The following is a 281,490-nucleotide window of genomic DNA, read 5'->3' as shown; positions in this document are numbered from 1 at the left end:
TCTCGTCGTGCCGGCTCCCCGCGGCCCAGAGGTGCGGAGGGCATGCGGAGCGCTCCGGATCCCCCGCCTGATCTCTTGTGCCGCGCCTGTTTGTCCGCAGGGATCTCCCGGCTCAGTCCCGCACCTGTGTCAGGCTCTAGAGGAGGTCTTCCGTCTTTATGCAGATGAAACATCTTGGGGAGAAATACCAAGATTACAGGCACTAAGGACGTCAACTCCTTAATTCTAATATAAAATTGGTCGTGGAAAAAAAAACCAAAAAACCAAAACCTAGTGGAAAATGGTGTTGTCTTGCTACAAGGGCCAAACTTAGAGAGCAGTAAAAGCAGAACCCCATTATTCTGTGCTCACTGAAGAGCCATACAAACAACATGATTGTATTTTGGCCTTAGTTTTGGCGGGATATAGTGGCATGGATCAGATTACAGTAATTGCAAGCACACTAATTTAAATTAAGTGGAAAATCAGAGACCTAATTATGGAGGAGGATAGAAATTTCTCTAACTCAGATATGGTAAAAATATGATAAACTTGTATTCCAAATAGGAAAAACAGTAGGGAAAAGGCTCTGTTCTCTCAGCTAAGCAAATGACTGGCTCAGAAACTATACAAGGCATAAGTAGTGAGCCTTCAGGGAATAAAACTGAAAAAAGTTGATCACCATCTAAAGTCAAGTGCAAAAAGTCAAAAGGGTAAAAATGAAAACAAATGGAAAATATTACTTTATGATTAAATAAAGAGTGAAGGAAAAACAGGACATTGCAATGGGGTAATGGAATAAGTAATTATCTTCTCGGCATTGCTCCAAAATTATGAAAAAAAGGTTGCCTCTTGTCAGTAGGGATGGGGATGTCAAAGGTGACATAAGAAGCAGAAGTGACTACAGGTAGGGAAACAATTGCAGCTAAGAAGGAAGCAGAACATAGTGTTCGATGAATTTCAGCTAAGAGATCAGAATTTGGGAGGGAAGCATAAATAATTTCAGTTCCAGATCTCTGAAAGAATTGTGATGTTTAATTGAAGTTTTGGGAACTGAAATGTTGGTTTGCTTGTTTGGAATTGAAATTATGCAGGACAGTACACTTTTTCCTATTTCTAGATTGAAGACTGCACATTTACTAGTCAACTGTGTTATTTAGCAGCTTAGCTGGAATATGAATTAGTCAGGCAACTATTATAGTCAGGCAGATATTATAATATTGCAGTTAATTGTGAGGAAAGCCATTTTGTGTCTGCCTATGTCCAGTAGCTGGAGTATGGAGCTGGGTGAATTACACTCTTACTTCTGGGGCCAAGCCTTCTCTGCAAATGGTTTAGGTGCCTTTCTTCAACCTGAAGCCTGAGCTGTAAACTCTGAGCAGTGGCACAGTGAAGACACACTGTTTTACCATAGGATAGTCTGAATATGCTATGGCACAGAAAAGCCAATGAGCCAGTTCAGACTCAAGCTGCTTCCAGAACAAAAGAATGGCCTTTAAAGAAAGGCCTGAAGGTGACTTCTAACTAAAAATGTACAGGTCTAGAGATGATATCTTATGCTGGAGGCATGAAAAGTTTTGGTTTGCTGTAAATTTACTGTGAGATTTTCTTACTGTATTCCCTGGGAAATCACCTTGTACTTGAGGAATTTTCAGCATTTGCATTTATGTTAAACTTCAAAGATGTGTCACTTTCTTCAGCTGCAGGATTTGAGAAGTGCGCCCCACAACACAAGCAGCCTATAGACTTGAAATAATTATATGACTGTATAACTTATGGGATCTGGAAATGCCATGTTTTAACAAGGTGAGCCGTTGCCTTCTGAAGTAATAGAGCATCAAAATGAATCACCTGTCTTTACCATTGTCATTTTCTTCCACTTAGCAAATAATACTGGTCACAATATATACTGGACGTGGCAATTCAAGGACTTGTTCTCCATTATGTCACCTAACAACTTACTATGCTTCCAAATAAACAGCCTTCTAAGTTTTATAATAGCCCAAACGTTAAAGTCCTCTCTTTTTTATCTCAAAGTTTTACTTTTCATAGACTTTACTTACTCTTGGCCACTATCATGCCATTTGGCTGAGATAACAATTAGAAGTTAGAACACAATCTTTCCATAGATCAGCTGGGCAGGATGAAGGGCCAAAACTCTTGCCAAATCCTGAATTTGTTTCATCACCCAACTCCTGAAAATATTAATGCCAAATATGTATCTTTTACATAACCAAAAACACTCCTTAAGCGACCAGAAATTAAAGTCTGAAATATGGCCAAATTTAGGTACAGTATCTGTTGAGTTTGCTATGTGAGCACTGCCAGAAACAGTACAACCTTTATAGTAAAAAGGTGTGGTAATACAGAAAATTAGGTATTTGAATGGAATGTGAAAAAGTGGAACTATCAAAAAATATTACCTCAAGTATCATGCCAGAGTCCTACAACCCTTGTGCTCTTCTGCTTTCTGTCCAGCATTAAAATGCTTAAGGCTGTCATGAAGACAAAACTGCCTTGTTCAGCTTTAAACAGTCCAGCCCTGAGAGAAGGACAGATATGTTTTTCTTTTCTAGGCTACTGTTACAATCTGTTTCTTAGGAAACAGGGCTACACCCTCATGTATGTAAGAAAAACATTTAGAAAGCACCTTAAAATTTCACTGTTCTCACATTCTTACCCAACATATTTTTATGTGCCCTAAAAATGTGTGTCTTGGTAGACTCAGTCAAACTAAAAAATCTGAAAACGTCCTCCTTAGGGCTTATGCATATGCATAATTATGTGTCTTTAATTGCTTGGATCTTTTAGAGTAAGCAAAAATTCCACAGAGAAATTTAGGGATTCTTAGGACTCTGACTACAACAGACAAATCTTTTTTTTCCAAGTTCAGCAGTTTGTTTCTGGTTTGGAGGCATGAAGTAGAGATGGGGAGTTCATCTTCTAAATGGTAAACCAGATCCTTTGTTGCAAGTTATCATGAAAAATGTTAACAGGAGACATAAACCTAATTCCCATGCATTGCAAATATTATCTGCACAATTTTCTATACCTCCTTCCCACATTTATCTTTAGCATAATAGTTTTTCTTATTGATGTTTTATTATGAAACCTTCCAAAGTCCATTGTTGATTTGTCTCTGACTAAGGAGAGATAAAATTCTAGGTGACTATGAATAGAAAAATTGGTAGAATTTGGGCTTTTTTATCTGAAAGCTGGCGAGAAATTTAGAATCTTATGTTTAATTCTGCTGAATGAATAATTTCTTTTATTGTCATTGTATAACCAGTTGGTGTATGCTCTTTTTTTAAGAGGATTAAAATTCCATCACCTTCAACAAAACATTATAAAATTCAATAATTGGACACCATTGATTTAAAATAATGTTAAATTGAAGCCAAAGATTAGAAGTTTTGTTGGACACTGTGTAAATTTACAGGTGTACCAAACAGCTATTGCTAAGTTTAGGACAGGTGGCAATGCTGGGGAAGAGGAAAATAAATAGAAATAATATGGGTAATATTAGCAGAATAGTCAGAGGCTAGAATTTTCCTATCAAGCTGTTGCTGTAAAGAGAATTTAAAGAGCATGACAAAAATTCTACAGATCTCTGCAGAGCTCTTTTGGGGAATGAAAACTAGCATCACAGAAAGCAGGGAAAGGTATTTTTGAAAGTGTAAAATGAAATTGATGCCGTTGATAGATCTTAGACAGAAACTTATCTGCAAGGTGGTCATGCATATGGTGCTGCAGTATGGACAAGGGCCTTCAAGAAACACAAAGTAATAGACAGGAGAGTTGCTGGAGGAGGCACAGCTGCTGACAGCATGGAATGATAACTGAAAGGATGATATTAAGCAACAACACTTAGTCTGTGTGTGGGATAGAGTGAGAGTGGAGGGTAGAGAAGCTGTCATTCATTGAGGACACACATGGGGAAAATACAATAATGCAGTGGAAGGTGATCACAGCCATGGAGTAAAATCAAATTTTATAGCTCAAAAGGGGAAAGATAAAGGTTGCGATCTCAGTTTGGCAATTATTGCTTAGTGAAAATATAGGGCATGATGCAGGGAGCTACAGTGAAAGAGTCTCTAGAAGATAAGTATGAAAGAGAACTCCAGCTGGTAAAAATAAAGTTCATGGTTTATGTAATGTAAAAACAAAAATGAGAAAGTAAAATGAAGTGTTACTTTGGAGGCAAGGGTAAACAGAGGTAACAAAGCTCTCTTGAGGGCTTTTTGTTCAGACTTTTTCTTTGGATGGAACAGATGGAAGCATGGAGCTCGTATGTGGAAAGTGAATAGACAGAGAATAATTAAGAAAAAAAAAAAACAGAAGGAGAATATTTGATCTCATAAGAAGATGGATTAGGATGGGGTGGCCATTCCTTGAGTGGGTGAGAAGATAAGTGTTTTTATGGTATGATGGAGTTGCACAAGAAAAGGTGGCCATCTTTAAGGAATCAAAAGTCTGCACCATAATCAAAGTAGCATAGTATTCCTAAAACTGAGAGAAATTATGTTAACTAGTCTACTGATCTCAGGAAACTGTCATAATGAGCATTCTTTTATTATGCTAATAATTGCACAGGCTCACAAGTTCTTCAATTTGGATGTAATAATATACTCCAGCCAGGTGTGCCAGACATTGAAATGTTTAGAGCTGGTACCTGCCTTTTTCTTCAAGGAAAAAAAGTAAGCCATGGATTATTCAAACAGTATGTTCAATTTTGCAAGCACATCCTGCAGTGAAGCCAGAGAAAATGGTTTCTTAAGTAGTGAGGCACTTAATACCTTAAAACACCAAGATGAACTTTCCCACTGAAGTTTTCCATATATTTGTGCCTTGCTGTAAACATTACAACATTGTTTTTCCCCATACAATTCTGTGAATTAAGAAATTAACATGCATTCTTGATCTGCTGGAAATCAACTAGAATAGCTCTCATGTTAGCACAGTGCAATAGTATTTTAAACCCTCCTTTTTCTAGATATTTTCAGGTAATGAAAGGAAAACAAGGATTAGTTTGGGTAGTTTTTTTTTCTTTTAATAATCAGTTTTTAGTTTAAAATAAATCAACTACTATTGCTTATTCAACTAGTATTGCAAATCCAGCCTGGTCTAGTGGAATATGTCCCTGCCCAGGGCAGGGAGGTTGGAGCTAGATGATCTTTAGAGTCCTTTCCAACCCAGCCATTCTGTGTTTCTACATCTCAAATGCCAGATACTTTTAAGGCTGCATGATTTTGTCACATGTTGACATTATGCATCTGCAGTTGAGAAATCACATTAATGGGCAAGGGTTGGTATCCAGGGATTGCAGACATGAGTTATTTGCCAATGTGAGGAGGCAGGCTTCTTGTCTGAGTGACTGCATTAAAATGTTCATTTAACCACTGTTGATCTTCTGTCTCTGGCTTGGCCATGAATTGTGTACTTAGTTGTTGTTTAGACTTCCCTAGAATCTTTCACTTATGAATCCCCAAGAATATAATGAACTAGTGAGTTTCATTTCTCTCATATTTGAAAATAATCTTTATCAAATTAAAGCTGTGTCTCAGACCCTAATAGTACAAGCACAAGTGACCTTGTGCTTGTAACATGACCTGCATGTTACCTGTTTTTCATGTATGGCTGAAGAGAACAGATCCTCAATTCTGAGAATAAGCTTCCTAAAGTTCTTGGTAGCAATTTGACAGAAAAATATATGTCAGCAGTAATTTTTTTAGGTTAAGTCATTATTAAGCTAATAGTATATTTTTCACTGGAGAACTGTTGACAAAATCAGGACCTTTTCTTCTCAAGTTTGCACTGTTCTGTGACCTGTGGGGAGCTAAGTTGTTTACGTACACTCCAGCCAGATTTTTCCCAAGGTAATAAACATGAAGTACTAGATATGATATTTGAAGATATAGGTGTATCAGATTGTTAACATGAATAATTAAAAATTCCAGCAGTTAATTTATTAACTTCTGATACTTTCTTTAGAATATATTTTTTCTTGCAAATGACTAGTACATAAACAGTTTTAAAACAACAGATAAGATTTTTAACAGTTATTGTCTTTGAAAAGGCTATGATTTTTTAGACTAAGAAAAAACCATTTTGCATTGTATAAGTCTAGTGGGATATGTAAGGATTCATTACATTTTCAGAGGTCTATTCTAATTCACTAAGATGCATGAACAAAAAACGTACTTGAAAAACAAAAGCAACAACCCCAAATCTTCATCTGCTACCTACATTCATATAAATAATATCTTCACTCATGAGCAGACATCCAGATAGACAGAGTAGCACCAACCTTTCTTATGAAGGATAATCCAAAAGCCTTCCTTAAGATATAACTGTCCTCCTGGGCCAGTCACATTACTAGTTCAGCAACTAAATTATTGCTAGCAATATAACATTTAGTTTTCCTTGGTGCTTACATTATTTGTAGTTTGCACTGGAGAGCTTATAAGAAGAGCCACATGACTAAACCATGCAGTCTGGTACAAATCACAAGCTACAAGAGGATAAAACATCTTGCCTTTGGAAGGTGAGCATCATAGCATGTATTGCAGCTGAGATAACCACAACAAAAAGAGTGCCACCATACCATTTAAGCATTCACCCATACAGAGTAACACCACACCAGAAGGATGTATCTGCCCTTCTTGTTCATTAGCCCAGCCTTTTATACCCCTCATGTTCCTGCATTGCACCTGTGTGCCTCTGTTCCCTTTGTGGTTGGTCAGTGCCCCTGGGCATTCCATGGCTCATTGCCTCCAATGCTGCTCACCTGCTGCTCACAGCTGGGCCCATTGGGGATGAGGCTGGGCCCAGCCCTACTCCCAATTACTGCAAACTGTGTGCCTACAGGTGATAGTGTTATTTTGGCACATATTTAGTAGTTGAAGAACAGAAATGAATATACTCCAGAATAGCAATTTAGATATGCTAATTTTTATCTGCTCTTGTCATTAGTTACTGATTGGCTTGAATTCTTGTTTTACAGTTTTGATATATTTGCATGCCCTCATAGAGGTAACCTAGGCCCCAGTGTATGCCAAAGCACCTCCAGAATTTTAATCCCATATTGCTGAAGTGAACATGATTCAGCAGTAGGGCAAATGATGGCTGTAGAAGGAAAATGGGAAGAAGAATTGTATAAAATCTCAGAGAATACCTAGGCTGTCTGATAAGCAGTTCCTTAGATTATGTATTGGAGTTTCAGAATAGTGCTGAGTAAAACTGAATAATGTTGAATCAAGGCACGTAAAAATAAATAGTTTGCATGACAATCATTAACCACTTTGTACAGTTATTGAAATATTTTTCTTAGCATTTTAAAGTCTCCAGATGCCAAGTGTGTATCATGATTTTCTTCTGCTGCACATAAAATTACTTAATGAATATTGGCTTGCAGGATTATTATCCTTCCAGCTAATTCCCAATCCAACTCAACTTGCCTTTTCCTGGGCTTCTTGCCACATTCCAGTTTTCCCTGTGCTGTTGATGTTATGTAGGACTGAAATGTGGAATTATACAGTTCATAAAAGAATCAAGTACCTTAGGCTGTTGTGTTCATCTATTATTAATGGACAGTAAATGCAAACATGAGCTAACAAACGGCAAGGGATAAGCACATTTAAGTCAGATCAGTTCCCAGAGAAATAATTTCAAAACTTGTCAAACAATTTTTGAAACATGAAAGAATAATGATTTCCCATAGATCCATTGTATATATTTTGGCAGTGCAACTTTTGCTTTATATAATATTTTTATAAAACTTGAATAGTAATTTCCATTGGAAGATCACAAGGAGATTTACAGACATTAACTAAATCTGGCTTGTAACACTAGTGTGAAGAAAAGAAGCTGGTTTAGCTTTTTGTTGTAAAAAAAAATCTTTGCCAAAGTCAGCTGATTTGTGCTCTTCTGTCAGCACTAAGGTTCACAAAATACTTCATTCACCAATTTCTAATCATTCTCCTGCATTTGGATTCCTTTTACACTCCCTAATTTCTGGGAATGATCATGGACTAACCTCTCAGACAAGTTATCTATCCTCAGAGGGCTTGATTCTATGTGAAAGAAGCCACTCGCTTTTGGTCCCCCCTGCTGCTTCCAAACATTACTGCTCTCCAGTGGTCCTGTGCTTCTGGAATGACTTCAGAGAGCTACTATGGCTGGTTGTAATACAGAGTTTTGTTTTTGTCATGTTTCAGAGACCAGGAGGAAATAGAAGTGTCTTCATTCCATTTTTTCAGGGAAATGAGGCATCAATGCCAGTCCTCTGTTGGTAATCCTGTGGTTGTGATTCACTGGTTAACAGTCCCCACAGAGCCCAATCTCTTCCTGCAGGTTCACAGGCCCTTCCATAACTTCCAGCCCTCAATTTATTTTTCAAATTATTTAAGTTGGTAAAATTTTTATCTAATCATATGTTTAAGATTTTAGAAAGTGTCCCTTCCTCCAAACATACTATAATTATAATTTCATAATATTATAATTCTTACACATAACATGATATTGCATTATTTTATATATCAGCTAGACACTATTGACTATTCAGAAGTTTGAAGAATTTATCTTATGAGCAAATTGTGTTTTCATGTCCTGACAAACTTGATCAAGGGCAATTAAATTGTAATACCTTCCTAGATCTGACAAATTAATGGTGGGAGGAGGAAGGTAGGAGGAGAAGGAACAAAACTTTTAGGTTTTTGATAATTCCTAAAAAAAATCTTACAGTAATAACTTTTGTGATATGAAATCTGTGAAATGAACAAAAAGTTGTACAAATATTTGTTTAAGCCTGTCACCTTTCTGTCTATACTTCTATCTATACAATCAAATGAAATGACAAATCAAAAGTGCAATAGCCTTTTCTTGTGAAACAAGTTAAGAAATTTTATCTTAACTAGTTCATCACTGATAATTTCACCAATTGTGTGTCTTCTAGAAATAGTTATATCAGAAAAAAATGGACTATTTTAGGGCACATTTGACAATATGTTGTACCTTGGTCTTAGAATATGCTGAGCAGCCCAACTTTGTTTATTTCAAGATGCTTTGGATCCTAAGGACCGCACTATAGGATTTGGGAGACAGTGGGTTTAGACATATGAGAATTGTTATTCTGGTTTAATTTTCAGAATTTCCAGCTCATTTCCAGCTCACTGGGTTTTTGTGAAGTGTTTTTGTATGTTACGTTTTGTTTTTGCTTTTTTTTTTTTTTTAATTTAAGCACAATAGCCATCCCATTACATAATGTAACCTCCGCCGACCCACACACCCACACAGCATCATTGCTTTACTTCAGACACAAAATCCTAGTGCTGTGGGATATTGAATATGTTGAACCATGTGTAAATCAGCAGTGACTAAAACCCTGGAGAAGTCAGTATGCTTAGTGCATTTGTGTAAAGGTGTTTTTCTTGCCTGTCTTCACTAGAAGACTGATTATATTTCTGTCATATTTCACTGCCCGCCCAAGACCAGTCTAAAACCTGATTCTTCAAATGAGTATTCTGTCTTCAAACTTTTATTAATTTATAACACTGGGTTTTCTTCTGTCTAGGAAGAAATAAATGTAATCTGGACTTTGGTGGCATTTTGTTTAATCTTTTAAGTTGACACATTTCTGTAGACTACTGTGTAGGTGCTGAAAACAGTGTTCACAATAAATGTTATGTGTCACATAAGAATGACTTCTTAGTCATGGTATTTAATAGGTACAAAGGAAAAAGAATGCCTGTATGTTTCATTTTGTTCTGTTTGCTTGTTTCATTTCTTATATCATAAAACACTAGGAAATGTTTCGTGGCATTATCAGTCAAGATTCTGTGCTCTTATCCTATAGACAGGCTGTCTTAATTTCTTCTTCTGCAGGTGGGGTAGCACACAAGGTCACTTTTGGCTGGTGTGGTAATAAAACTTGGTGCTGAAGCATAGCAGTCTCTACAGTTTGTATAAATTCCAAGAATACTTGTGCCAAGACTATTTGCCTATGTCCATAATACTGTAGCATGCTTCAGAAGCAAAGCTCAAGAACTTGCCTATAATTTCCTGCCTGAGAAGACACGTGAATATATCATGGCCAAATTGCATTGCTTCTTGAAATGGCAGCTTCACAAGAGGAGAGAAGTACAATATCATGACAGCACTGGAGTAAAATTGTATTCAGGGACCTTGGGGATTATGTTCATATCTCAAAAATTCAGTAGGATTACATGGGCAAAAGTTTTGGAACTGTCGGGAGTTTTTTTCTTTAATTAGCAAATAATACAGAAAGAAGTACAGTAAAAAGCATAAGCATTGGTGAACCAAAACACCTAGAAGTGTACAAGCACGAAAATTGCAGCACCAGCTCCAAATGTGTGCTTGCATTTTCAGGTGCTTGCTTCATCACTGAGCTTCCATCAGGCTTACATCAACTGTGGCAAGAGCTGCAAGGAGACAGTTGTCTTGAGCTAAATGTCTTGAACTAAAATGCAGGCAGCTGGATCTCATCCCACGTTCTGCCACAGCTGTTATGCATGGGTAGTGGCTAAACATACCCATATCATAATGTGTTTGCTATTATAATTTTTCAGCATTTGATTTTCCAACCTTGACAGTCTTTCAATGTAATTAAAAATGTTATGTAACTAGCTGTAAGTTATTTCTCTTTTCAGGTTTACTGGTTCAGATCTGTGGGCCACTGATGCACTTTTGCATTCATGCCCACAAAAAAGATTTTCTGAGTTTTAAATCATTGTAGGAAGTGACTCAGGATAATTGCCAATCTAATAGGCTCTCTTGGCTTCCTGGAGTCTTTTAAAAATAAATCTTTTTGCAAGAAAAGATAATGTCTAGGAAATAGAAAAAAAAAACCAGTCAAGATACTTAATTTTTATACATTCCTTAGAATTGAACTCTCTTTCCTACCTAGCCTCCCCTGTAACACATGATGATTGCTGTTAATATGGTATATAATTGCTGGCATTTCTACTGAGTGCATATGTTTTTCCTCTGGTTTCTTTGAAGCATCTCCATTTTAACAGTTGTCACTACAGTATGTGAACAAAAGAAGCCAAGAAACTGTTATCCCACAAAGCTCTCAAAGGACCCTGGTTAACCTGAATTCACTATACAGTTTTTGGTGGAAAACAAAATGGATCTAAGATAGCTCTGGGAATAGCTAGTCAGGCTGTGATATATTACAAAATTTTATTTAATTCTGATATTATATGTCTGCAGAACAATTTTAGTTACCAACTGTCCAAATAGTCTTGCCTACTCAATTCTCTTTGGTCTAATTGACTTCTGCAAAGGAGTCAGAGCCTAGCCACAGCTCCCTGTGTGGGACAAAGCTCACTCTTTCCTGCCTCCTCTTCTTCTGGTGGTGGAGGCAGGGTGTTCTCAGCTAGTGCTGCCTTTTATCTACTTTCATGTATGAATACTGTCCATCTAAGTTGCTGATTTAGTTTAAGAAGTCCAGTCTTTGCCTCAGGCTCTGAGTTCAGTCACATTGTACTGCAGAGAAGAAGGTTTTGTAAGTCTTACTCTACTTAACACAGCATTGTTTTGAAATTTGAAATGTTTTTAATTTGAAATGTTCCTTCTGCTGCATGAGCCTTATTTTCCACTGATTTTTAATTTGTGTTGCCTCTGATACTGGAGGAAACAGAGTCTAAAATGCTGTCTGTTCAGTACTATACATTGATTATGATACTCAGATACTTCTTGTGTTCTGCATGGTCCTTTGTGGCTAAAGAAACTCCTCAAGTGCATACTGTATAGCTTTCTTCCCCCTTTCCTGATTAGAGTATGATCCCTTATACAATTCAGAGGTATTGTCTGAGGAATTATACAATTCATGTGGTAGTGTCTTAGAACAATCCTTCTTCCTGGCACATTTATCTACAACACATCACCAGTTTTCCTTCCAAACATTTAAACTGTTTACTAAAACTTGGTGAGCCATGATGCTGCTTCAAGCTTTGGAAATGAAGATCTACAAGACGTGTAGGTAGTTTCCCTCTGGTCAGTGCAATGTAGAATTAAATCCGGGGCCAAGAGTACACAGTGAATAGAATTCCGTCATTCAAAATGTCAGGAAAATCACTGGGTGGATTTAAAAACTAGGGCCAAGTCTGTGTGCATCTGAGGACAAAGACAGAGCTCTCCGCATGCTTTGGTGTGTGCTATTCTTTGAACATATGCCATAACTTTGCATTTCCTGAATTCAGTGGATTGGAAAAAAAACCTGGCAGTTTCCCAAACTGAAATATATGCAGAAATAACATACATAGCAACACCAGTGCAAGAGAAAAAAACCCAACATCTGAAATAACCTCATACTTAAATATGTAAACTGATCAACTATGGGGTTCAAGAAAGAATTTCTCTTCTCTCTTCAACCACTCATCCTTACGTAATATTCCAGCCCACAACTGGCTGGATGTAGTGTGTTTTCCATTCTTCATGCTCTGAATCATCAGGTATCTAACCACTGCTTGAGGCAGCATACTAGATTAGTGAGCTGAATGGCCTGTTCCACTATGGCAGCAAGAATAGTATTTTAATATGGTTTCATTTCCTTTGGTTTATTATTTTGTTATGTAGCACTAAGGGAGTGACAACTGGACTTCTACAGTTGCACATGTGAACATGCATTAGACTGGTTTGGATCTGAGGAGCACGTGCTGTCTTATGCAAGTCATGCAGACATTTCTCTGTATTTTCTCTGTGTTTTAGGGCTGAGTAGTGCCCATGCTTGCGTTGGTCCAGTGCCCAAAGTTGATCCTCCTCTCCCTCCAAAAGTGCCGGTCTCTAGTGTCTTTTGGGAGAATTACTATTTTAAATAAATTCTGTTTAAAATGAAGCAATTTTTCTGTTGCATGTGCATTCCCAATCTAATAGAGAGGGTTCTCAAGTATAGGAAACAGGAGTACAGATTGCCCATAGAGGATTTCTTTGTGCTCTTCATATCAAGGTGTTGTGTTCCAGAAAGGGCTTCTGTGGCATCTTGTGGGATTGACTCCTGTGGGATTCAATGCAGAGGCTATGAATATACAACCACACAACTGGATATTCTACTTTCATTTTCATATAGAAATGCAACAGGTTCATAGAGATACTGTCTTAGTCCACGGTAGCTGGAATGTTACAGCACTTCTTATGGGATGAATATTTCTACCTTAACAACTACATGGTAAGGGGCATATTCCTTCAGGACATAAATGAAATGTGGCACTGGACGCAGGTTAACTGTCACTGTCCATGTCATGTATGGGTAAACAGAGCATTTCAGTCTCTTGGCATTTCAATCTTGCTGCAAAATCTTTGAAAATAAAGGAATGCCATTTTGTTCTTGGCTCAGCCTGCAAGACAGGCTGTGGTTATTCATGCTTTACTTCTGTCTGATGGTCAGGATTTCCATGTTCCTCCTACTCCACTCTCCAGGGAGAAGATGTAATATAATCTTATATACTAAACAGAAGAAAGAGGAGTAATGGATAGCCATTTCATCTTTAGCAAACACCAGGAGCCTCTACTGTGCTTTAGAGGAGCTCAGCCAAATAAATCTTGTGTGATGTGGAACTCCCTGCAAGCAACAGCTTGTGTATCCTACAGAAAAGTCCTGAATCACTCTGCCCTTCAGAGTTCCCGCGGGATATCCATGGGACAAACTGCCAACAGGTAACAATGTAACTCCAGAGTTGATCTTTAATAAGATTAGCATGCAGCATAACAAGGCGGGGACTCATCCCTGACTGATCCTTGTTGATGCTGAGTAGACAAGTGACAAATCTCATAGCCAGAGGGGACAACAACACCACTTGGTCAGTGCTTCAATTGCGCTGTCAAAACTGGGTAACTTTTCATTTTTTTCTTTATATATAAAAACATTTTACTTCCTTCGCTTGACTGAATACTGCTTTGGAACTGGGATAATATTCTGGTTCCTCCATCTGCCTGATTCTTAGACTCATTTTGTGAGTATAAAAGTGGAAATCTCTTCAAAGAGATACCATTTTATTCTGGAATGTGTCTCAAAACTTTTGGTCATAGTGATAATATTACAGTGCATGGGGAAAGCTGCCATTAGAAAGTTTTCAAAAAATTTGATTTTAAGTCTTTTGATGTTGACCAGATGATTTTTATTGATTTGAAGGTGATAATGGTAGAGCAGAAAAGAGAAAGCAGATATATATATATATGAACATAGTCCGCACAGCCCCAAATGGTAAATTTGCTCTGCTAGTAAGTTGCACAGAAAAGAACCTTGGCACATTTTGAAATAGCAATTGCATCTCCAAAAGTGGTACCAAGACATATACTTCTTAACTGCCTACAAATGGAAATGATGTGGTATAAAAAAAACCAAACCCAGTTGCTTATAATAGCAGCACATTTGTACACTCCTGCAGAAAATGTTGAATAAGTTTTGAACTTCTTAAAAAGGTTTGTCTGTAATCAAGCAAAGCTCACTCAAGGACTTTCACCATATATCACTTCACCTTCAGACTTATCTCTTAGATGGGGTTACTGATACTTACAGGCTTATAGCCAAGCTCAGCTTCTAAATACAAAACAAAGAGGTCTTATCAGTCCAAATTTATCACCACTTACCTCAGCAGGATTATACCATGAGAGCATGTCACTCTTCAAGTACTGATTAACATTAAGGCTAATACTGTTTTGGTTTTTGCTCTAGCATCTCTTCTCTCCCGCATAACACCTAAGTGGCTTTCACAGCAGGTGAAAAGTGTAATACTGTACAATAGCAAAGGAATAATGGAAAGATGCAAATAGGCAGAGCATAATAGAAATCAAAGACTAAATTAATTTCCTGAGCTGGTATTTATCTGAGATGACACAACTTCTAGAGAAGATATTTTGAAGTTAGGAGGGAAGATGGCTAAAATAGCCCACATGCTTGAGAAGACAATCCAGCTAAAAGGGGTTAGTGCCAAAGTGAAAGAGGATGTGGACAAGATGCTTGGAAGGCCCTGTTTCTGACCTGTTTTAGTTAAATCCAGTAAAAGCCTGGACACAGCAGAGAGCTGTGGGCTTGGAGTGTGTCTGTGAGAGACCTCTATGTCATGCTTGATTCAAACCCTGTTTAAGCACAGCTGAGAGACTGGAAAACCACTTTCCAAATGGGGACTTTCATGACAGACAGTTACAGGCTGGGTGTGGATATAATATGCCATGGACAGAAAAGTACAGGTACTGCCTTTTGCCAGGGACTTATAAAACCACATCTGCAGTTCTCCACAGTTTCCTCCCTGAACCCCTTGGAGGGGTTTTCTATTAAAAATGACAGATTCCCCCCCACCAAACTGCAGTTTTAAATCTACCTAGAAAAACTTTTAGATTGTTCATTCCATAAATATCTCTTGCAGGCTGTCTGACGTCAGAGGATTTGAGAGAGGCTGGTCTGAAAGTGAAAACAGCAGCAGTTCCAGTCTCCCTCTAACAGCAGTGCCAGCGAGAGGAGCAGTACAGGCATTTCTCTGTGTGGATTACGGGACTGCAGAACAGGGAGGATCCACGCAGACACACGGCTACTACAATGTAAGTGCAGCTGCTGCAGCAAAGCTCCTCATGTTTTTGCTTGTTTTCAAGAACAAATCCCTGCAAGTAGTGATTGTCTTTCTTTCTTCTTTTTTTTTTTCTCTCCTCTGAAATATCCTGAAGCCAGCTTGGCAGCACGCACAATTCAGGTTTAGTTTGGTTGCTTCTCCCAAAGGTATGCAGAGGGGCTGACACTGCAGGCTTTTGCACTCTTCTGTATGTGGATGGGGGTGACAGGGGATGAGGGAGGTCTGAGGAGAGCAAGGTAGGGATGGTCATATTTTCAGAAGACTACAAAATTAACTAAAATTCATGTTCTGGTAGCAGAAAAGGAAAATCCCAAATAAGCCTTAGGCAAAAATTAACTTCCTTAAGCAACTCCAATGTATAGGATTTCTTTTTTAACTCTTTAATTCCTTGTCATATTGTGCAGCAAGCAGTTCCTCTTTCCATATGAGGATAAGACAGGCAATTCCTTGGCCCCTGACAATGAAGTCCTGTCCCATTCTGACAGGCTATTGGTGATAAAAAATACTAAAACAAATGAGGGGACTCTTGGCTAAATCTGCCAAATTTAGCACCTCGAGCCTGTACTTGCTTGATACTAAGGGCTCTCCAAAGAACTCTACTTCTGCAGAAAAGAGGTGTCTCTCACATCTAAAACCTAGATGTAACAGTGTCATACATTAACAAGTCACCTACTACAAGGAGAATTTCCCTGCAGATACTGATACAGCACCTGGTCCAAGTCCAAACTAAATGTAGTGATTCTTAGTAATTTTTTTATACCTCTGCAGTCCAGAGATTCCCAAGCCTACTCCATAAGAAGATGATGTTTTCAGTGGGGCACACAGCTGTATCTATTTGCAATTAAAATTCAATGCTGCATTTAATTAACCTTACCTCCTGTGAGATTGAAAACAACCTCACACCTGGGTGACTGTTCATTCTTCAAGTGGAGAAGGGAGCAGTTCTGGGGACAGCTGTGTGGGCAGCTGTCCTTTTCATTGGCATCTTCTCTAATGAGATCCATGACAGAAGCAGCTTGCTTCCCCTGGAACAGTTTGAGGCCTCCTGCATGAAGATGACACACTTTGCAAGCACTTGTAACCGTAGGAAACTCTTGGCCAGCAGGAGCATTGTTGGCCTGTGCAGTTGCTGGAAGGAAAGATGATGCCCTTGAGCATAAACAGAAAGCTGGGCTGAGGAGCAGAAGCCATGTGAATTGCACAATGCGGGTCCCCATGCTGTTAGCAATTGGCTTCAGCCAACAAGCAGAGTCACAAGAAAGGCCGCTGCAAGTCAGCATTCCCTGCATCGGGCTGTTTTGATAATGGGAAAAGTCTGCAAATACTTTTCCTTTTCAGGGTGGCAGAGTGGGTTATTGGGGCAGGGAGAAGGCAATAAAAGAGGAAAATTCAGGACTGAAAGGAAGGAGGGTTACTGGGATCTCCACTGTGTATAGAAATTGAGCAAGTGTAGTTAGCTGTGCTGGAATATTTGCAGGTTGATGTAATCACTGTGCTGGCTAATGTGATGGAGATACCCTTTACTGGGCAGGTGGTCAAGGTCTAATCCCCACTAAGGGATGCCATGCTATGCAAATAATGAGCTGGAGAATAAGATGCTGTACTGATGAATGCGTAAGGATGTGGGGAAAAAAAGCAGATCCTGCAAGGATCTCAAAAAGCAGATCCTTCAAGGATGTAGTTTGGAAGTGAAGTCTTCAGACTTGGAAGGAATCATACTGGGATCTGAGCTACTTTGCTGTGACATATCAGAATTTTTTCCTCAATCCCATTTATTTCTTACTAGATTTTGTTTCCAGTGGGCCTAGCAGCTCCTTTTCCAAGAAGCTGCTTTTTTCCTTAACAAAAGCCTAATCACTTTGGCTGGCAATGTAAAAGAAAAAAACTTCTTAAGGAATGTAGTAACTTGTTAGAAATCTTTATGCCCCAATAAAAAATTGAGAGCTGTCACAGCCAAGGCAAGTGTCTGGAGCCACAAACCCTTTTTACCTGTTTCAACAGTTAGTCTCTCTGAAGTACTTAAGGGCTCATATATTCAGAACTGCTGAAAGCTGAGAGGGTAAGAAGAGGAACTAAGGAGGGGATAATTCCATATTTGTTTTCATCTGACTGCTTCCTGTCTGTCTCATTATTCCTCTCTGTTTCCTTTGTCTCAGCATCCAATAGGTTCGCAACAGTACCTGTAGGGGTTTGCAAGTCTGGAAATTCCCTGTAGACTGTCAGTTGTGGTTCAACAGGAAAGTTGCACACTGAGTGGAAGGCTGGGAAGAAAATGGGTAGGGAGATATTGATCTGGCAGGACATAAATTCAGTTCCAATGAGAATGCATGGGTTTTAGCGTCCTTGAATTTGGATGAGATTGTACTAGCCAGGAAATTGCTAGTTCAACTATGGATGGACTAACCCTGGAAGCAAGATTAAAAAAACACAATATGAACAAGGCAGGCATCTTTTCAGTTTTGTTTTGTGGAACAGAAAGCTATTGCCTGTTGCAGCTTATGACAGTCAGTGTAGCCCTGAGGTTTTAAAAGTCTATATTATGTGTTACGAAGTGAGGTCTCATGGTTTCACAGAGCTGAGTAAGCAAATTCCCTGGATAGCCTAGTGGCTTTACCACACCATATCACTTGTCTGCTGCTATCACTGCTGGTTTTTTTTAGTTGTGCTTCTTATGTGTAGTTCTGTTCATCCTGAAAATCAGTCACAAAAATTTTTCTTACCAAGTACAGATATGAGTTGCACTTACTATGCTTCATTGACAGAGAGGCTTATCAAGAGTTGAATAGCATCTTGAAGGGATCTCCAAAATTGTTTGGGTTTGCTCCATCTGCTTTAGTCAATATAAAATTCCCCCAAGGTCTGATGGTATCCGAAAAACCCATCTAGTCCCTCCAGGCCAGCCATCTGACTTAGAGATTGAGCAATCAGGGGACACTATTTCCTGACACAAAGGGGAAGGATGTGTGGGAGGCTTGGCTTTCAGCACTTCAGTTGCTGTGAATTTTCAAACCTGGGTCAGTCCTATGGAGAGCTGACCCTCTCTCCCTTCCCTGCCCTTGCAACCCCCAGGCAAGCACAGCATGTTCCTAAATTAAAGGAAAGCTGACTGCTCTTATTTTCATTGGATGAAAGATTTTATGTGTATTTTCCCATGCTTTTCAGTTTGTTGATTATTGACAGTGGTGTCTCATGTGGCTTTTCCATTTGCCAGTTGTGATCCCTAATATCACATTCCTTTGAACTCAGGCATGTGCAGAAAACTGGTAGTTTTCAGTACACATACTAACATGCAGTAGTATGAATAATTTATCACATTTCTGCAATTCCACTTAACAATGACGTTACTTCTGTTTGGCACAAGTCTGTTATCAGGCCAAGGAATTGTTATGTTCCAACCTGAGTGACCTGAGACACAGAGAGTGCAAGTCAGCTCTCATCTAGTGAAAGTTTTCTGGAGCTTTGAATGGTTCAAGAAACTTACTCCATGCTTCAATTCTAAGTCCAAGTAACATCAGAACTTAGTACAGAGAAACTGAGGCCCAAGTTGTGCAAAGTAACCTGTAATTTTGGCTCTTTATTTTTAGTGTCTTTTAAGACACCAAGAGACTCAAAAATTGAGGCAGCCAAAATTATAAGCTGTTTTTGAAATGCTGGCTGAGGCACTTGGGCAAATCTACAGAGTGTATTTGATTCTGCTCACATACTTCTTACAGCAGAGTAACTCTGAAGGTCCATGAAACTACTGAAACTACTGCTGGTTTACAGCAGTGGAAGGCACAGACAAATGTGTCCTATGTTGCTGGAAGCTTCCATGAGCTCTGGTGTGTCAGTTCTGTCTTCGTGGTTAATTTCTCTTGACAAGATGTTCCCAGCTGTGATTTGCTGAGAACCACGAAGGCACATGAACACATCACACCCTGGGCAGTGCTATTGGTAGAGTAGCCTCAAGCCATCTTAGTGCTGTGTGTTGTTAAATGGATACCTGGTGTTGGTTAAACAAGCTTTTCCTTCCCTGAGGCTTTGTGTCTGGTTTATATTTTGCTCAATGTTCATGCTCCCTTTAGATATATTTTTTCAGTTTCCTACATGGTATTTCAATGCTTGAAATTTTGGCTTCTCTGGTGATCTCTATGATGTCAGATAATGTCTCCTAATAGTAGGACTTTACTAGACACAGGACAAAATCTATGGTGACCAATGACAGGACCTGAGGGAATGGCCTGAAGTTGTATCAGGGGAGGTTTAGATGGGATATTAGAAATAGGTTCTTCACCCAGAGGGTGGTTGGGCACTGGAACAGGCTCCCCAGGGAAGTGATCAGAGTATAGCCTGACAGTTCAAGAAGCTTTTGGACATTGCTTTCAGGCACATGGTGTGACTCTTGGGGATGGTCCTGTGCCGGGCCAGGAGCTGGACTCAGTGATCCTGGTGGGTTCTGTTCAGCTCAGGATATTCTGTGATTCTGTAACATGGAGTAGCAAAACTGATCAGGACAAGCTCAGGGTTTTTTGATTTAGTAGAAAAGTTATTCTGACAGTATGGCAGGCTTTCACCAGACATGAGGCTTTTCTGGAGTTAAAGATTCCTACTTCAAGTAAAAAGAAGGAAGTAGATAAGAAAGGGATGAGATCAGAAGACTTGCTGGAATTCAAGGAATGGGAGCTGGAGATCAGAAGGATGTGTTTAGACTGTGAAAATGGAAATGGAGGTAACCTTGACGAACTGAGAAAAACTTTGGCAGCAAGGAAGAAATAGGCTTCATCCCTGAATAACAAGTGTTTGCTGACTTCCCAGTAATAATTGCTGAAGTTGGTATTTCTGCTAACGAATTTTGAAGTTCACATTTGTTTTTGTTGGAGAGTATTTTTCTCTTCACTGTGTCCCAAAATAATTAAAATTCAAGCAATGTATGTGCCAGCCCAGCTCTTCTTTGAAATGGGGACAAAGCTGATTTGTGAGACCCAACAAGTCTATTCTGTCTCTCTGGTATAGGACTTTTATAAAGGAGGCATAAACAAGAACTCCTTTCAATTGTTTTATAGCTTTTATTATTCAAGGCAGTGAACAAGCCTGATTTGGGGGGCTTTTCATATTGTTCGCTGTTTGGAGGGACAATCTTTTCAGCTGCTTAAAGAATTGGATTAATAAGCTGTGAAGACTTAAGTGATAGAAACTTGTACAGTCCCCTGTTCCTCTTTGAAGAATATGATCAGGTCCAATTTAACATTATAAGATCTGACATGAAGATGTGTTCCCAGGACAGCTTCACAGAATAAATACACAAACACAGACACAAAAGAGAAGGAACATTTCTGCCAAGGAGCACAATCCAGGTTGGATTTATTGTGAAGAAATCATGCAAGCATACCTTTGAAGGTTTAAGAGCACATGGCAATATTTTCTTCTCCTAAGACAAAGCTGTGGGAAGAGGTGAAAAATCTTGGAGGATGGGTCCCCTATTAAACATGATAATCTGGCTGTACTCCCATCTGCAAGTCCTAAACTGAAAGGATTGAACAGAGGTAGGATCAGACTATGCGTGGTTTTTTAATATGCTTTCCCTAAATATCTGCAACTGACCTTTACTTGGAGAAATGGTACTGGTTTAGATGGACTTCTGACTCTGTGTAGTCCATTTTATATTTCTGTGGTCTTTGTGAGAGATAACAATGTGAAGATCCTCCAATGTTTCAGCAGTCATATTTGTAAGATGTTGACTGAGGAAGCTGACCAGATATATCATAAACCTCCAGAAACTTATTCATATTTTGGATGCCTTTAAGTGACAAGAATGCATGTGAAGAAACTATACCTGCATTTTTAGCACTGTCTGTGTCTTCTTGACATTGAAAAAAGAGACCAGCATCTCTGCTGGTTCCCCAGTTGAAAAGTAGATTACAAAGAGTGACAATTTTTCAGAAAAGATTTAACTATCTAACCTTTCTCTAGTTATTTTTAGGGATATTTTGTATTTTCTTTTGCATTTAAATATTGCTTAAAACATTTCAAACAGGCATACTCATCAGTAGCATATTCTCGCTGATACTTTCGTAACTAACAAATATTTTGAGTTCTTCCATTTTCCGGGAAATCTCAGTGCTTTAGAAATATTAAAAAAATTAGGATATTTTTTAAGTAAATCATGCTGGTCTTTAAAAATTTGCACACTCTTGGTCCTGCACTGCCATCTGTTTTCTTTCAAATCTCCAGAAGGCTGTGACAGAAATACATGGGAATCCATGTTGTTCTTCATCAGCCTGCCAATTCTGTTCCTTTGCTTGTCAGGTCAAAGAAAACAACCTTTTCAAGAAGGAATGAAACAACTGGGGAACTGTTTAAGCATCTTTGTCTCTGCTGATCCTTGCAAAATAGTTTCCTGGACTCTTCTAGAGGTGTTACATGATTTCCCTTTAACATAAATCCATTGTTTCCCCCTAGTGTGTTACAACAGTCCATTCCCTCTGAAAACATGTAGTCAATAAATCATCAATACAGCAAGTTCTGTACTTTCCATTGGTTTAAGATCAAGCCCTGAATGCTGTGGGTATTGCATGACCGTTAGTCAGATTGTTCCTGATAGAGCTGGGTCATGTCAATGGTCTGCTCCTATTTGACCAGAAGTTAAATGCTGAGAATATTTTCTTGTCTGCAATCATACACTGTATAAAAATGTGAGGATAAACCACATAGATATAGCAATTTAAAGTCTGCAATTTATTGTTTGCATTCAGCACTTTCGTCTGAAAAATTTCTAAGCACTTTACAAATATTAATGAATTTAGCATTTTTGGAAATTAAGGCACAATTTTCTCAGAAGCCTACAAACTAATGAGGGTCTGTCCTGTCATACAAGTACTCTCACTGCGGGTAGGTTAGACCCATTTTTTTCATACACCTTTATGTCTTCTGAAGTGTTAGTGTAGCAAAGCCATGGTTACTAATTAAAATATTATAACATTATAATAATCATTATGTTGTTTTTAGTCTCCTGTCTATAGACAAGCCATATATTCACCAAAATCATATTTCTCCCAGAATGCAAGAATGTCACCCTATTGCAGAGTGGGTACTTCTTTCCATTTTTACTCCCTCCCTCATATCTTCCCAGAGCCTTTAGTTACAATCTCTCGTTCTTCCTACACTCCACACTTTATTTAGGGTTTTGCCTGTATTGAAACTGTGGAACTTAGGTACTGCTGATAATGGTTGTAAGAGAATTTCCCTACTGGGTGGAATGGGATTATTTGTTAGATAAAACAGCATACATCTGTAGGGAAGGTTTGCCAGGATATCATTCTTCCTTACAAGCTTTAGGAAATGAAGCCATCCACCAGTGCAGACAATCTTGGTTTTCTTACTGAGTCACTGACCATTAAGCTGGGATGCCTGGACTGTGAGTACCCTCCTTAAATCCATTCGGCAGAATCATGACCCCCCTCCAGGCAGGTGACCCCATCAGCATCTGCACAACAGATGAAAGAAAGCAAGATCTTGACCAAACATGAGGGGACTTCAGTCCTTTGCTACTTTTGCAGCCGTGTATACAGCGGGAACCAATTAAACTGTTTCTAACAGCTGGGTGTGCAGAGAGACAGTTGGTTTTGTTCTCACTTGAGCTCTGATGTGTCAGCATCCTCCTGCACTGTTATGCAGGGATAGAGTAATAACCATGCTAGGGCCCTGCCAATATGAACTGTCTTCCAACTGTGCCCTACTGAGATATGAACTTGCCCTCTTCGCTTGTTTCATACTTTTACTGCCCTGTGGGTCAGGCGTCCCAATGAGTGAATCTCTCTGGCTCTGTTGTAGAGGCCCTGAAATGTGTTGCCAATGCCAGAAGTACAAAGCTTGACCTCAGCCTTTCATCGTCAGCAGGATTCAGGCAGTCTGCGTGAATGTTACAAAGTCTTTGGCACTCACCATTACTACGTTATAGGGAGAAAAACAGATGCGTTTTCTGACTGAAAATTTCTGACATTTTCCTTGGGGTCCCATGAATTGTTTTCCAGCTGTGTCTGGACTTATCTAGAATAGCTTCATGTACCTGCTGGGTGACATGTGTTGTGCTATAAATGCCCTACTGTTTCCTTCATGACACATTTTCTGTTAAATCAGAGGCAAAATTTAGCAAGTGATTCCTCACTGTCTCATCCCCTGCTTACTTTCAGTGGTGATGTTTTGGATGTCCACATCTATTGGGACATCTCCAGGGGCCCCTACTCTTTCTGATTTACACATCTGTTAGTGTAGCTAAGCTACTGTGGAATGGGAACCTTACCTAAGGAAATACTGTAAATACAAATTACAGTTGGCCTATCATAATGTAGTAACATTTTCATATGGTACCACTGTACTTTTATCAAAAAGCAAGATAAGATTGTCACTTCATCAGTTCTGAGAATCAGTTTTTCAATTACTGGCTTTGATTTTTGCAATATACGTCAACATACGATTCAGATTACATGCATATCAATATTTTGGGTTTTTTTCTAATTTTGACATAAATAAAAAGTTATCTCTAGTTTTATGTATTTTTATCCATAGAGTGGACTAAATTTTATAGTCTCTAGAATCAGTTAACAGAGGTCAGGGAGATGATATTATACCCCTGTACAATGAAATACCTAGTTTGTCATTGTCAGCTGCTTTAAACAAGAATGAGAATTGCTGCCTCACTTCAGACTGGAAAACTTATCTAATTGTTTCCCATTGGTCACTTGAAAAGGCATATGTTAATGTGTGATAGTTTTGGAATAAATGTGCTGTGGAGACCGCTGGACTACGTGTCTATTACACAGTTGTCTTTGATTGTAGGAAACAGGATGTGATGACCTTGTAGTCTTATCCTACCATGAATGCACATGAGCCAGAATCCAGCTGACCGCCCCACAGACTCTGGTGACATGTGGGACTGCAGCAAATTAAAATGGAAGCAGATGGTGAAAAAGTACCCCCTGTGTTTTGCCTTGTCTTTCTTTGAGGGACGTTGCCTGAAGTCTTTGATCCAAATAGCCTGCTGGGGAAACATGTCTCTGAGCTAGGCTGAAACAACATTGGGAACACTGTCTACAGTTCTGGGTACTCAGTGATAAGTGGTTACACAGTGGAGGAGAGAGATAGGCAACTTTCATTTTTACTTTGAGTCCTTTTTAGTCATGGTCTCTTGGGATTCTTGAGCTTCTTCAGGACAAAACCTAATTCACAAAGAAAGTAGAGGGAGTTGAACAGTTTGATGCCAGACAGGGGGCCAATGCCTCCAGAGAAATGGGGAAAACCCTTTAACTTTCATTAGGAATTCCTTCATTGTAAATCTTCGGCTTGCTTCTGCTGGCTGACCAGGGCCATTAACTTGGGGTATGTGCTTTTCAGTGTATTATCTATCTCTTTTTCTGCTTGCAATGGAACAACCAAGGATGCACAAAACTACAAGGTTTATTTCTTAGGTTTTCTGTACAGACTGTGTGAGCTTAAATCTATGACCTCTCTATGTTCCTATATTTGTTGCATTTGGATTTTAAAGCTTCTCACCAACATTTTGGAGGCCTGTTTCTAGGCCTGAATTTTGCCATTTGATGTGGATCATACACACTGCATCTTGTGATGCTATCAGGGTGGGAAATAATGGGCCCTGTAGCCTCAGCGAAGCTCACAGAGAAATTCACTCATGGGTGTCACAGAAGCAGTTTTCCCAGTCCTGTGATATTTAGCCTAGAAAATATCCATGTAGAATAAGATGTCACGCTGGATTTGTTTAGTAGCTCTGGGCTTCAGTTATCTCTGAACATCCCATGAAGCTTTAGGGTCACAGCAAATGCTGTACTGCTCCTAGGCAAATGCAGCCAGACCGGAGTTTGTTCAGCAGTCATTGTGCCTGGCTTTTAAAACACCAAGCTCACGTTTACATATTCACTGAGACACACTAATCACCACATTATACCAGCGTCTGTGTATCTGACACACCCAGTGATTTGTTTGCAGACTTTCCCACACCCTTGGAGTTGCTACTTCTTAGTTTGGATCATTTTTGCCGTGTCTCTCGTGTCTGTGTCAGGTGTCTTTTTCTCTCCAGATATTTTTAGGTGCAGCTGATTGCAGCAGGTTGAGAGGACAAGACAAGTCTGCCTTTTGCAGCTCACCTGTGTTGCACCATTAGAGAGCATTAAAGCAATCAGGGAACTGGGCTGATTATTGTAGGTGCCTTCCAACTGAACTGTTCTAATCTTACTTCTATTCTACTCCTGCTTATGGAAGGCTTTTTGTTGCTGTTGTTAGGCTTGGTTTGCTTTTTTTAAACTTTTTTTTTTTTATGTGTGGCTTCTACCCATGCATTTACCATTGTTCATTCTTTTTGCCCTCCTTTCTTCATGCAGCAGAGAAATATCATAGCACTGAGGATCCAAGATGGGCATAACTAAACCTCACCACACTGAACCACTGGGCCAACAGAGGCCTTTTATATTCTTACTGTCATTTTGTATCAGAACAAGGATTTTTTTTAGATTTCTTCTTTAAATGGTCTTTCTAATGTGTCAGAAATCTGTGTGGTTATGTTTATCAGTATTTTATGATTATTTTGCCTTGTTTGACATGTGTCAGCTACTGAAGGTTCTCTACTGTAAAATGCCTCAGAGGTGACTAAGCGGCTCCTTGTCCTGCCTGCTTTGCTAAATGTGTTGAGCCAAGTGGTATCTGTTGGGTATGCAAGCATGGAGGATGAGGAAGGGCTTTGTCAACTCAAGGAAACTAATGAGTTGTAGGAAAGAGCTATGATGCTGGTTTGGCCAATAATTACAGGGTGCAGACTTCACAGGTCTCAAAAGCTAAGCAAACTCCATCTTGCTTAATACTTTGGTAAAACACTGAAGGGTATATGTAGCAGTGCTGATCATGTATCAATTTGGAATCAGGTCTAAGAACAAAATCTGGGGAATTTCATATTATAGGACATCAGAGTTTCTTGTCTGTGCTCCTCAGTGCTTTTGAGCGCTAAACTAGTAATCTGTGAGGAAAAAATACAACAGTTTAGACTATCAGAAAACATAACTTATAAAATAAAGTAACAATTTTGGTCAGTGCTTTATTTGGTTCAGCAATATACATAGTTCTCGGATACTTATGATTAGGTACACTAAGAATGGGACACAGCCTAATATAATGGACTTTGATTTTTAGTTTCTTTTTGTCTTATGGTTGCTTGTTTCTGATTCAACACGGATTTTAAACAAATTATCCAATTCCAAAAATTGTTAATATAGATGGTCCCTTGGACTCCTCTGCTCTGTGTCTGGGAGTTGGATTCTACTGGTACAATTGCATTATAACATTTACAAAAATATTTCTTATAATTTGATGCTTCAGTTTTTGTGTTAAAAATGTATATAATTTATGATGCAACCCAAAACACCACAGCTCTAACAGATTTTGGCTTTAGCCTGTAGGGCTTGGGTTTTTTTTCAGAACTGGTGAGCATACACATCACCAGCTGACTTCAAAAGAAATTGTGGGTGCAGAGGCATTCTGTCATTTGCCCAGGGTCACAGTGATGGTCAGAATCAAGCTCCACAGGGCAATTCCTGTATCCAAGTAAATAAACACACATGCCAGACCAGTAGATACTTCTGAGCTGTGCAGGGATCTTGTGTAGCTGCACCTTTAGAAGTGGGTCTTGATCAGATTTAAACAGCTACACTTTTATAAAGAAAATAGCTATTGCCACCTGTGCAGTGACAGCAACTACCAGGTGACTAGGAACTATTGTACACAATTGAAAGTGTCTTTTCAACTGTAATGGTTATTTTTGAAGTATCACAGCTTGGGAATTGCTTGGAATGCTCCTTCTGTGTTGACTTGACTTACCTGTTTCCAAAGTGTTGAGCCAGTGCTTCATTTTTTATCTCACTGTGACTGACCTTGCACTAGAGATGTGTGTGAACAAGGCAGCAAGCCCTGCTCGTTTTGGTGGTTATCTGGGTTTTTTTTTTGTGTTGTTTGTTTGTTTGTTTGGGTTTTTTGTTTGTTTGGGGTTTTTTTGGTTGTTTTTTTTTGGGGGGGGGGGGTTGTAATTTTTTTTTTTTTTCATATCCACTGCAGTAAGTTTAAGGCTTACTAGAAGATTTAGCAGCTATATAAAGCAGCATGTTGGAGTGCCATCACAGCCTCATTCTTCCTTATAGTGTCAGCTGAATTGGCTGTGGAGTCCTGACTGCACCTTTTCACAAAGTCCATGAACTCTTATTAGCACACTCCAGTGATTGGGGTGCAGCATGCTGAGCAAAACCTCCACATACTTCAGGAATAATGTAATCTGGTTTCTTGTCTGAGGTCTAAACATGATTTATCTAATAGTGATTTAGAACTTAAATAGAAGCAAATCTGGAGAAGTGGGCTAAATATTTTTCTCATTTAGCAGAGTTGTCTAAACACTGGTGACTAAGAGCTTATGCAGAACCTTCTAACTCTGAGTGAGTCAGGCGTGATTATCCCTCTTTTAGAGAGTGCAGAGTCAGAGACATGAATTGGCTTGCCCATGCCCACACAGAAATGCACAGGTAATGTCAGCATTACAACTTGGTTACTCAGAAGTGCACAGATGTGCAACATGTATCACACTTCTTCCCACTCTAAGTGCCATAAAGACTGCTTAACAGGTCATACTCTTATCTTATTAATTTTTCTGAGTATGGGTTTTCTCTTTCATTTTGATTTTCTGTTTAATATAAAAATAATCACAACTAAAGCAAAGTATTTAAACATGTACATTTTCATCATCATTGAAAAACTTCAGTTCTTTGGATCTGAAAATGTTTGTGCCTGTAGAACATTCTTTTATTGACTCTTCCGGGTAAACCTGTACACACTGGTGAAAAGTGGGAGAGAGCATATGAAGATTTTTCAAAAGTGATTGAAGAAAATTTTCCTGGCTCTACAAAGCACAATGCTGAAAATGAGAGGGCAATCAATTTAAATGAAACCAGTAAGTTCTAAAGGTACAGAAAACTTCAGGTTGATGCTGATGCTGAGACTTGGGTTTCCTGTCTCTTGACAATTTATGAATACTTTAGTCTCTCCCTTAATGCTGGGCATAACTGTTTGTGTCAACTTCCCTGTGTCCCAGAGTAGAATCTGCAGGCCCTTTCCTTTAAAGCTTTTGGAATTTACATAACCCTGCAATTGTAGCAATGCAAAATGTGGCTCTGGTTACAATAACAAGGGTTTAGGGAACGCAGGGAGAGATTGCAGCAGCAAAGGCATAAAAGTAAAACAAAACAAAACTCTACATGCTGTTTTAATTTTCAGCAGCCACGTGAGAACTGTCCTGCAGTTTCTGGCTATAAATAAATCTCTGCCATCATAGGAAGACAAAAATCAAAACAGTTCACATTCCTTCCAAATTTTCTTAAGGTTATAAAAAATAAAGGAATGGTAAATATTTCAAAAGTAGAGTGTGTCTTTGCTAAGGAATGTCAAATTATTACTCAAGGGGGTTGATATTTGCATTAAGTAAAGAAATTTGGCATTAAACCTCTCTTTTCCTGCTCCATCTCTGCCAGGTCTTTTAAGAAAACCACTTAGGACTGCGTTTAGAAAGTTTGCCAGGCAATGCTTCTTAGAACTCCATGCATTCACTGCCTTAGTATCAGCTGAGGCAGGAACTTCCTTTGAGATGAATGAGCTTTACACAGAAGTATGACTGTTGCTTCTTGTCAGATGTTACATCCTAGTTCTTTTGCATGGTGTGTTAGGAAGGTGGAGACAAGGATCACTTCATTGCACAGTGAAATGCTATGGCACTGATAGATGCAGATGTGAATACAGAAGCAAACAATGCTCACACCAAAAGCAACACTATAAGAAGAAGCAGGCTTGCTTGATAAGTAAGATTAGAGTTATTACATGTGGCCAAACAAAGATTTGATCTCCTGTTCAAATCCAGTTTTTTCATCAGAATGAAAAATTGTTACAATTGCAAATGTTCTAGGACAAGCTACCTACCTCACTTTTAGACTGAGAAGATGTAATGCCACGTGAATTGTGTGACTAAGGATAGCTCTTCAGGGATTTTAAGGACAGACTGAATCAGGAAATGGTAACAAGGGCATGAATGGAGATAACCTTTAGCAGAGAGCCCTAGAGTAAACAGGCCCACATGAGGGTTTCTGTACGTTGATGAGGTGAAAAGATTTTGTTGAAACTTCTTTCTCAGAAGGTGGTGATTCCTTAAGTTTTAGCCAGTCTAAGGCAACAATAGAGATACAAGTCTACCACGTGTTAGTGTGGTGAAGTCCCAAGCAGTAGGACTGGAGACTATGAAAGAAATATCAACACCAGCAGACTGGGAAGGAATTGTGTTATCCAGGGAAACTGATTTAAATTGACCTGGAGCTGTGGTATTGATTTGACTGGGCATGAGGTCTCCCAGAACAGGATATATTTGAATTTCTGAGTGCTCCCTAAAAACATAGGAAGGAAAGCTGCAGCAGAGGAGGAGTCTGATGTTGCTGTGAAAGGGTTCTCCAATTATAGGACCTGTTTCACACTACCTCATCATGGTGATGGACCATAAAACAACTGAGAGCTTGTGGGAAATAAACCAGAACTTTGGTAGATGTCTGTTAAAGATAAAAAAAAATGAGTAAACACATACCTTCTTTGGACAACTGGAGGAGGCTCATGTCTGCTGGAAGAGCAATACCACAGAGCACAAGAAACCCAGGAGGTTTTTGGAGTGATGACACTTTCCTAACACAGATAATGGTTGAGCTGAAGAAAAGAGTCACTCTACTGCACCAGGCATTTACAAACAAGGAAGAACAGACTGGGGGTGTGAAAGTTAAGGGTAGCTTAGGCTGCAATGACCATGGGATGGCAGAGTAAGGATCCTGAGAGGAGGGAGCAGTACAAAAACTAGGATAACAACCTTAGAATTCAGAAGAGCAGACTGTGGCCTGATCAGGGACGTCTTTGAAAGAATTCCACCAGACTTGGCCCTGGCAAGAAGAGAGGTCCGTGAGAGTCCAGTGATTTTCAAGGATCACCTCTTTTAAACTCGAGTTCCTTGTGATGAGCAGGGAATGAAACAAAAGTGTCAGGAGGCACATGTAGGTAAGGAAAGAGCTTCTAACTAAATAGAAAAGAAATTTTACAAGAGGTGGGAGTATGGTCAGGTGGCTTGAAAGGAATGTAGAGTCACTATCTGAATGTGTGGGGATGGGATAAGGAAAACCAAGACCTACCTGGCCTTGAGTCTGCTAAGGGACATACAGGACAACAAAAAGAGTGTCTAAAGGGAGAACAATTGCAAAAGAAAGAAGAAGGAAAAAGCAGACCCACTGTTGAATAGTCTAGGGAACCTGGTGGCAAAGGACACAAAAAAGGATGAGATACTCAAGTCTTTTTCACTGTAATCTTCACTGGAAGAACTCACCTTGAGAAATCCTGTGCCTGTCAACCTGTCAGCTACTATGTATGGAGTAAGGAACACACACCCTTGATTAATAAGAATTGGATTAGGTAATATTTAACTGAACTGTACAAATAAACAAGTAACCACACAAATAAACCTGGTACCACACAAAAATGCTGAGGGAACTTCTTTAATGTCAATGTGAAGCCACTCTTGATTAGCTTTGAAAGGTTATAGCCACTGGGGGTGATTCCTGAGGACAGGAAGAAAGTAGTTGTTATTTTTATCTTCAAGAGGGACAAGAAAGGTTGTCTGGACAGGGTGGGGAGCCTCCTCTCAATCTCTAGAAAGGTGAAGGAATACACCATCCTAGAAACCAATTCCAAACATATGAAGGACAAGAATATGACCAGAAGTACTCAGCACAAATCCATAAGGAGAAATCATTCCTGACCATCCAAATAGCCTTCTATGATGAGATAAGGAGAGACTGGTAGGTGCTGTTTATCTTGACTTTAGTAAGGCTTTTGACACTTTTACATAATGCCCTTATTGACAAACTGATGAACTATGGGCTAGATAAGTGATTAGTGACATGGCTTAGTAGCTAGCTGAGCTGCTGGGCTAGAAAGGTTGTGGTCAGCAGCAAACAGATCAGCTGCAGGCCCCACAAATAGATTATCCCAGGTTTAGTTCTGGGATACAAAACTGTTTAACATCTTCATGAATGCCCTGGGTGATGGGACTGACTGTACCTTAACCAAATTTGCTGACAACATAAAACTGGGAAGAAAATTGATAGACCAGACGGTTATACTGCTGTTTGGAAGCGTCTCAACAGGAGTCTCATGGAATTCAACAAGGGAAAATACCAAGCCCTTTTCTGAGGAGGAAAAGCCTCATGCGTCAGTACAGGCTGAGGCCAACCAGTTGGAAAATAGCCTTGTGCAATGGACCCAGAGTTCAGGTAGGCAACAACTTGAACCTGAGTCTGAATGTACCACTGTGGCAGACAACAGCCTTGGACAATAAGAAAAATTGCCAGCAAGTCAAAATAAATGATCTTTTCTCTCTGCTCAACATCTGGAGTGTTGTGTTGAGCTCTGGGGTTCTGCAGGGCAAGAAAGATATGGAGAGAGTTCAATAAGGGGCTGCAAAGATGGTTAAAGGACTGGTATATCTGACATAGGAGGAGAGAATGAGAGACTTGGGACTACTTATCAGTATATATGAATACTTGTTGATGTGAGGAGTAAAGAAGATGGATCACCACTTCTCTGTGATGCCCAGTGGCAGGATGAGAGTTGATAGGCACAAACTGAAACATAGTAAATTCCATTTAAACATAAGAATAATAATTTAATGTGTGTGTGTATCTCCATTTGTGGAGATACTCAAAACCTGACTGGAGGGGCTCCAGGCAACCTTCTCTAGTGTACTCCTCTTTGAGCCCAGGGTTTGGAGGAGATGATTGCAAGAGGTCTCATCCAGCCTTATCTGTTCTGTGCTCTGTGATACCTAATATTTTTTCTCATGGCTGAGTCAAAGCAGCTCAAGAATTGTGATCATAGCTGGCACTTAATATTTTGGTCCAAGTACTACTTGTGATGGACCGTCCCACATCTTCTTAAAATAAGTGACACCAGAGCAAAAATCAGGAATTGTGGTGGAAGGTTTTTGTGGAGTGGGGAATTTCTTCCTGTCTTATATACAGTTCGAGGTTGGGTAGAGGAATTCACTCTTTTGTGATTCTAATGTGGTGTCTTTCACCAGTATCAAACACTTACAGGGGGTAGGAGAGAGGAGAGAGAGACAGAGTGGCCTGAATTTTGCTGATGTTGATAGCCCTGTGTTAAAGTTGATACTGTTACTTCATGGGGTTAATGAGGGAAAGCAAAGCCCTGTATTTCTGTTATCCCCCAAAGAATACAGTTTCTATGAATAACCTTAAGGCGCACAGGGAGAAATTGACAATTCTAATGATGTTTCTCCTAAAGCAGCTTAGTTAAATACCATGGGAAGCAAACAAGGAAAAGGTCACCTTAATGGTATTTCCTAAAGTGGCAGTACAGCAGCATTTGTGCAATGTCCTGGAGCACGCTCATTTGGCTTTAATAAAAACTAATGAAAAACCCAACAACAAGAAAATTAGCTGAATGATAAAAGCAAATAATTCAAAACAGATTTCCTTATAAATCCTGGAAATCATCTGTTTAGAGCATCTCATAGAAAGAAGACAACACCAATAGTTCTGTACCATCTGAAAAACATCTTTTGTATGTTAATCGCACTATGTGCAGAAAAAAGGTGGTTTTTTTTCTTCATCAATGATCACTTATGATCCCTATACTCAAAGTTAATGTATAGAGTAACAAATTAATTTGTCTGCAGTGCAGTTGCAATCACTGTTGAAGATATAGCGGAAAATGTGAGATATGCATATTGGATTTGATTGTAGCATATATTAAGAGCACTGCTGAGTGCTTCAGTGAAGACAACTCCTGCACTGAAAATAAAAGAGACCATATATGAACCTCTGTACATATTTCTTCTGTATTTTCATTTGAAAGTGAATAAACATTGGAGATGCCTTTTATATTGAGAGAAAGCTAAAAAGAACTATTTATTTGCAATTGTTTCTCTAGACTACCATCTCTGCAGTCAAAGCAGCCAAAGAGGGGCTCTTCCTACACAGTGAGGACTTGAACTGAACAGAGACCTACAGAGAGAGAGAGAGGAATGAGTCAGAAACATCTCAGATCATCCAGGTTAGTACTGATTTGCATATGGGGAATGGAAGAGGAGCAGAATACCATGGGGAAAAAATAGCTATCATTTTGTTTTCTTAAACATGTATGATGTGTCCTGCATTCACCAGGCAAGAGGAACCTTCTGCATACTTTGAGGTGGTAAGATGGTTTTTCAACTTTAGAGCAAAGTTACAGCAAACAGAGCCTCACAAGCCCCAGTAAAGCCAAAACAAAGTGTGTTTAGAAGCAGCACATATCCTAATGGCATAAAAATTGTAACCTCCAATCCCATCTGTGTTTTCACCTCATCACCATTTCAGCAGAAGAGAACTGGTATCTAGGCTCTACTACAAGAGTTAGTCATATTACTCTGTCTGAGGGCCAACATATTAACTTCGTTTAGATTCTAATTACAGTCTAAACTGCAGGCATTTCTTGTAAGTTAGTAAATAGACTTATTGGAAATGATACTTTAGTAACATTCTTCATTTTATGCTCCTTCCTTCCTTCCTTCCTTCCTTCCTTCCTTCCTTCCTTCCTTCCTTCCTTCCTTCCTTCCTTCCTTCCTTCCTTCCTTCCTTCCTTCCTTCCTTCCTTCCTTCCTTCCTTCCTTCCTTCCTTCCTTCCTTCCTTCCTTCCTTCCTTCCTTCCTTCCTTCCTTCCTTCCTTCCTTCCTTCCTTCCTTCCTTCCTTCCTTCCTTCCTTCCTTCCTTCCTTCCTTCCTTCCTTCCTTCCTTCCTTCCTTCCTTCCTTCCTTCCTTCCTTCCTCCCCTCCTTCCTTCCCTCCCTCCCTCCCTACTTCAGTGGTTTGGTCTATTAAGAATTTCTGCATCCAATTTGTCTATGAAGCCTAATTACACCTAGTGTCTCATGATTTTCAGTATCGTTTTTATTTTTTTCTCATAGCCTTGCAACAATCATTTACAGAGACAAAACAATGTGAAACCTTTTCTTCCCATGGTATTTGCACTTTATGTGAAGCAAGGCTGTGAAGTCTCATGACCCAGTTCCCTACTGACACCCGCTCTGCAGCAGCATTTACATGAGTGCAGTGTGAGTGTGGAGTGTGGCTGAGTTAGGAAGATGCCTGATGTGAATGAGCAGGGCAGTGGTAAATCAGCAGTCAGGGCTCAAGCTCCGTCGTCCTTCTGATGAACTGAGCAGTAAGTTTCATGTGGTTGTCTCCATAGGCATGACACTGTCTCTCTGTCATATTCTAAATAGTTTCCACAGCTGTTAGAACCTCACAGACACCAATACAAAAAAATACAAGTGCTAAATTCAGATTCTGTCACGTGAAACAAAACATGATGTTTGGCTCACAGCTCCAGTTTTCTATATGTGTGTGGTTACATATTCAAAATATACAGATTTGCTCCCTGTAATTTTAAAACATTATTATTTTACATATTTGAAGTCTTTTGAAAAACCGACTAATTAATTCTTGATTAGGAACATCCCTCTAGGTGACCAGGTTCTTCTCTGGCAGTGCAATGGTCCAGGAGCAAACAATGGTTTGAGGGGCTCAGTCTCTGTGCATGAACATCTTGCACAGAATCAGGGCCATTACCTAGTTAAATATGTGCTGCTCTCCTGGCATACACCAAGTTTCCCTCCGGCTCAGACTGCCAGGATGGAATTAAAGCTTGCAGAACCTGGGTGTGCCCCTCTTCACTCAACTACTTCACAGAGAAAGAAATGTATTTTTTGTCTCCAGAGCAACTCTGCCTTCTGGTAAACATGCATGTGCTACTTAGCACCTCACCGAAACATGGGTGCTCTACATTCCCTGTAAAATGAACCCACTTGCCAAGTACAACAAAGACAGTTTTCTTCTCTCTTGCCCTCACCCTCACAGTCAAGCTGATTTCCAAGAAAGCAAGTCAGCATCCTTTGCCTAGAAGTAAGGAGACACCTTTCCGTAGGAACATTGTCCCATTTCCAGGACTCCTAAGCATACAGGAATTCCTGTAAAGAAGGTCAAATATCCTTTGGGAAAGTGTGTGTCACAAAGTAGGACAGATTTCATGTGATAAAAATTATATTTAAGAAAAATCAGGGCAGGTTAAAAGTAGTGTAAGAGAGGGAGGGCAAAAAACCCCAAAGCAAAAGAAACCAACAAAAACACAAACCCAAGCTAAACTAAAGCACCAAAGCCCCCAAAGCCAAAATAAAGAGCTTGGCTATCAAATACTGAAAGTAAATGTCATTTGCAATTAATTGCTATAATAAGGTCAACTGCCTTCTTAATTGATTTCTGCTTCTTACTAGGGGATCAGTGCTGCTGATTACTTTGCATGTAAACTTCCAAGAATATGAATAATCAGAGTTTAGCAAGACACACTAACTGAAATTAATTCTTCTAGGTCTTCTGCAAAGAATACACAGTAAACAAATGTTGTCCCCTGTGCAGCATCACTGATAGAACCAGGGCTTTTTGCTCCAGCTACTTTTTTTCCACTGAGATGCTACAAAGCAATTAAAAGAACACAGAGCTGGGTATATTGAAATAATTTTCAAAGGAAGTGAGATTTCTTGGTAGAATAGGAGCAGTTGAACAGCTCAGTCACCAATTCTGCAGAAAGGAGGATATTTAGCTGGAGTTCCCTGCCTGCTGAGCAGCTGTTTCAGGATCCAATAGCAGCCAAGTATCGTTTTAAAAATCCCAAGGCTATTCTATTGGCACTAGGGTCTTTACATGCCTCCGTCACCTTATAGACCACAGAGTTACAAGGGCAGCTTAAAAACTGACATTTACTGTTTCACTTTGGTCTTGTATCAACCAGTAGTCAACCAGACTGAAAGATCTGGCCTAGATCCTGTATCAGAATAAGAAGGGAAAATAGCCTTTCCCTTTTTTCTCTGTTCCTTTGATAGATACCACTTTGATTTTTCCTGGAAGTCACTGAGATCTCTGTCCTCACAGATGGAGACTGGCTTTACTTCTGACTGTTTTAATGCCCTTTTCTTGGTTGGAACAAGACATGTTGATTTAGATCATTGCTAATTGAACAATGGTCAATACACCATCCGGTATTTCCTAATCACTTCCAAAACTGAAAAAGGCCCTCAAGCCCCTCCCCTCTATGCAGCTAAACAAGTCCATGTGCATATATCAGGAGAATAAAAATGAAAACAACCCCTGATCATTCAGAGCCCAAACTCTACTAGTGGAAATTTATGTTACAGTGCAGCTTAATCAGCTTGGATTCTTTTTCAAAAAGGCAAAAAAATCCTTCAAATGAAAAACATTGAAGTATGTCACTAAGCAGACCATTACTGGAACAGCTGCCTAGGGACAAGCTCAGTCACCTTAGTTCACATATTAGTGAAATGAAGACAACAACATATTCATAATAATATTTGTGATACAGGTCACCTGCCTGCACACTGCATCTTCCTATAAGGTGACCATTTGGTAGAACAGAGATTTTTAAAATAAAAACTATTCCTCTGGAAGATGGGAAAATATATACAGAATAGAAGGAAGCAATCAAAAATTATGGGGAAGACAGAGGAAGATTGCAATTACTGGGCACAAATCAGTGCCTTCTAATTTGCTAAATGAAATTCAGCTGAAAAACTGTTTTTCTAAAGCTCTGGTCTGTGCAAGATATCATAAAGAAGTTCAAAATGGTCATAAGGTGTTAAGTGTGAACACAACACAAATTTCTTCAAGGGAGGCAAATGAAACCATGATGAAGTTGCTGACTACAAATATTTACAGTTGTCAGGGACTGGTAACTACCTTTAATTGCCTACAGATGATCAGAGTTTTAGTGGCAGGAAATTTAATCTAATTCTGGCTGATTCTGACTCTCTTGCCTTCAGGGATGTGGGTTTCAGTTGGGCTGTTATCTGAAAATAGAGATTCACTTTGAAGATGTTTGAGATATACCAAGCAAAACTACAGGGAGAAAAGAAACAACTCCTAAAAGTTTCATATTTGTTTTCTTTTTACTTCCAGCTGAGGTAAAGACGACTCACTTTCTAAAAGGCCCTAAGCTTCTTCTTTCTGAAGAGTAAATGCCTCTCCTCTTTCCATAGCTGTTATCCAAGATGCAGCAAATACTGATGCTCCCTTTCCTTTCCTTTCCTTTCCTTTCCTTTCCTTTCCTTTCCTTTCCTTTCCTTTCCTTTCCTTTCCTTTCCTTTCCTTTCCTTTCCTTTCCTTTCCTTTCCTTTCCTTTCCTTTCCTTTCCTTTCCTTTCCTTTCCTTTCCTTTCCTTTCCTTTCCTTTCCTTTCCTTTCCTTTCCTTTCCTTTCCTTTCCTTTCCTTTCCTTTCCTTTCCTTTCCTCCCCCTCCCCTTTTTCTTTTTCTTTTTCTTTTTCTTTTTCTTTTTCTTTTTCTTTTTCTTTTTCTTTTTCTTTTTCTTTTTCTTTTTCTTTTTCTTTTTCTTTTTCTTTTTCTTTTTCTTTTTTCTTTTTTCCCCTGCCAGCACACAACTTGTGCAGGCCACTTACTGCATCTTAACCAATACAGGTGCAAGTATTTAACAGGCTTGAGAAGCCAATAAAGGCATTGGAATCCTAGTTGTTTACAAGGAGCTGTAAACAACACAGGAAAAACACGGGACAAAAGTTGAAAATTGAAATGTGCTGCCTTGAGAAAGGTCCACCATCTTATTATGATGGATACAGATTTGAATGCAGTTTTAGTTGACCTAAATTTTTTGGTATGGGCCATTTTATGAAAGGGAAACCCAATCATTTCATTTAAGAACAATTAGTAGAAGTAGCTTGATAACTAGTACATTGACTTCAGGCATTTTCAAGAAATTATCTTCATACTGAATGCCATAACTTCCATTAACTACACAACTCTTACAGACCTGATAAGGTTTAGTTCCTAGGAACAAATTTATTTATCTATTCTTAACTAATTTTTTAATTGAGAAAATAAAATCACCAAAAATAAATGCTTGTGCTGGGTTTGCAGTGGCATCTTACAAAACCATATTCTTTCACAGTGTGAAGAATGCTGCAGGAAAACAACAACACCAGCAATAAATCAGATGCAAGCTAACCCTGCCACAGTTTCCCTCAAACATCTGCCTGAATATACTCATGTGTAAATGCATACATGCATGCACAATTGTGTACATACATTATGGTTCATCAAGTGCAAAAAAAATCTTGTGGCATTACAAGTTATAAATTTTAAATAATACTGAATGTTACTTCAGATGAGCTTTGTCCAGATCTTTACTTTTTAAAAGTTCAAGGCAGGTTCTCAAAGTGATGTATCAACAAGATAGTGATGCTATCAAGTGATGATATCAACATTAAACATGTTGGTTATGTTAGGATTGAAAAACTTTAATCTAAAAAGCATATATATATATGCACATGTACCCCAGAACTGAAGTGTCCTTATTCATCTGGCAGTCAGTGAGGGGCGGAATCCAGCCTTTAGAACAGACGGTGTGGTTTCAGCCTAAAGTTAAAATTAATTTCAGGAGGATTATATAAGCTAAACAAATGTACATGCATTTCTGTTGTATTGACTATACATGCCTCATTTCAGCCCCTCAGCAACAGGGGACAGAACTTTGTGTGGTTCATTGGTAAGTGACAATAGCGATGGCTCCACCACCACCTTACATCCAACGTCAGTGTATAGCAGTATTACTACTATACTGTATTTCACACTGGAGGGATGCTCAAAATGTTGTGTGGCATTTCAGAAACTGCAGGGATGATGTGAGGGTAGGAAAGTGCTGCTAGTCCTGTACCCTGTGGTGACCGAGCTGCTGACCCTGTGGCTGCGCGGGGTGGTGGTGTCAGGCAAGGCACGCAGCCAAGCGCACAGAGCCGTGGTGTTTACTCTCACTGTCAGATGGAGCAGGCAGCCTGGCACTGGCTCCCCTCTCACAATGGACACTTTTGTTGTTAGATTAATATACCCGTGTCCTTTTGTTTTGATGAGGGATCTAACAAACACTTCATATCTACAGAGGTGGAGCAACATCTCAGAGAAGCTTTTGCTTCTCTCTTCTTAAAGGGATACAGTTTTGAGTAGCAAACTATTTGATTTTCTATGTCCCTTTCCCCTTTTCACTCCTAACTATTCTGGGCCCTTATACATAAATAATACTACAGCTTCTTTGGTTTTGACCTTGGTCTTCAGAACCTAGAAATTCTTGTGAAAATAGGTGATTTCTTTAATAGTTTTATTCCTAAATTGAGAAGGACCTGCCTTTGTAGGTATGTTTGTACTGCCTTGCAAAGTAAACATTATGTGATACAATGTTCAGAGAGATAAACACACCTTTTTCTTTTTTGGCACCCTTGGCAGGACTTTTGGTTTTGCTGTCCCCCATAAGCTAAGACACCAAAATGCTTCCTATTAAAATGTCACTTCTTGTGCAAGGGGAATGCTCCACTGAATCAAACATTTCTGCAAACTGCAACACTTTTCAGTTTTCTCTGAGGTTTCTCTAGTTCAGTATTTAATAATAAAAAACTGGATTCACCATAAACTTCTATTCCAAGCAGTTACTAATGCAAGTATTGAATTTATGTAACACCAGAATTTAATATACCTCGTTGTAATTGAGTGAACAGAGTCACAGAAATAATCAGTTATTACTTAGTTTCATTTACTGGTGACTAAATATTGAAGCATGCATCAGAATTCAAATTCTATGTCCTTGTTTAATATACCACACATTTCTCCTGCAGCCAGTAATGGAAAACAGGAGTTGTGCTGCAGCCATGAGACAATGCTCTGTCAATGGAACATCCAGATGCTGCGGTGAGAGGGGGCCAGCTTTCACATGGGATTATGAGGAGAGTAAGGAGCAACATATGTAAGGAACTGCAGATATTCCTTTTTTATCTTAACATTTATGGTGATGAGATCATTCTCACAGTGGCACAAGCCTGTTTCCTGCTGGCACTTTCTGGTGTTTTGCATGTTCTTGTTTTGTGTGTGTGGAGCAGCGGAGCATCACTTCAGCTTTGCCCCAGCCCCCAGTTTCTCTCCATCATTGGTATCTTTGCCATTCAATTTCCCATCCACTGCAGCACCTTACCCTGTTGTCTTGTAGATAGACCTTGCCTGCTTTGAACATATCAGAATGACCTTAGCTACGGCACCAAATGGATGACCAGCTTTGTCTTAAAGATGGGGGTTTCATTAACTTTTAACTAATGGACAAGGGCCATTTATCTTTGCTACATTGTGCCATAATAAATGCTTCAGTGTGGACCTGTGAGCAGGAGATAGCCTTGGTAATGTGAGCATACCTAACCCCTGTGCCCTGGCCTGCTGCTGCAGGTTAGTTTCCAGGGTTGGATAGAGGTGTCAGTCTCCAGAACCTTTGCTGTAGAGAGGGATGCAAGAGAAGGAACTCGTTAATCATTCCCAGGTCTCCTTTCAGGCCTGCTTTCCTCTTCCAATGAGAAACTGAGAAGTTAAAGGTGAGGAGGAGGGAGGAAGGCAGTTAGATGGAGCTCAGAAGGTGGAGATCAGCTACAGAAGTATGTGGCATGCAGAACAGGGAAAGAGGGAGTAAATGGGGAAGGACTTAGAAGAAGAGATGAAAAAGGTGTTAGCTAGAGATGTGAGTGGCAAGTGAGAATTAAAAGACCAATGGGAATGTGTGAACAGAGGGGAAGATTGATGGAATTTTAAGATCTGTTCTACCATGCATCACATGTAGTTTGCATATGTAAATAATATAAAACTTTCTCAGGCTTTATGCTGAGAAAGGCAGGAGCATAGTACAGCTCATACTAGAGGAACTCTGATGGATCCCTGTGGTTTCATAGAAGGCTCATAGTGCTGAGTATTGTAATTTCGTCATGTGGCCAAATGGCTACTTTGCTTACAGGGCAATAGGTATACATGCCAGGAGTTAGTGGGCACCTACTGAGCCCGTTTGTGATGGCCATTATAATTTAAATGGTTGCATTCAATTTTTGGTTTGTACCCATGTTCTTCTCCATAGGACCAAAGAAACAGAAAGACATCATGGCTTGCACGCAGGTTTTTACCTGTTCTGTGCTTATTGTGTATTGGTTTAAATGAAGGCAGAGAGGACAGGACAGCGGTTACTTGCCCTCATCTTGTTTGGTTTGGCCTGCAACTTTGAAGGCAGCATTTTCCCCCTGCAACTTGTTTTCTCTGGATATGTCATTAAAGATACACATATCTGTGTGTGTATATATATGGCTTTGCCTTGTGATATGTGTTGATTGGTATTGTCATCATGAGAGTTCAGTTATTGCAACAAAAATGAATGTCTTACACATACAAAGAGCAAACCATATATTTCCATGAGTAAAAAAAAAAGAAAAGAGAGATTTTGCAGATGGTGTTACTATCTCTGAATTTCAGTGTTTCCATTTAACAGAGAATGCGGTTTCTTACACTGCAGACAGCAACACACACGAGGCAGACAACTCCCCAACACTGATCTAGCTATTAAAATCAGATACAGTTAAAAGTGAAGTCAGAAATCAGCGAACATGGTAGAAACAGTGGTTTACACGGGATTAAAGCTATCTGGAGAATGAATGGAGAGGAAAAACTAGGAAATGAGGGCTTTTTATTCAGTTAAATCATATCCTCTCCATTACAGGGAACAAAATCTCTGAAGGTCAGACTGAGCTGAGTGCCAGGGGAAATCCCTCGTCCCTAATGATTCGGGGACAGTGCGCCGCAGTGGCAGTCAGGGAGCAGGAGGCTGCCGAGGGCTCCCGGCGGTGCTCCCTGCCGCAGCCGGGACGCTGCTCCCGCTGCCCGGGGACCCCAGGGACCGGCCTTGCGGGGAGCGCCACGGCAGGCAAGGGTGAGCCCCGCCACACCTGGAGGCCGTGAGCGCCTAGCTGCGGGGAAGAGGGCTGCTGTTCCCCAGGGCTGCAGGAAAGCGTGTCTCGGTCCCGGCGGCGCTGAGCCCCCCCGGCTGCCGCCCGCAGCGCCCCCGAGCAGCGGCGGCGGCCCCGGCCCGGCGCTCCCTCAGGCCGGCGCGGGGCCCTTTAAGAAAGCGCAGCACAGTAGCAGGGCCGGCCCTGCCTCCCGCAGCCCGCAGCGCTAGAGCGGCGCTGGGGAATGGGAAGCAGTTCCTGGTCCGGCTCCGAGAGAGCGCACGTAGCAGCTGCAGCAGGAGCAGGAGCAGCAGCTGCAGCAGGAGCAGCAGCAGCAGCAGGCACCCCAGCTCCGCTCGCTCGGCAGCATCCAGCGTGGGGATCCGCGCTCTGCCCCGGCTCCCTGACACGGGATGGACGTTCCTGAGCACTGAGCTCAGCCGCTGTAAAAAGCAAGTAGGAAAATATACATCTGGATGAAATTGGTAAGTCAAACTAGAGTCACATCCTCTTCCTTGGAACTGCAGCTTTCCAGTTTCTTAATCTGTAATGTTCTTCGCAGGCTTTTTTTCTTCTTTTACTTTTAAGCAGAGCAGCTGGGAAAACATGGAGGCAAATTAAAAGTGTAAAAAAACTTTGATGATTTGTCAGTGTTTGTGCTCCTATTTTTGAAATCCTCTTTCTACATAGAAGCTTTGCTGCAGGAGTGAGGAAGGAGAAACCAGCAAGTGTTGTTGTATGTTGGGGGACAGAAAGCTAGTAAGAGTTGTAATTGGCTTTTCCTTAGGACATGATTAAAGATCTCAGAAAAGAAAGAAAGAAACAAACAAAAAAAAAGCCAACAAAACAAACCCCAACTTACAAGAAGCGTGAAATATTGGCTTGTCATCTACTTTTCCAGAGTAAACACAAGTCTCGTGTTGAAGTCTTAAACGCACTGAGATTTGTACAGCAAGCAGAAGGAACTTTTAAGTACTGTGCTGTCAGTGTAAACCTTCATGCCAAAGCATTGCCGGGCAAATGTTGTATATATTTGTTTAAATTTAAATAACTACATGGTGAGCCCTGGGAGGGCAGAGGCAGGAGGTGCCATTTCCCCCGTGGCGGACAGAGGGCGCTGTTGCTGCGCCCGGCATCAGCCTCACTGGAACGGGGCGCTGCTGGAAATCCAAGGGAAAACCGAGTGGAGGCGAGAGGTTTTAAACCATTAAACCAGCAATTGTTCATACGAGCGCGAAGCTATAGTACGTAGCATGCAGCTGGAGCAGCCAATGCTTTTAATTTTCATTCCCTTAAGGTTTGGGGGCAGTTTTTTTGTTTGATTGTGTTGTACAAGATGATCTGAATTACAAAGAGAAATATATTAGAGCCTGGTTATGATCTTGTTATCTCTTCTGGAGTGTGTTGTGGAGTCACACTGGATCAAGAAGGGAAGGGAAAGCGTGGAATCTCTTGACAGAAGTGTTACTTCAGTAGTGGTGTGGAAGATGAGGAAGAACTGTCACTCAGTGTTGATCACGTTGCAGGCTGGAATTGGGCATCTGACATGGGAACATATCCTTTGTATCCAGTACAGATGTAGAGCAGAGGTTAGAGATCTGCAAGTGACGAAGACTGTACTGTAGACCCTAATGACTGAACGGCATATTGTCAAGTAGTTTGGGGAAAAGGTCTTGTCCAGGTGTAAAGCTTTCCTCATAGAAATCCCAATACAAAGAGAAAATGTAGCAATAATCTATTCACACCTTTGTGTGTGTATACTTGCTTATGTATCACCTGGGGTATAAAATATTCTTCTTTGTCGAGTAGGAGTTTGGGTTTATTAAATCAAAGGCTTTAAAGGAATAAAGATATTATTTTAACTAATGCAGCTCTCTTGTGAGTAGAGAAGGACCACAGCTGTCAATTTCCCCTCTGATCCCGCCTCTGTTAGAACTTAGTGTTTCTTTTGTGACCCAGGGCTTTGGTTGTGCCTTGAACAAGACTTTTCTGTCTGACTCTATTCCTGTGTCTTACAAATCACTTGCGGTGGAGTGGAAAGATTTGCAGGTTTTGAGACCTTAATGTGAGACATGCTGGGGAAAGCAGATTAAAAGAACTGAATGACCATATGGAACACAGTCATTCTGACTACCAATTATTATGCCTCATTGAAAAATTTACAGTTCTGCTACCTCTGCTGAATCAGTGGAGTATGTGAAGAGAAGACAACTTTCTTACCTGCAAGAGAGAATAAAACACTTATTGTGCAGCAGTGTATCTGTGTGATGTTAGTAGTTTTTCAAGAAAAAAGCAGCCATTTCTTTATACTCCTTATGCTTTATTAGACATCCAGGTATGAATGACCTGTAAAAATGATTTACTGCATCAGAGGAAAGATTGCCCTCTTTGGTTCCTCTCTGAACTAGCAGGCATTAGTCAGATGTCTGTCTGACTACTGCCTCAGTAACTTATTGAGGAATCTTTTTCACTTCCCTTCAAGCAGATTGCACGTTCATTGAGAATGATAGCACTATCAGACACTCTGAGGCACATTTGAACCTAGCAGATGCTTGCCTTTGTAGGAGGCTAATTTATGCATTCAAAGTGTCTCCTCCACCATCGCTGATGTCAGCTAAGCTCTTAAAAGTTGCATCTCACCACTATTTGTCTGCATTACATTTAGTGTGGTAACTGTAGTTGTTTCAGTTTAATTCTCCTAATTGCCTATATTTCAAATTAAAATGTTTTCTTCACAAATGGAGAAGATAGTATGATGTGCCAGATCTGATTTTTTATTGTGTTGTTTGGAAATTCACTTCAATATTTGTTTTATTTTGCTCCCAGGTGTTTTGCTTAGAGTTACTTTGTACCTGGGAGTCAACCTTATAAGTCTGTCTGTGGCTGATGCTTAGGTCATACAGTTAACTCCTGCAGAGTTCCCAAAACATTAGCTCAATATGACACATGCATGTGATACTTAAAATGTAAAGGGATCCTCCACCTGTATTTATGCTAAATTAAAGAAATGGATCTTCCTTGAATAGCTTTTCCCATTAGAGACCACTAATCCTTTTACCTGCCAGTCGATACTTAGCAGGCTGGCAGTGCTATAAATTCTGTGACTGCCATTGGAGCACTGGTCTACTACTTGCTGACATTGACAGTAACTCTGCTAAGTGAGTTCAGCCAGAGCAAGACTCATGATTACTCAACAAATTGCTATCAGCTTGATTTTTAATATAATGTTCATGTCATTGTTTCTCAGAGCTTCAGGTTAATTAATCTTTGAGCATCTTTTAATAGTTTACTTGATGAAGCCTACTGCAAAATCCTTTCTCTTAGAATGTTTCCAGCCTCATGAAGTGCTGGATGTTACCACAGGCTATGAAGGCTTGTTGGTGCTCACACAGCTGTGGTGAATCTGGCCTTGTTCTTTGTGGCAGGTAAAGCCTCTTTCTGCTTTACATAACAGAACCAGGACCCCAACTTAAAACTCCAGTTTCATATCAAAGACTGACTGTGCTGTTAACATAGTAACTTACTCTTTTCTTCAAGAAGAGATTTTGTAGTTTTTTATACTGAGCAGTGATAGGTGTGGTTTTATGTCTGATTTGTCTGTCTCTACTTCAGCTTTTGGAATGCCACATTTTCCATTACATGTGTGACAAGTTTATCTGTATAAGTGGAGACCTCTCAAGATGTTGTCCTGTGCAAGATCAAAACATGTTAGCTTGCACAGAATATGAAGGAAAGTAAATAAGATTTAATAGCTCTGAAGGTGGATATGAAAGGGAATTAATGCAGGAATGTGTTCCCCAAAGAATATTTTCAGTGAAGTAGATACCTCTGTGTAGCTAGTCTTGACTATCTCAGGGGGACTATGTCAGAGCTGTCAATAATCATGTGGATAAGCATCCTCCAAAGAATTAATTTATTTTCATATATGAACATATGTACAAATTCAAATATGTACATCTACCATTTCATGTCTGAGACAATTGATGACTGAGATTTTCCTTTTATTATATGTAATTCCAAAGTTCTTTTCTTCTTCACCAGATTCATTGGAATCCTTGAAAATTTCAATCTCTCTTTAATCTAAATCTGTTGTTGAGAGTATTATTTCTTAAATGTAAAAATAATAAACAAGAGGTCTCTAAAAATTTTTAGACACTCTAACGCTTTAATTGTGCTTTCAAAAACATGGTAGTGACCAAATGTATCATTAAATTATCCCATTTAAATACTGCATTGACCTTGCCAGCCAGTAAATCAAGCAGTGGTAAAATCCCTTTTGTTCTTTATGTTACACCCTGAGACTTGTGAAATAATCCTGTGAGCATTTGGCAAAAGTATGTAGCAAGTTGATGTGTTTTGTAGCATGAAATGAGGAAAAGAGGTAGGAATTTTTAGCTTTCTAAGGACCAAATAAGGTACTGCTGAGATTTCTCTGTCCTCCTTTTTCATAAATTCAAGAGACCATGGATTGTAAAGGTTCCATATGAGAAGGCAAAACCAAGGTGGCAGCTGTCAGTGCTGTTATTTAGTAAGGGCTGCACTTCTCAGTGCCTTCATTGGAGGCAAAGAATTAAGTTTTATACTCAGGGCTGATTTTTACCATCTTGTCAAATGGTCCCTTTGTCGAGGGAATGGGGTGGGGTGTGGCATGGAGCTGATTCACAGTGCAGCTTATGACTTTTGAAATGGAGCAGAGATTAAAAGGAGTTCTGAAGTCATCTGCATCACTTTTAGTTTCCTGCTGTCACACATTTTTCCATTTGAGAAATGTGTCATGGTGAGAAAGGTGTATGGGCAGAAGGAGCATCAAACAATGAAATCTCTTTATGCCACATTGTGTATAATGTAATATCCTGGGCAGCAGGAAGGCTCATGGCACTATTTGCAACTGCCCTTCCCAGTTCTTTTCATTTGGGCTTCACTTTTTTCCTCACCTGGGTGTTTTGTCATTTAGCCAATATGCTGTGGTGTGCATGTCTAGCTCTGCAGCCTCTTTCTGGGTGTGTATCAAGATGTATCTGTAACTTTACCTACATCTCTTTATTAACTGGCATGACCATATACTTCTGTTTATTTTGAAATCCATGGAAAGTACATGAAGAAACACTGTAATTTTATTTCTCCACGAGAATCTTTTCCAGCAGCTGATGAAATCCAAACTCATGCCAGATGAAAAGCTCTTGTGTTATCATTTGCAGTTAATTAAAAAAATAAACGCCAAATCCCTTACAGCAGTGGGTTTATAAATAGTGTGTGTGTTTGTGTGCATGTATGTGCATGCCCACACCAGTGCTTCACTCTCATGTGACAGCACACTGGAAATTATCATATACTCTTAGGTTCAGGACTTGATGCAGGGTTACAGAGGTGGATGGAGGAGTTTGTTTGTTTTAGTACATCTTACAGTAGCTGAAACAGACCCAAAATAAAGTAAAAGCTTTCATGTTTGCCTTAAGATGGCAACATTTTTGTTGTCTTTTTTTTTTTTTTCCTAAGAAAACATGCTAAAGGCTCAATTTTTATCTTTTGGTAGGCAAGCAAAATATTTTTTCTGGCAATTTGATACTTTATTAAAGTGAACACTTACTTGATTAAATGTGCCAAATTTGTGTGTGCTAAAAGGCAGGAAGCTGAGTTTGCTGGAATAGAAGGGTGCACTTGCAGCTGGGGCTGAACTACCTCTTGGCACCCTATCTGTCCATTAAGTACAGATCCCAGTAAGCTGAAGGATTATGATCTTCAAAAAATCTTGGACAACTTCACTGGCGAGCTAGATTTTTTTTTGCTTTGCTTTTAAGAAGGTAAAATTAATTTTTTTGGGTGAAAGCTGTTAAATTGACAGATTTGGAAGACAGCAGTCTCCTTGTTCAGTCACAGAATAAGTGGTACCTTGAACCATGGCTGAGTCACCTTCCCCAGTGCTGCTCTCTAGTTGTATGTTTTGGGTCAGTCAGTGGATCAAACCCGACATTTATCATTTGGCATCTTTCTGTTCAACTTCTTTTTGTGTTTTTGTATTCTTTATTTTTGGCCAGCATTGTCAGATACCTGACAATGAGTCGACTATTTAGATTTTGAGATGGCTTCTTCTTGAATCTCATTAGGTTTTGCTGACAGAAGTCCCTGTGGATCGTTTTGTTTCAAGTGACAAACTTGCTCGCTTATCAGGACAGCCTTGATCAATTCATTTCACATGAGCAGTAATCAAATGGGAATGGTTTTTGGTCATCATCCAGAATGGATTCAGCCTAGTGACCTGGTAGAAGGACATATTGTATTCCATTACCAGCCCTGTGAATCATTCAATCTCCCAAATGAATGTGGTTTTTCAGTACTCCACTTGCATTACACAAGCCTTGTGTTTTTAGGCTCTATGTTCTTTTCCTGATTCAGAGGCCCTTTGGAAAGTTTCATGTGAGATTTTGCATTCAAGCTCATCTAGAAATCAAAGCTTCTGAACTACAGATGGTTTCTTTCAGGGACAGAATGTCTCTGTGGGACAGTGCCACAGGGTTTGTTGTATTACCTGCAATGATGTGTAGTAACTGAAGTGTGGACTAAACCTTTTGGCAAGATATTGTATTTTTTAAAAAGAGATACTGTTTTAAATATTATGCAAACTTTATATTTTTATGTTTGTATATATGTCTGCTTCCCCTTTCCCTGAGATTTAAACAATGACTGTCTTTTAATCATGTTCTCAAGGAAAAAATTAAATTTCTGTCTATGGAGAACTTGATCATAAAAGTATATATTTGTACTGGAAGCTGTTTTTCCCTCTTTGTGCTGGTTATTTTTTAATGGCACACTACTCAGGTTATAGAGTAAAACTTGGCCAGGTAGTTCCAACTTCCTGTTTCTTGTTCACTTCCCTAACAGTTCTTTCATCGTCTAATACTAAAAGCATTTTGGTTGGAAGCCCTTCAGGGATTTATTTATATTGAAAACCCTTTTTTTTCTTTCTTTTTTTCCACTTAAGAAAATACCCCAAAACAAACAAGGACTTCTAGTGATGTTAGGTTTTAAGCAATAATGTGATGCTTTTGCCAACCATCCAATGTCATGTTTAAGGTGGCTGACTTGTAGGTGAAATTAAAATGGAAAAATGAAAACATACTCTAGAGAAGCTGTTTTTCCCCAGTTTCATTTACTTTTTCAATGCAACTTAATTAGGTGGAGGGAATGAAACTACTACAGTGCTTCAACTTTGAGCACAATAGGGATGACGAGAAAATGGCTGTGAAAGTTTGGAGACTTATAGTCATGCTTGCTACTTTGACTTCATGTCCCAAGGCCCAGTCAATCAAAATAGCTCAGAGAGAAATTTTCAGTTTCTCAGCTTGAGAACAAAATGACATGAATAGTCAGGCATCTAATGTGCAAAATTCTTTAGGAAAATATAGCATCTCGTACCTCAGAAATATTTGCACTCTCTTGGAAGTCTTGTCTCCCATCTTTGCGCATTGATTAACAGAAATCTTTTCATATTTCAGAAGAATTTGCTAATCTGTACAAGGTGGTGTAAGGTGTTTTAATACAAAAACCTCATTTTTAGTGCTCTTGCATGTTTTAACATGATTTCTTTGGGAACCAGAGGGAAGATCAACAGTAATAGAGTTCTAGCACAGGGTGCCTGCAATATGACTATTTTTCCAATTCAGTCTTTAAGTTATGGCTTTTATTTTTTCCTTCCTTACTTAATTTACGAATCTCTTTGACACCAAAAATCTGCTAGACCAACAGGGGAGCAGTGAATCATTCTCAGCCCTCAGAATTTCTTGTGGGACAGCAGTCACAGGGAGCTGGGGTGTTACCAAATACATATAGATGACATTGATCCAGTATAGGGACTCTGCTTCTGAGGACCACTTTGTATGGGACATAAATGAAAAATCAGCAGAACAAACCAGCACCCCCAAAAGAATTGCTGCATTAAACACTTCTGTTCTCTGCTTTTTTCAAATATGAGAGATCAGATATGGTAAACAGCGTTGATGTGTGTGGACAGGGTTAGATAGCTACTGCTGTACAACAGTATGTAATAAATGATGTGTATTTAAGAATATATATATTGATAAATAATGGATATATGCAGGTATGACAGTGATCATTACTTTGTAGTTGTATAGTTTGAAAGGCCTGGGGTGGATTTGATTCTACACATGGCTGCATGTGTGGAAGGGATATACATGAAGTTATCATGCTACTGGCTTTATTGAGCCCCTTATCCCAGTGTCTGAAACTGTGATTTGTTATGCTGTGATATGATCCAAAATAGAACCACAATTCACTGAAGTGGGTTCTTTCGATCCCCTGGGAATGTTTGTCTGGCTTAAATGCATGAAACTGAAATGTGTAATACGGAGCAGCAGCTTATCATGAAACTGAAATGTGTAATATTGTGCTGCAGCTTATAGATCAACACTGACTCCGTTTGTGGGAATGAATGAATACCTCATGTTTGATGTGCTGCAGGAGAGTTCACAGATGATTTCTTACATTACAGTGCTATATTTTTCATGCTTGTTCAGCTTCATGTGTTTAGTGTTTTCCTGTGTGTAGAATAGGGCTGTATTATCCTGGGCTTTTCCATATAGAAAGAGAATGTGAAGAGGTTTGTCCCTGCTGACTCTTTTTAATGCTTTCAAGGACTTCTTTCCAGGAAAGCTTCGGTAAAGTCTGAAAAAGACAGGTGATCATTTCTCTACCCATCCACATGTTTCTCGGCTATGAAACTTCTTTGTTTCACTTGAATTCTTCCTGCATTATTTTCTTTGTTAATTTTCTCACTTATTTACCTCTTTTTACAGTTCTTTTGACAGCTTTAACCCCTGGATGCAGGTCAGTGAAGATAATTCTAACAATGTAGTCAACTGATTGTATGGTAGGTGGGAAGGTTCACCTCCATCCTGCTTCTTGCAGGTGATCATAGATATCACAGGACTTTATTTCTGTTTCCCTTATGATCCAAATTTTTACCTGAAAATATGTAAGTACATACAGGTGAATAAATGTTACTCAAAAAAATTCCATAAAATTGATTAATAAAGAAAGCAGACTCACCCTTATTCTAGCTGCCCTGCCAATATTCCACTTTTAATGTACCTTGTCTCTAGTTTTTATTTATCTATCCTGTCTTGGTTCAGCAGAGGATGATGCATGCAAGACTGAAAGAGACCTCCTGAGCCACGGAGTACACCATTTTTGTAATTGCAGGAAATGATGTTGCAGGATTTTCTTAGTTAATTTATTGATCTCTGTCTTGAATGGCTTTTGCTCTGTTGCTTCCTATTGGGAAGCCATTCAAGAACCTAGCTCCTCTGATGTTTATAAATCTGCTTCTAATTTCCAAATGAAATTAATTCATAACCTGTTCATGCCCATTTGGTTTTATGCCAACATTACTCTCTAACTTTAAGAGTTTTTCCCTTTTCTTACAATCCTCCTGTGATCTAAGACGATTCTTATCTTTCTCTCCTTTTTTTCCCTAAGAGGGAACATAATTAAAATTGTGCATCTCTTCATTATATTCTTCCTCATCAGTGTCATTGTGTCTTGGTTTGATAAAACCTTTGGATTTGAGAGCTTTTTAGCCTTGTCAGACAATTCTCAGACAGAAGCAGAAAAAGGTAGCTGTTTGCATTTCCAAGACAGACAGTATGTGTAGCTTTTCGTTGCCTCTGACTCCAGGAGGGTGAGAAGGGAAGGGAGAGAAAGTGGCCTGCTTGTTTTTGCATCTGTAAAAAGCTTTATCTAGGGACTTTGCGAAGTCTGGTGCCTGGGATAGGCGAAGACATTGATCCAGTTCTTTTCATCTAGTCCAGCTCTCCCATTATTCTATAAAAACCTGCTTGAAACAAGCAGGATAAAACTTCTGGAGGGGATGCAGCTCACAAATGAGTTTTGGAGGGCAACTTTCCAGCTGTTTCCTCAGAAGGAATGAGGCAAGCAGCTCCCAAAGCCCCAGACAAATGCCTGGGATCTTTGTTCTTCAGAGTGCATGGAGAGTCCCTGAGAAGAACTGAGAGGCCGGAGGCTGATGGAGAGATGAAGCCAAAGGCCTGCAGTGGGAACCTCCTGCTGTCAGAATCCCACGCTAAGCTGCACTTGAGGGCAGGCAAGGAGGGGAAAGAGAAAGCTGAGTAAGGTTTGCTGTGGCCTCAGTGTATTCCCATGCAGCTTCCCTCTCTGGGCAGTCCTTGATGGCATCATTTACAAGATTCTTCAAATGCCCTTAAACTCAGTAGAAAAAAAACCACTACAGTCCATTCAGCATGCTGCTCTATACTGTCCTTACCACAATGCTACTAATCTTTAAGCAATATGATTTAGGATGAATGTCTCTTACAACACAGCTTTTTATTTAGCAGAGTGTATCAAAACTGGGAATTTTTGCAGGGAAGTACCAGTCTCGGGCAAGATGTCTGAAGTTTACTGGAAAATTTTAGTGGACAAAAGGAAAAAAAGACAAAAGACTGAGAGGAGATAAAGGTCTGGCTCCAGTATCACAGCACATGGTAGACAGCAGGTAGGCAGAGCAGACAGTGTGAGGGTAGTGGGACTTCTGTTCAGATCTGTCATCTTAAGGAGACTGTAGTGGTTCAGAGCTCTTTTGAAATGGTTGTCTGTATTTTTCTGTGTATGTTGAGATTTTTTTTTTCTTTGATTATCGAAGAAATTTTTTCATTGGCATTTTTTCATTAATTTTTCCAAGAGCACATTTTCAAATATACCTTCTTTTATTATCTCCGCTGTTTCTGTAGCTAAGAGGTATGCACACACAGCTTGCTGTATCCTGCACTCCCTGTATTGCCTCACTGCTGGGATTTTACCAAGTAAGATCACTGGAATCTTCCTGTGTAGGTACAGGATTTGTGGTAATTGGGAGTGGGGCTGTGGCCCAGCCTCATCCCCAATGGGCACAGCTGTGAGCAGCAGGTGAGCAGCATTGGAGGCAATGAGCCATGGAGTGCCCAGGGGCACTGACCAACCACAAAGGGAACAGAGGCACACAGGTGCAATGCAGGAACATGAGGGGTATAAAAGGCTGGGCTAATGAACAGGGAGGGTAGACACTTGCAGCCTTATGATGTGGTGTGATCTTACTCTGTATGGGTGAATGCTAAAGCCTTCTAAAATTGTGTGGTGATACTCTGTGTATTGTGGCCATCTCAACTGTTATATATGCTGTGGTACTCCTGGAATCAAGTTCCTGGGAATGGTGTAACAGAATATTTGGGACTTGTTTCCTAATTCAATATAATTACTGTTCCTCTTCTCCAACAGATTTATTTACATAGTCTTAATAATTCATCATGTGAGGTGCTTATGCTTTGATGACCATAATTAGATACATTTACAATTGACTTTCATTGTATTCAAAGAAGCAGAATCAGTGTGTTTCTTTTCTCATCCATCCTAATGAACTTCATCAGGAAGAATCTAAATTTACAGGTGAAGAATGTCTCTAATCAGTGCCAGCATAGAATGAGTAGAACTAGCTGGAGATGACCTGTACCTTTTTCAGAACACAGCATACCCTTTTGTAGTACAAAAAGGCTTGTAGTCACTAATTGGTTCTTTGTTAGTTTATAAATAGGAATGTTAATGATTGGCCCTGTATGTAAGAAATTAGTCTGGTTGAAAGTCTTTCAGTTTTTTAGCTCCTATACCCTTACTCTTTGATTGCATTTTTTGATAGCCTCCCAAGATGAAGAAGTGACATTAATTGTACTATACATATATCTCTATTCTCTCATTGGAAATATGCGACAGAACTGGGAGAGGATGCCTGACTATGGTCTCTGTGTTATCCAGGCACTCCTCCTCCCATGGAGGTAACACAAGTTTTGCACAGCTCCCGAGGCTCAGTGAGGGTTCTGAGCCCTGTGTGCAGGCAATAGATGCTGAAGGACTTCTCAGGACACCAGAGAAGGGTGATTATGCTGTTGATACTTGGTCAGTACTTGCATGGACTTAGGAGGCTGGACTTCAGAGGCTTCCAGAGGACTGTGATCAAATATTAATAAACAGTCCCTCACTGTTCTCTCTTTTTATTTCCTCACTTGTTGCACAGAAACAGAGTCACGAGTCTGTGTTCTGCTGGTGATTCTTGTTAGAGCTCTTTGGTCAGGATTAGTTGTACTTTCTCAGTCTGTAATCCTGGGGAGAAGGTTCATACAGGACAGGCAGAGCCAGAAATAAATATGCTTTTTAAAGGTCATATAATGTCCATAGAAGGAGACAAATGGCTGCATTCAGTTTATAGGAATGACAAAATACTTTGCTATTACCTTCCACCTGTCAATGCCCTCCTGGTAAATGTGATACTGAATACATTTAACAGGTTCGAACTCTGAGGGCCTGATGATGAACATTCCTGCTGTGTTTTCTTTAATTTCTTAGTGAATATATACATTTGTGATACACTGAGTGTACTGTGCATGGTACTGTAAGCCTTGCCTGCAAATGCAGCTCAGTTGTTTGTCTAAATCTTGCAGTTGCCATTCAGTCACGAGGCCAAGGCAAATGACTGAAACAATCCATTTCCAGTGGATCACTTTGAGGAGGAAACAGAGTGAGCACTGATCTCTCTCTGTGGTGGCCAATGGCAGGACCTGAGGGAATGGCCTGAAGTTGTGTCAGGGGAGGTCTAGGTTGGATATCAGGGCAAGGTTCTTCGCCTGTAGGGTGGTTGGGCACTGGAACAGGCTGCCCAGGGAAGTGGCCACCACCAGCCTGACAGAGTTCAAGAAGTGTTTGGACAATGCTCTCAGGCACATGGTGTGACTCTTGGGGTGTCCTGTGCAAGGCCAGGAGCTGGGCTCAGTGGTCCTGGTGGGTCCCTTCCAACTCAGGATATGATATGATTTTAGGAAAAGACGTGTGAAAGCTTTAGCTTTCTTTATGTGAGCAGTGTGTAAGCATGCAGCATCATTAATGCTGCTGAAAGGACGGTCTCTTTTGAAAAGTAATGCAGTTGCTGAGATGAGAAAGAATGGATAGCATGGTCTTAGCAGAAAATAAATGTTTTTTAATTAAAGAGGTCCTCATATAATGAAAGCATTCTGTTGTGTTTATTTTTTTTTTTACTATCTAGCACTTCATATATAACCTGGATGTAGCCTGAACAACAACCTGATAGTTTGTTTTAAAAAAACAGCATCTCCATTTATCAACTCAAGATATAGTGCTTTAAATTGAAAAGCTAGTTAAATTGTTAAAAGAGAGTATTATGAAGGTTTCATTACTAAAGAGGCTTTCAATTACAATAATATTTTTAGTAGCACTGTTTTTAGACTAGTTTGGGGATTTTTAGGCACTCTGGTATTAGCAACTGAGATTTCATTTCCAGGTGATTTTTGTCCTGGTGTTCAGTAGGAAAATTTTTCAGTCTGAGTAAGGACCTTCTGTTAAATGTTGTTGTTCATGCCCTTTTTGTTATCTTTCCCCATTGTGTGTTTGAGATATATTCATGGGAGCTTTGTGCACAGCTGATTTCATGGTCACTTCTGATGTGCTTCCTCGTGACAACACCAAAGGTGTTTAATGTTTGTAAAAGGCCAGATTGCCCTTGACTTATGGACAGCAGCCAATGCCAAGTATGGAGTCAGAATGGCCACACCTGTTATCAGGTGTGGAAGTAGGAAAAATCTCATGGTAGGTCTTATGCAGGATTATATTTAACGTGTGCTGTATAAAGATTATGCTTCTGAAGTACAAATTATTTTCACAGCTACATGGGAAATAGACTGGATCTTTCTATGGTGGCTAAGCAGAGTTGGCTGTCAAACAAAGCCCAAATCAGTTTTTACTGGTATGGTTTACAGCTTTTTTTCAGACTATTTGTTATGCAAGACAGAAGTTTAGCTGTTTCAAAATTATTATCTCCTTGATCGATTTTATGAGTATATGCTGGGGTGACCCTCGCTGCAGGCCAGGTGCCCACCACATCTGCTCTGTCACTCTCCTCAGCTGGCCATGAGAGAAAATATAATGAAAGGCTTATGGATTAAGTCAGGGACAGATAACTCGCCAATTATGGGCAAAGCAGACTCAACTTAGAGAAATTAGCTTAATTTATTACAAATCAAATCAGGGTAGGATATTGAGAAATAAGAACAAACCTTAAAAATGCCTTTTTTCAGTCCCTCTCTTTTTGAGCTTAACTTTACTCCATGTTTCTCTACTTTCTGCCTTCAAGCAGCACAGGGTGGTATTCATCACACATTGTCTCTGTTGTTCCTTCCTCCTTAGGGGAAGGACTCCTCACACTTATCCCCTGCTCCCATGAGGGGTCTCACACATGGGAGACAATTCTCCATGAACTTCTCCAGTGTGGGCTGCTGTACTTTGTGAACTGCTCCAGCACGGGTCCTATGCAGTGTCATAGGTCCTGCCAGCAACCTGTTCCAGTGTGTGCTTCCCTCTCCATGGGCCTACAGGTCCTGCCAGGATCCCCTTCCAGCATGGGCTTCCCATGGAGCCACAGTCTCTTCTGGGCAACCACCTCTAGCATGGGGTCTTCCACAGGCTACAGGCAGGTATTTATTCCATCATGAACCTCCATGGGCTGCAGGTGGATCTCTGCTCCCCCATGGACTGCCATGGGCTACAGAGGCACAGCTGCCTCACCATGGTCTGCACCACAGGCTGCAGGGGAATCTCTGATCCTACACCTGAAGCACTTGTACCCCTGCTGCCTTTGGGGTCTTCATTACTGTTTCTTGTCCATATCCTCATTCCAGCTGAAGCTGCTGTTTCACAGTTTTTATTCTCTTCTCCAGTATGTTACCTGAGAGCCATGACCAGCGTGGCTGATGGGCTCAGGCTTGGTCAGTGCTGGGTCTGACTCAGAGCCAGCTGGCATTGGCTCTGTGAGACACAGAGGAGGCTTCTGGCACCTCCTGTGAGAAGCTGTCACTGTCCTGACACACCCCTGCCAGCGCTACCCAAACCCAATAGAGTCTAACATCCAGACCTTGTTTTTGCTTGAAAATATTTGTACAAGGAACCTTCTTCTTGCTAGATGTGCTTTCATGTAGAAGATAGAGATAATCAATATATGTAGACAACTGTTAGTTTATGGAAGTGGATTTAAGCTGGTCACTGTTCTGATTCTTCTTGTGAAGTAGGAGAATTGGTTTTCTGGAAATGAACTTGTCATTTCCAGACTGCAGATGAGTACAATTTCCTTAATTGAGTTTTCTCACAATCAGCATGTAGTTCTGCCTCTGATCTTTTACTCATTACCAAGTCTTAATTTGTAGAGTTTCCTTTTTAAGTGGTTTTAAATGAAGCTCAGCTTTCCTGAGGCAGGCTTCAGTGACACGTTCTGGGCACTGTTTGCTGGGTCTTTTCTTTATCAACACTAACTATGCCCTGCCCAACCTGTCTGAACACAGTCTAGTTCCGGTTCTATAACCAGAGAAGTGAAAATTGATGTCACTTTACCCTTTTTTTTTTTTTAATAAGTAAGTATCTCTAAGTGGCATCTATGGACCCAACCTAAACAAAAAAATCTTCCTTATCCCAATTCCTTTGAACAACCCAAAAGCAGGTCTTCTTTCTTCTCTCATTTTTAACTTCAGACATCATTATAATCTAATTAGGAGCATGTTCTCTCTTATGCAGACAGAGATAATGATGAGTAACTGATGGTACTCCAGTGTACCTTTCCAGTGGAACTTGCAGAAGAAACTATGCACTACTGCACTCTTAGTTATTCTTCAAGAGAATAGCAGAGGGCCTTGGGGCTCCTGCCTTGCTGATTCTGTATTTGGCTTTGGGATAAGGTAGGAGGGAATATAGTTCACTGGTAGGTCAGAGGATGGGTTACTTGGATTTCTGGTTCATTAAGTATATCTTTTGGGTTTGTTGGTGTAGTGTGGAATAGCAGTGTGTGATTCTGAAGACTGACTTGCTGCCCAGCTTTGAATCATCTGTCTATTCTGGGTGGGATCCAGACCTCATCAGAGTTGGTGCCTGCACTCTTACTTTGGCTTCTCTGAAAGTCTCTTCTGTCACAGTCCATGTGATTGATTTCTGTATAATCATCTTTTAGGGGCTAATTTTTTATCATGTTTTCCCTGTGTGTTGCAGATGCATGCAGCATTTTCCAAAAACTGGCAGTCTGTTATCTCTGAGTCTCTTCTTTCTCTCCCTGCAAGAGCTGGTAGCCTTAAACTGGTTGACTCCATTGAATTACGGAGTTTTTAGGACAAAAGAAATATTATACAGCAATAAAAGCGGTGAATTAGCTTGAAAGCTCCCTTTCTAATTAAAGGAGATGAAATTCATCTGTCACATTTTTTTTTGTGTGGATGTAAGATTCTTTGTTTAGGTTGGAAGATTCAAAATGTTCCGTGAAAAGCTGTGACTCCTCCTCACTTTTATCTTGGGTGGCCATGCACATGCATATATACAGACACGGAGATACATTGCCTCTGGACAGTCCATGTGCAATTACCTCACCACTTCAAATCATGCTGTACAGGAGTGTTTTTCTCCTACCTTTTTTTTTTAAGTATCAACTGTCAGCTTAGAACTTAGGTATCTGAGTTGTCCAAAATGAAAATTTAGGGTATTTAAAATATACTCCTTGGTTTTAAAATGTACTCCTTTGGTATATTTTATTCAAAAAATCAGAAAAGCTTCCATAAACCCCAGATGTCTCAATATTATTTTTTCCTCCTTCACCTTTTTTTTTTTTTCCCCATCTGTCACATTGATGGAATTGGTGTATGGAGTAAGTAAAAGTGACCTAGGCCAACTTTTCACATCTTTGTTCTCTTCAAATATTCCCATTTCCATGAACTTAAGTTTCATTTGAAGGATTCTCACCTTCTCTGTTGGTTCCAAAAATCTTGTTTTCCCTTGTCATGTTACAGATACTGTCTTGCCTCTATGATATTTTTGTATTGAGCTATGCTCTGCTGAAGCTTCACAGGCATCAGATTCCTTGCCAAGTAGTGAGAGAAGGGCTTTTGAGAGCTCTGGCTCTGAACAGTACCACAGCCTTTCCAGATTACAGGGCCTGGCTGAATTTTACAGCCTTAAAATTAATATTCATCTCCTGTAGTTTTTTTCCCATGGACTGTTATCTCTCGAGTTCCATATTTATCTGGGCCTGAATGACTGTCTGTCATTGCCTCATGGTTTTTCTTCTGTCTCATTCTTTACTTTCAGCTGTCTGTTCTTTTCAGGGACTGTCTTTCTACTGAACTTGAACAGCTACTGTTTTTACTTATCCATGTTTAATGTTCTGATTGGGACCTCTTGAAATATTTGTTCTCCCAGAATTTTTGGCTCTGGTTACTCTTCCATTATCACCTTTCTTCCTTTTCTTCTGCATTTGACATTTTTCCCAGATTATGCTTATCTGTGTGCATTCAGGCCTCCTATCTCAACCTTCCATGCAGAGGAATAGTATAAATGGTATAGATTTGCCAGGAGTTTATTCTTCCTCAGGAAGAAAATAACTCTTCACATGTCACCTTTTGAGACAATCTAAGACAGTTTGTGATAAAGTAGCTGAGAAATATCACTGCCTTCCTGTCCTGCTTCACAGAACATCATTTGAGTGGATGAATTTACAAAGCTTGATGTTTTAAACAGGTACATGCTCTATAGAACATCATCAAAACCTAAACAGTAAACTTACTCTTGGCCAATAAGTTTTAATCCTGAAATACTTATAAACAAGTAGTTGTGAAATTATATTGCTGTGCAGAGGCAACACCAGTTGATTCCATGTGGTGACACGTACGGTACTGAATGCCTTTTATTCTCCTTTTCTTCTGTCTCTAACCCTTAGTATGCATGTTACCTGATGCTGAAATGAAGTTATGGAAAGCAACATCAACTTACCACTGTGGTGTTTTGGCACCACAGTTTAGGATGGGAAATGCAGGATGCACACAGACAGATCTGAGCTAACCTTAATCTGTGGAGCTTAGAGATCAGTGGCAGCAAACCTGTGGTGTCTTGAGCTTGAAAACGTGTTAGCCTCCTTTATAAGTAACCTGACTTCTAAGCTGGTTTAGCTTTTACAAAAGGCTCTGCTGTGATCCCTCAGTGCTGTTTTACCCAAGTAACCTAAATTCAAGTTAGAAGGTCATGACTTAATGCAGCACAATCAGACCTTTTGTTAAAGCTGGAAATAACCATAGTTTTTCATATACCAAGTGGATTTAAAAATACCTCACTCTCTTATGTCTGTTTTAATATTTTCTTACTTTTCCCCTGCGGGAAAAGTCTCTTGTTCTTCCTATACCTCAGTTCCTCTGTGTGCCTGTATCTGTGCAGCTCTTTGTAACTTGAAGTTTCAGAGATGGGATGGTCTATGGCCACATGTGTCATAGCCTCACCAACACTGACCCCTTCATCTAATGACTCCAGCTGCCTCTGCTTCTTTACGGACAGAGCAGGAGATGCATGGAGGAGAGATGGAAGTTTGTCTCTAAAGGCTGGCAGAGCAAAGGGATGTTCTGTGTAAACTTCAGTGGTCTAAACTTAAAGACTGGCAACTGGGTACGTTTGCTTGGCTCCAGATGGGCAGCTAAAAATCACAGTAATGTAAATACTGTTGTACTGCAAGCAGAGAATCCAAAATCAATAGTGATGAAGCTGAAAAAGCATGGACATGAACACAGATGTAAATGCCCACTCCTGTTGTCACTGAGAAGTATCTTTGCTATTACTATTGGTAATAGCAATGATTATACATTGAAATTTTCACAATGTACAAAATCAACTGCATGTGGGGTTTTTTTGGCAATCTTGGTCCATGTAGGTACTTCTTCTGGAAGTAGAATCTGTTATGCACTCAGCTGGATATTAAACCTCAGATGGTTTAACCAAATCCTTGGTTTAGGTCATAGGCTCATGAAAAAGCCCAGGTTGAAAGGGACCTTGAAAAATTATCTGATCCAACCTTTTATGTAAAAGGAAGTCTTGATGAGATTATCCAGCTCCCTGTCCAGTTGTATCTTGAAAACCTCCAGTGATGGGGTCTCTAGTATATTCCTGTGGAGGTTGTTCCTGTGATTGACTGTTCTCACTGTAAAAAATACTTTTCTATATAATTCTTATATCAAGATTAACAGTTTTTTGTTTGTATTTAATGGCTGGCTCTGCTAAACTTCAAGGATAATCCTGTGTAGATTTTGCCTTTCCATTTCCTAAAGACTCCTTTCACCTTTACCAAACTCTCGGATACAGTTTTCCTCCCTTTTCTTCTCCCTCTTTCTTCCCTCTGTTTCCCATTGTAGCAAAGATCATGAACAGCATGTAACTGAACTGAAAGTTGAACAGTTTCACAGTGCACAGGTTTTTTCCTTAAACAGCAAAGGATACTTCTGGAACTGGATGGTCTGAAAACATCCCTTTGATCCTGAAACCTGGTGCCCTTCTGCAGGACTTTAAATCTTTTTTTTTTTATTTGCCCATGATCCTTAGAGTGCTTAAGAGTAACAGTGAAAAATTTTGACCATCACCTTTATATTACGCCTCTAAACACAAAGGTCTAAAGAAAAAGCTACAACTTTACACCTTTTACCGTAAGAACATACTTAATACATTTTTTTTAATATGGCTTTCATATCTTCTCTACTGAAGCTGTTCCAAAGCTGTCATCCTCTGTAGAAGTGATACAGAAGTGATTGCATGGCAGAGACAGGCATTAAAAATAGCATGACCCAGGAATCATTTGCCTTCTTCTGTGGTGTCTGAGCTTGAAAAAATGGTCCAGATTACTTGCACTCTGCAGGCTTCAGAATAAAAGGGACTTGGTGCTCTTTAACTGAGCTATGCTTACAGGACAAAGCAAATGAAAGTGCTGCTTGTGTGATTGAGACCAATGCGGCAAGTTGGAAAATCTGATAAAACTGTTCTTCTATTTGGACTTGCTCTCAATCCCTTGATAAAGTGCTCTTTTCCTCTTGGTACCTGTGGTTAAATGTATATAGTAAAGAATATCTGTACTCAGTATTGCATTTTGATCTGAACATTTTGGTGTCATTTTAACCCTGCTAATAAATCAGGAGTTTTCAATAGCAGATCTGCAAGATTGGCCTAGATACTGTTTCTGCATTTTATTTCTCAGTGTTTTAAGCAATGCATAGTGTTTTTTTCTTTGAGTCGAAGCCCAAAAAACACACTAAAAATAACCAATCCACCAGAGCTGTGTGACTGGAAACAGGTTGATGAATAACTATTATCCTGTAACTGTTTTAACAATGAGGCTTTGTAGCTTCAGAGAGCTCTTTCTTCCCAGCTCTGTCAGGCCATTGGGCTTAAGATGTATCAATATTTGGCAGTGGTAGGTTTCTGTAACACTTGATTTCTGCTGGGAGTTTCTTGCCTCTTCAGGGTTGACAGAGATGACCAAGTCATTGGGTCTTCCTGCTACAGAACATTTTTTAGCTGGAGTCATTTCTTGTCACTACAAAGCAAAACCAGCTTTTAATTCTGTGCCTGGAATTCCAGTGGTGCCTGCGAATAACTGCTTTAATGCCTGAGGCTCCTGTCATTCTGTTAGTGGGTTAGAAGTTGGAGGGGATGGATCCTGTGGCACAACTTTGGAAAACTGGAGATTAGATTCTGTGGTTTTAGGGTCATTGAAAATCTTAGATTGGCAGCAGCAATCAGCAGAGAGTGTATCTGTTCACATTTTCAATCCTTTGCTTCATTAGAATGCTTTAGAAAATAATTAATTTCTGGAAGTAAGTCAAATCACTGAAAAGCACTATTTGGGTTCCTGTTGAAGTACCAGTGACTTAAAAGCATAGAGAAGCCATCCAAGACCCACAGTGTCACTTTAAAGCCTCAATTGATGCTGATATATACAGCAAAATGTACATAACCCTCCACAGTTTCTATCAGAAATTATTGGATTGCTTTACGAATGTCAGAAATTCCAGGTTATCAATACAGTTTAGGCAAACTGGTTAAGAGCCTGCAGAAGGCTCTGTCTTCCACAGTCATCCACTGACCTCACTGTGGTTTTGACTCTGCTGGTGTTCAGAGGAACGCAGATTCCCAAGTTTTCTCTTGGGGGATGGTTGTCCCACGATTAAAGCATCTACAAATCTTTCAGGGTCTTGATCTTCATGGCTTAAGCCAATTTTGGTAAACTTGCTGCTTATGCTTCTAAAAAAAAGTAAGAAAGAGAAAAAATTTAAAAAGGGAAGAAAAAAAGGCTAGAGCTGTTCCTGGAATATACTATGACTTCATGTCGGCATGAAGTGCCAACATGCATGTGGAATGGAAGAGTAGCAAGAATAATGACTTCTGCAACTTGGGTGGTATTTTCTACATGAGAAATATCACTCGTTTCTGACTGCAAAGCTATTTCACTCAGGCTCTAAATCTGTTTTGTATACAGGGGAGAGGTAAGACATGCATGTGTGTGAACTTGTGTTTCTGCCTTCGTCCTGCCTGATCACACATGTGTGCCTGAGTGTGTGAATAGGCAGCCAGTCCCTTCTGTCCTGGGATCTATGGACATGTGCTCGTGCTCTTCCTCATGGAGCTGCAAACTTCCTACCATGATGCTGTGCATGCACGTCACTGGACAAATCCACAACCACATCCAACTCTCTCTTCCTTTAAACAGTGGGAACAGGCAGTTTTTATTTTGAGCAGAAATAATGTTTCTGGAACCTTAAACATGCTTTGATGTTGTTGCTGTTTTTAAAAATCCTTACTCAGCTGCTGTGTTGTGAAATGTGGCTCTGTGAGAATCTCCTGACTGTGAAATATGAGGATTTTTTTTTTCTTTGCTGGTCAGCAGTGGGATTTTGTAACCTCCAGCCTATATCTGTACAGTACATCTTGTGTGTGCTTGTTAGTGAGACAGCACAGTGCCTCCAGGAAATGCATTCTTTTGCATTGGGCCATATGGGTAGCTTTGCATTTTTATGATGAAGATGGGAAGATAAGGTTTGTTGCTTACTCTTTTTTTCTTGCTTAAAACTCTTACTGTGTTTTGTTGCTGCATATAGTTGAGGCATCCTAAAAGATGCCTGAGATAAAGCAGAATTCAGCCCCTTCACAAGCACTTGCAACAGACTATTAGATTTCTTTTTTCAAAGTTTAGAAGGACTACTTTTTAAGTCTTGGCTGTTGCTAAAAAAAGGAAATTAATTAATAGCAAACATACTAGCCTAACATCAACAGGTAAAAGGTTGAAGACTGAAGAAGTTTTCAGCCATATCAAGATGGTGCTAAAGGAAGTATAAAAGAACCCCAAATAGTCTTTCATCTAAGTGCATTCAGGCAGTCATCCTATCTTTCAGTGCAGTGTTCCTAGGGTGTCAACATGAAAATATAAACTTCTATTGCTTTAAATATAAAGGAGTAATTTGGGTAGTTATTTCTTCCTACTGAAACACATACAGGTTTTGGAGGGAGTGAAATGTTCACATTCTAAGCCATTATGTTTCAATAGGAAACGGGAAATTTATGTGGAAACTTGGAAAGTCTTCTTCAGTTCAGGGGAAGTAATTACTGCTGTAATGGTGCAGAAGGCTGTTTCTGACTTGTATCTTACAGGTATTGCCAAATGTTGCTTAAAGGTAGGCAAAAGGACTACTCTGTGGCAGATGATAGGCAGGATGATGCTATGGGCTGGCATTGAGTGGAAAAGATATTTATGGCTGTTTCTAAAGGCTCTTGATTTATAACTTTTAAATTGTTGCCCACTTTAAGCATACACCTGTGGAATTATTGGCCACTTCATTCTTTGGTCATTATTTCAGCTTTACTTCATTTTCCTTCTTTCAAATATGTTCTTTATGGAGGATCTGCTGCCCCCAAGCTAACAGTTGTGCTCTCAGTCTCCCACTTAAACTTGACTGACTAAGAAGCAGATAAAACCCTTTATTTCTGTATCCCTGCACTCCCATCAATGTTCCAAATGGTGTTTTGCTCTCTTTCTCCTTACAGGGGCAGTGCTTAAATCTCTCTCTAGCTACTGGGAAAAATGAGCTCTCTGTGGCTGTCTTCTCTCTGTTCCTCCCTCTCTCTTGCTGCTCTCTCTTTTCCCTCTGCCACTCTCTCATCTCTCTCTGGAATATTTTCAAACCATGCATGAAGTGAACACAGAAAACCAGAACTCTTAGTTCTCCAGGACATCCCTGTTTTCCTCATTGAGGGAGTTTTATTGCAGTTGATAATCCAGGACATTTCTCAAGATATATTCATGAGTTACTTGTACAGCCAAGTACAATGTTCTTCTTCTGTGTTTTCTTTAACCCATCCCTGGCTCCATTGTACATCTTTTTCCTTCTGACTGCGGTGGGGCCCGTATTTGGCAGCAACTGCAACAGAAATCAATATTAAATTTGTATAGAAACAGTAAGGTTAGAAAGTCCTGTTACAGTAGCAAAATGTAGCACTTTAACAACTGTGCCAAGGGGGACCAAGTAATCATTTTAGCTGGAGTCTTGTCTTTGATGAAAGCCAGTGGATATTCCCCTGCATTCCTTGCACATGTTACTTGCCAGTGTCCCTGCTCTCAACTTCTGGTCAACTTACATCTCGAAGAATAATGATTTTGGCAAGGAAAATAGAAAAGCATTAGGCTGAGGAAAAGATGAGCTAAACTTCATGGTGTTACATCCTAGTCATCCTATACAAATCACACAGTTTAAGGTTCCCATATTTCTTAGGGGTAGAGATAATCTTTCTTCTCCATTGTCCTGGAGCCATTTGACATAGTTATAGTTTAAGGAAAATATCTATCTTCTTTACCTTTTTTTTTTCGTTTTTTTTTTTTTTTTTTTCCAAATTAAAAGGTGGTGGAGAGGACATGTTCTTTCTGACTCCTGTTCAAGGTGCACTTAAATCATGAAGGTTACAAATACAGTTTTTCATATATTTTTTTTTTTCTAGTTCAAGTGTCTGTCTTACGTCTCTAGATATTTTTCTTATCCATGGTATACCCATAGTCCATACAGGAGTTCTTTGTCCCTGGAAACACTTGTCTTTGGTGAAAATCACAAACAGTTTGTACCAGGAAGAATGGAGGAGCCTGCTTGCTGTTTCTGAGGAAAGAAATGACATCATTATTAAGTAGAACTTGATGGGATTCAGAAGAATAGATCCAGAGTGCTTTAATTTGTTAAAAAGCAAATTATAGGAAAAGACTATATCTTTCTCAGAACATTTGATCAGCCTGGCAAATGAGAAGAATCAGCTGAACAGGTCAAAAGGAATGCCACTGAGTTCAAGTGGTGTTGATGAGAACAAATAATGGCATCATAAAATTTGCTGGGAATTGTAACTTGTAGCTGTCTTGAAGACTAAGCAAATTTGGGTCAAGTTCTTGGCTTGTTTACACCTTTCATCCCATTGGAGACCAAGGGCACCTTTGCAATGCTAAGAAAATCCTACTGAAGTCAGACATGTAAGCAAAGAATTTGGCCAGAGGCAGCAAACTTGTAGCTATTTGCTACAAGTAAACCAAACTTCTTAGCTTTGTGGTAGTGTAAATGTTTTCTGATTGCTTCAGTCACAAATACATACTATACTGGAAAGAAAGTTACTTTTGAGCAGCATTCCTAAATGTTTTGCCTGCAATATCTGAGAGTTAGTGCTACCTATACATCATCAACTGCAACTTGGTAATCTACCAGTGAGCTGGATCGACCAGTGGGTTTGCTGAGCTGCAGAAAGAATTCTTGTAGTGAAACTTGTGTTTTGCAGGTTTCATATTGTGTTACATTCACACAAATGCAGGAGACATTTAAAAGCACTGAAGTACAATGAATTTTATTGTAGTCTGATGGGGGGGGGGGGTTGTTGGAACTTTTTTTTTGACCTTCTTTTTTCTTTCAGCTCACTGCTTCTCCCCAGTCCTCTGCCCCTGAAAAAAAACCACAAAGAACCAAAATCAACCCTGTCCTGTCTTCTTGGATTTGTTTCTCCTTTCCCATTTGTAGTCTGTGGTGCCCCACACCAAAAGAATTGCTGCTTTCTCTATAACTGAGCAGTCCTGCCATTCCACTATACATGCAAAATTCTGTACTGCTTTAATTGATGGAGAAACACTGGGTTATGGAGAAGGACATGAAAAATATCTTGGGAGCCAAACTTTCTTTGCTGTTATTCAGTGTAGTGGAGGTCACAGAATATGATTATTATCACTTCTGGAATCTCTCCTATGCAAGACAACTGAACAATGAAAATAAACCCCTAGTTTTCTGCATTACCTGGTTACTTACTTTAAAGCAAACTATTGATCCAAAAATCAAGCTGATCTTGAAAACAGGACACTTAGACGCTGTTTGTCAATCTTCCAATACTGCTTTGTGTAGGTGTAGTTTTATGGTTTCTGATTCTCTTTCTTTATCTGGAGTTAGGAGAAAGTCTCACGTCATGATTAAAGGAGTGCTCTAAATTCATTGATGTTAGTAGAGCATTTACTGATCCTTGGTTAGGAGGGTCAAGGAGTACAATAGTGTGAATGGTTAACAAACATGAATTGATGAATGTCTTTGGCTGTTGAGACATCTCCTGCCTGTTGTCAAAGGGAGTCAGGGAAAAAAACCCAACATTATACCATGCAGTGACAACTCTGTTTCTACCTCTGTGAGAGAGAGTGAATCAGAAGTTATTAGGTGAGACTGCAGTTTGTGCTCTGCAAGAGGTCATTTTTGATGATTATAATGGGTCATTCTGACCTTCATCTAACAGGAATGTCTTTCTATCAGGTGCTGGGTAGTGTGACCTGTACATTTATCCATAAAATTCGAAATTTAGAGCCGAATTTGTGTATGAAACAAATTTGTGTATCACCTGGCCACTAAGGAGAACAGTACTTGCAGGAGGCTTTTAGTACTGATGTGAGGAGGGAGAAGGCCCTTTAGCAAGGGGGAATAATGCAGAAGGGAGAAGTACAGCCGTTTTTCTGTACCTGTTTTTTCTCTGCCATCTTTTTTGAGTGCTCAGATTCTTGGAATGGATGATCTTATGGCATAAACTCCTATCTATATAGATATTGTAACCGATAAATAGCAGTGCTAATCTGGTGTGGTGAATTCAGTGCCTCATATTTTGTATGGTTCGAGATAGTTCATGCCATTATCTTGATACCATTCTGGGTGGTCCGCTATTAGCAGTGTTTTGGGAAGGTGTTGCTATGGCTGTGTGATTGTAATCAATGGATTCAAAGGCAAACTTGCCCCCTCTGAGGTGAATATGGTACAGCTGATAATGCAGGGCAAGCATAGGAGAATGCGTTTGGGGTGAGAGAATTTTTGACACTTTCTCTGGGCCTCGTGCCTGGCCATAGAAGACGTTGCCAATGCAGATTTGACTATTATTCTTTGTAGCTAAGCTCCAGTGAGGAGCTAAAGGAGAAGCTGCCGCTGCTCCAAGGAACTTTCAGTATAAACAAACTGAGGATCTGATACAGAGTTTGTGGCAACAGTGCTAACTGAAGAAGTAAAAGCAGGACTGGGGTTGTTTTTAATGCATGAGATAGTATCGCTGTTTTACTACTTGGAGGGGAAAAGGTCTAGTGCTTGGAGCCTTGTCCAAGTGGGAATTCAGGCTGGACAATGCATTATTGGGAGTTCCCCAGGCACTCCTTAGCTAGGAGGGCTGTCCTGGTGTGTAACTGTTCCAGTGCGCTGCTTTGGTGGGAGGGAGGGTTTAGCTCTAATGTAAACACTTGAGCTTTGTTTCTTGGGAATAAAGTGTTTCATTCATTACTGAATTGCAATTTACTCCTAAACTCAGGAGAAAGATGGAAGTGAATACAGTGTCAGTCTCTTTTCTCAGGGCTGCAGGCAGACATGCCACAAATGGATCCCTGCCCTATCTCGTCAAACATACAGCCCTCTCTCTGCCTGTAGAAGCCAGGAATGAATGAAGCCTGAGTAATCTGGCTCTGGAATGTGCAACAGGGCAATGGCATACACACATATGCATATCTCCATACAGGAATAAGTCAAGATGTAATTTTGCCTCTGCTTTATGTGCACGTTCTTTTGAAAGACTAATGTTCTTCCATCAGGCAAAGATGGTGGTCAAGGATGACAGGATACCGGTAAACAGTGAGATTTTCTGCTTGTCTTTGAAGCTCTGCATGTTCTGCAGGTGACATTATGCACTTGCTCTGTCCTTGCCTGGTAGTTTTGGGATGTCTGCAAGAATGAGCTTTTGAATTGTCTGTGTACCTGTCAATGGGGGTCGAACCACAACTTCAGTGGTTAGCATGAAAGAACATGAATGGCAGTGAACTGCTGTAATACTTCAACTTGTGCTCATGCAGAGGAATCTGCCAGAGGAGTGTGTGTGGGATGGCTTGCATAGAGTGGCTAGAAAGTAATTAAATAAGCCATGTTCCCATTTGAAGACTTAAATAAATATAAGAAAGGGCACCAGATGTTGTTTCTGCTAACACATGCTGAACAACAGTGAATGCAACTGCAGCTTTGCTAATGCCATCTGCCATTGCATTTTAAGAAATTAAAGAGTCCTAGACAGCCATAGTTCTTCCAGCACATGTAATCTAACTGAGAGGAAAAATAATTCCTGTTTACTCAGTCAGTGCATGGACCCCTGGTGCACCTATCTTTGCCTGTGTCTCTACTCTTATACCATCATTTAGCACTGTTTTTTGGACAGCTTATTCTATTTGCTCTTCTCTGAAAGATATCAGTTCATAAAACAAGCTGAAGAATGTTAACAAGGGATGCTTCTCTGACAGCTGTGTGATATGCTGCATGTGAAGAATATGCACGGTGTCCTCCAAAGCTTGTGTAGACGCAATCCATGTGCCTTGTGAGGACACAAGGGAATCATGTTATAAGCCTCGCTTTCCATGAAAAGTAGGATCTGAGTCTAGTCACAACTTCTGGTTTGCTGGCTTTATGCTTCTCTTTGAATTACACTCTCATAATAACTGAAGGACAACTTAACTGGAAGTTTTAGTCTAAATAGTTCTGGGATACCACTAAAGGGACTGTAGACTGAGAAGAGAGGGAGGCAAATATGTGGTAGTGTGCAAAAACACATTTTGGTTTTAACACACTGAGTTTGTTTTGAAATTTGAAGGAAATATTTTGAGACTACCAATAGGTGTCTTCTTGGATGTCCTCTGTTCAGAACCAGACAAACATGGCACTAATCACGCACTGGTAGGTTTTCTGTGTGCTATAAAAAATGCAGTAGAATAACTCTTCTAGTTATTTTGCATGAACTGAGGAATCACAAAAGTTTTCTTACAGAAAGTTGGGGTTGGATAGTCCTTGTTTAGGCAGCTGCACAGAAGTGCACGTGGCTTTGGCACATGCATGTAAGATGTATCTTACAATGCTGCTAGCCATGGAAATTTCTGTGGGTAAATAAGATTTCTGTCTCAAGGGCTGTCCATATGGCCCCTTTCATCAGCACTAATTCCACTTAGATTAACTGCACAGCACAAATATGGGTCAAAGCCTGGATTGTTGGGAGAATGCGTTCCCGCTTGCAAACTGCTTCCCACAGAAGTACTTGTTGGCAGCTGAGATCATAATGCTCACACTCCTCACAATAACCCACTTTGAAATGTATTTAGAGAGGGGTCTTGGCAGTCTGCTTGCTGCCTTTTCATATGAAGTGCAGGCCTTGGTTTGCAATCCCACTCAGCACGTCAAGGCATTAGCTGTGGGCCGCCATGTTCTCTGACTTTATCCAGCACAAGGCAGAGTATCTCTGCCTGGACTAGCAATGCTAACCACTCCAGGTAACACCTTTCCCCTCTGCCTTTAGCAAGAGGAGAGGAACTATCTTGGAAGTACTGCATTATTATAGAATTAAACCTGCTGGGTTGTTCCTGTCAACACTATGTCCTGACTGTGGATGATGAAAGGAGACCCAAGGGGAAGAAGGAACAGATCTCATGGTGTCCCTGGCTCACATGTGTCCATAGTTACACTGAAAGTTGCTTCTTGCTTTTCTTTCTCCTTTGTCTACTCTACTGGTGGCAAAGGTGGTGCATTGCAGACAGTCATTCCTAAAGCTGTAGCTAGTTTTGTTGTTTCCCATTGTACCAGGACACATTATTGGGGAATTATAAAACTTAGCCATAAATGGTGTGCTTTATAAAGTCAGGATCAAACTTACTGTGTGAATAAACTTCGTTTGTTTTTTGCATCTGAAGTGAACTTCAGCACTAAGTTCTACTAATGCATTATTAAGTTTTTCCCAAATCCAACCGTTTGCAAAGAGAAATGCCTTTCACTCAGACCTGAAGGTGCATTACGCACGGGCTACCCTACGCAAATATAGTTTAGAGACCAGAACCTGCCCCCACTGGTCTGAGTACAGAAGATTATTTCAGTGCCACTAGCCTTCCCATGTTTGTCACCACTCTCTTTGCTTCTGCTCAGGTTAGGCGGACTATTGACAAATGATTAGGAAATAAGTCATGACAACAGAGAAAAAGAAAACTGTCCCTTTAGATGCTGAGGGAGGAGTAGAAGGCCATGCAGATAACATAAGCATGGTTTTGATGTCAAGAGACTTAGTTTGATTAGGAGATTTGCATGCCTGTTTCTGGGACTAATACGGCAGTACAGAAGTAAGGGATGCAGTGAAGCTTTATTCATTGAAGCTAAGGGCCTCATGGGTACAGAACCCAAGGCAGGTGTTTGCTTCTTGCCTCTGCTACTGACTTGAGTTTTAGACAGTCACATTTTACATGTGTGTATAGTGCTCCCCTCATCCATCTTTGTAAATTAAAGTATTTATCAAGCATCTTAAAATTCAAGTGGACAGAGCAAAGGTAGGTGCAGTTTTGAGTAGATGGTGAATCCCTCACCGTTTTTCTGGCCTTATGGTCTTGTGCTAGTATGAAGTGTCTTCCCACCCATTTAGTAAGAAAAGGCATAGTGTTCACTGTGCAAGTACACAGGCTTCAGTGTGCATCCTGACTTGAAGCAGTACAGGCAGAAATCAACATACCTAAGGAAATTTAATTATTTTAAAACATTCATAAATGACGATAGCTGCTTGTACTGCACACAGTCATGCTTGCAAAGGCATTCCTGGCACTTGTAAAAAATTTAGTACAGAGAGTTGTTCTAAAACTCTGAATGGTTTGCACAGCCTAGAAGATGAACAGTTATAAAATGATGTATTTCCTATGCATGGTTGTAAAACACTTTAGTATCATTAAATAACAAATATTTTTGGGCTAGATTGTTTTGCTTTCTTTATGAGAGTGTACTTTTTTTGGAAGCCTTTTACTGCTGTTTTGAGACCACCATACTAGGAACTTTCTTTAGTATTTTCCCATTTCTTTCTCTTGTAAATGCAGGGAGCAGAAAATATTCTTCTGGCATTTGAGCTGCAGTTATTTTGAGTGACTACAAACAGAGGGAAATGTGTTTCTGTGGTAGTTACTGCAGAGAAAGAATTTTGCTGAAATGTCTCTCCCCCACCGCCCTTTGGTGGCTGCAGAAAAGAAGCCAGTGTTTGAGGCCCCAGCTCTGTGCATCTGCTGGATCAGTTTAAGGCCAATTTCCCCCCACCCCCCCCCCCCGCCCCTCTTTCCATTAGCAAACTAGATATAAAACAGAAGCCATTGGATAAATAGGAAAAATGTGTAGCAGAGGAAGCCCTTGTGATTAGGGAGCTGTTAACCAGTTATTTCATGTCCGGCTTTCAGTGTATTTATAAAAATGATGCTATTCAGTGACACGTCGAATTACTATAAATGGTATTGGCTCAGTTGCTTTCTCATGGAAGCCAACTTGCAATTTATTTTTAACTTGGGCCCACTGATTATTTTTAAAGTTAGTATAGTATTTGTTAAAGATGCTGAAGTGGCAGGCAAAGCATGGGCAATATACATCAAATTTGCTCACAGCCTTTCTTGCCAGTGCACTCCAGAGTCCTCTGAAACCCTGTTAGGAAAGAGCAGCCCGGTCAGTGCCTGTCCATTTGCTGCCTGGCTGTTCTGAGGAGAGGGCTGATTGATGTGATTTCTGGCAGCTGCAGTGCTTGGTTTTGTGATGTGGAAGCTTGTCCATTAGGAGCTGGCCCAAGACCCAGTAAACCCCTCCTCCCTCTCTTTTTTTCCATTGATCGCCAGCAGCCGTCACATCATTACATGCATTTATAATGTCCTTGTCGAGACTTCACTGTGTGCACATGGTTTAAATCAACAGCTTCCCAAACAGGGGGAGCAAAAGTACCAGAACTCCCTACCTGCCTCCAACAATGTGCTTGTAAACTTCAGGGACAGGGAGAAAGACAAATACAGCTCGTGGAAAAGTGCCAGGAGGTTCTGAGTCTGCAGTTCACACTATGCTTTGGACAAAGAGGTGAGTCTTGCATCATGGTCTAAATGTGGTGAGGCTTAGCTTCCACACAATTCTCCTGGAACAAATTTCATAGAACAGAAAATCTTTGCAGCAGCAGTGGGACCTGAAGCAGATTCTCAAAGCTGTCATTGCCATGATGAGGCATCTGCCAGGTCTGGTCCCCTTGGTGAATGGTGGCTACTAATTGACACCTAGAACATGGAACTTTTATCCAGTATTTATTTAGGGAGTAGATTGCAGTTCTGGAGTTTCCAAATAGTCTTCAGGGCTATCAGTCTTAGTAAATGACATATCTGTGGATATCTGTGGGACTAAGGATTGCATAAAACCGTCTTAAAGACAGCTCTGCCCTGGGTTGTGACTTGAAGATGAGATATCTTACACAAGTGCTAGGGAGCCATTTCAATGCTAATTGAATCCCCAAGAGCAAGCATTCATTCCAAAAGGACAATCATTTATTTTCCAGTTATATTCCCCCAAGAATCAGTACCTATGCATTAACTCTACTCTGCATAAAATTGCAACACTTGAAGTCTAGATTGAACTGACACTTCACTGAAATATTCAATAGAGTTTTTTACACTGGGACAAAAAGAGTATGCAAGCTTGGTATTATCTTTCCCTTCTTTGTTTTCTCTGATTGTGAGAGATCCGGAGCATCATAGACAATGTTGCTTCTAAAGCATTCAGCCTGTTCTTGGTAGCCACCCAATTTGTGTGTCTTGAGAGATTCTTCTTCATAATATTTACATTTGATATTCTAATTGGAACGGAGAAGACAGCATTTGTTTGTACATTGCTGGGGTGAGAAGTAGAGAGTTTTTAGTCATACCACATGACAGCCTTTTTACTAACAGGCTGTTTTCTGGTCTGGAAATTTTATAACCTACTTAGAAATGAGTGTCTCTTGGCTGAAGTTTAATAGTAGGTGCATTTGTGATGTCTCCTCTGATTATTCAAGTATTGCTACTTAAGTAGGTGAAATATAATTAAGAATAAATGAAATTAATTAGTTTTGACTCATCTTTGGTTTTACAGATACCATAACTGACAGCAGAATAGAGTCCTTGCAACCATCTGACCAGGAAATGGCTTTGCCTTGTCCATGTCTCAGTTTCATCTGGCAGATAGAGGGATGATTATGTTACTTTGAACTTCTGTTTGACAAAACATAAAATCCTTTTCTGTTAGCCAGTACCCCTTCCCTGCTTGTTGTGTTTATTTCCTTACTGATTAATTCCTTGTTTAGTAACTTAATAATTGAAAGACCCTTCCAGTGTGCTCATTGCTTGCAGGGACTATCTCAGTAGAAGGCGTCCTCTGGTAGGTAATAGAAGTGTAAGGAAGAGGAAATAAGATAAAGTAAAAAGTCAGACCATACTTGGTTCAGCATCCTGGTCACAGCCCAGCATGGTTGCTCTGGAATCCTGCTGATGGAATGTCCTGACATTATGGTGTTTATTTCTGCCACAGCCCTGAAATGTAAACAGGACATCGTTGGATGCTAATTCAAGGGACTGGAAATGACTGAGAATCCTGGACTATTGGGCTATTGGTGGGACACAAGGAAGTGAATTTTAAAGGGGGATTGGCATTTGGCACTATCAGTGCATGGGACCATACGTCAGAGGAGGTGTTTTCAGGAAGGGTATCTGACGTATGTTTGTGGAGAGGAACAAAACACAGCAGTAGTGTCAAAAGAAGTGCATCAAAATATGCAGAAACTTGCAGGACATTTGGCATGTTAGGATGCTCCCTGCATCCCATACTAATAGGGTGAAAGATAGTTTGCCTTCAGCTTGAAATAGATACAGAATAAATGGCAGGTTTTCTTTGTGGGATTTATTTTCCCCTGCACCTAATAACACAATAGTGAATTCACCTGAGGAACAGGAAAGTAGAAGAGAGGTGCCAAGTTACCTTGCTCCAGTTATCTCTTGCTCCAGCCCTAGAGCCCAGAGGGCATGGATAGGAGGTAACACAGTCAGGGAAGTGTTGCTTTAAGTGGTTTAGTGCATGATACAGTTGGCTGTGCTTCTCTTGGGCAGACCGAAATAAATGAATGGATATTGAACTCCAGTCATGGCTCCCTCCCCCATGAAGTGGAAATGGGCAAGTACAACTTGTGTAGGATGGTGCCTGCTGAGCTGTGTTTGGGGAAGAGTGAGATGGACCACGACAAAGCTATCACCATGTGCTGTGAGGCACTTGAGTCTCACATTGCTGGAAAGAGGGCTGCACCCCACCTTTATCCTGTCAGAAGGCTGTGACTCTTGCAAGGACCAGCTGCTAATGCCTCCTCTGTAGCACCCCTTGTATCAGTGAAGACAGAACTGTGTTGTAATGAGTATAAAGGGGCTTCTTTATTGAAGCTGCTAAGTGCATACAGACCCTGTAATTCACACTGGCTCTCTGGCTTCCAGACTGGCTGCCTGATGTTGCCACACAAGGTCTCCCTAAGTCTTGGTCTGGTGTCTGTAGCAACAAAAGAACTGACTGAAGGGAGACTCAGGTTTTCTGTGCTGCCAGTGTTGTTCACTGGGTTTTTGCAGTGACTCTCCACACACTCTGCTGGATGCATTTTGCAGCAAGGCATATTTTTGTGTTGGATATCTTCCAACTGTTTTCACAAGCATCTTACTGGCACGGTTGCCAGTGTTGATACCTTTTTAGTGAAGTGCTTGGAGCCTCTGCTATGCTGCTTGGGCTGGGCTTCCAACCGGATCAGAAATTGGAAATTTATTACTTGGAACTGGTTTTTAAATGTGAAACTGACACCAGTTTCTTATTACTTACCAAGTCCTGAGGGCAGACTAACATTCCTGACGCTGCTGTAGGTGTTAATGGTTTCATCAACTCAAGAAGCAGGGCGCCCTGAACTCTGCTCTTGGCAGCTAGTAAAGAAGGGAAACTGACTTTCAAATATTTTGTTTTTAAAGTTGTTGTGGTTTTTTTATGATGTTTACATTAGCAAACTGGAATTTGTGAGACAGCCTTTTTTTTGTTGACTACTTAGTTCCTAGAAATCAAATTGATAGTAAAGCCTCAGTAGGCTGCTGGAGCTGATCTTGCCAAGCACCTCTGCAGATGCAAAAGAACAAAAATCTGTGAGTGGGCCTACTGTGGGTACAGGCCTATGAGTTTCATTTACTTGGTATGTTTTCTCTGCCTCAAAGTAATCAGGAAGGATATTATTATGCAGATACCAAGATTTTTTTCTATATTGCTTTCAGTTGCATGCAAATAGCTCAAAAGCCTTGCTCCAAATCTGGAGAGATTCCAGGATGTGGTTTTTTTGTTTTGTTTTTAGAATATTTTTTGTCTTGTGCTCTGCAGATAGATGGCATTGTGAGCAAGGATGAAGATTTAAAATCTGAATTAACTGGTATTACTCTGGGCTCTGCCATGTACTTGCTGAATGATCTTAAGCAGACCATCATTTTCTTCATATCTGTATTGTTATATTCTTGTATCCTGCCAGCTTGCCATGAGAAATAACTTATATTTTAAACTTGACTGACTCCTTTGATCCAAGAATTAACTGTATTTCAAGTGACCATTGTATATGTGAACAGACTGCTGCAGAGGCCATAAATGGAACATTACAGAATTTAACATTGATTAATCCCAGGTATTGATGGATGAGACTCAAAAGCTTATCCTGTAGTTATTTATAGAGGTACTTAAAAGGTAACTTGTTGATTGCTATTTATAATTAGCTATACAGAGAATATTTGCTGATAGCATTTTCAATCTAGAAAAAGTAACTCAGGGCCCAGACACTGGAAGTTGAAAATTGGCAGATGAAACAGTTTCTAAAGTGAGAGACAGTTTGCTGAGAGTTGGGGTAGATTTTCTACTGCTGGAAATCTTTAAATCAAATGAGATGCCTATTGAAAAGTTATATTGTACTTCAGGCAGGAATTAATTTATAGCAATGTTGTGGCTTGTGCTATGTATGAGGTCAGACTAGCTGATTGATACAACCCTTCTAGCTTTATAATTCATAAGATTTTTTATCAGATTGGTGAATGTAATTCTCACTGAGGCCCATGGAAGCCAAATAAAGCTGAGGCCAGGGTTTTACTCTGCCGCCTTTCACATTCTTCATGATTCCAGCCTCTATTCACTTGTTGCCCAACTAACATACAGAAATATCTTCCTGTTTTGCTTTTATCTCCTTAGCACTGCATGGTTATCACTTAGCTTGCTACCAATCTACAGTACTTTCCATGCATGTCTTAAAATTGTGGGATGTTTCCTCTTATGTTTTGCTTGTTTTCTTGAAATAGGATTTGAAAAGTGATAAAGTCTGAGGAGATCTAAAAAGCTGCACATCATGTCATGCTGGACAAAACTGGAAATTCCTACTCTGCTATCCTTTTTGGCAATCATTGATATTGAGCGTTAATTTGTAATTGTATTTACATTATTTTAGTTTTTCTTCCCCAGCACTGTAGCACTCAAAACTACTCAGCAAAAGAAAGGATTCTTGGCTACTGAGTTGCTCCCCATGTTATGTCAGAGAGAAAGATTTGCTTTTAATTTCCCACCTGTATCTTTTGGTGCAAGGGAATGAGCCCAGTGGGTTTAGTTTATTCTGTCTCCTAGAACAGGAGTGCTGTGCTGCCTGTTGAGAGTGGAGGGCAGAGCTCAGGGGTCAGGGAGATCTTCCATGTCCTCAGCTCAGTTATTGCTGTTGCTGAAGGACTGTGGCTGGTGGTAGCCTAGGGCTGTTGGAGAGGCCTTGACTGTTTGAGTGACTGTTCTCAAAAGACAGACTAGGTCTCATATGGTACCTGTCCATCTCCCTGACTGACACTGGTGGTCAGACTTTTGAAAGGGCTCAGTGTGTCTCATGCAACTTTTTCCATTGGGATTTTCTCATTGAAAAGGTCTGTACTCAGAATTGCCAAATTTTGAAGAAAACACAGATTTTCCCAAATGTTTCCACATTCTTTGAGAGCTGGATATTTCAAAATGTGCGATAAATCATGCCAGAAACATGTATTTATTTGTAACTATTTCTTTCTCTTTTTTTTTAAGCTGTTGAATGCTGTGCAATGGTGATAGATCTTTCTAAATGCTTTTCTTTATTGTATTAATTTTTTTTAGTAGAAGGGGAAAATATTGGTGAAAGAGGAAATGTCTTTGTTGTTCCTTTTCTTAAAAAAAAAATTACCTCAAAAGGCATCCCCAGCACTAAAATAGCTTGCACTTTCTTTCAAAATAATTATTTTCTTTTTCAAGCCAGCTCTTTTTCCTTTTAACCAGGTCTGTTCAATAAGCTGCACTATTTTGAATTTTTGCTTCCTGTTTTTCATTGAAATGGAAGCTGGTTAGTTTTGTGAAAATTTGTTCTTGAGGCAAGAGCCAAAGTCTCTTTAAATTCTAATTATAGAAATTCAGTCTATCTTGTATACACATGGCAAGTGAAGTTTGCAGATCGTATGTATAATTCTCTTTTTGCAAGCAACAGTGGTGAAGAGTGCTAGGCTGAAGAGCAGAGTGATAAGTGCATTTAGAGAAGGGATTTCCTGCATGTCCTCTAAATAATGAAATGTTCCTTTTATGGCACACAGTTGAATGGAAAAAGTATCAACTAATTGAGATGTTCTCTTCAATTAATCCCCATTTTGAGTGAATGCCTTGAAGGGCCACATATGCCTTTAAGAGGTCAGCCTAGCTGTCTTTGCAGGCATCACTGCAAGTCAGCCTTTAGAACTGTTATGCTAAATTCTTCTCAGTCCTCTAAGAGTAACTCCATGAAACTTGGACGTGGCTGGATAAGCTCAGCTGCCGCATGTGATAGGCCTGGCCCCAAAGGATGTTGGGCCATTTTGCTGGAAGTAATCTCACTCACAGCATCTCCTGGGTATAGTCTAGCAGGTGAGTGTCCTAAAGAAACCAAGCAGCTGTGGGGTGAAGATTGCCTGAAGAGAGAGAACACCTGGCTCGTGGTCCCTGTGGGCTGTGTTGTTTTTCTGGTGTGGGGCTGGTTTGCAGTTCTAGTTTAGGACAACCTGAAGTGTGAAGGTTGCTTTTAGTTTTCCTCTGTATTTTTCAGTCTTCTGAGATAAAAATCAACCTGTCTTGAGGGGGAATGCTTCTGATTTTGAAACAGTGTGGAAAAGATCTCACACAAGGATGGGAGGCTTATCTGATAGACAATATGTGCAGTGCAGGAGGGCAGCAAGTCTGGGCCAAGTGTGCTCCCACTTGGTGCATGATATTTTGGTGAATAGGAGAGTGCTTGATTTCAGGGGAGGAGCTTTATCTGTAGCATTGGTGCATTAATGTGGGAGTTAATAACCTTTCCTTCAGACTTGGCTGGGAGGAGGTGTGCAGTATCTTGTATGATTTGGGAGGGCTACAGGCAAGAGAACGTAGTTAGAAAGTAGTACAGGACAGGGAGTGTGAAAGACTGAAGATGAGCTGCTGGCCACTGGGTAACTCTCACTTTCAACATCATGGCCTCTCTAGCCAGGTTTCTGTGGAGACAGTCCCTGAGACATAAACTGTCAGATGTTTGGGGAGCTATATGCTGCAGAGCAGGAAATCATTCAAATTCCTTATCTTCCACACAACAGGCTCAGCAGAAGTCCTGCCAAGACAGCTTGCACCAAGGCCTCAGGGAAGAGGGCTTGACCTCTGAGAAAGGGGTTTTCTGGGGCTTTGCTTGCAAAAAATTGAATTCAACTACTTTCTAAGCATTTGCCCTGAAAAAGCTTCTGAAGTGCAAATAATAGGTGGTAGTGGTTAGCAGTCCTGCTGTGGCTAAAATCCCATGTTGTTCCCACACAAATCAGTGGTTGAACATCCGCTGACTTCATTGGAAGCAGCAGAGACATGCAAAGGGAAAAATTCTGTAAAGGCCTAAACTTCTGGAGAATTCAGACCAAACAGAAGATTTTTGTTTTGCTTTGATTTGTTTTGTTTATCACTAGTTACATCACCAGTTACAAGGACTTATTTTCAAGCAGGAGGGTAATAAGATTGTAGACTAGAATGTGCAGAAAATGTCTTGGAGCAATGCAACAGCAATGGCCATTACCTTAGCTGGTATGGGACCAGTAGATGTTCAAGTCCACTCTGTTACTGTCACCACTTGTGTTAGTGCAAGGACAAGGTCTATGTTGTGGATAGCACTAGAACTGGGAAACAGTAGTTTGGTAAGTCTTACCAGTCAAGAGCTTTTCTTTAAAGCTGCTTCTATTGGTATTAAATTGTTTGGGGATTCACAACTTGTAACGTTAATGACAAAATTGTGCTGTCATTAATATTTTATTTTGAAGGAGGTTTGGGCAGTGCAGTAACAATTTGTGAAGACCTTCTACAAATATGAGGAGTCTTTTTTTTTTTTGGCTGACTGACATCCTGTCTGTGAATTTTTGTGCTGTGAGAACATATAATGAGTTTGCCTATGGGAAAATGTACTGGTATTTTTATTTCTAGCACATCTCTTCTATGCATGGGTCTTTGTTCTGCAGTTTGTTTGTGTCTGTCATGAGCAGACAGTGGCACAAGAGTGAATTTCTGCAATATTCTGTTGTCATGCAAACAGTCTAGATCTGTACACAGGAGTAAATTCCCTGGACAATTACATAGAGCTGTAAATGTTGGTAAGAGGGCTTATCTGGTAAGAGGCCTTTTGGAAAATTTGACTCTTTGCTTCAGAAAGGTACACTCTTTTCAGTGGTGCCCAGTGATAGTATGAGCCAATGAGCATGAATTGAAGCCCTGGGAACTCCAGCTGAACACAAGGAACTTTTTCCTGTGGAGGTGTTTGAACACTGGTCCCAAGCAATTTGCCCTGTCTGGCCCTGCTTGAGTGAGGAGGCTGGATAAGGCACTCCTGAGAGGCTCCTTTCAGCTGCTGAGATCAGTATTGCAGCATTTTCTTAGGAGCTGGCTACCTGCCTGGCCCAGCCTTTTATTGAAAGGAGCAGCAGGAGTCATGGGTATGTGTTGTTACATCTAGACTGGGAACCACTTCCTAGTGCTTTCCCTTTCCTCAGCTTCACTAGGTGTGTGGTGTGTGTCTCTTGGCTTTTGGCCATGTGAAAATTTTCAGCATGTGGCTTCTGGGGCCAGGAAGTTGGGTCTTCCTTCAAAAGGAATCTTGGTAGTACATACACATTGGTTCTAAATTTCCTCTTTAATTCCTCTTGCAGATGGCAACTTAATCTTTTTCTAAAATGGGATATTTTGACTGGTTATTTCACGCTGTCTCTACCTCTCTTTCCTTTTTTTCCCTCTACCATTTGCTCAAAGCTTGTTTATCTGCTTTTGAATCAAAGGTGGGTCATGGCTCACCTAGCCCCTACGCTGCTCCAAGAGTTGTTTGGTTTGCCTCTTAAACCTCCCATTTTAAAGAAAACTTGTCGGATCTTTATTGTTAATTTGGAAGTTGTTTGCGCAGAAAAGCTCTTTGTAAGTGTGTGAAAGAAGCACTGTCTTAAGAAAGATGGACACAAATCTCCTTCAGTGAGGCTGAAGGCCATGTTTTATTTTTCATCTTCAATCTTCCCTTTCCCTCCCCCAACCCCATTTCTTCCATGTATTTCATAGAAATTGGCCTCTGCTATCTGGTAAAAGAATGTGGATGTGTAAGTTTTGATACCTTTCAGACCTGGACAGAATAAAATGTGTTGTTTGGGATTTTAATGTCCTGATAATGGAAAAACATGGATTGAAGCATTGGAGCCTTGTGAGATGGGGCTCTGTGGGGGATGTAATGCTGGAAAGAACCCTGACCTTTGTGTCATCTAACTCAGGCATTGAGGACTCCAAAATGCTCCAGCTATACTGCTGAGCTTTTTCCAAAACTCTCAAGTTTCCATCCCACCAACTTTTGGATCTTAGGAGCTAAAGCAGTTAGTCACCTTTGCAGCCTTGTACAGATCCCTTCCCCACTTGGGAGTACTTTGGAAACTGCACTGAAGAAGGAAGGTGGAACACAGCTGAGCAGGAGAGGATTCACTTCAGAGGGATGTACATACACATCATTAGTCTTTTCTGCATGGGATAAATTCTATTTTCTTTAAGGAGTGTTGAGATGCAGGTGGTATGGAAAGAGAAAAAGAGGCCTGGACCTTTGAGATGGACTTGTTTAAGGAAAATTTTAGCACTGTGACCCCAGTGGGGTTGTGCATCCAAAATGCTGGAGGAGAGCCATAAAACAAACCGGCGTAAAATAAACTTGCTGTGCATGTTTTCATACTTACATCCCGAGCTACTTTTGGTGTGTTTATCAAAACATTGTGGGCTTTTGGGTCTGCCTGATGGTGGGAACAAGAACAAGGAAGTGAGAGAAACATATATATATATGGACTGTAATAAAGCCTTATTTTAAGTCCTCTATCTTTAAATCTCCTCACTGAAGTGCTTGGCTAGAAGAAGATAGGAAAGAAGTGTTGCAAAAACCTGTGCTCTCAATGCTCTAATAAAACTAGAGGAAGGGAATTTCTTCTATCTGAATATTTTCAAGCTGGAATGCAAACCCTTTTGCTTTATCTAGAGAGAACAGAGGAGCTTGAGCTAAGGTGGAATATTTTGCTACAATGGCAGTCAGTGAAGTTTGACAGAGCTGGCAGGAGTCTGGACTGAGCCTGATTAATTGTTTTCAGATAGCAAAGGAAGACTTCCATGGAAGTCATGTATTTTACTCTTTTAGAACTGCATTGGGGGTGATGCGTATTTGGTTTTGAAAGCCTGGACACATTTACTATGAAGAATTTCCTTGTACTGAAAGCTAGGGATATGTTACCAAAAGAGTGAAAGAAGCTTAGAATTTTGACTCATATTTCAACAGCTGAAGTTAAAGTATATGTTCCACTGTTCAAAAGTGCTATCCATTTTTAACATGGTTATTCATGAGTTACTTGTGAGACCTTAACTGACCAGCTGAATAGGAAGACATTGGTGAATAGTAAAACCAGAGTCTGACAGTGCCTTTGGATAGAAATGCCTGCTTAATGTTTGTGGATGGTTGATGCTAAATATCTGATATGGCTGTTGAGCACCTCCTGAATGTTAGTGTGCTACCTTTATCTTATTTCTATGGGATTGTCTCAGAAGTGACGGGCAGCTGAGAACCAAAGCTATAGCTAGTGGAGACAACCTACAAATAGAAGGAAGAAAATATTATAAAATGCTTCTTTGAAGCCAATTAAGAGGCATACAGAAACAGTGATATATCCCAACAATTTTTTCTATCATGGGGGTAGGGGAAAGTCTGCCTTCTCCTATGTGTTGTATTAGTTATCCCCTCCAGAGCCAGTGCTGCTTACCTACTGCTGCTCTATGATAACACTGGTAACGCACATCCAGGTCTTTGCTGGCAGTGGTGATGGGCGTGCAGAATGGAGGGAGCTGAAGGTTGTTGCAGAGCAGTCCATGACACTCAGCTATGCACTCTGGCACTGGCTGGTACAGGTGAAGAAGCCCTGCTCAGAGCCAAGAGTGGGAAAACCTTTTACTTTGTGCACAGCTCTAGAGCAGCTTCTGCTTAGTGGTATTGGAAGCAGCGAAAACTCTGCCCTCAATCTCTTTATAATTTGAGGCAAACTGGTTGAGCTGTTACACAGAGCATGGAAAAGTACTCCTGGATATGGAAAATTTAAGGGAAAACATGGAAGTACGGATGAAACATATAACTACTACTTACATATAGAATGCATTCCTTTTCTGAATCTGTAGTCAGGAGACTTTCAGAGATAGGACTAAGGTTAAAAACTGGCCCCTCCTGAAGTTTGTATATGACTTGGCATACATGCCCCAGGAGCCAGGAAATGATGATTTAGATGCTCTGGATGCTTTGGATTGACTTTGCTAAATTCAGCTCAAAGGGCTTTGGAGGAAATAAAATATTTTGGGAGGCTAAAAAAAAATAAATCTCAGGTGCCCGTCTGGCACAATTTCAATAAGGGCCATTTCACCAGAAATTAACTGAGTCTGAGGTCTGCTTGGAAGAGTCGATCTCTTGTTCTGTGAGGTTATGTGTTTCCATCAGATTTAATAGGAGTCTGTTACGCCCATGAAGAGGAAATGATATAGGGAATGTATGTTGTTCACTCATCTGGGGAATGAAAGGCTCTTCTGAAGTCTCTGTAACCTAATTTGAATAGTATGTTCACCCTGAAATTACTGCCTTGATATGATGAACAGATTTTTGAGCATGCTTTCCAAAGTTCATCTGAAGAGAAGAATAAAATGCTTCTCTTTCTTTGTTTTTTCTTTTACCCTTTTCTTTCTTTTTCTGCTCACTTTGCCTACATAAATATGATTTTTGAGGGATTCCTTAGCAAAAAATGTCTGAAATACTTTGCTTTACACAGTATAAACCCCTTAGTATCTGATTAGAAAGAGATTTCCTCTGGAGTAACCTCAGCCTAAATATTTGAAGAACTGAGTACAAAGACATGAATTTATTTTCTTGACTGAACTGTTGGCTTGTTGATCTGCTGGCATTACCTCCACACCAAGGTCCTTCCACAGCATGCGACTTGCTATAGTACACCCACAGAGCACAGCATCCTTCCAGCTAGAAAACTGATCTTTCCTCTTGCCTTTTGCTCTATTCCTTGTGATAAGTGGTTTCCCCTCTCTTAAGTTATTTAGTAACTCAAGCCCAAATTATGGTCCTCAGAGGCACTCCCTCCAACCTAGAGATCTGCTTTCTTTGGTCTGGAGTGCTTGGTTAGAAGGCACAGACAGAGCTCATTTCCAAGCTCCTCTAAGTGTTGGTTTCCTCTATCAAATGAACAAGGCAGAACTCCTTCTCTGGGTGAATCCAGTCGCAGCATTAAAGTGGGGGTTTGGGAACTTGTTTTGTTTTCATTTGGACGTCCTCTTTCACACAGAGGTTTCTTAGGTACTATGAGAATCACTCCTTTCAAGGACACTTCTACTAAGAACAGCTTTCAGGGAAATGGATGACTTGGGGATTGCATGCTGGGATCTGATGATTGTGAAGTGTTCACCATGTCATCACAATATTGCAGTTTAAGCTGAGGTGAACTCTTAACTGTAGGACTATTCTGGTAGATACAGAAAATGTGTCCTTCAGTATTGATATGGATATGAAATGTGCTGTGGGAATTAAGAAGAGTTAATGCTGCTATTAGTAGGCCCTGTAGGAGATGAATTGTTTCCTTATCATGCATGACCTCCTAAAAATGTAGAAAATTTTTGCCTGTGTTTGAGATCTCAGCATGAACAGGATAGTGTAAGACCTTGTGCACTCGCTCCTGTCTAAAGAACTGTTTTTTTTTTTCCTTGCAAACAAAATAACGTTCCTTAAAATTACTTCCCACACCCACCCCCTTCTCTAGATGTGCATTTCTTAATTTGTTTAATTCTGGGGTTATCCCAGTGGAGCTTTTTTTGATTAATAGCTGATGACACTGTAAACCCAGCAGTAAGAACATTTCCTGGGCAGTATCCATGCTTCTTACGGGCTGTGTTTGACTGTTGTTAGGGTATGGACAGAGCAAGCACTAGGGAAGAGTTCACCCAGAAGAGTATCTCATTGATATGGACTCAGTGTTTGCTTTATACATCTGCTAGTTTATTTTTTAAGGGGTTTGGAGATGGATACACTTCTCTGTACAATTTTATCTGTTTTAAGCATTCACTACTGTAGTGTGATAGACCCTTTGCTTGTAACATGAATGACTGGGAGGAGGGAAGGAAGTAAAACATGAGGGTTCCATGGTATTAATGCCATTTTTATCTCAAATTTACTGGTACAACAGCCAATAGTTAAAATCTAGTGATGGGCTGTCAGCTCTTCCGCAAATTATTATATAAAAGTTTTTCTTCTTGAATTTTCTTCTTGAATTTGCCATCAGAATCTCTGAAAAATCAAGACCAAATACCTAGTTGGTCTTGATTTTTCAGAGCTTCTGATATTTTTGGTTCCCTCTGTTGGCAAAGATTTTATGAAACTGAGATTGCTTCCTTGTTCAAATGGATTTTTGGGCAGGAAAAGGGGCAAATACTGCTGCTTCTTGTTACTGAAAAGATTTTGATACTGGTTGGCTGTGGCTCTTCTTTGGTTAGTAGAAAAAGGGAATAACAGCAATTTCAGCCTTTCTTGCAGTGAGACATGTTCTTGCATGTGACCAGGGCAGCAGAGCCAAGACCTCAACTTGTACGAGGCAATGTATGACTGTTTACTGTGTTTGTATGTATTCATCCATAAATTTAAGATATAAAATAAATAAAAATTATTGATTTAAGTATGTTTTAAATACACTCTTTCCAAAGGGTGTGACAAAACAAACTGCAGCAAGTGATGATTTGGATAAAATCCTGTATAAGCTATTGAATAAAGCAGTGCTATCCAAAACTAGAGACAGCAAGCAGTGATATTGGTACATGCTTTGCAAAGACATACATCAATACACAATGTTTGCAGCCCTCAGGGGATAAACATGTTCCTTTCTCTGATAGAGGGTAGGTTTCTCATCTACTTGTGTACAATGGGTCTTCTTTATGAATCATGTCTGAGGGCTATGAATCCAGAGGTTTCCCCTCTCTTAAGTTATTTAGTAACTCAAGCCCAAATTATGGTCCTCAGAGGCACTTCCTCCAACCTAGAGATCTGCTTTCTTTGGTCTGGAGTGGTTTAGAAGCAGGTTGGTTGTTTTGTTGAATTTTTAGAGTTTTTTCTCCAGTTGTGTGCAGCTGTGCTGGGGAGCTGAGGGAATTTTATATTGCAATCTGGTTTTCTGTGGAGTGTGCTCCAAACTTTGTCAACAAGCTACAAGTAGGTTGGGTTCAGAAGCTGAAAGAACTTGCTGTATTTTCACACAGGCTATTGACTTGCTGTAGACACTTAGAAGTCTGGAGATGACTACCGAAACTTTTGCTGCAGTTTTCTTTGGGTATCTGAGCATGCATTTTAAAATGACCTATCCTTGTGAAAGGACAGTGTGTTAGAGGTCAATTACAGTTCTAGGAAGTCTTCCTTAGATATACTTCAGAACTTAAAAGTTTCTTAGTCATGAACCTTAAAGGGCGTTGATGTGGACTTGAGCTGTTGCCATGGGTATCTGGGAGGCTAGAGCTATTCAAGGTTGGAAAGAGGGAGGGTTCACAGTTGGCACAGGCACAACACTCCTGTCTTTCAAATGCTCTAGACCACATGGATAGGCACTGCTTTGTAGATAAGAACCTCACATTTGTGCATTCAAAGGGAGGTCTCTCTGCCCCTCCTTTTACTGCATTATTTTCCACATAATGCTCTTGGCCAGAGCACCCATTGACCATGCAAGGAAGGTGGCTGGTTTTAGGTAGTGTTTTCTGCTCAGACCCTTGTAACTGATCAGCACCTGTGTCAATCAGAGCATAGATTTTGATTCTGAAATACAGAGGAAGCCTTGTTCACTTTACTGCAATGAAACACTTGACAGCCCCAAAACCTAAAGCAGTGCGTCACGCCTCTGAAACCAGCTTTCAGTGTTGGAGTAAAGTCTCCTCCTGAAAATACTGAAGCAGCCAGAAAATATATTTTATCTGGATGTCACTTAAAAATACACACAGAAGCAACCCAAAATCTTTGAGCAAAGCTCTTTCCAAATATCCATTCTTCATGAAGACACGTTAGGTTAAAAGTTCAGCAGTTTCACCAAGCTTCTGGCTTGGAGTTCAAACCTACTTGCGTAATGTTGAGGTTTCAGGGCATTGAACTCAGAGTATCCCTGGTCAGAATGTTGAAGAAAAATAAAAATGCTGGAATAAAATGCTGTATGTGACCTTTTCTTAACTTGATTTTCTACAGGGAATTTATTTTTGGTGCCAAATTGACAACTCTGCAATCTGAGTAGTTTAAAAAGTAGGTATGTAGAATCAATGACATTTTCACCCTGTCTGTGCCTTGACCTATGGGAGCCATCTCGAAGATGGAGTGAACATAAAAACCCTGAGACCCATTCCCTTTGTGAATGCATCTAATGCCTGTTTCTTTCATTAGTGGATCACTAAAGAAGGTTTTTAACCATTGTCCACATCACTGGCTTTTCAGTCTGTGGAACAGAACTGAGAGCCACCATTTTATTATGTACAGGTTTGCAGGGACACATAGAAGCACACCGTGCTTTAGCTGGGGCACTGAGCAGGAAGGTGGCAGCTCTGCAGCCTGGAACCTGGCTTTCACAGGTGGCATTGATGAACACCAGTTTTGAAGAGATGCAGTGCCATCCACAAAAACCAGGTGAAAATCCAAATGGTCTCTGTGTTGAGTTTTCCTCCAGTTATATCCATTTGCTATAAGGACTGAATTGCTTTTTCCTGTGTGTGTGGCATTTAGGAAAGTGCAGGTAATTGATTTACCTGTCAATAGTGAAGTAAGCACTGGTACACCTACATCTGTGGTTAGTTTTCAGTGGTAATAATCAAGGCACATTTCTACTGGAGTTGAGTTTTTAAGTCACATAGTGGCCTTGATCAGCATGCTAGAATGCAAATCAATTTAATAATGCTATGATGATATCAGACAACAGATGAAATTTTATTCTGCTAATTGTCTGAATGAGAAAACAGCATTTCACATGGAAATAAGGAGTTCGGGGGAATGTAATTGGACCTTTACTATTTATTTGTTTTTCTTGGAGCACCCTGGCAGTTCTTACGGAGTATTTCTCTCTCAGTAGAGGCACTCTAATGCCCTCAGCTGCTTATTTTGTCTGGAAAATTCAAGCACCCAGGATAACGATGACAACAACGGCAACATTTTGACTCCCAAATCCCTTGGCAAAATAGTTACATCATGTCTGGAAATAATTGGGCAATGACAGAATGGAAAAATTACAATGACCCAAACAAGACAGGGACGCTCTTAGTAATGGGGTTTTGTGCGTTCATTCTTTTGAGCATGGCAGTAGTGTTACTGGGAAACACTGGGTTGACTTCCTTTGTAACTGAACTCCACTCTTTCCAATAGAAATATTGAAGAGATTATAAGTTCCGAGATCAAGCTTTAGTACTAATCTAAAGAGCTTTACTAGTATTCCTGATCTTATGGAATAGAGGATAGAGTGGGACACCTTGTTCTTTACTGATCAAAAATGTTGCTCTGGGTGTATGGATGTTCCATCCTTGGAACTTGCTCTTATTAGATAGAACTGACAGACATTACTGATTAGAGTCATTGTTATACAATGACTTTAAAGGCATTTCATACCATAAGACCTGTACAAGGTACAGGAAATAATCTCCCTGTAGAGGAAAATAGCAGTCTTCTGCATTGAAGCTGAAGAAGTGATGTGCTGGTTCTGGCTGTCAGTGTGTGTCTGCTTAATTGATGTCAGCATGATCCATTTAATCCTCAGTCTATGATTTCTTATTTTGAATAAAAGCTTCATCTTGCACTCCAAATTCCACAACACTTTTTTTGTGAAATTGCATCACTGTGTTGTACCCATCACCAAAAGAAAGTAAAGAAAATTGAGAGTCTAACTTGGGCTCTACCGTCTAGGTCTGTAGCTTCTGGAAGAGGAAGTTGAGATACACTGTTGAGTAGCATAGACACAAACTAGAATTATAGCCTTGGCCTGAATTCATGGCCCTAGAATTACTGTATAATTTTGTCAAGCCTTAAAAATAATATTTTTAGGATCTGAATTATTTCAAAAGTAAAATCTGTGAATTGTAGAGAGTGTTTAAAAATACTTGCTGCTTCATGGTCTTATCCTTAGTCAGAATTGGGTCTTGGGGTGCCATCTGTGGGGTTTGTGGATTTTTTTTTTCCTATGGTTTTTTTCAATGCAGTGTATTTCCCATTGGGTCACAGCCACAGCAATTTGATGAACAGGGACATTATAAACCAGCCCATCTAGTGAAGCTAATGCTGTGGTAGGAGAAATCACTGCATAAGTTCCATTATTTTTTAAAGAATTAATTTATCCATGCTAGACTAGTGGACACTGCTAAATGCTGTCTCTACAGCAGCATCATTACTGGGGAGGTGAGCCTGTTTTGGCCTGGCCAGCTTCCAGCCAGGTGATTACCTTTTTGCAGGCCTACTGCTTTTATTTCTGTTTGTTCCCAGTCTGTTTGACGCTGTAAAATAACTGGTTTAAGCAGAAGAGTAAGACCCTGCACTGGAGTACCTACAACCTCAGTGCCACAGCTAGGACAATAAAGTAAAATACAGACAAAATAAAACATATATGAAGTGTGATGCAGGCTTTGCAGCTTGTGTCATGCAGTAGGTGTCTCTTTAGAAGTATTTTTATCTTCAATATCTGCTTTAAAAAAGAAAAAGGTTTTATAGTGTGAGCATAGGAAGTGACTACAGGAAGCCATTTCAATTCTAACAGTTGTCATGAAAAAAATGAGGATATTGTAATGAAACAGTGAAATAATAGAGAATAAAACTAAAACTGGTAGAAAAGAAAGAAAGGGAGAAGTAAGACTACAAAGGAGCAACTTTTTTTTCTTAGTAGAAGGGAATGAGTTATCTTTGAAGTATATGAATATAACAAATGTGTTTCATGATGAAGAAGACAAGAAAATTGATCTTGGTAGCAGTGACTTTCTGATTGAGAAGGAAGTGGAGGGTATGTGTAAATGTTACTGACACTGCAGTGCTGCAACACCAGAGAACTTGGAAGAAATATGGAGAGGGGTAAGGAGTCCACACTACTTCATGCAAACCAGCAAGGTTGATTATATTTTTAGGCAGTATGCAATCCTGTTCGTTCTGCCACCATGGTGGTTTGGATTGCTAGCAAGCATGCCTCAGTGAGGAATTGATAAATTAGGATGCAAATCTGCAGTACAATCAGACCCTGAGGAGATGAAGGACATGCTTGTCCTGGATAAAGAGTTAAGCTGTGAGTTTTACTTGTTTTGTTAGCAGTCTAAGCTGTGATGGTCATATCACCATTCAGAAATGTTAAAGCTGCATAGATTTACTTGTCTATAAATGAGATGCAAGAGTACAATTAAGACTCAGCATTTGGTGTCTAGGAGAAAAAATTAGTTTTGACTGTGCACCTTTCTGTGTGAAGTCATAGGAAACTGTGACACAATTATAGTACCTTTGTAAAAATAAAATAACTCCTTAGCAGGTAAAAAAATGAATGGGTTGTTTGATCACCTCAGTTAAGCATAGAAAAGTATTAATCTGTACTTCATTAAAGAGTGAGAAAAAAGGTGTAAATAAATAGCTATTGCTAACCCAATTCATGACACTGACTTTAACTGCTTTGTTGCTCTCATTGCTTTGTGTTTTGAATCTTGATTGTTCTTTTGAAATAGTTTCCCTGTGAATACAATTTGAATAGATTAATGATTAGGAGGAACAGAAAGAACCTACAGGCGTATTTTTTCCTGCTTTCTTTTGTTTGGTGGTTGGTTTTGTTTGTTTATTTTTCTGTAGAGTTATTTTTTCCCTCATTAGGTGAAGGCAGGGAAAGTGTTGCAAATAGTATTCCAGAAGAGAAGTTTCTTACAGTTCTTTAGCTTTCTTTTTCTGTTGTTGTTGTGTGTTGATAAGTTGGTATAAGGTGGTATGTAGTGGATTTGTGGGTATTAACAGACTAACATTAGTGGTCATTAGTCACCCAGCACATCCTGAGCATCCTTAAAGTATTAAAAATAAAGAGATTTTTGACAGACACGTTGCAGTAAGTAGGTTCATGGATATAGCTACACCTGACAGCCTTCAAATAGTCTGTGCCTTTTCCCTTATCTCAGGACTTATTTCTGAGGCAAATAAATGAATAAACATTAAATAAATAAATATAAAATAGGAGAAAATCCTTAGGTCTGTGCAATGCTTTGAAATTATCAACCATCTCATTTTTAATGAAAAGGTGTGTAAAAGAAACGAACAGTGAATTTCTGGACTGTCTTGCAAAGTTCTCATAAGCACCAAGAGCTCTGCACTCTTGTTTCAATGTGTTGGGAGAAGGAAAATCTCTGAACTAGCTTCAAAATGCACAGCTTTATTTGAGCTGCCGTCTGTCCTGTGGCAACTTACGTGTGGGCCATGGCTGATTGGGATTGAGTAGCTATTGCTGCACAGACCCTGCTCTTTTCCAGATCACTTCCAGTAATCTGTTGATTTGGTTTGGTTCCAGTGCCTTCCTGTCCAATGTAGCAAGCAGGTGTCCATGGATCTTCAGGAAGCTTCCCTGAAAAACAAGGTTTTAACTTTGTGGATTTTAAGTGGTCAGGGCTTTTTGTTGCTGTTTTGTGCGCTGGAGACCAGGAGGCTCCTTAGTAGGATACCAAATCCAAACCAAAGGAGTTGGGTTATTATTACATGTGCAACAAACGGATTGCTTGTCTGCTGCCTTTCCCCATCCCCCCTGCTGCAATTGCCATGTAGTGTATCTGACATCTGTCACATTACATGTGACATCCATGGGAAATTCCCATGGTAATTAAATCATGCCATGAAGCTCATCATTTCACCATCTGTGTACTGAAGAAGCAATGTGGTCCAGGGAGCTGAGCATAGGATCAGTAGGAAGCTCTTTCCCTTTATCCAATGTCTGCAGGCAGTTTTGAGCTTGGTGCTTATTTCCTCCATTTCATCATCAATAAGTGATGATTTAGGGAGCTCTTTTAATACCAGGAACTTCTCATGGTTTATTACTTAATCGTTGAATAATTTGGAGTTTTAACTTGGATTTAGGGGTTGTGGGTGTGTTGGCTTGTGTTCTAAACAACTCTGACTTCAGATTTCTTTCTACATGAGTGATCACACCTTACATGTATATGTTTTATCCTGCCACAAACAAAGATAGGTAAATTACAGGGAAATGGAAATTTTTAACTTTATTACCTTTCTTGTTCGTATAAGCTAGTGTGGGCAGTGATTCTTCATCATATGTTTAGTCCCAGGCTCCCCACTCAGATGACAGCTATGGCTGCATCCACTGACATCGTGGGTCTGTTGATGATCAGTAGAGATAAAGCTCTGAAAGTGTTGGCCATTAATGCTTCCTTATGTTGTGAACTATTTTTGCATGACTGTGTGTTTTTAGTTACCCACTGAGTTCTCTTTTTTTCCTTTTTCCAAAGGCAGTGATACAAAAGTAATTTTCTCTGTTTTAGTTACAGTTATGCTGTGGCTATTAAGTGTGCTGAAGGACAGAACAGTGAGATAAAATCTACAATAATCATCTGTCTTGCACAGGAGAGCTGCTGGCAGAGCAGTTGCTTTAGGTATCTTACTTTTAGGGGAACATTGCTTATTTAGCATATGTTGGCATGAAAATTACAATCTCTGAGATGAGAATGAAGAGAAGAGTGAGGCTTATGAAGCAACTCAGAAAGCAGTTGAAAGAGGATCCTCGTGTGCCGTTAGCATGGATCTGATCCCATGGGGCTAAAACTTCTGATAAGGGTTGGAAAAATTGCATTAGCTAAATTATGTTTGGTCACTGGGCCAAATGGTTTAGAAATGAACACGTACACCCTGTCAGAGGAAGAGGACGTTGTTATAAATAGGCCTTGGGCAGAGTTCCAGGCTGTGACTCCTGACCTGAGCCGAACCACAGATGGGGCTGGGAAGCAGGAGAGGGATTGCTGTGAGGAGCGGGTGCGTGGTTAGCTGCTGAAATGACAGCAACTTGTTTGTGTTGTGCAAAAGGGCAAAACAGTAGAACTGAGAACAACTGTGGGAGGGAGTTGTGTGTAATAGTGGGATTCTCTCCAGAGAGAGATTTCCTATTGATTCTCACTGGGGTGTATATATATAGAAATACGTAATTGTGCGTGTTTCGTTTTTACTTGCCTGAAGTTGAGAGGCAATAGAACTTTTATTAGAGAAAACCCCCCCACTTCTTGTTATTTTCATAATTTTTTATATCAGCTTTGCTGTCAATTGCCACTCAGAAAAATGGAAGTTGCTCTTTTCTTCATTTTCTTTGTTGTCTCCCACCCTCCTCATTCTTTGGAAGCACATTTTTCCCAGATTTGATTCTTGAGAGAGGAAAGGCAAAAAAGAGGGAAAGGAAATTTGGAGGTAATTAGAAAAATTTTTTTTTGATCCCCAACAAAATAAATAAGTTTTAATTAGTTATTAAATAGCATCAACGGTGCAACTTACAGGATTCTGAAGGACATCTACTTTATTGGCAGGTTTAATTTTAGAGAGACAGTGATCCAACTTAGAAATTTCTTTCATTCATTCCTTCAGTGAGTTGATTCTAAAATACCTGTGCTGGATTCCTCTGTAGCAGTCCTCAATTGTTTGTATTTTGAAAGCATCTGGGCACCTCACCTATCCACACAATTACAGTGTGTAAGCAGTACAAAAGTGTTATTTTACCCCTCTATGTTAGTATGAATTTCATGCCTGCTGCCTATAGATGCGCCTGGAAAATGCCAGTGTTAAGAGTATGAGTTGTGCAATGGAATGATGCTTTGCAGAAGTGAGCTTATTGTCCATGTGAGCTCTGCATACTTTTGCAGGGTAATAAAAATTAAGTAACCTTGAGTTTCACAAGTGTGGATCCCAAGGAACTGCAGATTCTGTAAAAAAAATCACAGTAACAAACATCAGCTTGTTCTCAGCATTATGGATGAGGAAGGCCTGGAGACTGACAACCTCTTAGATGAACTTGCTTAAGAGGAGAGCCAAGTAATGAAATTCCAGTGCAGGACAACCTGTGGTAGCCAGACCTGGGCTGTACTTACCCTGTAGAAAATGTTGAGCTTCACATCCATTCACATAGTTCTCATTTCCTGGTAATGCACCTCTTTTGGCAAAGTTTATGCCAGAGCCTTGACCTGAGCTCATGAAGGAGGTTGTTATGGTCCTATCGTTCCAATGGCTCAGCCAGTTTTTCCAAGGAGGATTCATTGTCCATGCCCCAGAGAATGCTGGTTCTTTGATGGTTGGTGGGGAAGCCTTTAGACAGTGGGCCAGAGCTTGGTTGCAACTGAATTGATGCAAGTGTAGTTGTATTGCATGTAAATCAATTTTGTCTCATTGAATTCAGTTCCTTCCAAAATAGAGTTTTGTCAAACTAATTGGTTTTAATCTCAGTCATGACCAGGTTGCCATTAAGGGCATTGCACTTGGAATAATAATACTTGAGAAGATGGTCTGTAGTGCACAAGTTTAATTTCTGAGGCTCTATTGTGAAATCTTTTAGCAGCTGAATCTCTCAAGTGTCCACTATTGAGAGGAAACACAAATTGCCATGCACATCATTGTGATAGACTTGAGGGCATTTTGGTTTTGCTGACTGAAGCTGTGTCAATGACCAGTTCAGTTTTAAGTTGACCTTTGGCATCTCCTAGTGAGAACCCAATGTTTTTATGAATGGGCTTTTGAAGCCAGCAACATCCTGCTCTAGTGAATCCTGCTGGGACATAACACCCCTTGCAGAGCTGGCATGGAGAGCAAAGCAGAGTGGGCATGCCAGAAGACAGTACTTTTTACCAGCTTGCTTTTCTTTCAGCTGCCTGAGAGTTGCAGCTGATGACTCTCCAATGCATAAGAGAATGTGCTGGATAAATTAATCCTAGCATAGAGTAGGGCAGGTGGTTCCTGCTAAGCACATAGTGCCATAAGGGTAGAGGTTTGGATGGTTTGGACTTTTTTTGGCTGTTGTTTGTTGCTTAGGTTGTTTTTTTTTTTTTTTTTAAGCAAGCATGCCAGTTTCTGCACAAAACATCCCTGGAGAGCTGGCTGTGCTCTGTATGTTAAGTCCCACTATGCAACTGCTGTCCCAAAGGTTCTTTGCCTTGCACAGCTACTCAGTCTCTATGAAAGCTCAAAGCAGCCTTGTTCTGGCAAGCAAACAGACCAAAGCATTGTAGGGCAGGTTAGGGCAGCAGCTGCTCTGATGACAAAGCTCAGCTGTGTTGTTGCTGATACAGCATCCAGCATCCTGTGGTTAGGTTCACCTGCCACCTCCCTCCTGCTCTCCTGCCCTGTGCCCAGGGAGACCAGCTTCACAACAGGCTTTAATTATTTACTCTCTAAGGATATGGCTTATTCTGCAGATTAAGTGAAAAAGTGAAGTCCTTAAAAATATAACACAAATAAGCCCCTGAGCTGTCAAACAACAAGTCCCTTAAAAGGGCAAAATATGTGGCTCTCTGTGCACTGCACAGATCCTTCCTTTCAAACTGCTGGCAGGAGACTTCCTGTTTGGATGGGCTGCTCACAAACGGTGTTGTGTGGTAGTGAAATCAGTCACTTCCCAGCTTCTCCTTCTGCCTCTCTTTCTACTCCTGATACCAAAGCCCCTCTAGCCAGGTTCTGTCAAGATGGGATCTGGCAGCTCAAATGTAAATCTAAAGACATGCATTAGCACTGTGCTGTTTCTTCTCTGAATACATAAAGCAGCCCAAACTATTTACATGTGTTTGAAAATGGGATGGACAAAATGGTCCTGCAGTGATAGTCCTAGCTTCCTGGCTGTGAAGGAATAAGTGAAAGTTTGGTGGTCTGGCTCTGCAGTGGTGGAAGATTGATGTCTGCTTCATTTTTTCATGTTCATTTTATTTTGCTCAAATGGAATACTTTTGGAAGATTCTTCCCATACTTTTGGAAAATTCTCCCATACATGCTTTTTTCCTTCTGGTAGTTTCTTTCCTTTATTGTAGTAGTGAGAAAAAGGCCAATATTAGCATTCTGTGGTAGCATTCAGCCTTGGCTACTGAGCATTGCTGACAAATCTACCTGCTGGGGATTTCCTCACTGAGTTGGTAGAATCTTTTTTTCAGAAGAACTGGGAGAAGCAATTCTACACTGCCTTGGAAGAACATGTTAATACCATACAAAGGCCTAGCTACCTTATCTGGCTTGAGTGTTTATTTTGTTCTTTTGGGTATCAGATCCCTCTGTCCTCTTCCATCTGTTCCTCCAGTGACAGCCATTCTAACTGCACAGAGCTGCACAGATTCAGCAGTCTTTTTTATCATCTAATGTCTGTTGGTTTTGTTTTTTTTTTTTTTCTACAGAACATGATTAGAAGATAGCACGATACACCATGATCATGGCCCCCCGGAAGAGGAATCGTCATGCCTTGGGGTTTCTTTGTTGTTTTGGAGGCAGCGACCTCCCTGAAATCAACCTCAAGGACAATAATCCCCTCCAATTCCTTGAGTTTTCTGTCCCAATCCCACCAGCAGAAGAGCTCAATGCCAGATTCGCTGAACTTGTGGTAAGTTTCTGCTGACAGATTGATATATTTATGAGGTGGATGGACTTTTCCCTTTAAAAGAGTAATAAGAATAAGAGGATTTAAGAGATTTATTAGAGTGCTTCTGTTGAAGTTTTTAAAAAAACCTTTTCATTCTTTTATTACTAGTTATTTGGTAGGAGAAAGATGGCAAGCAACAAGGATGATAGTGGCACTGAGTATAAGTACAATAAAATGTTTAAATGTGCTTATTTATTCTCGTAGCACTATGTAGGATTGGGTATGTTAGTAGGAACTTCTCAAGTTCTCTGGAGAGAGCTGACAGTCAATTTCTTGTTTACAGCTTTGGGATAAAATCTGCTGTATAGTGTAATGATGTGGAAATTCTAAGGCTTTGCAGATCTAAAGTGAGGGCTATTTGGTTTTGTTGATGAGTAGCATTCTGCTGGTGAGGTATAAGAATCAGGTGACCATGCTAATTATGTTTCATCACACAGCTGCCTTTGAACCATGAAATGGTGCTGTTGCAGCAACAGCCATAAACAGGAAGAGAAGGAATTATTTCAGATGAACTTTGTTGTTTTCTTTTGTGGTAAATGTTGCAGACTTCAGGAGCCAGACACTTGCTTTTCATGCCTGGCATCAAATGACTTCACTGTCTTTGTCTTCTTGTTCAGCCGGAATGCAAAACACAGGCAGAGGTCATAGGGCTGGGTTGTTTTGCAAACTGTGTCGTAAAGGTGATGCCCATTTGATGCAGCTGATTAGGTTTCTCATTACCATTCTGAGACTGGAGCTTATGTAAAGTGAGATATCTGTAAGTGTGTATATGCCTGAGGAGTGCAACTGAGGTGAGGAACAGAAAATACTGGATCTCAGCATTAGAGGAATTTGCCAGTAGTCTTCCTATGTTACACTTGTAACATTAACCCAATAAATTCTTGTCTGTGACCAGAGCTTTGAAATGCTATAGCAATGAAAAGAACCATGTCATTTGCATAAGCAATTGGAGGTTAGTGTATGGGCAACTGTAGTCTGCCATATCAAATACAGGGACAGCTGTGGTTTGTCAGATCAGTGGTCTGACATCCTAGCCCAGGCTTCAGGTTCAAGATGGGATCCAAAGCAAATGGCTAGGGAAAAATGTAAGGTGTTGGAGACTATAAGGTGTGGCCATAGGGTGGTCTTTTCCAGGATACTCTCCAACCCTCTAATAGTTTTCATCTCAAGGACTTCCTCAGTTGGAAGTTGCCCTCTGTGTACATAGTAAATGGGTATGGATTTCTTTTCCATTAACTTTACACTTCCCCAATACCCATTAGGATTTTCAGTATTCTGTGGCAGGGGCATAGAAATGAGTCAATAGGATTAGCAGCTGTTTCAGGAAGAATAATGTGTTCAGCAGAAGAGTCTACTTCCTTTGAACTAATTTGCAAACGGAGAATCTCCTCTTATGGAAATATTTCACAAAATTCTGGTCTATATTTAGGTCAGTTTTCTTTTTATGTGAGACTACTTGAGTCCCTCTTAGAAAATGCAGCTGTCTGACTGTGGAGAATTCCTGGTGGTGACAGGTATCTCTCAAGAGTAAGAGTGTAACCTGTAATCTGCTCTGCTGACAATTTATTTCTGGATGCTGCTTAACGACTGGTTTTCGCATGCAAAGCTTGAACTGCTGTATCAAAGTTCAGCTCTCTCCAGTACCAGGATCCGCTGAAGCATTCAATCTAGCCTTGCTGAAGACGTCACCAACAGATGTGCTTTGCTCCTGAACTTGGCTTGCTAAACTTTGAACTTGTTTACCTTTGGGTCATAGTGAAAGACCTGCTTGAGTTGCTGCTGGGCTTTTGCTTACCGTGAAGGGTATCAGTTTTATGAGGAGTTTGAGAGTTTGTGGTGGTATTAATGATGCTTTTAACTTCTAGTTTTATGTCTGGCAAACACTGGTGTTCCATGTGCTTGCTTGTGGCAAAACAGCTCACAGCTGCCTTATGGAAGTCTATTAAAAAGTATAATTTATAATGTTTCTGGTGCAAAATTTAATGACAAATATATGTGATGATCTGTAAAAATTTTTGGCCCCAGTAGTTTGAGAGTTGTTGGTTTTTGCTATAACTTATTAAATGTGCTGACAGCTTGTAACTGGCATATGCATTTCAAACAAATGAAGCCATTGAAATGAAAACAGATCATATTCAGTTCTTATATTTAATGACAGTACCTTAGCCATCATTGCATGAGAAGTGAGATGGGAGAGAAAAGTGCTATTTTTCAGAAGGGTAATGGTGTACATCGCACATTTTTATGAAGCAGCCAGATAGGATGGCAGTGTATGTCCATAGGAGTTCCTGATTAGGCAGGTAACATGAGAGCAGTTGAGGGCTCTATGTGTGAGAGAACCTGGGCTGGAAACTGGGCTGGCAAAATGCAGACTTTGCCTAGAAGGGCTAGTTTGTCCACAGGCCTGGATTAATGCATGTTCTATGAGACACTAAAATAAACCAGGCTACATCTGTATTGACAGCTCAGATGAGATTTTAATTGGATTAGAAAGATTCAGTCTGTAAATGCAGCAGGGTAAACCAGCGACCTGGAAGTGCCTGAGAGAGCTCTGTGCTGTGTGCTCGCTCCCTGCTGCTTATCCGTTAGGGTCTAGTCGGGGTGCACTTGTACTATATAAAAACCAGATTTGAGTGTAAAGCCTTTTGACCCAAATCCCCAAGTGAAATGATGACACCAACATCATCTGAGATGTGTAGTGAGAAGAGCATTTGTGTTAGCTCCCTGAAGCAGGCCCAGGGGGTATAGCATCATCTTGCCATCTGCTCTGCAAAGGGTATAATGAAACATCGGTGTGGTTGAATGAATTTTTAAAAGCCTTATTTTTTTCCCTTGTTGCAGTTAAAATCTGGGGCATTTTTCCCATGGAAGAGTTAATGACAAGAAAAGCTAAGCATAGCTGTGCTGGAGAAGTCTCCCTTGTGATGAATTTTCCAATCCAGTAAATATTCAGTATGTTTCTACCTCCCTTTCTGAGGAAAACTAGCATTTTGAGGATCAGGAGCATGTCTTCTGTTTTTGTTGTGCTACTTAAACTAGTACCATGAAAAGTGAATTTGGAGATGTCCATTTTTCAAGGGAAAGAAATTAGGAATGACCCATTCCAAGCTTTCAAACTTGTTTGTGTAGCCCCCAGACTGAGGCAGATACACGTGTGTGAGATACTCTGTTTGGGAGATGTACCCAGACCATGCAGCTATGTAATGGCAGCTGCCTGACTGGACTCTGACCAAGGCAGTGACTGTGAGATGATAAGCTGATGCTGATAAGTTCAGCTGAAATGGCTGCTCTTGTTGCCACTCAACCAGGAAAACAATTCTAGGCTTATGCATTAGTTGATCTGGATCCTGTGTTTATGGCTTTTCTGATTAATTAGAAAATTAAAACAGAAATAGTTATTCCTGATGGGCGCTAAATTCTGACTTGGTTTATTGCACTGGGAACAGGTGCATAGAATAGGTCTGAATGAAGATGATGGCTTATGGTGATATGGAATGATTTGGTTTGGGCTAAGACAGGAGGTGATTTATCAGCTCTCAGGCCATCTGGTGGCAGTGACTGCCTTGGGATGAATGCAGTGGTAGCAGTACAGGTAAGTTCTTATCAAAGTCTAGATGCACAAAATACAAAGCAAACAAAAATATTTATGACCACAAGTTTTGTCCTCCAAAGGCTGCTTTTGTGAAAGAGGACAGAACAGCTAGCTGTAGCATATTCCCTTCAATGGACAAGCAGAGAGGGACTGCTCTAGGCAGCAGAGTGTGTGGACTGGTCCTGTACCTTGCAAATTGTGAAACTGGCCCTACCTGACCGTCGAGGCTGATGTGACCAGCATCACTTCTGTTTCCATACTGCCATACAGTGGCAAAGTATTGCTGCAGATAGTGGTCTGTTGGTGGGCTCCAAAATGGTTTTGTGCCTGCTGGCAAAAATATCTGTGCTAGACACATGTTTTCCCTTCTACAGAAACTACAGAAGGATCTGGAAGAACTATTATAAGGCAAAGGAACTAACTTTTTTTTCATGGAAAAGCTTCTCCATGTCCTTGTTCATATTTGTTAGCAGCAGTGTATTGTTGTCACAGTGGATTCTGATACTTTCTCATTGTTGTTAGAATCCAAGACTCTTCTAGATGGTTAAAGGTGGTGTGCTGCTTGACACTAAAGATTTTGCCATCTAGATCTCTTATAACAGCAGCCCGATCCCAGGTTGTAACTCAGACTGTACCAAGAAGGGTGACTTAAATGGTAGCAATTCGGAAAAAACAAACAAAAAAAAATTGAAGAATACTAGCACAGAGAAAAGAGCAGTGTGAAAAGCTTGTGCTTTTGTTGTTTCTGTTTACTTAGTGACTGTGACATGGTCATGGTATTTGAGAAGGTGCAGTGCAAAAATCCTTATTTTAAGATGCAAGGTCCTTGGGGAAGAAATTGAATTGTCTTTTAAGTTTACGGTTTCAAAGTTGATAGTGTCATTATATCCTTCAAACTTGAATGAGTTCCTTCAGCACATGAGATTCCTATACTGGGAAAGATTTGAGAAATGCTTACTGCTATACTTTTGTGGTTTTATCTGCTCTTGAAGCATTCTCGCATTTTAGCTCAGGTGGGATGTTGGACTGGAATTCCCTGTCACCTTTTCTCTTACATTGTGTTTGAATCCACTTCATTTTCAGTTTGGGAGTTTTTTCCCTCCTTAATTTTTCTTTTCTTTTTTTATATTTTTTTTCTCTAAGTCCCTAAGCAAGGAGTTTTGTTGACTTTCTGGGTGCTTTTTGTTCATATTGATATGTATCCTCTTCACAGGCTTTTCCAGAACAAAACTTAATAGATACTTTGGGCATAAAATCTGAAGGTACATTATTTACTGTTGAGGAGTAGTATAAATGCTTAGTAAGTCTCTATATTTAAAAAATTTAGGATTATCCACCATCTGTTTTGGCTTGCCTTTAAACTTCTTCTCATCCATTGAATTGCTGAGAGAGTTAGGTTGCTGCTCAGGTGAGGCAGCATACACTCTTCTCTCTCTCCCTCTCTAGATCTAGTGTTTTGATCCTATCCAAAACCCCCAGATTTTGTAGAGAAGATGGATATGGAACAGCTATATATTCCTGAACAAAAAGACCATTGAAATCAAACCCATATTTTCCCTGTAATATTGCCTGAGTGCAATTAAATGAAGATGGAAGCAAGTGCTGAATCACGGTCTCTGTCCTTCCCTCAGCCCATTCTGGGAGCCATGATTGAAACTGTGACCTTGGTTTCTGTCTGAAGTGCCCTGCAACAGTGACCACAAGAACGTCAAAGTGTGTCCCTTCTTGACACAACCCTAAATTCAACTCTTAGTCTTTCATCTCATCACCTCTGAGTTCATTATATGAAATATAATGCCTAAGCATCAAAGTTGGCTCACCTTCTGAATTAAAGACGATCTAGCCAAGGTGTCTAGCTGGAAAAAAATGGCAGTGAACAAATCCCTTCCTAAGTAAATCAGTGTCTTCATCTTTTCCTGAAACAGAACTATGGATGTAGGCTGATGTTTGCTCCCGTTTTGTGTGTTACAGTGATCTCTTGATTTCTCAACACACCATGCTAGTATTTGTGAGCACTTTAGTGCCAGAATGCTGAAAAGAGTTTATTAGTCTTCTCTGAGTACATGAACCATCCACACAACTGATATCTGTGCTAATTCTCTCAGCACAGAGGCAAAGGAACAGTGAGGTCACCATAGACATGCTTATATTAGCATTGGATGAATTGAACAGTAGCATAAAGTTTGGAAAAATTCTGATCTTTGCTTTCTCTGTGAAATCTGTTCACATCTGTTCCTTCTCTGCCTTAAAAGAGAGTAAAACTCTGTGATTATTGTCTTGTTTCCCAGAGAAGAGAAAGTTGAGAAAAGAAAGGAAAGGGGTTTTATATTGAAAGAAAGGTAAATCATGGAAGCATATGGGAATTTTTATTTATTTACTTCGTCAAAGGAAGCAAAGCAATTTCTGAGCAAGGCATAAGTTTGGCACACACTGGATAACATACATTCAGCAGCTACAGAGAGATGAGATCCAAACCTAAGTAACTGTAGTAGTGGTTTCCACTGCAAACAGCTGACTTCGAAGTAGCAAGTTCCCTTCATGCCTGGTTCTCCCTTGCAGACCATTTAGTGTAATGGATACAACATAAAGCTCAGATGAAAACTAGGCTTCACCACATTGAATAAGCACTCCCATATATCACCAGTCCCACTCAAGCTTGCCAAGTCCTAGCTGTGGCAGTGTTTGTGAGGCCCCATTTTTGGCTCTGCAGCCTGAAAGAGTATTTATGTGGTAAAAAGTTCAAGAAATGCTTCCACTGTGATCTTTCATGTGAATATAGACAATATTTGTCAATGTATGTAAGAACAAGAGGGTATCAGGTCTTTTTCTATGTATTTTCTGCTGGGCTTGAAGAAAAATGTTCCCTATTTCTCCTCCAGCTCTTGTAATATTTCTGGGAAGCAGAGATGCAGTGTTACCTATTCTGGCTCAGCATGGAGCAACACCTTTCCAGAAAAGTATCTTCTATGTTTGAAGCTTATTTAAGTCCTTAGTTTCTCATTAGAAAGACATGCATGATAGCTCCTTGCTTCAACCCGCAAACACTTGTCATGTGCATTTTAAACCACATTTATTCTCATTTAGGTTCATGCATGTTACCAAGGTCTAAGTGTTTAATTTCAAATTACTATTCTTTTGAGTCATTCTGTCCTAATGCTGGATTCATTTGAATACAGGGATTTACTTTCTGTGTCACTTGCCCTGCATGTAAATCATAGATTCAGACTATGCCTCCGACTGGCCTGCAGCTTTGAGTTGTTGCTAAATGCAAATTTCTGTGCAAACATAATTTAAAAGTCCCTCTATTGTGTTTTTCCCATAAGAGGAAGTTATTTAATGCCCTCTTCCCATCCCTCATACCTTCTGTGCTTCTCTGTAATTAATTAATCTACCTAATCTGTCAGGAAGGGTTATGCCAAACACAATTGACAGCTGGAGAGGTCCTTAATTTCTATTTGTATTTTATGAGCTCTGACTTCAGCAAACTAGAAGGCTTTGCTGGGCCTGGCTCAGTGGAGACTCCCCACCCCAGTTATTACTTCCTTTCTTGCACTTAATGAGGATGAACCAGTGGAGGTTGTAAGAAAATGCTGCTGGTGACACCAAGGCAGAAGTTTCCTGAAAAGAGGCTCATATCCAGGAAGAAGCCTTGGCATTGCCCTTTGAGTAGAAGATGATGTCTCTGAAAGTAGAAACAGTCCAAAATTTAGAGGTTGCGAATCAGCGAATCACTTTCTTCACTGATGGTGGGCAGCCCACCAAGACGTCCCTTTCTTTTGGCTTAGTTTATAGTTGGCAGATCAATATTTTTCACGCACTCAGATGCAATTGTCTTCTATTATAATAATGGCAAAAGAACCAGGTGGTTTAAAATTTCTGAAGCAAAGGGTACTAAGGCTCAGGAGGTAAAAGCTCTTCATGGTATCAAAGTCTGGCTAGTTATGCACAAAATTCCTTTATGTCCAGCATAGTCCAAGTTTGTACATACTCAGGATTCCTCTTTTTAATTTTTTCACGTGGAGGATATGTTTCTTCTTTTCTTCCTGCTCTACAGAGAGGTTTTCGTAATGTTGGTTATGCTTTATATGTGTTTCTAACACCAAAATACACGTGGACATGTGTTTTGCATATTGAAATCTCTGATTTTAATGCACTCTAAGAAGCTTTCTGTAGTTGAATTCAAGTCCAAATCCATAAGAGGTATTGCATTTTAGGCTTTGTGGCAGAGACAGCTTCCCCTTTCAGGTGCTCATCTGCATCTGGATTCCTGTGATAGGGACAGGCTTATGGCCCTGAGTGCAGCACCAGCTACTCTGTCACTTCAATCTCCCTTCCAGCAGGTGCAGCTGGCTGGCAGCTCCCAGCTCCCTGACCAGCTGTGTGAGAAGCAGCAGTCACTGTGCAAATGTGTGAGACACAGCTGCTGGGAGAGGAGCAGGAGATGGGAGCCAAGTCTCACACTCTGTGTCTGAGAATCGATAGAGCTGTGTAAACAAATGTAAATCCAAACCTGGTCTTATGTGTGAGATTTTGGGTGTGAAGAAGCTGGGGCTGTCACCAAAGCACATGTGCAGTTTTAAGGATTTTGTACAGGCATATACTGAGTTTTAGATCTTATTGCTTTACTACAAAACTTAGGGTTAGATGAAACCAGTGTAAGCCAGTTCAGTTTCACCGAAGACAGCAGCAGAGTTAAATCATTCTCCATTGACTGAAATTTGGCCTGTGTGGTATTTTTTGTATTTGTGGTGCTTGTTGGCTTCTGAATATCCTAAGAAGAGCATACTGACTGCCTTTCTGAAAAGTGGGAAGGGTCATGGTCATGGTTGGAATACTTGAAAGGGAGTGTCTGAGTGTGTTCTGAGAATGATTTACTTACAGTAGACATGACATGCCTGAGGAAGCTCTCACAGGACTATGTATTTTTATCAGGGCAGTGCTCTTGTTTCATGGGAACGTGCAGGGAAATGCATGCAGTACATGTAGGGCAAAAGAGAAGTACTGGATTTTGGGACCACAATAGATATGTAGCTTGGGAGGGGAAAGAACAGATCTACCACTAGAGGATGGAAGTGCTAAGTTGTAAATCTTATGTCTTCCCTCTATTGAATTCTCAAGAGCTGTCATGATATCCTAACCCTGAAATCATGGATAGGGTAGATGTGCTTAATGTGCAGAAATCTTGTGGCCATGTGTTTCTAACAACTTTATCACCTGATTTTCTAATACTATCATGTTTTTGCATAGATGCAAATGTTAGACAGCATAAAATAAGAAGAAAAAAATAACATAAAGCTCTACTCTGGCCTTTTTCCTTAGTAAGGCATAATTAATATTTGAATGGTTTTTGTGTTCCATTATGGCTGTAACAAAGTGTCAGCAACTTTCTGGATTGAGCCTGAGGGCTGCTGAAGGGATAAAACACTGAGATGATATTGATAGTAGGAGTCATACGTGCTAGCTGGAAGGATCAAATTAACTTATCTCTATTTCAGCTTTCTGGAGCTTTTCCAGCTATACTTGGATGGATACAGAATAGACAATTTTCTACCCTCCTCCTAATATTGCACCGACATTCTTATATATTTCCTGCCACTTTGCCTGATGACCTAGAGAGTGGGTTCTCTTCAGTAGAAATAGCATGAACAGCAGCAGTACAGGGATGTCCTCTTGCCCCAACATTTTGGGATGGCTTCTCTGAGTATGATTCCTGCCCTTCTGCGGTTTCTATCCTTCAATTCTCTTTCTAGTGTCTTATGTTTTTCAGAGTTCTATTTGATGACTTAGAAATCTATTATTAAGACCTCATCCCTCACCTTCTGGAGAGAATATTTGAATCTAGATTTGGTCTGCTAAGGAAAGGTGAGCGATTGTTATAAAACAGATAAGAAAGATAATATGGGAGGAGAAAGTGCCAGCCAGAAATGCATCTGTGAGAAATAACAAGAGGAAAGTACCACGTCTTGCAAAGACCGCGTTGACCAGATTGTAACTGGGCAGGAGATTGTGAAAAGAAGGAAAAGTGCCTTCCACAGTATTGAAGAAAAAGACACAACAAATGAAATAGCTGTGGTGCTGAAGGGAGAGTGAAGACTGATTGCAAAGATGGAGATGATATGGAATGAATTCTAGGTCAAGATCTTTGGCTGTGTTTTTGGAGTGAATGAATGGTGATCAAGGGAGGTTGAATGACAGATGTCTATTTCTTCTGCAGCTTATAGAGGAAGAGCCAGATCTGAGATACTGTAGGAGGTATGTTTTGATGCTTAGCCTGATGTCAGCAAGAAAGGGGAGGCCCTCTGTAAATGAAGACCTTATAAATTTGTAATAATTTATAATAATTCCTCACCTGAAGCTGGGGAAGCAGTGAAATTTTCCAGTGAAGAGAAAAGATTGAGAAACAGGATGGGGTGTGTCTTGCCAGATAGTAGTTATCTTTAGGGAGGTAGACTGTAGTTGGGGTTTTAGTGGAACTGTTAACAAAATTAGATAATTGAATGAAGAAGGTGATAACAATCATGAAGTATCATCTGTTTAATATGTTGACTAAGATTAGTTTCTGTAGTTGCTCACCTAGTAACAATTTATATCAGATATAATCATGGCTCTGATAGTGTATCATACAGCCTGAGGGAGAGAGGGGGAAGACGGTTTGTTGTGTCATGTCTCTGTGCCCTTCTGTAGGTGGATTCTATCTTCAGACAGTACTCAAGGTTGTTTGTCATTTAGGGGATATGTTGAGGTGATTTGGGATTGCTCTTCCATTGTTGGAGGGAAATGGCCTCTTCTTTGCCTGGTGTGCAAGACTCCAAGATGGAGAGCACAAGGTGCTACAGGTGAGGTGGATGGAGTAGCCCCTTTTTAGGGCACAAGGTTTTCAGGTCAGCAGTTTCCTGGCACCTTGCTCTACACTAGGTAAGTAGAAGCTTTTGGTGTCACTCAATACAGCAGAGGTCCTTCTGTTCATCCTTCAGCACCAGGTGCGAGCAGCACATGGAAAGCAAGTGTCAGAAGGTGCTTTTTCTGTCACTTATCACACCAGACTGCCACTCTGCTCTGTTTTGATGTTTTTTATTCTTAGGGAGTATGGACAGATGCCTTCCACCTGGCACTGCAACAGCACTGACGCAGAGCTTTTAACATTAGCTACCTTGTCTGTAAGCTTGATGGGAGGAAAACTTTGCAAGGACATTGCATTTTCCTAGCTACCCCTGCAAATTTACACAACTAAATTCATGCATTTGTGAGGGTTTTTTCCCCTTGTATGAAACAGGGAATAGTAATGCTTCTTAGGCCAGTGTTAATGCATATTTGTAGCCATATTGAAAAGGTGCTGAAAAGATGAAGCATGTGTAGATTATAGGCAGCACAGGAGTCTTCCAATGGCAAAAATGGTATTTTATTTGAAGAACTTGGGAGCAAATCTCTATTGCTGCCTCCTGTCATAGACATTGCCCTGCTCTTATCTACTGGTTCTTTTTGTAGGGAAAATCTGATGCAAGACTCTACTGCCTTCCTGTAGACCCAGTGGTGTATGTCAAAAGGCCCTAGTCGACATTTGTATATTCTATGCACTTTTACATTAAAAACGCTTCAGGGCGTCTTTTAATTTTGCAGTTTCCCATCATTTGTTGACCACATAAAGGAAAGGAAAGACTGCCCACACTTAACAACCTTTGGAAAAGGTTAGCAGCATGCACAACAGTGTTATGCAATAGTTTACTAGGTGGAGGCTTGAAGAATAACTTCTCTGAAGGAAATTACAAGGGGAAAGCAGATTGCAGTTTCACAGTTTGGAGGGTGTCCAGGGAGATCCCTGAGTCATGGAAAATCCATTGGGATTGCTTTAGTGGCTGTGTTTCAGCATTACATCTTGAATAGAGAGGAACAGCTGCACAAGTTTTGTTGCTTGGTGTGAAGCTGTTGGCTTATCCATTAATGATGTGGAAGAACTTTGGATTACAAATGCTTAACCAGATACTAAATGCAATTATGATTTGTTGTTAGGAGACAATGCAAGGCACGTGCTCATTCTTCTCTTATTCTTTTTGCTGCATTTTGTGAAAATTTCTCATAATTTCTTCAGTGGAAACATGGAGAGAAAAGCATCCTAGGGGGTGTTTTCTTAAGCCCAGTGATGTCAGTGCAGTAGTTTCTGTTCTGCTTATCAGAATACTTGAGCAATGAGACAGGACAGGGTGTGATTGAATAACCAAATATACTGTCATGCCTTCAATTCACTGTTTGACTGTGGAAATACTCTGTTTATGTGAGGGAAGAGAATTGTGGAATTTCCCTCCTCTTCAACCCAGAGATAACAGAAGCCTTATATGTGGATGATATTCTTGCTGGTCTGGACTGATTAGTAGTAAATACAGATCATCTTTATTTATTAAAGTAAAAGTTAACAATTAGTGAAAAGGAGACTGATAAACTTCTCAGTCTATTCGATGTTGGAAATCCATGCTGTAGATTATAGAGCCAGCTACTGTTAAGGGTGGTTAAGCTCAGAGGTTTCGTCTGTTACAATTTAAAAGAGGTTATTTAATTAATATTTTCCATTGGTATAAATCCAGAGTAAGTCCACTCCACTCAATTTAATGGAGCTTGGGCCATTCTGATTTCTGGTTTGCACTACCAAATTTGGAATAATAACTCAGAGGGCAAGCGAACAACTAAACTAACTTCTGATTTTGCTTTTGTCTGTGTAAACCTGAACTTCTGCCAGAAAATTATGTTTATTTAGTTCAGTTCCTGTGAGTTTACCCTGTGTATAAGTTTGAGCATGTGCTTCTAAGTTGCACAACCAAAGCTCAACAAGATGTTAATTTTGCTCATTAAATTCTTAACCAGCGTCTCAGTTCCTCCTGCCCTTTTACGTAATATTTTATCAGAGATTTAAAGGTCAGCCAAGCTCTGACTTACCCTTGTTTTCCTCTATAGGGGCATATGGCAAATACGGTGCACACAAGAGGATAAAGCTGTGAGGGGAGGAGTAGGTGGCACTGACGCCCCTGGAAATTGAGGCTGCCTTTGGCAGAGCAGCAGCAGCAGCAATCCCCAGCCCACATTTTGAAGGTTGAGCCAGCAGGGCTGTGTTTGGGCAGGAAGCGATCAGAGAGGTGTGTGCCTGTGTGCTTTGGCACAGTCTAGACTGTGAATTGCTCCAGCCTAGGAACCTCCTCTGAACTCATTAGTATTAAAACAGAACAGAGGGGACTTTGTAGGGAGGGAGAGGGTGTGGAAGCCGGAAAGGTAGCAGTTTAGGTGGCAGTTTCCTAATAACCTTTCCCACAACTCCCTTCCCATACAGGGTCTCAGCTAGAGGACCTTGGCACAAAAAACAAACCCTGGCACAGGGAGGGGGAAGGGAGGGAGGAAATGAGGGGAGGGAAAGGAAATAAGGGGTGGGAAATGGGCACTGTGCTGAAACAGCAGATTTTATTTTTATTTAGTGTTATATATGCTGATGCTGGAAGCTCTGCTTGAGAGAGGTATTTGGTACTGTGTATATAATCAGAATGTGGAGGTAAATTTGGCACTTGCACTAGAGGACTTGCAACCTGTCATGGTGAAAAAACTCTATCAGGGTAGAATAGCTTGAGTTCTGTTTGGTGTTTTCATTTAATTGACTGGATGGTGAAATATAGAGCACATCTATTGGGAAATGATCCTCAATTTGATCCTGGAAAATCTTGGATTGCTTATGCTCTGCTCTGCTGTCCCTCCAGCAGATATGGGAGTGGTTGAAGCCCCCAGGAGGAACAGGGTTTGTGACTGTGAGCCTGCTCCTGTTTGCAGAAGGGCTTCCTGGTCAGGCAGCCTACAGCAGACTCCCTGTAATGTCACTTGTCCCTGTCCTCCCTTGAACCTGGCCCACAAGCTCCCAGTCAGCTCCTCACCCATCCCCAAGTGGAACTCCATGCACTCCAGCTGGTTACTGGCAGAGAGGGCACCATTGCCTCCTCATCATCTCTACCTGACCTTTCTAAAGTGCCTTCCATTCCAGCTCAGAGGAGCCACCTCTGTGATGCCAGTGAGATCAAAGCCCTGCAGGCATGTGCACATCTCAAGCTCCTCTTGTTTGTTCCCCATGCTACATGATATATGGAGGCATTTTAGTAGGGTCTTTGATGACTCTGATTTACTGGCAGCAGTGCTTGGAATTCCTTTTTGCTGCTCTCTAGGTGCTCTCCTGCTGACATGTGGTCCCTGTCTAGTAGATATCTAATATCTATTGCTGACACTGACATCAGATTAGTAGGAGTGGATGGATTGAGGCTCCCCTTCCCCAGCAACTTTAGTTGAAAGCCTTGTTCACCATCTTGCTGACATGGTAACTGAAGATGCTCTTCCCCTTCTCTGACAGATGGACCTGTCAGCACCAGAAGACCAGGTTTATTAAAATGAATCCCATGGTTTAAATACCAAACACATGGCTGATGTCGCTGGTCCTGTAGCCATTAGTTGATTTACCAGATTGAACTGACCCTTTCAAACCCCTTCCCTTTGACCAGAAGAATTGATGGAAAAGATACCTGCCCTCCAGAGTCCCTTACCATAGCTCCCAGAGCTCTGTAATCCCTCTGGGTACTCCTCAGACTGCTCCTGCTCCTATTGCTTGTGCCCACTTGAAACAACAGCAGTGGATAATACTCAGCTGACCGTGTGAGGCTTGGTAATCTCTCAGTGATATCCCCAATATGAGTCCTCAGTAAGCAGGGCCTCTCTCTAGAGTGTGTCACAGGGCACATACCTATACTGTACATATGTTAAAAGATAAGCTTAAAATAAAGTGGGAAAATGTGTGAAAAAAATTATGGCATTCATGGGGGACAGTTAAAACTCCTTTTAATAACAAGTCTGATAATTCAAGACAGAAAGCAGCCAGGAACTATTTTTTTCAGAGAAAAAACTAGGGATTATAGTTGAGCATGAGTGAACATAAGTCATGAAGATTTTGAGGGGTTTTATATAAAAATAAAGGTCATTGGCTCTATGGAATATGTGGAGTATACAACCAGAAGGGCAGTCTGGAAGATGCCTGAAATAAACTTTGCACTCAGCTTTGGTAAGGTCTCAGCTGGAGCACTGTCCTCACTTTTGAACAGTGCAATTCAAGAAAGATGTACTTTGACTGGGTAAAGGCCAGAAGTCAATTAGAGGAGGAGTGAGAGATCCAGAGGACATATCCTCAAAGAAGGACTGAAAGAGATGGGTTTGTTTAGCCTCAGTGAGAAGGGACATTACAACAGTCTTTAACAGCCTCAGAAACTGTTATCAAGAGGAAGGAAAAAAATCTGCTCACCACATTAGTGGTGATAGGGCCGGAAGTAATAGGCTTAAATTGCAGCAGCAGGGATTTAGATTAGACATGAGCCTGACCATTCAATTTTTATCCCTGTCCCTCTCATTGGGCTCATTTAAATTCACTGACATGGACATGCAGCCCACCTTAACAGAAAAAGCTGTGATGACAGACAGCTGTTTTACATTACTGTTCTCATATGCCCAATCATATCCATGGAATGTCCCTCTTGCTCTACCTGTATTATAGCCCTGCATATGAGAGTGCTTGTCTGAGTCTTGATCTTTTTCTCTCTCTGAACACCTGTGTGTATTGTTGCATGAAGTGCTGAAGGTACTGGTTTTCCTCATTCTTTCTCTTTCTGTTTGGCCCAGCAGATTGTTGTCTAAAGCATGTGGTTTGCCTGTGAAGGACAGAAAAATGAACAGCAGATGCTGTTTCAAGTGGTCTGTGACAGGGGATTGCCACAACAGGCCTTGCTGGTTATGTGTACTTGTGTGCTGTCAAGTCACAGAGGACTTTGAGGAGTAGGAGAAGGACAGGATTTAGCTCTTCTCCAGGAAACAAGGAAGCAATTAACCAGTGATTAAGAAGGGAAAAAAAAGCAGTACAATGAGGGGCACATCTGGGGATGAGAGGGAGCCATGTTAGTTGACTTTGTATATGAAGAATTTCTCCACCAAAAAGCAGTGTCTTTCATGGATGCTGCTCCTAAGCCTTAAGAATGAGTAACTTCTGTGTTGGCAGGGTAGAGGAGAAACACATCTTTCAGTATGTAAACATCAGGTGCTTTCTGTCTTGTACTGTTATGACTGAGAATCAAGAGATTTGGGCCCCTAATACTGAAGGTGTTTTAAAGCTGCAACTTTTTGAAAAAGCAAGGAGGAAAAGAGTGTAATGGGAATCGCAGCCTTTTGTTTGTCTGCTTCTCTGCTTTACAGTCAGATCCGTGGCAGTAGCTGAAATGTAAACATTGCTTCCTCTGCCAACAGGCTGGGTTAGCAATTCATGTGTGCACAGTGGTTTCCTAATGCACGAATGTAATGATAAAACATTGTGGGTATGGGCCGATGTTACGTGATATGCCTTGTGTGTATGGTTCTTGTGTATGTAAGGTGTGGGAGGCATGCATATCTGCACATAGACACACTATGTGTATGCAAATGCATGGAACGCAATGATGTTTTACCATAATGAACATAATGCTTACCAGTTGTAAAACTGATCAAAATGTTACTGCCATGCCTCTCACAGTGTGCTGCTCGTGTGCTTTACAAAGGCTGCTTTTATTCAAAGGGTAAGGATGAGATAGAAGAGCTTTAGGGGAGGGACTGGCTTGTTTTGGGGTTCATTTTGCTTTTTACTTCATGGGTTATCTGTGGCTTAGCACATAAACCAGGTGCCCTAGTGGCAGTTTTTGACCAATATGTTTCACCTGGAGATATGCTGGCTGTGTGGGAGGTAATGCTGTTGACTGATCAAAAACTTTTGCACTGTTCATTGCTCCAGTTTGTACTGGAGTGTAGGTGGTTTGTGCAGTCAAATGAGCCTCATACACTGACAGTTCAGACAGGCAGTCTTTCAGAATGCCTCATTGACCTCCTCAGCATTGGAAATGAGCATTCTTCCTGCAGGCTACCTCTTACAGTCAGCCTGGGGAGCTGGAATGAACAAAACAGTGGAAGAAAAACTGTAGGGGAACAAGCTTATACTGTCCCCTGGAGGTAGACCTAGTGATTAAATAGGCAAGGTTTATCTCTTCTATTTGAAGGATTCGTTAAGTTCTTTGCAGAGACTGAGATCTGAGTAAGATTGTTTTGGTTCATTACTTTATTCATTCACTGCGCTTATCTCTGAAACAGCTTTTTGGACAGCTGCCTCTGGACTTATGACAAGAGCATTTCTGCTACTCCCTTTTTGGTAGGCACAGCTTGAATGTGAGCAACCAGACTAACCTGCTTGTTATTTCCCAATGGACTCTGGCATAGGCAGCATGAAACAAAATATAACAGAAATATAAATGTTTCTGGGGCTGTTGTTAATGTGAAAATGCAGCTTTCAGTCATGTGTTAGCAACGTGGTTCTACTTGGTCCATTTTTTAAAGTGGTAGTAGTTATGCTGGATAAGATTCTCTATTCCAAAAGCTTGTAGTGTGCTGCTGACAATGTTGCCCCTGATCTCCTTCCACTGCTTCTCTTTCTTCTAAAGTCCCAGGCATGTCAGTGCCTTCTGTCCTGTGTTTGCTTGAGTTGCGTTCCAGCATTGATTAACCCACCATCAACAATCCTCTTGAAGTAATTACACATGAACATGAACCTTCTCTGGGGCCTGCCAGTGGATGCTGGATGGGATCCCACGGTGTGCCATAGTCACTGTTTACTTTGTACAAGATTTAAACAAATTTGTTCAGAGCATAAGGCTGTCAGCTGTGCTAAGGCACTTGGGAGCATTGGTGGAACTGGAATGTGGCCTCTTTGGGGACATGGTGACAGACATCTATATAAATGACCTCGGGGAGCCTGAAGTAACAGGTATCATACTGGACAGGGAATTTATACTGGCAGCAGTGCATTGTAATTGATTTTGTAACTTGGATGAATTGGGTGCTGTTAAGAGACTGAGAAAGAATGATTGATGAGGTGGATGAGGGAGAGTGCATTTGTACTTGACAGGTGAAAAAGGTCAAGGGGAATGAGAAAAAGATTAGTGAGGGGCAAAAGAAATGGTAGGTGTGTACAAGAGAAAGGAAAAAAGGAATATGAATATGAACATGGGAATGAAAGGAATATGGGGAGTATGGACAACAAGCACAGTAAGAGCAGTGCATTAAAATAAAGTTCATACAGTGGGTATAACGTCAAAATGAATGTACCCATGGAACATAACATAAATTTTTGAAGTGAGCATTCCAGGCAAGTTGTTATAATAAATAATCTTCAAATTGTGAAGCCTGTCCTAGAGTGTGTAAAATCTCAGTTTTCCTTTTTGATGACTCACAAAGAATCATTAAAGGTAATGCTGGTGTGATGGAGCAAACTGCACAAAAAATATTGCAAACAGCATTATTATCACCATCTTGAAAGAGACAATAAATCATGTGTAACACAAAATCAGCCAGGCTGTTTGAGGTAGGGAGTTGGAAGGGGTTTCACACAGCCTTCTGAAACTTTCGGCGCTGGTCACAGGGCAAGTAACTGCTGCCCTCATCTGTTCTGGAAGTTCTAAAGTTTCCATTTTGAGTTTAACAAAGAAGAGTAGAGTTTCTGGGGAGCTTTTCCAGTTTGTGCCATCTGGTTCCCAAGGAGCCTGTTAATGTGAAGACCTGGCTGTTCTTTTGCTTGAGTACACATCAGCTGTTAAAGAACCAATAAATGCAACAGAGCTGTAATCAGACAGTCAAAATAGGCATCTCTGAAGCCTATTTGCATATGAGTTATTGCTTAGTGTTGGATTCTATGTTGTAAAATAAAGATTGATTTCATGTCAAAGCTATTCCATTTGAGGATCATAAAAGCATATCATTTTAAAATAATGCTTAAATAGTTGCCTGAATATGTTTGTAGGTAGAAACAAAGTTTTAAAAAAAATCAGAATATGCTTATATATCATTAACATCTCTCAATCACAAAGATAGCAATTAAATGTGAAACACAGGCCTGGGGAGGATGCTTATAGACAGAATACTCTCCCAAGAGAGTAAGTAAGAGAAACTGTGACCTACAGGTAAAAAAATTAAAAGTGTACTGCAATTCTCTGTAGCTGAAAACATAAGAAATTGATGAAATAAGACAATTATCCAACTGAACATAAGAAAATAAGCAAAATGTCCTCTTTCTTCTGGCAAAGTATTTGTTATGCCCATATTAATCAAGTTATTGCCTGCAGTAGACATATCATATGAGGAGTCTGGGTTTCGTAATGCTGAAAATGCTGTGCATGACTCATTAAACATTTATGAGGCTAAAACAAAACATCAACAACAACAACAAAACAACCCACTAGCCTGTAAATGTTGGTTGGTTGTTTTTGTTGGTTTTTGTATTTTTCAAAATAAAGCAGCTGTCTGACCTTAAGTCAGTGTGAAACTCCCCATGACTGGTAAGTCCAGCAGCCAATGGACCTGGGATGAGTAGAATGAGAAAATGAAACTGAGGATGTCTCCTCCCATGAGTGTCCATATATCCCTGGAGAACCAAGTTTGGGGCTCTTGGCCTCTGTGATTCTGACTTCAAATCAGGGGATGCTGGAGAGCAGAAGCTGTGGTTCTCTGTGTACTTACGGCCTTGAGGTTTCTCCTTTAGAGAGGCAGGCATGTTGGTAGGTGTTAACAGTTCACCTTTAGTGTGTCTCTCTCCAAGTGAACCACTCTTCTACATTACCAAAATCTTACTTTTCTCCTTTATTAATTTCATTTTGTGTCACTAAACAAAGAACTGTCCAGTCTAGGTGAGAAATGCTTTTTTAGAGCTTTGAGTATCATTACTGAGCTGGTGGCTGTCCAGCATCTAATCCAGCTTTCATGCTCTGATGAATGTTCCCAAAAACAAGGGACATAATGTGGTTTTAAATGCTGCAAAATACTGGATTTACATTTCCTACCCATTCCTCCTTCTTGTTCTGCTTCTTTCTCTCTGTCTCTTATTTCCTTGGGTTGTAGCCATTTTGAATGGAGGCCATCTTCTCTTTTGGCCTGAGAACTGGACTGGAAGCATTTGAACCTCAAATCCAGTTCCAGTTCTTTTTAAATGTTTTATCATTGAAATTCAATCTACGTAAGTAAATAAAATGCCCACAAGAAAGTGAAAATTAACTGAATTAACCACCACTAGATAAAATAAAGTGGGAAACAAATGAAGGAGGGAAATGTACACACTATTAACTAGGCATGCTTTATGTCTTCCTCAGTCCAACCTGGCAAATATCCTTTTAATCTCTGTTTCTGCAACTTCAAGCATTTTTAAGAGCCAGGAGGCTGAGTTCTGTTGAGCAGGGTCACTCTGGCATGAATTGCTGGAACCAAGGAGCCCATCCAAGGTGTAGAAGGGACTACCATGTTTCTGTTGGGAAGCTTGCATAGGTGCTGGGGAGGGGACTTTAACCTGCTTTGTTCTGACCGACCCTTTTTTCCTTGCCCTTTACAATTGCTCCCTGGGCATTCAATCACATTGGCTTCCTTAGTCTGGCTCCAGCCCCAGTCTTGATGACCGCATTCAGTTTGTCGTTCTTCCCCTTTCCTGCTGAATTTGGCAACTCCTTTCTCTTTTCAATAGCCACTTGCCATCACTGAGCTAACTCTGCACTCTGAATTTCTGTATGCTGACAGATCTGCTTCTGTCTTTGGGTCAGAATGACCTGTTCACAAACAAAATTACCCTCCTGAAATTTATTTTTTCTTGTTCCTCCTGCTTCCTTCCAAGACAGCAGGCTTCCTTATGTGCCATCTATTAGGATCCCAAGTCAAAATAGAAAAATAGCCTGCCTAATTCAGGGTCTTTTTTTGTAGCTAGATCCATGGTTTTCCTGTAGTCACAGTGATCTTTTTTTCATCTTTTATAGAATGACAGAGGTAAAATGATTTGGAGAGTTCCTGAAGACGATCTTATGTCTCTTATATTTTGCAAGGGTTTCTTGCATTTTTTGGATTTTTTTTTAAATAGGGTAGTTTTTTTAAATTTTAAAATTTTTTTAAAAAAAATTTAATAGGGTAGGTTTTGATTGGTGTAGGTAGATGAGGACATGCAGACCTCTTCAGTTCTTCCCACTCCTTTCTTCTTCTCAGTGAAGGGGCACACCTTGCTGAACACTAACTTCAGGAAAGGGAGTTTAGGAGCTTGAGTCCTAACTCAACTGCTTTGCATTCTGGACATGTTTCTTTCCCTGCTGAATATTTGTGCTTGCTCCCTGCCCATCTGTCCTGGGCATTAGAACCCAGCATTTTAACCTCCTAACAAAGACACACACAAACTTTCAAAGTTAAGGGTAAGGCATTTTTCATGTGCTGTTTTCCAGGCAGGTGTGTTTGGGTCCACCTCTGGTGATCCTCTTATGCCTAGAAACCCTGAATAGTTTCCTTGTTACTATGCTACCTGAGCTAATGGATGACTTCTAAAGTTCTTTTGGCTCCCTCTACCCTCCTGAGTCACAATAATGCAGGATGCACTATTTTCCCTCAGTATCTTCCACCCTTTCAAACTAACTTTCTAGACTTCTGTCCTGAAAAGCATGTCATGATGCAAAATTATGAAGTTGCATATTCTTATTGTCCCATTGAAAGGAGATTTACCTTTATATCCCTGATACTGCCAGTATCCAGGGCAGTGTCTGTAAGCTGCAGTGCCAGAATCCTGTCCTCAGGGTGGTTTTGGTTAACAGGTACATTCTTTTGATGAAATGGTTGTCTTGAACTGTATTGATTTGAGATCTTCATTTAGTTTAATGCTCAGCTTCTGTGCAGAGCTTCTGCTACTTGTCTGATCTGCCAGCAGATTCCAGAAAAAGAACTATGGATTAAAAAAACCAAGTTAGCTGCACTGTATTAAAAAAAAAAAAAAAAAAAAAAAAAAAAAAAAAAAAAAGTAAGAGCATTCATTAAGCAGGTCAATAAAACAATCATTTTTTTCCTAAGAATTCAGCTGAGCCCAGACAGCTCATGTATATTCTGGCTTCTATGGTGGTTCTTCCAAACTTGGCATTTCTGATTCCCTATCTGCCCCTCCTTTCCCTTCCACATGCTTGACCTCTAGCAGCATTCCTTTGCTTGTCTTAAGGCCTTACATGTAGTTTCACTCTCCCTCTCCCCCCAAGAATGTGATCCTGGCCTGAGTTTTCTAATTGTGTATAGCAAGGATAAAACTCCTTGCCTCGCTTGGCTGCCCCCTTGTTTGGAAACTCACACTAAACATTTCCACATGGTTTGCACTCTTTTTGCACAGCTAATTTTTTTTCCCTTTAAACTTTTCCTTGTTTAAAATAACCCTCCAGCTTCTTCTACCTTGGGCTGCTGGCACTGACCTCGCCTTGTTACTGTTTGCATTTCTTTTGTACCTTTTTGCAGCTTAAATCTCTGTGGGCTTTTAAATCTGTCAGCAGCAGCTACCAGGCTCAGTGTGCAATTTTGCTCACTGTTTTCACAAGTTTCCCAGCCCTGAACACTTTCCAAATGAGCCATTGTTGGGCTGAGTTAAAGAGGTATTGTCTCTGCTTGGACAAGGTTAGTGTGGGTGCCAGAATCTGTGTGTGCAGCATTTTAGTGCCACAATGTCATCTTGATATAGGACCCCTGGACACTTCCTTCTCCAAATATTTCAAATACATAGGGAAAAATCTCAAACCTCTGCTAGAACTGCTTCACTGAAACATTACTGGAAGATTGTCTTTATATTACTGAAACTCTTAATTTAGACATCTTCATCTGTCCCTGCTCATACAGTCTGCTTGCCCTGAAGACCATTCTTTTTTGCTTAGTTCTCTTTATTAGCATCTAAAACTGGCAGCTTTGATTGGAGCCCTGTTCTGGTTGACACAGAGGAAGTAGCAATCTCTTGTTTGATAGTTTTAGAGACATGCATTGGAAAAGAATCAGTTGTTATTCACCTTTTACAGAGGAGTAACCGCAGCTGTGGAATTTGGTGCTCAGTTCCAGATCACAGTATAATCCTTCATTTTACAATTGTAAGCTTGGCTCAGCTCTAAGAGGGTATGTTCTTCTGAGCTCACTTTTCTTAACAGAGACTGAATATGCTGCTCTGATCAGCCTGATGTGGCACTGTGGAGTTCTGTCCTTTATGTATGAAATGCTGGGTGTCTTTGATGGGGACTGTGTGGTTTAGAGAACAAACATCTGGAGAAACATTTCAGCCTGTAGGTTGCTGATGACATGACAACTGTCTCATGGCCTTTGCTTGAAGGATAGAAAGGAAATAGTTCAATTTCTCTACAGAAGAGCAATTTGGTATTCCCAGCCAGGAAAAAAACGATGTATCAAACTTTCAGCCTTTCTCTAAGCGTCATAAGGAATGTCTGTGTCACATAATCCAGTGCTTTGAGTTTTTCACTTCATCCTATTCCTGTGATCCGTCCCATCCTTCACTCATCATTAGTAATGGAAGTTTGACATGGGAGTTGTTCAGGCTGCCTTTCTTCATAGGCTGTGCTCTGACAGGGAGAACTCAAGGTAGCAAGGAAATCATCACGAAACCAAAAATCTTTGGAGTGTTTGGGAGCTGTTAAGTCCTCTTGATTGAAGGCTAGTCAAACATGCCTGATCCAAAAACCTCTCAACCTATTAGAACTTACCAATGCAGCTGATGACTGTTTTTTTACTGTTTTTCTTTTTCTCATCTTCAGGATGAATTGGATCTCACAGACAAGAACAGAGAGGCTATGTTTGCACTCCCTCCAGAGAAGAAATGGCAGATTTACTGCAGCAAAAAGAAGGTACTACTATTGTCCTCAATGGAGTAGCTCACCAATAAATTCTGTGTGCATGTTCATAACTGCATCTTGATTTGAGCTATGTGTTTATCTACTATTTACTCAAGAACATGAGTAAGTGATGGAAGGATTTTTATCAGCATGGATATGGCACAATTTTCTGATAAGTAATGTATGTACTTGTGATTTCTGAAGAGGGTCTTAACATCTTAAAATAGTACACTGTTTAATTTTGAATCGTTTATATGTTTGGAGTTCTTTTTGTTTTCTTGTTTGTTTTGGGCTTGTGGGGGGATTGGGTTGGTTTGTTAGTTTTTTCTTTGAGCTGAAAGAACAGCTATCATGGAAATGCATTAAGGAATTTTTAAAAACTTTTGTAGGTTACTTAAAATAGAAAAGGTATTGCTGAAGTCTTTCAGAATGTCTTCAAATACCTGTAAAGTACACCACAATAGTGATGTCTTAGAACTTGGTAGATCAAGGTCTTCCAGAGTTTGTAGGAAATGTTCCACAGTGCACTGAAAAGCAAGGAGCACCTGCTCGTAACACTCCTCCCTTCAAGGTCTTCAAATTTCTGCCAAACCAGTAAAGGGATGATAAATCAGAGGTTGATCAATAGCACTAATATTTTGTTGCTGGCAGAATGATGGCCAAGTGAATGGATAAGTTGTGTCATTGCTGTGAAACTTCTCAACAAAGAATTTCTACACTAATGTGGCATTGGAAGAGTTTTGCTTCTCTGGGAAACACAAGGTCAGAAATGAAGATAACTCCAATAGCATGTATTTATTTGCCATACATGTTAGGAGGAAAAAGTTGTGCTGGGTTTGCTGGTTAATTTTATTTCCCAAGTGTGCAAGTCATTCTATGATAGCATCATAGTATTTAAACATAAGTCTGCGTAACAGAAGGTACAAGAGGAGGTTTAGACTTCAATACTGAGCTTGGCAGATTTAAATCCTGTGTTTGCTGCCTTTTTGTCTCCAAGTGAGGACAGTGAGCTTTCTTACCATGTAACTAAAGAAAACTAGTCCAATCAGGGTGTTTTGTCTTCGGGTTTTTTGTTGGTTGGGGTTTTTTTTAATTTCACACAGGGAAGTTAATAGAAATCAATTAATTACAGTGGCTTTGAGCTAGCAATAGAGCACAAGAGCAGTCTAGGCTCCATTGTCTTCCGTGCTATCTCCATTCCTTTTTACTGCTGGTACACAGTGCTTGCAAGTGGAGGGAAGGTGCAGGTTGCTGTGATTAATGTCTGCTTGACATTTTTGCTGGCCAGCTCAGCTGGGTTTTTCAGTTCTGGTAGGAGAGGATCTATTGGTTGCTGTCTTAGAGACATCTTACCTCCCGAACCAGTCAGTCTTGGCAAGATGATCTGGGCTTTAATGTATTTAGTATGTTGGTTGGATTCACTCATTACATTGGGAATTTTGTTTTTGTTGGGGTTTTTTGTTTGTTCGTTTCCCCCTGTGTTCTACAGCAGTGGCTTTGCTGTAAGAATCTTAAAAACTTCCAAAGTTAAAGAAGCTTCATACTGGAAAATCTTCATAATACACTTATGCAACTTCAGTTAGCTGAACTCCAGCTATCCCAAATGATGTACTTACTGGGATGGGATACCATTGCCAGATGTCTATTCATAACATTATAGATACTTTCAATTACTTGAAACCTTAACTGTCCATTGTTATTCACTGTTTCCCTCACAGGCAGTCAGATGATTGGTGATGACATCTCTCTCTAGCCCACTACCTAATCCACCTATCATTGTTTTTTTGCAGTGACAGAGAAGCCTGTGCCAGGCTTCACTTGAAAGCAAAGCCCCCTTTTCCGTGAAGAATTTTGTCTGATTTTAGCCACAAAAGGGCCAATTTCTTAGTTGGCAGAACACTTTCAGCTTCCACACACCCAGGACAAGCCCCCAGAGGGCTTTGTCTTGCTGATGTTGGGTTCTTGGCAAGCAGGACCCTATGCTTTGAGATATGGCAAGTAGAAACAAATAAATTACAAGGTCAAGAAGTGCAGACTGAGCCAACTGTTCTCAATTTTTAATCTCAGGTGCCTTTTCTAGTTCTAAAAACAATGGAAATTCAGAGCTTCCTGATGTGCTCTAAAGGTGGTGAGATTAGTGGGCTGCCTTAAATAAGCAAATGTCACTTGGAAAAATGAAGATTAGTCATTGTTGTAGACACACATTTATCTTGGCAGTCAGATGTTAGATGTAATCTTCTATGGTATTTGATTCCAATGTGGTGGCAGAAAGTCACTATTGTATTACAAAACTCATTCCACCTGTTCCTAATATCAAGCCTTTCTGAAGAGATGGAGGAAGGCAGGTAGGTCTGTGCACTGTAAGTTGTGTGCCAGGGGCACAGCTTGTCAGTCAAACAGCCCACAGGAGTCAAAGGTGGCAGAATTCTGAACTGAAATTTCATAATTGTGAATGATACCTACAGAGTAGCATTCACACAGTATTTCACAGCCATGCTTGCTTTGGTCACTTTTGGCTATTCTGGGTACATATTTGAGACCGTTAATATTAAAAACAAATCACTGATTATTTGACCTAAAAGAGTAGCTCTAGCTAGCAGCTCTAGCGGGTGCTTTGCTCTCATTTGTGGAGTAGCTATTTATAAGGAATGAAGGCTGGTCTGTTGGAAAATGTTAATGTCTTCCCAATCTTAGCTGGTTTATACCTTGACATTAACCAGTACAGGATGGACAATGGGAAATGCAGTTGGCTTGATTTGCATCAGAGGAATCATTGATTAGTCACCACTGATGGCACCCCTCTACCCAAACCACCAGTACATGTTTTAGATTGCCTCTTCCTCTGTAGAAGGAGCTTCCACTGATATTGTTAATTAAGGCCATATGTAGAAAATACAAATCATAGCATCCTCCCTAAGTTCAGGTATTTTATTCTGGTTTAGTTTAGAATAATCTTCATGTCTCACCTTAAGCTGCAAAATTAAACTTACAAAAAACACCTCTGTAACTCCTCTCTCTAGATTTGCTAACAGATACGAGTTTTGCAGGAATTAAATCAAGCACTAGACCAAGATTTCAAATATATTTATTTACAAATTTCCAAAGTCAAAGTTTAGAAAACCAGTGTTCTTCAGTGCTGTTTTACCAGGAGCTGACACTAACATACATAACCTCATTAAATAGCAATCAAATAATTATATGGAACAAAATAATTGTTTGCTCGTTTGTCTCATCTATAAACAAGCTCATCTTGGGATCCCTAAAAGTGCAGGTATTGCAGTGCTTCAGCACACATTGCTTTGGATGCAGCTTGTGTTTCTAAGAATGAGCCCTCATTGTGCAGGCCATAGCTCATTGCCTTCTGAACAGCCCTACAAGCTGTTAGACTTATTGCTATTGGAAAGTAAGTCAAGTTGTTTTCTTTTTATGGCCTTTCCTGCCTCCAGAGACTAATTTGTATGACTTTGGCTGAGTAGATTTTAGTAGCAAGCGCACACATTTTGCACAGTTAAACAAGTTAGGTTTTTTTAATACTGCTGTCTTTCTTTGAGGAAAAAAATTGGTAGCAAAGTTTTTTCCAAACACGAGTCAGACTGGACTAGCTGTATCATGCAGCTTTTTCTAATCAAACAAAAAAAAAAACCCCAACAAAAATCTCAGTTCTTCAATTCTAATAATATGTTGAGATCTCCAAAATATTTCAGTGTTATCTTGTGCTCTTGTGATTTTAGTGGTATCCTAAAATAGTTGCTTTGAGTTGATTTGTGCTTTATCTACTCAAGTGATATTATTTAAAGTCAAGTAGTGAGGTAATAAGCAGCACACTGAAACTTTCTGGAAGTAGCCATTCATGGCATCTGAGAAGAAATGCGTACTTGTAATATGTAAATTTATTCTACTTTTTCTATTATGGGAAAGAGATTCTCCACAATAGCAAAATATTATATAAAAATTGAGGAAAATTTACCTGAACCACAGTCTATAACAGCCAATATGCAGAAAATAAAAGAATATCCTTCATGACATCATCCTCTGTAATTATTTTTTAAATATCTATTAATTATATTTTTCATTTACCTTATGACTATAAAAACTAATAAGCTGGATATTAAATTAGGAGTCATGAAACTCCTTGGTTCCAAAATGTCTTTGATTTAAATTGTTTTAAACTTTCAAAGAACTGTCATTGTTATGTTTATGCATAAATGCATTTCTCTCTACCTGAAGGAAAGAACAGGTAGTTAGCAAATTTTTCGGAAGCATTTTGGCCATGCCATCATCTTATACCTTTTCCCTGCGCTATTTACATATGCCTTGGATACATACAGCATCCCTTTCCCCAAGACAGATGCTGAAATATCTGAATATATTTTCAAATGAAGCACTGTTCATTCTTTTTCTTTTCTGCACTTACCTGTCTTCTATGATGATCTTGTGATGAAGTTTCTGGGTTTGGGTGAGCCCACTGTAAGGAGCAGAAATGACAGAGTAGAAGACACTTTTGTGCATTGTACAATCATTAAGGAGTCCAAGTCCTTTGGGCTGAGGTCACAGATCACTGCTGAACCACTGAGGCTGCAGTCCAGGTGCAGAATACCCCAGGTGTCCTCCTAAAAAGATTTACACCTCTCTCACTAAGAAGCACCATCACTTTGCATTCAGTTCTCTTTTCCTAACCTCAGGGCTGCATCCTCATAGGCTTTGAAATACTCTTGAGAATCCTAGCCTTAGTGGGACATCAGCTGTTAGTAGTTTTACTACGGTCTTTTTATACCATTTGCAGCTCATTTTCACAAACTCCCACTTTGGTCCCATGTTGCCTGTCTAGCATTATTGAAGATAATGTCTACATGTCTGGTTTGGGCCTTTTTTCTTTCTTTGAGAGTTTCTGTTTGAGCTTTGCCCTTGAGGTTTGGATTGTCAGCAAAATGTCCCCATAAAAAGTATAGCTTGATATTGTGCAGCTGGATATAGAGTAAGATACTTAAATCCCTCCAGCAGATTTCAACGCTGCTTTTGCAGCTTTTTATATAATTACTGTAGCCTACCAGGGATGAAGGACAAGATAGATGCAAATATAAAATCTGGAGTCTTCCTTGCCTTTAGGGAAAGCTTTCAGAAGTGAGTGAAAATTTCTCCACTTACTGTTTGCTCTAAGGCTGCTGTGCATCTGTGGTTTTGCACTGTGAAGCATAGTTTCAGATTGGTTAAGATGGAGAGACAGTTAGTGAAATATTTCTGTGCTAAAGTGAACTGACAGGGCTTTTATTGCAAAAGTATTTTCTTTGTATTTAAGTCTTCGTATGGAGGTTCTAAGAGCAGGAGACTGCATTACACTTGATGTATTTAGATAGGAGTTCGTGTCTTCGGGTTCCTGCTTTAAAGTAGGAGATACATATTGAGATTATAGAATCACAAAATGGATAAGGGACCGCCAGTGGGATCATCTGTGGCAAGCAGGGTTATTCTAGAGCATGTGGCAAAGGTTGCATCTGGACCATTATTGAATATCTCTATTGGGGGAAACTCCACAACTTCTCTGGATAACTTATTCCAGTGCTTGGTCACCCACACAGTAAAGAAGTTCTGCCTCATATTTAGGTGGAACTTTCTGTGCATCAGTTTTTGCCTGTTGCCTCCTGTCCTATTGCTCAGCACCACGAAGAGCCTGACTCCATCCTCTTGGGCATCCTCCCTTCAGATACTGATAGGCATTGGTAAGATCCCCTGTCCATCATTCCTTCTCTAGGCTGACCAGGCCCAGCTCCCTCAGCCTTCCCGGGTAAGAGAGATGTTCCAGTCCCTTAATCATCTTTGTTACCCTCCACTGGACGCACTCAGGAGCTCCACGTCCTTCTTGTACTGAGGAGCCCAGAACTGGACATGGCACTCCAGATGTGGCCTCACCAGGGCATGAGCCACAGGTCCTTCTCCACAGAGCTGCTTTCCAGCAGGTCAACCACAGCTGTCACCGTGTGCTGATCCGTGGAGTTGTTCTTCCTGAGGTGCAGGACCCTGCGCTTATAGTTTAATTTCAGTCAGTTCCCCTCTGCCCATCTCTCCAAGCTGTCAAGGTCCTTCTGAAGGGCTGCACAGCACTCTGGGGTACCAGCCACTCCTCCTGGCTTGGTCTGTGAACTTGATGAGGAGGCATCTGTTCCTTCTTCCAAGTCACTGATGAACTTGTGAAACAGTGCTGGACCCAGTATTGAACCTTAGGGGACATCACTAGTGAAAGGCCTCTAAATAGACCCTGGGCCACTAGATCCCTCTGGGATCTGCCATTCAGCCCGTTCTGAGCTATTTAGAAGATGATACATTTTCCCTAAAGAAGAGAGAAAATGGTTCTTCATCTGGTCTCATTTAGTGATATAGTATGCCAGATGAAGATCACACTATTGTGTTGTCTGAGTGTGGATTTTTGGTTTTGTATTGTCTGTTCTGAGCTACGAAAGCCCTTTGGGGTTCATCCTTTCTGTATGAAGACTGCCAAGCACGTGGTTGTCCCATAATAAATGAAGAGGGTGGTTTGAAGTTGTATTGTTTTCAATTCTATCTTCTTGCATTATTTTTTCCTCTTTGAAATACTCTTAGAGTCTGTTATTGATTTGGAATATTAAACTGTTTTGGTAATGGATTTATAGCTTTAAGGAGCTTTTAATGTGTCCCTTATAAGTTCCTTTCTTTAGAGTTGTTGTTCCATATGTGGTATCTGGGAGCAGCAGACGTGAACACAGAGGATGGTTTGCTGCACTATTTGAGAAGCCATTTGTAAGGACTCACAGTTTGATGAGTCTTGGATGTGACTTCATGAGAGATTTTCTTTCAGCTCTGCAGAAGTGTTGAAGGGGATGTGGCGGTGGGTACTTTTACTCTCTGTTCCCTGGGAAGTCTGGAAAACACAGGGTAACCCTCACGGCACATGTGATAGCTTAACAGCAATAGCAGTTGGTGGGCAGTAGGAGGCTGAAGAAGCTGTGTTGGTGTTTTGAGTGCTCAGTGTAAGCAATGTCACAATTAGCAGTATTGATGATTAATCAATGAGGGTGTCTCATGGCCACAGGGCAAAGGCCAGCAAAGCCACACTGCATATGAAGAATTATACTTTATCTGAAGTCTTTGGTACATCAGAAAATTGTTTCCCTTCCTACCAATGCTTTGGAAGTTTGTGGCTGAAGTTCAGCTTCAGTCAACATTTTAATTTAACTTGATATTCAAACCTTGGCAATGACCTGAACAAACTTATCAGACTTTGACATCAGCTCTGAGTGGGTCCCTTCTTCTCAAGGCCTCTTCCATCCTAAATTGATTTGTCATTCTCTACACTGTTCATAAATCAAACTAAGAAAGCAGCTGTCTGGCCCTATAAAGAAAGGGAGCATCAATAAAGCTTCATGCAACCTCCTGTATACTGTCCTGTATTACTGCTGTGAGGCCATCTCCTTGAAACAGGCAGTAGCAGATGCTATTTGGTTCCCTCTCAGTGCCTGGGATCCATGGTTTCTTTGTGTCTGGGAAGATTGCATGACTTCCTTAGCTTAGAAGGCTTCTGGTGAAACAGTCAGAAATGTAGAATCTCTCAAACTAATTCTCTGAAAATAGACTTGCTTTCAGTTTGCCTAGGGCTCACTGGAAATCTCATAATGCTGGGAAGTCACAGTGGGAGGATGTTGCCCTTTGCAAACCACGGCATTCCTTCAGCTTGATGTTTGGAAAATGCCAGCAATTGTGGAGTTAACTTCCTTTTTTCCCACCAGCATCTGTTCCTTTTTCTGTTAGCAGAATGACTTCATGCTCAGATGTTTGGAATGATTTGTTAGCTTGATGCTGACATTGGGTCATTTCAGTATCTTTAGTCTAGGTATGGAAGAAAGGCACGAGACTTCAAAAATTACTTTACTATAAATGCAAGTAGGCTTAAGAAAATCAAATTCAGAAACTCTGGCCTATGACAAGTACAGGACTTAAAAGAAAACAATAAAATGCTGCAAGAGTGTCACCAGTGCAGCAAAACCACACATTTCCTGAGTAGTGGTGTACTTGGCCTTTTCAATGTGAAACACTGTTTGATTGATGGTACCTGCCAATGTGTGTCATTGGCTGAAGCACTAGCTCCCAAATTTGGGCAGCACCATTAACACAATGTAAAATAAAGGCTAAAATTATATACATCTCCTTCTACATCTTTTAATGCAGAGAATGTGTTCTCACTGGAAAAATAAAACTGGGGATTCATCTAAGACACTGTCTCATACTTTTATGGTTCCATATGATGAATTTAGAAATTTTATTTTGCATAATTATAATATAAATTTGTTGATGTTGCCCAATTATTTTTAAGCAGGTCAGCATGCTTGAGAAGAATCATTGCCTGTTTTTTATGGTTTCTCTTGGACCTCCTGTAATTGTTTCTTCATGTGTTTTGCTTCTGTAGTAAAGACCTCAAAGTGTGTACTTGAAGAAACACTATAGCAGGCTTAATGATGTTAGAGACTCCTCTTTATTTTCCTTGAAGTCACTCTTGTAATGGTTTAAAGTGTAAGTTTAGGGTCAAGAAGGCAAAAATGCATGCACAATTCAGAGGATATACCATTATTATGGCTTGGAAGTGTAACACCTAAAAGACCACATTGTAGTGGACGTAAGAGGAGATAAGTTTTTCCAAGTTGCCTGCTTTATTTGGTTTATGTTTTCCACGTTGCAATGCCAACAGTTGCAGACTCATTTATTTATCCTAGCGTAAGAGGTTACCTTGGGTCAGGGTCTTGAAATTATATATTTATTTATGTATAATTGAAAAGTATTTTCTTCCCTGCTCCCCATGGGAACAGCATGGAATATTTTTAGTTCTCTCCTCTCCAACAAAAAAAATTTAGCTGCTCCTTAAAAAAAAAAATGCCTTCTTACCTCCTTAGTCAGACTGCTGAAGATGTCAGTGCCATAAACTTGCCATGGTATTTGCTATAGAGATTATGAGTATGCAGAATTTGTGTGTCCATCTTGCAGGTCTGTGCTTTTCAGGTGAGCTAGTAGTAGAGTTCTAATTTCCATTGAAGTTAGAACTCAACGCTAATCAAAAATCAGGCCCAAAATAGTCCTGAGTTAGAAAATTGTCATCATCATGCCTAATGCTGTGTTTTGCATTTGCCTCGCCTTCTGTGGGAGTTTTGGGAGGACTCAGTGGAAGCAGATTTGACCCTAGCATGAAAAAAAAAAGGAAAAAAAAAAGAGAAACATTTATCCAGCTGTCATCCTGCTAACATGGTGTAATTTGATGTACTTAAGAACAAAAATAATGGCGAGCCGTCCAGTTCTGCTGCATGGGACGTATGTACATGTAAATGCTGATACCACTGGATTATGTTCTGTCCTTGTCTGTCCTCTTGCACAAGTTCTGATTCTTCACAATCCAAGTATGAGCCCATCCTGCTAATGGCATGTAATAATAGCAATAATGATAATGATAATAACATATACTCTGTACAGCGCTGTTCTCACCATTCAGATTATTGCTTTGGTGGATATGCAAGAGCAAAGAATGTGTAAATAATACATTGTTATGTGTTATTTGTAATACATTGTAATGTGGTGTTTGAGAAGCAAATTTGGCAGAGATCACTCTGAACTTCACTGAGTGTTCATGAGCCTTAAAAAAGCTAGTGAATACTGAGCAGGAAGAGTTGCTGAATTCCTATCTTTTTAGTGAGAAGTTTAGAAATGGACACAGGAAAGAGTTGTTGTGAGAAAATAGTGACAGGCATGAAGAGAAAGAAAGGAATTGCCTTCTACTTTCTGGAGAGTTATTTAGTTTTCATTGCAGATGTGAGAGTTTCATCAATGTGTCTTAATTGAGGTGTATGTTACACTGTCTTCCATGATAAATCAGTCATGTTGAAAGGTACTTGGTACCCCAAACACTTTGCAGATGTACTAAGTGAGAGAAATGAAAGCTGGTAGAAACAGTTTTACCTGATTTTTTTGAAAGGATGGAGATAAAGCCCCCGAGTGATACATCAAATACTGGGCTAGCAGCTAAAGAGCTGTGGGCCCCTCAAACTGTATTTATCTCCTTTGTTCACCTGTCCAACAACTCCTAACTTTTTTTTTCAAAAGTGAAGGGCTAAATGATGGAGAAAAATTAAAAATACATTGGCTGCCCTGGCCATCTTACTGTCATCATTCTTAAAAAAGGGCCCCGAGCAGAAGTGAACTAAAGCAAGCAGTGTCACTGGAAAAACAGACAGTGGACATGTTATGAACAGTGAAGAGAAACCTTTTAGAACTTGGCATTAAAAAATTCTCTTGTGTGCTTTCAGAAGGACTTGTCCTAAATGTCTCTGCTGGCTGTGTGTAGGTGTGTCCTGGGTAGTTCTGTGTCTCTGAGCACAGTAAGTGACATTTCATTCCCATCACCAAACAACATGCCGGCTGTTTGCCATGAATCGTAGGTGATTTCATTTTATTTACAAAAGATTTGAAGCCATTGCTTGTTGGAGATAAACAGTAGGACAAAAAGATAAACTGGGAGGCTCAGTTACAAAGTCTGGCCTCTTCTGTGTCTTTTTACATAGCCTAAAGAGTGCCAGGAGGAGGAGGAAAGGAAGTGAAGAAGGAGGCAGTCCAAGTGACAACATTCTAATGTGGTAGGAATGCATTTTAAAACAGTGCTGTTAGAAAGGAGACAAGGTAATCTGGTTGGGTAAGGAAAAGTCCCTTTGTGTGTCCATGGAATGTTGACCGTAACCTGAACGGGGTTAATGGAAATGCACACACAGTACCTGTATAAACACAGAGTAAACAGTAGAAGGGACAATGCAGAGTTGGGTTGCTAACAAAGCAACAGAATATGTCCTGCTACTGCTGCTTGGCTTCACCTGCCACAGATGGCACACAATAATGCAGGATGTGACCTCAAGCTTGCTGCGGGTTTGTGGAACAGAGCTGTGCTTCAGGAGTGCAGCCTAAATCCACAGCCACACACCCCCTGAGCAGGCCATGTCCATGAGAAACGTTTTGTTGTCTTCTCAACACCTTCTGGGCAGAATGGTCATGCCTCAATCTTCTGGCTGGTAGGATCCTCCTTAGTGGACATTTTCCTTCACATCCAATAGGAATGGATGGGCTGAGGAAAGGTAGGCTCCTGGGTATATGCTCATTGAAAGTGCAGGGAATTCATGGATCCCCTTATTTGGCAACTCATGGTTTAGATTATACACTTATCAACAACAAAATATCACACGTGTGAAAAGTAGAGCACGTAAAAGGTATTTAACATGGACTTCAGGTAATATTACAGAAGGATCTTTATGCAGCAACAGGGTCAGGAGAACTTACTCAACAAGAGAACAACTTCCATGGCAGAGGCTAAACATTCAGCAGTGAAACAATATTTAATATTACATTTCAATAATACATTTCAATAATTGCACTTCAATTTGGCAAGAAAGCTTTGTCCTGAGGGCAGAGATCACTGAAGAATTCAGTAATCTCAGCTGTACAATTAGGTATTTCTGTAAATGTAGGGGCGAGATTATCTCCCTGGTCACTTCACACACAATACCCCTAAAATAATGCCTGGTGATAGTGGGATTCCCATCCTATAGCAGGGCTGAATATGTTTGAAGAGGGACAAGCAGGCTCGTATGATCTGTAAGTGATAAGAAGAGGCTGCTGCAATCAGTGCTGGCAGCAAGTTTACATCCATCTGTATTGAAGAGAATGATAAAACACCAAAAGAAGAGCAAAGAGAAGAGGGGTTCTTAAAACTGGATGTATGCTATACAGTCCTACTAAAATATAAAGTTCATTAAAAAGGACTCTCTCCATCAATAATCTATTGTTAGTCTTATGCCAGATAAGCTTATTGTAAGCTTAATCTTGGTTTAAACACTACATTAAAATATAAATTAAAATCAGTGGTTGAGAATTCTGAGGTTTCAAACAACACTAATTCTTATCTTTGGCTCAAAGCAATGCACTGACCACTTTTCTGCCTGCCAGTTTTATCATTCTAGTCTATTTTCTGTGAGAAACTCTCCTGGTGTGTATATGCAATGGATGTCCTCTGTTTTCTAGAGGACAAGAAATAAAAGTATGGCCTTCATCACCCTTCGACTGTTATCAATAATTGATTTGAAGTGCCTTTGAGTTTTAGAGGAGGTTGGAAATTACAATCATGTGTCATATATAAGGTAAAACTTCAGGAGATTCTGTATCTTTGAGTGCTCAGGAAGAAAAAAAAAGTGAGAGATGGCATAATTAGTTCAAAAAAATTATATATTTAACTTGACTGGAAAGTTTACAGCCCTGGTAGAGCCGACCATCTTTCAAAATTTACTAATAATCCATTTTAATTTCTAAAGGCTGGTGAATTTCTGCAGAACTGAAGCTTCTTTCAGTATTAGGAAATGCTTTCTAAGCAGGAATCTTCATTGTTCATAGTTGTATCCCTTTTTTACTTTTATACTTTATGTTTTGACAGTGAGTTCCACAATGTGACCGTATTAGGTATTTTGTAATTTAAATAATAATCTGAAACCTTTGATTATTTCTTTGAAAGAATTGTTAATAAGCAGCATCAGAAGTCGTAATTAGGTTTGTCAAGTTACTGGCAACAGGGCAGAGCTCAGGCTAAGTGAAGCAAAAAAAAGAAAAAAAACATCCTGTGATCAGTTAAAGAAAATACCTCTGTGTCATAATACAGTGAACTGTAAGCATGTATGGATATATCTGACCTTTGTGAGAGGCAATTAGAACTCCTCAGTTGCATGCTCCAACTGGTCATTAATGAATATTCTCTTGTAATAAGTTACACAGTAGACTGCTTTTGTGGCAGAAGGGTTATTATCTGCACATCAATAGCTTAATTCCAGGGAGAGAAGTAATGTTTGTTTTTCTGAATCTGGTAAATTGTGCTTAAAAGGCTTGGGTATAGCTTCCTTCCCAAAACTCTGAGACTATTTGTGTAAATGCTAGTCATGAAGTCTGAGAAACGGAGCAGTGACTGCATTTGTCTAGTGAATGGCTCAGTCCTATGATCTGTGCTGTTTCAAAATTAGCATCTCTTGGGACATGGTTGGCTTTTTGGAGGCATAAACTGTCTGAAAAGCTTACATGCATTTCAGCTCCACTTCTGAATTAGCATTTTGTCCCACAGCAGATCAAACACATTTTGTGTCTTTTAATGAAAGCACTTTTTATTTGTGATATTTTGGCTGCTCTGAACTGCCACATAGCCAATAGATTGGACAGTGTGTTAATAAAAAAGTAAATGTTTCTTTGAAAGCTGAACTTCTTAAAGTGAAGGAAAGTCAGTAGGTCAGACATGAAAAAAGGGAGAACAGTGATTTGAACGAGAGTGCAGTACAGCTTATGTGGATTGATTCTTGGCTGTAATTCAGATTTCCTGTGTAACTGGGCACTGTGCAATTGTCTGCATCCCATGTTCCCTATTTCTGCTGATCTCACTGATAGAGACACTGAAAAACCCAATATGTTAATTTCTTGAAGGACCTTTGTCAGTGTGCAGTGCAAAGTGATGCAAGACTGATTCAGCACTAATAGTAGATGTTGTGGTGAGCCGAGTCTTTGCATCACTGAAGGGAAAAGAGTTGCACTTGTGGGAAATGAAGAACCAGTATTAACCATCTTCTACCCTTGAAGCAAACAAAAACCCCGCCTTGCTTTAAGGGCCAAAATATTCATGTGCAAAATGAGGGTCACATCCTTCACTTTGAAACAGAACATGGACCTGAGTCTGAATCTCACATGTCTCAGATGAACATTTTAGCAGCTAAGCTGTTATTGTGAAGAGTGTGAGAGGGCTTCAGCAACAAACTGAGAATCTTTATCCAGCAAAGCTTTCATCTTAATTGATGTAAGTCGTGTTAAAATTTCAGTCAACTGTCAGTAAAAAAAAATCCAAATGCCCCCCCAGAAAAGCATTAATTTGTAATCAGGGTTCCAGTTACCATTGTTTTTCAATGGGAAATATGAAAAAAAGAACCAAACAGCTACAGTGCTGTGAAAATAAATAAATTTTAGTTTTTCCAAAATTTTCTAAGTTTCTTTTAATGACTTGTACTCCATTATTAATATTTTCTGAGCTGTATTTGATGGTGCTGACCTTTCAAACCAGGTAAAATAACTCATCTTTCAGCTCTGTAATGTACTGGAAAGATGTTGAGAGGAAGAACCACACTAACCTTACTGTGGCTTTTGCAAGGAAATGCACTTCTTTCTGACCCGGATATAAACTTGAGCATGCAGCGTCTGGACATGATGCAGTGAACAAGCTTGGACAGGAATTTATATCACAGTGGCCTCATTTTATATTCTTCATCTGTGTTGCACATTGTTTTTGTTGATAAAGAAGGGAGCTCAGTGAACAGTGTCATGGCTTCCTGTCCAAGAAAGGTTTTAAACCCACATTTTCTAGCATCAGGCATGTGGCTTATTCCCATCCTGTTCTAAGCAGTGCAAAACAGAGAGGTCAGCTGTCTGCCCTACAGAAGAGACAGGATTGAGAAGGAAGCCATGTTGCTAATGAATAGACGTCATACCAAGAGTACCCATGCTTGTCCTGTGACATCTGTAACAGAGGATGCATTTCTTGATGCATCTGTTCAAGGAGGAAGTTTTATGTTATAGTTTGCCTGTTAGGTCTTGATGAGGACATATCTACTCAGGTAGAAATGATGGTAGAAATAAAGGAGTACTGGGTTTAGTGTCAGAGCGTGCCAGTGTGTTCCTAACTCTGACAATGAGTTTTAATTGTCATGTCAGGATATATACCTCTCTGTCTCCTTCTGTAGGAAAGAAGCCTTCCAAAGCTGCTAATTCTGTGGATGTATTTAGTAATGCCTTGAGATGCTCAAAATTTCAGGACATGCTCTGGAGAGCTGCTCAATATTTATGGAGCTGGATTGGTGCAGAGTTAAATAGCAATGTGTCATCACTGGAAACTGAAACCCAGTGCTTGCCCTAAAAGAGCTTCAATGCAGGCAGTTACTGTACAGGCTTTCCCTGTGCTGTTTCTTTAAAGACTGAAGTCATCTTGAAAAACACCATATAAACAATGTCTTTCATTTTCATGATCCGCTCAGTGATGAATTTCTGCATGATCTTTGTAACACTAGTGTTAGACACTTCTTTTTAGGAAGTTTTGCAACAAAGGCGGTGGTCTACAATGCTTCCTTGAATATGTTATGGCAGTCTTTGGATGGCAAATGCTTGTCCCACTGACAAGGCCTCCTGTCGAAGTGTCTGGTCTCAGAGAACAGCTTACCCAATGGATCAGGTCTCCCAGGATTTGCAGAAAAGGCTTTTGGGATCAGCTGAGCTGGGCACACTTTGCTTTATTTTCTTTCATTTTTGATTGGTTCAGATGGTCCAAATATTTGCAGAACTCCATTAAGTCCTAGTTGGGATGAAGTCATAAGTTCCACTTTCCACCAAGTCATGGAGCCTGTCCAAATTAGTGTCAAAGCCTATATAATGCCTTGGCTATATTGCAGGCTTGTATAGTATCAAGATCCTGTTTTCACAGCAGTTACACGGTTGTTACTTCAGTGAAGAATGATATGGCCCCTTATAAAGTGCACAAGCTGACGCCTGTTTTTTAATGTAATATTTACACTATTCAAGGAGCTAAAAGAAGGCTTTGCTTTAATAGATTCCTTCAGCTAATGTTTTTACTTATACAGATGGGTTATTGTTTCCAGCTTTTGATACCTATGCAGCTTTATATATTAAAGCTCCTTTTTTTTTTTTTTCTGTTGGTTGGCTTTTTTGCCCTTCTCTGTGCTCCTGGAGCAAGGGAAAGGTTCTGCCATTATCTTCAAGTTGCCTTGTGGTTTTCTCTGAGTATATTAAAAAAAAAGGAAAAAAAAAAAAGCCAACAAAAGAGCAACCCAGCACCCTGTTTTTTGCACCCCACACCACAGATTTAAATGCTTTTTATTTTCAATTCATCTTCCCCTTCTTGACAGAAAGCATGGTGTACCAACTTTTAGCATGGACAGAACTCACATAATTTAGGCAGTTAAATGTTTGTTTGGGGTTTTTTTCCCAATTGCTCTGATGTTACAGGTGTGAACATGACTCTCTGTTAAAAATGTCACTCAGGAAATTTCTGTAAATAAGTCTAATGACTGCATGGGGTGGGAAAAAAAATCTACAGACTCAAGTATAAATAGCTTTCTGGGACTTCATATTGAAATAGAACGCCAGGTTTTATCCACATTATCATTTATTCTAGCAAAGTAAACCACACATTGACAACCATAAAATTCTGGTGTGAGCAGGGAGTGTGCAAGACTGCTGAGACTGAATGGACTCTTTTGCTTAATATGCTTCCAGACCAAAACAACTTCAGAAAGTGAAGATTGTTTAGTGGAGTATCTGTTAAAATTTTTTAACCTCAGCAATGCACATCTTCTGTCTGGGCTTTAATTCAGGAAAAAACATTACACATTGTGTTCTACTGAAACAAATTTTTTCCCAGTTTTAATTCAAAAAATAAGACTTAGACTAAGAGTTCAGATGAATTTGTAATGAATGGAGAATGGTCAAAAGCAGGATATATCCAAGACCTTGCCTCATTGTCAAGCTAATCATATATACAAATATAATTTAGGGTATCAGAATCTTCTTGTCATTGGTTCTGATTGTGAGATTTCTAGTGGTTTGGGTTCAGGTAGGAAATTGTTCAGAATCCTGATTTTTTTTTCTAGTGTATCTATCCTGATGCTTTTCAGTCTGCGCCTTTAACAAAGACATCTAGAAATGTTAGTTGTAGCATTCAAGCATTTATACTTATTTTTTCTCCTAAAGAATCTTAAGGAGAAAAAATATTGTAGCTTATTTTGGAATATAAAGGATGAGTTCAGGCATTCCTTAATTTATGTGTGTTTGTTTCTTTATTTGGAATTCAGAATGGAGGCAGGAGAAATATAGAGAATACATATGTATTTACTGTTCTGACAGTGTTCTTGTCAGGTGTACTCTGCAAACTATTATAGTTGTCATTAGGACTTTTATAATGTTCTGCAGAGAAACATTTCAGAAGGTCACATGAGCACTTGCTGCATGTCAGATGGGTGGCTCATTCGGGTTCCCTGCAGATTGACCTGACTTCACACTTCTAGATAAGCTCCCTATTCCTGTTGTTCTCTTTGAGGATGATTAGATTATCATATAAAAATAATGCTGTATTTATCCATTGTATGTTTTAATTTACTTTTCCATTGTCAAGGTCATATATTGATTTTTTGCCGGGGAGGTTAAGGTCTGCCATGTGTGAAACTGTTGTCAGGGTTGTGACTGCCACTAGACATTATTTTGCACAGAAAAGGGCAGCAAAAGGCAGTCTACCAAAAACATGAGGTGTGGCCATTTTAACTGGCTGTTGGTAGGGAGTTGCATATTTCTGTAATGCTCCAGACATAAACATTTAACACAGATATGGGTCTGTCTGATTCCTGCTTATTGTGGCCAGGAAAGGGAAATAGAGAAAATCAGCAGAACTTCTCAATTAATGTGAGAAACATCACCTTATTATTAATTGCACCATCTATTATCATGAGGTGGTACGTGGTGTGTGCATAGCATTTGTTGATATAGTTGGTATCTATTTATTGCCTTGCCAGCCTTTCATACTTTTGGTACAGTAATATTCATCTGCGTGATGCTTTGTTTAATTCTTCTGCTCTTCTTAGCTGCTCAGTTGGGTGCAAGGGATTAAAAAAGTCTTATGACCTGTGCTATGTGACCTGACACTGACCTGACATGTGTCTGCACTGCAGTCCTCCTCTAGATGAGGACAAAGCTGTTTTGTCAGTGTCATGAATGGAGATGCTCCTTCGGTTTACATGTTGAAAATCCAGTGGAAGGAAGAGAGGGGAAGATCCAAATCTTGGTCATGACTTTGTTTTTAATTCAAAATAAGAAGATTTTGAGTTGTGCAGAATTGTTGTTGTGTGTTGGTATGTACCCTGGCAGGAAATTCTCAGGTTCCAAGGTGTTTTCTGAATGCGGCTCAAAAACTGTGTTAGAGCTATTTCTCATCTCTAAACCAAATAATGGTCGAATAGCTGAGGTACTCTGATAGGCCTACAGTTTTAATTTTGTTGTGTATGTCTTCCAGGGTAGCTTTTCTAGTGTGAGTAAGCTTGCATACACAAAAAAGATTGGCAAGATCCACAGTCTTCATACACCTTTGGTCATCCTTAGGATGAGTCGAGTGGTTCAATCTCTTACCATATGCTAGGAGTGTTAGTATTAGTTACTCTTGGTTTATAATGGGCCATGAGGTTCTTGGAAAGCAATCCTCATGTTAACAGTGATTTACACCTATGTAGAAATAAATATATTCATTAGAAGGAAATCTCATTTCCTTTGAGCAGTGAAGGAACAAAAGTAATTGGTTCCTGAGTCAGTGTAGGTCTTCTTTTAGAAGGTTCATTGAGATTAGCCTACTGAAGATGATTTCAGGTGGATTACCTGGGAGGTAAGGAGATAAGGATTAATACTTCTCCTGCTGTAACTGAGGGGATGCTTTTGTGCTCCTTTGGATGTTCTGAGATTTTGCTTGGCTTTACATGGTATGGTAGGATTAGGACAGGATTGAAGAGAATATTTCAGTTGGAGGAACTGACAAGTCACCTGCTACAACTGCCTGACTAATTCAGGACTGATCAAATTAAAGCAAGTTGTTAAGGACATTGTCCAAACGCTTCTTAAATAATCAACAGTCCTGGGATATCAGCCACCTCTCTAGGGTGCCTTTTCCAGTGTCTGAACAACCTCTTGGTAAAGCAGTGCTTCGGAATGTCCAGGCTGAACCTCTTTTGATTTATTACATCAAAATGATGCAGTCTTTATCTTCTTTTCAGGTTCCTATTTTTTTTTCCCTATAGCAGTTGTTAAACCCCTTTGCTGGTGAATTCCTCCATCACTATAGCAGTAGGGAGACCAAATAATTTATAAGATCTGTCAGAATAAAGATACGAAATGTAAACCTGCTATCTGTAAATGGGCTGTCCTTCTACTTGGAAACACAATATGTTTAAGGGACTGAGGTTTGCTGCTTAGATGCCAAAGATAACTGTATCTCCATCAAACTTTGTTATTCTGTGTTCAGTAATCTGAGCTGAAAGGGATTCTTTTTATCTGGCATACCATGGTGACAGTGCTGACTTTACACTTTCAGAAATGTTTGTAATAAATGCCGCACGTCCATGTGCATTGTACAAGAATACAGGGGAGATAACACAATAAAGAGCAGAGCAATGAAGAATCCCAGGTGGTTCTTGAGTGGCTTTCATCCTGTAAAGTTGTCTTGTGTAACCTTGCCTAACTTTCTGTTTCAGGAACAAGAAGATCCCAATAAGCTTGCTACCAGCTGGCCCGACTACTACATTGACCGCATCAATTCCATGGCAGCAGTAAGTTACCTCGCCTGCTAAACAGGGAAGATTTCCTACCACAGGGATGTGTTTCTTTAGGAAGAAGTCCTTGAAGGAAAAGAATGTTAGCCCAAAGGCATAACTGGTTTAAAATAGGGCTTCCAAAAGAAGAGTGTGAGGATTAAGAAAGACCTCTGCTCTAGCATTAGAAAGCACTATATTAGAAAGCACTATAAATATTTCCTTTTATTATTTCTACAATACTGAGAACTGAAAACAACCAAATTATGGTCTAAAATGAAAACTGAACATTTCAGGTCTGAAATGAAAACTGAAGAGAATATTTGATGAATCGGCAAAAAGCAACTATTTAAAAAATAGGTGAAGTTTTATTTTGTTGTATGGTTTCAAGTTGATTTGTAACCAATCTGCAAAATAACACTTGGGTTCTTAGTTTAGTAGAAGAATTAAAGAAAAGGTAGTTGTTTATATAAGATAATATCCAGTAATATAAGAGCACATAATTAAAAGAGCATAAGGCTGTAACACCTTAGATGTAAGATACAAGCCAAGAAGGTATTTGAGGAAAACCTTTTTAATTGTCCCTGTTCAATAGTTGTATACTGTGTCTCTTCCTCTGAAACATCCAGTTAAGCTGGTCACCAGCAGAAATAGAGCATTTGCATATAGTGTTCACTGATCTCCTTTGATTTGATAGATTTTACATTTTTAAATTTGATTTTTTTACTGAATTTGTAGTCAATTTTTTTCCTCCAATTACTCGTGTGCTGTGTCTACTTGGCTGTAGTTGATGGTTGTGCAAAAATGTCGATAAGAGTTCTGTTCCTAGCATCTTAGGTAGTACACCTTGCTTGCTTACTTATGCTTTTATTTTAGATTAATAAAGACTTCTCTTTGCCTTTTTTATTGTCATGAGCTATGAAATAATTTCATAAAACTAATGTCTTAATGGATGCTAAATATGCAGTAATGATGTATTTCTCATGGTAAAATATGTCTTGCCAAGTAAAACAACCTAAGATTTGCAAGCTACAATAACTCACTTAAGAGGATAGAGGAAAAGCTGCTTTCTACTGAGAGTCATGAATAAACAAAACTATCACCTTCCTTTGTGCTGTATTTTCATGGGGCAGAGTAAGGGAATAGAAAGAATATGGACTTATTTTTAGAAAAGACATTGAGCTTTAGTGACTGGCATGACACTCTGCTTTGATTTCCTGACTGAACAAATTTACTCTACTAGGGCCATTAAGGGGGAAAAAAATGAGTATGAAACCTTGCAGTGTTACTGAGCCAAATACTTCTGGTAGGATTTGATCCAAGGCCTCTTGAATCTACTGAAGTTTTTCCATTGATTTCAGTGACTTTTTGGTTAGTCTTTAAATGATCTTGATGTAAACTTGGAGTGAATATGTATACACCACTGTTACAAATCTGGAACAGCTCCATGGAATGAGACTATATTTTGGCCTATGTTTCTAATTTTAAACGTGTTTTAAGAGCACCAATAAACACCAGCCCTGGTAATGTTGTTTGCATGCCTGGATGCCAATGCCTGAATGATTGATAATCTTTTATTTGGCTTCAAGACTCGTGATTCACTCTTATGCTTGAGGTGTTGAGAAGACACACTGGGGTTAAAACCCCTGCTTCTGATTTGCCATTTGGTTCCTTCATTTTTCAGCAGGTGAAACCAAGTTGACTCGATTTTGCTGAAATTGTATAAGCGGAAAACTGGAGTAATCCAGCTAAGAACCGGCTCCAACACACTTTAAAAGACATGTTCTGTTCATTATTATTTAGACCTCTGAGATTTCTAACTTTCAAACAGTTATTTTTGGGTACCGTATAATTTCAGTTCTAAATTTAGTGGGGTTTTTAAATTTTTTTTAAACTGCTTCCAAGTGGAGTTGACTTTGAAACTGTGAAAGAAAAACATGTTTCATGTTGCTTCCTGACAATATCTAGTGTATTTCAGTTTGTGTCTCTTGGGCACTATCAGGTATTGCAATATTTCAATTGGAAGTATTGCAAGAAGTATTGGAGTTGAAGTGGTAGTAATAATCACAGAAGTGTTAGTTTAAAATGCCTTAAATCCTGCTTTTAAGGAAATTTTATCTTTGCATCTCCTGTGGATTTGTCACATTAGAATCTTTTCATATTTGTCTTGCACATCATTTTTTATGTCCTTTTTTTTTTAAATTATGAAGTCTTTTTAAAATATATACTAGCTTGGCAAGTATGTTCCTCCTACTCACTGAATGAGTGGAAATGGCACCTTTTTCATGCTGATATCATTAGGTATCTTTCTGTGGACTTCAGTGGGCCAGGGCTCCTGTGCTCAAGGATCACTTTCTCAGAAGCCCTGCTGTGTCTGCCCTTCACAGATTATGTTTGAGAGCAATGTGGTGATTCCTGACATGTTTGACGTTCCCTACTCGTAACCTTAGACCACTATGTTAGGAAGCACTTTAAGTCACAGATTCCTGATCCAGTTCAAAAAACCGTGTGTTTTATGTACGGTTTTCTTCCCATAATTGTTTCTGTTGCTATGACTTCTCAGATTTTTACACATTTTAAGCCAGATTCTCACAAGAGCAAATGTCTAAAACTGTATCTCTTTACTAGTGTGTGATTCACAGCACGTGGAGGCATTGACCCAGACTCCAGGTAGTCTGACTGGAAGGCAGTAGAACGTTGGTACACTGTCTTCTGGACCAGTCATTAAGACAAAGGGACAGCTGCTAATCATGTTTAATTTAGAAAGCGAAGCCTCCAAATTTGTCTAGTCCCCTGATCTCTGTGTGCTATAAATGATACTGGGGAGGGGGACAGGGTGCATGCCCACAATAGAAGACTCTTTCCATTATCAATGTCATTGTCATCTGCTGATTCATCAAAACACAGAAGTTTCTTTTCTTAAAAATATAGCAGCTGCCCTGTTATTATACCATGTAAAGAAATGTCCCTGTGTTCTGCCTGCTCTCCTTGCCCCATGACACTACTTGGTAGCACAAATAAACACAGCTCACACTTCCCTGGGGAGGAAAAATTCTTACAGCACTGTGTTGCTTTTATGATCTTGGCTGTGGATGCATTTTCACGGAGAGACTTTCAGGTGAGCAGTAGTTGAAAATTCAGCTTTTCTGGAGAGGTCGCTCGGTCGAGATTGTGAGATGGGTCAAGATTAATAAATACAGCTGTAACCAGGACCTTTTCCTTGACTCAGAAAACATTTATTTGAGGCAGAGCAGCTTCACAGGAAGTTAAAAATATATAAATCTTTCAGCAGAATTTAGCAGGTGGATGATAACTTTCTCCTCTAAGTTGGATGACATATATGTTACTTTAAACTCTACTTGCATGAAAGTTCAGGGTTTTTTTTTAATGACATCCATTCATAGTTTATTGTTTATAATTTTTTCAAATAAATTTATTCTAATAATAATTTATTCTCTTAGTTCAGCCTTAATGTAGTTAGAGATATGCACCTTGAATTTCAACTGAGTATAATGGCAAGTCAGAACATCCAGGTTGATTTTTCACTCTTCATTCTTTTTGTGTCTTACCTTTTTCATTTCACACATGTGAGGCTATGAAGAAAAATTAGGTCTGTTATAGAGTGTATTGTTGCTGATGGTTTATGCCTTTTCTTTCTTTTCCTCTCTCTCTTTTCCCCACATGCTGTCATCGTGTATTTTCCTTCCTGGTAGTTTTGGGGAATGATTAGCCGTTAGGATAAGGTGTGGGAAAAATCTATGCTTTTAAAAAAACTAAAATTTTTCCTTTTAAGCGGAGCCAAAATTTCAAAATAATTTCTTAAGCTACCTGAAGTTTTACATATAAAATTCCACAAAAAAAGATTGCTTTCACAAAATCTTGAATTTTTTTAACTGGCAAATCAAGTGAATAGATGCTGTACTTTCCAAGGTGATACACTTGATCTGGAAAACTTCAAATATACTAAATATGCTTATGAAAAGGGCCCTATGTATAAACTATCTTTTAGTGCCAGTAAAGGACCTGGCACTTTTTTGCTTCCCCTTCCTAGTATTTTGGTTAACTGATGGTAACTATCTGCCTCCTGAGCCCAGCAGACGTTAGTCCTCGAGTGCAGTTTGTTCTTCAGGAAAGCAATTCATCAGTCAGCCACGTGAATGAAATCCAAACTCCAATAATGACAGTTTCCTCCCCTCTGTCTCCCAGGGACAGTTATGTTTTTTATAACTCTTGCTGAGAAAGCCATTTCACAATGCAAACCCAGTTTCTTTAGTGAGGGCATGAGGATTTGAATTCCTGGCCATTCACAAGAGTGAGAAATGAAGGGCTCTTGGCTGCCTGCAGCTTTAGAAAAGGGGTTTTCCATAATCACCCTCTGTTGTAAAGGCAGGATTATTTGTATTTGTTTCATTTGGAAATGGGCCTTTTTCACTCTGAACAAAGTACTGTTGAGTGCCTTCCTACCATCCATTTGCTTTCCCCCCAAAATGGCTCAGAGGAGAAATTAAGCCATTGGAGGAACGGCACCTTTTCAAAGGAGCATTTATGGGCCAAAGGAAAGATGACCAGATGGGCTGTCACCCAAGAAAATACAAATCAAGCCCCAAATCACACCCGAGGACTTTGCCATCCATAATGCCTGGTCAGGATTTCTGTTTATTTTTCGAAGAGGGGGATCATATACGGCTTGGCTTAAGAATTTCAATTTATGTTTCTGGCTGTCGGGGGATGCTGGCAAAAGATAAAACATCATCAGCTCATTTTCCATCAGTAGCGCTCTGTCATTGCATTAGGGCAGGAAATAGCTTGCTCTGTGACTGAGTGAATTTGACTTTAGCGTGGATCAGAGAGAGGAGCCCTGGAGTTAAACACATCTCCCCATGCCAGCTGTTCTGCATAAGACAGCAACAGCGTGCAGCCAAGTGACCACCCTCGGCATCCGACACGTGCTGGCATCACGTGCCTTGCAAGAGCAGTGGGAGCCCTTCCAGGGAAACTGAGGTTCCTTGGGATGGTGGCGAGGATGGAGAAGGTTAAAGGAGGTTCTGGTGAGACAAAGGTTTTCTTTGCTGCTTGCTAAACAGTAAAATAAAGACTGAAATATTTTGCTGTGGTGAGCCATAATTGTAGCTACTCAGATTCCACCACAGAGAGGTACAATATCAGATCCCTGATAGATGATACTAGTTTAATTGGGTTATTCATTTGAGAAGGGGTTCAGAGCTGCTTTCCAGATACCACTGAGTGATATCCACAAGAAGTCCTGCCAAAAAGAGAGTCATTTATCCTCTCATTTTACAGCTTGAGCAACTAAGAAGACAGAGCTATAGGCTAAGAATTTCCAGCATTAAGTCTTGACTTTTTCAAAAGACACACATGGGACTTGTGAGCCTGGGTGATATATGCAAAGGGCACTGCAGAGTCTTGCCTCACATGACAAGGTTGCAGTGGTGCTGAGTGTAGATCTGGAACCCTAATTTTCCACTGATATATCACTTTTTTTAAGGGCTTTATCTGACTTTGAGAATTGTATTTTTTTTGTGTGTACTCTACTCATTGTCTCTTACCTTAATTTACAGTCTCCCACAGCAACTTCAGTTCCAGCTGACTGCAAGCTCTAGTATTTGCAAGCGGCATATGGGGAGGGAGATCTAGGCTTCATGTGTTTCAGTTTACTTGTTAAAAAAAAAAGGATGGAGATTTTTATGGTGCTCTAGCTTTTTCCAGTAAACGTTCCTAATTAATAAGGGCAAAGTGTACAGGGAACACCAGCATCTTAAAACAGGTGCTAACCTTTGCATGGGGAAGAAAAGTCAAACATGTATATAAAGAAAAGGTAATTCAGGGTACTTGCAGGCTTTCTAGTCACTTGAAGTTTTTATGCTTTGAAACCTGACACAAAAGTCTGGTTTGGGTTTTTTTTTCCCTCCACCCCAAATCCCTCCAGTCATGTCACTCTAATAAAAGATATTGCCTCTCCCTACAAACTTTGCCTCACACATCCATAGATCACCACAGCAGATTGCTGTTCCAAATTAGGTACAGTTTTCTGCGGGCATACTGGCAACTGTGATTTTTGGGGGGTAATCTGAGAACCCTAGTTTAGCCAGTGTGGCAAAGTGATACGCTGCTGCCAGTCCACACGAGCAGCCTCATCTGGATTCAGTTTTGTAGCTGAAGCACTGCTTTCCTGGTGAGAGGTCAGCGGGCACCTCTGCATGTGTCGATAGGATAGTTGTTTTTCATAATTCCTGGTCTGTCTCTTAGCTTCCACACAGCTCAGGCTTTCCTAATCGCCACCTTCTTTTGTGACCAGATGCAGACTCTGTATGCTTTCGATGAAGAAGAAACAGAAATGAAAAATAAAATAGTTGAAGACTTGAAGACAGCTCTGCGGACGCAGCCCATGAGGTAATGCTGTTTGCCTTTCATCGCGATTCGCTGCCTCCACATGGCCACATGTGACACTGCCAGCAGTGGCAAGGACAGAAACCTCATTGTCCCACCTCACACAAGCCTCTCTGAGGTTTCAGACAATCCTCAGAGGGCCCTACAGTCCCTGGTCTGGGCCTGCTTAGCTGGCAGGCTAATTTCACACTAATGCTGAAACATAGAGTTTCAGGAAAATAAAAGACAAAATGTACTGTGAAAAATCTGTGGCAGATATTTGCAAACACAGGGAATGACTGTGAAGATCAGATTTTAGTCTTCACAGCCCCCTGCCCATCTCATGTAATTTGATTCACTTTGGGCAAAGTCTCAGCCTCTACTCTCAACTTTGAATTTAAGCTTCCCCTTATCTTTAGTAATGTGAACTGTTTAGTACAAAGCAGCTAATCCATCTGACATCACCTGGTTTGGCATTTTTCCCATTCATTCTGTGTTGTAACTGTGGCACAGAAAAATGTAAAGAGACTTTATTGTGTACTGTCTTTGAAGGTAAGGTCATCTTTCTTTTTCTGGGAACAAAGCTCTGAACAATAGCAAACTAACTAGCATAGAAACCTTCTCAATTTAACGCTTGGAAGAGCAGTGGGGAGAAACAATAACTGTAGTTGATAAGATTTCAGGAAACACTCAAAAAATTCTGAATGATTTTTATATTGGCCAAATACTTTTGTACCCACACCATGCTGAAGTCATAGTTTCAGAGAGCTTCAGTAATGCCTAACCAAATACAGTTCTCTTTTGGGGAGGGTATCCTAACCAAGCAAATGAAATAAATAAATAAAAGCAATCCAGAAAATAATCTCAAAGAATTTTCATTGCAGTTACTTTGACTTGAAGTGAAGATTTTTTGGGACTTCTTGCAGAGCTATGTGCTGATTGTGCTTCTCCCTTTTATAATCTTTAAAAAATTGACTGCATGCAGCTTCTCTAGTTTTTACCTCCTGTTTATTTCCTGTTCTGATGGGTTTTAAGAGAGCACAAAATCATATTCTGGTGCTCTTCAAGCATACAGATTTATCAGGCTTTGGTAATTTTACATGTAGGTAGAGTGAATGCTTTTAACGTGGAAGCAGAGAAGTTGTTTCCTGAGACCTAAGTCAAGAGTGACTGTTTGATGCTGTATATCACTGTCCTGAAGCAGAGAACACAGTAAAATGCAGCTGGACTCTATGTTAAAATGGAAACTGAGGCAACTGTCAAACTCCCAATTCTCTCCAGGCTTTTAAACCAAAGTGCTGTGCAGTTGAGACTTTATATAACAGAACTGTTACGTTAATGTGGAGCTAGTTTGATGATTGCTCTGTGAAGGTGACAGCTTTCATTGAATGTAGCCACAGCAGCAAGGCCTCTTTGCTTTGTCCAGCTGGAACACTTTGGTGGCCACTATTGGTTGTTCTGCTGTGTCATTTTGAATAGACAGCCCAAACTCCTTGTTGAGGACAATGCAATAGAGAAGAAGAAAGAACAAATTCAAATGAGCATTTGAGCAAATTCTTTTGCTCAAATCCTTGCAAGATTTTTCTTCTCCAACCTGTATTGCATCTGCTGGATCCCCTTAACAGCAGCCTGTTGCTTCATCTGTTTGTAATAACCCTGACAAGCACAAGCATTGGTAGAAGCATCTATAGGTTGCCCTATAAAGTCTTCTCAATTGCTGGCAATGGTTGTGGGGCTTTTTTTAAAAAAAAACAGTTAAGCCAAGCCAAATTTTGAGTTAAGTCCTGTGTCTCAACTAATTTCCAGCGACTCAATTTGTTAGCTGCCAAATGGGCTGCATGCCAGTGCCTGATCAACAAGCCAATTCCTTCTTGATGGAAAGGTTGCAGTAGAGAGGCCCTCAGCTCCATCAAATCCCTCTCATAAGCAGTGTGATACCTCAGCCTTCAAAATACTAGTCTTTCTAGTTTAATTTGGATATCAAATCCTGTTTTCTTTGCCACCTCAATTCATCAGGCCTCTGAAGAAAATAGAGACCTAAATTCACACAGGATTCCAGAACTGTCTGGAATCCCTTTATGATAGCAGGTTACACAGGGGCTCTGACAGCTTATCAATAGGCTCCTCTGCTTGAATTCTCTGATCCAGAGGGAACAAAAGAAGAAAAATACTTGCATTTGGTCTTTGTTTTATTTTACTGTAAACTGTGTCTCTTCTACTCTACTAGTAGATACTCTATTAGTAGATAATGCAGAGTAATTACTAAGCTCTGCCTCTATTCCAACCCACCTGTTTTAACAGTTAAAAATAAAGCAGACCTATCCAAACTCAAGTTCCTATCCTCTTTGTAGAAAATGGGATAGGAGTATCCCTGGGGCAGTTTCTGGTCCCCTTTGAGCAAGTGTACCTTGTTTGATATCTAGAAGCTGCCCAAATATAATAAAGCCAGGTTATGTCTTAGTGCAGGGGAACGATCACAGCCACAGAGAACAAAAATGCTACATCTGCATCTTGTAAAGAAACACATTTTCTCTCAGGTTTGTAAAAACTCAGAACTATAAACAATTGTGATGACAAATTGTTGGACAGAAGCAGTGGGAGAAGAGCTTTTCATTTGGTATTTTAGTGCCCCAAAATGGAGGTTCAGAAGTGCTGCAAAAGCAAAAATTTAAAAGGGACTGGGAAAAAAATTGCTTTTTTGGAGCCCTTGAAAAATACCTTCTTTAGTCTGAGTCATCACTCATTCCTTTTACTGTCTGCATTTCTCTGTTTGTTTTATTCAGATTTACCGCCTGCTATTTTTTGTTTGACTTAGCAGTGTTGCATCCAGGTACATTCTGAAGAGGATCATGTATGCAACTGGCAAGCAAAATCCATGATGCTGAATTTTCAGCAGTTCAGTAGTTATCAGGATTATGTGTGCCCCCTGGTTCAAAAGCTAATGCTGCAGGGAAGTGCAGCCTTGCCTGTTAACAGGGTGGGGACATCCTGCTCTCTGCACACCCACAGCATATGATCTTTTGGTCTTTCCTGAGCTGCATCAGGTCTTACAGGGAAGCTGTACCCCCAACACTTGGAATCCATCAGTGGGTCAGTTCCTCTTTGGCCACCACATCTGTATTTGGATGAAAGGTTTATTATTAGAGCTAGCTAGCTCATTCTGATCAGCACTCTCTAAAACTTGAAAGGCAAAGAGGTGCCCTGCCTTTTAAAGTGTGCTAAACTGGTCAAGTGAGAGTCTGAGGTGAGGTTAGGCTTTAATTTGTGTGTTTAGCACCTATTAAAACACACTCTGCTTTATTTACATTTCAGTATTTGAATGTGTTAGCCAGAATGCATTGGCGTATATGTTTAACTTTACACCTCCCAGTCTAGAACAAGACCTTACTTTGCAGCACAGAGGCTGGGTAGGGCAGGAGTTAGTTACACACGTGCTGTGTACTGTGTGCAAGAAGGTTCTTGACTTGTATAAGTTGACTTTGCTTTTGCACATACACACAGACACCTGCATAGAGGCAGACAGATGCACCAACACCAACTCTGTGAGGATTGTGGCTCTCAGGCTGTCGGCTAAACTCCCACTTCTTTTTCTACCTTCCACAGACATTTACTCACACACCTCCCCACACCAAACAAATCCTCATACTGAGTGTGTCTGTTGGGCCAGGAACTGCTTTGCCATTTCTTTGCCTCCGCCAGCATGGTTTCTGGCTTTTCTGGAGAATAAGGAACTAAGTGTTTGTAAAAGGGAGATGAAAATCATAATTTGATTCTTGCTTCTGGTTGCAGCTGAAATAGAAGGGTACTTTCTTGCTATTGAGTAACACGACTCACTGTTTGCTCTCTGGGCTAGGAATAGTACAGGAAAGTCCCAACATTGTTTTAAATTATGTCATTAATCAAGTTTTGTCACACACACCGCTTTCCAGCACATGCCTTCTTCTTGCAATGACCTCATCCTAACAGTCCTAGAAAAATTGCACTGCCAGTGAGTTTAGTGAGAGTTTGTACTTTATTGGGACAATGTGACTTTTGTGCATTTACCATTTTTTTTTCACATGGTCATCAGAGCAGGCGAAAATACATGAAAATCGTGGTGCCTTGCTTGTCTTGTCATAAGATTGTGTGTTCTATCCCAAAGTGGATTTAAGGGACCCTTTCCTCTGCTGCTTCTTGGGATGTTTCCATCAGTATTGCTCTGTAACTTCAGAAACATATTCATCTTAAGTCTTCCATCAGCCCTGGAAGCTAAAAAAAACAGGGAAAAACAATTGTGCTTTTCCCCCAACCCCCAAAAGACACAGGGAACAGATAAAGTATAGAATGGGACTTGAAGGTAGGGGGGACAATTTAAAGTAGTAGTAGAGACAACAGTAACTCCACTCTTTATAGGCCCAGGGAATTGATCAGAATTCATTTGCATCCTTGATAAGTAACATGCTGAGTTTGTACTTATTTTTTTTTCAAATAAATCCTTTGCGGCAACTCTTTTAGGTGTGAATGCACTTGTTTCAGTCTTCTTTTTAAAGCTAGCAGCTAAATGCATTGCAGAAACTTAACTAAATCTGAATCTTTCTGTCATCAGTTTGAATAACAAGCTGCTTTGGCTGACTTCCTGGTGCACAATGTCAATGCTGCTCTCAAGCCTGGAGAGAGAGGGTCTTTTGCTCCTATGACTTGTTAGGGTAGACAAAATGATGCATCCACAGAATGTGCAATCAGACCTTGCAAATTTGGCAGATTGTCTTAGCAGGGTTCAGTTTAATCATGTTTTCATTTTGGTGTGCACATGTTCCTGTGTGTGCCCTTACTCTGATAGTCACTTTGAAATTAAGTTTTGAACAAAAGCCAAACATCAGACCAAAACTTTGTTGAATACACCAGGCTTTTCCATATTTTTGGTCATATTACTGGCTCATATAAACTGAAAGTTGACAAATCTATCAGCATAGTGAGTGTAACTTTCAGGTAGGCTCTGAAAATTCCTTTGTGGTGTGGAGTGTAACCATCAAAAGACCATACATGCGATGAATCCATGTTATCCAGAGAAACAGAAGTATGGCTTGGGTTTCTCTTGCTGGTACCAGGACATGAACGGAGACCAGTGAAATTTGGTCTTTCAGTACGGTACTTCCATTATTACTGATTATAAGTAACAGCATCTCACGGACAGAAAAAGAAAGATGGTACATTAGGGAAGAAGAGGGACTGAGTTGAAGCTCAATGACACAGAATTTTGGTACTTTTAATTTGTTACACAGTTGGCAATTGTTAGCAACCTTTTCAATTGCTCAAAGTGTCTTTCTATAGAAAGCTGTTCAAAGCATGGCCATGGACAAATCATTGCTGGTGTACATTTTTGTAGACTGAAAATTCAAGTGGGATGCACATGGTTTTGCATTCAGACATTCCAAAAACTGTACCTACCTGAGCAACATGTTAGAGGAGGCAAACAATGCAATCTAAGGAAATTATTTGCAGCCCTTTCCATGTCTTTGAATCCCCATTTTTAATCCTAGGAACTTCAAACAAAATATTGCTAGAATGATTGGTTTGAATTAGCTCATCTAATTCTATCCTTTTCTAGTGATTTGTCTACCGGACTGTTTGCATGGTCTAAATTGACCCATCTGGATTTTTAACCCTGGTTTTCAACAAAAGCAGGAGGAGCATTACCATTTACAGAAGAACATGCCCCTTTTAAATATAACATGTTCCTACACATATCTCATGGGATTAGAGTGTGAAGGCAGTATGGCTGATGGACAGAGTGGGAATGACTTCCCCTTTGTCAGTGTGCCCAGATCCTGGAGGTGGAACCTATAAGCAGCATTGGCTGAAAGTTAGAGCTAAGCCTAAAAATGGTTTTCAAGGTAATCTGAACTCAGAACTAGAAGTGTGGTGACAAGTCTGTGTGTTGGGTGTATTAGCACGTATGTAAGATGGAACAATTCAAAAGAATCCCTTCAGCTTTGAAAAGGCAGCAGCTGTTGAGGTGAACCACAGCAGTGTTTGGTGGTAACTGCAACAAAGAACACAGAGACCAAACAGAAGTGTAAGATGATAGCATATAATTACCCTGAAACTATGTAACACACCATTATTAGCTGGAATGTTTTCTCTCTTGGTTTGTTTGCTTTGTTTTTCTTAAATACCTGGGAATTGTTCTGTGAATTTAGGCTGAAAACTAGCCAGCTTTTAAGGATCTGGAGTTGAATAATATGGTGTCTTTTGAATAAAGTGCCTTTGGTCTGCTTTCCTTATTTTTCCTACTTTTTTTTTTTTTTTTGTGTGTTTTCTCTTTTCAGGTTTGTGACCAGGTTTATTGAGCTGGATGGCCTGAGCTGTTTGCTGAACTTCCTGAAGAGCATGGACTATGAGACCTCGGAGAGTCGCATCCACACATCCGTTATAGGGTGTATCAAGGCACTGATGAACAACTCCCAGGGACGGGCTCACGTCCTGGCCCATCCTGAAAGTATCAACATCATATCCCAGAGCTTGCGGACTGAGAACATTAAGACCAAGATTGCTGTGCTGGAGATCCTAGGGGCTGTCTGCTTGGTACCAGATGGTCACAAAAAAGTCTTGCAAGCCATGCTCCACTACCAAGTCTATGCTGCAGAAAGGACAAGATTCCAGGTAAAAGGAGGATGCTTTGACAGAAATACCCAGAATGAGGAATCTCTGCCAGGAGTAATTTTTGAGTGCATATATTGCAAGCTTGCTAAGTAGTAAAAAGGCAATATTTGCCATTTTGTTTTAGGAAGGGAAATTCCTCAAATAGGTTCTTACTATACGTGTATACTTATATTTATACTTCTATTTCAAGACATATTGCTTGTCATTAATGCTAACTTAAAATTCCATATATCTTGCCTGAAAATAGGGGTTTGCTTTGCTAAATGAAAGCTGATTATCTGCTCATACTCTAGCTTTATGGCATTTCTAGGATGGTAATGATTTATTCTGTCCTAGAAGCTGAAGCCACAGACTTTCAGGACCTTCTGTCGTGATCTTAAATCCTTAATTTAGTAATAAAAAGAATTGTGGATTAAATAGTGGAGATGAAGAATTAAATTAGGTATGGTGGAGGCACTTCACTTGCCACTTAGCAATCAACTTGTGAATCGTCATCACTTAGCAATTGTTGGCTCAAGTAACTCCCTTTCAGACCACAGAAGGGAAATGCATTCTCAGAGACCTTGAAGTAGGTCAGTGACAGGCTTTTATTGTGGAAACTCCTGGCTGCTACTATAATGTTCCTCCTCCCTGTGAACCGAGCTTCTTTACAAAAAGATAGTGGAGAATGTTGCGGTGTGTGAAGATGTGGCTCCTTAACTTTGGGATAATCTAACCCATTTACTGTTTTTCCTTAGAGGAAATCATTAGAGCTGTGTTGTGCCAACAGGCATGGGATCCCAATGCCTGACAGTCATTATCTCTTACCTCCTCTCAGCCAATGGATTTTAGACTAATAAAATAGTGAATGGGAAACAGTCTGTGCTGATGGACAGTAGCTGCCAATGTTTGTGTTAGAACCAAATGCACTGTGGGATTCACTGACTGTGACTCAGACCTGGGAGAGGGATGCAGGAGATTTTGATTTGGTATTAACCTATATTTGGCATTGTCAGGTCCGTCCCTCGATGTGCACCGCCTCCTTTGCATTGCTTGTCCATTCAGATTTAATGTGTGTCTTTGATATGCAAGTCCGACACATATGATGGATGGCTGCAGAAGTGGGGGCCTTTCAGCCTCAGTTGGAAGCTCTTGAGGCTACTTCAATGGAGAAAATCATAATTACAGGAAAACTTGGAAAGTGAAGAGATTACAGCTGCAGTCATAAGAATGTGTCACCATTCTTTAGTACAGGAGGAGGATAGGAATGAGCAGTGCAGGTGCAGGAAGTAAGCCACGTACGTGAGCTGTGATGTGGAGATTATTGGGTACTGCCTATGGAGGAGAAGGAAAACATTAACATTCAGTTTGTTCCCTAGTAATTAGCTTAAATAAAGAAACCTTCCTGAATTAATATGACATGTTTTTATACCTGGGAGACAGGTGGGGATAACTTGAGCTGCTCTAGGAAAAGCAGTAACTCATAAGCCTGACTACACTTGTCCCATGTTAACTTGCCCTTACTGGACCAACTGACTCTGCTTAATAATTCCGTATGGGACAGATGCTGTGTTAACCCTAGCTGGGTGTTCTCTCTCTCTGTTTCTATGTTGATTTAAAAGTTACTGAATAACTGAGCTAAGTCACTGCTGGGTAAAATGTGGTAGCTTTTGAGGAATCTGGTGGAATGATTTGCAGGTGCTTACCAGTCTCTTACACTCATGAAAAGTACTTTGTCTAAATACTGTGCTTGTCAAAAAACTTTTCCATTCAGGAAAAAATGAAAAATAGATGGATACTCTCTTTTATTTCTCAAGTAAAATAGAAAAAAAAGAAGCCCCACCCAATCCCCAGAATGGTTTAGCAGAAGGAATGTGTTCTTGTTTGCAATTACTATGCTTGTGTTTAGAGACTGAAATTCAATTTTCCACTATACTCAGCAATAGCTTGAGTTTAATTTTGAAGAGGTAAGTGTTCATCCAAAGACATTCCTCATCCATCTCCAGTTATTCTTCTAACAGACAGACTAGGGATTTTTTAAATCCTGAAGAAACAAATGTGGTGATGGTCTTTCTTACGTTTTAGAGGATTCTTCTCTGATACTGCAGCACTTAAAATTAAGAGTGTTCCATCTCTTTGCCTCTTGCCCTCCTGCACCTCTGTCTCAGAATAGTCTTGCAGCTTATTGTCAGGAAAAGCATCCACTGTAACTTGAATATGGGAAGCCATTTTAAAAGAAGGATGAGCTGAAAATGCTTGTTCTTTACCTTTCCTGTAAGCTTCAAAGATGTAGTGTACAATGAAAGCGTTTTTCTATCCTCTTTTAATCCTAGTCCTGAATGTAATCTTTGTAACCCTGAGTTTGCAAGTATCTGAAGAGATCCTGTAGGTGCGAAACAGAGCCCTTTGGGGGCTGTGTTTCCTGCAGCTCGAGCATCTAGCAGCATCTTTTGGTGTATTGAAGTGTCCAGAAATTGTGGAGCTTTGCAGCAAACTTTATACTTGGCCGCTTGACTTTGACCAGCCACACCTAAACACTGTTATGTTGAAAGCTATCCACCACAAGTGGGGAATCTGGCAGAACCCACAAACAAGAATTCTTTCTGTGAAAGTAATAAAACTGTGAACTAAACTGTAGGAACAGGAGAAACTATTCAGGGTAGAAATTTATTCCTTTGCCTCTATGGTCCATCATTGCAGACTGATTCTAAGTGGTGGGGGGAAGGAAAGCTGGGAACTGTGAAGGCACTGCTCGGTCTTTTTATCTAGCTCTGCAAGACATTGGCCAAATTAGAGCCACAGTGCATCAGAGCAAAGTAATCTCAAATTTTGGAAATCAACTCAGTTCTTGTGAAGTAAAAGTGCAGAGCTTTCTGGAAATTGTACTGAGCTCACTTTTATTGGAATGTCCAACAAATAACTTACAGGTGATACTGACCACTGACAATATCAGTGCCAGTGTTGCTTTTCCTTAAGTTGCCTTCCTGACAACAGTGGTTGAAAATATTCATCATCCCATTCAGCCATCTACACTGTCAATTTATTCATCCTCATCTGTGAAAGCTGTCACTTTGTATATTATCTGTTTGGATTTATTTTCAACTCTTGCAGGTAGCAGTAAACCTAGGTGTCCCGTTCCTCCTCGTGTCACTTGGGGTGATCAGCACTATGTCTGTTGGGGCATCAGGAGGTTAATGTGATTAACACTAATACAGATCTACTTTTCCCCAACATTTTTTTTTTCCTTTTGAAGAGAAATATCATTGTGATGAGTAATAATTTGGGGTACATGCTTCTGCTTCCACTCCTTTTTGTAAGAAGAAGGAAGAGAGGTTCAGAATGATTTACTGGCAACCGTCTAAAACTTGAGCTCCTGAATAACTTGCTGCTGACAACTTTAGATCGAAACAGTGATTATTTCCAGTGTGCACAAGTGTGGTGGAGTGTAGAGATCATGTGTTTAACACAGCAACATAAAACATGGCACATTTTGTTTAATATGAGGAGTTATTGCCAGTCAATGTTCTAAATGCAGCTCCTGCTACCTAGCACAGCTGCCAAAAGTTGTCAGAAGACTCAGCAACTGGTGAATTAGTGGAGAAAGAAAGCTGTGACTTAAGGTATGGTTCTTACAAAACTTACGTTAACTCTGTCCTGCAATAGCTCATATTTCTTGAATAGAAAGCTTATAGTTTTATGCTAGGGTATCTGAAGTCAAAATTAAATGACAGTGAAATTCCTGAGCATTATAAATTCAACATTTATATTTAGTCCCAATTAAGTCCAAATTAACTTAATTGCACCAAGTAATATCAACTGAAGACCATTAATCAAGCAGTACTGAAATGCTTCAGAAAGGATGTCTTTGCTTCCTGATATGTTCTCTTTTTAATTTTTTTATTAAGTTAATGGAAAATATAAACAGAATTTACATGAATATGAAGGACTATTTCCTTACCAAAAAAAAAAAAGTGATTTTACTCTGAATTGAAATGGACGTCAAGTATTATTTCCTTCTAAATTGCCAGCATTTCATCTACTGTCTATAATTGTCAGTCCCTAACTTCAGTCAGGATTCACCTTAAAGCCCTGGGGAGATTCTCCAGAACTTACTCTTTTTTGTTGAGGTTCCAGTCTTCACTCGATTGACATTACATACTGCAACTTCCCCGTGTGTCTTTGATATTCAAGGTGCTAATAGGTGTATCAGGATCATCCTTGTCTTGGCACTTGCAACAAGGTTCTATACTTTATGTTTGTGTCTCAATTGATATAGTCACTATACCTATTTTCTCGCATTTGCCACATCTTCTTGCCTGAACTTTTCCCTTTGCTTTCTTTAATTATTGACCCTTCTTTTATAATGCCCTTCTGCCTGGAATGATTCTCACTTTAATGTCCAACAGGGTAGTCTGTAGTTAATGTTAAGATGTTCCTTGAAAACTGTCCTCCTCAGAGTAATACTCTTTCTGTACTCAAATACCACAGCAGTATTAGGGCATGCCTTCAATCTCCTTCCTGAGGCAATCTGGAAAACTCTGTCTTCATCCAATTGTTTGAAACATGCTACTTTGCCTACAAATCCTACTCTGTTCCTTGAAGAACAGACATGAAAGAAAACACTTGAAATCCAAACAGTAAATCCTCAGAGCAGAAATGTGGAATTAGGAAGATGAGCTCTTGTTTGAGCCCTTATTGTCCTTGCTGGGATTTTTTTCCATGTATTCAGCATAATTCTGTCACTGGCTCACTGTGTGATCATAAAAACATTGCTTTGTCTTTTTTTTTTATTCTTGTGAATATAGAGTTTTATAAAATGCTGTGAAAACTGAGAAAGAGGAGTCTCTGACTTTAAAGTCATTCATGTCTGAATTATTGTATTTATGACTGGTTTCCCTTGTGAAAGTGGCACATTCTTTCTCTCCCCTAAGCTGTTGCCTTTATGATTATTTTTCTGCTTTCTGCCTCCCCTCCTTCTCTCTGTGTCATGGCATTGTATCACATTATACTTTTTAACATGCCATATTTTGAGACAAAACTAATATTGCAGTCGTAATGCTCTATTGGCCTAAAAAGTTTATCAGGATGTTCCAGTGCTCTTCCAGCACAGCTTGCTATTTAAAATACTCGTCTAGCTGTGGATCCCTGTGGGGAGAAAGAATTTTCCTTTTAGTCTTTAGAGAACCTAGGTGTTAGGTACTATCTGAAAGAAGCTGGTTTCACTTCACAGAGGAAATATTAACGGGCTGCTTTGGGGAGAAAACTCTTGTTTTCCTCCTCAATGCTGCTAGAAATTTTGAAGCTTGAGGCAAATGAATAAAGAAAGTTTGATATTGTCAGTTGAAAAGGTGGAGGCCAGGAGCATTCCTTCCAGAGCCCCTTGCCTGGTTTATACCAAACACTGTCAGTACAGACCATAATTTGTAAGGAGAAAGCTGATCAATTTGGAATTGTAGTAGAGGATCTAACAAGGAACAAATTAAAAGGCTGTATTCACTCTTGATTTCCTTCTTCCATTTAGGGCTCAGCCAAAGCCTTTTGAGGTTTGCTGCAGATTGAGTGAAACCCTACTGGTTGTCAGTGATGAGGAATAATGGGATTAAGTGAGGAAAGTTTTGCTTAAATAGTTGGAAAAACCTTTATAATCATAAGATCAATTGGGCCACAGAAGTGGCTGCCAAGAGGTGTGGTGAAATCTTTTTCACAGGAAATGTTCAAGTGAGGATTTGAACCTCAGCCATTTGCAAAGAGTTGGAGATATTGGAATTTGGCCACAGTATGTGGGTGTAGACTCTGATTTTTAGGAATAGCAAGAACTTACAGTGTTTCCTTCTCAAGCTGAACAATTACATGAAGATGTGCTGCTCTTCAATTGGATTAGTGCAACACAGAGTTTTGGGTTTTCTTGCCCTGAATTTGATATGCCTCCCATTGCATTCTGCTCCTAGTTCAGCATTCTGAAATGGGGGATAGAAAACTTTTCTTAGCATCTTTCAACCTGTATGGATGCTGTACCTGATATGCTGCTTCATAGATTCTGTCATGTTCCTACAAGTCTGTGAGAAAGTATGATAGGAATGAAGAGCCTCTGAAGAAAACCAGCAAAACTATCCTTGGTTTTGCTGCTTCTGTAGTGATGGCTAATTCACTTATTCCAAGAAGGCACATGTGTTTTGAATTTCAGTGTCAAATCTTGAAGTAACAGAATAAAATTCTCTCATTTATTTCACTTCTGCTTGTTTGTCAAGTTGAACAGTTGTTTTTGTTGGTGAATTTAAAGACTTCTCAGGTAGTTTCTGATTGTCACTGTTAGAGGTAGGATGGTGGATTGAGCTGACCACCAGTCTGGCTCAGTAGAGCATTTCATGTGCTTTTATGTAAGACTCGTTCCCATTTCTAGCAAAATATTATGTGGTGGTAACACAGTTACTGGGATGATGGATAGGATTGAAACTCAAATGCCTGGAGTAGGGTAATTTGAAAATTCCAGTTGGGAAATTTAGAAGCAGCAAGAGAATGGAGTTAATGAAATCGAGCTTGTTTGGTAATGAACATACCATGCTCAGATGTGAAAACAGCTGTCAGTAGCAGTGTATGATAGGTCAAAATATTTTTGCACAAAAATAAGCATGAAGCCAGGAGGTTATTCTTTCTCCTGAAGAATGTACAGGAGGATATTCCTCCTGTTTCTTGAGACATATCTCTGTGTCTTTCTGCAGTAAACAAGATAGACCTATGGTGACTGGACGAGGAAAGATTTTGCTATGAATGAACACTTTCAGTAACCAGGGACAAAAGACTGACTAGAGGAAAATGAACTTCCTTACTCAGCATCATAGCTGCAAAATGTTATTTAGATGGTCTGCTGAGCCAAACACAAAAAAGTTATTTTTGTCTTCGTTATCCCTTTATGGTCAAAACTTCTTAGGGAGACTGAAAAAGAATTCTCTTTTTTAGCGTGATAGCAAAACAAATATATGAGTGTGAGGCATTTATTATTTATGCTGGAGTGAGACTCATACAGCTGAACTCACAGATCTGAAGTGGAATTTGTTACTCTTCCAGTAAGGAAAATCATCCTTGGAATTATGAACTGATCAGAGAAGATCCTGAAGAGAATATTAATGGTGATCAGCAGAAAGCTGAACGTAGAGTTGCTTTCATGGCTAATCAGTTTCTGCATATAATCTCTTTGGTAAATATTCAAGTGGAATTAATCCGGAATAAGGCAAAGGCCACCAATGCTACTTGTCTAGTCTTTTTCTCTTTTGTCTCCTGATATTCACAAGATTATGGTAAAATATCAGTATGTATGCAGAAATTAGACCACAAACGTTCCTGTGCTGAACACTCCCTGTGGGTTGGTTAACAGGGGGACACGCAGTCTCCAGGGAGAACTTCCAGCAGCCTTTCAGTAAGCAGAGCTTATAAGAAAGATGGAGAAAGACATTTTACCAGGGCCTGTGATGACAGGACAAGGGCTAAAAGGTTTAAACTATAAGAAGCTAGACATTGAATGGGTAAAAGGAAGAGAGTTTTTTAAGATGAGGGTGAAAAGGCACTGGAACAGGTTGGCCAGAGAAGTTGTAGATGCCTCATCCCTGCAAGTGTTCGAGGCCAGGCTGGATGGCGCTTTGAGGAGAAGCCCAGGTCTGGCAGAAAGATGTTCCTGCCTGTGGGAGGAGAGTCAGGACTAGATGATCTTTAAAAGTCATTGTTAACCCAAACCATTCCATGAGTCTGTAACATGGAAACTGGAGCTTAACTGCACTTCCAGTGGAGATGTGTAATTCAACTTTGAGCTTTGGAACTGTATGCACAAGGGATATTCCTGGTATTTGAGAACCCCTAAAAGGAGCTTACCAAGAGGTAATAATTGTCTGCTTCATGTTAAGGGGTGGTAAGTGAAGGAACAAGGATAGATCTTTCAAGGTTCAGGCATAGGCTTTATTCCTTAAAAGATAGCTTCTCATTGCAATTATCTCACCTGTATACAGAAGTGCAATCTATCCTGCAAGAAGTTAGCTTATGTCCTCTAACCCAGCTTGTTCTGTTTCAGTCGCTGTTAAATGAGCTGGACCGAAGCATGGGGCGATACCGAGATGAAGTAAACCTCAAAACAGCCATCATGTCCTTTATCAATGCTGTTCTGAATGCAGGTGCTGGTGAGGTGAGTCACTGCCTGGGAAATTCTTTCTGAAATGTTATGTTTAAATTAGTTTACCTTGGAAATAGTTAGTAGATTAAGTCACAAATCTTGTGGTAGTGGGTGGATATATTTTGTGGAAAATAATGCTTAATTGTTAAGATCAGTCTTAAAATTATGTCTTCCATATTATTTCATTTCAAGCTTCTTCAATATAGCATAGACTGCTTACACTGAAGTGATTACTTTGGGTTGTTTTTTGGTTGGTTGGTTGGTTGGTTGGTTGGTTGGTTGGTTGGTTGGTTGGTTGGTTTTTTTGCTGTTTTGGTTGTGGAAGATTTTTTTGTTTGTTTTAAGAACTGCAAAGCATTTACCTTTTTATTTCATCCTTTTTAGAAAATATTTTGGTTTACCTTCAGAAATGTTTTGAAATGTTAAGTTGTTTTGACTCAAAGCCAAAGTCAAAGCATTTTAATTTTAAAATATCAAGGGGAGACATTTCAGAAAAAATGTTCAGAAAAAAAATCCCAGGTCCTAGTTGTTTTACTTTTATTAACAAGACTTCCTTTTGAATCTGAAGGATAGTTTAAACTAATTTATTACATTAAAAGTGTTACTTTTGTGACATTAGCTTTTTTCTGTTTTTGGTTAAACCACAAAAGACAGCTAGCTCCTGAGAGCTATCTGACAATGTATTTGTCTCTATCTCTGGGAATCCTGTAGCATCCCACTGAATAGGTGTCAGAAGTTTGTCAGAGTAGGTGATTTTATGTCTATGGTCTTATGACAAATAAACAGGAAAAAATTAGGAGGAAGACTGCGATGCTGTTCATCTGTAAGCAGGAGAGGAACCTCTAATGGACTAGCAGGAAAAGTGCCAGTAGCTTCTGTTCCTCATGGAACAACATGGAGTGTGCTGTCCTTTTGACTGCATATGCAAAACTCATAGTACATAAATGTACTTTTAAGTGAAATGGAAGCAATGGCATTAATTCCTTTTTTGCTTACTTTACTGGAATTATTCATCCCGTGAATCTGGGGTCAGAATAGAGAATATTAAAAAGAGAAGAACTGAAATTTTAAGCAAATGTTTTTAAAATGTGATTGACAGCTTTTGAAAACAAATAACTTGGATTTCCCCCATTTTTAAGGACAATTTGGAGTTCCGATTGCACCTCCGATATGAATTTCTAATGCTGGGAATTCAACCCGTCATTGACAAGCTCAGAGGACATGAGAATGCCACGCTGGATAGGTAAGACTTATTTTCTGAGAACTGCTACTGATGAATAGAAAGACTTCTTAGAAACTCTTCTCTATTTCAGAGAGCTTATTCTGTCTCTTCTCGAAACTGACTCCGTAAAAAAAACAAAAAGAAAATTAAAAAAAAAATTATCCTAAAATTAACATCAGCAGATGAAGTAGGAATGTACATGCTAAGTTGGCAGAGGCTGTGGCAAAGGAGTTCCTCAACTGCTTTTTTTCTCAGTGGGGGATGGCAGTCAGAATGAAAAATACAAAAAGTATTCTAATGGTTTTCTCTTGAAGCAACACTGGAACAAAAGCCTGTCCTGGTAGGAGGCAGGGAAGCCAGTAGTTCATGGACTTCATTGTGACTGAGTATGTGTGGTCTAAGTGCAGGTTCTGAGTTTCCAAGTTGTATGACTACAGTATGCTGCAGAGCTGGAACCAGGAAAGGTGCTTTTGATCTGCAACATTGTAAGCAGGAATAAGAAAATCTGTCCTATAGATGATCTATATTGCTTTGGACAGTAACCAGGAGTGTTTAGGAGGGACTTAGCTGGATTTTACAAGTTAGGAGAATAACAAAGGTTTGAGAGGATCTCACATGCCTGGATTACAAAGACTCTTGTACCAGATCTGTACAGGGGAATGTACCACAGCCTTTCTCCACCTCACCTGCTGTGCTCCAGTCTCTGTGTAAGAAAACTTCAGATGGTCAAATGTGTCACTCACCAGGTCACCCAGATCCAGACATAGTCATGCTGCTGTGCTTATCAATAGGCATACCTAGAGGCTGTTGAGAACTGATCCACTGAATGCATTTCTGTTTTGCTGCTTAAAAGAAACAACTTGTAATGATTCCATACCTGCCTAGCAAGTATGGTGTGGACTTTTTAGAACTGTATTATCTCTGCAGGCATTGCATTCGTCAAAAACAGAATATCCCTTTCCTATTTTATGTTTATGTTTTGCACCTTACCTCAACACAGTGTTACAGAGTTAGAGAGTGTGTGCACCTCTGCCAGCCTTTTCTTTTGGCCTGTCACTGACCCCCTTGCCTTGCATACCTGTGGCAGCACTTTGTGTGAGAAAGGCTTGCCAATTTCTACATGTTCTAGCTGAACTGAGGTTTTGCTGCTTCTCTAGTGACACACTTAGTTTAAGTCTGAATCATGCCATGAACATTGCCAGATGTTTTGTTATTCTATTTCCTCTTAGACATTTAGATTTCTTTGAGATGGTCAGAAATGAAGATGACCTGGAGCTTGCCAAGAGGTTTGACCTGGTAAGTTTTAATTTGTAGTACCTGAACTGGCCAAAGCTGAACTTGCATCCAGTTGGGATGCTTCTTGCACCTTTCCTTTGTGCTCCCTAAAACTAGTGTTTGACTTTGATGCTAGGAGTGGCTGATGCTCTTGCTTTCACTGTTTCTCATTTAGCAAGCAGGAGATTTGCACTGTGTGAACAATGAAAACAGTGGTCACACAAAGGGCTTTGATGAGTATTTTTTAAAAACTTCTTTCTTTTGCTTGCCTGAATGTTCAGGAGTGAAGGAGGTTCTCAACCATGCTCTCAGGTTCTCAGTCCTGATGATCTGGATGCCTTCTAGTTTCAGACATCCCCTTTGCAGGACTATGGGTGAAGTTTGGGCTATTTTCTGATATTCTTCCCAAGATCACATGTAACTCTGCTGACACCTGTTGCCCCAGAGCCTGTGGACAGGATCAGTATTTTAGTATATGTGGATTTTAAAGACTAACATAGAGACAGCCTGTAGCATCAATAAAAAGCTGTAGGGTCCTGAATGGTTTTGTCCCCTCTTTCTTTGTGAACAGCTCTTGCTGCACACACAGATAGAGAACAACTGACCCTTTCTTGCTTAGCTTCTACTGTTTGTGCCACCAGTTTCCAGGACCCAAATGTTTTGCTTGCTCCAGAACAGTTCTTGGTGGCTTTGCATGGCTCCCTTTCTAGCCTTTTACTTTGGAGATCTTTTCTATACTGGATAGGAATGACAATGCTGGTGTCAAAGACCCTTGTGCCTGTTCCTGGAAGCTGCATCTGGGCATGGCAGAAGACTTTGCAGAGGTCCACTTGCTGGAAATTTGCCTGTCTTTGTATTGATTGGCTCTTTCACAGTTAATCAGGTTTTTACTGTGGATGGTTTTTCTCTTCTCTCACTTCAGATCCACATTGATACAAAAAGTGCCTCTCAGATGTTTGAGTTGATCAAGAAGAGATTGAAGCACACAGACGCCTATCCCTATTTGTTATCCATCCTCCAGCACTGCTTGCAGATGCCATGTGAGTACATTTACAGACTTCCAGAGGGAGGGGTATTGGAGAACTGGGAGAAACACTGGTGCTCACAGATACCAGGGCACTGCCTTTGTCTCCCATTCAGCACTTGGCTGTGGCTAATGAACTTGATATCTTACACTGAAAAATTTTTGTTGCAATACTTAGGGCGGCGGTTTGACCTCTCTGCACTTGTAAATAAAATTGAGTAGCTGAGACATTCCAGTTAGTCACTGACAGAGATTTTAATGATTTTAATCAGAAGTTTTAAAAAAGAGTCCTTATGCTATAGATCAGGGAATTCCCAGAAAGAGATAGCATTTGGAATATTAAAAAAAGACACTGAAGATTTTTTTCTGGTGAAATAGTACAGTACTGAAAGCTGTTCTGCCACTGGGAAATTCCACAGTAAGTCATCAGACTGCTATCTCATGGCAGTGCTTTAATGGAGAGCTCCCAAACACAAAGTGAAAAATAATACTGAAATTTGCTTCCAAAGAAGTGATAAGAATCTTCTTATTAACTGCAATAGAACAATTCAGTTATGCATCCAGAGTGTAACAGCAGGATCACTAAAGAACTGCCTGCCTTGATCCTGTTAGGGATGAGGTGCTGGTCTTCCATGATTTCCATCTGTATTTGAGCACTCAAACCGAGAAGGGAACATGAGGGAGATGCACTGGGGTGTGTTTTTCAGCAAGCAATGTGATGTGTGATATGTCCTCAGGCTCTCCTTAGATCCAAGTACAGCGATGCACAAATTTGAGCAGTACTTTGTCTCAGTGTCCTCTTTGATATTACTCTTTAGAATAGAACTTGAGCTTTATGTGTTGACTGGGATTTTTGGTGGCAGAAAGACCAAATCCTGTTAGGCCAGGGCAGGATTGTACTGGAGCAATTTTAAAGAGTCTATAAAGATCTAGGTTATGTAACTTAAAGAGTTGAGGTGGACTTAATGTTGCTCTGGCTCTTCTGTTTGGATATCCATGGGATCAGTACCTTTGGTTCAAATTCTGTTCTTTATCTCTGTACTTTCCAGTCATGTTTGGATGAATTTTTCATGCCAGTTGAGTTTCACTGACCTGCAGATAACCAAGCATGCAGATAGAACATCTCATTGTTCCTACAGTGACCTCAACATCAAGCCCCAGAAAACACTGAGTGTTAGTTATCACAAAGGAATCCTTTTTATAGATGTTTAGTGTGCAATTTATAGCTAACCTGTCAGAAGGGTTGCATAGCCTGAATGTGCACATCAGGCACAAAGTTGCCTGTGCCTGTTATGAGCTGTGCCAGTATGCCAGGTGTTTGTAAATAATCCGCTAGCAACTGTTCAGAGTTAGTCTTTGTGTTCTGTAATTCATCACACACAGGACTGAGATGAAAGGTGGGGAGGAAAGAATGCCAGTTTGTTGGCAGGTCTGGGCACTTTGGCATGGAGTTGGAAGATCTCATGGGTTGGTATTTTTTCAATACAGATAAGAGGAATGGAGGAAACTTCCAGCAGTGGCAGCTGTTGGACAGAATACTCCAACAAATTGTTCTACAGGATGAACGAGGAGATGATCCAGATATAGCTCCATTGGAAAACTTCAATGTCAAAAATATCATTAAAATGTAAGCTGCTTTATTATTGTTTATTTCTGTTATGCAGGTATAAGAATATGATCAGTATGCGGGTGCTTAAGAAATAAAATATCATATGTGAGGACTTCCTTATTTCAACTTACAGCTTCTCCTTGTCCTGTTAAGTAGTTAAGTCTTCTAAGCAGTTTCCTTCTAATGACATCTTAGCTTGGCAGTATTTCCCTGCAAAGTTCTTGTGTTTGACTTCTAATAACTGTTATTCTGGTTAGAGAATCAGAAAAAATGCTCATGATTTTATAACAAGGCTTCCTCATGTGCCTTTTTAAATTCAGGATGCTCATGAAAGCTTTCCTTGATATTAAAAAGTAAAAATAATATCATATTCTCTATGTAGATCCCATTCCTACTAATGAGCCCATGGTTTAGAAAGATTGCAAATAGGGGAAAGCAGTCCCCACTTGGCACACAAAACCTCTTACCTCTTCATAAAATGTCTGTTTGCTCTCACCCACAGACTTGGTTGAGGGCATTACCATTATTTTTTCCCATAGGATGCATCATTTGAGAAGTCTAGCTACATGAGCTGGCTCTCTTCTCAACTTCCCTGTTCTCAGTCCTTTTTTAGCCAAACTTTTGGATTCTTCATTTCATCCAACTGCCTCTGCAGGTAATTCATGGCCCATTACCCTTCCGAGTTATCCACTGAAAAGAACATTTATAGAACATAAGTCCTATATGAAACCAAATTCTCCTGTACTAAAAATTTTACAGTTCCTTTTGTTATAGGTGTGAGCCAAAATCGAAACTGATTTCTTGTCATGGAAAAATACAGTGGTGTTGGATACCAGACTTCATTGTAGATTTCATGCCTGATCTTCCCTTTCTGCTTTCATAGCTACTCCTCATTCTGCATATCTAATCAATCCCCAGCATGCCCTGCATATTTTCTGTCAGTAATAGGAAATAGCTGTGCCAGTGTGAGATACGAGAATTGCCTTGTTACTGATGTATTACCCAATAGAGAAGTGTTCTTCCTCCTTATAAGAAAGAAAAAATAGAACCACAGCGATAAGGAAAAAAACAATGGCAATCTGATTTTATATTAAGGATGGGGTAATTTGTAACCCATAGCAGCTGTGATTATTTTAGTGATGATTTCTCTCTTTCAAAATAAGTAGACTTGGCACTTTGAGGGCATTACCTGAAGACAGGAATGTATCAGGAATTTCTTCCACAGCCATTCCTTTATCCCTTTTTATGACATTGAGTAAAAAGGCATCCTTTTCCTATTAGCTGTAGGCTAGGGAGCTGAATCTGGATCCAGAAGGACCACTGGTGTGATCCTGTATAAACTTGTACACTTATCAGGTTGCCTTTTGCTGATCACTTTGCAAAATGACCGCTTGCCTTTCAGCCTGGGTAGCTCAGGAAAAGTTTAAATGATCTCATTTCCTCTTTCAGGCTGGTGAATGAAAATGAGGTCAAGCAGTGGAGGGATCAGGCAGAGAAGTTCCGGAAAGGTGAGTTCATCCTCTTTGCTTGCATAGGCAGAAACTGATCCCAGTTCATTCACAGAGCAGTGAGCAGCAGAGCTGGACACAACTTTTCCTTTTGCAGACATTTTGTGTCATGGTGAACAGTTTATGTGTTTCACAGGATGGGGGTTCCTTCAGTCCTCACATAAAGTGATTTTACAGTCTAACTGAAACTTAGGCATTGCTGTCTTGATCATTGAAGGTCATTGTCAAGACAGTCAGACTCTATTTTCTTTTTCTTGCTCTCATTATACATCCCTGCTTGAGCTGACAGAAGTGTCAGCTTTATTTCAGCTGTATTAACCTACATCTCCCCAGGGACTGTTCATGAGCTTTGTTTCACCAGTCCCACTTGTGTGTTTCCCCCTAGACCATGCAGAGCTGATGAGCCGGCTAGAGAAGAAGGAGAGGGAATGTGAAACAAAAACCCAGGAGAAGGATGAAATGATGAAGACCCTGAACAAAATGAAGGACAAGCTGCAGAAGGAATCCTTGGAGCTGCGCCAGACCCGAGACCAGATGAATGATCTGGTGGCTCAGCTTAATGAGTTCTCGGTATGAGACTGGGAGTCTTCCCCATCCTTGTTTAAAGGCTGCTAACTAGTGAATGATGAAAAAAAACATGTTATGCATGAAGCACATCTGTGGTCATAACAGAGAATACTTAGAAGCTGCTCAGCTTTTAGCTGAGACCAAAATCCCTGAGCTGGTGGTACAGAATGGTTCATGCATGGGCTTCTCCATTCCTTCTCCTCAGCCACCTTCCTTGCAGGAGTTGCTGAGGCACGTGTGTGCTCTTCCAGCCATAATTTTCACGTCTGAGTAGGGTGGCCCTGGTTATTATTTAGTGGAATAGAGAGAAATCTCCCTGATACAAAAGTATAGAAGAAACAGGATTCCTGTCAGGCTGCAAGAGCATCTGAACTATCTCAGGAAAAGTGGCATTTGCAGATGCTCCCTCCTGTTTGGTGTTCTTTCTATCCCAGCAGTGTGTCTGAGCCACCAGAACTCAGCTGTGAGAAGTTAGACACTGCAGAAAGCAGATTCATTCCCTCCTCCCCTCTCCCACTTTGCATTACTGAGGCCTAATGACAGGTATTCAGTGTTTCAAACCCTTAGCTTTTAAACCCAGGAGTTCAAAAGTTCATGAGATTGAACTTTTCTCTTTTTTCATACATAAGGAGAAAATAATACATTTTGGCTTCTTTTACTAGCTTTTTGTTTTTCTGAGCCATTTATGGTTCCTTTTTCAAGCTCTTCTCCACAGCTCCATGGGCTTGAAACTTTCTCTTAAATGAAAGCTGAGATTCCTCCCTTTATTGCATGGCTTTGAGTGCAGGAGGCTTTAAAGAAAACATCAAATATTTTGAGAGTCATAATAAAATCACATCAGCTGGCAGCATGGAGTTACTGTGCCTTTTAAACTGTTTGCTTTCTTTTTCTCTGTGTTTTTTATTTTCCAGCAAGGGGGCAGCATTTCCTTCCCACCCCCACCACCCCCTCCTCCAGGTGGCCCATTAGCTTTGTCCTCTTCTCATATGTCTGAGAATTTGCCACCACTGCCACCTCCTCTGCCTTTCTCCAGCTGTCCCCCACCTCCTGCTCCACCACCTCCACCAGGAGGACCTCCTCCTCCACCAGGAGCACCACCTTTCTTCAGCATGGGGGTGCCACCCCCTTCCACAACCACCTTCAGCACCAGTGGCCCCAGTCTGAAGAAGAAATCTATCCCACAGCCTTCACATCCACTGAAATCCTTCAACTGGGCTAAGCTGAGTGAGGTAAGAAACTGCATTACTCAATTGATTTACTTTCTGTGTATACCCCAGTGTTGATTAATGCCATGAAATGCAAAGTGGCATAGAAACAAGTGGCCTTCTGTGGGCTGTGGTCAGTAGGTGTCATTAATTGTATTTAGGGAGTCTCCCCAGTTCTCCATCATGCAGCACATCCCCTGTGATAGATTGAGCTGCATAGATGTGGCCATGCAAATAGTCTGGTCCAGCAAAGCTGTAGTGGGGCTGAATACCTAAGTGAGAGCTGGACATCTCCAGGACTGGTGTGCCAGAGCTGCCCTCACTTGTACACCAGGGAAAAGGGTGACCAGAGGCAATGTGGGCAAAACATGGTGAGAGCCATCTGGAAAAACATCCAGCCACCTCTACTCTGGCAGGAACCATCACCAAGGAGAGAAAGGTGTCCTGATTCTCCTCACTGTTTGCTCATGGCCATGAGGGAAGCTGCCTCTCTCCTTGAATGGTTATAACTCTGTCTGTAGGTGATAAAACTCCAGATTGGCAAAAACAAAACAACAAACCCCAGAGGACTTGGATTCTTCCTGTTGCACTCATTTTTCTTCTGCCTTGGTTGTATCTCCTTCTCCTTCACTTCTCTCTCATCCTTCTCTCTCTTTTTCCCTTATTCTTTTCCCTCCTCTTCTCTTTAGGTCTTAATTTTTTTAACTGATTTAGGAAAAAAAAATGTCTGTGTTGAGTTTGGATTTCTGCCTAGAAACCCAGGTTCTCTTTTAGACTGAAACTCACCCAGGGCCCAACTCTGGCATTTGGAATGAGTGTCCAGGGACCTCTGGAATGCCACAAGAATTCTCTCTCCCCCTCTCCCCTTTTCTTTAAAATAAAGTGAAGTGAAATATTTGCTGCACCGTCTGTGCTTGTCTGTCAAGGCCACGTGGGGGGTGTGGGAGAGAATGTAAGGACGAGGATTTATTTTCCTTTGCAGAACATGGAACTTAGTGCTCCGAAGAAAAGAAATAATAACTAATACATGTATATATATGAATTTATATGAAAAAGAGAGAGTCACAGGTGTTTCTGTTTAGTGTACAGTAACTGTAGGCTTATCCTGCCCTCTGGATAAGAGTGAAGGCAGCTGTGCTAATAAAATTGAAGACCTGGGTGGTGAGATGGCTAAAAGACACTATTTTGAGGATGGCAAAATATTTGGGAAAAGGGGCATAAGAGGTTGGGGCCTTCATTTTGGAGTGTCTGCCAGTGTTAGTGTTTTGAACCTGGTATGGTGTCTGCAAAAGGGCAGAGGTTGTGGTGTCAATGCAGGTGTCTCATGCTGTTACTTGGGTTGCACTGTGTTATGGAATTATTTAATTTCACTGACTGCTGGGGAGAAGCTGATATGTTTTGGTCATCTTCCTCATTTATCCTAGATTTCCTGCTTTGGTATCTTTCTATTCACATGGATATGAATCTTGTGAGCACAAAGTGATGAGTAGGTTGGATGAGCTTTGTCATGCCTTTTGTTACCTTTGCTGCACTTCTGTGGTGTTCTCCTGAACTGAGCTGTCAGAGTAGCCAGACTGGAATGAGTGAGGACTCAAAACAAGCACACTGTCTGGGAGCAGCACATTGTGAGTTTTTGAGCCTGGGAAACTGAGGCTTGGAAGTGTGCACAGTATTTTTGCGGTTTGTGGTAGGGTTTACCTTCCAGTTCACAAGAATACAATTTTTCTTCGCAAAAACATTTTGAGGAACAATACATGAAACACTGCAAGATGAGGGAACACAGCATTGGAAACAGCTTTTCATAAATTTAGGGATGCAAGTAGGTATTCAAATATTCATATCTTAGTTATCTCTGCATACTGTTTAGATCACCTCTCTTTAAGCAATTAGTACAGAATCTCTCTCAGGAGATTGTTCAGGTAAGTGTGAAGGTGACTGAGGCAGCCCACAAGCGAGCAAACTCCTCTCTGTCCCTGCAGCCTGCCTCGAGGCAGTGAGGCAAAGCCAACAGAGGCCAACAGGAGTGTGGACAAGGCTGGCTGAGAGGGATTTGTCTGCAGTATACTTTCTCAGTAGTGGAATCAAGGCTGTTCTCCAGGGCAGTTCATGTGACACCTTATTTTTCCGATGCTGACTTTGTCTTTGGAAGAAAAGAACTGAGCTGCTGGGTATTGGGAGAAATATCAAATGCGGTCAGGCTCTTAGCAGTTGACAATAACAGATTGTCCACAGTTCCCATGGGCACCACAAGAAAAAGTTTGACTGGAAGGGATCTGTGCTTCTAACAAGGACACTCCAACAGCCCACTAATTTCCATTGAGAATTAAGGACTTTGTGCTAGTTTTGATGTAAGCTAATGACCAGTGGCAAAGACATTTGGATGCCTGCATGGTCTGAGTTCTGATGAAGCCCTTCCACACCACAGCTCCATTCATACAGCACTGTGGCATTGTTTGTGAGTTCCATTCATACAGCACTACAGTAGTGCTGGTGCCAAGGATCTCTGTTTTTTAAGAAAAAGATATTGCAATATAACCACTGTAATATCCTGGAAGGATTCCATTCTTTGTTTCTGGGCAGCAATACTCTCTCACTCTTGAGTTTTACACAACACCAAAGGTCAATCAGAGACCAAACATTTATGGTTAATCCAAGCAATGGACTGGTTTCAAGAAAATTGGAAGTGTGGACTAATAGTTACCTATTTGATAAATATAAGCACTGATTTGAAGCTCTCAGAATAAATCAAGTCAGCCTTCAACTGCTCTGCTTTTTATCTCATGTCTGGAGAAGCAGCTTCCCATCAAGTGTCCTGGTAATGACTCTCATCAGTGATGTCAGAGAGGCTTTCTTTAGCCAGCCCTAAATAGACCTGACTGAAATAGTTTCATAAGAAAGGTATTTGTTCTACATGCCATATAGGAGTTTTTTAAAAAGCCCAAAACACACACACATAAAAACAAATCAAAACCACCAAACCCAAATTTCCAAAACAGTCAGTCACATAAACAGAAAATGTTCATTTTGACACTTATTTTTAAAAAAATATTTCTATAATGTTATCAATGATTCTGATTTCTGGAACTTTTTTCCTAAAAACAGACTGAAGTTTATGGCATAAAATGATGGACTGCTGCTAGAGATTGAAAGTTAATGGAAAGAGTTTTCCAAAATTTCATTGTGAAGCTACCCATAATAGCTGTGGTGGTGCCTAGGCCTACAATGTAATAAAATAGCTGTCTTGATTAAAAAACAGGCAAAAAAATACAGCTTTTGCTTGAAGTGGATTTTTCTCACACTAAAGTAATGATCTAATAGTAAGATAAAAACTTAGAAAATGTGCTGTGTTCATATCACTTTTCAGATTCATAATGGAATTCTTAATTAAAACTTTAAGTTGCTTCCACTTTTCTGGCTAGTATTCTACAAATATTAACCTACTAATAAACAGGATTGCCTGTTCCAGTATCCACAGAGCACTCATCGTTTCCGTGGTTTCTCTGAACCTGCAGGTCAAACAGAGGTACTGTAGGTTCTCATTCATGCTGTGAAGTCACTGAGGCAGGATGGACTTTGATGCCTTCCAGAATATCATTATTTATCTATCAGGTGTAGCAGAGGACAGCTTGGTATGATTTGCAGTGCCATGAAACTCTGCTATTTTCTAGTGTCGTTAGGTCTCTCAGCAAACTGGAATTCACTATAAAGGTGGAATGATGCAACTGCTACAGCGAGTGAATTGTTGAATGCAACATACCAAAAACTCAGCTTGATGGAGCAAATGCTTTGTCAATACTTTTTCTCATAATAGGATGTTTCCTGACCCGGTATGTGTGACCATTCCATTAGAGGATGCTGGGAAGTACAGTTCACAGGGTTTGCTTCTCTAAGTGGGCCAAAATCTTCCAAAGCACAGGAACCACAGATCCTGGAAGACTTGTAGAATGAATAAATGAATGAATAAACAAATAAATTATGATGGAGAGAAAAACATTACAGATAAAATGATTGCTCTTATTTTTTTAGTTTCTTTTTTTTTTTTTCTAGGGGCAGAGAAGGAAAAAAAAAAAGAAAAGAAGGAATAAAGGATTTATTTTTAAATTGTTATTTAGAGACCATAAATATTTTTATGGTGCTGAGGGAATCATTTATCACAGCAACCACATTATGCAAGTCTGTTTCTCCTAAAATACTCTGTCTTCTCTGGCTGATGACAAGAAACTATCAGCCAGTTAATCCATAACTGTGTAAACTGTGTATGAAGAGTTCAGTCCAGGAAGTTATCTGGCAGCAACATGAAAGTTTTCAAGGATGGAGCTTATAGTACAAATAGAGGGGACAGGCCCATTGCAAAGTGTTAAATTGTTTATACTTCTGCCTGCCTTGATTTTTCTTTGACTGCATTAGCCCTAAAATTGGATTGCTTTGGTCAAAGTTCTGTTTGTGCACACCATTGCAATGGGTGCTGCTTTGGAATTTGTCTTTCTGCTACAAGTAGAATACAAACCATCCTGTACAGAACCAGATTCAACCAGGCTCTTAAAATGAATCTGAATTGAAGTTGGAATTATTTTCATTGGGTTGTTTTCCTGGGAAAGCAGGGGGAGAACTACTCTCTGCAGTCCTTTTCTGAGTCCCAGAACTTCCTGTTTTGGCCCCTTTGCAGCTCATTCAGACTAGACTGTTCTGTAGGACTTTTTCACTGTTCTTGCCATTAATGAGGAAACCTCACTCCCATGAGATTTTTGCAGCTGGACAGGTAGATGGGCAAGACTCATGTGGAGCTGTCTTGAGTCACATCCAGCCTCTGCCAAACACAGCATACAGCTTTTTGGCATCCCCAGGGCTCTATCCCCGTGATGACTCTAAGGACTCCTGTCAACCGTTTCAGTGCTTGATTGGACAGTCTGAAACAGTGAGGCTCTCAGAGAACTGCTCTGCTGTTCAAATACATCCCTCAGGATTTATAATTCATGGTTTACAAAGCCAACCTGGAAATTGAATGAGAATGATCACTCTGCCTGGATGCTTCTGGCTAAGATTGGCAGTGGAGTTCAGGGCTAGGATAAAAAGAAAATTAATTTTGTCTCCTATTGCTTTGGCTGAGACGAGCCTCTCAGACTTGTTTGCCGTGTTACAGTCACATGTTCTTCCTGCTGTGGAAAGAAGAGCCACGCTGATTGCAAGGGGTGATACAGTGATAGTGGTGAGCCTGCTCAGGGATGGGTGCTGCTCCCATCCAGGATATGCCCTCACTGTGAATAGCACTGCAGACGCCCCTCCTTACCCTCCGGCACTCACAGGCTGTCTCTGGAGAAAGGGTGTTGGTTTTCCTCCACAGTGTCTGCCCTGCCAGGAATTTCCTCCAGAACACTTCACACTTTTATTTCCCCCTCATTTTATCCTCCTCAGTTTTTTTCCCTTGCTCCTTGAGCCTTGTGGCTTAGCACATTTCCCTCATTCCTTTTGATGACTCTGAATGGGAAGTAGAGCCTGTTCCTAATTAGTTCTGATAATGAAGTGCTAACACACTTTGTTGTGTAGGTACAAGTCAGATTCTTCAGAGCTGGAACCTGTGTGTGAGGGTTTCATTGCTATTGCTTGTGGTCCCTGGCTTTCTCTGCATCACTGTTCAGTGGCTCTTCATCTCCTGAGATTTGCTTAGGTCTTTTTTTTACAAGTCTTTTTGTCCATTTCTTATTTCTTTTAATCAGCATTTTCGTTATTTTTGCAGTTAATAAAGTACAATAAATATACGTGTAGTAAACTAAATGAACTAAGAATAGTGGTGTCAGTGGTGTGACGAGGACCCAAAGCTTGTCCCACACAAATGCACCGTAAGAGTCAGTAGGAAGGAGAAGGTAGTTTGATCTTTGTGTCCTCTGCCAGAAAAGATATCTGTCCTGAGAATGTCAGCAGGACACCCAAGACCTTCACTTAGTATAGGATGATTGCCAATTAGCTAATTTGTGTACTAGAGGAGCCTGTTTGTTCTGGGTTTGATGGGCAGCAGGTAGGAGTAGGAGTCTGTGCCTGTCTCCCTCCATGCTAATTATCTGCCAAACAGCTAGGATCCCTGGCATTCAGGATAATGTATCATCATGAGGGTTGTGAACATTTCCAGTTACTGGGAATGATGCTGTTTCAGGGATCTGGGTATAGTTTGTGTCTATCTGGCTTGACAAAGACCTCATGTAGACAAGGCAGTTCATGTAATAGGAAACAATTAGACTTCAAAGACTCAAAGGCTTAAAAGTAAAATAAAATAATAATTTAAACTACTTTCACAGGCAGACATAATGAAAGCCACACACCCTTCAGGCTTTACAAAAGATCCTGGAAAAATTTGCAACAGAGAAGATGTGTCTGGGGTTTGTCATGCATCAGTGCTTTTCCTAAGCTTTTTCCTCCTGATGGTAACACTCCTTTCAGCATGACCACAATCGTTGTGTTAGACAGATGGCCACTCTTGAAAGGAAATATGCTGTGGGATCACGGATAATGCTTGAGATGTGGTCTGCTAGTCTTGGAATGTGCCTTTTCATTAGAGGCTTGCTATGATGAAAACTACAAAATAGTATTTTAAAACAAACAAAACCCAAACAAACAAAAAAACCAAACCAAAAACCCAAAATGAAACACTATTTTTTCTCCTCTGACTCCTGAAACAAAGTGTGTCCTCTAAAATGACAGCAGCAGTAGATAGCAGTGTGACCAGTAAGAAGAAAAGAAAATTATTTATCCAAATGGGATTGGATGTCCAAGCTAAACACTTTTGCTATCTAGTTAAAATATGTTCTTTCCTTTTAGGAGAGGATCCATGGCACGATCTGGAATGAGATTGATGATTTAAAGGCATTCAAGGTGCTGGATCTAGAAGATTTTGAAAAGATGTTCTCTGCATATCAGAGGCACCAGGTAGGAGTGAACTCTTCCATAACTTTTCTGTCTTGAATTTCTGGAAGAGAAATGAATACACAACAGTGATCTGAGCCCTTGGCCACCTGCAGTCAGGCTGCATCACTTGATGCTCTGCCACTGTTCAGAAAATCTGAAGAGCAGAAGAAGTTGGGATGGCCACACGGGGCAGGGTCTAAACTTCTGGTATGGATATACTTCATACTCATGGGCAGCTTTCAGCACCTACCAACAGGTAATGCTCTAGTTAATGTCACTGGCCACTGACTTCTAGAAGCTGTGGAGCTTTACATTTATATTTGCATGTCAAACTTCCTGTTTCTCCCATTCATCCAGAGAAAAAGGGCTGTACTTCCCTGAGTGCTGAGCAGGGTGACTGTATTAGCTGTCTTTCATTTTGTCTGTTTTCTCTTAAACAGCCAGCTGCCTGAAGTGGTTAGGTGACAGAAATGGTCTGAATTACAGATTATAGAACAAACAGAATGCTTTAAAATTGGCCATTTATTAGAATGTCTTTTTTCCCTCCTCTTTTTCTTGGAAAGCAAGTCACTTTCAATCTGTCTATCTCCACTGAATGAGATTTAGCAGCAGATGGATTGTACTTTCACTCCTTGAACTCCCCCAGCTTTCCTTTGCTTTTGGACTATTTTCAGTGTTTTATATGCTGCAGAACCGGATCATTACTCTGAAGTTTTAGGAGAAGACACAGACCCAACTGTCATAAACAACCTTTATGATTATTCCTTACAGTGATGATAGCTACTTCATTAACTGACTCAGTACCTTAAAATTAACAATCCAACCCCTTGTGTTTGGAATTTCCATCTCCTCCCTTCTCTCTTTTATTTTCTTTCTAATCCAATAAACATAATGAATAACTCTTCTTATTTATGAGCTCACAGCCACATGGATAAGCTATGAAGAATGTGATGTTAACTGTTGCATGATGAGATTTCATTTCTCATTCTGTTTCTGCAAGTAGCTGATGCTGTTTCAGTGGGTCCCTCTCTCTTTCTGTAAATCACATTCCTTGAAAGAAGAACTTAGTTCCCAGAAGGGAAGAAAGGCACACAAAACTTCAGTGCTGTTAAAAGATTGGATTTAGACCCTGTCCCAAGAGCTTCTGTTCCAATGTTTCAGGTGCAAACCTTGCAGCTTCCTCATTAGGAATTACCTTTCAAAGCCTTGCTTCCTTTTGTCCCCAAAAACCAAAGCCAAAGCTGTCCTGGTCTCAGTTAGAATCATAATATTTATGACTACGTTACCAATCACTGGAAGGCAGCCTGAGCTCTTCAGCCATAAACTAACCTGACCCTTACCCCTGCCTCCGTGGGTCTCCGAGCTGTACTCTTCCATCCTCATTAAACACACTTCATGACAGTGGCTCCAGACACTAGAGTAACACTTATGTAAGCTTCTTGTATTTTTGTGCAGTTAGACATCTTGTTGCTCTTACAGCTTTTGTTGAGGTTTTTACATTATTTTGTTGTTACTTTACATGATACTTCTTCCTGTTTCATCCATACTTGCTTCAATGTGAACTCGATTCCAATCAACAAGTCCTCATCGATTTTCTTTTTTTTTTTTTAAAGATCAAGCAACCAAAATTGCTTTTGAATTAAAAATTTATGAGAATTTTTTCAGTTCACATTTAGTCTTTTTTCCTCTTTTACTTTCGGAAATGTTCCACTCTGACCAAGTATGTGTTTTCTCTGGGTTTGTGACTTTTAAACTTCATCCAAATGTCTGTAAAGAAAAATGTCAATGAAAAGCCCTGCTCTTTTGCATCTGAAATGTTGAATGGGTAGAGATAAAGACTTTTCTTTCTTTGCTGTTATTAACATGACCTTCATGTTTTTTCCAGTTTCATTTACATTAAACAATTTTTCTGTTTTCAATTTTGTTGATGACAGAGGGTCTCTTCTCCTCTCTCAAGCCCAGTGTGTCCTTTTTGGTGGCTGTGAGGGAAAGCAAAACTGTCCACTGTACAGAATGCTGGACTAAGTATTCTTACTCTTGTCTTTTGACCTTGCTCTAATCTTACTGTGTAATATTGACCTTTTGATTCAGTATAGCTGATGTTTTCCTGGAGGAATGAGTAAGTCATGAAATAGTTTGAGTCTGTCTTCCAGAAGTGCTGTACCGCCTCTTTGGTGGTTACTGAGTGCTTTCAAAATGCTTGGCTACAAGTTGTTAAAGGGTATAACGTGCCATTGAAACAAGTTGTTGCTTGTTATGCTTGTTAATACCCACAAACTGTGCCTGTGCATCAGGAGAGGAGAACTGACCCTCAAGTTATAACCTTGGCAGTTCTTTCAGTAAGGCTCTGGACTGGATTTGTAAAGGTATTTAAGCATTATCCTAGTTAATATTTAAAGACCTAAAAGATTTATGCTTTGGAGACCAAATTTATTATTTTCATAAAAGACCTAGGGCTCTTAGTTCTGTGACATCTGCTGATTTGAAATATGCCAAGAGATGCTGAAATACCTTTGAACCATCTGGGCCAGTATTACTTGCTAAGCATTATATGCTCTTAGAAAATAGCGTGTGTCTAAATTCAGCTGCCTTGTTAAACTTGGTACCTTTCTCTTTGCTAATTTTTGGCATGTTTCCTTCTTCGTTATTTGCGACTGCTGCCTGCATAGGACCTGCTAACTAACCCCTCCTCCTGTAAGCAGGTGAGTATCATTGTCTGCTTCCTGGTCCTCTTGCCATGTGTGTGAAGGTGAAGTCCTGGACCATGCCATTGTGGGGTCACAGCTCGTGCTGCTCTTTCATATGCCCTTGCACTCTGCTTTCTTAATGGGAAAGGTGGTACAGATCATTCTTTTGGCTATATTATCTCTGTGATAGGAGGTAGTTCTTGTTCTTTCACTTGCTTATATCTCACTGCTGGTGTCTGTAGTCCCTTTTTTTATGATCCTGAGGAAAAAGGGACAAAGAAAAATGTCAGTGTCAACTCTTCCTTAACCAAAGTAATACTCTCTTGAGAGAAGAACAAAAGAGTCTCTCAGGGAGCCTTTTCTCCCACTGTTTCTATTTCTGTTCTGTCTTCTTTGTTCAGTACTGAAGTCTTCAGATGCACTTGCTAGCCACAGACTTTGTGATAAAGGAAATATTTCTTTGCATAGAACTGGGCACTTTGGCAGAAGGATTTGTGCCATCTGAGGGGCAGAAGTGTTCCAAATGGACAGCTGAAACCCTCAGAAAATTCACCAAAAGATTAAAATGGTGTTTAGATAGAGATATTAGGTTATGCACATGTCTTTAAAGTGGCTATCTCTCAAGCAAAATTCTTGGCAATAATTTTGGTAAGAGTGATGCTATCAGGAAAGGATTGATCAGATATGATCATATGATCTCTGGTGGTTTCAGAAGAAATTAGTTCTCACCATGAGTGCTCAGGTATTTGGGAAGTCTGGTCGCAGCTTTTGCCACATGGGGGAGGCTAACGTGGCAGCATATCAGAACAAGTCAATGTGGTAGACGTAGTTCTCTGAAGTATTGATGATTGCTAGAAGCTAGGGTGCTGCCATGGTATGAGTCCTCAGCTAACCAAAATCAAATTGTATTTGAAGCAAGGCACCAGTGTGATGAGCACATTCCACATGTATAGTTGTTTCAGCACTGAAATTTTAGTTGCATTTTGAATTTGCAACTAAAATATCAAATCTGAAGTATTCTTTGAAGCACATAACATAGTGTTATCCCAGATGAGACATCAGTAAAGGATGATGGCATAAAACTTAGTCATCTTGGCTGTCAGGTTGACACCAGCTCCAAGTGTTCTTGTGTTCAGGGCTTGGGCTCTCTCACAAAAGCTGGTTGCCACTGCCCCTTTGCTCCTCTTTTTCTGTGTCTGAGAAAATATGGATTGTCCACATGCAATCTGTTTTCCTTGAATTAAGCTTGGAATCTGGCTTTGGTAAAACCTGAGGCTTCATCTGCTTTTGCTTACACATGACTCCAAGTAGCTATAAATACCTCTCTCCTCAATATGAGTTGAAGAGGATATATTTTTAGCTGAATCTAGCCCTTATGACCAGGGAGTGGGCCATGTCTGAATAGTTCAAGTTACTCATCTGTGTTCAGCCCTGTGAGTTGGGGAATTGGAAATGGCATGGACACTATTATATCAATTCCTGCTGGATGGCTTTAAAGAAAGCTGGCTGAACCCCTGCCTCACATACATAGCCAAAGACTGAAACATTTTTTCCCTTGGGATGGATGCTTGTCACTATCCAAGTGTCCTTTTTTGCAAATATTAGCTAGTGAGGAACAGTGAAGCTTTTAAACCAAGAGCACAGACCAGCAAGTAGCTTTCTTCCTTTCAACAGCTCCCCATCTCCATATTCCCCTGTCTTCCTCCCCACAAACTGTGAAAACTTTGAAATCTCTGCATGCCAGATCATACTGGGGAAACTCCTCTTGATGGTATCGTTAGATATTCTCTCAGAAATAATAAACTTACCTAAAGTCAATTTTGCCTTTTTAGGAAACATTATTTGATTTATTGAGTAGCATTGCAATTGTATTTCTGCCAAGCTAGATGCTTTGGGCACATTGAGAAGAATTTACTAAGTGCATGTCTTCAACTGGTGCGTTGTTTAAAAATGTCACTTTCTGTTGGTGGTGGCTCACTGCAACACTTTTGGAAGTGGCTGTATGAATCTTTCTATATCCAGGAGCAACACAGATTAGTGGTAGCTGACTGTAACAATAACTGAAATGACAACTAGCAGTATGAACCTATGATTTACACTGAACTCTCAAATGCTTGGGTGTCAGACTCTCTTTAGAGATTAGTCTTGCTGATGTAAGTAAGCCTTGAGCTGCAGAACCTTGAGTCCTGAGAGTGAATTCTGAGAAGAACCCACTCTGTGTGCTTGCCATGATCTGACATGTTTCCCTGAGTTTCTGCTATTGGCCACTGCCAGGGTCAGGATGCTGGGGTAGATGGACCTTTTGATCTGACTCAGCATGCTTGCTGTTATATGCTAAAAAAGAAGTCATGTTGCTTATTTGATGGGTGCATTCAAAGCTATATTATTCTGATAAATCTCAAAATCTCAAGGCCTGACAATATGGATATGTCATGAAAAGGCATTTTATAAATAGTTCCTGCAGCAGTTAGCTGAGAAAATAAAAACTTGATGGCCAGACTGAGTTTGCAAATATTTTATCTCTGTGTGCTGTGACAAATGTTCTGGACTGGATTTTCAAGTGCTTTTCAGGTGATGAGTATGGCAATGGGGTTATACAGACAACTTTGCAAAGGGGTGATTTCTGAATGAATAAATGTATTCATTAGTTTTTAAAAGAGAAGATAGTTTAAATGTAGATTTTTACCATTTAGTAAGATATATTTAGTAAGGTAAATGCCATCATGCTCTACTATTTACATCTCTCATATAATACGGATCGGTCAGGTCCAATGGCAGCCATAAGACATAACAGAGGGGGTTTTGTTGCTTGTGCTGCAGCCTTTCAAGAATGCTGTGTAACCCCTAGAGGAGGCATCTGCTGAAGGATATGCTGTGACACTAGTGATCTTCCTCATAATGTGCCTGATTCTCCTATCACGCCAATTTTTCACATTAGCATAATGGAATTATTGGTAGAGTGAGTCCAATAGGTCAGAAACAGGTCTAGTATTTGGGATCAAAGATGAGCTTACAGATGTTAATGAATTATTTCTGTTTGTCCAGTAACACACGATCTACCCCCATGCTTTCTGCTTTTATCTCCTTTTCTTATCATGTGGGTGGATTTTTCCAGGTTGGGATGGGTTTGTTCATTACACTGAGCTAAGTCTATCAGTCTTGAGTGAGCAACATAATACTGATTGTTTTCCCTCCCTTTTGAAATACATGCAGAAAGAGATGGGCTCAACAGAAGACCTCTACCTCTCCACACGAAAGGTGAAAGAGCTCTCTGTGATTGATGGCCGGAGGGCCCAGAATTGTGTCATTCTCCTTTCCAAGTAAGTGTGCTAAGCCTTAGCTTACAGGGTGTGCCATGATCAATGCAGAGGCAAGAGGGGATGAAATGAAACAAATGGATGTGTTTCTTTTCCCAGCTAGACCTGCTGTTTAATACCTGCAGAGCCTCAGATCAACCTCTCTTACGGTGTCATAAAAGGACGTTTCTCATACATGTTTTCTCACTTAATAAAAATATCCACACACACATTTCATGTGTCAAACAGGAGGGCATCAGCTTCTATCAGAAGACTCATCATCAGAAAGTGATCAGTACTCACTGGTAGATGAAAGGAGCTCTTTGGCAGTGCTTGCACTTCACTCCAAGTAATGTGTCCCCCATGTTCTATTTCTGTCATTTGTCTCTGTTCTGTGTGTTTCTTTCTAAATATTGCTCTGACCACCTCCCTGGAACAGAGCAGAACTGAGTGTGATGTTCATTTTGGACTTGTGGCAAGAGCAGTGGCAAACACAGGCATTCATATTCAAGACCTGAGATGAGCTCAGCTGGTTAGAGCATGGTGCTAATAACATCAAGGTTGTGGTTTAAATGCCTGTATGCGCCATTTACTAAAGAGTTGGACTCAGTGATCCCTGTGGGTCCCTTCCAAATCAGAAGTCTTCTATTTGTAAATTATGTTTTTGAAGCCAAGAGTTATGCATTCAAATGCAGTGACATTAGGGCCCTTTTTTTTCATGCCTTTCTACCAACATAAGTGCTGCTTTGAGGTCTGTCACTATCAGATTTGTCAGACACTGATTAAACTGAGAAAGTTGCCTTTCCTACCAGAGGAGGAGCAGCAAGGCTGGAGACAAAACCTGACAAAACTGTGGCAGTACTGAGCAGCAAAAGTGTCTGATTGGGCGGTAGAAAATATGGGTTCATATGGATGGGAGGCTTGTCTGCTCTAGCAAGCTGATAGTTAAAGCAAGGTTGCAGCCAGACCACCAGGAATGGAGTGAGTTCTTTCCCATGCTTAGTGAAACCTGTGGAGGCTCTCATTATGCTACTTATGTGGCATTAGCCTGCATGTCAGCAGGACCCCCACCATCCAAACCTTCCCTGAGGAAAGGCTTACATTTCTCTCTCTGCAGCAGTTGCCAACACATGTCTTTGCTGGTGTTGGCAGCTGGCTGAGGCTGGGGCAGAGGCATGGGGAGGCATAAGGGCACCAGGATTTTCATGCTGTTTGACAGACCTACTGAATATGTCTGGGGTTCAGATTAACTCTGTAAGCAGGTGGAACATTTCCTGGAAGTGGTAACATCATGTCTTCAGTTGGCTGGGCAAAGGAGCATCCAGGAAAGTGGTCCATGACTTGGTATTGCACTAGATATGTTTTTGTAAAAATCTTCTGTCTCCAAAAAAAAAGCAACCCGGACAGCAGCAATGCATGTTTTTCAACATTCACCTCCTCTGGTGTGCAAGTCTGGGCAATCTTACCTGAGAAGAATCATCTCCCTACAGAAAGAGAGAGGGGACAATTTCTGTGTTTTGTCTTTCTTTTTGCTGCCTCCAGCAGCAAGGTCATTGAAGCATGAACCCTGCACTTCAAGATCCATGGCATCTGTTCACTCCAGGTCTGCCATGAAGTTAGTGCAACTTGAACTGCTAGTCTGGACTCAAACCAGAGGTGAAAGCTGGGTTTTGTGGCTATCAGCTTCTTCTCTAGGAAACATTCTGCTCTTATTGTTAGCGTGTCTAACACTGACGATAGAGATTTGGCAATTCTGATGTCCCTATGGAGCCTGCAAGTTTGCACTGTGCTCTGTTAACTTTGCTGCTGTGGTATTGGAAACTCCACCTGCCAGGCCTATCCCACTGGCTTAGATAATATAATGTTTGTAACAGATAGTGTTACACCCAGAATATCAGAAATATTGTTCAGGTTGGCCCAGGATTGGTATTCCTCCTCAAACTTCCCTTTTAAATGCAACCAGAAAAGCAAAAATCTTTGGGAACTGAAATAGCACCTTTACATTCTTGCCTCTTTTTTTGCAGTTTGCTGTTATATGGTTCTAATATTAAAGACAGGAATTGGGAGGAATGGCTTCAGACAATAGTTGGAAGGGCTTTATAACCCCTTTGCAGATTTTTTCATACCTCACATCTTCCTCCTTGAGGTTAGACCCTGAAGAAGAGACACTCCCAGCCAAATCATCCCTGCACTGCTCTGCCCTGCTGCCATGCACTTGCTGCTCCTGCAGCACAGCTCATACATGTGCATGGGGGTGTGCACTCACATGCAGTGAGAGGGGATTTAAAACTGAGGACAAACAAAAGGAGTTTCTGCAACCCAGAGCTGCAGCCCCAGATTTCAGGTTGCCACAGTATCTGCCAACAGCTGTTTCCAATTGACTTGTACGGTGCATATATCCCTGTAGTTTATTCCCCCTTTGTTTACACTAAACCATCATGTCCTTTAAAGTAAAATAGCAGCATGTGTTGGGTTTTCTTTCCCTCCCCTACCCAAATGTTTTTGTTTTACTAACACTGTGTTAGAAGGGGTCAGGCAGAGCTCATATTTCATATGGTCCAACAAGCCAAAACCTATCAAGAGTGAGAAATAGATGTCTCTTGCTTTCTTTTGCAGAGAGACTACCACATGGTAGGCTGAAAAAAGATGAAAATTGAATTGCTAGTTGATTTTTGCTGACATCTAACAAATTTATAAACCTTCTTCCCCGATCTCATCTTTACTTCCATAAAAAGATACCTGTTTCAACTACTCGATCTTTCAGTTTTCCTGCAGAGAAAGGACTAAATTGTCCCTGTTTAATAGAGTCTGATGGATCTAAAATAAAGCTCTGTTCCATAGGGCATCTTCAAAGGCTTAAAAAGCATAAGATGAGTTTCTCTCACAGTACTTCTAGTAGGCCATAGTTCAACCAGGGCATGGAACCATCTGTTTGTATTCAGTTCAGGCAGCCACCAGCTTCAAATTTAGCTTTCTTAATGGTATTTCAAACACATAGTTACTTTTGTCACACTGGAAATCTGCTATCTCTCATGAATTTCCTGATGTCTTCAGTTTCCTCCAGGCTGGAGTTTTGTTGTCAGACTTGTGTGGTCTGGAAGAGTCATCCCAGATCCCTATGTTTCCTTGCTTTCACCTGGCAGCTGGAAATTTTTCTGACCTCTCTCACCACCATGGCTTCTCACTGCCTCCATTACTTAAGTAATTGTTAATATTTTTGCTGCTCTGTTTTTGTAGTGTCATTTCTTTAAATGTTATTTCAGAATATGCCCAAGATATGTACTGTTCACTGTCTTGCTCTGTGGAATGCTCTGGAGAGATTCAGTTCTTTGAGACATCTTGCTTGGAAGAAGGCTGAACGTATACTTATGGAACTTCTTTGTGCACATTATTTTGCATGATGTCCCGTGAAATAATTATGTCAGTGTTCTTCTGAATAATGTGATGAGTTTGTTATTTCTGTGGCTCAGTGAGTTGGCAGTAACCTTCTCAAGAGGCTGGAAACAGTAGGCATGCTAGCAAAATGTCATAAGACCAGTAGTAGCTGAAGGCAGAATCTGACTACACAAGAATAGTTTTAAATGTGAATGTGACATTAGACAGATACTAGCAGGCAGGTTTATCAAATATTTGGCTTTATCAATTCAAACATCGTTTGAAGTAAGGGAGAAGAAAAAAGGCTTGGGCAGAATTTCCAATGAGAATACGGAATACATGACTGTACCTCTTCAGTGCTTTTAAACTCTTTCAGTTGAGACATTAAGGGGGCAAGCTATTCAGCCAATGTCACTCTCTGTGTACCAGCTTTGCACTGCCCCAGTCCCTGTGTGCCTTTCTGCCATGGGACAATTCAGTGTTCACCCTTGTTTTAAGGTAAATTTGAAGCAGTATGATATTCTGGAGTCCAGATCATATCTTGATAAAGAAAAAACTGATTGGACTCAGCATTCCTGTTCCTCAGTGTGCTGTATTGAAAAACACTGGGCAGTAACCAGTGCCTGCTGGGTTCCTGGAGAGATTGTTTGGGTTTAAATAAAGGTCCACAATAAATGGCTATACTTGGTATGCTGAGTATGATACTCCACAGCAAACTGAACACGTTTGTCAGTGCCTGCATCTCCTATCTGAGATCACAGCTAGGAACCTGAAGGTAGGGTTGTGATAAAAGATGAACCACTGCTTCACCAATGGTAATTTGGGGATTTCCATATTTGGTTCTGCTTTACTCTTCTTGGCTCAGAAAGATAATCATCCCCAGATCGTTCTTGGAAGGTAACTGAGAGTATTTGAATGCAAAGTTGCTTGGTTACTCATGAGCTTTTGCTGAAGGAGAACAAGAAAAGAAAAGCCAGTTTCTTTCTGTACTTGCCAGAGTAGTTCCACAGTGATGTTCTGAAAAGGCACTGGTGGATTTTTTTCCCCCAGCGTGTTGATATAATGGTGTAAGATGTACCTGGTAAAATGTCCCAGCTGTTGTCCCACAAAAGAGAAAGCACTGTTGTCTTCACTAATAAGATGAGTGGGCAGCTGGGATAAGGGGATGTGGGAGGAGTGGCTGCATCTCTCTGTCCTCTGGCTGAATGTGTAATTAGACCAGCCTGCCTCTGGAATGCTGCTTCTAAAAGGAGGCCTTTACAGGTTAGTGACAATCAGTATTCCCAAAACATAGATATTGAAAAGCCTGCACTTTGGGAGCTGTACAGAGCCTTAGGAGAGCTCAGGAGTTAGGCAAGGCTTCTGTCTCAGTCACAAAGTTTGGGAATGAATTGACTAGTAGCCTGTGTGAAATGACTTTGTGGAGATGGAGTATTCTGCAGTCACTAAAGCTAAGATTTGGGTGAGCTGTACAAACTGGCCTTAGGACATAGCTAAGTATCAATCAGTGCCTGTCACTGTCACAGCTACTATGTTGGCATCTGTTGGGAACACCACAGTTCAGCAGGAGGTATAAAATGTCCTTGATACGTGATAATCAGTCCTCTTCTCCAAGGTAAAAGGAACAGTTGGGTCTGTGATCCCTGTGGTACGGGAACTTAGCACAGCTGAAAAACACCTCAATTTCTCTGTTAGTGGGAAAGTATGCTTCCTTCTCAAAAGCTAGGAAAGATCCAAGGAACAAGCCCATGATGTAACTCACTTTTTCCTTGGAGGGGGAGATAGTTAATGAGTGACAAGCATTTTGCTTTGATTCATGGGAGGGAGAAGGAGAGGGGGGAGGTTACTGTGAGTTAAATCAATGGCTATATTTAAGGAGAAAAAATGAGCGAGCGCTGGGTGTCTGTAAGGGAAGTTGATGTAAAACTGCAACATGTCTCCCAGGCATGTTCTGAGTCAGGCTGCCGGCGTTCTCCAAAAGGACGAAACAATAAACCACTTGATGTCTGCAAGTGAAGCTGGTGTTAAATCAGTCGAGGTGTCCTGGGGAGATTAGTGATGAATTACTCTGCAGAGTCAATAGAGATTATTTATGACGCCGGAGGGGATAGAGGGAGGCAGGCTAAGTACCATATCAGAAGTTATTTGGTACTTGTTGAGCTTTAACATTGCTTGAAGATGACTCAAGCAGTTGGACTTCCATATACTGCCACCAGATGTATGGGTGAGGGAAGAAGGAGGGAGCATTTTCAGTAAAGATCCTTTTCCTTCCTCATCTGGCCAGTGTCAGGCTCCTGTTGAACAAAAACAGGCAGTATCTGTGCTATGAGTGAATGTGCTGCAGCTGAGCAAAGGGGCACTGTATTTTTTTCTGGTCACAGTTACTTCCTGTGTCGTGATTCCAGGATACGTGATTTCAAGAAGTGTAAGGCAGAGGGAATACAGCTTGAATTGTGTGCTGTTCCAAATTGAGTTACCTCCAGCAGCTGGAGGAAGAGTGCCTGGATCTGCAAAGCTTGTAAGAAAGTCATTGCAGCTTTCCAATAGATACCAAAATGTAATTTCTGTAGTGTAAATTTTTGGGGCCATAATTCCACTTTAATTTTGCTCTCTCGTATGAGTTTTAGGCGCTGAGGGATGCCTCTTTTCAGTTTTAAATGGAAAGATTTTACGCATCTGCTTTAGGTTCTTCTTTAGTCAGTTCACCTGCTTCTGTTTAAAAGCAGCACATCTGTTTCACATTACTGCTGGCCATCTTTAAGATCTGCTACATGGCTGGGCATGAGTTTTGAAAATACAAGAAGAATCACTTGATTAACAATTCTTTGGCTCCATATTCAGACATTTTTAAATGGGAAGATCTGTGTTTTGTGTCACTGTTGCTTTTGAAAGGCATCCTGTCCCAGAAGAACAAACCCGTTTTGGAAGAGTAAGATTGTTCTGCTGTAAATCCTTCCGTACTAGTAATTAGATTGGTAATAATCTAGGATGCACACCTGCAGGCACCATGACCCTGTTGCAGTCCTGTAAATGACCAAGTTAAACTGCTTCTCAGCAGGGGATTGGCAAGCTTTCTGCTTCTCTCTGCTGTGGGCTAAACCATTCAAACCAGATGTTTTTCTGCTGATGGCTGGCGGGGCACAGAATCATCCAAGAAATCAAAGTGTTTGTATAACTCTCTGTCCTTGGGGCTCTCAATTATTTTTGAGCAGAAGATGTTTTCAAGTGTATTTAATGCTGATGAATGGCAGCAAACAGAAGAGCATGGAATCCTTGGGCTTCTGGACAGAACAGCAAGATCAGTGGTCATATATGCAACACTGTTGTGTTGCTGTACCTCAAACCTGTTTATTTGGTCCTGTTTACTGCATCCCCAAATACACACAGAGGTACTTCCCCTGTATAATGGGTGGTCAGTGAGTGATTGCTCGAGTTACTGGAGTGGAAAACACGTGAAAATGCACCCTCATTCTTTGTAAACTGTGAAAGTAGCAACAAAACCCCTCCACCCTGGTGATAATGAGTTGCTTTATTTCATTCCCTCTCACAGACTGTGTGCCTGTGTTACAAGTTTAATCTGCAGACAGCAGCTTCTGAAAAATGCAAAGGTGCTCTCTAAAGGAAAAATAATCAACAATATGGAGCACTTTAAAAACTTCAGGCACTGAATTGTCAGGGCATGTGTGTATGTATCTCCTAGGGACCAGGCCAACAGCCACCAGTTTTAGCCCTTCTCTGGTCACAGTGTTTGATCAGTTCAGAGTCACATAGCCATGGCCATTACAATTCACTGTTTAAGCCAAAAGTAACCCTTACACTTTCTGACTGAGGCTGTAGAGCTTTATGCAGAACCTCATGTACTGAAGTTTGTTTTTTTCATCCAGTTTCAAACTAATAACCTGAAGTAAAAAGTTTCCAACCTTTCCATTGTAAAACTATTAATCCTTATATCTCATTTGAACATGGCCCAATTATGGAGCTTTTCTGGATGTTCAGTTCTTTATCTTGCTTAGCTGGTATCAGTTTTCTCTCCTTGTGGAAAGACTGCATAATGTCCAGCTTGGAACACAATAAGAGAAATTAGTTCAGAGATGTAACACTTACAAGATTTCAAATGTCTCTTGATTCATATTTTATTTTCCAGCTGTTGGTTATATTGGGCAATATTAAAATATTTTAAGTGTCTTATATTTAGTAATATTTCCTGTCTGTAAAAAAAAAGTTTTTTCTTTTGCTTTTACCATGTTTTTCCGAAACTGTGATTCTATCTAAATGCTAATGGCAATATGAAATTTCAACATGGAACTTCTTAGCATTGAAGACTAAAACATTTTACTTCATGCATCAGCCTGTCTCTTCTTTATATTTGCATTTTCTCTTTCTACTGTTAATTAATTGATAGTAGAAAGTTCATGGAGACTGTAGACTTCACTCTTCAAATATTTCTTTTTGCACTCTTTCAGTCCCAAAACTGAGATTTTCTTGTGAATGGCTTTTCCTTTATGGTTCATTTCAGTATTTCCTACTCTCCTGAAATGACTGAGTATCATGGGTTGGGGTTGGTGCATTTCTTTGTTGCATTCTGCTCTGAGAACAACCGAGTTCATTTCAGGTATCCATCAAGCAACATCTTGGTAATGACAAATTTTGACGACTCCTGATCTGTCCCGAGTTTCAAGTGGACCTTGAGACTTCTTTTCTTTATTGATTCTTGGTTCAGTTGTAGCTGATGACTCCTGCTCATTGTACACAGAAGTAGATGGTAAGGAGAGTGTGCTCTCTGTTATCTCAGATGCACAAGCAGTTTTCTTGCAAGAAAACTCTTTCTCAGTAAGGGAGTTTTCAGTCCCGTTATTTATTACTCTGAGAGATGCTTTAATATTCACAAGTCAGGATGTTACATGAGCTCACAGTCAGAAGTCACATGGGCATGAAGGGTTTTACTATAGCAAAAGAACTTAATAAGGGAGGCGTCTGGTATGGGGGAGCTTCGAAGTACTTTTGAGCTATGAGGACTTGATTGTTATTAATCACTGTCTGATTTTTGATGTGTGTTTGATTAGCTGAAGAGGATAAAAGTATATTATCCATAAAACCTCTGCGTTTAGAACTGATTTGTTCCTCTTTCTGAATATTCTAGAATAGCAACGTCACAGTAGACCTTGCTGTGGTTGTTTCATGCCTGTTTGGTGCAGCGTTTCAGGCTTCCTACTTTGTGTATTGTCAGAGTCACTTAAGCTTTGCACTAATGGCACAATGCTGATACTTTTGAAAGGTTGAAGCTGTCTAATGAAGAAATCAGGCAAGCAATCTTGAAGATGGATGAGCAAGAAGACCTAGCGAAAGATATGCTTGAGCAGGTGAGAAAGATTAAAGTCGGGTATAACTTATTTTTAGGTCCTTCACTGCCTTTTCTCAAGTGGATTTGTGTACTGGCACTGCTGTTTTTCTGCAGATGAGAACTTGGCTCTGTCATGTCAGTGGAGCTACACAGGAGAGCATGAGAAGTATTTTTTCCAATGTTGTTGTGCATACCTCTGTCATGTAACTGTTTCTCTTCTTGGTACAAAATTTGCATGATTACAGGTGGTATGAGGTTTCTTTTTATGTCCTCTCTATTCCATAATTTTTCCCATCTCTACTTTTTCCTGCTTATTATTTATTATTGCTGTTGTTTTTCTTTTCTCTTTTCTTTTTCTTCTTCTCCGTTCTTTACCTGCCTTTTCTATTGGGAAGTGTCAGGAACCAGGCCATGTAGGTCAATGATTAGAGCCAGGACTAGAAGGGATCTCACAGGAACATTAGAAGGGGAGCCAGATACTTCCATCCCCAGCACCTGGTTGGCTGTATAACTTGTGCGGAAAAACCCCCACAATTACACCATAATTGCTCAATTTCCATTTATAGAAGGTGAGAGACGCTGCTTTGACCAAAGAAACATGTGATGGAGTTCCTTAGGAGTGTGCAAAACATTATAATTATGAACTGTCTAATACATGTGATTCTGTCTTTCTGGGCAGTCAGTGTTTAATCATGAACAAAAAGCTTTTCCATTTAGGAAATTTATAGCCTACTTGTCATGTTATCTGAATGACCACAGCTGTTCCAGAAGTCACTGCAAGCTCCTGATGCTCCACACCTTTGAATATCACATATTTGCAGAGTGCAATAAAGTATTAGCAAGTGGTAAAGGGAAGAGTGCTTCATATGCCTTGTCATTGGGTTTTGTGGGTATGAGCTGAGGCTGTGTGCAGGGTAGTATTTGTAACCATACTAAAGCACAGCTACCACCAGTTCTGTCAAAAGTCTGTCCAAGCACAAGCTTTTAAGGTCAGCAGATGAATAGCAGCCAGTGTCAGACACATATCCAGTTGTTTGGTTATTGTTTATTGTTTCAGCAGTGTAGGGCATACCCGAGAGAGATAGATGAGGCTTTGTGTGTACGATAGGCATGATGGGTACTTCACTGTGTTTGGGACACATCCTGCTCTTGTTTGCACCAATCTAAACTCCAAGCAGTGCTGTGGGAATCAAGTTCTCTCTGTACTTCCCCTTGGGTAAGTTGCAGTAGCACTTGGCCTTTAGGATTTTGAAATGGGAAATTCCCCGTAGAATTAAAAATGAATCTTAATGGGGTCAGTGAAGGATAAAGACAGAACAGCAAGCAAAGGTTTAGAAGAGGTCAGTTTTGTAGACACAGCTGCACTTTTTTGAAGTTATGGTCACACAGCTGAGTCAATGTAATGCTTCCCAGTGGTAGCAGAGAAATCTGAGGGCTCTCACTACACCAGGGTTTGTTTGTGCTCCTCTGTCCCCCTCTCATTTTCCTTGGATCTCACTTCTCAGTGTTTGGTTTGTGTCTCTCACTCTAGCTACTGAAGTTTGTTCCTGAAAAGAGCGATACTGACCTGTTGGAGGAGCACAAACACGAAATCGAGCGCATGGCCCGGGCGGATCGTTTCCTCTTCGAAATGAGCAGGTCTGTTTGGTACATTACAGGAGAGTGCACGCGGGACTTCTTGGTGGCAGGTGTAATTGTTATTGAAAATGGATCATCTGGCACTGCGGGGAATGTGCAAGATTGAGGGCCAGCATTATACCCTGTGTTTGCCAGAAGCCTGTGAATGTTACAAATATTTCTATTCATGACACAAACTTAATTGACAAGAAGCGCTCTCTGTGCATAAGGGTCTGTGCCCTGACAACAGGCAGAAATCTGCCTCCTCTGCCTAAATTTGTTCACAAAAAGGAATGCAGATACAAGTGTCAGATGTAGTGTAGCCAGGAGTCAGGATTTCATATAGATCCCTTCTTCTGTTAAGCTATCTCATCTCCTCATCCTCTGACTCTCTTTCTTGTTACAACTTTGCTACACCCCTGATAAGGAATAACATTTTTTTCTGCTAATGGAGGTCCAGCTGGCATCTCCTATGACTATATTTTGAATATAGAGGGAATTCTTCCAGCTCCTCTTCAGTTGAGAGCAAAACGTGACTTGAGGTCCACCATTTTCATAATGAGGTTGATTATGTAGTATCTGTTTGAACTGTGTCCATAATCCCATGCCTTGGCTTGATGGTACTGAACATCCAACCATTGGGTTATGTGGAGAGCATACTGGCCCTGGACTTCAAGAGTTCCAGTTAATTGTTGGCTTTCCTCTGCCGTGCATGCAGGATTGACCACTACCAGCAGCGGCTGCAAGCATTATTCTTTAAGAAGAAGTTTCCAGAGAGGCTGGCAGAAGCAAAACCAAAAGTGGAAGGTATGGTTAATAAAGCTTTTTCTAAGAGTTGGGTAGAGGGGTAGGGAAGGTCAAGAGAGGCTTGTCTTCATGCATGCTGTGTTTGTAGAGCCAGTGAGCCCAAGGTGTGTCGTATCCTAAGAAATAAGTTCTGTCTGACACTCTTCTTTCTCACCCACTGACTTAATAAAGTCTGTTCCATGACTGTTACACTGTAAATATGACCTGACAAATATGACAGCGTGCTGTCAGGCTGTGCTGAGCTGCCAAAAACATTCATAGCCTTTCTGTGCAGGTCAGCCCTCCCTTCTCACCCTCAGGTCCTTGCACCTTCCCTCTTTAAATGGCACTTGAATAGATACTTCAGGACACTGATGCTCTGGGAATGTGTAACCTAGAAGCAGGGGAGGTGTGTACCACATCTATGATTATTACAGAGTACAAGTGAGTGTATTCTACTCTACATTTTCAGAAGAGCTCAAGCCTTCCCTCTGTTCTCACTGGCTATGCTTTTAGAATGTGAGGTAACAGGAGAACAGCCTTGCTTCTATGTTGAAAGGAGCTTCCTACAAGTTTGATGTAATGCATTTTCCTTCCAGTTGTCCTCATTCTGGGTGTGTGTGGGTGCAGGAAGGACAGCACAGAGTTGCAGCAGTTGCTGTGCAAATGCTATTCAGGGTATTTCAAATTATGGGCCCCAGCATGCTAAAAACCGCCACTGTGCAATAACTTGTTCTTCTTTTTTCTCTCTCTTCAAGCCATTCTTCTGGCATCCAAAGAACTCATCCGAAGCAAGCGTTTGAGGCAACTCCTGGAGGTAGTTCTTGCCTTTGGGAATTACATGAACAAGGGCCAAAGGGGAAGCGCTTATGGCTTCAAAGTCTCCAGCCTGAACAAAATTGCGGACACCAAATCCAGCATAGACAGGTGGGGTGAAAGGCCATAAATATGTTGGTAACTGTGCTGCTGCATCTCTTAGCATAGTAGTGAAAATGGGTTTTTGTTTGGTTTTTGCTCTGTAGACAATTGGAAATCATGTCTTATTTGCCATTTAAGTAGTGCTTTTCACTCTTAAAGATTCTGCAGCAATTAAGATCAGCTATTAACGCAGCAACCAAATTCTACTGTTTCTCTGGGTTGCGCACATCTGCTGTTGGAGTGTGTTTCTGCAACCTTATGCATAGATGACAAAATGTATTTCACAAAAACTGAAATAAGTTTAGGGAGGAGGAGGATTTCCATGGAATTTTCTCTTTCTACCAAAGTTTTATGGCCATGGTTTTGCAAAAATAGAAACATGAAAAAAAAAAAATTGAGCACAATTTTATGTCTCCTGTGAAACAGGGTGTATATTTCTGAAGCAGGACTGTCACAAACATTTTCTCTATGTATACCACTAATGAAACAGTAAGGCATAACTCAGAGAGACTGATCCTGGTTGTATCTAGGGCAGATAAGGAAAACAGCTGGTTTTGGAATGTGGAGTTTACTGTTCATTTACATGGACTGCAGGTCTCTATAATCACTCTGTGTTTTGCTCCATTTCCCTATACTGGTCCTGGAAATTAATCCAGCTGAGACTGGGTAGAGAATATGACTTCTCAACTACAGCAGCACTAAGGTTTTCCTTGGAGAAAGGAAACTCCTTGGAGTAAGAACCTTGCAGGTTCCTTGAATTCAGTTTAGTTCCTTCAAGGAACTAAAATTCTTTGAATTTTAAGACCTGCTGAGACCATAGTTGTGGTTAAATTACTTCAGGCTGTGACAGAATGAATGATGGCAGTAAAATATTATAAGAAATTCATTCCTACCTAATAGAGTTTGAACGAACGGAGTACTGTTCTGACTACCAAAATGTCCTTTTCTGTGTTCCAAGGCTAACAGTTGTATAGCAAATGTTGAACTCTTTTTTGCCTTAATGTAGCTTGACCTAATTTTTCCATATATTAGATGTCCTGTGCAGATTCTGTTCCCTCACCAGTTCCCAGCTCCAAGGCTCCAGTCTGAGTGAAGCAGTGGCCATCTGCTATCTTCCCTGTCAGTTAACCACATAACACCCACCCAAAGAAGCTGTTATGGCTGTCTGTTCTCTTTACAAGCAGAATTTCTTGTTTACTTTACAAATTTCCTTAAACCCTCTCCTGCATCCTTCATCCTGCAACACAATTCCATCTGCTCCTACTTGGGCTGCCATTGGTTTTACATTAGTGAGCCTGACCACTACACATAAGCTCAGCTGTTTCATTACTGCAGTAGTTTTTTTGCAACTTTTCCAATCTTCAAGAACTTTTTTCTCTTCTTAATCAACTCTGGGGTTTTTTTCCCCACATTGCCTCTGAGGACAGCTTGCTTCTCCCTTAAAAGTTAATGTCCCTTTAGTACTGTTAGTTGTTTATTCTCTGAAGTATCTGGTGACAAATATTATACAGTGTTATGCAATTTTCTTTTCTATTACACCATCTACACACATGGATGGAAGCATGCTGGTGTTCCCAGAATAAATTAGGATACATTATATTGCTTGAGGTTTTAGGAAGGATGGTTCATAAAGGACTAATCCATTTCAATCTTTCGCACTTTTCTTTCAGTAGCACAGCTGCTAACTGCTGACACATTGTTTATTTTGTTCAAACAAGCACATTTCCTACCCAAATATTTTTCACTGATTTGTCACAATCCTTTCACCAACCTTTCCTTCTCATGGTCATCTTCCTTCTCATTTCCACCTTTTGTTTTTGTTTTGTTTTCTTTAGGAACATTACACTCTTGCACTACCTAATTATGATCTTTGAAAAGAATTATCCAGATATCCTAGATATCCAGTCTGAGTTGCAGCACCTTCCAGAAGCAGCAAAAGTCAAGTAAGTCCATGCTATTTCTTCTCAGAGCTGGAGTTCTCAGTGATTTCTGTTAACTTAGTTGTCATAAATTTTTTTAACTTCTGTCTTCCAAACCCGTGGCCAGCCTTAGAGTTGTAATGCCTTTGTTGTACATAACTGAATTGATAGCTTAACTTAGAATTTCCTGTATTTACTTTATTTCTGAATCAGACTTTCTAACCAGGCTGGCTGTTGCTTGTGATTCATCCACCATATTCTATGGTTGTTCATCTAAGTGTGCTATTTTTTCTGGGTAATTGCAGGTTTGTTTTTAAGATAGGGTCAGTTAGGCACAGAGGCTACAGTAAATCTTTTTCAGGAAGACTGTTCAGACTTTTGCACGTATCAGTCTTGCACAGAAATATGGAAAGCATCATATTTTTGCAAAAAAGTCAATGGTCCATTTCTGGAAGTGTTTGTGAAAAATGAATACAGAAGCCCCCAAAATACAAACTTTTTTTTTTTCTCTTTCCAAAGCACTGCTCAAAAAATATTACACATAATATTTACCCACACATGATTCTTCATGTAAGGAACTAGTCCAACTAATGAAAGACAAGTGAAAAATTAATGTATTTTCACACTTAAAAGTCATTCATTAAAGCTTTAGGGGTGTTTTTGAGATGTTAGCTACTGCTCCCCAAAAATTTGGAGGGGATGCCTGCTGACTCACAAATAGGTACTCACTAGTTATCTGGAAATTAAAGACTTATTTTTCTCACAAGTCCTTGAAAAAAAAGAACTCACATTTATGTATGATATGCAGACATTCAGCGTAACATTTGTGTCTAGGGAAGCATGTATGAACATTAACAGTACATTTCTATGCTCAGTTACAGTGTAAGCTGGCCCAGATTACCATATGGTAGAAGTGCAGATGGAAAAAACGATGTTTGAACTGTGAGGGAGAAAAAAGGAATCACATGTAAATGTACTGCTAATGGGATTTAGTAGTTATGTAGTGTAAGAATCATATGTAGAGATAATCTGAGACTGCAGTGATGTGTGTGCTAAAGCTGTGCTCCTTGCTGGTGTGTCAGCTGATCTCTGCAAACTGGCCGTGGTGTGTACGCTCCTGGCTGAAGGGTCAGGCACAGCTTGCAGGGCAGATGTTCTGAGGGCAGCCTACCCCTTCCTTCCCAGGAAAATCCCAGTTTTCAGTGTGACCACAGGCAAGCAGGGTCTGTCTCCTTTTACATCTTACATACAAAAGTAGCACAAAGCATCAACAGATCCCCTCCCCTCGTTCCGAGTCATCTGGCATGGCTGGTGCCAGAGGCCGGATCCCAGACGTGATGGGCCAGTGGTCTGTGCTGCTGCACAGTTCCTGTACCCCTGAGTAACACTGCTCTTTTTGTTTTATCTGCTCTGCCTCTGTCTCCTGTGCAGCCTGGTAGAGCTGGAGAAGGAAGTCAACAACATAAAGACTGGATTGAAAGCTGTTGAAACTGTAAGTATCTGAAGGTTTCCAAAGTGCCACACTTACAATATCTCTCTCAGAATCAAGGCCAGTATATATTTTATGATAAGATAAAGTGGGCTTTCTTTTTTCATTCCTTTCCATTCCATTCCAGAATGCATTAACCAAGAAAAAACAAATAAAAGCTTCTCATGTGGAGCTCCTGCTGATGATCTTAGCAGAGTTAAGGCTAATGAAAAGCTTGTTTGATCTCAACCTGGAAAGTAAAAGGACAGTTTGAAAAGTGGCATGGACTGAAAGAAGAAATAAAATTCATGCTTTTTTTTACTGAGGGATGGATGGCTGCTGAGCAAGTGTTTCACATGGCTCTTGGAGTAGTAGTAAGCAGGTAGTGCTCTGTTATATGCAACCCTATCTTCTACCCTAAGCACTCCTTGGGAAGGCAAAGGGAAGGATAGAAACCAGTTAAAAATGAAGCAGCTGAGCTGGCAAGCAAAGCGACCGTGGTGGAATTTTTCCTGCTACTAATGAAAGCTGGTTGTTGGAAATTGCATTGGGTGATTTCTGTGCAAGGATTGCCTGTTTACAAGGGACTAACACAGGACCCTCCAGTCCTTCTCATTCACCATGAGACCAGACAGTGATGAATTCATTTTTCTTTCACATGACCTGAATTTGCTTTTGCCTCTGGGACAGACGAAGGTATCTTTGTCCTGTCAGTGGCCCCTAGGCTGTCTGGCTGTTGCCAGCAGTTCATTGTGTAATTAACCAGTGATCCTCCTGTGAAGAAAAATCCCCAAACCTTCCCAAGCTTATTTCTGGATTGTTGGGGTAAGAGAGAATGCAGCAATGAGAAGAAATACTGCTCCATACATGGGGTACAGTGTTTGGGAATTAAAAGAACCTATAAAGGGAAGGCTGACATGGAGTTCATGACATGAAGAGAGGCCCAGTTTTTGGGACAGACAATTCCCCCCCTTTTGAAATGTGAGTTGCTAACTCTGTTTTCCTTTCTTTCATGAGATTATTTGTCCTTCTACCTTGACAGCTGATTTTTCTTCTCTTTTCCATACATGGGTTCCATGGGCAACCTCTCCTTCCCATACAATCACCATCTTCCTGCCTCAGTCTTCTTCCTGCCATGGTATTTTTCTTCTGAGGCTGCCAGCACCTCCCAGTCTGCTTGCTCAGTCCGTGGTTTTCTGGCGTGTAAAAAGCAGCACTGTAGCAACAATAGACGATCACTGTCAGGTGGAAGGAGGAGGAGGGGAAGGTGTGATTCTTGATTCTCTTCCAGTGTGTTCTCACCACAGCTTTGGCTCCAGTGACTGGTGTTTCTTCAAGGCCCCTTAAGAATAGAAAGCTAAAAATAGTTTCACAGTCAGATGTTCTTAAAGGTACTATGAACCATTTGGCTCCCTGGATTTGCAGCTCACTTCTATATAAAAATAAGATGCATTCATTTTCAATGACATTCATACAGCTGTTGCCTTTGTGTAGAATGCTTCCAGAAGGACAGATAAGTAATGGAAGGGAATTTTGTCAGCAGAGCCCTTCTCTCACACAGCAAGAAGATCATAACCACCATTTGATAAATTACTCCCATGGCTGAATCATTTCATTCCTCTTGAGAATCAGCAGCCCAGCCCACCAGGGCCAGGTCCAGCCTCTGTTGTGCTACTATGATTAGTAGAGACCATTTCCAGAAGATCCAGAGGAATTTATTTTTCTGTGGTGTCACTCTCTGGCTGATAACATAGTCATACTGGTTGCTTGTGTGAGTTTAAAGCTTTCTTGCATTTTGAGGTTATTATTCTGCAGAGAAGAACTGAATTTGAAATTGAAGAGCAGACCACCTAATCTTGATTTTCCTTTGAAAAACCCTGCTCTCAAGTAGCAGTCACAAATGCCATAGCTTTCAACTGAGAGTAAGATGACAGAATTGTTATACTCACCTGCCAGAGAAAGGGGGAAGGAGAGAGTGCAGCAACTTTCAGCTAAAATAAGCTTCAAAATTAGAATGGAAGTGAGTGGCTGAAAAAAAAATATTCTTAGAAGCATGTGAAGTGATATTTCTTGTATTTGTAAGGTTCATTTAAACGTGATTGTAACAGACAAAGTTCACTGCAAAGTGATGTACTGAGCAGTGCTCCCAGGACTGTCCCTTGTGATCTGTTAGGAAACCAGGAAAAGAGAATTTAATGCAAAGCAGGGGAAGTAGCACTTCTTTATTGTGGGCTTTCTCTGGCCACCTCCACATTGCCTTTGCCGCCCCTTTTCTCCTTTGTGGTCTTTCCATGTGCTGGTTGCATTCTTTTTATTCCAACTCACGCCAGACCAAAAGATATATCATGTCAGATTTTAGTTTGTTGATGGCCGAAGTAGTTCTTGGCATTCAGCAGCACTGTGTGGAGCAAATCCCAAGATGTTTCTCAGCATAGGTGCTTACAAACTTACCCATAGGTGCTTATAAGCCTACCCATTCAGCTCTATGAACTACTATTTTGATGAGCAGTTAACAGAGAGCACCCAACATATGCATGGAGCTAGAGCTGCAGCCAGCACAAAAGTATTTTTTTCCAAAGGGAACAGAGGGTCAGATCATAACTTGACCTGCTGCTTCATGCTGCTTTCCCTACAGAGAAAGTCAGGCTTTATCATTCCCACTGATTATTCAGCTGAGAATAAAGATGAGGCCCAGATTACATTTTTATTGCCCCCATGAGACTGTCAACAGCACACAAGCCAAGCACAGGCATGAGAGACATCCAATGTCACTATAAATTAGTCAGTTTGAGGAGCTCTGCAGCTCTCTCCATGTTTCAAGCATGATGGTTAAAGTAAGGGAAGACATAGCTATGGGTAATCTTGGCTTAAAACTAAAAAACTTGAGCCAGAAAGAAAGAATTTTGCTATCATATTTTTTCTTTTGGTAGGTAGCAGACAAATAGATCATTGTTTCCTATTATTTTATGTATCCTTTTTACTTTTACCATAACTCTTAGCTCAATAGCCCCAGTTTCTAACTCTGTCACTTTTATGACATCCAAGATAATGCTTAGGGTGCTAACAAATGTTGCACCTGGCATCTCTCTACTTGTCCTTCAGTGGAAGAACCAATTCTGATGTCTTTTCAGAGAAATAAAGAGCAGATCTAGAACACATTTTCCTAAGTATACAGCATTTCGATTGACCATGGGAAGAGACGATGGAACAAAACTCACTATTAAAAATCCTAAAGTCACTTACTGCACAAAGCTTTTTATCATTTGTCATATTGCATAGGGGAAAAAAGTGCAGCACTTCACGTAGTTGATGCTTAAATTATAAAGTTGCTTTAGAAACTTAGCATGTTGATGGCTTTCTTGGGAGTGGTTGTCATTTAAGGATAAATGAAACTGTAACCAGGACCTTCCTTCATCCCACCTTGACCTGCCCTCTCTCACCTAAAAACTTCTGACTTAGTGAGAAAGTGCTTTCTAAGTTAGAGCTCTGGATGCATGTGGGAGCAGAGCATGCTCTGCAGTGAGTGAAACAGATGGACTTTCCTGCTGCTTTCCTCATCACTGAGGAATCTTTGACACTTGCCTGTCTCTATCTCTTCTCTTTCAGGAGCTGGATTATCAGAAGAGACGCATGCGAGAATCAGGGGACAGGTTTGTTCCTGTGATGAGTGATTTCATCACTGTGGCCAGTTTCAGCTTCTCAGAGTTAGAAGACCTTCTCAACGAGGCTAGAGACAAGGTAATAATTCCTTTTGCGGTGATTAGAGTTTCATCAGCTCAGTCAAAAGCCTGAATTAAAATGGAAACAGTGATTTAAGGTGCTGGAACTGCTGTGAAAACTTTATAATAGAGACAGAAAATTGTTTAGGCTGAAGTTTCTTATTTTTTCTAATGTGGTCTATATCCATTTTTAGGATTAAAAGAAGGATCATGTTCTTACCCACTTCTTTCTAATCTTCCTTCACATTACTCTTGTGTGGCATAGCATCACAGTGGCAGTATCCTGCACAACAGGATACCACACCTTGCCACAGTGTGGAAGGGAATGGCCTTTAAACCATTGCTGAGAAAGGGGTCCTTTGTTAGTGATGGCAACTTCACATCTTTTTACCTTCTCCTTCTGACTGCATTCCACTTTGCTCATTCATCTGGAGACATCTGTGCTTTGTCTCTTCCCTTTAAAAATGTATGTGGTAGTTTGGTATCCTGGTTTCAGCTGGGATATAGTTAATTTTCTTCTCAGCGGCTGGTACAGTGCTGCACCAGCTTGATCTTTTCCACTTCTCTGTTACTGGGTGTATTTCAGTACAAAGATAGAAATCCCAAACATGTGTGGTTTGTCTGAAGTTTTTGGTTTCTTCTTACACACCCAGAACCATGTGCATGTTTATTCTTCAGGTGCTGCTGCAGTCATTTTGTCCTTTCACTGTCTGCACCTCCATTACCAATTGGTACACCTAAGGAGGTGCTTGTTCTTTGCTGATGGCTGGAATCTGGCAGTAATCCCTCTGTCTCTCAGCTGAATGAGGAAGAATTTATGTGAAAAGATCATAAGTGTATGAAAATGTTTAGAGAAGAGCAAGTTTTAAAGTAAATTATATGTAATGGCAAATCTGCCCTTGTTGGCTGGCATGTTAAAAGTGCTTGGCTATATGAAGCAAAGGGGTTATTTCTTTTGGATTGAATTGTTTCCACTCTGGTGTCAGTCCTTTTAGTGTTAAAGGACCTATTGCATTACTAATGAAAGCTGTGCTGTTGGATCAGAAGACCTTAGACTTTGAAAATAGAGACTGAGGATCTTGACAGTAAGACTCCTCATTCATACAGTTCCTCTGCAGTAATGTTATTTTGTGATTCAAAAACATTTCTTCACTGTGGAGATAAACTTGGTGATAGTGACTTGCAGCTGCAAATGCCAGAGCCACCAGCTGTCAGTGAGGGCTGCCCTGGCAAGCACCAGTGGGGCAGTAGCTATTGCAGCCCTCAGAGGGCAAAGCTGGGCAGTACAGCACCACAAAAAACATTCTGGGGAGAATAACATGACTAATGTTTCATAGTATCATAGAATGGTTTGGATTGGAAGGGACCTTAAGGAAAGATCATCTAGTTCCAACGTCCTCCCCCCAGCCATGGGCAGGGACACTTCCCGCTCAATTGGGTTGCTCAGAGCCCCCTCCACCCTGGCCTTGAACACTTCAATTTTTCATTGCTGTCATGTTGCTTGAGAAAATTCAAACTACTTCCAGTATAATAATGTTCACACTGGCTATCTAAGCACAAAAAAATCCTTTACTTTCTGTGACCCCACTAAATTTACTGAGAAAAACTTGGTTTTCTATGGTCTGGGGCTTTTGTATTATGACTGGGTAAATTTTTCAACCTCATTATAGTTAGGCACACATTTCTGGAAAGATGCTCTGTGCATGGCTTACACTGCACACTTTTGGTTTGGCGTTAAAGATGGTGGTGCTCCTTTCTTTTTGGCACACCAGAACAAAAACCCAATGCAGATTCTCTATAAGTTCAGTTGGGGGTTAAAAACCAGCAAGTGGTACATGTCCAGCACAGCAATGCAAGTTTCCTTGATCAGACACTTTCAGGAAAAATGCCATTCTTTTGCTTTAAAAATAACCAGAGAAACTCCCTGCAGACAGAGCAGTATGTCTGGAAGTTGTTGTACACTTTTTTAGACATAGCCAACATAAAGCACTCAACATAAAGAGATGTTTTATTTTAATGACTATAACATGCTTAGGAAACGTTACTCTACCTTCTCCTCACACACCCTTGCTATGTTTGAACACACACCATTCCAACTTTTGCTCAGCCTATGGCTTTGGTTCTTCCACTGGCAAAAAGCTGCCTTTGGACTCCAGTAAGGGAACTGTCTGTCCTTACCAGTGTTGAGCTATTTCTCGTGTTTGCTTCATATTATTTTGGCCCTCTCTTCTTCCTCTTTTTCCTCTTTTCTTTCTTAAAAAAGAAAAAATAAAAAGGAAAAAGCTGGAAATTTTCAACAAACCAGATGTGCTTTGCAAAGCTTATAACATCTTCCAACCTCAATGGGCTCTCTGTGCTTGTTGAATCACAAGCTTTTTTCTTACCATGGAAACATAATGGAATAGCCAATTAAAGGAAGAGAAAGACCAAGACATCTGATTATCCTGTTCTTTTTTTTGATTTCTCAAAGCAAAGAAAATTGAGCAAAAAAGGTAGTGGGGCAGGGAAGACTTTGAACAATATCCAAATGAACCTAGGAAGAGCTGGTCTGACTCACAGATTTATTAATAATAATGAAGCCCTAGTTTTAACAGCTGGAGTTGGATATCCTAAATTTAGATGTGGTTAATTGATTGCCATGAGTTAATCAGAGCCATGTTTCCTCAGCTGGGATTTAAAACAATATGACTTATCTTCTCAAAGTGGGGAAGTTTTATATTTTTTAAAACTTTTTCAATATTAGCAAAATTAATTTCTTTAGTGATAGAAACAATCCATTACCAAGGTGTGGTGCTGACCTTCTCAGCAGACAATATTTTTCAGAGTCCCATGCAGTAGCTTTTTGGCCCTTTTGCTTGAATAGAACCATTCAAAGTCAGTGGCTGTGGGGAGGAAGTGATATTTTAAATTTAAAGGGCCAGGTTTTCAGATGCAGGCATCCATGTTTGCAGAGGAACCTTGTAGCTGTACTTATCTTCATGCAGTAAACAGATGGCTCAGTTAAGAACTGATTGAAAACTTAGACCAACTCTCTAAACAGGCTTTCTAGCACAGCTGTTTCTTGTTCTTTTTGTGTTTTTCTCACTTTCAATACCACTTTATAAGGGAGTATATAGATTAGATCAAGGGATAATGTTTTCTGCCATTTCCCATAAACTGGAAGGTGGAGGCGGGAGAAAGTGAAACTCTGCCCTGGAATCCTTCACCAGTTTTTATGTGTTTGAACATATGAAAAATTGATTTTTTTTTTAGCGTAAGAAAGAAGAGGTTGAATTTTAATCATGAAAATTTTTTCTCTGTTTCCTGTGGGAAAGCAGTGAAAATGCCCAAGCAGAGGAAGAGTAACCTCCTATGGTATGAATTTTATTTTTCTACTTGAAAAAGGTGACATTTGTCCTATACGAATCTTTACTATGTACTTAAATATTGACAGGTATGAACTTAGATCACTAGACTTCCTCAGAATTGTTCTGCTTTGTGCTTGGTTTATAACAAACCTGTTTTTAAGACACTTTGGATCTTGTTAGAAGTACAAAGTCTGCTTGGTTAGATATTGCCATTCCTGTGCTAAATGTCAAACTTAAGCCTCTCTATAGAGATACTGTGGAGACTACTGCCTGGGCAAGGTGGGTAGGAAAAGTTTCTATTTCCAGTCTTTCTGATGACAGTTCCGCTCAAGCAAGGTGTGATGGAGAAAGGAGTTCAGAATCAGCACAAACATTTAATAAGCTTAGCACCTATAGTAACTGTTTTGAAGAACAGAAAGGCAGTGAAAGCTTGCTGATTAAAAACCATTTAAGAAAATAGTCATTAATGGCAGAATGCTATGAAGCACAAAGAAATGCTATAGTTCAAGTGCTAGTTATAGGCTGTGCACTTCAATTATGTATTTTGGGGACTGGTGTTTTCTATTAGCCCCTGGGGAAATGAATAAGGAATGTATCAGGACAGAGACTGAGAAAGATGAAGTATTCTACAAAAGACACCACCAGCCATTTGGTAAATAAATCACACAGCTCTTGTACAGTAACTTAGAACTTCAGATGCTGCAGTGCAGGTTGGCATCTTACACATGAGAAAAGTTTAAAGCACCTGTAGCTTAATGTAACTGTTAAACTCCTGGGAGAATCCTTGAAGAGCATTTGGACACAAGAAGAGCTAGGCCCAGCCCTGCCTGAAATTGGCAGGTCTCTTTCTATTAACTGATCTGAATTTGTCCCATAAAGAGAAAAGGCATTTATTTGACCTGCCTCAGTACTGAATTGGTATCTTCATAAGAGCACACTCAAGAGTACTTGTCTGAGGAATACAGTTCATGTTCCATGGCTGCATGGTATAATTCAGTTGTGTATTGGCTCTTCCCACAACAGCAGACAGCACAGACAGCAGGAAGTTTTTATCATGGCTGTTTTTCCTTCTCCTCATAGAGCCCCATTCCTGCCGTTTCCAGAGGTCTTCTGCCACTGTTTAACATTTCATTGGCAAGCACAGCAGAGTCTGTGTGTGCTGCTGTCCCGCTTTCCCTCTCCTTGCTAAAATGGCTTTTTAAAATAAACAACTGTCTAAACGATTTGCTTTGGCAAGAGGATAAATTCACTGGAAAGTTTGGCAGAGGAAGCAGAACTGGCACTGAGCTCGTGGACCTGTTATATCATGGAGCTTGGGGGCCCTTATGGTGCAGAAATTAATTTTTTAATAAAAAAAAGATATACCATTCTGTGTTACAGTGGAAAACCTGCTGAAACAGAGTTTTCCATTTTGCTTTTGCCCATGTCATCTGTCCCCATATGACTTCAGGAATAAGCAAGTTTCAGCCCTTGTTCCACAATATTAGAGCACATGGCAAAATTCTGGGAAGCATTTTTCATGCATGAGGACTTAGCTACAGATTTCACAACTGTGCACAAGAGCTGGTGTTGTTTGGCAGGGAATCTGGACATGGAACAGTCAAGTGATCTGTACACGGTGACACAAATCCCATGACAGAGAGCAAAGGAGAGGGCTGTGATCCAGAGCACCTTCCTCTGTGCCACTCTGCCTCAGTGCCCTGAGTGAGGCAGGCAGTGTGATTTTAGCCACTGTGGGCAGGTAGAAGCCTGGGCTTTGTGACAGCATTGTGAGGGTTGTCTGTAGCACTGCCCCTCATCCCAGCACTGGTGCTTTGGAAAAGCCCATGTGGTCACAGAACCAGAATTGCAGAGAAGTAGAAGTAATAAAGCTAGAGGGGTCTGTTGTAGTTTAAACAGTGAAAAGACAGCATGTGTCCCTTTACAATAGTGCATTACATTAGTGCAGTTGTTGTACAGATGTGAACTGCTTTTGCCATTTGCTACATCAGATCAGTGGGGCGACACTTTCTGTTCAGTAACCAGTGGAGAACACAAGGCTCAGAAAGGAAGCATGAATTCCCAAGCCACATCATGGGCAGAGCTGGCAGAAGAAGTTGGATCTCCTGACTTGCCTTCCTCTGCTCAGTCAGCCTTTTTTCCAGAGAGGGTAGAGAAAGAAGGAGAGTGTTTATTTCAGTGAAGTCCAGATTTTTCCTTTTGTAGTTATTTTAGGTCATCCAGCTCACAGAGTTTTTGCTTTTTGTCTTTCACTGCTTTACAGTAAGTGATTGTGACCTCCTAAGCTCTGTGTTACAGGGCACCAAAGGCTGTTCTCAGCCTCCTTGCTGCTGCTTAGAGACTGCAACACCTTAGACTCATGAGTGTGTCTGGAAGGCTCCCAGGCTGCTGAGACTTTCCAGCACAGCAGCACTGTTCCTCCTTGGGGAGGCAGTGGTTAAAGCCCCTCTTGCCAGCATGACACGAACTAGCTGGTCCTAGTAGTTGGGTGACAGGCCTCCTGCAAAACATTTGCAGACAACACCACCCTCTAAAGGAGACTTCCATGTATGTAGGATTCAAGAGCCCCAGGCAAGGAACCTCTGCCTTTTCAACCTCCAGCTTCCTTGAGTGACTAGGAAATCCCTGTGGACATTCATGGACTCAGCCAGCTCATTTCTGTGGCCCTCTCACTCTGCCTTTGAGCACAGGAGGAGCACGGGATGGAGGAGTGCATTGCAAGGTGCAACAGCCATCTCCTGTGAGCTGCCCCTGGCTTCAGGCTGTGCAGCAGTTGGATAAGCCTTCCTTCTAGCTGGCAGCTCTAGTCACTGCTCCTAATTTATGCTTTACTTTCAATTTTCACAGGAGTTAATGACAAATTAGGTGGGAAGAGATTCCAGGTAGCACATTCCCTATGAGCAGTGAGCTTCAGGTGCTCTGTGTGTTCAGGCAGTGGCGGCAATGCCTGTGCTGAAGTCTTTCTCTGGCACTTTTCTGCTTCCCTGGCTGATTATCACACTGAAGCAAGCAAGATGAGAAAATAGAGCATATGGAGATGCTTTATCTCCTTCTGTGGTATTTACAGCCTGTATGCTCTCTGCCAAAGAGCTGGTGCTGGTTCAGTGTGGGTTACTGTAGACTGCTGCACTTCCCTAATATTCAAAAAGCTTATGTGTGTATTATATACAGATAAAATTACAGAGAGGAGTGGGGAGAGGGTGTAGGTGTGCATACTTTGGGTATGTCTTCAGAGGCTTCAGAGAAAAGGAGTTAAACAGAGAAGTAATCTGTTGCTGTTTCTATGTGGTGTTTCCTTCAACTCCTGCCATGTTTGGTAGCTCAAAGCAATTTGCATTTCTTCCAGCACTTTTTTCCAAGATTCTTTGGGTTTCTTTGTTTGTTTCTGGCTGAGAACACAGCCTTTTTAAAGAAAGAAAAAAGAATCTGTTGCTTCAAACTGCTTTGTGGGCCTGGCAGGGATAGCAGAGAAGGGGAGATGCTGAATCTCTCAGGCTGTGCCAGAAGGAAGTTGCTTTCTTTGGAGATTTCTTCCCCCTGCAGTTGACTGGGAGACATTGTTTATGCTTTACCTGGTACAGGGCCAGAGGGGTTTATAAGACCTGCTTCCAAACTAATTTTGTGCTGGGATCAGAGCCTGAACTGTTCTTACTGTCTTTTCCATTCTGCAAGAGCACTCACATAAGGAAAGGGAAAATGGGCTGTGTTAGTATGGACTGAAAACCTGCATCAGAAAGCTTGAGGACAGTCCATAGCCTGGTTTGGTAAATGTTGAGGTTTGTAAGGATGCTCTGCTGCTCTGTGGTTGTGTGCTGAAGTGCAAGCAGGGAATGCTAGGGAAGCTGTGCCTCAGGGCACAAGTCCTGTCGGGAGTGTGTTCCGGGGGCTGCCTGCTGCAGCGCTGAGGAGTGTGAGGGAGGGTGGCTGGGCAGTGGATGGATGCGTCTCCTTACACAGCACTTACTGTCCGTGTGTATGTGCTGCTGACAGACTGTATGTGCTTGCATTTGAGTGCATTTTGGTGAGCAGCGAGACCTGCTTGGGAGTGTGAGAGTGCAAAGGAGAGAGTACAACTACTGCAGGACTGATGTCCAAGAGCCAGGGGTTGCTGTGAATTTACCATATCCCCATCAGGACTGCCCTGTGACTGAAGTCCTGCCAGTTGGCTGCCTCCATATGTGTCCTGCAGCCTCAACATTTGCCTTTTAAAATAAAAACCACTTGTGATGTATTCCCTCTCTTTTAAGTCTGCCTGGGAGCCCTGGATGTTTTCCTTGCCCCTCTTTCATGCCTTGTTTGTCTATAGTCTCCTCTCTCCCGGGTAACACCCTGACTCAGAGGATTCCAGAGAGATGGATGACATGGCAGGAGGTTTCTGAGAGGAGAGACTGTAGCTTTATTGCAAAGACCTTTTACCTCCAGGCATTTAAAAAGTGTATTTGAAGGGAAGATGGAAGGGAAAAGTATGGACTAAAACTACTTGTTTCCCCAGCTAGCTCACTGTCTTCCATACCCTGGCTGTCCTGGAGCTGCAGCCAAGATGTGGCCACAGTGTCATCCTCTGAAATTACTCCATTGCCCTCAGGAATTAAGATCACTTTTTGTATCAGTGGACAGTGCTCTCCAGCACTATTGCTGCTTGATACCCAAAGGATATCCAGGAGACTCTTCAGGGATGGAGGCACCTGCCTTAAGGAGAAGCACTTCTGTTGCTGGGGGTAGTTTCTACTCTTGCCACATGAATGCCTAGAGGGTATTGAATTACTTGGTGTGGTTACTCATAAGCTATCCTTGCTGTCTTCACCAAACTGCCTCCCTAATTATGGCTCTTGTGTTTTCTGCCCCCTTGACAGTATGCCAAGGCACTGAAGCATTTTGGAGAGACCGAGGGCAAGATGCAGCCAGATGAATTTTTTGGCATCTTCGACACTTTCTTACAGTCATTTGCAGAGGCCAAGCAAGATCTGGAGAATATGAGGAAGAAAAAGGAAGAGGAGGAGCGCAGGGCACGCATGGAGGCCATGGTGAGGATCTGGGCACAGGAAGATGTTTCCTTCCTTCACCTTTTCATGCCTTGAGAGAAATTCCAGTACTCATGTCCTGTCACTGTTTTATGTTCTTCTTCCTGACACCTCTCTTTGGCATCATTCTGTTCTTATAGATGACATTTTCCCTGCTGTGTGTTTTGTCAGATCTCGAGGATGTACTGTTTGACTCCCAAATTACCTCCTTTTGGATTCAGATACCAAATCTAGCCCAGGCATTTTTGCCCTGGCACTTTGAAGGATGGGGTTGCCACCACCCCATGCCAGACTATCCAGCTTTTGGGCAGTAAGCAGAGAAGCCAGATTTCCTTCAGTCCTGCCAAGCTAGTCAGCTTCCAGTCAGACTCCGTCATCATCTGCTGTGTGCCTGTCATCTGGCAGTGCACAGTGACACAGCAAATGCCCTGGCACCTGCTGCAGCCCCGACACTGGCAGTATTTGTCTCTGGCCAGCCTTAATGCCTTCATTCATTACTGGGGCCGTGTCTGGCCTTGACGTGGCAGAGAGCTTTCCGTGGGTTTTGCTGCTGGGAGACAGACATGTGTGTCCCCAGGGGTTCGTGTGAACCAGCCTCCCCCTCTAACCCCAGCCTCTGTGCTGCCTGAGAACACAGTCCCTCGCCTCCTTCCCCCCTGCTGCCACCTTAGCCATTGCTGCTGCCATAGCCCCAGGCGTGCTGCGGGGAGGTGCTGATTTAAATGTTTGCTGAGCCAAAAGCAGTGGGTTTTGCCTTTCAGAAGAGGAGAGAGGTAAAACACCGGGATTCCAGCAGCGTTACTGTTGGATGCAGGGATAAAATGCCAGGACATAGGCTCAAGTTTCCTCTCAGCCAGCCTTGAACGTTCAGGGCCCACTGTTAAAGCACTGTAGGATGGTTTCATAGGCCTAACACACTGTGAGGGAGGCCTCATGGAAAGAGTCTTCCTGCAGTGTGGGGCTAGCATTTACAGAGTGAGTGACCTGCTTCCCGATAGCCACCACCATCCCTTGCCAGTGCTACTGATTCTGGAGCTGAGCAACGGAAAGAGAGAGCTGAGCTGGCACTGTCCTGCTGTAAAATTAGTGGAAAACAGCAGCAGCATGGAGAGATCCCGTGTGTCCTTTAGCTGCAGGCCAATTGTCCTTTGTGAGGCAGACGTGTGCTGCTACTCATTCCTCATTTCTCCTGCTTTCTTCTCGCCTGTGTAGAAGAGAAGCCCAGCATGGCCTCTTGTTGCTCTTGGCACAGGTGATGGCCTTGTGGATAAGCTCCTACTCTTTTTTTCCCCTAATCTGTGCTGATGCATTTTAGCTACTTCTTGGCAGTGTACCTAGTGATCTGGCATCTTGAGTAGCTAATCCTAAAACTCTGTGTCCTTCTCCACAGCTAAAAGAACAGAGGGAGAAAGAGAGGCGACAAAAGAAAGCAAAAGCTGGAAGCATCTCTGAAGAGAGTGGGGAGTTTGATGACCTGGTGTCAGCATTAAGGTCAGGTGAAGTCTTTGACAAAGACTTATCCAAGCTCAAGCGTAACCGCAAGCGTTCGGGGAACCAAGGCTTAGAGACAAGCCGTGAGCGGGTGGTGACAAAGCTAAATTATTAACTACAAGAGGAAGAGAAATAATCAACCAAAAGAAGGTGTTGAAAAAGTGCAAAGCAAGGAAGATGAATGTGTGTGATGGCGCCTGGCTGACAGCTGCCCCAAAGGCTTTGGTCTGTAGCTAGAGACGTTACCTTTCCATGATCAGCTTTCCTCTCACCCCTCTTCTGTGCTCCTAATTTGAACCATTATAAAAGTGCCTCTGTGGATCCAGCAGAGCCTGTGACTGGGCCATGCAGAGCTGACAGATCTGCTTCTGGGAGTTTGTTGTGTCATCAAAGGCCTCATGGTGATGACAGAAAGTACTTGCGCCTTGCAGACAGCCTCACAGCTGGAACAAGATAATTTCTGTGTGCCAAAGAAAAAACTAGTCATGATCTCCATCTTGCTGATAACAAGGAAGACTAATTTCAGACCAACTCTGTAAACAACTATCACTTCTTCAGGATCTAGACTGGCCTTCAGGGGTTTGTTGAGATGTGGTTCTCAAGTTTCCAATTCCCTTCTAGAACTGGATTTTATAAGCCATTGATTAGCACCTGAAAAAAGCATTTTAGCTCATGTCCTGTATGGTATTTTTGTGTGGCCTACACTGTACAAAGCAAGTGAAGCTTAGAAAGAAGTCTTCAGTTTCTGTAACAAAATGAAAATCAAGAATCAGGATCAATATACAATAATTTGAAGAGGTCTTTTGGATTCTGCTTTGCTAGAATGAGTTTTCTGGAATTTCTTGGTGGTTGAGTCTCCAGGCTATGAAATGGATCTTCTTGGAAAGAAACTCTGGCTTTCCTTTAGAAAACTAAGCCACTGCCAGGTTGGGATTACAAGTAAATGACTGTAGAGTCTTTTGTCATTGCTGGAGGCTGGCAGAGAATCAGTGGAAAATTTCTTATCTTTTTGTGCAAGATTGGAAATTGGGAGCTCCCTAGTATCATTCACAGGTCTCCAGTAGCAAACAGTGAACAGGTCCACTGCCTGCCAGAAGTGAGATTTCTTTTCCACTTGATGCTAGCTGTGATTGTTGTTGGCATGAACTGATCTTTCTGTCTAACAGCCTGGCCACCACTGTACACACTCCACTCCTGCCGAGGGGAACCACGTCATTAGAAAAGTATGAATGGTGTAAAGGAGAGCCTTGGAGCACACCGACTTTTTCATTTTGAAGAAATCACTTGGGATGAACCATGGGACAGCTCCATAATTAAAACTGAGAATTTTTCGAGGAGGACACAGAATTGTGTAAGCCAGTCAGGCTTTGGAGTTAACTTAATTCAGAAGAAACAAATACATTTGTAGTTAAGTTACATGAATTAAATATATAAGCAGAAAAGCAAAGTACCCAAGAAGAGGCTCGAATTCTGTGTGTCTTCATGGTTCTAGGAAAGGAATTGGATTGTGTGGGCTGTCATGGCCTTTTTTTTTCACCTTTTTTTTCAAACTTGTCTTCTTTTTTATTATCTTCCCTGGGGATGGAAAAGAGGAAAAGAAAAAATGGTGATGGATTCTTCCTCCTATACAGGAAGAAAAGAGAGAACATTTGAGAAGAGGGACCCACCATCTACAAATTGCTGCATTAGTCGATAGCACAAAATGTCAAGGAATCCCAGGGAAGTTTAATCATTTGGTTTGATCTGAATGTCACTTAACCTCAGGCTCTGCACTGAGTCTGCAGAACAGAACTTCCTCTGCAATGCACGCTGCCTGATCAGTATTACACACTACAATGTTGGAGAAGCAAACTGTGATGGTTTTCTGAACACTTTGAGAGTTAAATAATTATGTAAACTATTAAAAGCAAAAAAGAGAGTTGAGGGAAGAGAAGCAAAAAAGTCAGAATTGTTAAACTCTGATGTTTCATTGTTTACTGGATTTTGAGTCTCCCACCCCAGAATTTCCCTATTTAGGACATTCCAGACTGCCGCGCCTCTGTATAATACTCATCGTAAAGAGCTGGTATCTTACAAGAGCTGGGTGCATTCTCCTCCCTTACTATCCCACTCCCCTTCTGGGATTAGCTATTAACAGCAATGCCTATTGCAGTGGACACAAGCACCTTGTAGAAGAAAGACTATTTCATAAAGGTTTTTGAAAGTTTAAGAAAAAAAAATCTCACTTTTTTAAGCATTTTTATTTTAAATTACAAATGAATTTTTAGAAATGTCTCTTGTAAATTATATTAACAAGCTCCTTGCTGCTCCCTGAAGTAGACTTGCTATATATCCCAGCCCTTTTGTTTGTCTTGTTTTAAAGCATGCCATGTAACCTATGCCATGTAAGCCATATGAGAGGTGGTAATATGTGCCAAATTGGTATACAGTTGAGTTTAGATTTGAATAATCCCTGAATTCCAAAGATTATGCTTTTAGGCATTAGAACATTGTAGGGTTTTTTTCCTCCCTCTTTGTTCTCCCTGGGTTTAGGACTCACCCAGAACTTCACGTGTAGTGCCAAGGTCAGTTCTAGTGCAAGATGATGTGCAAGTACAGCTGCTTGCCTGCTCCCCAGGTACTTGTTTGATAAGGCAGACTGTCAGCGTGGCAGCTGCCAGAGAAGAAACACCTCAGGGCAAACCCTTTGAATATAAATACAGCATTTCCCCTGCCCCAGTATTTGTCAAACCAGGTTTGTGCTGTGCTGTCTGAAACTGAAGTCACTTTGCCAGGCACAAATGTAGCAAAAGCAGAGAGAGTGATAAATCCTCTGTCCCTTTGTGTACACAGTTCAGCCCTGATTTTTTAAAGAGCTTGTGCATGATGGTACGCAACAATGCTCCAGCCACACTGGGAGTCAAAGAAAGCTGCTATAGTTTTGCCACCTCTTTTACTCATACATTAATAATGAGAGATTGTGCAACTCCTGTAAATCAGCTGTGGGATCCTTAAGGGGATGGACAGAAATTCAGAGTCATGCCCTGATTCAATGCAGCTCAACTTTCTCAGCACTCCAGTGCCCCAGGCTCCCCATTTTGAATCAGCGATGGTGGCCAAAAGTTTTGTTCAGTGTGCTGGACAGTCCCCCAGGCTCTTGACTCCATGGTGAAAGTTCATAAAGAAGGTTTTGGAAAAGCTCAGTTTCACACTGAGGCAAGCAGTGTTTTCATGCAAGTGGTGACAAGCAGAGTGGCTCTTTAAATTATCAGTATGAGATGAGATTACCCACACAGAAGATAAGGAAAAAATTGGCTCTGCTGTAGGGCATCAGATTCTTGCTGAAGTTTGTCCATGTTCCTCATCTCTTGGGTACTATGGGTACATATAATGCTCCCTTCTTCAGCAGTTGTAGTTGAGTTGCCAGGTGCTGAAGGAGAAAGGAAAATCTTATTCCTGGGTAGGTTTAGGAAGAGGTCTGAGGTCTAACATCACTGAAGAAGCTGGAGAAGAGCTAGGGTCTGCTGTTGTCCTTGCACCTGTGCACAGAACCAGCATTTTAAGAGAAGTCACTCTGTGGTTGGAAATAAGTGGAGAAGAAGGAGATGCGAGGAAAAAAGGCATAATTGAGGGCTTGTTCTGCTTCCTGCAGAAATACAGTAGTTGCTGACTTTATTATGAAGTTCCTCACACCTAGAAGAGCTACTTCCAAACTCTCCAGAATTTATCCCTAGAGGTCTAATGCTCACTCACCTCTGTGTGTCTTCACTGTTGCTGTGCAGGTTGCATGAGAATGAGCCCAGAAAAGACTGAAGAAGACTCTCTCCCCCTTCCACTTGCTTTGAACTGAGTCACTCTTCTCAGTCTGTTGTGTCTCTAGAAATGCTACAAGGTCAAGTAACTTCAAGGAGCAAGACTCTTCCATGCTCTGTAGCACAGCCATTGTCCAGGCACCAGTTCCCTACGAGAGCAGAAGTAGGACTAGTGTTCAGGGCCGAGAGACTTCCTCACTAGGGAAAAAACCTGGATGTCCTTCAGAAGCATTTCTGTAATGTGTTCACAATGTCTGAGGAAGGGAAAGGAATTGCAAAGGATCCTGATGGGAGACTGTGGGGCAGGCGTTTCCATAATGATCAGCCTCACTGGCTAAATCTTTCCTTTTCTTTAGGAAAGATCACACTTTGAGCTGGGTTGCACGGGAGAAGCTTGTATCAGGAGTTTCCGTGAGGGGAAAAGAGATCCGTTGTACAGTAGATGATGTACATGATATATGCAGTTTTGTTTCTAGGTTGGTTGTTTTGGGTTTTGTTTGTCTGTTTGTTTGGGGGTTAAATGATTTAAAAAAAAAAGGTTTTAGGAATCTCTAAGGGGAACCTGTAAATCTGACACCTCTATTTATTTTGCCTTATTTTAGTTTGCTATGTTTGTATGTATGTATACGCTGCATTACAGCAAAGACTATTGAGACCGTGCCAGGGCATTACACCAGCTGGAGAGCTGGCTTGGCTCCTGTGCCAGCTGAGCCAGGCCAGGGGATGCAGGTGAGCAGTCTTGGTTTGGGAAGGGAGGGAGGAAAAAACCCCTTTGCCTTTTGTCATAATTCCTCTGCCCCTGGTGATCCTGGTTCTTGGAAAGCTCTCATTTTGAAGCTTGTGTTGATCTAAAGGAGACTGGGTATTTTAGACCACTTTCTACAAAAGATGTTTTTTTTTATCATGCGTCATGGTGAGAAGATTGAAAAGAGTTAGGGTGCATAGTTGCATGCCCAAACTTCACTCTTCCACACAAATTTGGTCCATAATTCCAGAGAAGCTTGGCTAGATGGCCAGAAGTGGTTCATGCCCTGTAATTTCTCATCAGATTTAACACTAGTAAGAAAGATTGGGACAGAGCTAATATTCCTCCCTATCTTTATGGCCAAAGAATGATTTAATCTACTTTACCTCTTTCCTCCTCCAGCCCACCTCCCCAGGTTACCTCAGGTAAGCAAAATCTTTCTACTGATTGGTTTGTAACCCATGGAGTCTCTGGCAGTCAGAAGGTGTTTAGCCATGGCTCCTTGGCTTCTGTGCTTGACACAGGAGGTTTCTGATTGCCTGCCATGCAAAGATGTAGTCTCCATTGGCCATCCTTGGTTCTCTTATAAAGGTAGAAGGGGCCAACCTGGATAACACAATTTGGCCAACTGAAAATATAGAATTTATATATTTATTTACATAATGCAGTAAAAAGCTATCTACTAATCTAAGTAGTAGTTGTGATGACCAGTATTCTCTGAAGCTGGCCAGATGTGCTCACTGTGCCTGCTGAGAAGGATGCTAGTCTAGTTTGGTGTTTTGGAAACTCACTTAATGAAAGAGTCTGGATGGTTCCAAACCAGAGTCTTCTGTTATGGGTAGTAATGTAGAATTGATCCACAGTAACTGGTTCATGTTTCTCTGGTTTTACATCAGCATAATTAAAAGTAAGGTCTGGACTAAAACTCTCCTTTAGGCAGTTTTGTAAGAAAGTAAGATATTCTACCACAGCTCATGTAGGGCATGGTCCTTTCAGTCTCCCCCACTAGGAGCTTTGAGCCAAGTGATCTAGAAAAGCCTCTCTGACAAGCCCATTTTCCCCCTTCCTGCTTGCATACAAACAGGCTCTTTAAAGCTCTTTGCAGTTTTTAGAGTTTTGAGGGAATATTCAGTACCTGAGCCACTCTGTGCTTAACACCTCCCTTCCAAGTCATCCCCACCTGCAGCTGTTCTGCTCCCCTGCAAGCCTGCTCAGCTTGAAACTTGCAGGCCACTTTGGGAGGTGGCCCTGCCTGCCAAGCTAGAAAGTACAGTGCTGCTTACTGAAGTGGGAGGTTGTGTGCTGCTGTAATGCCTTGGCCTATCCTCATTTCTTAGTCAGTTTAAGACTATAGGTGAATTAAATGTACAAATCCTGTAGTGTCCTTTTTATCTGTATCTTTTTATAAGAATATACTGTAATACTAAAAGACAAAAGCAAAAAAAAAAAAATTAAAGATATATTGCCCCCACTTGTGTCTGTACATTTCTTGGTAGTTTCATTTTCTGTGCATTTTGTCGCAAAGTCCGATAGGTGAGTCAGAGTCTGGGTGCAGTTTTTTGTTAAGCTCTGGATTTTTAGTCAAGAGGGTGCAGCTCTTTAGGTGACATTGTCACTGCAGAGGTGGTGAGAAACTCCACAGGTTGTTCTGGGGGCAAAAGCAACACGGTGGAACACAAGCACATTCTCCCCATGCTGTGCAATGGTGAAGAGCTCATTAAAGAGCCAGCAGGTTACTATAACCAAAGGTCCACTTTAAAAGCTCTCTTTTGTTCATATTTCAGAACTATGTATGGTACACAGGAGTTCACTTAAAGAAAAAGAAGAAAGTAAGATGGTCCTGATGTCTAGGAGTTCGTAATCCATGGCTGGATATGACTGTTCCAAACAAGAAGGGAGTGCAGGGCAGCAGCACTGACCCTGAGCTCACTTATGTAACTGAGCAACATCCCAACAGCAAGAGCATCAACTTGGAGGAGGAGGAATGGGCAGGAGAGCCTTGCTGCCAAGGAAGGAGTTAAATGAGGCCAGCTGAAAAGAAAGCAGAAAAGCCAACATCAGTAGTGAAGGCTTCAGAAAGGCAGGGTGGGGAGTCTGGAGTGAAGTTAGACACAGAACAGACAGGTGAGCAAGATGCACACAAAGGTTAGGGCTAATTTGTGGCTGAATTGAAGGATGTGCTGAGGAATTCCTCGGAGTTCAGGGGCAGAACCTTGTCCTTAACATAGAGGCGATGTGTGAAACAGCCGTTTCATTCATGCACAGATCTCCCCATTTCTGTTAATGGAAAGAACACACTGACAAAATGATCCTTAAGCCACAACATTAATACTTATCTGCAACCCATTAAAGGGCAATGCTTTAAGCTTGAGCTCCTGAGATCATGCCTAGCTTCCAGTGGGAGCCTTGCTGCCTATGCAGCACATTGCTGCAGCACTGAAGTTCTCAGGGACCCCAGACAAAGCCCCAGCCATTGGCTCTGGCTCTTAGGTGGGAAGAAGTGTGGAAATCAGCAAAAGCAATCAGGGTATAATTGCTTGCACAGCATCAGGATCAACAAGCAGCAAATGGGAGTGCTTTGTGGGAAGGTAGTTGGCTTTTAGTAGTTAGGCTTTCAGTTTCTCTGTTTTGATCCATTTGGTTCGTGCTTTGCTAAAATTCTGACTTTTAGGTTCTTGTTGTACAAATGCAAGGGCAGAGTCAAAGGGATGTTTCTGAAATACCTGTATCGTGTGAGTGGTAGAGGCAGGATGAAAATGCAGAGGCCTCCCTGAGTGCTCTACCCTTGGCAGCTGGGGTTTGGTTGAGGAAGTCAAACTGTTGCTTTTTTTCTTATTAGAGGTGAAACCCAGTGGCATTTGAATTATTTGCAGTGAACAAGGCAGAGATCCTGCCTGGATTGTAAGAAGACTTTAATATTTTCTTTGGGGTTGGAGCACACAGTGAGGAGCTGGTGTTCTGCCCTGCAGCATGGGTCTATCACAGAAGCCTCCTTCTGTCTTCCTGGTTGATATCTTTCCCATGATTGTGGACTTCCCTGTCCTTGTCTTCACTGCACAAAGCAAGGTAAGTGCCTCATGGCTTTTTCTGAACAAATCTAAGGCTGGGGTTTAGCTGTGCTGAATGACTGGGAGTGAAGAGGAGTGTAAGGGGAGCTCTCTGCTCTTGCTGGGAAGGACTGAATCTGTAATTTTTCAGTTTTCTCTTTCTATAACTTTTGGCTTCTGCTTAAACAAAGCTGAATTTTATCTCTGCCATAGTGGACATGGAGGTTTCTGGGAGAAATCTGCTTGGCCCTGCATTTGTACCACTGGGAAATAAAATAATTAACGTTTGGGAGTTTTCTCCCCCTCTCAAAGCCCAGAAGTTTTGGTTTTCAACATTGTTGAGATCGAGTTTGTTTGTTTGATGTTCCTGTAGTTAATGGGCTTCTTGCTGTTTTCTCTGAGGCATAGTTGCTATTTATCTCTACTTTGCTTAGGCTCACCAGGAGGTAAGATCCTTTTTCCCCTTTTTGTCTTTACCCCTCTTCTGCTGTTTTTTCATCTCTTCTGCCTTTTTTTCCTCTCCCTTTTGATTTTTTTGCCATTTTTTCCCTAATTTTCTCCATGCCAGACTCAGCAGTGAGGTGGGGGCTTGCTTTGAGTGAGCTGCTGCATTTTTGCTACCATGTGACAGCATTGAACCCCAGGGGTCCAGAAGGGTTCTGGAGTGCTGTGAACAGGTTAACATGGGACCCAGGAATTGTTCTTTGCCCACCTTGTTTTAGATGTGGGACACAATTCTGTTGAGCCAATTTCTCGAGTGCTCATGGAAGAACACATCTCTAATTGCATTAATTCAAAGAAAGAATCAGGAAATGGAAAGGGGAAGATAAGCTCAGTTGGTCAGACTATGATGCTAAAACCAGCAAGACTGTGGGTTCAATTCAATTGTGGTATGGACCATTCATGTAGGAGTTGGACTTTTTGATTCTTGTGGGTCCCTTCCAACTCAGAATATTCTGTGATGTGGGAAAAGACTGATAATTTATGGCTGTGAGATGTGGAAAAAGGCTTTTGTTTGCCAGAAGCGTCTATGACCAGTAGTGGTCGGATCTGTCATGTTATAGCAGGACCTTTGCCATACTCTCCCTTTGTGGAAGGGCTATTCAGAGCAATTCCAGCAAGGACTGGGGCAGCTGATAATGAAGGAAAGCACAACAGCCACATAGAGGCTGCAGGGACCTGGGGATCAGGGCCGGCATCAGCCCTGGACGCCCCTTCCTTTGGGGCAGACAGGACGGTGGGTGTGTTGGACACGGTGTGATGTTGCTGCCTGCCCCTGCAGAGAGGAGGGAGAAGGGCTTCTGTCTCTTCATGTTCCTTGTAGAAATTTTAAAAGATTGATGAGGAAGGGGGAGAACTGTGATTGTCTCAAAAAATCTGATAAATACTTGTTATTCGTCTGTTTGTTTAAGTAAAGACTCTCCCTTACCAGTAGGTTTGCAGGGCAAAGCTCATGTTTTATCATCCCCTAAAATATCGGGAGTGATGTAAGAATTGGCCTAGATGCCCCATGGAAGACTACCAAGAACTTGCCTTGAATCTGGTGAATCCATAGCTCATGCTCTGATTGTCAAATTCTGCCACTGTTTTGCCAGTGGTGGTTCCTGGAAAGCCAGTGGTCTGTAAAGGTATCAGAAGGTGCTTTGTGCACAGTGGCTGAGGAATGCAAAAAACTGTCAAAAACTTGTGCATGCTCCATTGCCTACAGAAGGAAGCAAACAAAATAGGAGGAAAGTTAATGTTCATCTGCTTTAGGCTTAAGCTATTTTTCATTTGGTTGTAGCAACACTAAAAGAACAAAGATGGATTCCCCCCCTACACCGGCAAGGTTGGATGGTTCCTGCATTTGAGAGGTAGGAAATGGTGTTCTGCAGCGTCTCACTGGATATTCCAGTGATCAGGCTCTGCCTGGCTGAGTGCTGTCATGGTGTGACAGCATCTGGGGGCAGTGGTAACTGTTATCTTAGCTCCTGCACAGTCATGAGGTGTTTTCAGGGACAGAAGCCTGAATCAGCCCAGTACTCGCCTACTCATGGACTCACAGTAAGGTGGTGTGACTGGGCAAGAGTTTCCATGGCTTACACACACTGTGTTTTTGCTGCTGAACAAGTTTAGAAGAAGCTGGGTAACCCCAAAGTGCAGATTTTCTCCAGGATTGTCCAATCCAGTGTTTTCTTTCCTTTTGGGGTCCCAAGCAGAAAACTCTTCAGAGCCATGCCCCATTCTGCTGTAAAGTACTCCTTGCTTCTGCTCCTGATTTCCTTCAATATCTGAGCCCTGTTCACATCTCTCTTTTACCCTCACAATTCCTTTCTGTTGCCATGACCCCTTGCTTGCCCACCTTGGGAGGATCTGCTGCCCTTTCTCTGTGGTATTATCAGCTGCAGGAGCTTGGGCACCTCAGTCTCCAGGTGAGGCTCCTGGCAGAGGACTGACCCCGGCACAAACGCTGTTGCTCTGCACTCAGCTTGGCTTTGCATGGGGCAGGAGTTGCCAGGCAGATCGAGTGCTGTGTCCTACCTTCCCATTGTCCTCCTTGTGGTGCAGCTGGACCAAATGTTCATCGAGGAACCAAATGTTAAAGATGTTGTGTTGCCCTTTTGGAATGGCAGTAACACCTTCCCTTGCTCTGGTCCCTGAAATGAGAGCTTCTCTGTAAGTGGAGAGGAAGCCTTTTCTGCAGCTGGAGAGCAGGAGCTGCCTCTGGAGTCACAGGGATGGGCAGCCCTTCACCACAGGATCATCTCCAGCACTGAGGCAATGTGACATTGGGACCAGAGCTAGCTGCGGTCTTGGGGGTGCTGATCTTGTGCCAGCTCCTGGGGTGTCAGTGATGGGGTGCATCAGCAAGCATGTCTTGGACTTGTACTAGGGTCAAAGCAAGAGATTCTAAATTGCAGCTTGTCCCATAGCTATGGTCTTGTCCTTGTCAGGCTGCCAGCTCTCCGTCTGTTCCTGATTAATCCTCTTCCTGGGGGATGCTGACCAGTACATCCCAAATCAAGATGGAAGGAAGAAAGGGGGAAAAATCAGATACTGAGGCAATCTTACTCTCTAATTTTTAACCCATGCTGGCACCCTAATACAAACAGGAAGGCAGCAGCAGTTTGGACAGGGATCAGTAGACCTGACTTAGTGCTGTGTAGAGCAGAACCAGTGTAATTATGGGAAAATGGGCATAGTCACAGAAATAACTGAGCTTTGATGGGAGACAGGCTCTTTCGTGAGATCTTCTCTGGTGGCTAGTTCACTTCTCATTCCTCCTACCCCTTTCCCTCAGCTCTGCAATGAACCCTGAGGGTCTGCAGCTCTCACTCTCTTTAGAAAAGGGTCTGGGCTCTCACCAACATATGTGTAGCTTTTGCCTTGGGAGGCAGCAAGGTGAAATCTTCCTCTAATATTTAGGAGAAATCAAGGGACAAAAGCCCATCTGCTAAAAACAGACTTGTCAATCTGGTAACAAATATGCAATTTTCTCCAATTGCACATCAGGCATGAGAAGTATTCAGGCTTGCAAATCTGTCTCCAGGTGCTCACTGTAGAGTGCACAGGTCAATGTACCAGGTTAGTGTCCCCATCTGCAAACAATAATTTGAGAGATTTACCAAGCATGACATGTTGGTCTGGCCCACATACATGTGGTCACATTCTCTTGGATCACAGTCCAGGCCAGTAGTGGTGGGGCTGTCCTTTCTGCCTGGATTGAAACAAGCTTCATGTGATGCCAGGGACTGTCTCTTTGCTCATGCCTGTACTCAGGATAGGACATGGTCCTGGGGCCCTGGAAGAGCTGGCACATGAGCCTGGAGGCAGCAGCTGCGTGGGCACTGTGACCTTGCCACTTTTTTCACCATTTTTCCTGTTGCTCAGCCATTCCCATCAGCCATCATTCTTATTTCTTTTCCTGTTCATTCTGGGACTGGCTCAGACTTCTTTGCCAGCTTTTCTTGTCCCACATTTGTGTGAACCTTCTGGTGCAGAGAAGCAAGGTCTGGAGCTGTACTTCACTCTCCTTCCTGTGGTCCTTGCAGAGCCACCTCTGCCCTTGGTGGAGCTTTGCTTCCCCAGAGCCTCCAAGGCACTCCCAGCCCTGATGGGTGCAGGGGGCTCCACCAGTGCCCAACCTGTCCTTTGGAAAGCTTCAGCTGTGTGTGTGAGGAGACATTTTGTCTGAGGGATGAGGCTAAATGCAGACCATGGTAAAGCCCCTGAGCAGAGCTCTGGCACAGCTGCTCTGATGAGCTGGGGTGCTCATTTCTGAGCAGAGCCACTTGTGGATGTAGAGGCAGCCCCTGTGCTCATGTGGACAGGGAAACAGGTGCTGAGAGTGTCTGGCAGGGATTTCTTGCTGGTGCCATGAGAGGTTGGAGGAATATTAGGGTTTTTCCCTTCCCTTCTATAAATGGATTTTGTGAGAACAGGTTTCTTAACTTGGGTTACAACAGCAAGGGCTAATTTACTGTGAGCAGGATGCTATCAGTGACACATAAACTAGATGAAAATGTTGGCTAGGTTAGGTGGGAGATGAGCCTCATGAATGCAGCCTTCCTCACAAATTCTGTTAAAGGACTTCTGGCCACACTCAAATCTGTGTCAGGCACACAGTGAGGTGTCTGCTGTCCTGCAGCAGGGTGGAGGCTTTGCAGAGCTGCTGGGGCAGGAAGGGCTATCACTGTCCTTAAACCCTGGTCCCCTGCAGGGCACTCCTGCTGTTGAGTAAAGCACTTGGTCTGCCTTCCCAGAGAGCTGCCTCCCTCATGGCTGAGGACACGGGAGGCGTTTTGCCAGGCTCTCCTGCTGCTCAGCAAGGGTGGGGGAGGCCGGGACATGGGGGAACCCTGTTCCCGCTGCTGTTGGGAGCACAGGAGTGCTCACTTGCTTGCTCACCACTCCATGCAGCTGGGTTTAATTTTAGAAACACAGTGCTATCTTGGGGCATCTTTTTCCATGGAATGCAAGTCTTTAAGTAAATAAATAACAGCTTTGTGGAGGCGGAACGACAGCCCGTAACCGCACTGCAAAACACGCACCGAGCGAGTTGAGCCCCGTTTCTCTTGCATGTGGAAATACTTTGTACAGAAACAGTGGCTGCACTGCCTCCCTCTCTTGGTTCAGCCCCCTCCAGAGCTGGCCATGTGCATTGATTAAAAAGAAATAAAAACACCTTGAAATACCAGCCTTGGAGAAGTGGAAATGAAAACTCCTCCAGCTGCTGGGGTTCAGCTGGAGTTCTCTGGCACAGATTTCCTAAAGCTATGGCTTCCTGGTGATGGGCTATTACTGACTGTGCCTCTGCTGCATCTGGGACATCCCAGAGGGATGTGCTCTGGGGCATCCTTAGCAACCCAGGAGAGAAATAGCAGGCTAAAATGATGGCAGGCAAGAAACTTGTGTTTAAATGCCCCTCCCCGTCTGGCTGGCCAAGAGCCTTCTGCATGCAGACATGTTGCTGATGGCTGAAGGTCCTGGGTGTGTCCCTCAAAGTATGTTTACTGGCTGGAAAATCCCATTAAAGCCATTTTGCCAGAGCAAGAGCCCATTTTCATTGCTCAGATCCAGCAGCTCTGACATGGCATCTGCTGCATGAGCTGCTGCTAACTTTGTTCCCCTGAGTCAGCAAGGGAGGCTCTTCTAAAGCTCCCAGTCTGGGTAAGGCCTGCCACAGTGGCCTTCCTCTGATGTAGGGACTTGGAGATGCACCTAAATACACAAGGTGGAGCAAATGGTGTAAAAATAACCCAGGCTGACAGCTACTTGCTCTGCTCCACTGCTGCTGCACATTGCTGCTGCTGGGACGAGACAGTGCTGAGATGACAGGATTCTGTGCTTGTAATGAAACTGGGTCAGGAGCATCCATCTTGGGTGCATTAGGAGTTGGCAGTGCTGATTCTGGTTGCCTCCACAAAGCCAAAAGCGTGGCTAGACTGTGCCTAATCATGGAGGTATGAGTGAGCTCTGCCAGGGTCTTTGAAACAAGTGGGCTTGAAGTCAGCAGCTGTGGCTTGGAAAAAGCATTATGTAGCATCCTGGTGCCATGTGCAGATGGCATGCCTGAAGAGGTTTTGCTCGTCTTTCTCTTCTAAGATGAAAACTTACCTTGTCCCTCTTGCTGTAGCTCTTGGCAAGAGCACTTCTGGGCATGACTGTGATAGTTTTGTGTGTTTCTTCAGAGATGGATATAGTATTTTAATTCACTGCAGGGCCTGGGGATTACTAACTGTACATCAGCTTTTGCTGGTGGCTTCTCTTCCCAGCAGGCTACAGGGACAGGAGGATTTTCCATGTGATGTGGTTCTGCCTCCTCTTCCTCTGCAAACTACCCAGCTAAGCCATGTCCTCTCCTTGGCCTCCTCCTGCTGCTTCCACTGATACTCTGAAGGGAATTTTATTTTTTGTAAACCCTTGTGAAGGCCTTCTCTTGTGGGGCTGGGCAAGCTCTGCCCATGTTCTCTGTGAGCCCAGGATCAGGGCGGCCCTGGCAGCAGCTTGTCTTTTCCACTGATCCCAATTAAGATTCAGTCTTGGCAGGATGGAGCCTTTTGAGCTGCCAGCTGCAATAGGAGAGATGAGGCTTCAGGGGCAGCAGAAATTATTCCCTTCCCTTCCCTCAGCTCAGCTCATTTCTTGGATCTGGGCTGAGGATAGCCTCAAGGGTTGATCTGCAGAAGCCAAATGAGCCACACAGAGCTAAAACATTTCCATTCAGTGTCAGGCCCAGGGTGGGGAAGTGCAGCTCTCTGAAGCACTGAGACTGTGGGTGGCAGCTGGGGAGGGGATGGAGGGAGCGAGGGATGGATGGGTGGTGTAATTCCAGGCACTACCTCACACAACAGCAATTCCGGCCTTGCTGCAACTGTGCATGTGGGGAGCCTTGAGTGCCCAAATCACCCCGATAATGAAACCCAAGTTCGTAAAGGCTGCAGTAGTGGCAGGTCAGGGCTGTGCAGCTGAACCCCTCTCTCCCAGCAGCAGATGCTGCCTGGTGTGACACAGCACAGCTCTGCTGATGTTGACAGAGCTTTGCCACAACCTGCACCAGCAGGTAACTGGCCTAGGGCGCTACCTATGGAGCAGCTGTGTATCTGATAGCCTGTGTTGTCTTCCAAGCATAATATTAATACAACTTTACAGCTGCCTGGCCCTCCTGCTATCTCCTCCTTTTCCTTCCCTACCTCCTGTCCCACTGCAGCCAAGCTGCCCTTGACTTTGCAAACACAAACTCTGCTTTTGCTGGCCTTACATCCTTTCAGCTGCGCACCCTGAAAGTATCAGGGGTAGAGAGTGTTTCTGTTGAACTTAAATTGATGCAGGAAGAGCTTAGTAGTACTAAGAGTTCCTGGTTTTGAGCAGACTGGCCAGAATTTGCGATCATGCCCACTCTGCTGGAGTCATTGACGGAGTAATTGTCTCTGCTGCTAATTTGGAGTTCTGGAAGCAAACCTTAAGAAATCATGAAGTGTGAAACTTTTTTCTGTGGAGCAAGTGTTGTGTGGATGGCACCTCAGAGAGCCAAGGGCAGTAGGCAGCTTGCCACGGCCATGCCATTGCTGTTGGGTCGTGCACACGCAGCTGAGCAATGCCTGGTTTGTTGTGCTTCTCTGCTTGGAGGGAAGATCAGCAGTGTCATGGCATCCATCCCATCCCTTCCTGTGGACTTGCATTCAGCTGTACTTTACTGCTACTATTTTGGGTACCCTTTACTCTCCAAAGGAGCAAACAGAGTAAGTACAAAGATAGAGATGCTAACTGGAAGCTTTCTAAATGTGGCACTGGCAGGGAGCATGGAGAGACAGGGGAAGGTAGAGACAGCTGGATTTGTGTCTCAGCCACCCACTGTTTAAGCTTGCTGTTACCCAAAGTGAGAATCTGCTTTTATAACAGAGTGCACTGAGTTCACCCACAGCCCTTCAGGCACAGCCTGTGACAAAGGATTCAGCTCTGCATCCTGAACCTTTCTGGCACCATGCCTGGCATATCAGGGTGCTGCCTGCCATCATCATGACTTTGGAGAGCTCCTCACATCCACTGGTTTTGAGACTTAAGTTGAGGCTTTCACTTGACATCTCAAAAACCTGAAAACCTGGCCAGGCCACTGCAACCAGCAATTCCTCCAACTGATTTCAGATTCCCTGAAATGCTGAGCTTCTCTTGGAGCGAGGCTCTGGTGCGTGGAGGGAGGTGAACTGTGTTTCCGTTTAACTAATTAGCAGCTGTGTCTTGGCCAATGCACACACGATGCACCAGCCATTTTTCAGCTGTTCCAAGCCTGCCTGACTCTGCTGAGGCAGCCAGAGGGAGACGAGAACCAGCAAAGCACCAAGGAAGGGGCAGGACCAAGGGCCCGATTCTGTTCAGCCAAATACCATGTAAAGCTGAGTAACAGGGAATTTACAGGCAATCACTGCAGGGGCTGAAAATGGCTAACAAATTTCATTGCTCTTTTTATTGTTCAGCTGTTGTTGCTTTTAGAAACTAGTTTTGAGCAGTTCCCATTCAGAAAAAAAAAGTCCCTCCCTGAGATATTTCAAGCTGTCTTCCCCCCCCATGGCCCATTCTCCTTCCTGAAAGGACTGCTCTTTTCACATAGATCTAATCTCTTTAAGAATTCTTAATGACCAGCTTGTGCCAGCTTCTCCTTATACGCTGCATCCAGTTTTTAATAGGACGGTGTCAGGATGTGGGCATGAGGGAAAGCCAGGCTGAGATGCCCCAAAGGGTTCAGCCTGGATTAGCAGTGAACAGACTGTAACACACCAATGGGCCATGAGCTGGGACAGTTGAGTTTCCAGCAGGCAAAAGATCCACTGTGTGCATTGTGAGGGTTGCCATAATCTGCATTATTTGTATTTTGAGCTGTGTTTGACATGTACAAAAGTGCAACTTGAACTGTTATGGCACCCTTCAAGAGAAGGAGGTGGTGCGCTTGGGGCTTTACTCTGTTTCTGCCCCTAGAAAAATAATGTGCTTATTTTAGGATTGACAGCATTTGGAATCTTAAAATCATTTAGGTTGGAAAAGACCTCTAAGGTCATTGATGCCTTCTTGCTATCAGGAGACCTGAGAGCTTTGCAAGTTCAGATGGATGAGAAGGGGAATTTCTCTTAAGGCTTATTCATGATACAGAAGGGATGGACTTTTATACAGGCACTTCTCTGAACCTTGGTTTCAGTTGTGGTCACTCAGACTAGGACAAAGAGCTCTGAAGGCCCCAGTTCTGCAACAAAAAACAGTGATGTCTTATACAGCCACTGGCTCAGAACAGGCATGTGGGAGAAGCTGGAATAATGACAACAGATGATGAATTATGATGTTAAACCCACAGGATTAAACATTTTAAGAATAGCCAGATTAAAATGAGTTTCTTTCAACAACAGCAAAAAAAAAATAGGTTCTTTATGGTAATAAGTTATGACTGATCCCTTGCTAATTGCTGACTAATCATGCAACTTGCAAAGCCTGCCTTGTTGCTCTTCCCAAGTAACTGTTCAGAGAAGCTTTTGGGTTAAAACATAAAGATAAATAAAAAGGATATTCAAAGTAATGCAAACCACACTCCATTGCAACTAGTATTTATTAAAAATACAGTGGACAAAAAAAGCAAGCCTCCAAAAAGTAGTCATCAACACCATCAATGTACACCCTGGCCCACCCAGCACCACGGAGACACAGAGTGCTCTCAATCCATTTCTCTCACAAAATGTTGACTCATGTTTGGTTCATTACCTATAAATGTGCATAGTTTAAAGACTTGGTAATGTAACATGAGCATAAAATGGCACCAAAGTCAGTTTGCCCTGCACTTCCAGCCACTCTCAAACCAAGGAAGTAGTGAAATGTGCGTAAGTAGCAAGATGTGCATGGTGGTCATGCATGTGCTCAGTAGTCCCTGGTATTGCCCTGAGTCCTTTGTGTGAGCTTTGCAGCATGACAGCAAACTTGAATCATATGCCCAAAGTATTGTTTTATTGCTACTGAGTACACAGAGTTTGCTTTTAATTTTCAGAATTAGCTAGAGCCTGGGGCAGGCCAGGAGGGCAGGGTGTGTTGTGCGTGGTGAGGGGAGGTAAGTGCTTGCATCAGTCAGTAGACTTCCACGTGTGCTTCTTTTTCCTGGCACTTTGTTTCCAAGCTAAGGAAACTTTTGTGCCATTGGCACAGCAGTCCCATAGATGAATGCAATCTCTTGTATGTGCAGGATTGGGTGGGACTGTTGTGTCAGTATGGCAGTGCTGGCTACGCGCCTGGGAATGACAGGAATCAAGACTGTAATAATGCATGCAGATTGTCCTGGCTCTGGCCAGGACATGGGTAATTTTTGCAGGAGCCAAGAGAGGGCATGGCTAACAGCATGGGGGGTTATTATGGGGACCAGGGAAGGGGTCTCTTCCAGTAAGGGAGCGGTCACATAGTGCCTGTTCTCTCTGTTATTGAAGGTGTTACTGCTCATTTTCTTATGCCACTGCTGTTTCCAGTAAATTGTTCTTAACTGAACCCATGATCTTTACCTACTCTGCCTCCAAATTCTCCTCTTCAGCCTGCCATAGCGAAGGAGGAGTGAGAGAAAATGGAACACTAAATTGGGGAATACCATTCCTAAACCACATCATTAATGTACAAATGTTTATGGATTTTGGGCACCAAGAGTTCCAGATTTCTTTCCCTTTCAGCTACAGCTGCAATGTCTGTTGCTCTCTGCACCTTATCTCACAATGACAACAAACAAGAATCAAATCAATTCACCTGCAATGGAAAGAGTGCCATTTGTTGTAGCTGGTGTACAAGATTTGTGAAGGATTTGTAGCAAATCCTATTGCCTCCTCATCTGAGACCTGTGCTTACTTTACATGAGCAGGATGTGCATGGCAGTGTGGTGTGCTCCCAGTACTTTAACCACTTAAGATGATTTTTGGTAGTGTCTTTGACCTTACTAGAATTGTCTTGAACCCTGTATGTATGTGCAGCTTCACATTAGCCATAAGCAACCAGTAACACCCTGTTTAGAGCACTTAAATTAACATTTGAAAAGCAGCCATTAATATTAACAAGAATGTTGAGCAATTTCTTCTCTAGGACAGTTAATCACCAAGGCTAATTAATGCTACATGACTGTGGCCACTGCTACATTTATGGGGACACTTAAGTGCTCCAAGGCCAGAAGACTTCATGAAAAGCAAATTAGAGAAACATGCAGGAAAACACTCTGGCAAAGGCAATAGTAACTACCTTCATTTTCCAAGTGGCCACTAGTATTAAAGTCTGTTTTATCTGTCAGAACTACACAGGTTGCTGGTTACTAGGGGCTGCACCATGGCATTAAAAATTTGGAATCTTCTAGAGCTTGGTGCAACATCTCCTTCTAAAGTCAGGGAGAGCTTAATACTTGCTTCTGTACATGGCAAAATTAATCCCTTAAGCATGCAAACAAGGCATCCATGTATTTCAGTGCTAAGGTCAAAATGCTGGAACATGCTTCTAACATTGTAAAGCTTATCTTTCAGATCAGAAAAATAATTCTTCCACACCCAGAAATCCTCTTTCTGCATCATGTTTTACAGAGCACAAGGCAGAAAACTGGGCAGCTACCTTTTTTTTTTTCCTTTTGAAACTGGTTATGTGGGTATTTCCCACTTGCATGTGTCTATTATGAGGAAAGGCTGAGGGAGCTGGGTCTGTTCAGCATCCAGAAGAGATGACTGATGTCTCAATGTATATCAGTGTCTAAGGGGGAGATGCCAAGATTATGGAGCCAGGCTCTTCTTGGTGGTGCTGAGCAATAGGACAAGAGGCAATGGACAGAAATCGATGCACAGGAAGTTCCACCTGAACTTTTTTACTTTGCAGGTGACTCAGCACTTGAAACAGATTGCTGAGAGAAGTTATGGAGGCTCCCTCAAGGGAGATATTCCAGTCTGGACACAACACTGTGCTCTGGGTGCCTGAGCAGGGGGAGGTTGGAGCAGGTGACCCACTGTTGGCCTTTCCAACCTCAGCCATCCATTTTGGGATTCTTTGATTCAGTGAAGGGAAGCAGTAGCACTGCAAAGGGATGGGAGCTGCCCCTTGACTCTGGCTGTTCCATGTTTATAATCTCTGCCATATGGTGAAGTTCCCCAGCTGTGTTCTTCTCACTGTCACCCTCTAAATTCAATGAAGAAGGTCAGGGGAAAGACTGACAAACACAATTCTGAAATCTTAATCTTTGACTTAAAAATAGTTTCCAAATAACAGCACTTTCAGCAGTGGCTTAATTTCCAGAGCTCACAGTTGCATGGTGTGATGATAGCAGGTGTATTTCACAGCACAAAGGGAAAAAAAAAAACCAAAACCAAAAAGCTCTGTGGTATAAGCAGGAATCTTTTCTCAATCCGATCATGAGAACACTGAAATGGAGGTACTGGCAGAGTAGAGAAGTCTGTCCTCTAGAAAATACACATGGTTTTCAACAGGGATAAGTGGCTCCACTGTTCAAGTGAGCTGACAGAGTAAGGCAATGCTGGAGGCATGGGGTTGCTGCAGAGGTCTCCAAGCCCAGCAGCTGAGCAAAAGGACTTCTGTAAGAGGCTGAACAGAAACAGTGGTCACTTGGAGGGTTGGAGGTATCTGAATATTATCTAGACCCTTGAGAATTCTCCCCTCTGCCCACCTGTCTTACTAATCAACTTGAGCTCTTGGATGATGATGTCATGAGTGACTGCTTTGCACATGTCGTACACGGTCAGCGCAGCCAGGCTGGCAGCTGTGAGAGCCTCCATCTCCACACCTGTCCTCCCCCAGGTGTGACAGGAGCTGCGAATCACCACTGCATGCCTGGCCTCATCCAGGCTCAGAGACACCTCAACGTGGTACAGAGGGATGTTGTGACACAATGGGATCAACTGGCTGGTCAGCTTGGCTCCCTGAATTCCTGCAATTTGGGCTACTGCCAGCACATCCCCTTTCTTCACCTGGTTTTGCTTCACCATCCCGAATGCCTTCTCACCCAGGAGAACCACGGCACCAGCAACAGCACTTCTTCTGGAATCTGGCTTCCCTCCAACATCAACCATTGTGGCCCGTCCTTCCTCATCAGTGTGAGTCAAGTTGTCAGAGGCACGAGGTACCCTGGTGCAAGATCCCGAATCCCTGTTATGGAATTCAGATCCTGAACATGCCTCTTTGGACTGACAATCCACAGGAACTTGGCCAACAGAAGCATCAAGGCACTTTGTATCAAATGTGGAGCTTGGGTCCTTCTGGAAGACACTGTAGCCTCGGAGCTGGGTTTGTAGAATTCCTGTTGCTATGTGCCATTGTTTCTCTGGGTGAGATCCTGGTAGGAAAATATGTCCTGTGAATTTATTTTTCATTGATGCTTTTCCATTTTGTTTGGGTAAACTTGCTCTCAAAGTCAGCCGATGGCTAAATGTGTGGCCCCACCGTTTTGAATTTGGGGAATTCTGTAGGGCATCTTGGCATAGTGGGAATGACATCAATGCAGGCTCTGGAGAAAAAAAAAGTAAGATGAGAAGAACATCTTACTAACTGGAAAGCTAAACTGCCTGTAGCAGCTGAGAACCCTGTCAGAGAACTGCTTTGGACTATCTGTGTTGCAAAAACCTCAATAAGCCTGCAAACACCCACTTTTTTTTCCCCTACCTCCTTCTCTTCTCTCTCATCAGTTCCCCGCATTTCCTGGTTTGCTATTAAAAAAGACAAGACTCAGACTCATTTCAAGGTCCCTGACAAAAAGAAACAACTTACTTTCTAAATATATCAACACCTTTTGAGAAACAGCATTCAAGAAAGCTTATAGAAGCATCAGTTCTGAAGAAAAGTGAATCACAGCATCTCAGCATCCATTTGGGACCATCCCAGCACCAGCCTTCTTTCAAAAGCTTGGCAGGGTTAAGAGGAAATTTTTACATTCAGATTCTCAGCTTTGCCTTTCCAAACACCTCCCTCCCAGCACAGGCAGCTGCACTTCCTCCTTTCATCTCCTTCTGCAGGGAAGGGTCATGCCAGCACTTGAGGACAACAGGGACCAGAAGCACTGCAACTGCACTGTCTACAATCTCAGAGGGTGATGGGAACCTCTCGTATTATTGCCAGCTCTTAACACGTTAATGACAGCTGAAGTTTAAGCACTGGAAAAACCACAGTCCCCTCACTGACAGACAGATTTTAAATCTACTCAGAAGCATGTTCCAAGTTAAGCTGGCAGAGCTCCCAGCTGGCAGAGAGGTAGTAAGCCCTCCTGCCCCTTTTCGCCATTTAATCCTTTGGTTTTGGCATTTGCACTGGGCTAAATGCCAACTGTGAAGACAGAAGGAGTCTCTTTCACATAAAAGTGAATAAAACGTTTTGTAAGTAAAGAAAGCAGCATAGAGGTAAGTGGCTAAGCCCTGGTCTAACAGCACCACTGATAAGCATGTTTCTCTGTTTCTGAAGAAATGTGGCATTAGGCTGTGCTCAATAACCTCCTTTGGTAGCTCTGGTATTCAAGGACTGCCTTTTCAGCCTATCCACAGGTGCATCAAAGCAGCTTCCTGCCCCTCTGCACATTGCTGAGCTACCTCTGCTGCCCAGGGACTGTCCACATGACAGTAATAGACACAGTGTGGACTGCGTTTAATTGTGCTCCTCCATCTTTTTTAAAAAGAAACTTACCAAACTCTTCCTTGTTAGTTCCAGCCTCTGCTAAAACAAGACTGATGCACTTAGCACCACTGTCATCCAGAGTACCCTCCAAACATTGGTCTGAAAGTACCATTCCTGAAGCTTAAATCAACCACAGATTTCACTATTATAATCACTGCAATAACTTAAATTCAGGCAAAGGCCTTTTTTCATCTACAGCTGATGGCCCATAAGCAAGATTCCTGCATGTCTGAAGGCATGTGTTTACCTCAGAGAAATGGGAATTAATGGACATAAATGTGCTGAGTGAAACATTTCTCTGCTTTAGAAGAGCATAGAAAATTATTTTCTTATTCTTCTTCTCTTGCTCTCTCTTTCCATAGTGGGGCCTAACCTGAATATTCCTTTTAAAATCCAGGAACTCAAACCACTCTGTTCTTCTGGACTCCTTGATAAGCTTTAAAGCTGACACTAAACCCCTGTGAAAGTGTCTTGTTTTCAGGAGAAGCCAGACTGCAAAGGCAGACAAGTACTTCCTTCCACAGGGTAAACACACATGGGTGGGAGCAGGGAGAAAAGTTTGCTCAAGTAAAGTGGGAAATAAACAGACTGCAAGAGACAGTAATGAGGGCAAAGCATCTTTGCTTTTCTGAGCAGCCTATACTTCTTGAAGTTCTCTATCTAGTCATCTCTATTTGCAACCAAATTGCTCATATACCTACAGAAAAAAAAGTAATAGTTTTCTACTGCACCATATACTGAAACCATCTGATTAATTCCATCTCCTTATATACTATTACTGCACCTCAAGTTTAATTGTGTCAGCTTCCAACTAGCACAATCTCAGGGGGAGAAAGAAGGCAGAGATACTTAAACTAATGAGGAAATTCCCATAACTGAAGTGAACCCAGGAGAAAAAGAACCTGCTGAAAGGAATATTTTGATTAAGGGAAATAAGATACAAACCATATAGCAAAAGATTAGACAACAGCAGTGCAGAGAAGACGCCAGGTTTGGCTCACTGCATCTAGCAAAACCAATTAGTGATTTCCACAGCAGTCATTAAATTTCATTAAATTAATTCCATACACACACTCCCCCACTGACTGCTTGCACGCCAGCATTATTTGAAGTTTGTAACTAACTCAAAACACAATTAGGAAATCTCCTAATGATTCCCCATGTGACACAGTGGGATAGTCTCCACTCATCTCCAGTCTCTCCACTGATGCGGTGACTGCCAGCAGTCAGTCTCAAAGGGAGATGGAACAGCTGAAGGAGGAGGACCTGGACAGGCTGCCTCTTTCACTGCATGTAAGACAATGTAAAAGCACTTTTAAAAAGGAAGTTGGATTGTTCTGATCTGTAGACATCCAAACATTGCTATGAATGCTAACTTTGGAGTATGGGAATTCTTTCAAAGAGAACTTGAAAAATTATGTAGGTCCCAGTGAGCTGTCAAGAGTTTAATAAAGTATTTTTCATCTTAAAAAAATAAAACAACAAAATTTTTCCTCATGCATCAAGTCAATATACACTTTAAACAAAGGGTCCTCCTTACCCTTTTTCTAGAACACAATGCAGCAGTGGCCATATACGAGCAAGCAAAGGCACAATCTTGCACCAGGCAACAGGGAAAATTATAGCTCTTTAAAGTGAGGCACTAAGTGAAAAACATTCCTAGTGAAGACCTATGTTAAAGATCTCTGTGCATCCTATATCCTTATAATGGCAACATATGTACAAGCCTTGGGGGCTTGGTTTAAAAAAAGAGTAGTTGCTATTATAGTATCACCTGCTGCAAAGACTTGCAAATTAATGCATGCTCCTCTTCTCCAGAATACCTGTTTTAAAACCTGTGTTTTAAGCTGCCCAGCAGCTAACCTGCTCCAAAACACCATGGGAGGGTAAGTTTGGATTTGAAATGTAATATTCATGTCTTTCACCCTTGTTTGTTTTTTCCCCCCACACCTTGTTGATAAGGAACAATGACATCTTGCAATTAACCTCACAAAGCTAACTCTTGTAACCATTTCTTAAGGTTTTTTGAAAGACAGCTCTTAAAGAAGAGGTAAACATAGGCATGGACAAGGTAAAATCACACTGAAGGAGACGTTAAAAATCAGTAAGAGAAACACAGCAGTGCTACATCACTCATGAACAGAGCTTCAAGCAGAAGTGAGAGTTAGCAAACAGCTTCAATAGACACTAGAAGGAAAGGAAAGGCTCTTGGTTCATAGGTCTTTGATGATTATGTTCTGAGACTTTGCAGCAATAAGTGAGGTAGGAACACTTGCACTTCTGTCAGCTTGATGGCTCTATGTATATTATAAACAAAACTGAATTTCTTAATCCATGGACAAACTCCATTCTGCATCCTTTATATTTATATAGCAATACAGTCAAGACTCACCTCAAACTGTTTTGTAAGTAACTACACTGTTTTAGTTAAGTACAAAGAAAGATGGTAGGAAGGCTGATTACCCCTTTGGAAAATGTAATGAAGTGTCTTAATTAGAGCAGACAAAACCAGGACTGTCAATTGGAAAACCAGGTAAGGCTCAGTAGGGACACTAAACCTTTCCTCCTCCTCCACTTCAGCATGTTAACTATAACTGGCTAATTAAGAAGCCCTTTTCTTTGCCTAAACCTAGGGCAGAACCAAAAGCTAGATTTAGAAGCCAAATTTTCTCTGTTCCCCCAAAGACAGAAACCCAACAAAATCACTGTATGTTTTTTACGTACTGATTTGTCACCCACCAATCAGGACCATTGGCCGGTTTTTCATCCGGGAAATGTTAAACATGCCTAGAAATAAAATAAGGAAAACATAAGAATCCCAGCTTTCTAGGCTTTAAGTCATGCATCTGGTTTACATGTTCAGTTTTCTGCTCTTCAGAGTGCAACCTGCCTACTAGGAAAAACAAAGCTCAGTAAAGACAAAGGGAACCAGAGGAAGGGGAATCCAGCACGGTATAATTTAAAACTGTTATCTGCCTGAGTCTCCAGGCATCCAGCTGCTGTGGGTCTAACACACAAAAGAACTCTTTCCAAGAAAGCTTGCCATAATATGAATTACAGCCTACCTACTACAGAATTCAATCTATTTGAGACTATCTTGTCTGTAACAGCATTTCTCTGCTCTAGTTCCATAGAGAAGCTGTTAATAAGTGTTTCTGTTCAAAGAAGTTCAATCACAGAAAGCCCCAGGGACAATAATGAGATTAACACAAACTGAGAGAAGATAATGTCAAGTAAATGCTGCTGATGGTAAAATGACTTTAATAGACTCTTCCCCATCCACTCCCTCCTTTCCCAAACCAGAATTCATAAATAAACGGTCTACAAATAAAGGAACAAATCCCTCCCCTTTCCTTACGTTTATAAGGCACTATTTTATCTGGGTCAGACCAATGTCCTTTGGAAGTTAGTCGACACTTAGATTTAAAAGCTACCTTTACATTTGTTTCACACATTAGGAGAAAAGGGAAAAACCTACTGCTATTAATCTGTCAGAATCTGCAAGAAAACAAAAGGGCCAAAACATATTTTTAGTGTACAGGGGACTAATCCATGATTATAAAACCAGTCCATCTACAAAAGGTCAGCATTCCCAGCTGGAGCCAGATTACAAAAATTCAGGTTCAGATGTTAATGTTTATATTAATATAAATTTAGAAAAGACAAATGTAGCCTGAGAATGTGACATCATGGACCTTGAGTCACAACCTTATGCAGAGCACTAGATGAGTACCCAAAAAGTCCTGAATGGTGGCAAAGAGATTTGTCACTTCTAGAAACACGTTAATGCAGTACTTAGATCAACAGCTCAATTTAGTCCTTCTTTTACAGTAAACTAATAAAAAAAAGGGATCCAACACAACTACTTAGCTGTGCACTTTGCTGTTGCTGTTATGAGCAGTGGTATTCGCATATATTTGAGAGCAGAAGTCAGTCCAAAAGTCTTTCAGACAGTTTGGATTCTAACTCTCATGGAAGGTTACAAGTACCAGGACATTGTTTTCCGTATCACTGCTGTTATTTCTCAACAAAGTATAAAAAACATACCAGCATGCTGTTTCTTTTTTCTGCCCACTGCTGCTCCGATAATTTGAATCAACTCCTCCTCTGAAGCACCCAACCGTAGGTGATCCCTCAAGGACACTTCTGAATTCCCAAAAAGGCACACCTGCAGCCAACCCAGGGAAGCAGAGGAGGAGAAATGAGAAAGAATAAAATAAATTACTTTTACAAGTATTTTGAACTAACCCCAGAGTGAAGAGCTTTGAAGAGTCATACCCTGTTGAAGGGAACATTTATGGAGATTGTTTTCTTTATCTCTCATGTACACGCAGACAGCCTGGGATGTTTATGCAGCCCAGGCTCATTGGACCTTCAGGCTGCCTCGGTCATCCGATGTTAGGCAGCAGCACAGCTGTTGTCAATATCAGGTGACAATGCATAAGTGCCAATTTTTAATTGAAAACTTTAATTTTCCCCCAGAAACTGCCAGTTTCAACGTGGCAGGAAATGGTTATCCCTCCTTGTTCTACAGCCATTGAGCAAATGTACAGGCTGCTCTTGAAGGAAAAGAGCTACAAGTTGTTTGGGAAACAAGACAAGATCCTTGTGGAATGCAAAAGCCAAGCCCTCACAGCTGCTTGGACCCTTTTTTAATGAGAAATCATCTGCTTGTCACATGTTTAAGATGATTTTGAATCAAAGATTAGAAGAAATGTTTATATTTACTGGCCTTGCAACCATGTTTTACAACTGAAGTTAACTATGTTAGGAAAACAGAGAAACCAAAAAAAAGGTGATGTAACATCTCCCTAACAGCCTGACAAGATGGAACAAGAATTCATACAGAATAAATAAACAGGAGCTAGCTGGTAATAATTATGCATCTTTACATCCCAGCTACTTTTAGGGCACGAATTTCAACACTATTTTCACTGCATGAACTGGAAAAGAATCCTGCTTCACTACCAACCTTTAGGCTCCCATCTGCTGTTATCCTCAGCCGATTGCAGGATCCACAGAAGTGCTCTGACATGGAGGTGATAAAGCTGATTTGTCCCTGGAAATGTGGCACCTTGTAACTCTACAGAAACACAGAAGAGAAAAAAAAAAAGAGTCAAATACAGACTCCTAGCTTTTATAGCTCCACTTGCCTAAAGAGCAGAAAATCTTTTTTAACACAGATTTTCTTCAACCCTAAGATTCTATCAAAGAAAAAATAAAAGTCAGTTTTTTCAGGTGTCCCAGTTTATTCTGCCCCGTTCCTAGAAATCTCATACTTGTTAAATGCTTGCTCTTGCAGTTATCAACTAACAGGTGATGCCTCTAGGAGCATGAGCTAGAAATTCCCATTTGGCACTTTACACTCTAAAACAATAGTTTTTTTCACTGAGCAACTCTTCCATCAGGATTGTTAATGTGCAGACATAGACTGACAAAAGTTTCAAAAGCTGCAAATACAGGATACAGGCCTGGCATTCTTTATATTTGACTAAAAATACATCTAGAAAACACATTGTATATATAAAGGTACAGACTATGACTAGGACTTCATAAGATCAAGTCTCCTGCAGGCAGCTTGATCAAAACCTACGAGTTACCACGCTGAGTATTTATTACTTTGGTTGTCAAATATCAATGCTGAACTTGGAATAATTTGGGGATTTGGGGCAGGGAAGGAATAAGGGCATGTTTCACACATTCTCTGTCCAACCCCACCTTGGCTGTGCTGGAAGTCTCACAGGGTAATTTCTCCAATTCCGGCCATCGCTGTTTAATTGTATCAAGCATTTCTTTGTAGCTCACCATCTTCTTGAAGTTCCATTTATTGCCTAGAATTAACAAAACCAGCCTAACCTTAGACTTTATTTTATTTTCTTAATTAGCAGAGAACCAGCTTCACATTCTCTGTAAGTGTCACTTAAGGTGACAATGAGGTGTCCCAGCCCCAACGAGTCCTTCTACACCTTATGGAGGGAAGAAGCTAACCTGCAAAAAGCTTCAGGCAATTCCTAATTCCCTTGAAGAGCTTACCAAAACTTCCAGAGACAAACCTATGGGGTGAACATCTACCAGCCAGCTCACCTGTGTCCAAGAAGAATCTCAAAGCAGCAGTACTTACCATCAAAGGGCATGTATTCTATGAACCGCACGTCAAGGGGCAGATCCTTTGTGAAATCCACAAAGTCCAGCACTTCATCCTCATTGAAGCCTCGCATCACCACACAGTTCACCTGCAGGTAAAGCACACACCTGAAATCAGTGAACAGAGTGTGACCTGCACCCCCAGCTGCACAAGGAGATGACATGAATTCTGCTCATTACTTCTTGATGAGATCTTCAAGTTTTTCTCCAGTTTCACTAAAAATTATTCACGGGGTGAGGTGGGAGGTGAGATGGAATATAATAAATTCCTCATCAGGTGATTGTTATGTATGGTGAAACAAAACAGTTTCAGAGTAAATAACACTGGCTTTACCTTAACAGGATGGTAGCCAAGTTCAGTGGCTTTGTGGATTCCTTCCATTACCTTGTGAAAGCCTAAGATACAAAAAGAGTGAAAAATAATTTTTATTGTTTCAAAGCAGAATGCAAAAGGTGGTTATTTAGTACAAGACAAAGGGATGACAAATAAAAATCAATCTGATTCAGTAGACAGGGCTGCAAGTAAGAAAAAAGACTTTAATTATCCCCCCCCCCCCACAACCCTCAAAGACTACCAAGTTACTATACTCAAGTCATTGAGATCAACAATACTGGTATGATTTTTTTATATCTTTAGATATCCACATATTATTAACATAAGATTCTGCACTCCCCTGTAAGACAGCTTTCCTTGTGTTACATTCTTCTTAAAGGGAGTGGAAAGTATTTATGAACTGCCTCCACATACACTGAAGAAGGAATAATAAATTAATGTTTATTTTATAGTAATGGCTTGTGTCTTTTCTACAATGACAGAATTTCTGTGTTCTGAATCAGACAGCAATGTTGCTAAGTGAATTTTAAAAGCATTTTTTTAAAGTAAATTTGGGTTGCAATGGGTTTAGGAACAACAAAAAGCCCCTTGATTCCCTGTTCAACCCTGGCTTCAGATGTAATTGGCTTCCCAAAGCTATTGACTATCCATTAGTCAGAAGATCAGAGGCAGCATTTTTCAGGATCATCATTTTTATGACTAAACACAGGAAATTAGTGAACAAAATGTGGCAGGGATTAGAGCATTTAGGAAAGCAATTCAATTGGCCTTTGACCCTTGAAAACAAAGATAAAAAACTACAGTAACTTCAAGGAATGAAGTACCCAGTTTCATCCTACCATTTGGTGTAGCCTATACTTGCCAGCTGCTCTCAAACAGAAATATATAGTTAATTTAGGGCAAGTGTCTTTGCCCGTACATGTACCTCTTAAAGCTGAAAGAAACTAACAATGCAGTTTTAGAATTTCAAGGTCACTTAAGAAAGCCTCTTAACGATCTCATTCAAACCCGCTCTTCTGTCTACTTTCTTTAAAGTTAAGACCTTTCATCAGGACCTCCATTCCTTATTTTGTGTATTATTCCCTCCCTGCCACACCCAGCAGCCGGCAGAGAACAGAAGTGAGAAGAATGAGACAGCAAACTGCCGAGCTCTGGGCGCACATTTCTGGTGAGTGGGGTGCTCAGCTGCTAGTCCCATGTTTGTGAATGCCTCTTCTACCCTGGCAGGTTCTAGACTAAGTTTCATTCCTATTCTGCACATGAAACTCAGGTATGAGAGACCAAACAGCGTATGAGACTGAGCTCCTTCTTCCAAAGCTGTCATCTTCAACAGCAAATGCTTTATATGTGCTAATAAAAGGGCAGTATGTCTCAGAAGTTTTGATGACAATCTCCATGCTGCTCCTAGTGCCATGTTTTTCCTACACAGGTCCATCACCCTCCCTTTCTTATCTATGATCTACTGGAAACTCAGATTCTCTAGTGAACAGGTCATAGCTTCATTACTCTGTGGGTGCTTTAGCAGATACAAGCAGTAACTCAGTAGTATTCTGTGCATATGTAATATGGGATGCATGAGTAAAAAAGGAAAACTAAAGAGTCAAAAAATTCACTTCACTGCCCTCTGGCTAGTAAAGGCATCATAAAGCATGGATACAGGAAAGCAGAAGATACAATTATTTAATAAACCAGTTCTAATCCTAATCCTGGCTGCAAAAAGTGGTGAAGCGCAATGTTACTTCACACAGTGAAATAACTCTTGCAAACAACTGTTTGCAGTTATGGCCTGTCACCCTTCTCAATCACCACCTACTTGTGCATGTGCCCAGGAAGTTTCCAGCACCTGTGGTAGATTTCATTCCAATTAAGCAAGATTGCAGGCAGATTATGGCAACAGAGATAACGATATATTGCTGTAAACACAAGCCAGAGCCATAAATGGGATCAAAAATCTCTGCTACTGCTCGGAAAATCTAATATGTAACCACAGGATTATAGAAAGGAGAAACTCAACGTAACTAAAAAGGCCAGGAAGAAACCCCTTCTCCTCTTTTACCCAATGAAAAATTTCAATACTTTCATCATATTTAATTTCTAAAGTCAGAACTTTAGCCAGCTTTATAGTATAGAGAACCTTAGAGCCACCCAGAAAAATCCTATATGGAACAAAACCTCCCATCAGTTAATCCTTACAGGAAAAAAGGCTTCAGGCCTACATTTAACGATACAATACAGCAGTACCTCACTTTCCTTGTATGAAACACATAAAAAAAAAGGACAGGCCATGAAACAGGTTAGACTGGCTGCCTGCATGAAAGCATTCTTCATTTGTTCATCCCTTAGAATGTGGTAGATTGGAAAAGGTAGAAATATTACAGTACTCTAAAATGCTTTCACATGTCAGTGAAATCTCTGATGATCTCACAGTCATTCTGTCTATCCCAACCATCTGCAAGTAGGAGCAGATGTGATGCAGGGCACCTGCAACAAAGATACACATTTTCTGCATCTTCTTAAAACCCTACATCAACTTTCCAGCAAAAGAGAGAAATTATTCCAAGTTTCTCAAGTTCCTGGTAAGCTCCATAATCAGATGCCACCTTTACTTTCCAGAGAAGTTATCAGCCAAGACCAGGGATCCCTCTCACCTTAACAGAGCTAAATCTTGTTGCCTCTGGAACTGCCATAGGAGACAGAGTAACTCAGTAGGGCAGGCACTCTATTCTCTGCTCACTCCATACTTGGAAATCTCCTATTAAATAAAAACCCTCAAAAAAAAAAAAAAAAAAAAAAAAAAAAAAAAAAAAGGCATTTTACATAATTTCAGCCCTTAACCTTAACAAAACAAAAAAGGGAAAAAAACCCCAAAGCAATAGAACTCAATGTTACTATTTTTACTTGATCTCTGATTGGAAAATATACCTATGATTTAGAGACTTTTTCTCCTTTTAAAAAATATTCAGTAACAGAAATTTCCCTGTTCATTGTCCATGCTGTTCATTTGAGCAATTTCTCTCTTTGTTGGTAAAAGACCTTTTTCTCTTTAAAGGCAGAAGAGAACATTTATATAAATAAAAATTACCTTCCTCCCCTAATAACTTTTAGTTTACTTTATAAGGCAGCACATTCCTATCAGCTTCTAATCAGATATGAAGATCTCTGGCCTTTAATTCAGGAAGCTGGAGGCTCAGGTTTGCCCCTTCAGTGGCAAAAGAAGGGCTTGCTCCTAATGAATGTCACAAACCATGTAATACTCAAACACAGGGTGCAGAAGGAAAGAGCACAGTCAACACCTGCTTGTGATTAGTTACTCCTGGATACCACTCTGGGAGCCAACTGTGCCATGACACAACCAGATCAATGGAACAGCCTACACTGGAAGGATAATGCTCCAGCCAGCTTGATGACAGGAACTGATTTCTGCACCATGACACAGAAACATGAAGTAGTGCTCTCACAGACTGTTGACAAGGACACCTTCCTGCACCTGCCAGCAGAACTTCAGTTTGCTAGCAGTGATTCAAATGCTGACTTTACTTCCCACAGCATTCCAGATTTCTGCAATCCTTTCCCTACATGTACCTGAGGCTGTTGCACCATCTGGTGGCTACTCAGAGGTTTTGTCAGAATTAGAAGTTCACACACTGCTGAAGTTACAGCGCTGGACAGGAAGAGAATGATACAATATCAAATCAGTTTTAGTTTGGAAGGAAGCCCAACCATGAAGCTGAGCTCCATCAGCTTTAGGATTCATTTAAACCAGAATCTGTAAGACTGGGCATATCCAAGTGTTTCTCAAATTTTACTTGCAATTACTTGCTCAGTAGGAGAGAAATTACAAAGCCAACAGACCTCCTCAAATTACCTCAGGCATGGTTTATGTTTATTCCTATTAAAAAGAAGTGGATACAGAAAATCACTAACCACAAGTGAGAACACTGCTAGCACACATATAACTTCCAGAAAGTGCCACTTTTCATGACATGAAGTTCAGTTCTTGTGGCATCTTTGTCCCCATGTGGTATAGCAGAAACATCTGGGTTTTTTGAACAGTATAAAAGAAGAGCAGCACACAAGACCAACATAAGATTTGGAGAGTCCTCTTGAGAGTTATGACTAACCAATTATAGACTATATGACTAACCACATGACTAACTGTGGTAAATTGAACATCTTCCACTTCACCAGCTCCAATGAAAAAGGCTCTACCTGCTAAGCATTACAGAAAGGAGGAAAAACAGTCCCTATTGAATAATCTAGTATAGACTATTTTTCCTACCCTCAGAAGGATAGCAATTCACTTCCCCCCCCAAAGTAACTAACTGTGAAAGATACAGTAAGCAACTCAGGACATTCCTGCAAGCATTAACACAGTTGCCTTAGAAGACAAGTTTGTACCTTTCCTTCGGACAATGAACTCAAATTTAGCTGGCACCAAAGTATCCAGGCTAATGTTAATGGCATTCAGTCCTGCTTCTTTCAGCCGGGGCAGCAGTCTGGTTAAGTTGATCCCATTGGTTGTGACAGCAATGGTTTTCAGCCCTTCCAGTTTGTACAGTTCACCTAGGAAAGAAAAGTAAAAAGAACACTTTAAAAAGTAGTTAAACTAAAAGGTTTAAAGGTTACACAGAAAACCCAAAAGATTTGTGAAACAAAGAAAAATGTATCACTCTATGTGTGAAGAATATGTGGACACTTAGTGCTTCGGCCTTCTTCCAGTTGTATTGGTTTAAGAGACCAATTTTAGCACATATCCATGTCAAAAGATATGAGAGAACAGTTTATTGCAAGCGAAACTGGTGGTAAAATTTTGTTATATAAAAATGCACACTAGTTATGTTCCTAATTTCTTAAATACCTACTTTATTGTTGAAAGACAGCCCCTGATTTTGTGTACTTTCTTTTCCTCATCCACCTTTGCAAACTGAATTTTATGTTCTGCAATAATAATAAGCAGCAAGCCATCCCTTTCACAACTGACACCTGATCTGTTTATTTGGCAGCTTCTATCCTACAATGCTTTACCAAAAACCAGCTCTAACCCAGAGGTAGCTGCCAGCAGAAGTTTAAACTTATGAAAGAAATACCACATGCAGTCCTAACTAAACAGAAAAAGGTCAACATACTAGACTATTACAGAGAATCCAAGGCAACAACATCCAAAGGGACCAAACATTTGTACTTGACAACTGAAATATTTCCATTACCAGTGGTAGCCCGGCCGACTGGAGAGGGCTTACGCAAGACACTAAAAATGGCTAACAAAAGAAAACAACATAAGAAACAGCTAATATCATGAGATTAAGATTTACAAAAGAAATGCCTCCTCATAAGCCAAATGCAGAAATCCTCAGCATACCAGATCTCCAGAGATCAAACTTTCAAACCTCCAGTTATCAGTACAATAACAAACAAGAAAAAAACCCTCATAAACAACTCGCAGAAGTGGAGCCACAGCAAAATAATTTACTTTGGTTTTTCCTCCCTCCCTCCCTCCCTCATAACCTCCACCCTAATTATTTAAGAAATATTTGAAGAACCCTTACTCTTGAGACAGCTGTAATTACAGCACAAATATTTCATAGTCCCTTCGTACCTCACTATTTTACTTCTATTTATTCAAGTTGATAAGGACCTTATTTCTGCTTTATCTCATTGCTCTTTTCTCTTTTAAAGAGCTCATTTAGCTCTTTTCAAAATATTCACCCTAAGCCAAGTCCAGCACACTGGAATGGGTCAAGCTAGGTCACAGCAAAGATGCTGAAGTTTACAGCAGCAGCATTTTGCAACATGATTAGGAGCTCCATAAAGACATGAGGTTGTAGGGAAAGAGTAATCTTTACTAAGAGAGATTTTTTTCCTGACCTTCAGCTCTCAAAGTTCTCCCAAATGACCAAGAATAATCTCTTCCTAGAGGGTAAGTGCTAGTGGCTCAATTTTGCCAAAGATTATTGAACACTAGCTATCACTAGCAGCCTAATCTTTGTGAGAGTAAAGGATACATGCTACAGCCAGAGAATAGTTTGGGAACATCATTACTTTTATTTATAGCCTCAGAACACACATAATGCTCAACCTCAGAATGACTGGGAAAAAAAGTCTAGGTGCCATACAGGTTTCATTGCTAGAAATGTAAATTATACATTTACAAATATATAAAATATTATAAATAAGTATTTATTATAAATAAAGAAAATATACAAAATAAATGCTTAAAGGCATTGAATAAAACTAATGTCATTCTGCAGCCTAAAATGGAAAAAAAATTAAGAAGCAGCACTAGTTGATTAGATCACCACAGGCAGCAGCTGATGTCCATGCATCTTTTTCCTCATCAGACAGGATGAGATACAGGATAAGGCACTGGAAATACACTAATACATGGAATCAACTGTAGTAACAAGCTGGACAGTAGACAACTGTGAGAAGTTAGAGATGGAGGCTTAACACCAACAGCAATAAGTTAAAAAGGACCAGTGAGAACACTCTACCAGGTGTAACCTTCACAGGGTCTTGGCTTCTTGGCTTGTTGACCTCTAAAATTAAAAGGGATTAAAGAGACTTCATAACTCTGTAACTCTCTTTGTACCTGTATTAAACCTGTTTGCTGACCTTTGGTCACTGCCTTATCACCAATCAGCACAAGCAAAGGCAACTGACAAAAACTAAGAGGTAGAAAAGGAAACAGAACAGATGCTGTAAGTCCATAGCATGAATTGAAAACTTTTATGTCAAGCTTGAGCCATGAAATAAACCAATTGACATTTATGTTTTCCTTTAGGATATGGAGCCTCTTCTTAAATAGACAATTTTCTTACATATTCTTCTCTAATAATTCCCTTTACTGCACTTGTCCCGACTGACTGCAGAAAAGGTGTGCATGCTTCCTAGCACATGAACTAAGTCTATCCTAAACCACTTCACTCTTGAAATGGGTATAAAAAGTTGCTATGAAAAGGCATCCAATATTCCACCCTCGACCCCATTGAAAGTTATTTCATCAGTGCAGATGCATACTCCTCAGACTACTAATAACAAATAGCTCTCAGAGAGTTTATATCCGATGCTTATTTGAACTTTGAGTATCTCAGAGGGGATGGATTCTATATTCCCCTATCAGCTGCTTCAGAAAAGTCTCAAGCATATGTTTTCAGCAGTCCCCAGGACATAATTTAGCTTTCAGCAAGTGTTAGATGCTGACTCACAGTTTATGTATGTGCATCTTTTAAAAGATTTTAAATAAACAACTGTAGCAGGTCTCTGAATAGCATGGTCTCCTACAGTAGCTTCAAATTGCATCTGTTCATTGAAAGAATTAAAAAACTTGAATTTGTGTATTGAAAAATTTGGAAACAGAAATCCAGCATTAACATTTTTGACCTTTACTCACAAGAGCAAGGGTGTTTCACAGATCATTTATAGTTTGGAGAAATACTTGCTGAAAGTAAACCTAACTTAAACCCCAACCCAATTCAGCATGAGAGATATTGTAGGCAGCTTCTCCAAAACCATCTAGAAAACCAGACTGACTCTATCCCAGACCAAACCAGTACATTGTGCTAAAATGGCTTCAATAAAGACACTTTACTCAAATTTTGCAGAAGACATTTTTGGGCTTGATTTTCCCTCAATGAGTTTTCCCATAGTTATTACATTGATATATTTTCTTTTGAGCCTCATCTAGATCCTGGACTGGGGCACCATAGAGTAACACCAAAGTCTGAGAAAACAGAGAGTGTTTGTGGACCTAACTCAACAATTTTCAATAGCCTTAAAAAAACTCAGCCAGACTAATACAAATCCACAACAGAATGAACTAATACAACATGACAAACATCTTGACATCCCTTACCTTCACCCCAAGAGCACTACTGTTATCCACTAAAATGATCACTATGAATCTGTCAAAGTTCAGCTGTGAACAGGAACACAGGCTGAATAATGAAAATCCAGTGGTTCAAAAATATCCATTTCTTCCTTTCAGGCACAAAAATAAACCTTTGAGAATTCTATCATTGGAGTAAACCAAAACAAAAAGATGTCTATCCTTCCATTACCAATACTTCTCGATTGCAGCAATACAATAATGATTTTGCAGTGACCTGACTACTCTACTTAGACTATCCACATCATAAGAGCTGTGTTAAGTCATCAGCTACCACTGATAAATAAAAAAGCTGCCTACAATACACTAGAAAAGAAAGCTTTGCACTGAACTGATGACATGGTTGGTTTCAACTCGTTTCCATGCCAATATTATGTGCTGAACTGCAAAGCTTTATTGTATTTTAAACTGCAACCTAATTTATAAATCTAGTTCCCTTTTACAGGAGCCAATAATTATACCTATTATCATTGGAAAGAATCTATTATCTTGAAAGAAACATGTCTTTTGAAAGGCATATAGCTTCCTCAGTACTAAAACCACCCCAAACCCATCATGCATGGGCAAAATGTTCTGGACAATGATATTTCAGAATTCTAAAAAGTTAGTGCAATTTCAGAATTCACAATCAAAGTTCAAAAAGACACACCCCAGCTCACTCCCGTCACCCCTTTTCCAGCAATGAACAGGTCAGTTCTACAAACTACAACAGCTTTTCTGGTTCCTTTAGGAGGTCATCTTCTTTGGAAAAGGTCTTCCATTAAATCCCAAACAAAAATTACCAGAGGCAGTGAACATTTTCTGCATAAAAGCTCACTTCATTGGTAGGCATTTTTTTCTTCTTTCTAGACCCTCTTCTTCCACTTAAGAAGGTCTTGAAAGAAGACCTTTTCTTATCTTCACTACTTAGAAGAGTGTATGCCCAGAAATAGACAAGTTCAGTTGTGTATAATACACCAAAGTGCACCCACCTACACAGCCTTAATCTAATTCACTGCCACTACACAAATCTACCTCAAGATATGACACTTTGGACAGAGCAAAAAGCACCTGACCCAAGAAAAAAATCCAGGCAGTGTCATTTAACACAATATCAATTAAAGCAAACAGACTTCTAAAATTTACCCAGTAATTTACCCTCCATTGAAGTGACAGTCTTCATCAATAAGTTTAAAAACAGGGTTTTCCACCATTCCTTATTATTAAACACAAGCAAGTGACATCTGTTATCAATACAGAGAAACAAAACCACCAAAAAAACACACTCTTAAAAAATCAAAGAGAAAGCTTGTTTTGTCTGTAAGCACATATCACTTGCTCCTCCTCACTGAGGACCTGATCATATAAGTTCCTAATTTTTCACCATCAGGCTGCATTATTGCAAGCTACTGTAGTAGATGCTGAATATAAAAACAATGCTAAGTTTAGATGGTATAATACAAAGACACGTAAGCTCCATCCAAGCAACAGAGCAGAACTGGAAATTTTCTGAAAGGCACCTTGCATTTCACAATGTTGGGAAAAAACACCACAGTAAATATGTAATTATTCTTCCAGTTGCCAGACTGTGTCAGTGGGTAGCTGTAAGAGCAATTTTTGCACCAACATGTACCAAGTCACTCTGAAACACTCTGTACTGATCTGGGACTCACCCACAATATCCACCACATCAGGACGGATAAGTGGCTCTCCACCTGTCAGTCGGATCTTGTCCACACCTTCTTTCACAAACAGTCTGGCTAAGGTGATTATCTCCTGGGTAGTTAGGAGCTCTGATTTCGGAGTCAGCTGAACACCTTCCTCAGGCATACAGTACTGACCTGAAACAAAGGTTATAGAAATACATGAGGCAAAGAATAACCCGCAACAATTGATCTAATATTGATGGGCAAAATGTACCAAGGGCAGCTGTCTTTAATGGATGCCAAATGACACCAACTGTGCAAAAATTTTACAATCTTCTAACAATTTCCTGGTTTACTTAAGAGGAAAACCCAAGACTAATTTGATATGCCTCAAAATTACAATGGATCCACTCTGAAGAAAAAGATGACCTCACTTCTGTCTAAACTGCATTCAAGCAGAGACAGCAAGTTCAAGGCGTAAGCACTGGGACATAACACCAGACTTTGCAGATGTAATTGTGGGAATGCCTAGGTATGAGCTCTCCTGCTTTTGGAGACTTTGGACACACAGGCATCATTATCTAAACCACACCAAGTCTGATAAAAGATCTGTCACTTCCACCTGTCTCTGGTAGATCCCTAGGCTTGCTCCAGGTTTCCCACCCCACCAGTAGCTCAGATCCAATTGGTCTCTATCTGTCATTTATTGTTACTTTGTGAAGACAAGAAACAGCACAGGGCCAACACAGCAATAATACCCTAACCCAAACTTGGCTTTTGTACAATATGTGCAGGAGTTTTGTGCAAGGAAAGAGCAGACACTTACATCTGAGGTTGCACTTCTCAGTCAACGAAATGCGCAAGTAATTGTGCTGCCGCCCAAAGCTGTCCATCAAAAAAGCAGAGAATGGAGCAGCATGTTCTAGCACAAAGCGTTCTCTTCCTGAGCTTTGTAATTCCTGCAACAAAAACAAGCGTTAAATATTTTAACAGTTACCCTGTCAACTTGCTGTATAAATATCAACTTTGAACCCAACTGATAATTATTATTCCATTCTTCCCCACACAGACAGCTGCCCAAAAAAAACCACTGTCAAAAGTGGGCATTTATTAAATTTCACACCCTACCATAATCCATTTCTACAATTTTCCCTGTCTTTGCCACAGGAGCTTCAGGCTTTTTGTGCAGAATGGAAAGTGGTTTTGTTCAACTGCCTGTCTCTTCCCAGAATCATTGATCCAGGATCACCAATGCTCACTACAGCCCTTGGGTAAATGAAATTATAGAGAAGAGGCCCTTCCTGCACTTCAGCACAAGAGAATCTGAAGGTGATGAAACACTGCATCTCTGCCTGTGTTCCTACCATATCCCATGTGCAATATTAACATGTTTTTAACAGCAAAACTGGATTATTGCTATATACAATTAAGTTTCATGACACCTGTCTTAATTTCCAACGAAGGCTTCCTGCCTAAAACCATGTAACAGAATACCTCCAAAAGGCTTGTCTCAGTTAAGAGATTACATATAATGCAGGGCATGGTGGAACTGGAAGAGAAGTGTGTGATTCTGAACACCTGTTCAAACTGAATAAAAAATATCAGAATTAAAACAATTCCTTTATTAACTGTCATGAAGTGACTATTACAAGTGATTTCTACTTAAAAATTTGGGGGTTTTTTTAGGCACAATGTAATACATTCTAGAGCAGCATGATTTTTAGGAAGTATGAGTATTTGCCCTCTAGAATGAGAGAGTAAGAAGGATAAGGAGCTCCTGGAGCAAGACCAGATGAGGCCACAAAGCTGCTCAGATGGCTGGAGATCCTCTCCTAAGAAAACAGGCTGAGAGAACTGGATCTGTTCAGCCTGAGGAGGAGATGGCTTTGGGGAGACATTATCACTTTCCAGTACCTAAAGGAGACTACAGGAGAGCTGGAGAGGGACTTCTTACAAGGGTCTGTAGTGATAGGACAAAGGGGAATGGTTTTAAACTGAAAAAGACTAGATTTAGATATTAGAAAGAAATTCTTCACTGTGAGGGTGGTGAGGCACTGAAACAGGCTTCCCAGAGAAGTTGTGGATGCCCATCCCTGGAAGTGTTGGATGGGCTTTGAGCAAGCTGGTCTAGTGCAAGGCACCCCATAGGAGAGGGCTGAAACTAGATGATCTTAAAGGCCCCTTCCAACCCAAACCATTCTAGGCTTTTATGGCCACATTAGGTAACAAATAGCCCAAATAGTAGCTGCAAACAAATACAATTCAGTTTATACCAAGTAACTTCAAAATATCTGTACTGTCAATGCCAGAAAGATTAATTACAGCAAGGTCTAAACACAGGGAGTCTTACTGCCTTTAGCCCATGACTTTCCAATTACAATGTTGCAGCTCTCTTTTTCTGCACCTGTAAAGCACAGCTGAAACCACTCTGCTACTTTCATATAATATTTTGGTACCTTAAGTGAAACTTACAGTAACCGAATAAACTCTTATCACAGTACTGCAGAAAAACAAGAGTTTACCAACATACTTTTATCAGCTGGTGGATACTTGCTTCAGGCACTATATACAAACATCCAAAACCAACTCTGCTAAGTATTTTCATGTACTACATCAGAGTTAAATTAACATTTTATAGGAGGTCAATTTGGTAAGTCATGAATGAGGCCAGCTGCCTAGCATCACTATATGAACCAGAGAAAACAAAATAATTAAGGGAACCACCTTCACTGGATCCTCGTTAGTTAACCACATACAGACATTTAACAGTCAGTGAATTTCATATCAAGTGAAAAGGCACATGTCAGTGAATTTCATATCTAGTGAAGAAAACGCACATACAAAACCATTTCCTGTATACATGGTGTTCACAAAGTTCGTGCTGGTGTGCATGTGTGAATCAGCTGCAGCACTGTGCCTCAAGTTAAAATTGTGCTCGTTAGTCTCAATAGGCTGCAGCAGGCAAAGGATTAAATAAAGTTTTGACATGAATTTAAGATCCAGAATTAGGAACCAAACAAAATGACACATTAGTGGGTATTTAAACTGCTTATCTAAGCTAAAGTCATGACTCGCATCCAGTGAAAAACAGACATGAACTCTCCAGACATACCAAAATCAGAATGTATGGGATGATGCCAAGGCACCAGGCAGGAACACACACAGCCACAGCCATCAGCTTCCTGGCTCTGGTTATCACTAGTGACCAAAGGAGCTAGTCCTGCACAGGATTTCCCTACAGCCCTTGCAAGAAATCTAGAAATGGCCAGCTAAAATGATGAACCACCCAGGTATGCCTCCTCAAAACATTTTGTTGTGAAAACATTTGTAAGAAACATTTTTGGGTGAGTGGAAGCCATAGAGGAGATCCTCAGTGATCAAATCAGCCAGGCAGCAAAGGTTATCTGGGGAGAGACCCAACTTAAGCCATCAGCAGCAGGAGCAGCAATTTTGTTTCCAGCTGTGCTAACACCAGGCTCCTGCTAAACTTACAAGCAGGAGTAGTCATTCTTGGCAGCACAATCTTTTCCCTAACCTTTAAACAATCCACTATACGTGATCCAAAAAGCTTTGTGGTAAGATAAGAAGACCTTACTCTAAGAACATCCATAGCAGTGAGGAGCTAGAGGAGACAAGAGAGATACAAAGTGGCTGTTTCACAGCTCAGAAAACATCTGTTTACCCCTGATAAAACTGCAGTAGTAGTTTCCAAGAAATTGCTTTTCTGCCGGAAGAAAGCAATGACTTTCAGTTTCAGGGGCTGCAACAGCAGAGTCATATGGGGTGCAAGGCCAGCCAAGACTTGGCCTTCCCTTCCTGGCAGCATCCCAAGTGTAGCTAGAAACCACTCTGCAGCCACACCCACTGCTCACACACTTCACCTCCCCTTCCTGCAGGATTCTGAACAAGTCATCGGGTTTTTAAACTCCCTGGGAAAATGCTCCAGCCTAGGGGTGTGTGGGTAGCGGCAGAGCTCTGCCCAGCTTTAGGTTACCAAAAAAATCCTAAGTTGGGAATCCTTTGTTTTGATAGAAATGCTGGCTCTGTTCCACTTATTGAAAGTAAGTTTCTCCAAATACAAGCCAGGTTAACTCAAAGAGCCCAGGTAAATATCCAGACTTCATTTCTTCATCTTCCTCAGTCAGAAAACTCAACCCTGAACAGACTAAATCTAAGGATATTTTAAATCAGCCAAACCCAGAAAAAACACAACACAAAAAAGTGGTTTTTTTCTTGAAAATTATGCTGCTTTCTGGCCTGGCTGGATATCTGATGTTCTCCTTCTATTATTTTGGAAAGGTATTCACATTTGAGAGGGAAAGCACTCCCAAGTTTATTAAAATTATCTGAGCCACTCTTGTGGGAGCCTTCCTCTCCTGTTTCTTTCCCACCAATGCTTTTTTGCATCTTTTTCAGGATTGGGCTTCCTTACCACTCCACTTGAAGACAGAATAGAACAAACCTCCCACATCCCAGTTTTAGAGTGTGCATTACAGGCAGGGAAAGAAGAGAAAAGTTGTTCTCCCTGGAAGAAAGGCAGGGGCAAATGAGGGGCACTTTAATGCTTTTATGCAATGAAAGACAAAATTGCATACTTTCAAAGACAGTAAAAGGCTTAAAATAATTTCCTGTTTTCAGGAAAGAGCCCCCACTGGAGCGGGACACAGGAGACCAGTTCTCTTGCTGGTCTGTCATCCATCTGCATGGCTGCTATAGGTAAGGTAGCTAAAGTAAGAGGAATAACACTGCCCTTCATTAATTCCTCTAAAGTGAACTGTAAAGAAGCAGTATTAAAAGAACAGGCACTCAGCAAAGAATGGTCTCAAGAAACTTAAAAGTTTCTATTGGAAATAAGTAACTCTTGCTGCAAAGTTTTAGTACAGGGGAAAGAAAAATGTTTTACACAGCTACTAGAACTTATTTCCATCATTTTCTTGTTGTGTATAGTACTGGGTTTATCTAGGAGGGAAGAATGACAGGAGATGGAATTTTTAAGCTGTTCAGTTTCTGACCAATTAGATTTCAGCACAGAGGAATTAGGAGATACCCATAAGCCATAATATCTGATACCCATCAGCCTGAACTCCAGCAGAGGTGGAGCCTGTACTACCAAAACTGCTACTGCACCCAGCCCCAGCTCATATTTTTATCAATACCACAGAAAAGGCCAGTTATCAAAGATGAGAACTCAGCTGCCTTCCTGGTAACTCAGGACAAGGATGAAGCATTCCCTCTGGTTGCTGCGCAAGTAGGATTCTCCAAAGGGGAAGAATAGGTTGAGGTTGAACCTTGTCACTTGCAGCCTTTGTGAGAGCTATTTGAACAGGAAGAAAGCAAAAGCCTGCTACAGTTCCCAGGCAACAGGAAAAAGGTTATTCAGTTTCCTGGAGTAGGAAAAGGTAGATGGGTGCTGGTATTTTAACATATCAATACCCAATTAGATAACTTTTTCACTCAAAAGGGATGTCTGTAACCCACAAGTCCCCACTCTCCTCTCTCCATAGTTGACAGGAGACACTTCTGCACATGGGAGGTGTATGCCCTGTCACACAGTACACTTTATCTGATCCATGAAAAAAACACGTTCATTCTCTGGGCTGTCAATCACATGCTCTATACTAGTACTGAAAGAATGAGTTTAGATGACTGCACCTAGTAGCTATATTTTGACAAGCTGTCAACCCTTCAGACCTGACAAGTCACCTGTGATTTCCAGGAGAATTATTTTAACAATGCAGCAAAATTGGAAGCTGTCAGCAGAGGTATCAATAACTACCAGGAACACCACAAACTGACAGATGCTAGAAAGGCTCAGTTAAACACAAGGGGGCAGACAACAGAATTCTTACCTACTAATCAAGCTGAAGATCAAGTACTATCCTTGCTCTACTCTTCCACCTTCACTTCATCCCCAGTGATATTTGTGCACTCTAAAGCTTGCAAAGATTTCTGCACAGGCCTCAGGGACTACCACAACCTGCGTACCCATGACACTGTTAGTGCTGTTCCTGTACCCACTGGCTCTTCAAGCTCCTGCAATCCCGTTGGGTTTGTGCACAGCACTGCTGTCCCAGCATAGCACCTAACACTGCTGCAGCGTCACAGACACAGCTCAGCAAGAGCTCTGCTCTTCCCTGCCTCACCTTTAGCATCTTAGTCTGCAGGCAAGTGGTGACATAATGTCCTTGCTTCAACCTGGAAATCAGACAACCGCAGAGGCTGAAATGGGTCTAAGTAGGCCAAGTGCCAGAATGAGGTCTGAGCTGAGAAGTCCAAGACAAATGTTTTTGTGAGGGCTCAGCAGCTGCTGCCCAACAGCTGACCCCAAACAGCAGGCTCCACTTGCGGGTACTGGCACGGAGAGCACTGCCCAGGGACTGCCACGGGCTGCCCACAAAACAGAGCAACAGCACACAGAGCGTTTCAGACACGACTGGCCAAGAATCAGGGCCATGTGAGGTCCTCCTGGCCAAGCTGGACTCTCCACTTTATCCCAGCACTGAAGGCTTCATTGTGGCCACAGAAATTTTCAGGTGGTGATGTCTGGATTACATGCTCTACAAGAGCAGATGAAGAAAGATTAAGTGAAACTTTGTAGCAAGACCCTTACTGGACATGATACATCTACAGCACAACTTTAAAAAAACATGCTGATTTCCAGTTCTGTAGTAGAAACGGGTCATCCTACCTGATCATTTTAGTTCAAGAATAGACTCTGGACATATATTATCATGGGTAAAAGATGGCAGGATGGCATCAAACTTCGTTAACTGTGAACCAGTCATGAAAAATCCAAAGACATGCTTGCACACAACAGAACAACTGTGAAAATGCTACTTTCAGAGTGCCTGTAGCTTCATGCCCTGTTCTAGTCTTAGAAAAAGGAACTCCACTCCATGCACACTCCGAGACTGACAACTGCATCTCAAAAACCAAGATTCAAACAAGTAAATTGCTCACCACACACCACTGGTACAACAGCTGTACTGACCCCACTGTTTGCAACCCAACTGAAAGACTTCAAATGGTTGCCCTTGGACACAGCCTCCCAATTGTCTCCTGAACTGCCTGAGTTCTTCCTTCCATAGCTGGAATGACCATTTTTAAAGGGGACTGAAATATAGTCTACTGCTCTCTTCTGCCCTTTGCAAACACCTCCTCCCCAAAACCTCAGGAAACTAAACAGAACCCATGAATACTTGCAGCTCCAGCACAGGAAACAGTCAAGCAGTATTCACAACTGTTTTGAATGTTTGAATATTCTCTCATTTGAAAGCACATTTCACTGTCCCCTATGGCTGTAACGCTAATTACTTCTCTCTACAGATGAATCCCAGGAGAAACTGAGAACAGGAAGGAGCAATGAGTGTATTATCACTGTATAGTTGCTAAGTCTGCAGTGCCTTTGTTTTTTACACTAGCTCGCTTCTCAAGCCCTGCAGGACATGAGCCAGTGGCCTGGCACACTTCTAATATTTACTGTACCACAAATGTGTATCCCCCAGCCCATTCTTCCAGGTACCATGGCTTTTTGCCCCTAAGGGACTTTCAGATGGGTGTTGTAATCCAGCTCCCTCAAAACTATTCCTGAACTACCCAATGTAAAGAAAGTAGTGAAAAGTAATTCTGATCCAAATTTATAAAAATGTTTATGGTCTAGGAAAACAACCAAACAAAACAAATTCAATAACCTTTCTAGTTTTTGGAGTCAAGTAAGGATTCAATAAAGCAACGCTCGAATCCATTTGGTTTCCTGTAAATAAGTAAGTGGCAGTGAATGCATTCATTTCTGGCGACACAGAGTCTGTCACTAGTAGCTTTAGCTTATTTTCTGTTTGTTGAAGCCAGCCATGCAATTGCAAGTAACTCAATAAATCATGTTCCAGCTGGGACTGCTCTGTGTGCCATGCCCTGTTTCTGCTAGACAGTTACTGAACCTAGCCTTTCCGTATAGCTTTTTCTTCTCAAAAACAAGAGACACCAAGAGACCGAATCCACCCGAGGGACCAAAAGTTAAACCGGGAGAAGCGGTATCAGGGCAACTCCTGAGCTGACTTCACGCCAGTACCAGCACAAACAGGTTCAGTGCGAAGTTCGCATGACCATGGGAGCACAACCACCGAAAGCTGCCAAACCACTCGGGTTTTGACCCAGGCTGATCAAAGAGTGTTGTGTAATCTCTCCTTTGGCTGGGCAGGAGCACAGGACCGGCTCGGTCCATCAGATGGGTCCCACATACTTCCACAGAAAGGGTGACATTTCAACAAATGAAGCATACACCGCATTATGTATTACTACACGTTTTGTTGACTCTTCCCTCCCCCCTATACACAATCAGGTCATGTTCACCGCACAAACTACCGGTCGATCCGGGATACGTTGCAAAATTCTATGGACAGGTTGCATTTCCCGGGAACGGGCCGGCAGCCTCCGCCCGCGGTGCCCAAGACCCCTGCCCACCCCGCCGGGCGCTGCCACGGTCACCAGAGCGCCCCTCCACGAAACACATCTTCCCAGGGACGAGGCACCGGCCCGCCACCCAAACTCCCAAACGTGACCTCCGGTGGCACGGCACGGCTCGGCGCGGCACGCCTCGGCAAAGCTCACCTCCCCCGCGCCCCCCGCCCGCACCGCGGCCCCGCCGGACCCCGGGCCCGCCTCACCTGCGCGGCGGCCGAGGCGGCCCTGGCGCGCGCCCCGCTGCTGCTGCAGGCGCGGCGCGAGGCCGCCCCGCGCGCCCCCCGCAGGAGCCGCCCCCACCGCGCCGCCGCCGCCGCCGCCGCCATGCGGCTCCACTGCCCCAGCGCGCGGGGGGCGCCGCCGCCAGCCCCGCGCCGTCACGCAGGGAGGGCGGGCAGGAGGGAGGCAGCCAATCGGAGCGGCGGCCGGCGGCCGGTGCCGTGCTGCACGCCGGGAGTTGTAGTTCGCTCTCCTAAGGCGAGCTGGCCGAGGGAAGGGGGGAGGTTTCCCGCTAGGTCCCTCGGCACCGCTGTGTACGCCCGGGGCAGCGGTACCGGGCAATTCACAGAATCACGGAATATCCCAAGTTGAAAGCGACCACAAGGATCATAGAGTCTAATTGTTAGCCCTACATAGGATCACGCCCAATAGTCGCCCCATGTGCCCAAGAGTATTGCCTCTAGAATGCAGACAGGCTTGGTGCCATGACCACCTCCCTGGCGAGCCTGTTCCAGGGCCCAACCACTCTGGAAGAACCTTTTCCTAATATCCAGCCTAAACCTCCCCTGACACAGTTTAATGCCATTCCCTCAAGGTCTGTCACTGGTCACTGGAGAAGAGATCAGCATCTGCCCGGCTTCCCTGCCTCCCCTCTCGGGGAAGGTGATGAGGTCTACCCTCAGTGTCCTCCAGGCTGATTGGACCAAGTGGCCTCAGCCACTCATCATATGTTTCCCGTCAAAGGCCTGTCACCATCTGTGGCAGTTTCACTTCCCCAAATTCCTCCAGGAATGTGAAACCAGGACACCATCTCTGTTGGTGACCCAAGTCCCATGTCCCTCAGCAGCAAGGGCAAAACCTGCACCGTCAGCCTTTGCTCCCTGCCTTTCCCCACCCTCACCTCAGCCCTCCAATAGCCAGGTGTGGAGCCTGAGCTCTGACTGCTGGCTGCCATCAAGGGAAACGCACGCATTGAAGGGCATGCATGTGAGACAGGTATCCCAGCAAGGCTGCCAGAGACGGAAATAATGAATGTCATTAGTTCCACACATCTGTGGCGGAAACAACTCCTCTAGTCAGCACCAGTCTCAAGTGAAATCTGTACAACATTGTCAGAAGATAGGCACAGTGACTAAATGAAACATAATGGATATTACGGAGCCTAAGAAAGCAATATTTCAGTTTTCCTGCCTTATGTAGTTTTTCCCATGCTCTCAGTGCTTCACAGACAAGGGGCTCATGATGAAAAGTCCAGTACTCTGATGTCCATCTCCAGGTGAGGGTCTGCAATGGTCACCCATTGCCAAGCTGAGCCAGAGCCACTTGTTCTGAACATACTTTACACCCGAAAGGAGTGGTTGGCAGGGTGCCCAAATTTTCCCTGGATCACCTTCCCTGAATCATGTCAGCTATTCTTCCAAAAGACATGTGATTCCCTGAATGACTTTTATTGCTCTCAGACTTGGAACTGTGCAGCTGTTAAGTGTTAAACTCACAATTTTACACATCATGCTACTGCATGATCACACTTCCATTCTAAAAGAATTTTGTTTTCCATTACAAAATTGCTGTGTCAGTGGTATTTAATTTGCAGCTACCGATTAAAAACACATTAGCAATTCTCTGCACAGTCTTAATCCTTTAGTGTTTGACCTGTGCATTACTTGTTGATGTTTGAGTAACTATTGCTTGTGTCAGCCATTATTTCCAGACAAAATTATGTGTGCTGGTACAGGTTCGATTGTTTAGTCAGGTTATACTTAAATCTTTGCTTTGTAGCAAAACCCCTTCTGCTGTCCAATTAACTCTAGACTTTAGACTTTATTCAGTATTTAGACTGGTTACAGACTAACAGGAAAACTTAATACCGTATTGCTGTTTTTTCCTCCCCAAAGCTTAAACCATTTGAAAAGAAATACAGACTTGACTGATCTACAATGTGGCTAAATATCCAGATTGAAGCCATGTCCACCAGTGTGATGTCAAGGTAACACATGCACAGACAAAATTTTGTTCAAATTACAATTTTCAAAAGGTTCAGAAACAAGTTTGATGTTGACATTTACAGTAGCTTTATGAAGCGTCACATCTCCCTGTAGAACTAGGATAACTGTAATTAAAGGATTTTCTGGATTTATTTGAAGAGCAAGTGATAATGGCAATTGAAATACAGAAGGCACTTTAGCTTCATATTAAATATAATAATTGTTCAATTCAGTGAACTTCTCAGTTGCAAAAGAGGTTTAATTAGATGTGCAATCAGTAAAGATGAAAATTTGTTATAAACTCATCAAGAGAAAAAAAATATTGCTGGCTTCATCAGAATCTGCAGTAGTTGAATATGCTGATGTTCAGCATATCTGGAAAGTTAAGAAATTAATTGTCTTTGCATACTTGAAGCCTTATATTTTTTTCAGTTTTCAGGTTGTACAAATATAGGCATGTTTCATTAAACCAGCATAAAATTAGCTTTTATACCTCCAAAGGCAAACTTTTACTCTCAGGAATATCTACTGCTGGTTTTCAGAAACACTTGCCCAGCATTAAATGAAGCCATGAAATAAGTGTAATGAAATAAGTGTAATGAAATAAGAGCATCTGCATAAGACATGATTTCGTTTCACTTCACTGGGGCACTGTCATGTCGTGTCATGTAATGTTGTGTCATGCCATGTCACAGTCATGAAGAGTAAGCACCACAGACAGCAGCTGGAGGTTTGATTTCTTTGCTTTTTTTCAGCAGCTATCCAAAGGACTGGTAGTCAGAAAATAATGAAGGGTTTGAGGTTTGTGTATCTACTCCAAGATGCTGTGTGGTGTCATACCCTTGTGCTGTAACCAAAGCTGGGTGTGACATTCTGTCCTGGCAAGATAAGGCCTATCTGCTTCTACCTGCAGGGCCCACTCTAGTGAGGCTCGAGACATTTAGGCAAAGCAAACTCTTGCCTCTGGTGTTTCAGTTGTCTTCTAGGCATCATGAAGACATTCACTTGTCTTTGACACAAGGTATTTATTTAGTCCAAATTTCAAAGAAAGACATTTCCTGCTCTTCCTGCTGCTGCCTTCCTTTCTGACTTCCAGAGGTCCTAGATTAGCCCTGTCTTATTTACCTGCTTATTTGTTTCAAGATTTTGCTAAATTCACACTTAATACCTTAGGGGTGGGTTTCTCTTGGCACTCCTACACATCCAGGGATTAGCTAACTTTCCCCAAAAGGCTCTGCACTGTGCTGTTTGTAAAGGTCTGTGTGCCTGCCAAGGGGTGTTAAACTCACATGGGCAATTAAAGGGCAGAGTCCTATCCATATCCTCTGGGAGTGTATACCAAAACAATATAAAAATGCAAAGTACTGGACTACTTCCAGTGTTATTCAGCAGTGCTTCAAATAAGCACTGAACAAAGTTTTAGAGATATGTTACTAATAAAATAATAATGACTTAAAAGTCTCAAGAGAGAGTTCAAGCTGTGAGCTGGATGCATCTGCCACGCTGAATCACAACTGCCTCATTGTAGAGACAAGACATCCATCAAGAGTTACTCAACACCTTTCTGAAACTTTGGGCCACATGCCTGAACAGAAACCGGGGCAAAGTGGAGACCTGATCCTGTCCTCACGTGGAGCTGGAACACAGTCAGGACTCGTGCTTCGCCTGCTGTTAGGAAAGACTGCATGGGTGTAAGCCAAGGGAAAGCCTCTGTATCCAGCTTCCTGCAAACTGAGCATGAAATAACAAAACTTGCAACACAAATTCACTGTTTTGTCTATCTCTTGCAAGAGCGGAACAACAGAACATATCCCTCTCCACATTTGTTACTTGTGAACAGCACAGGCCCTTCTTAAATGAAACTGCTACAAAGAGATTCACTGTCAAACTTCAGGGCACATGTGAGGTACAAATGACTACCTTAGAATGTCTCACTGTTGCTCAGGATCACCATGGCATTTTACAGTTCAAAGCACACCACTGCATCATTCTTGTCTATGCTTAGAAATCCTAGGGAGCTGATACAGCAGAGGCTTCTGTTTGCTTTCCTCATTACATGCAAAGAGGAGTGAGAGCCTTCCTAGTGTTTCTTCCTGGTAGCTGATACAAAATAACATCTGCAGTTCTCTAGAACATGCTGCTTCCATGGAATTAAAAAGCATGTGTTGCAAAGCACACAGACTTACAAACAGGGATTTGGTAAATACCACTGCCAAGGCTGCCACAAAAGCAGATGCACTCGCACAGATGCAGAAGAAATCAGAACAAATTGGTCTGAAAACAATTTGTATGGAGCCAGCCATGCTGGTTAGCAAATATGTGTCAATGATGCCTTCACCTTTTCCTCCTTACCTTCCGTGTGCTGGAGAAACCCTCTCTTCCCTCAGCTTATTACTCTCCTCCTTTTCTGCATTTCCTTTGATATCATTAATCTTTTCTGCTCACAATCATGAGAAAAAAAACCTGGAAATTTAATATTGCTAAACCTAGTGTTGAAATTGTTTGCATTCTCTGTTTGAGCAGTATCTAGTGGAGTCCAGAGTAAAAGTCTGTATAATACTGAGAAATCCAACTGATCCTACACATTAAAGCAAAGAATATGTTTACTCTTCCATGCTTTTGCAAAGGCACACAACAAGAGGATTAAGGGAATTAAGAAATGTGTAAAAAGCAGAGGTTGATATAATTAGAAAAGGGGAAAAAAGGAAGGAAGAAAAGAAGAGCAAAAAGGGAGAAAAGGAAAAAGGAAGAGAGAGGAAGGAAGGGAGGAAGGGAGGGAAAGATTTTTGCGAGAGAGAGAGGGAAGGAGGGAGAGGGAGGGAAAGGGAGAGAGAGAGGAAAGGAGGAAGGAAAGGATTTTGATGTGAGTTTGACCTTATCATTTATGCATGACCATACCCTTCTCTCTTGGCTTCCTTCCTTTACATGAAATATCAACATCTCACCTTCATTATTACACAATTTAGCACTTTGTTTGCTTTTTTTTTTCTTTTCTTTTTTTTTTTTTTTTTTAATCTGGGGGTTGTGCGCAGGACATCTACAAAACTTCTGTTTATCTTGAGCAGGATTACACAGTTCCACCCTTACTCAACATTCCTTGTAAACAGACTGTTCATGGGCTGATAACACTTTTGCTGGTCTAACTGTGTGCTTATTGCATTTAATGCCCGAGTACTGGGAGAAGAATGTAGGGTCACAGGACAGCCCCATCCAATCAGATTGACATAGACATAACCAAAGGAAAGTTTTGACAAACTTGTACATTGTCTTAACCTAACTCTTGGTGGGCTTCTTCTGCCCAGGCAGCTCCAGATGTGGGATTGTGTTTAATCTGTCAGCATGCCTATATTTTCTTGTATTTGACAGAATTTAAGGGCATGGTAAAAGGAGGTACCTGAGTTAGAAAACACCAGGAGACTCTTTTTGCTTTTGTAAAAATGACCTTTACTTCTGATGCTCTGCCCTCTCATCAAATGAGTAGCTCCCATTGCTCCCTTCCATGTTAAAGAAATCCTGCTTAACTTAATGGACTGAAGTTAACTCTACTGGTTGTATGTGATGATCCTCCATGTAGCAGCACAAGTGACACTCCAGTAGTCAGGCACATGGTCAGAAAGATGATTCTCAATACTGAGAATTCTGAAGTATTTTGGACCAAAAAAAATCATGGTCCTCTATTTTCCTTGAAGTGCAGATCCAGCTTTTGGTCTTCATCCACTCTAAGAGAAGGAATTACGCCTTCACTGCTCCAACAGAAACATTTAAGCATTATGTAAAAAAAGAAAAAAAAAAATTTTCAATACTGGTATTGTCTTGCTCTCTTGAAGCTACTCCTGTATTTGGAACAGCAATTAATTTAGATAAACAGCGGGACATATGACCTGATGAAATGTGATTAGCATTTCTCATTTAATTTGCATCAAAGCAAGAAGTTTTATCAATAACAACAAAAAACCTCCAAACCCCAACAAAACAGTAAGCAAGATCAAAGACATCCAGGACTTTCTTGTGATGGAAGAGTTTTATGTGACTTGGAAATCAATTAAGTTCCATTAAGGCTCTACAGTATAGCTGCCTTGCATTGTGCCTCTCACAACTAGGTTTATGTAGTGTTTATGGCCAGATTTTTAGTTTACCTAGGAGACAACTTTTTTCTTCTTGTTTCTTGGCTTAAATTGCTGTATAAAATACCTCAATTTCCAGTCTGCTAAGCATCTAAACAAGGTAAGTGAATCTGTAATAAAAATCACTCTGAGAAAGTTAGTTTTTTATCCAAAGAGATTTACCATGTTAAAAAATCAGAAGGCAGAAAACTGGAACAAAACAAAATTTTACCAACTAAGAAAACAAAAAAAACCAAAAAAACCCAAAACAAAACAAAAAAAACCCCAAAAAACCCAAACAAAAAAACTCTCAACCAATCAATCAAAACAAAACCCCAAAACAACAAAAAAAATATCACAGCATGTTTTTGGTCTGTTGGCTTTTTTTTTTCTTGATGCTTATATCAAAGACTTTTCCAGACACTGTTAAGTCACTTCCAGAGTTAGCATCATGCTTTAATTTCTCTTTGTCATTTCAGATTCCTTAAGCACTTCAGTTCTTTTGAGTTCTTGCAAATCACAATAAAGAATTGTGATTCCATAAACCAAATCTCACTGTTTGCCTCTTTCACATCTTTGGATATGATACTGTAAAAGAAAATAGAAAGGAGCTGTTTGTGTATTCACTCTGTTCTCTCATCTCCTCTTCCCAGTGTTTTCAGCATTGCCAGATTCTCAGCTGTGTTTCCAAAAAATAAAGGTGAAAATGTGACAATGCCTTGCAAGAATTTAATTTGAGCTTTTGGAGGGTGGATAGTTACTTTGCTCTGCATTGTTTAGTTACTTAGATGGTGGAAATGTGGGCCTAGAGAAGAAGAGAATTCTGCTCTCCTGATTCCTTCCACTCACTTTCACATCAGTGATTACAAATAACCTCCAAGATAACAGAAAATCAAGCCCTTGAGAGGTATCTGTAGTGTCTGAATGATGGCATTCAAACTAACCTCAGAGAAGCCATCAGGCATTGACGTTTCAAAGGTTATGACAGCTATGCCCCACTGCATTGGAGAGGGGTAGGCTTTTTTGTCACAGGTTTTCTTTCTTTTCTTTTATTTTTTAAGCCTTTCTCTTACTACAGTGGTAGCTGCTCAGCCCTTGTGGCTGGCTGACCACTAGGCCTCTGAAATACTCTCTTGTGGGGAAATGAGAATGGGAAAAAGGCATGCAGGACACTCTACTGGCCCTTTTATTTCCACATGGATAGTGAAGTATTCATGGCAATCCCAGCCTTGGAAATCTGGTCTCCTGACCTAGTTATTTCAATTTCAAATGCTGTGTGTGTAAAGAAAATTAATTATAAAACAAAGCACAAAAGTGGAACAGGCTGATTTGATGCTGACCTGAATGGACTCTTTTTTGTTGAAAAGTCTTTCCATCTTAGCGAGTGGAACACCTTTACTTTTTTTTTTTAGCTTAACACTTTGAATCAAAGTGTGGTTCATGTGGCTGCTCTTTGCAAGCTTGTTTTTTCCTCTAAAAGAAGAAAATAGCTTTGTCTTGATGAAGTCTTTCTGTTCCAAAAAGCATCCAACAAAGTTTGGCAGAACTGGCCAGACATTCTGCATGTTGCAGTTGTGCAAGTCCTTCATCTCCACATGCACTCATGAGATACCCATGAAGAAAGCTGAGCACTCTGAACACAGAATGGCAGGAAAGAAGAGAAAAAGGAGAGAACAAGGCCAAGGCAGAGAAGTGGGACTGAGAGATGTGATTTTCATATTTACTTAAATTTCAGATATATGCTGAAAAAGACAACTGCAATCAAGAAACCTGGAGCCAAACACTCCTAAACATGACCTTGAAGTTTCTAAAATGATTTTGCATGTTTTCAATTAATTGCAATTGCTCTGTTAAACTTCCAGTGTGTTTTGACAAGAGATTGATTTCTCCACATAACTTCAGCTGTCTCTGCAGTGCAACACAGTACCTTCTGAAAAACAATGAGGGTACTTAAGATGTGAAGGAAATATGTACAAGAAAGACCATCAGTCCCAAGCTACAGACAAAATTAGCTGAAATTCCCAATGCTGGACATCCAAATCTCTCCTCTTGGATAATAATGTTCCCCTTTATTTTATTTTAATACCAGAGTTATAGGGTATTCCCCTCAACAGCCAATCCCTATGTTAAAGTTGCAAAACCAAGTCATTTGAGACAAAAAAAATAGTACCAGTTTTGGCATCCATCTCTGAACACTCTTAAATCATTCCCTTACATACATGTCTTTCTCAACATGTATGTGTCTTGTCTTTTCTATTCTCCTAAATTCCTCTCAGGACTTCTTGCCCATGTGTCCTGCTGTCCATCTCCTTTTCTAGCCTCCTTACTTCTAATTTTCTATTTCTATCCTTTAAATTCCTTCCCTCGCATCTACATGCTTTGCATCTCAGATGGGAGAATGAGATATGTGTTATCATGTGGGGATCTATTAGTGAGCAGAAACAGATAGTCATAGTCACAGGAAAAAAGTAAAACTCACTGCAAATATCTGCAGGACAGATAGCTTTCACCCTTGCAATCTGAAAGATTCATGCATTTCACTGGTTAGGAATTCTAATTGCAATTCTGTGATGTCCCACTACTGTCACCTGGAAAAGTGATGTCTTCTAACTAGATTTTCCCCTTGTGTGCAACCCTGCCTCTGGTAAAAGGGATTGTTTATAACTTCATTACCTGTAATTTCAGAAGACCGCGCTCGGAACATTAATTCCAGTCTGGAAATTTCACTTTCCCTGTCATATCTTTTGTTATAATATGTACACCAGTCTCAATGACAGTAACAGCAAAAAGGACTGTTACTAAACAAAATATCTCCCTTACTGGCTCCCTTCTTTACCCTACATTTTCTGAGGTATCATGATTTAAACAGTCTGATCAAATTCTCAGATTTCATTATAATAACCTAATTTCTTTTATATTCACTCACTTCTATATGTTTATTTATACTCTTTTAATATTGGACAAAGTAATGAAGAATATGAAATCAATTTAGTTCAGATTACTCCTTCAGTACTGAATTTTGAACAATATGTCTTTTTGAGACAAACAAGAAAGTAACGCTATGTATCATTTCTCAGCAGTCCAGAGGAACTTCTTTTTCAGTTTACTCATCTTAAGAAAGATAACTGGCTTGAAAAGCAGCTTGTGGTGTCGGCAGGGTTTCCAAGGAGAAACTCTACCCTTTACAAGCTAGAGAGCTATCTATACTGCGCAACACAGCAGGGCCAGGACCCTGCTAAGCTGAAGCTAATGGAGCAGATACAATCATAGGGTACACTGCCTGGATCTGCAGAGTTACCAGATCAGATCACATCAGATCAAGAGAAGCACAGACATAATGTCACAGCACCTGCATCCTAGCAAAGATCATTTGTGTGCATGCAGCTGTACTCTGATTAAATTGTTCTGCTTCTGGTGCTACCATTTGACTGCTAACCCAGGAACTGTTGAATTGTGCTTATGTGCTGCTAGCATAGTTTTGGAAGGATTGACAAAATAGCTGTAAAATGATCCTCATTAAGGATGTGAACTAGGAATACTTGCTTAATTTTACTGCAGTGCTTGCTGCTGCCTGCTCTCATCATTATGACCTGACATGTGGGATCCCTCCAGCCTCTGGCCCACTTGTCAAGTGTGCCATTCATTTATTTAGCTCCTAGGGATGATGAATAAGTAATGTTGAAGAGAAACTGCCAAAGCACTGTCACAGAGCCAAGGTGTATCCTAATGCTTCACTGCTCCAACAGCTAGATATGTGAGAGTCCAGGGCAGGGAACAGAATGTCACTGTCTGCATCCTTCACTTCCTGCATTGGTAATGTGATCTAATGACCTTGCAGTTTAGACCTACTACAGCACATCAGCCTGCAGGACCTTAGTCTGTGGGCTTGTACTTTGAGTAGCTATCTGGACATATTCTGAGGAGGCAGAAAGAGACTGACCTCTTGGTTGGTGGTAGCAGCACACAGAACTCCCACAGAGAAGAAAGATCCAAGCAAGAGTGGAGCAAGTCCTGCTAAAATCCTCTTACAGGGAAAGTCATACTGAAGTTTTTGTGCTATAGCACTCTATGCCCATATCAGAGAACTCAGTACCTATCATGAAGAATGTAGTTGTGATTTAGCAAAATGCAGGATGAAAAAAGGGCCAGGGAAGTGAGGAGGAGACATAAATGAAAAAAAAAAAAAAAAAAAAAAAAAAGAGTGACCTCCAAACCTGCAGGATCTGGTGATAATCACTGTATTTCCGCCCAACTGGAGTGGCACCACCTTCTGTAATCACAAACCAATAGTGAGTCATGACTGTTACTTCCATGTAGTGTGTTTGTGCTATCAAAACTCTTGACTGGCAAAGAAAATTCTAATCTAGAACATATCCTTAATAAAGCACTCCCTTTAAGGTAATTAATAGGTGAGAAAAATCAAAACCAAACAAAGCCTCTGTTACTTTAAAAGGATAAAACAGAGCTGTAGGGTTAAATGAAACATTCTGACCTTATCTCATTTGAATATGTTATCTTGGACTATAAAGCTCGATGCCTTGAGAGAGTATTTGGTCTGCTCATGTCTGTAGTGACACTTTGAATGTTGTGAGTGTTTGCAGTTTTTCCTGCAACATATTTCCTCCTCTTTTTTTTTTTTAATACTGTTGACAGTGAGTCCTGGAGGCTCATCAGCTGCCCAATAGGGCTGTAAACTCTCAATGCTGCTAGACATGGAACATATTTTCATCAACTTTCTACGTGACCCAGTAATTTCCTTGCACATTATCCAGTATTAAGAGAGAAGAAAATCCTCTTCTGCACCTTGGTAACTGGTTAGAGATACATGCTAAGATACCTCCTTCCAAAAACTTAAGTTCAAACTTTGTCTTATATATTAAAAACCATTATTTCACAATACATTGACTGCTGGAAATATCTTTTCTGATATGATCCCAAAAAGTATTTTTTCCTTTTGAAGACCATATCACATTGGTAGTATTAGACAGGCTATGACTAACTAGTTAACACAAGATCTTCTGTCATTTCATCACTAAAGAAATGATGTATGTGTGATGACGTATGATATAAAAGTATGACCTGCTGTTTTCTGTGATTTAATCTCATTTCTAGTACTTAGGGCCACATGCTAATCCAGTTTTTCCTTCTTCTTATCGATTATTCAATATCTCCTATAGTTTTTTAATCACTGCAAATGTATGCAACAAATTTCATCAGAGCACCAGATTACAGAGCCAATATTATTGGTGAAAATATTTAACCAGAGAAGTTAGAAGACAGATCAAGGAAAACTCCACTAGCCATCTCTTTCTATGCCTTTTCTTTCAGCAAGATGTTGTTTGTTGTTTTTACATAGTGCTTAATGAGCTGAGATCAGACTAAGAGATCAGTTGTCTGAATCATACCTCTACTCCCTTTTTATATAGAAAATATAAATAACCTATTCTCAAATCTCATGGAACCATTTAAGACTAGAATGGATAGCATTTTAAATAACTTTGCCACCAGCCTGGGATCAACTATTTCCCTGTTGAATATGCAGTTTCTATATCTATTCTTTTGTATTAATAGTCTTGCCCTTACAGTCCTTTCTATAAGAATGTGTACTTAGAACAGAGAGCAACATATTACTGACTGTTTGCTCATGTATCAGTTATCTTCAGTCCATACTATTCTTATATATAGCAGCACCACTTGTTTCATGTGTTAGTTTTTATTTATACAAATAAGCAACATTTTTCAAGTTTATTTTTGTAAACACTGCACATTAATGTTTTCCAACTCATTTTGTACTTTCATTTTTTGGATTTCCAAAGCATAACTTTCTTTTCTGGTCAAAGCTTTCCTCCTCACAAAATTCTTATTCCTAATATTCTTGCAAATCTTATCTTCAAAGGTCATCCTTATGGATTTTTCCCCTTTACTGGGATGTAAATGACCCAGTTTGGATAAGAGCTATCCAATCTCATCAGAAACAAATGTGTCAGGTAAGGTACTGCAGGAGTAGGTACAGAAGGGAAATAACAATTGTCTTACTTCCATGAGTAAATCACTTTTCATTTTTTTAAATAGGAAAAAGAATCCTTTCTATTCAGTATATTGTATGCCTGTGCTTCAGGAAATTTATCTCTCAAAATCTGTCCCATTAAACTAAATAATTAAGGACTTTAAATAATTTCCTTAATGATCAGTATAAGCAGTTATTAGATTATTTTATAATATCCAAATAGAAAGAAACTGTAACTAGAAGCCATTGTTATTGTTTTAGGGACTTGTGGCAAAAAAAAATTAAATCTCTTGTGCACCAGATTAAGAATTCTAGAACAAACTAATATTTAGGTCCTGTTGCTCTTTTCAGTGGGGAGTGTACTCTGACATTTTGGTCAGCATCTTCCTCTAACAAAGATTCAAAATCTCTTTCCAACTCTCATGGCCAAGTATCTTTTTTATAAAATTTTACTTTGTTTTTTTTTTGGTTTTTTTTTTGGTTGGTTTTTGGTTTTTTTGGTTTTTTTGGTTTTTTTTTTTTTCCCTTTTGTTTTCTTTTTGTTTTGGTTTGGTTTTTTGGTTCTTTGGAATAATTTTTTTTTAAATTAAAGGAGATTCTGGTAATGCAGTGTGGAGGAGATGAAACATCAAAGTACTTTCTGACAACGCAAAGGAAAAAAAAAAAAAAAAGAAGGTGGGGACATGATGCATTTCCCCTTACCCTTTCCCTCAACTATACTGTTTTTAGGGTGCTCTGGCACATTGCTTCTCTGGCCTGAGGAAGCAGGAGTCCAGAGCTTCCCAGAGCTGTCAAGAAAGTGACAGCTTAATGCAATATTGCATTAAGAAGGATGCAGTAACTTCCCTAAGCTCTAGAAAAGCCTTTGTGTACGGTGCAGTTAAGGGAAATCAGCACCTAAGTTTCCAATTCATTGGAAACATTCAAATGCAGAGTAGTGTTACCTCTCTGGTTCAAACAGCTCACCTTGCCATACTGCAAAAACATTGGTGTGCTTAGTAAAAATTTCATAGCACTCAGGTTAATTGCTAATATAATACATTCTGGGGGAGAAATTTTGCATCTTGCTCATGTCTGTGGTAGCATTCTTTGAGGCATGGAGAATAAGATTGAAGGTGCTGGTACTGTGAGCTCCTTTTCACCTGATTTTCCTTCTTTCAGCTTCTAAAATAAATCTTCTGAAGTACCAAGTAGAGGACATGTGAAGGAGATAGCTGCATGGCTGACTGTGCTGTATCTGTCATTTTGACTTTTCTACAAGACTTTTGATAATAGTACAGAAAGAAGCATCTGTACAGTTTATAAGGCTAAGTAATTCTGGGCAATGGCATAAGCAAATCTTCTGTGCATATTGCAAAGAGACAAGGAAGCTGATATATCTAAAATGCCATCCCTAAGGAAAAAAACACACCCAAGGTATTCTCTGTTCTCTAAAGCATGTACTGCATTTTTCTCAAAGGCATTTTTCTAAACTCTGCCTGAGATGAACAGCAACAAAGAAAATATTAGCCTGCTGTTCTTTGACCAAATATAACTATTAATGGTATAATGATCACTCAGTCATGAAGACTTTTCCATTACAACTCAAGCATCTTTTCTGAATGTAAGTGTATAAAAAGCCATCAAGTTCATAAAAGGCTCATTTTGTAAATGTCAAATTCCACTTCTTTTATGCCAAGGTTTCTGGGAAACATATAAAGAAATGAAGATATTAATGCATTTAATGTGTCTCCAGACTGCTCTGTGGAGCTGACCAAATGACAAGGTATTTGATTTTGTTCAATAGTTGTGACAAACATCCGAGGAAAGAGAATGAAGACATATTGGCTTACATTAACATAGAAATTACTATATTTTTAAAGAAAACAGACAAAACACACTTCTGTATAGAGTAGGAATGCTCCTTTTGACACTTATATTGAGGATATTGTGTAATTTCTTGTTTCATTTTTCATATAAACTTGAAAAAAGTGTTTGTTTTTGTAGAAAAATATGTTTTTCATGTTTTTAAGATGCTGCAGAAAAGAAGAGACAGTTTGGTGCACTAATTTATCAGCTTTTTTTTTTTTTTCCCCAAAGTGCATCTGTAATTCCTACTGTAATTCCTGTAGTTTCTGTAATTCCTGTAAAATAAATATATTTTCTTGGTGGTTAGTTTTAGATCCCTAGGTTTGTTGTTTTTTTGTTTGGTGGTTTTTGTTTTTTTTTTTTTTTTTTTTTCTGTTTAGGGTGATAACACAATTTAATGAAATAACTTCAGGAAGTGTTCTAGTTCAGAAGGAGGAAATACAGTTAGGATCTCAGCTCAGACTTGTACTTTGACATGAGCCTGAGACAGCTGAGTTCTTTCCAACAGCTCCAAGTTTTCCAAGTTCTTTCCAAATCAGTGCCTGTAGATCAGCACTAAGGCACCATCCTATAAAAAACCAGTGAGATAATCCAGAACGTGCAGAAGACTTGGAGCAGGTCTGGGGAACCATAGATCACATGATAAGTACATTTGTAGTAAATATATATCCTCCTTCTTAATTAAGTGCTAATGAAATTAAAATGGTGGGTTTGAAGTGAAAAAATAATAAACCCCAAGTGTTTGCAGCTAGGTGGTGCCATAGGCTTATGCAATGCCAATCAAATTAGGGACGCTGTAGAAGAGGACTTCATTCTACACATGGTGGTCTATGAGAGCAGGCTGTGATCTAGGAGTCAGAAGCTGCTTCAGAGGATGGGTTTTGCTGTCTCTAGTACTGCAGGAAAAGTAGTCACTTCAGAATTTTCTCCTGTCTCCTGACACCCTTAAATCAAATAGAAATTATAAGATCCTATGTGGAGCACCAGAATTTAGGTAGTAATGTGTTCCTTACATATAATGAAATTCTGTATGAGCTTTTCATCAAACTCATGCATATAGGTGGTAAATATGAAATAAGATCTACCAAAACCAAAAATAAGATCTACATGACACATAGACTGGAGTTGATCAACAGAAAATTCAAGGAGAAAGTACAGAGTAATTCAATTTAATGCTTGGTGTCTTCAGCTAGTAATGTACACGGAAGTTCATACTCTAGTGATATCCTCCTGAATACTATATTCACATTTTATAATTTACCCTTAAATAGTAATCCACATGTTTCCTTTACTTTTCCTTTACTTTTCCTTGACTCCCCTAAACATCTGAAAAATAACAAGTATTTTGTTATGAAACTTGCACAGAAATCTTACATAACTGGGGGAAATGACAAGTTAAGCACATTTATAAGACTTATTTTCCAGATGGCATACTTTCAGACCACTCTTGAGCTTCTCAGAACTAATTTAGATGAATCTCTCCTGTACTTCCTAACAATGTAGATTTTGAGGTCAATTTCTATTTTTTACATTAATGTGTGGCACAGTATAAATGATACAGATTACAAAAGCATTATCACTACATGAATGCATTTGACAGAGCATCAGAACTGTGTGCTCACTAGCTTGAACCCAGTAGCACACAATTAGTGCAATGTAGCGTTCAGCTGAAGTAGGCAATGTGGTTTTCTAGAATCTCTTTCCATAACACATGCATCTGTCTGGAAGTCTGGTTCATTTTGGCTGTTGCTCCAGTGCTTACTGCAGCTCACATGGTCACAGTGCCTTTGGAAGTTGTGCATTAACAGACTAGGAAAGGGACTCCATCTGAACTGAGACTTGTCTGCAATTTAGGTGCCAAAAGATTCAGTGACCATCTGACTTCAAGTGCTACCTGAAAATTATGCCCCTGTTTTGTGCCACAAGAAGGACCTTTATAGTCCAACCTTGAAATCACTGAATAGATTAAAATCTTTGAGTTCACCCTGCACTTGAAGAGGGGAACCATCACTCATTACTGACTTACTTAGCTGAGCTGCCTTTCCTCTAGTTTATGCATTTCATTCCCTTAGAGAGTTGTGTTCTTTCCTCCTCTTTCTACTTCTTTTACTGTCCTCTTCCCTTTGAATCACCACACCATGTGGAACTGTATCGTCAGCAGAAAAACAATTTAGCTTACTGCAGGTGATCGGTGCTTTAGCGTTCAGTACACTCTTTGCAGTTCAGTAAGTACAAGTTGTATAAGTTACAGTACGGGGGCTGTTGTATTTATTCTGTGCTCTTGGCTTATTTGTGCCTTGATTATACAGTTCTTACAGTGACATTTTCAGTCAGTGTACAGAGCAATTGTATGGAAAATTGTTACCTACTGCTTATCTGTATTGTGTCTTGTTTATTTTTATGCCTTTACCAGACAAAACCACCAAATATAGAGAAATGACTAATGCCATGAGAAACTCCAATATTATTATCATCACAGGGGACCTTAGCCAGACAGGTTAGCAATAGGAATGAGGAAGGTTTCCATTAATATTTCTCATAATCACATTTGCAAGCTAATGTGTGACAATCAGTTCCCCTGATGCCTTACTCTGAGAAGGCTTTTACCTCTGCAGATGTTGTGCATACAAACCTGGGAATGCAGCCCTTCATGTGCCTCAGTAGGATGGGATATGCCTCTGTGGGCTGTGACAGGCTGCCCTGTCCCTCTTTTCTGTAGCAACTCTGCAAAAATGCTCTCAGCCACAGCCAGAACACACAGTTCAGTGCTGTGCTAGCATCCTGCTGGGCACTCTTATAAAAACATCCATCTTTGAGGTGGCGGGCTGATGAAGCGTCAAGCAGAGCATGTATTGAGCCCTTCTCGGAGCCTCTTTGTCACCGTGTAGCCACCAGAGGATGATGCTCTTTTTCTCAGCAGGACTATTTTTCACTGTCATCACACAGGCAGGCTGGTCAGATGGCTGGGTCATTGGTTATGCCAGGTCTTTCATAAGACTGTGCTTTCCATGAGCTTTTGCCAGCTGATTTGAAGGAGTTAATTGTAAATGCAAGGCTGTCAGTACAGAGTAAGGCAGTTCAATGTGCTCAAGAAAAAATGGACAAAGAGGACTATATTGTTTTGTTTTTTCTTGCAAAGAAAAGAACCATCAGGGAAGTCTGATCGTTGGCAATGTGCCCTGTAAATGACCTTCCTTGCTTCTCTGAATATGATATTAGATTAATTTTAACTCATTTTAATGGACCTGGCCAAATGCATTGAGCTATTTTAACATTAAAGTAGTCAATTTCCCTGTAGTGCAAATGTCTGAGGTAGCTGTAAATATTAGTAAGCCTTTAGAGCAAACTTTTAGATACCAAATAGTGTATACACTGTTGCTATAAATAATGATAAAAAGACTGATTGGAAAGTACATACCTTAAATAAATCAAAAGCAGTCCATATGTCTGAATGACAGGTACTGTTTTTCTCCAGCATTAAAATTACAAGGAATGACAAACATAACTTGCCTCACTCTATCCAGCATTTGGGATTATCACACTCTGCACAGCATAAGCAGAATTGAGACTCGAGAGTTCCTTTGTATCACATCTTGCCCACAACACAGAAGTGTCTGCCAAGATGACCAAGGCACTTTTATGAAAGAGTAAATGAACTGAAGGCAGAATTCCTCAGCCTGTATTTCTAGGCAGCAGGAATACAGTAATAGGCAGCAACAAGGTGTTGCACATGAGGTCATACCTGTTGTATCCTCCTTGGCCCACAAGGACAAATATTTGAAGTCAGCAGTAATGGAGTCATTGAAAGACTTTCAGGGAATAACTGCTAAGAAGGTAGAACCAATTTCACATCTATAGTGTTTCAGAGGACCAACAAAACCCTGCCAAAGGCAGTTCTTGCTTGAAGGAGAGGATGCAAACCCACAAAAACAAACCAGAAAAACTACCCCAAAGAAACAGGTATGGAAAAGCTAACAGTTGCTTACAATATAGGATTTGTAAAAAAAGTGACAACTGTTCAATTTGTATAGAGAGCCAGTTTTTCTGCCTCCTCCAAAATATTTGTGGAACGGCAGCAAACATTCTTTTGTCTTTCTGGCACACCTATTGAGAGGTTATGAAGTTATTTCTCTTAAAAAATCTTTTGTATTTTTCCTTCTACTAAAGCTCTAGGTTTCCAATTGACTGTGCAAAAACATCAGGGAATTTTAAACACACATTTTATGTGGCATTCACATTTTCTGGAAAAATCCCTTTGCCCAGGATTTTTCTCCTGGGAATCTGGGAAGCCTCAGAGATAAAGGAAAACAAATTCTTATCTCATTTGCTTCTCCTGTGTTGTGCTCACGTGTGGAATGTGTTTGGAGATTGTTTATCCACAGGTGATTGTTTCATTGGTTTCTGCTGTGGGTTGTTTTCACTCTTTGGCCAAGCTGTGTTGAGACACTGGAAAGAGTCACAAGTTTTCATTATTATCTTTGTAGCCTTCTGTAAGTATCCTTTCTGTATTCTTTAGAATAGTTTAGTATTCTTTTATATAATATAGTATCATAAAATAATAAATTAGCCTTCTGAGAACTTGGAGTCAGATTCATCATTCCTTCCTCCCACGAGGAACCCCACAAATACAATAATTTTATAAACACATTCAGAAGTTCCCTCCATATATATTTTATTAATTTTTACTTTATCTCTGCTGCCTCAGTGCAAAAATTTTCTCTACCACCATGTGAGAGCTGAAAATTGGTTTTTATCTTTCCATCTCATCAGGTGAAAAAAAATTCTCCTAATCTCCTTGCCTCCCTGGCTTTTAATTTCTCCATCCTTCTTACCCAATTTAAATTCCATAAAGCACTTGAAATCACATTTACATCAAAGACACTCCACAGGATACCTCTGTATTGTGTTCATGTTCTGATCATTCATCAAATACTCGCCCACTCTGTTTGGAGCATACACTATTGAGTTTCTCCTTCCTTTCAAAACATTAGGAGTTAAAGACAGAGAACCAGCTTTTTAAAGTCCAAGTGTTTGTATGTTTTCAACAAGACACTTCACATTACTTGGATGGTTTCTCCTGTTTACCAGGAAGGAGAATCAACTGGAAATGAATAGAATATCATGCTCCAGTGGACTGAGATGGTGACAAAAACTGAAAGAGATATAGAAACAGTTATAAATGGACCCTTCTACCTCTATAATTTGAACAACTCTGTTAGAAGGCTAAAGCATTTTCAAGCCCTGATTAGAATTTTGTTTTAAAGGGAAAAACAACAATCAGGTTTGAATGGTCCTTGCTCTTATTTTTTTCCTTCCTCCCCCTACAGACTCCAGGAAAGTAATTTTCAGCATCACATATTTGTATATGGCCTTACCTTCTGCCCCCACATTTGCATCATGCTATGTTAAATTCCCTGGGATGTGTACACCCTAGAAGTGCAATAATAAGTCAATGTTTTATTTATAAGTGTGGCAAATGCATATACCATTTTATTATCTCAGCTGGGCTAGTTCGTTTCATTTTACCTCATTTCCTATGTAACTCTGAAGTTTTGTTTCCATCTACCCTCCAATTTTAGCAGCTGCCTCTAATCACATTCTCTTTTGCTCTAAATTTCCTGTGGATACATCAGAGTCCATAAGAAGCTTATCAGAAGCAGTTGTTTGTGCTCCTATTAACATTCATCTTATGACAGAATTTTACTTTTAAAAAAGAGGACTGGTCAGTGGGGCTTCAGTTTTGTACTGCATGGAAGTTTTCAAGTTACCTTATAGTGCATCTTCCATCCTTGTCTTGCAGTACTTAATTATTCAAGTCCAGGGATTTCTCTCTGCCTTGGTTGTGATTTGCATTTTTCTGTTATTTCTGCAGTAAAAGTAACTCCTGTCATCTGACTGAAACCATCCATAAACTCTTTTAACCTTCCCCTCCTGTAGACTACAATTTTTATCTCCATTTTAGAGGTGGAGAATATCAGCAGAGCGGAGAGCAGAGGATTGCCCCTATAAACCCTTGAGAGGAGGCTCATGTGACCAAATGCATTGATTACGATCCTGTTTTCTGCATAATGGAAACATGGACCATCAAGAAGACAGTACACAGAATTTGCTGAGTTTTTAAGAAAAAAAATTTAGTGAGCTGTGGTCAGTAATGAGATGATCAACAAAAGAGGCAGCAGAAATGAGAAGTGCAAGTAAGGGAAAGAAAAAGCTTGCTAATAGCCGGGCTTAGTTTAATAGAAGAATGGCACAAGAAATGACTAAATGACCTGACACAATATGATGAGATTATTCCAGATTCAGACAGAAAACAAGAAGTACAAAACACAGTACAATAATTTAAATATATAAAAGCAAACTGTAAGTCAATAATCAGAAGGAAGAGGAAAATATTCATCTTTGATTGTCAGAAATAGGATATATGATAGCATCATACATAAACTTGTAAATTTTTAGTATTTCCTTATTTCTATGTTAATACACCTGATCTTTTCCTTATGATTTGTCTCTAGATAAATGGCAGACACTTGTGAAGATATACAAGAGAGAATGTATTTGACTGTCCAGTATTCTAGGAGTCACCATTAGCTGACTTAAAATTCCCCTGTCTGAGCAGATCCTCACCCAGTTCAACTTGAAATGAGTCTCTGTAGAGTCACTTGTTGCACTTTTAACTTATGCTGTTATGTGTTAGCACAATATTCAGGTTGGAAATTTATGATTAAATATTTCAGCCTGGTTTCCCTAATCCATGTAATTCAAAGAAAAAATACGTTGAAAGAATGGAGCAGGGAAAAATATCTTTAGCTGAGTACAATTTATTCTGTTCTGTACTAATCACTCCCTGCCTTTGTTAAGTGATTCATTTTTAACTGTGCTGTCACAGTCATGCTGCTTCATGCTGTATGTGGCCAGGATCCCGCTTCTGTTAGTCATGGAATCCCAGAGAGAGAAAGTGACTGAAATCCAGCAATGTTCTGCCTGTAAAATAAACATTTATTAATGTATCCAAATATGCAATAAGAGGGGACAAGCCTGATTCTGATGCAAATTCAATGAAATCAAGAAATTGCTCCTGTGCAAAACCAGCATGCAGACAGAACTGGAGCTCCAAGCACTGATTATTTCCTCATCAGATCAAAGTTCCAGAGTACACTGCACTCCTATTTGGTCACCTCTTGGGTCAGATTCCACTCCAGGGTAAGTTTAGGGGTGTCAGGAAGGGTAAGTTTAGGGGTATCAGTAGGATTTCACTTCACTTCACTGATTTCACAAGTTGAAATTATAGGAATGCAGATTTGCTGACTAACACACAATCTACATCAAGTTGTACTGCTTATTGATGTTGAAAAGAACCCATAGGACTCTTTTTAATCTATCATGTGTGTGTGTGGGTGTGTATGTAACAAACCAAAAACATTCCAACCACCAATTCTCATACAAGTCTAACTAGCTGGGAACCATCCTAAGATTGTCTGGCTTCTCCTTTAAACTACTGATGAAGCAGATTTCACATTTCTAGACTGCCCAATGTAGCACATCATTAGTCCATATCATAGTATGCAACTCCTTATATTCAATCTAAATCTCTGCTAAAATTAAAGAAATACTTTCTTATTTTCCCAGCTTATAAAGAGAGAATATTTTATTCATTATAAAACTAATATCTCTCTCTATGTTTTTCTAAAGGATGAAAACAAATATACATTTTTTAAGATTTCCTCATAGTTTTTTTCTCAGCCTGAAATAGTTTTATTTTGCCTCCTTTATTCTCTTCATCACAACTACCTTATTTAAGATTATCAGTGTTTTTGTGATTGTGTGTAAGGTGTTGGATTAATATCATATTTGTTATGAACAACAACAAAAAAAAGACTTGATTCACTTCCTCTGCCTGTGGTTGGCGGGATTACAAACAGATAGGTGCAATTTTTGTAAGAAAGGAAGAAGGCAGTAGAAGAATTAGAACAGGGATGAGAACATTTTGCTATACTTAAAAGCTGTATTCCAAAAATATCTATTATGAAGAGTCACAAGACACATGTAAAGGATAACCTGATTTTAATCTCAGTTGCTTTCACTTCCCTCAAGATATGGGGAATGCATATATTGCTATGATCTGACAATGCAGTATCCATCTCTTTTTGCAGTTCTGTAATCTGATGTGTGCTGAAGACCTTGGCTGTGCTATTTACATATTTGACCTGCTAGATGAACTCCATTACACACTGGCGAGATTTTATGAAGAAGGGCCTCTCCTTCACAGACAAACCTGCTACAAAACAAGTAAAAACTAGAATTAAACCTTTTTCCCATCATCTCTGAAGTGTACAGGCCCTTGCTGTTAGAAATAAGAGATAACTTTTAACTTTGGCTATCAAAGTTACCTTGGTGCCAGGGACTAGGAGAGGGC

The 281,490-nt window shown here is 40.8% G+C and overlaps 2 protein-coding genes across 5 annotated transcripts; one reads left to right on the top strand and one right to left on the bottom strand.

Moving 5' to 3' along the window:
* The first annotated feature begins 42,843 nt into the window (after positions 1-42,843).
* On the top strand, positions 42,844-215,832 carry DAAM2 (dishevelled associated activator of morphogenesis 2). Of its 2 annotated transcripts, XM_058020230.1 has the most exons (26): positions 42,844-43,018; positions 97,796-97,998; positions 121,285-121,374; positions 140,733-140,807; positions 147,106-147,200; positions 153,485-153,818; positions 161,857-161,967; positions 163,095-163,198; positions 164,407-164,473; positions 165,375-165,492; positions 166,965-167,103; positions 168,535-168,593; positions 168,979-169,163; positions 170,072-170,389; positions 177,176-177,283; positions 179,932-179,964; positions 183,163-183,269; positions 191,896-191,980; positions 193,493-193,599; positions 194,297-194,385; positions 195,123-195,291; positions 197,118-197,225; positions 198,633-198,693; positions 202,276-202,407; positions 210,589-210,759; positions 212,147-215,832. In XM_058020230.1, exons 2-26 carry the CDS (start codon positions 97,825-97,827, stop codon positions 212,360-212,362), a joined length of 3,255 nt encoding a protein of 1,084 aa, XP_057876213.1. In that variant the 5' UTR covers positions 42,844-43,018; positions 97,796-97,824; the 3' UTR covers positions 212,363-215,832. The 2 variants fall into 2 exon arrangements, with proteins under 2 accessions (XP_057876213.1, XP_057876214.1); XM_058020231.1 differs by lacking the exon at positions 179,932-179,964.
* A 14,946-nt stretch (positions 215,833-230,778) lies between these two features.
* On the bottom strand, positions 230,779-259,192 carry MOCS1 (molybdenum cofactor synthesis 1). 3 transcript variants are annotated; one of them, XM_058020382.1, is made up of 12 exons: positions 259,119-259,173; positions 251,282-251,414; positions 250,483-250,650; positions 245,344-245,508; positions 240,946-241,007; positions 240,589-240,700; positions 240,186-240,298; positions 239,440-239,550; positions 238,515-238,635; positions 237,207-237,254; positions 232,474-233,310; positions 230,779-232,391 (listed from the first exon to the last, which is right to left on the bottom strand). In XM_058020382.1, the coding sequence occupies exons 2-12, from the start codon at positions 251,346-251,348 to the stop codon at positions 232,270-232,272; spliced, it is 1,926 nt and encodes a 641-aa protein (XP_057876365.1). In that variant the 5' UTR covers positions 251,349-251,414; positions 259,119-259,173; the 3' UTR covers positions 230,779-232,269. The 3 variants fall into 3 exon arrangements, with proteins under 3 accessions (XP_057876365.1, XP_057876366.1, XP_057876367.1); XM_058020383.1 differs by having other exon boundaries at positions 230,779-233,310; positions 259,119-259,192; XM_058020384.1 differs by lacking the exons at positions 230,779-232,391; positions 232,474-233,310 and adding an exon at positions 233,317-233,704 and having other exon boundaries at positions 237,192-237,254.
* Positions 259,193-281,490: the final 22,298 nt, after the last annotated feature.

This window comes from Melospiza georgiana, chromosome 3 (genome assembly GCF_028018845.1).
Source record: "Melospiza georgiana isolate bMelGeo1 chromosome 3, bMelGeo1.pri, whole genome shotgun sequence".
NCBI lineage: Eukaryota > Metazoa > Chordata > Aves > Passeriformes > Passerellidae > Melospiza > Melospiza georgiana.
Note: the sequence above shows the minus strand (reverse complement) of the source record. Positions and strands in the feature narration are given on the sequence as shown.

Excerpts from the sequence above, each read along its gene's own strand:
- MOCS1 (XM_058020382.1), bottom strand. The coding sequence starts at position 251,348 with ATGGACAGCTTTGGGCGGCAGCACAATTACTTGCGCATTTCGTTGACT. Across the intron at positions 245,509-250,482 it reads TGATGTGGTGGATATTGTGG|GTGAACTGTACAAACTGGAA; the intron begins GTGAGTCCCAGA and ends TTTCTTTCCTAG. Across the intron at positions 238,636-239,439 it reads CAGCAGATGGGAGCCTAAAG|GTGTGCCTTTTTGGGAATTC; the intron begins GTTGGTAGTGAA and ends GGTTGGCTGCAG.
- DAAM2 (XM_058020230.1), top strand. The coding sequence starts at position 97,825 with ATGATCATGGCCCCCCGGAAGAGGAATCGTCATGCCTTGGGGTTTCTT. Across the intron at positions 97,999-121,284 it reads CCAGATTCGCTGAACTTGTG|GATGAATTGGATCTCACAGA; the intron begins GTAAGTTTCTGC and ends TCTCATCTTCAG. Across the intron at positions 197,226-198,632 it reads CCAGAAGCAGCAAAAGTCAA|CCTGGTAGAGCTGGAGAAGG; the intron begins GTAAGTCCATGC and ends TCTCCTGTGCAG.